At 31.8% G+C, this 288,358-nt stretch overlaps 8 protein-coding genes, 3 long non-coding RNA genes and 1 other non-coding gene across 16 annotated transcripts; 6 read left to right on the top strand and 6 right to left on the bottom strand.

The window, feature by feature from the left end:
* The first annotated feature begins 8,930 nt into the window (after nucleotides 1-8,930).
* On the top strand, nucleotides 8,931-20,275 carry LOC134692159 (globin-like). Of its 3 annotated transcripts, none has more exons than XM_063552600.1 (4): nucleotides 8,931-9,309; nucleotides 14,620-14,783; nucleotides 16,644-16,869; nucleotides 19,202-20,275. In XM_063552600.1, the coding sequence occupies exons 2-4, from the start codon at nucleotides 14,635-14,637 to the stop codon at nucleotides 19,337-19,339; spliced, it is 513 nt and encodes a 170-aa protein (XP_063408670.1). In that variant the 5' UTR covers nucleotides 8,931-9,309; nucleotides 14,620-14,634; the 3' UTR covers nucleotides 19,340-20,275. The 3 variants fall into 3 exon arrangements, with proteins under 3 accessions (XP_063408670.1, XP_063408671.1, XP_063408672.1); XM_063552601.1 differs by lacking the exon at nucleotides 8,931-9,309 and adding an exon at nucleotides 10,323-10,568; XM_063552602.1 differs by lacking the exon at nucleotides 8,931-9,309 and adding an exon at nucleotides 13,580-13,685.
* A 15,505-nt stretch (nucleotides 20,276-35,780) lies between these two features.
* On the top strand, nucleotides 35,781-43,425 carry LOC134692476 (dentin sialophosphoprotein-like). The gene is made up of 3 exons (XM_063552929.1): nucleotides 35,781-35,875; nucleotides 41,752-43,371; nucleotides 43,422-43,425. Exons 2-3 carry the CDS (start codon nucleotides 41,765-41,767, stop codon nucleotides 43,423-43,425), a joined length of 1,611 nt encoding a protein of 536 aa, XP_063408999.1. The 5' UTR covers nucleotides 35,781-35,875; nucleotides 41,752-41,764.
* LOC134692158 (extracellular globin-like) lies at nucleotides 43,385-52,275 on the top strand. The gene is made up of 7 exons (XM_063552599.1): nucleotides 43,385-43,554; nucleotides 45,062-45,287; nucleotides 45,979-46,241; nucleotides 46,539-46,764; nucleotides 47,196-47,449; nucleotides 48,454-48,679; nucleotides 51,888-52,275. The coding sequence occupies exons 1-7, from the start codon at nucleotides 43,430-43,432 to the stop codon at nucleotides 52,035-52,037; spliced, it is 1,470 nt and encodes a 489-aa protein (XP_063408669.1). The 5' UTR covers nucleotides 43,385-43,429; the 3' UTR covers nucleotides 52,038-52,275.
* Nucleotides 52,276-76,137: 23,862 nt separating this feature from the next.
* On the top strand, nucleotides 76,138-77,659 carry LOC134693451 (uncharacterized). The gene has a single exon (XM_063554280.1). It carries the CDS (start codon nucleotides 76,360-76,362, stop codon nucleotides 77,581-77,583), a length of 1,224 nt encoding a protein of 407 aa, XP_063410350.1. The 5' UTR covers nucleotides 76,138-76,359; the 3' UTR covers nucleotides 77,584-77,659.
* Nucleotides 77,660-82,330: 4,671 nt separating this feature from the next.
* LOC134693904 (U11 spliceosomal RNA) lies at nucleotides 82,331-82,458 on the bottom strand. The gene has a single exon (XR_010102514.1). It is a non-coding gene; the product is annotated as a U11 spliceosomal RNA (small nuclear RNA).
* Nucleotides 82,459-87,969: 5,511 nt separating this feature from the next.
* LOC134692156 (zinc finger CW-type PWWP domain protein 1-like) lies at nucleotides 87,970-118,701 on the bottom strand. 2 transcript variants are annotated; one of them, XM_063552595.1, is made up of 24 exons: nucleotides 118,564-118,701; nucleotides 117,071-117,122; nucleotides 116,338-116,447; nucleotides 115,365-115,496; nucleotides 114,815-114,883; nucleotides 114,086-114,160; nucleotides 113,714-113,776; nucleotides 113,024-113,077; nucleotides 112,033-112,398; nucleotides 111,271-111,394; nucleotides 109,141-109,513; nucleotides 105,141-105,325; nucleotides 104,413-104,508; nucleotides 103,725-103,802; nucleotides 103,201-103,308; nucleotides 102,368-102,482; nucleotides 101,363-101,438; nucleotides 100,702-100,794; nucleotides 99,730-99,831; nucleotides 98,587-98,665; nucleotides 96,694-96,882; nucleotides 95,998-96,084; nucleotides 95,083-95,166; nucleotides 87,970-89,457 (listed from the first exon to the last, which is right to left on the bottom strand). In XM_063552595.1, exons 2-24 carry the CDS (start codon nucleotides 117,111-117,113, stop codon nucleotides 88,646-88,648), a joined length of 3,513 nt encoding a protein of 1,170 aa, XP_063408665.1. In that variant the 5' UTR covers nucleotides 117,114-117,122; nucleotides 118,564-118,701; the 3' UTR covers nucleotides 87,970-88,645. The 2 variants fall into 2 exon arrangements, with proteins under 2 accessions (XP_063408665.1, XP_063408667.1); XM_063552597.1 differs by having other exon boundaries at nucleotides 89,300-89,470; nucleotides 113,024-113,079; nucleotides 113,713-113,776.
* On the top strand, nucleotides 118,702-124,933 carry LOC134692157 (7SK snRNA methylphosphate capping enzyme-like). Its single transcript, XM_063552598.1, has 4 exons — nucleotides 118,702-120,341; nucleotides 121,722-121,940; nucleotides 123,397-123,520; nucleotides 124,262-124,933. The coding sequence occupies exons 1-4, from the start codon at nucleotides 119,031-119,033 to the stop codon at nucleotides 124,870-124,872; spliced, it is 2,265 nt and encodes a 754-aa protein (XP_063408668.1). The 5' UTR covers nucleotides 118,702-119,030; the 3' UTR covers nucleotides 124,873-124,933.
* A 6,322-nt stretch (nucleotides 124,934-131,255) lies between these two features.
* On the bottom strand, nucleotides 131,256-238,650 carry LOC134692154 (kinesin-like protein unc-104). The gene is made up of 46 exons (XM_063552593.1): nucleotides 238,588-238,650; nucleotides 229,817-230,059; nucleotides 228,177-228,285; nucleotides 218,288-218,370; nucleotides 215,841-216,020; nucleotides 214,079-214,147; nucleotides 199,182-199,360; nucleotides 197,150-197,261; nucleotides 190,873-191,016; nucleotides 190,348-190,371; nucleotides 188,471-188,549; nucleotides 184,274-184,352; nucleotides 183,673-183,812; nucleotides 181,808-181,976; nucleotides 179,023-179,098; nucleotides 178,388-178,550; nucleotides 177,683-177,823; nucleotides 177,028-177,081; nucleotides 176,713-176,794; nucleotides 176,047-176,119; nucleotides 174,905-175,007; nucleotides 174,109-174,191; nucleotides 173,155-173,223; nucleotides 172,135-172,307; nucleotides 168,698-168,841; nucleotides 167,048-167,185; nucleotides 166,462-166,580; nucleotides 165,960-166,048; nucleotides 163,366-163,462; nucleotides 162,381-162,552; nucleotides 160,932-161,022; nucleotides 160,262-160,386; nucleotides 158,864-158,959; nucleotides 155,892-155,945; nucleotides 154,668-154,739; nucleotides 153,734-153,997; nucleotides 152,766-152,880; nucleotides 151,262-151,347; nucleotides 149,249-149,352; nucleotides 145,886-146,031; nucleotides 145,071-145,406; nucleotides 143,807-143,931; nucleotides 143,098-143,338; nucleotides 141,253-141,372; nucleotides 138,584-138,702; nucleotides 131,256-138,219 (listed from the first exon to the last, which is right to left on the bottom strand). Exons 3-46 carry the CDS (start codon nucleotides 228,274-228,276, stop codon nucleotides 138,180-138,182), a joined length of 5,268 nt encoding a protein of 1,755 aa, XP_063408663.1. The 5' UTR covers nucleotides 228,277-228,285; nucleotides 229,817-230,059; nucleotides 238,588-238,650; the 3' UTR covers nucleotides 131,256-138,179.
* A 12,651-nt stretch (nucleotides 238,651-251,301) lies between these two features.
* Nucleotides 251,302-254,043, top strand: LOC134692151 (homeobox protein SMOX-3-like). Its single transcript, XM_063552591.1, has 2 exons — nucleotides 251,302-251,924; nucleotides 253,671-254,043. Exons 1-2 carry the CDS (start codon nucleotides 251,319-251,321, stop codon nucleotides 253,914-253,916), a joined length of 852 nt encoding a protein of 283 aa, XP_063408661.1. The 5' UTR covers nucleotides 251,302-251,318; the 3' UTR covers nucleotides 253,917-254,043.
* A 10,221-nt stretch (nucleotides 254,044-264,264) lies between these two features.
* On the bottom strand, nucleotides 264,265-270,743 carry LOC134692149 (uncharacterized). Of its 2 annotated transcripts, XR_010102241.1 has the most exons (7): nucleotides 270,540-270,743; nucleotides 269,771-269,838; nucleotides 268,856-268,920; nucleotides 267,010-268,231; nucleotides 266,222-266,291; nucleotides 265,835-265,893; nucleotides 264,265-264,738 (listed from the first exon to the last, which is right to left on the bottom strand). It is a non-coding gene; the product is annotated as an uncharacterized LOC134692149 (long non-coding RNA). The 2 variants fall into 2 exon arrangements; XR_010102242.1 differs by lacking the exon at nucleotides 265,835-265,893.
* A 10-nt stretch (nucleotides 270,744-270,753) lies between these two features.
* LOC134692150 (uncharacterized) lies at nucleotides 270,754-273,230 on the bottom strand. The gene is made up of 3 exons (XR_010102243.1): nucleotides 273,158-273,230; nucleotides 272,791-272,852; nucleotides 270,754-271,891 (listed from the first exon to the last, which is right to left on the bottom strand). It is a non-coding gene; the product is annotated as an uncharacterized LOC134692150 (long non-coding RNA).
* A 9,161-nt stretch (nucleotides 273,231-282,391) lies between these two features.
* On the bottom strand, nucleotides 282,392-287,438 carry LOC134692148 (uncharacterized). Its single transcript, XR_010102240.1, has 3 exons — nucleotides 287,302-287,438; nucleotides 286,959-287,074; nucleotides 282,392-284,070 (listed from the first exon to the last, which is right to left on the bottom strand). It is a non-coding gene; the product is annotated as an uncharacterized LOC134692148 (long non-coding RNA).
* Between the last annotated feature and the right edge of the window lie 920 nt (nucleotides 287,439-288,358).

The raw sequence follows: 288,358 nt of genomic DNA, 5'->3' as shown, positions 1-288,358 counted from the left end.
CCTATGATTATTTCTAAATCCAAATTGATGAACTGAAAACTTGTCTTCATAGTAAGTTACAACTCTAGAATTAATAACAGCACTGAAAAGTTTAGCAATACAATTTTGAAGGGAAATTCCCCTATAGTTATTAATATCTAGCTTGTCTCCAGCTTTATGAATAAGTATAGTAAAAGATTTTCTCCAGTTTGATGGATATTTACCAGAATCAAGAATTAAATTAAAGAGCTTAGTAATAGCTTTACAAGTAACAACACCACTATATTTAATAATTTCATTAAAAATTTGGTCTGGACCAGAGCTTTTCCCAGTTTTTAATTTTTGTATACATTTATTTACTTCATTGATAGTAAAAGGTTTATCAGTTACCTCATTGAATAAAAGTGCATCAGTTTCATTTAATATATCGGTTTCAATTTTAGTTTTAAATTCTTTATCATAGTTTACAGTCTCTCCTTGATGCTTAAAATGATCAATAATTTCTGGAAAACCAGCTTGAAGCTCAATTTTATTATTAGTGTTCTCATATTTTAATGACTTTAATAATTTCCAATACTGTTTAGGGTCTGTATCTCTAAGGGCTGAAAGCTGACTAAATATTTCCTTTTTAAATTGATTTTTCTTTCTTTTTATTAATTTTTTACAAAGTTTACAGTGACCTAAGAAATTATTTCTTAAATTGAGGTTATAAGGATTTATTCGTAATAATTTGGCTAGATTTGATACAGTTTTCTTTACATCAGCTAGTTCTCTATCTTCCCATGGCTTTTTCTTTTTTAATTTCTTTTTACGAAAGGATTTATTCATTTTACATGAGCGCATGGTTAATGTTTTAAATATATTATTTAGTTGTTGTTCTGCTCTTTCAACCCCAGAACAATTTATTTCAAGTGGTGTACTGTGCAATGTTTTGGCCTGGAATGTTGTCCTTATCAAAAGTTCTCAGTTGATCAGGATCAGACTCTAATTTAGATATTCCTGAATTTAGCACTTTTCAGAGATGCCGAAAGAAAAAAAAGCATTCAAAGAGATTTAGTGGCGGCATTATTGTTTTATATCAATCAAAATATAAGAAAGGCATAACTGAAATGCCACATATTTCTTCATCAGAAAACAGATTATGGTTCAAATTAAATAAAGCCTTTTTCGGTTTAAATAAAGATGTTTACATTTGTGCATGCTATATTCCTCCTGTTAGCTCCAATTATTATGATGATGATTTCTCGAATCTAGAAAATGAAATATCTAATATTCCAAAGACATCTAATATTCTAATTCTTGGTGATTTAAATGCTCGAATTGGAGAAAAGATAGATTTTATTGATAATGAAAGTCTGTCTCTTGACTCTCTGCAAAATGTGCTGCCTGATGATTATAGTGAAGATTGTACTATTCTCAGAAATACACGAGATAACATTTTTAATACTCAAGGTCAAGGTCTCATAGACCTCTGCATTGCTTCCCAGCTCCGTGTGTTAAATGGTCGCTTTGTAGGTGATATTTTGGGGAATTTTACTTGCCATAAGTCATATGGATCAAGTGTTGTTGATTATGCTTTGGCGGACATGGACCTCTTAACTTCTATTAATTTTTTTCAAGTTGATAGCGCCACATATTTATCAGATCATTCACAGATTTTTTGTTCATATATATTGTAATATTACTCCTGATTTTGAGGAAGATTCTCCTAATTTTATACCTTTACAGTGTACATACAAATGGGAAGCTATTTCTAAAAACAAATTAATCGACACTATTAGTGATTGTGATGTATTACATAAGATAGTCTCTTTTGAAAATAATATTTTTGATGAAAACAGCAATGGCATCAATAAAGCCTCAGAACAACTAACAAATATTTTTGATAATTTGGCAAAAACGTCCTGTAAAATAATAAGACACAAAAAAGTAAAAATAAAAAAGAAGAAATCATGGTCAGACAATGAAGTTAACGATTTGAAAAAAACAGTGGTTGATTTAGGCAATAAAATGCGTTCTAAATCATTTGATTTGCAGCTACGTCATAATTTTTTTTTTATCAATGTAAGAATCTTAAAAAGATGATAAAAAGGAAGAAATATCTATTTAAGAAAAATATTTATGAAAAACTTTTAAATTGGAAAGAAACTGATCCAAAACAGTACTGGCAGCATTTAAATTCACTTAAAAATGATGATAGTAGTTCTTCAAACTTAAGTAAACTTATTAATATGGGAAATTTAAGTCAACATTTTCAGTCCCAGGGGAAACCTGAACATATAAATGTACCTTTTATGGATAAAATAGATGCATATGTTAAAGATTATAAAAATATTTTAAAGGAAAATGTATTGACAGATGCACCTTTCACTATAACAGAAGTTAAAAAGTGTATAAACAAATTAAAAATGGGGAAAAGTGCAGGACCAGATAGAATTGCTAATGACGTCATTAAATATAGCAGTTATGTTACATGTAAATCCATAACTAAACTTTTTAATTTAATTTTAGAAACAGGTAAATATCCGATTCAATGGAGAAAGTCATACACAATATTAATTTTTAAATCTGGAGACTGTACTGATCTTAATAATTATAGGGGTATATCTCTCCAAAATTGTCTTTAGCTCTGCATTAAGGTTTATGTACCCTTCTATAGATATAGGAAGATGTGGTGTGAGTGCCAATGAGACAACTCTCCATCCAAATAACAATTTAAAAATTAAACCATTATAGGTTAAAGTACGGCCTTCAACACGGAGCCTTGGCTCACACCGAACAACAAGCTATAAAGGGCCCCTAAAACCATTCAAACGGGAAAACCAACGGTCTAATCTATATAAACAAAACGAGAAACGAGAAACACGTATATATTACATAAACAAACGACAACTACTGTACATATAGCTATTTTTGAACGAATTTGTCAAACATCAATTGTATCATTACTACAGATATAATGAATAATAGATACAGGCCATTTTGAACATATGCTAGGGGGAAACTTGATGCAAAGCATTATTATTTACTGTCGCATCGCATTTAATAGAAAAAGAGTACTTTGTGGCAAATAAACCAAGATTTTTATAGAAAATTTTGATATCAAGTTTCCCCTGGGAATATGTACAAAATGGCCTATCTCTATAATTCATTATACCTGTAGTTTTGATACAATTGAAGTTTGAAAAGTTCGTACAAAAATGGCTACAGAAGGGTACATAAACCTTAAATAATAGACTAACATTACATTATGAAAACATTTTTGCAAATCAACAGTTTGGATTTAGAGTCAATCATAGAACCACAGATAGTTTGTTTATATTAAAATCTTTAATTTCAAAATATGTAAATAAAAAGAAAGAAAAGATATTTGCCTGCTTTGTTGATTTATGCAGAGCATTTGACACTTTGTGGCATAATGGGTTACGATACAAACTCATAAAAAATGGGCTAGGAAAAAAAATTTATGAGTTAATTAGTGATATGTATAACTTAACAGAATCTTCTATTAAAATTGATAATAAAATTTCTAAATCCTTCATATTGGAAAGAGGTGTTAAGCAAGGGGATAGTTTAAGCCCTACTATTTTTAATTGTTTTATTAATGATATACATCAGATTTTTGACAATACTTGTAAACCTTTAGTCCTTCAAAAATCTGAATTGTCCAGCTTAAGTTTTGCAGACTATTTGGTAATAATGTCAAGTTCACATATAGGACTGCAGAATGCAATAAATAAACTAGAGAAGTACTGCTATGACTGCCAATTAACAGTTAATACTAAAAAAAACTAAAGTTATGACGTTTCAGAATAAATTTTCTCCCACCCCTGTGATATGCTATAAAAACATCCAATTAAATGAGACTAAAGAATACAATTTTTTAGGAAACATTATTAACTATAAGGGTAAATGCTATCCAAGAACTATCAAAAAAGGGATTGAAGGTCCTATTTCCTTTAAAAGTAGATTTTCTAACTTTCAATCCATCCCTGTTAATTTATCATGCAAACTTTTTGATGTCTTAATAAGACCTGTTTTATTATATAATAGTGAGGTATGGTTTATGGAAGATTATTTATCCATGTTTAAATCTTTGAAACGTTCAGAACAACATGGTTCTGTTTGTGATACTTTGTCGTTAGAAGATAAATTTTGCTATGAAATGATTCATAATAAATACTGTAAATCTGTCCTAGGGCTTAGGAAAACTGCATGTAATATTTCAGCCAAAACAGAACTGGGCAGATTTTCTATGGCTTCATTTATTAAACCACAAGTTATGCTATATTTCTGTAGATTTCATACCCATGATATTAATCCTCTGGTAAAAGAAGCCTATGAATTAAATAAGTCCCTGCATAATGATGGTTTTCATAGTTGGTATACATTTGCTCTAAATATTTTTAAAGAGACTGGATTAAATGCTAAAGATTTTGAAACTTGTGATAAGGCCACACCAATTTGATTCCTTGTTCGACGGACCCACCCGCACCTATTTTTTTCAAAAAACAGATTTTTTTTATTTTTATTATATTTCCGCATCCGGAAATGAAATCATGTCCATTTCCCGCACCGTTTTTTTTGTAAATATTATATAAAGATCTCAACATTTGTTTTCTAAAATCACAGTGTAGCCTTTATATAACGATTTAAAACCTATCAGCACCCCACAACACTGTAAATATCTGCGAGAATATTTGTTTCAGCATGAAACCAATTTATTCCAAGCGGAAGTGCTCCGATATAAATAGAAATACCAGTACAGAACAAAACGTTGGTTTCTTTCCCCTTAACTTATATTCCCTATTAAAAAATGTTCGTTGTTACAATAAAGTACAAAGAACTTCTGAAGGATTTGCCTTCAACTGCAATTATAATGTATGGTGACGGTCATACCTGCTGCAGGTTTGTGCACCTGTCCTGGTTGATTCAGAGACCTGTCGTTCAGCAGATATCGTTTGCTGAAGTGGTTCATTGGTACATTTGTATTTTCCCGTTTGGAAATATAATTTAGATCGTTGGTTTTCCTGTTCGAATTGTGTACAATACTAAGTTGTGGTCCCTTATAGCTTGCTGGTTGGTCTTGATCAAAGCACTGTGTAAAAGGCCGTACTTTGACCTATGTTTGTTATTATCAGGTTGGGACAAACCCTCCCTGAGACAAGGGCCTTGAAGGGGTCATTTTACCATGTTAACTAATACTGTTCAGTCTGTTGTAGAAAAGAAAATAGAAATATTAAGGATTTTTTCAGTGCTACTATACAAAACCTTTGACAACTTAAGAATTTTTTTCTCAAAAAGAAGAGAAATACATTATATTTTAAACAACTTTTCTAAAAGAGGGATGGGTCCACTCATTTTGAATGATATCAAACTGTTAAAGTAAATGTGTCAACATGGTTAAAGTCCAGAAATATTACAAAATTCTTGGACATGTTTTGACCATTTAATACCAAATATTATAGTTCTTTGAGAAAATTTAAGCCCTTTTGTACTTGAAGTGTTTTTACAAAAAAAATATATTATAACTTTAATATTTTGACCCTTCATAAAAGGGATATTCATAACATTAAGGGGTTGTTCTGAACCTGATTATGACTGTGATGGAGAATTGTCTCATTGTCAGTGACACATACATAGACCAGATTTAATAATTCAATTATTTCTTGTTGAACAGGGAAAAAATACTTCATAAATTAAAGAAATGTCAAGGTACAAGTGATAAATCAAGTTTTAATATAGTCCAAACCTACTATTTTAGGTTTACAAAAAAAAATTATAATCGCTCGCCTTTGCTTTTTAAGTTTCGCCTCAAAAATTTGCAAATTAAATATTTTTTTATTAAAATTTTCAAATCGCTCGCTCGCCCCAATTTTTGGACTCCAAAAATCTGTAGAACAAGAAATTAAATTGGTGTGGCCTAAACCATACAATAAAATTAAATATTCCTTAAAGATGAAGTTTAAACAGGTATCACATGAATTTTATACAAAGAAAGTCTTGAATAAACTTTCTTCTATAACAGACAGTTCGAAATTATTTCTATATGGTCAAATAAAAACTGAGATAAAAAGTTGAAATGGGAAGATATAAAAATGTACCCAGAGATCAAAGGTTATGTAAACTTTTGAAGCTAAAACAACTTTTAATTCCTAAATCTGAGCTTTTGACAGAAATTGGTGACTTTATAAAGCAATCATAAGAATTGCGAAAATGAGGTCCATGTCCATCAAAGGCTACATTAATTACCATTTATAACTATGGGTTTTTTTATGTTTATATTTGTAATTCTGCACTGTCTGTATTAAATGCTGTATTTGTGTTTGCTTGACCCATATGGGTGTATTTTTGCAAATAAAATTATTATTATCAAGAAACTTCCTATCTCCCAACATTTTCATTGCAGGTCCCCAGAAATCCTCTATTTTCTTGCCACTACCTGAGGGATCAGGGACACGATCTGGTTTGATTCCTCTGATTTCACACACAGCTTCAATTACCAGTTTGACAGGTGAAAATGAGGTCCATGTCCATCAAAGGCTGCATTAATTACCATTTATAACTATGGGTTTTTTTTATGTTTATATTTGTAATTCTTCACTGTCTGTATTAAATGCTGTATTTGTGTTTGCTTGACCCATATGGGTGTATTTTTGCAAATAAAATTATTATTATCAAGAAACTTCCTATCTCCCAACATTTTCATTGCAGGTCCCCAGAAATCCTCTATTTTCTTGCCACTACCTGAGGGATCAGGGACACGATCTGGTTTGATTCCTCTGATTACACACACAGCTTCAATTACCAGTTTGACAGGTGCTGGGGTTGTTTCATTGTCTTGACAAAGGTGATATCCTGTTGTGTCAGGGTATCACTGTCCTTTTCACCACCAAGACCACTGATCAGTTGCTCGGCTGTTTCTAATTTCTTTATACAAAGGTCAACTTGAGTCTCAAAGTCTGCCTTCTTTTTCTTGTTATGTGCCAAAGTATCTTGCAACTTAGATATTTTTTCTTGAACCTCTCTGAGTGAGGCACGTTTCTTCTCTAAAGTTTCCATGGCAATTGCTAATCCTCCCTCTGCCTTCTTTAATAACTCCTTCTAAGGAGCTACAACTTTAGCCACCTCTATAATTCTTGAATTAAGAGCAATTCGTTTAAATGCATCTGTACTGAAAAGTTTTTAACCGTTGATAAATTCCGAAATTGTTAAGAAAGTTAGGTTCCAACTCCCTCAGAAAAAAATGGGGTACAAAAGCCTTCGTTTTACAAAGAAGTCAAATGTCAAAAGCAGAAGAACGACGCCGGAAACAACTACACTGGAGACAACGACAAACCCAACAAAAAGGTTAAGCAGTTCCTAGTTAGTTAACAGGCTCGATACAAACGGGTTAATTTGTTGCCTATTGAGTATCCACACATCCACACAAATGATATTTCTGACTTATTTATGTAATTATACATCATTTTATTCACACCAAGATTTTTTTTGTTTCATATTGGTTTGAAAATGCACGAAATATAAATCATAGAACGTAAAATCCGGTATAATAATTTCTGTTCTTGGAAATAGATTTTCGTAGTTATCTCTATGTCAAATAGTTAAATTGCCAAGGTGGGAAGACCGACATTTATTAATAATAAAAAGTACTTATCTGTACCCGTCAGGGTATTGTTTTAAATATCTGCAATACGGTCAAATTAATATAGAGGGCTTAGCGATTTAAAAGGAAGGACACAAGTCAACAAAACGATGTCAAAAGAAAACCTTGTATAGTTGTTATTTTCTAAAACACTTTATGTTAGAGGGAAATTTAGAGGTGCAAGTTGCCCCCTCCTTCCTACATTTATGGTAAATGTTCACTGTTAGTTACAGGTATCAACAGTCAGGTCGGTACTGAAATAGTTTTAGACTAACTATTCTTAAATTCTCCGTTGGTAAATTTGAAATTAATAAGAAACTAACTGTTCTATTTCCCTCAGAAAAATTTGTCTTAAGACGATTTTATCAGGTTTTAGCCCCTTTTGGTCATATAAGTCATCACGTATTTTTGTCTTATATATTCTTGGCTATTGCATGTTTTGGTGTCGTGTTTGCGATGAAGTTAAATCCAGAATATCGTTTTGAAAGCACGATATGATAAGTACATTTTGTTTCTGCGCTTCATTTTCAAACTGTACGCACGGTCATCGCTTTAACAACTTTATAAAATTACTATAAAGAAGCATTCAATACTTAAAATTACATTACTTTGCTGGTATCATGAAAACACGATTTCCATCAAGTTTTACTGTTATTTATCTGCGCACTTTAGTCACCGTGAATGGTACATGTACATTTCATTATGAAATGAAGGTTTATTTCAAAATGACGCAAGGTAGCTGTTAGTCAATACAATTAACGTATTATTATGAAACATACATGTGATGTAATTATATTAAGATGAAATACGATATGTTGTAGGTGCAATGCAAAATTTCATAATAATCAATTACGTTCATAATCTTTAAGTTACCTTGTATTTTTTTTTCTCTCAATATTTACTAACTCCAGTTTCTATTTCATTTGATTTAAATACGTTCTATAAAATAAAAAAAAACGTAATCTCTTTTTGATGTTTTCAAACACGAACCTAAAATTCAATCCCATTTCGTACCTTTGAAGGTGCAAAAAACTTTGGTTTTTCAAGTATTTTCCCTTCTACTTAATTATTCAAGGAATTTATCCCATGCAATTTCGATACCATTCTTTTTATTAAAATCTTTCCACAAAGAACCCGTATGATAAAAGCTATGTAGATTTGACATGAATCAAATCGGATATTATTTACTTTTTTTTTAAATTTTAAAGTTCCAATCGACTCAAATTTATCAACAAGACATTTATTGAATATGAAATGTAATATGTTTTCAAATTCAAATGTACATAAGTAATTTTATATGTTGATTTTCTTATTATCATGTTATTAGATGACCTGGGGTTTCAAACCATAAATTGTTTAGTCTAGATAAATAAAATGTGTTAATATCACCGACCAAAGTTCACATGCAACTAAAAAATTTGTGCATTTAGGATTTTATCTGCGGACGTAATTTTTCCGGGACATCATTGATTCGACCCTCGACCTTCACAGATTTACGCACATTGCGAAATGGACCCCAGCGTAGTAAAAATCTCAACAACTGGAGGGATCAAAACGTTCACCCTGTCATAACTATCATTGTGAAATTCACTACATGAGAGTATATTTGATATAGAATCGTTAAATGATAACCTGGATAAAGATAGTTGACATAGTAGATAAAAAGGAGGTATACTAACAAAAAGGTACGGACATTTTTAAATTTTACTCTTCAAATTTCTTAAGTTAACGTTAGAACGGTTAATTCAAGTTTGTATTGTAATTGATACTGTTTATTTTCTACTCGTAGAAAATTGTGTTAAAATAAATACAATTTTTACGTCTCTGTAGGTATATTATGACTATTAATTTGTTTAAAAAATGTTGGTCAAATTCTAATATATCGTTGTACTTAGATATACGAGAAGAAATATATATAAACAATGTATATGTATTGGCACTCACACCACATCTTCCTATATCTATATCTATTTAAACTTTTTACAAACAATAACTACATGTATTTCAAATGCATCCATGCAAATTTAACAAAGATTGTTGTCACTAGTCTATACTGTAAGGCAAAACAGTAACGTATGGCATGTACTAAAACTAAAGCTTATGTCACTGAAGATATATCTTCAAAATGACTTGAAATATATTGTAACTCTGTGTTTTGTTGCTACCGAAAATGATCTTCTTTTCTTAACTGCATTTGAATGAAATTTTATGCAGTAGTATAAAGAATTGGGTCATTGTCAGACTTCCGATATACCGCACGTAAAAAGACCATTTAAAGTATATTTTCTAAATCTTTGTTGTGTCTTTTAATACAAAAGTACACCTCCATGAAAAGAATAATTATAATTTATTAGCCTTTTATGCAAACTGTAACCAAAATTTGTTCTGCTTCGAGACCTTATCATTATTTTGCTTGAATCTAGGGAAATAATTAATGAATGTGCAATCATAACCTCTTTTGTCTGATATTTCAGTCTTATTGTAGTTTTTCTGTCTTCTGAATTTCTTCAATTTTCTGCCGAATTTCCTCTGTAACCCAATGTCTTGATGTGGGTATATATTTTCTCCTAGATTTTACTATATATTTCCAATGGTGCTTTTTTGTCTGTTCAGTATACTAAATGTTTATTACGTAGCCCACAATTTAACAGGTTAAAGTTTAATGTACGTCCAATTTCTCTCCAGCAATTTTATTACAATTATGAAGTAATTTTTGCCCATGTGAATGCGACCCTAAACATTAGGGTTGACATTTATCGGCAATATTTGGGACACTTAAATATCTACAACGTAGTAAACCCCAAAGTAGATCGGGTTACTTTAAATTTACATAGGATATACACTTTATTCTCATTTAAGTTGTTGACTTCGTATATTATTGTAAAATTTGAGAATAAGTGTTTTATTATAGTTTTTATTACGACATATACTAACCATATTTCAGGTAAGACGTGATAGTTAATTTACATATTTGTATATGCATGTACATTTGTAGGTAATTAAAGTAAACTGATGATTTCCTTGTTTGTGGGTTTCAGTTTAGAATTATTATAAATCAAAGAGCATTTTTAACGTATGTTAAAATAGCAATGTAATTTTCAACACCATTAGTACGGAATAATCAATTAATGCACAAGTTCAGCACCATTAAAATTATATCTAATTTTTTTTCTCACGAAAACTCCTACAGAAAAATAAGGCTTGTTTTAAATTTTGACTGAAATATGTCAAATCTAGTCTTTTTTTAATTTCCAAAATTTATTTAAAAAAAAAACAGTTTACACCTACATGACGAAATGCATTGTTACTTATTTGGAATGATTGTCGAGAAACCAAACGTTCGACTGGATTATAAAATTGCGATAACCATGATATCTCCCATCTGGAAGCATGCATGTATCTAATGCTAAGGAGGGTGTAAGTTTGTCTGTGTTGGCAGTATAAAGACGCAAACATATCTGTTCAAGGTCAGTGCGAAAACCCTCGTGTCTCGTTCCAGGAGAGTGCCACGCTCTCACATTAAAGAACCGTTACAACCATCAGTTTGAGGAGCTTTAAGGTGGCATGTTGCAGACAAATCTGCCCTTATCCAATATTTAATTATCTCATATTCAGTAGCATTTCACATCATTACCGGTCAACCCATTTTGTAGAGTTTATTTACCTTGTCAGATATATTGTTATTTTGTTCTAGTCCTGAATATGCTTACACTAGTAATTTTGGGGCCCTTTATAGCTTGTTGTTCGGTGTGAGCCAAGGCTTCGTGTTGAAGGCCGTACATTGACCTTTAATGGTTTACATTTTTTAAAATTGTTATTTGGATGGAGCGTAATTGTGTCATTGGCACTCACACCACATCTTCAAATATCTAAACTATGTGCAATGAAATATAAGCAATCAACAAACAATGGCAGTCAAACATTTTCTAACAAAAAAGCCATTGCTCTTTCTTTTGAATGTTGATATCTTAAAAAGACTTAGTTTTACATTATTTATTCATACATTGCATGTCATTGCCTTTTTATTTTTATGAAAAAGATTTAACTCTATTTGGCGTTATCACACATCATGTCTTTCCAAATACATGTAACTTAAGAAGAAAGCAAAATGAAATCGATGCGACATTTCAACAAACGCACGTGTTCCCGAGGTTAGGAGAAACATATTGCTCTTTTTGTTTCAAAGCAGGAATTTTATATATTCAACCTGTAAAATGAAGATATCGCGCATATCACAGAAACAACAAAGATCTTGTAGATCAGAAGAAAGTTTTTGTTTAATCTCTGACAGATTTATATCAAGTCAGTTTTCTTGTTGACGTACGATCATATTTGGTTTAAACCACTTCAAGATTGTATTGTAAAGCTAGTAGAATGACGAGTAGTGTTTGTTAGTTTATAGCCTTTTAATAAGAATTTCTTCTTGTTTGGGTGACAATATTTAAACGTTGGACTGAAAACGAAGCATTTTTTTAAATTTATTTATTGGGGGTTGAGAGACACTAACGTATTGGCATAGCTGCCTTTCTCCCTGGGTCAACGAGTGCATTACGATTGTTGTACTAGAAATTACTATTAGTCACTAAAGAATGTTTAGACTACCTCCATAGTGGTATAATACAATGGTACAGTTTATTTCCAGTATAACAATTTTAACATACAAGTGACCCATTATGGTTTACTTTTAATAAACTGTTTCTTGGCACTCATACCACATCTTCCTATATCTAAGTATATTACAAATGTTATATTCATTTTAAAGACTAAAAAAAATTGATCAGAATGATGTAATTTAAAATTATGCAGAGGCGGATTGGGGTGGAGGTCAGGCACCCCTTTTTTTAAGGGTTGATTAATTAGGGGATCACTGACGCATGACTGGAGCGGGACCCCTCGTAGGTAGGCAGTTGGTCCCTCCTTATGAAAACGTATATGGATATGCCACTGCTGCAGCAATAATATTCTTATGCATTATCATTTCATCACAATTGAAAGGTAATCGGTGGCCGAATGGTCTCAATAGTCCTTCTATAGCAAACATTTGCATGTTAACTCCTAGGTTGTGAGTTTGAACACCGATCGTTTCAATGTGCGTTCAACTTGGACTAAAATTGCCAGTTTTCCTGCCAAGGTTCGGTGACTACCTCCATGTATATCAATATCATGCTATTTTAATAAATGAAACAATAAACAGCAAATAATATTAACCCATATACACAATTCTTTATTGGACTTTTTTTCTATCTAAACCCTTCCCGATACCAACAATAGAACGGGGAAACCGGGAATGCCACTTAATTCACTATGTCCGTCTGTTCGTTTGTTCTTCCGTTTACGAAACAGAACAACTTTAACTTTTGTTGAAACAACGTGTCATCGCTTTTTGAATGTGTCATACACCAACTTTTTGTTTGCCGATACTTTGAAATAAGAGTGGGGTATGGTTAACTGTCGACGTGTGTATTCATCATGTTCATGTTTTATTTAAAAGAGAAACAAAGAAAACTATTTCATAAGTAGAAAACACAAGATATGGAGAATCAAAATGTGTTGAGTTGGTGGAATTATGAGAGACACACAGAAAACTTATTCATAACAAGAAACAACAAGATATGAAGAAAAAAATGAGTTGGTCAGAATACGTTACATATCTATACCGATTTCAAAGGTCTATTTAGACGGACTGTATATCATAAAACTGTAAACATACTTGTCAATGACTGATAAAGGATCTCATGAACGTCAAGGAATGATTAATATGAATGAAGGGGATAATCTTTCACAACAATACAGGTTTAGATCTTCGTTACAAAGGTGTGAAATGTAATTATTACATTTCATTTTAAATCATGATAAATGATATCAAAATCATTGCGTAGCAGATATATGTCTCTATTTCGTCTTCTAGATATTTCAAGTAGTTAAATTTCTTTTACATATTTTACCTGGACCAAAGTATTTGGAATTTTTGAAATTTTAACATTTATAGGTGAAGAAATAAATAGCTTTCAAAATTGTCTCGTTCCATTTTTTTGGTAGGGATAAGCCGCTAGAACACCAGGTAGAGAAGCCTTTTAATACCTGTCAAAATAAGACATTTAATTTTTAGTATTACGAATTTAATTCATTATGTCAATTTTTAATTTATCATGTCAATTTTTAATTTATCATGTCAATTTTTAATTTATTATGTCAATTTTCATTTGTTATTTTCAATTTTATACTTCGTAATTATATATTCAAAATCCGCTTTTGATGAACCTAATGCATTTTTAACAGCGATTTCAAAAGTAAATATCATCAGGTATTGTTTCAATGCTATAAATCTTACGCCAATTATGTAAGTGGAGATTGAATAAGAATGAGTGGATAAAGCTCTATGATATCAATTTGAACATATGAGACATGAACATATGAGACATGAAATGACCATTTTAAACGTAGTTTTTTTTTAACGTTATTTTTTTTTTTTAAACTTTTTTTTGTAAAAAAAAAAATATCCAACTATAATTCTATTTAATAATGTATAAGTTCATGTCGAATTCTTTGGCATGTGAAACATTTCCTTAAAGGTAAGAAGTTTTAGATATATAATAAATTAAGACAATAAACAAAAATTAAAATTTTCATCTCTGACAGACTAATATCGTCTAAAATTTCAATTACAGTATCAAAACCTCAGTGAAATTGTAAGAGAAACCTAAATAAAGACAGGTCATTTTCTAAAATTGACTACTATGATTAATTTATCCTGAGGCAATTTAAAACAAATTTAACAGGTCTGTAATTACGGCATATCACTTCTTGCACGATTCCTAAAAAAGGCTATGGGAATTTGGAATAATTGATTTGTCCAAATTGACTTACTTATCGTCTCGGACACGTGGTCCTTAGGCGAATTTTGATTCTGGGATGGTACCATTCTCACTTCTTTGGTGTCTGTGTTAAGATTGATATGATCATCGGTGCCTAACAAAATGCTGTTTCTTTTTCAGAAACAAAAAGCAGTCATGACTGAAGATGGTATACATAATGGGGTTTCAAATGGGACAACTAGTGAACCTTCTGCACTGTCTGAACCGGAACTGGAAGCCATTAACGAGACTTGGACTTTGATTTGGAACGACAAGAAGAAAAATGGAATAGAACTTTTTATCAAGTAAGAACGTTTTATATTTTTTAAATGAAGTATGATTCTTGACCCAAATTTCGTTTGATCAAATGGAATTCGCAAATTTACGAAGAGCAAAAGTGTCCCTATCATTCGATATGATGACGAGGCCGGGTAAACGTCTATGAAACGACAATCTATTGAACGACAATCTATTGCCAAAAATTTAAAATCGGCATATAAGGGCAATATACAGTCTTTTAAAATGGAAATGAATTTGTTCAACGAAATGTCAAGGTCTGCATTGTCCCAAAATCATGTATGTAAAGTAACTTTACATTTTAGATTAAAGGTTAAGATACCAATGGGATATTCAAACTCATAATTCGATAACAAACTTAGAATATCATGGAGAGAAAAAAGAAAAACAACAGTATGCAAAACACAACAAAGATAAGGGTGCTATAAACAGTTTCGTATAAAAAAAAAACTAGGGGTTATTCCACTGTACAATGTAGCTCTTTTAGGAGCAGGCGAACGTAGTCTGAAGCATAAATTTTTAGAAAGACCAGGTAAAAACCTATGAAATTCATACAGTTTTGATTATAAAAAATGTGCATGTATCATGTCTTCATGGGTGTGCACATGGCCTGGTTTCATGTTTTTTATGCATAGATTAGGCAAAGTTTTTCCCATTTTCTCTGGATAAAACTTTTTGGTACTATTAAAAGTACAATTTATTTTTATTTCATTATAAACTAGAGAAAATTCTGATTCTAATGATATCTAGTTTTATACAAGTATCTTTATTAACATTAACACCACTAAGGGTAAATTATAAATGGTCCCTCAAAATATGACGTCATAGAAAAAAACTGTTGATTGCACCCTTAGTAAACTAAAGACTGAAACAAACCAAAAACCCAACAAAAGACTGAGATTGATCTCATGTCCTCTCCAGTAGAAAAACAAGAAAATAAAAACTGAAAACCTGAGATTGAGGAAGATCTATATATCCGCAAATAACCTTTATGTAACAATATAGGGTTACAAACATTAATGATTGACTTTGTCATAACTTTCATAAAATGAGATTTCATTTAGCAATAATAACAATAAACCAAGGTTTGATATTATAAGCTACTAGTAATTGGAAGGGTCGAACAAAGATCAACAACGTGGTTTCTGAAAAGAGCAGTTAGCAATAAAATTGAGAATGGAAATGTGTCCAAGAGACAACAACCCGATCATAGAGAAGACAAAAGCCTAAGGCCATCAATGGGTCTTCAATGCAGCGAGAAACTCCCGCACTCGGAGGCGTCCTTTAGCTGGCCCTTAAACAAATATGTATGCTAGTTCAGTGGTAATGGACGCCATACTAAACTCCGAATTATACACAAGAAACAAAAATTAAAGGTCATATAAGACTAACAAAGGCCAGAGGCTCCTGACTTGGGACAGGCGCAAAAATGCGGTGGGGTTTAGGGTTAAGCAAGTATATTGCATATAAATAATGGCTTCATGCTACCGGATTGTTTTGACAAACTTTAGAAACAGCATGCGATTAATGTGTCGGCATGAGGCTAGTCATTAAATATTCTTTAGATTTTTCTGACATTTCCATTCCTTCCGGACGTGGCTGCGTATTTACACATCCCGTATATACATTCAAACACTATATATCAAGGGTTTTACTGGTGGATTAGCAAAATTCTACTTATTAAGGGAGAAATAAACCTATCCCCCAAAAATATGATGTTGACGCTAGTAATTTCTTTTTCAAAGAAAATAAATTTTCTTTATTTCATTACACCAAACTTACATACAGTTTAGAGATAGTTAAAATTATAAATGATCCATAAGAAAACATTGTAAACATGGATTTACAAATCTTTATTCTAATTTTAGATTATTTACACATTTTCCGGAATCACAGGACTTCTTTAAAGACTTTAAAGGATTACCTATTGAGGAAGTGAGAGAACATAAAAAATTGCGTGCACACGCATTATCAGTTATGTATGCCTTGAAATCATTCATCGACAATCTAGATGATGAAGAAACTTTAGATGCGTTAGTCAGGAAAAATGCTCAAAATCATGCAGAACGAGGCGTAGGCGAAAGGGAAGTAAAGGTAAGATTTAAGGCATTTACCTGGTATCTGAAAATGGATGCTCGTGTTTTTTTGTTGGTTCTGAAACGTGCTGTTTTATAATTTGATCTTGGTAGAACATTGCGTGTTCTGTGTTCGCAAGAGTCGACTCTGAGAACATTACAGATGTGCATGTCATAGCTTGAAACCAAACAAAAAGTTATTTAAGTTTCGCCTTATTCTATTTCCAAATATTGTGTTTGAAATGTCGTCCCTTTTACTGTTCTATATGAAGTGTCTGTATGCAGATTAAAATTAGGTTGTTGGTGACAGAATTTGAATAGTTAATGTTAGCGGCGATTACGAGTTTGATATATGGGATGGATAAAACTGTAATGAGAGGAGATCTATAAATAAAAGCATAAATGATATGCAATCGGTTTTTATTCACGTGTCTTGTTCTGTCAAAATAACCTTTAAAACGCAAAAGACCAAATGACCTGACTTGACTTCATGTCGATGACATCAAATTAACATTTGATACAAGAAATAAATCTGCATACTTATGTTTGATTAAAATTCACACCGAAGGAAAGGTTTTAATGCTAAGTAAGAAAAATTAAAACAGCAGATTGATATTAAGAAATTGTAAGAAATCTAAAACATACTGAATATAATAAACATATTTAAAGTGACGGAAACTGAAATTTATAAAACAATGCGCGAATGGAAACCACTTTAACGGTGAACATGGACACACTTCTAACTAATTATCAAATTAGAAAAGCGAGATGATAGTCTACTAGCACGAGGGGTTGTCATTTAGAAATAGGTATGAGGTTTCATCTATATTTTTGAAGATAAAAATTGAAAAAAAACCATTCAGAACCAAGGAATGGTTAGTAAAATTAAACCAACCGACCTTTAACGGGAGACAACATAGAAGAGAAAGCAATGAAGTTACTAATACATTTCTTGTTTTCTATCCTCATCTTTCAAATCCAAAGAAATGCAAGATTTGAAAGAGAAAATGTGAGCACCTAATTAACTATGCGAGTACAGAAGAAGGACCGGAAGCGACTATACGTTAGCAATCAATTACTAGTAACAGATAAAAAAATCCAGACAGGGAAATACACGACAGAAAAAGTACAATAGTTGCCCCTCTTGTCAACAATTACACTTAAAATCAACAAAAAGATTCATTCAGATCCTTCTAGCGTATTTTCTAGATATTGTGATACAATAAGAGAGATTAAAAAGAACACGAATTTCTTCAATGTCACGCTTGCCTTTGATATTCTTGAAAATTAACACCCCTTAAAATTCGTTTCGATCCTGCCTTCGCTATACCAACTTATAGTCATGTCACTTTTAGTGACCTATATTCTAAGACGTCATTAAATATGACTTTCCGGATTTTAAAACTTTTTACTAAGACGTCAAACTGACTCTTCCTGACCACCGGCAGTTAGAAATTTTACCTAGGATAATGAGGAATGCATTGATACTGTTTATAATGCTTTTTTGTCATTTTTTATTTATATGGATCTCTGCTGTATACCAGCTTTGATTATTTGTAATATCTTCAATTTTTCACTTATTCTTACAACATTTGTATAAACTTCAAGATTATAAAAAACCGGTTTTTTTCTAAAGTGAACATTGATTGGTTAAATATTTCTCAGTGTGTTTGAATTTGTTTGTAAGCCTTTTGGTCATGAATGTTTGTCTCTAATATTTAATTAACTGTGCATTTGTATTCAGATATCGCAGATCAAATTTATTCGTTCATTGTGTAATCATACGTTTTTTGATTGAGTTAAGTCTGCCAATTGATATTTTATCGTATGTTTTTATATGTTGTGATGTTATGCTATTGTTTCAGAAAAAGGAGGAAGGTTTGGGCCCATTAAAACGTTTAATCCCGCTGCAAATGTTTGCACCTGTCCTAAGTCAGGAATCTGATGTACAGTAGTTGTCGTTTGTTTATGTAACATATACGTGTTTCTCGTTTCTCGTTTTGTTTATATAGATTAGACCGTTGGTTTTCCCGTTTGAATGGTTTTACACTAGTTATTTTGGGGCCATTTTTAGCTTGTTGTTCGGTGTGAGCCAAGGCTCCGTGTTGAAGGCCGTACTTTAACCTATAATGGTTTAATTTTTGAATTGTTGTTTGGATGGAGAGTTGTCTCATTGACACTCACACCACATCTTCCTATATCTATTGAATATGCAACCAAGTTCGGGCTGAACAGATTAATTCGAAGACTCGTATCTGAACAATACCAACCACCCTGAAAAACAATAAATTAATTCGTTACTGGAGCATAAACACACCACAGTCAATCAATATTTATGTTTTATATTTCAGATGTTGCTTCCAGCATTTATGGAACTATTGAATGAACAATTGCAAGAAAAAACGACTGATTTACATAAATCTGCTTGGACAAAATTATTTGGTGTTATTGCATTAGTTGCTAGAGAAGAACAAAATCATTTAAAGTAAGAACACAACCAATGAATTGTTCGCTTTTGGAAACCCTAACAAGGAAGTTAATTGAAGCAACTAGTAACGAGATAAATAATAGATCAGCGTATAACCTTTAAACTTGATCTTTAAATTTTAAAAATCCAGCTTGTAGCTAAAGGGGACAAACACATTGTGTTCCTGCAAAATGCCTATAAGAGCCACAAACATTGACTTAATGAGAATTTTCTACATCCCTTTGCATGTTTCTAGAAATGCTTGATGGAAGCTCCGGATTTAGGAAACTATTATATTGGTGCAATAGTTTAATGTTATTTTTGTTACCATAATACTCTTATTGTTATAAGTGGAGGAAATTTTGTCTTCATATGTTGATTTTTATACACAAATTCAGAACGTCAAATTCAGACTTACTAACCAATATGGGACACGTCTATCTATATTATAAGAAATTACAACATCTGTCCTCTGTTATAATCTAATATAATGTGAACTTTAATAATCTTCACAAATCTCATCAGTTTTACATAGATGTATAATATGACTGCTACTGCAGACCATTTTACCTTCAAAGATTTTCTACAAAATCATATGAAGTATATAGTTTATTTAAACGGAATATTGTGATTATATTGTAAGTTGAAAAATAATGAAATAAAATCAGCAATTAATCGAACTACAGGTATAAATGAAATAAGGCACTTGAAATACCATCCTTTTGTGTTTAGTCAACCACAAAATATTGCAGTATTATGCAAATAACGCCACCGCATACTTACGTGCATACATTATCTGCCAGAACCAAATTACCTCAGATTAGACTGTTAAAGAATGATATTTATTGATAAGTTGAGTGAATTATGATTGATGCGTCAATAAATAAAGGCAACAGTAGTATACCGCTGTTCAAAACTCATAAATCGATAGAAAAAAACAAATGGTTATGTTAGTCAATACACGCTAAACTGAACTCAACGACTGAATTATTCCTAATTCATGATTATACACTTCACGGATGCCCAACTCTGCTTTCAAGAAGAACCTAAAAGACAATTATTACTTACTGTCTATACAATTCATGTATGATACCTATTTCAATTTTCATCAGGCACGCCATAAATCAAACGTTTGGGAACCTTATACCTGATTTGTATGTTAGTCAAAGACACAAATACTAAAACAGTTTATGGTAAATGTATTTAAAACTTAAAAAAATTATACTAGTTAATTTACATCTTAAATAACTTATCTATAATATTAGTTTTAAGTAAAATAGCAATAATACCGAACTGCAAGGGTAATTAAAAAAACAGAAAATTCCTTATCAAATTGCAAAATCAAAAGCTCAAACCCATCAAACTAATATATTCAAGACTTGGTAAAGCATATACCAGTTCCAAATTGCTGGATACTTAGTTAGGGGTAGGCATGCGCTGAGACCTACAGCCTTTCAAAAAAGATATCGAAAACATTGTTCTTAAATAGAAAAGTGTGATACTTATTAAGGCTCTTGAGGGCGTATTTTTGAAGTATTCTTATAAGGATACGTTCGAGAACAAACGCATTGATGTGTTTGAACTGTGATTTTGATTAGGGACTTTCATATTTGGGTTTTCCAAGAAGTTCCGTATGTTTGTGATTTCACTTTTTATTGAACAGTGTGGAGTATCAACACAAGGATATTATAAAACTGTTTTAATTGAGTGATATATTCCAAATGGAGATGAAGCAATTGTTTTATTTATAAATTAAACATGTATAGAAGATATTCACCAATTGACCGTTTCAGAATCTAAAGGACGATGAGTAGTTTCATTGTTCGTACCCCGAAATGAAAATAACGTCACGACATTGGTTGAATTTTCATTGTTTTGGACGTTTTCAACCAATCACGACGTTTCGGTGTACACTTTGGAAAATATTACCCAGAATGCATTAGATTCTGAAACGGCGAATTACTGGCTATTTAGGAGCTAATTTTATAAAAAGTAAATTTCCGGCGTAGAGATCATATCTGTTCTGTTGGGGGAAAAACACGTGACACTGCACCCAATATTAACTGTAGTATTGCAGATCATGAAAGTAACGGATGTGAACTATACGCCAGAGATTGCATAGTTGTTAGACGTATACTCTTATGTTGATATTTGTTATATAAATTGTTTACCTATATATACTTGTATTGACAATATTATTAAATAAACATGCCATTAAAGTATAAAATATTATAATTTATTGTCAAAATATGCATGTATGTTTGTAATACTCTGATCGAATTTTTCGACTACCCTTGTTATTTCTACGTACATATATATATATATACACCAACGATACCAGAATTATTTTTTAGAACGCGTAACGCGCGTTTTATTCCTATAGGCTCATCAACATGAGGAGGCGATATGATATGCATATGCAACTAACAGTATATAGGTGGGCTTAAATCCTCAAAGTTATTTGCAATATACGCATACAATCGTATTTGAATCTGTTGGTTTAGGGTCTATGACATTACTTAAAATTCTATAGATGTTTAATCACTTTTAAGATTTCCTCAATATCACTTTTATTAGAGTAACTACCAATAACGTTCATTTAGTATAACGTCCATAGAAAAATTACCAATACTAGAGAACAGTATTTATCTAGCAGAGAAGACAATCCAAATTCTAAGGAAGATACCAAGTTCATAAAACACTACACTGAAAACTAAATATGGGCAACACAAACCGCACCAAAGACGTGGTGTGATCTAATGTGCGTAGGAAAAAAATGAAACAAGAAAAAAGCGAGGGAATCACGTAAAAAGAGCGAGACCTATTCGTTGACAGGTTTATATTCTCCCTCTATATATTTGAAACTTTTTATAATATTCTGCTAGAATTCAACAATTATTCGAATTCAATCCCTAATCAATAAAAACAACACAGGGGAAGATGGTCATATGCTAGTATCTTTGGTGCTTTACATCCCAGTAATGTTTACTACACATGTATTCTTGATATGACGTTACTGATACAAGTGATCATTCTGTATATATATTCTGTCCGAAGTCAAGAGCCTGTTATTCATTGGCTGTTGTTTGTTAATGGGTTACATATTTGTGTTTCATTCATTTTTGTTCATAGATTAGGCCGTTAGTTTTCTCGTTTCAATTGTTTAACATTGTCATTTCGGGGTCTTTTATAGCTGACTATTCGGTATGTGCTTTGCTGAAGGTCGTACGGTGACCTATACTTGTTAAATTCTGTGTCATTTGGTCTCTTGTGGAGAGTTGTCATATTGGCAATCATACCACATATTCTTTTATATGACCAGCTAGGGAACACAACAGTCAAGTGTCGAATTAAACTGGACACCTGTTTTGTTAACTTATCGATACATCTCCTGCCTTGAGCGTTTAGATAGATAGGTAGACCAGTTTAGTTGTTTTACTTTATTAAACAGCACTACAACATCCAAACATACGCTCTTTACTTATCACTCATGAAACGGTGTCTCAATGCTGGTTCTCAGCATGACCCGAATTTGAAAACATACGCATGATTTCAGGACGAAAAGACTGTTTGACTGAAACTACAAGTCACATAATTCTTAAATTGACATCTTATTTTAGTTGTTTGAAATAGATCTGAATTCCAACAGTAATCATATCATATATATATATATATATATATATATACGGACTACATGTATACGATTTAGATTTTATTCATTATTTGGGATAGTATGTTGACTTTTAGTTGCATACAGCTACCTCATTTCCTTATTTTTATGTCGATGTATGTGAAAAAAAATATCTTCAAGTCAAGGAATAGCAAATCAGGAACATGCGATTCGACGCAGTTATTGTTGTTGTTTGCTGTTTACAATATTTGTGCAAAACTAAGACATACAAAATGTATTTGTTTTCTCGTTTGAACTGATTTATATAACTAGTATGCTATATTTTACAAATAACTATACGTTACGGCTTTTGACGGAAATTTAGACTTTTTTAAGATTTTTGATGTATGTAAAAATATCTTAAAGTCAAAGTTACAAAACAGTGAATATTAGTACATAGAAGGTACTAAGTTATATAGATCATTGAGTCCCTAGAATTAACGATGACTGGTTTGGTGATATCCCTCAGGGACGAGCATTACACAATATTTGGTATCTACTCTTTGAAAGAAATAATAAGAATATCATTTTATAAATGTGTTGCGTTTTATAGCGTCCACAAGAATGTACAAAATTTGCAGCATATGCTACTTGTAAAATGGTTATAAACATGATATTAAAATGAGGATTCCCGTTGAAAATACAGTTTAAACGAAGGGAATATTATCCGATCAACCACTCAAATGTATACACAGAAAATGTATGAAAACTTTTATAAGTCAGAGATATAAAATAACCGCTTCTGCAGATATTTATACAGTCTTTATGAATAGAATATTGGTTCTTAAAAACCTTGCAATGAACAGAAGGAACACAATCCGAAATAAATTTTCAATAATTCACTTATCGAGTTGTTTAACTTGCAACTAAAATGTGCTGTGTCACTCAAATATCGCTTCTTAATTCGCTGCATTTATGGATAATTTGTACTTCAAAACCTTTCATCGAACAGAATGAATCCAAATCATAAAAGTTTATGCAATTTGCAATAGTTTTGTTTAACTAGCCACTCAAAATTACAGTCTCGCTCAAATAACGCTACACAATTCACTGCATACATGGATTACTAGTATTGGTACTTAAAAACCATGCAATGAACAGAATAACACCAATTTTTATATAAATTGCTAAAATTCGCTTTTTGTTTTGCTTAGTTTGTCACTAAAAATATGGTGTCGCTCAAATAACGCTTATTTATTCGCTGCATACATTATCAACACCGTAAGCATATTACTAATAATTCATACCCATTACCACAGTTTAAACTGTATAAGATTGATATCGATTATAGAAAGATGAGTGCATTACAATGGATGGTCAAAAAATGATGAACACAAATGACAACCGACCATTGAATTATTTCTACTTCTTGATTATACACTTCATGCACATCAAGCTAATTCCTTAGAGGGAAGGATGTATATGAACAATCTTTAAAATGAATCTATAATTCAAATTTAAGTCCGCATGTATATCTAAAAAACCGATATGTAAGGTACGCTAGAAAGCTAGCTTTTAAGAAGCCAAATATATACTAGTATGTATGCATATAACATGTGTGTATATCACAGCTTTAACTAACACACTGAATAAGGATTACTCTATCTGATACAGATAAAATATTTAGTCTTTAAATTGACAGCTCACATTTGAATCATGATGTTCTTACGCACTGGCTACTGAATTATTAGTAGTCCGAACAGGGGACACCAGCCTATCAGTAATAATATCCACTCAATGATTCTTTTTTTAAAGGCACCAGTAGTATATCGCAGTTCAACATAAATCGATTAAACGGAAACAATCCGGGTTACTAACTAAATCCTTAGGGAAATGCATCAATAATTCGAGGAAAAGAGCGAATTAACAGAAACAATGAAATGCTACAAAAACAAACGCCAGCTTTTATAGAAATGGACTATTTAATACCAATTGCCATATTCTTGACTTAGTATAGGACGTGTAATAGAAAACAAAATGCGGGTTGCACCTGATGTTAAACCTTGACAAACCTCCCGATTATATGGCAATGTTTAAACTACCACTAAATGCAAACACTACGTGATAGGAATACAGCACAAAGAAATGCAAGAAAACTCAGCATAGAGAAGTACACGAATTAATAATATAATAGTACATTGCAACATGTTAACATAGACTGATTTCAGTGCATTACTTGGATGCTTCTAGAATAACATTTTGATGGTGTGAAATTAAACAAAAAAATCTTCATCAGTTGTGAAATTATAAAACAAACATTACCAACTACTGTCTGTCTATTTAGGTATAAAAAAATTGTAGATAATCAAAGTTTCAACAAATCGTCAAAAAAACAAAGCGACAATATTGAACATGTACTTTAAGTAAATATGTTGCTCAAATATAAATATAAAAATGTTTTGTTCATTTATTTAATGTGTATGCATGCATATTATGACTGACCGATATTTCACTTTACACTAATATAAACATATTTTAACGTGGTTGTTGTGTATAGCTCCAAAGAACGGCTAATAATCTTCATAATTGTTCTAGAATCAAAACCTCATTATATTTTTTTTAAGTTAGAAATTGTTTTACAGAGTACAAATTCCATTTTTTATTTTACACAGAAGCACATACGTCTGAATATTACATTAAATAAAAGTTTACAATACTGTCTCATCACAGATAACCAAGAGTTTTTTGGTATTTAAAACTATAGCAAGGAATAAAATCAAAACAAAAATCGTAATGATTAAGAAAGTTTTGAGGACCTATCCGGAGGACCTGGGATCATTTTTGATAGAATTCCACTTGCTTAGTCTTTAGTTTTTTATGTTGTTTCATGTGTATTATTATTTGATTGTTTGTCTTTACCCTTTTTAGCTCACCAGGCCCGAAGGGCCAAGTGAGCTTTTCTCATCACTTGGCGTCCGTCGTCCGTCGTCCTGCGTCCGTCGTCGTTAACTTTTACAAAAATCTTCTCCTCTGAAACTGCCGGGCCAAATTAATCCAAACTTGGCCATAATCATCATTGGGGTATCTAGTTTAAAAATTGTGTCCGGTGATCCCGCCAACCAACCAAGATGGCCGCCACGGCTACAAATAGAACATAGAGGTAAAATGCAGTTTTTGGCTTATAACTCAAAAACCAAAGCATTTAGAGCAAATCTGATGTGGGGTACAAATGTTCATCAGGTTAAGATCTAACTGCCCTGAAATTTTCAGATGAATCGGACAACCTGTTGTTGGGTTGCTGCCCCTGAATTGGTAATTTTAGGGAAATTTTGCTGTTTTTTGTTATTATCTTGAATATTATTATAGATAGAGATAAACTGTAAACAGCAATAATGTTCAGCAAAGTAAATTCTACAAATAAGTCAACATAACCAAAATGGTCAGTTGACCACTTTGGGAGTTATTGTCCTTTATAGTCAATTTTTAACCATTTTTCGTAAATCTTGGTAATCTTTTACAAAAATCTTCTCCTCTGAAAATACCAGGCTAAATTTAAACAAACTTGGCCGCAATCATCGTTGGGGTATCTAGTTTAAAAATTGTGTGGCGTGACCCGGCCAACAAACAAAGATGGCCGCCATGGCTAAAAATAGAACATAGGGGTAAAATGCAGTTTTTTGCTTATAACTCAAAAACCAAAGCATTTAGAGCAAATCTAACAGGGAGTAAAATTGTTAATCAGGTCAAGATCTATTTGCCATGAAATTTTCAGATGGATTGGACAAACTGCTGTTAGGTTGCTGCCCCTGAATTAGTCATTTTAAGGAAATTTTGCCGTTTTTTGTTATTATCTTGAATATTATTATAGATAGAGATAAACTGTAAAGGGAAACAATGTACAGCAAAGTAACACCTAAAAATAAGTCAACATGACCTAAATGGTCAATTGACCACATAAGGAGTTATTGCCCTTTATAGTCAATTTTTTACAATTTTCATAAAATTTGTAAATTTTAACTAACATTTTCCACTGAAGCTCTTAGGCCAAGTTCAATATAGATAGAATGATTGTAAGCAGCAATAATGTTCAGTAAAGTAAGATATACAAACACATCACCATCACCAAAACACAATTTTGTCATGAATTCAAATGCGTCCTTTGTTTAATATTCACATAGACCAAGGTGAGCGACACAGGCTCTTTGGAGCCTCTAGTTTAGCCATGGCGTTGTCAGTTTATTTTCTATCTATGAGTTTGACTGTCCCTCTGGTATCTTTTGCCCCTCTGTTAAGGTATATATTATGAACAGTGGTATCCTGCTGTTGCCTTCATTCGGGTATACAAACTATAGTTTAATTGGTTGCGAATGTTTTGAACGTTATATTCAAATAATTTGTTTTTGAATTATAGGCAGATGTATCTAAATAATTATAAGAGGTACCAGGCTTATAATTTAATACGCAAGACAAGCGTTTCGTCTATTAAGACTCATCAGTGATGGTCAGATAAAAATAGTTATAAAGCCAAACAAGTACAAAGTTGAAAAGCATTTAGGACCCAAAATTTCCAAAAAAATGTGTCAAATACGGCTAAGGTAATAATTGCCTGGGATAAGAAAATCCATAGTTTTTCGAAAATACAAACTTTCACTAACAGGAATTTATATAAAAAAACAACATATAAGCGACGTTCGAATCTCATAAACCTAGAAAGCAGATCATACCAATTTAACAAACAAAAGGACGCCTCCGGGTGCGGGAATTTTTCGTTACATTGAAGATCTGCTGTTGTTTTTTCTATGGTCGGGTTGTTGTCTCTTTGATACATTCCCCATTTCCATTCTCAATTTTAAAAGTATGCAAAATTTCATAAACTTCAACAAGTGTGAAACCAAAATTTGTGAGTATAAATCTTTCAAGAACGATGATCGTACTTGGGGCCCGTATACATAAACCTACTTAGTTAAGATTTCTTCTAAACGAACGACTTTTTCTACATGTCATATTATAAATAAGTATGACAATTGCATATCTTAACTTAAGTAGCTATATGCATACGGACACTGACTCAGAAATAACTAATCAAATGTTATGGACTTTGTGTTTCGATCACAATTTTATACACCGAATACTGAGTAAAGTGTTTATATCGAGCGCTTTGGTTCGTTGACAAAGCAAGCCTTTATTGCTGTATGATTAAAATCTTTATTAAAATTGCTCGAATTCATCAAATGTTAGATATTTCAAAAACATTCATTGGAAAACATACTTAATTTTGTTTGTATCTACGTAAATGGCACCGTTTAACCAAGAATATGAAACTTGTTTTTATCTTGAAATAAATGAAACGTTATGCCATGACCCATATTTAAAAAAAAAAGTAAAAAATCATAAAAATCGATCATGCATCTTACAATTAAATGCGTTGATAACGAAATGTAAAATAACAAAAATACTGAACTCCGAGGAAAATTCAAAACATAAAGTCCCTAACCAAATGGAACCTTTGGTTGACTACATCTGCATCATTTTAATTGTATATAGTTTAGATGTCTGTTGAAATTCTTAAGTAAAAGTAAAATAAGAAATAAAAAGTAAGATTATTTAATGACTGCGTTGATTGCTGTCTAAATTATTGTGTTTCGTTTCTTGAATTGTTTTGTACATTAATCAGCTCATTTTTTTATTCGTTTGAAATGTACATGTATTATACTTGTTTACTTTACGGTTAAAGTTAATTGATTGTTGAAAGCGATACGGTGACATTTGTTTGCTTATAACTACGCTAGTTAGTCTTTGGTGGTTGGTTGATTCATTTTCAATTTCATATTTAGATCAGTTTCACCAGTAATAATCGCTATGAAAATGTATACAGATATAAAACGATTAGTTATGTGTTTTCATATATACACATGAACCCTCTAATTTGTTTTTAAAATCAACAACTAAACTTAGACTACTGTGGATTCATTATTATTCGTTGGATACCAATTTTCGTGGATTTCGTGGGTTCAGGTAAACCACGATATTTATATTTGAACAAATGACAAATGATTTATAGGCTTGTATGCAGACCTTGGCAAAACCACGAAATTAAATAACCACGAACATGCAAGTTTTTTTATATCCACCAAAATTGGTACCCACGAAAATAAATGAGTCCACAGTATGTCATTTGTAGTTAATTGTGTTCTAGAGATTCTTAGGTGAAGAGAAAAAAAAAGAGTAAAGCACAAGTAGTAAACAAACAAAACTATTTACACAAACTGAATAACCGATGTTCAACTATACCATTCACAGTCTTAATTTGTATTTCTTAAACGGGATACTTGGTTGTGCGGTAAGTGGTAGCATTACATATGTCTGTGAATGCTGGAACATATGTAATGCTTCCACTAACTGCATGAGTGCTGGAACATATGTAATGCTACCACTAACTGCATGAGTGCTGGAACATATGTAATGCTACCACTAACTGCATGAGTACTGGAACATAGGTAATGCTACCATGGCCACTAACTGCAACAGTGCTTTAACATGCAGCTATCCGGGAGACTAATCGTACAGAAAAATTATGCCAAAAAAAATAATCTTTGTTATAAGTTAAATTTTTAAATATCTTACGTAGAAAATCACATTTTCAGGTATATCTTCATACAAGAGTAGCGGTCTGAAAGTTATTACAGTCTAAAAAAAAATAGTTCATTTTATAAAAGTTGTTGCTTTTATTTTAAATTAAGATATTCATAACAATAACATTTCAAGATGAAACAATGAAAGGTACCAAAGATAAACCTAGAGAAATATTGACCTGGTACGAAACTTATGAATTATCTTATTTTCTTTAAAAGCAAATTACGCCTTTAATATAACGAAAAGTAATATTTTGGATTATTTTACATTTACATGTTTTAAAGCTTAGAATGACGTGCATTTTTCTCTGACCTAGCATACATTGTTGTTTAGGAGCTTGCCGAAGCATGCCTCCGGGTACGGGATTTGATCGCTGTGTTGAAAACCCATTGCTTGATTTTGGCTGTTTTCTTATCTCTATTTTGGTTGTAGTCTCTTTGACACACTCCCCATTTCTATTCTCAATTTTAGTTTACATCTCGTAAGACTATGCTGAATCATACAGACATAGATAATTAAAAGGGAGGTGCAAAGTACACAAACTCATGATTCAAAGACAAACTAACAACAGCATGTAAAAGACAGAAAAAAATTACGCTAAGATAAGTAACATTACAAGCTAAATAATGAGGTAAAAGATCTCTAACAAAAAGCAGGGATCATCACAAGTGTACTTAAAGGGTAAGCAATCTTGATGTAAAGATACGGACAATAAAAATCGCTGGGTTTAATGAATATCATCTTAAAAGAGGGACGAAAGACACCAAAGGGACAGTCAAACTCGTAAATCTAAAACAAACTGACAACGCCATGGCTAAAAATGAAAAAGACAAACAGAAAAACAATAGTACACATGACACAACATAGAAAACTAAAGAATAAACAACACGAACCCCACCAAAAACTAGGGGTGATCTCAGGTGCTCCGGAAGGGTAAGCAGATCCTGCTCCACATGCGGCACCCGTCGTGTTGCTTATGTGATTACAAATCCGGTAAATAGTCTAATTCGGTAGGTCAAATTCATGAAAGGAAAGGGGATTGTAGTTACGACGTAAGGAACATATCCGATATCATTTGTGAAACGGTTATTCCATAACGGTCAACCAACTCGTGATGGCGTCCGTAAAATTTACGAAGGGATGATTTCAACTTCACCATTTGGAACTCTTGGTTTAAAAGCTTCCTTGTGAGCAGTAACCCTCTATCAAGAAAATCATGATAGGAAATGCAAGCACGGGAATATCGTATCAATTGGGAGATATATACCCCGTATGCAGGTGCTGCTGGAATGTTGCTACTTAGAAATGGAAAGTTCACAATTGGAAAGCTGAAATAATCTCTTTTGTCGTAAAGTTTTGTCTTCAACCGACCCTCATTGTCAATTTCTAGATGTAAGTCAAGATATGAAGCCGACTTAACTGTATCTGTAGTATCCTTTATCTCCAATTCGATGGGATAGATGCGATCCACATAGTCACCAAATTTTGAATTGTTTAGTGAAAGAACGTCATCTATATAGCGGAAAGTAGAGTTAAAGGTTGTTTTGATGAATACTTTTAAAACATTTCAAAGTTATAGACTTGAAATAAAAGGTTTAACGTGATTATTCAAAAATGAAAATCTCAGTTAAAATTGCCAAATACATCATATTACTTTCTATGGGTTCAGTTTGTGCAATAGGTATACATATATCAACACATATTGTTCTGCTATGGCAATCGAAACAACAAACAAAAATCTGATGTACACGATAGCAAACGCATTTGTTTTAATTGCGTTCGAAACACACATCGGGCGCATACTAAAAGCCGGTAAAAGGATGTAATAAATTTATATAGTATCATGATATATTACAAATATGACAATTATACGTAAATAATTCATCAACACTTTCAATGTAAATCTTTAAAAAGTCATATATACATCTTAAAATTATTGTTTTCTTTATAGAGAAAGAAAATAATTTCATATGTTGTATATTATAATAAGTAAACTTATCATAGATACCAGGATTACAATTTTATTTTAACGCCAGACGCCCGTTTCGTCTACAAAAAACCTCATCAGTGAAGCTTGAATAAAAAAATGTTAAAAGGCCAAATAAAGTACGAAGTTATATATAACTCATTTTAGATACCAGGATTAAAATATTTGCGCAAGATACAAATTTAGTCTATACAAGATTCATCAGTGATGCTCGATTAATAAGATAGTTAAAAAGGCCTATGGATACCAAAAATCCCTTAACGTTTTGCCAAAAATTGTAAGGTAATATATATTCCCGTGGTAGAAGAACCTAAGTATTTAAAAATTTCAAAGTTTTTTTAACAGGTGATTCATAATAATGACCATATCAATGATAGTTCATGTCAACACATAAGTGCTACTGGGCTGGTGATACCTTCTTGGAATAAACACCCCAACAGCAGTGGCATCGAACCAGTGATTAAAAAAAAATCTTTCATCATAAATATGAAGATCGAATTTTTTTATATGCGCCAGATGCACGTTGCATCTATAAAAAAACTCACCAGTAACGCTCGAATCAAAAAAGTTCAAAAGACCAAATAAAGAACAAAGTTGGAGGTCATTGAGCGAGGACCATAAAATCATAAAAGGTTAGCCAAGGTACAGCTAAGGTAATCTATTTATGAGGTGGAAATGCCTTGTAGGGACTACTGTCATCGATACTGTATTTCTTTTAAGTAACATGCCATATGCTTTCGAATTAAAATGCATATCAATCTATAGAAATTTTCGGACAGTTTTTATGTAGGAAGTTAGATTTATATATTTCCAATGCATACAAATCTAATGTTCATCAAGTGGAAATTACGCTTAATAAATTGGTTGCCTGTGAATCTAATTTCTGGCTCGGGAACGTTCATAACTTCAAAGTCAATTTTGTGAAAGCCAAGGATGAATAAATACTAAAAAAAAGCATGTAAAACTATATCATCAAAATGGCATTAAAGAATAACAATATAAATGCATTTGCTTCTTGTTTGAATTATTTATCAATTTATCACAATAGAAGTTATTTGCGAAAGCTTCTTACGCTTCATGTCATGGAGAAGCACTGCTTAGTGAGATGATGATATGTGTCTGAAACTACCAGTCCACAAGAAGCGGTAGAGAAAAAGAAAAATAACAAACATACTGAACTCCGCGGAAAATTTAAACGAAAAGTCCTTAATCAAATGCAATAAACGAAAACGCAAAATTATTACACGAATGGATAACAACTGTCATATTCATGATTTGTTACAGGCATTTTTCTATGTAGAAAATGGTGTATTAAACCTGGTTAAATAGCTAGCTTTACCTTTCATTTGTATGACAGTCACATCAAATTCCATGTTATTGAACAAAACACAAAGACATTTGTGTCAAATGTCAAAAATAGAGGTGCAGCAGTCATCATTGTGTTATAATATAAGTCACTATTAAAACAAACAAATATGTAACAAAGAATCACAAAAAGGCATATAGAGAAAGCATATTAGCAAAAATGAAAGACAGGAATACAAAAAATAACAAAAGCTCAATAAAATAATGACGGGATGTATAAATACATCAATGCACATTGTGCAAGAATAATCAAAAATAAACTATGTACATGTGGTGCGTTCGATTGATCGATTGTTGGTGTTAAAACGTCAATTTTAAAGCGCCATTTTTTTGTAAAGGCCAGATTTTATGGGTGGAGAAAATCATCGACCTTCGATAGGGAAATTGACAATCCTAGTCAATTAAGATAAGAGTCGAGTGCATCTGCACGGACGGGTTTCGAACTCACAACCTCAGTAGTGACTGGCTAGTGATAACAGTAGTAGAACTACTTAGTACTTTGACAACTTGGCCACCGAGGCCCTTGTGTTACGACCGAATGAGTTTGTATAGCACCCTTTATAACATAATAAATTTTGAAACGCGTGCTTCATATAAAATCGAATTGAACTTATATATAGTGGATTACCGGTTAAAACAGATTTTTTAAGAGTTTTATACAAATGGTTTGATAACCGATCAACAACTGACATGTGTACACCGAAAATATTTTAAGTACTTCAAACGCGATGACTATTATTTTAAATACCGGATACTATTTATCATTGATTGAATATATTTTAAAACATTCAGAGTGAAAATTTAGAACATAGAACGTGATAAAAGTAATTTTTCATTTTGGCTGATAAAAGTATTTTTGGTTCTTTTCCATATATATATATATTTTCAATTATCCAACTGTAGCTTCATCCATAAAATTATAAGTGTTTTGGTTTTTCTTACGGATTTTATTCGTTGATTTCTTTTAGTTGTTGTTTCATTTTGTGGAATTTATAGAGACAAGGCCGAACTGGATATTGCATAAGCGAATGTCTTGTATGTTTGTCTTTTGTCATTTGTGATTGTCTTTGCCCATTCGGTTGTGACCTTGAAACACATTTTTCAGAAATCATTCAACCAAGTAACAGCACCATACATTTTATTGATGCATTGTTTCACGCACATTGGACCTATTTTATGTAACGGATGACATTTTTTATCTCTATGCTCTATGGGCTTAGTTAATTACCGCTGCATGTGAAGTGGTAGTTTTCGTTTGTACCTCGTGACTGACATGATTCATACGTCAAATAAAATTAATTAAAACATATTATTCATAACGAACCTTTTTTAAATTATCGGTACATAAATTTGGAAATCATTAAGAAAATAAGGTTTCAACTCGATCAGGCATATTAATTTTAGATCCTTTTTGGATCATGTTGTTTTTCAACTTTTTGGATTCTTATACACCCTTGGTTTCCAAATATTTGTCTTTGGACTATAAGGTGAAGGTCAAATCCATAAATTAAATGCCTACGCATGAAACTATAAAAAGATGGGGTTTTTTCATTTATTTTTTCATCACTAGGAGTCCGTAGAAATCGATCGTCATCGATGTCGCCATTGTCGTCCGTTATCACAAACTTTGTTAAATCGTCCATTCTGAAATTACTGGACTTTATATTTATTGTTTCTTTTAATTACTCAACATGACTGTTATGCTATTAATAGCGCATAAAGGTATGACACATTCATAATCTAATATCTAGGAAACTAAATAAATTGATAGTGAAATTCAAACAGGAAAACAAATGTTGGAATGTCAAAATCTACCTTTCCCTTTTTCCTTTCAGTGAGAGTTGTTAGATGACTCCATATAAGATTATTCACCCTAATAACCATGTTTTAAATTCATAAAGAGTTTTGACACAGAAAACAGCAACTATGATCATTAATATAAGATCAACTAAACTGTGGAAAGACAACTGAATGACTCCTTATAGGAGATGTTAACATTCTTTTGTGAAGACAACTTTTATATTTTTTCTTTTTTTTCTTTTTGAAAAACTTAAACAGATTGATAAAAACATTATGCAGCAACATAATCATCAATAAAAGATGTTCAACCATGTAAGTCTTAAAAAGTTTTCGTATTTTGTTTTTACTTTAGAAAACCGGCATACTACTGTTGCCTTATTTAGATATGTAGAAATTGTGTGTTTGTCATACATGTAGTTAACTTATTGGTGTATTATAAATATTTTTCCTGGTATTCTTAATTGATAATAAACTCATTATAGATACCAGGATTGACATTTTATATTTACGCCAGACACGCGTTTCGTCTACAGAAGATTCTTCAGTGACGCTCGAAAAAAAATAATGTTAAAAGGCCAAATAAAGTACGTAGTTGAAGTGCATTGAGGATCGAAAATTCCTAAATCATTTGCCAAATACAGCTAAGGTTATCTATTCCTGGGGAAGAAAAGCCTTAGTATTTCAAAATGAAAAAATGTTAACAGAGATGTTTTAATCTGTTCAACTCGGAGCCTTTTAAAGGTCACTATGCTATAGATTGTGTTATTTCATTGTTGAAGCCAATCGGTGACCTTGTTTGTTAATTTCTTTGCTCTTTCGTTTCTTGTTGTATTCATCCATAATCTCCTTATTTGCAAGTATATTAAACGTTATAAACTGCTCATAAATACAGGTTCCATATCCTTAAAATGATTTGCACGTAGTCGTTAATTTGAAGGTTATTGTGTAGTGCTTAGGAGTGTAAATAATTTTGTATAATGCAATACCTTTTAAATCTAATGCAATTATTGGTTTCTATTTCATTTGATTTGCACTTTGTTCCACATATGTGCATTTCATTCATTACATAATTCTACATACTTTTGTGCATTTTTTTGTTGCTGTCAATTAAATCAAATTAAAGAGACAGGTTTGTGATAGTTTAAATGTGCATAACCAATGTGGTAGGTAGATTTACTTTTTTCTCACGTATGTTTTACCCACATGTGAAACCACGTGTTCTGGTTAAAGCCAAATGTCAAATCCAACCCAATGAAGTTCCTTGTATCACAAAACTTGTGCATTTCAATGACATTGCAGACAAATTATTTCATAATCTTATTGATTGAGTCCTAAACTACTTCAAGAGTATTTAAGTTCATGTTTATATAAATAGTGAAATTGGGTCCAATCAACTACAAATTTCGACAACTAGTAGAATCCAGACGTAACGACCATCGTCGTGAAAGTCATTACAGATAACATACTTAGCCTGCTAACCCGGATAGATATATTTGATGTTATAGATATTGTATATGCTTACAAAAAAAGGTAAAGCAAAAAATTTTTTCAAGATAGATTAATCATAATAGTTATTTTATTTATGATTTATTTTTCACTTACCTTTTTATATACCTTTTGTGAACTATTATTTAACTTTTATTGGTTTGATGTTTAAGTCTTGTTTGAAATACACCACTGATGGTGGACGTTTTGCCTCCGAGGGTATCACCAGCCCAGTAGTCAAAAATTCGGTGTTGAAATGAATATCAATAGTGTGGTAATTTTTTATAAATTTCGTATTTACAAAACTTAAAATTTTCGAAAAAAATAAGGATTTTCTTATCCCAGGCATAGATTACCTTAGCCGTATTTTGCAAAACTTTTTGGAATTTTGGACCCTCAATGCTCTTCAACTTGTACTTGTTTGGCTTTATATATTTTTTTTATATGAGTGTCACTGATGAGTACTATGTAGACGAAACGCGTCTGGCGTACTAAATTATAATCCTGGTACCTTCGATAACCAATTAAAATACAAATAAGTAAGAATAAAATCAAGCTGATTTATTGCTCAAAATACAAAAAAAAAAGAGACAAGCTTAAGTACTTGCAGAGGACATGGCAGATAAAAATTCCAAATTTTAATTATTTCAGATTTTAAAAACTGTAATGTATAACATGAACATTATTAATGATACGTGTAATAACTTTTATATATATTCATCCAAAAACCGAACTGTTGTGAATTTCCGCATAAAGTAATCACATTACCTGTTACTTTATCGACACTATGTAAAGTGCGTCAATACGTTTAACTGATTTTTTTATCAGGATACAAAAAATAAAATAAAAGCATGTTTTATCTCAGTTATTTTATCATATTGATTTTATTATAGTGAACATTACGTAAGAAATTTAATACATGTTTTTTTCGTAAAAAATGTGAAGACTGAAGTGTAAAAGAAGGTTTTTTTTAAGCCCGCTTTGAAATAAGCTGATGTGAAATGAAACGTTCCGCACGTGCATCTTCATAAGATACGAATTTCGCTAACAAAAGTGTGATCATAACCCAAAAGTTGCTCAAGAGTAACCGTATATTTGTAAATTTATCTTTTTTGATCCTGCTGCCGTTTATGACTTTTTGACTGGGTCTGTATTTGCTTGATCGGTGAGACATTGAGGAAGAGACTGTTACCCGGTCGACGTATACGGTCCCTGTTCATACAATTATCACATTTTAAGTATACTTGCTACACTTTTTCTTTTGATTTTGTCAGATATTCGAAAGTCTCTACATTTTTTAATATCGTGCCATTACAAATTTTTACCTGCTAACCCTTACTTTCAATTTAATAATTTCATATCAATTTTGGAAAAGAAAACATGTATGAACAATCTGCAGAGTATACTTTCCCGCCAAATATTTTTTGCTTATATCTCAAAAACAAGGAAACACGGACCTTAGATAATTTTTTTCTGCTTATTCCTATACTTGTTTACAATAAATTTATAACCGTCATTGCAAAAGTGTGTAACTGTTAATTTAAAACTTAGGAGCGCACATCCTCAACATGGTTTGCAATTTTAAAATGAATTTACGAGATGTGAAAATAGTTGAACTACGAATACCGTTGCTTCCTATTTTCGTCAATTTTTAAACGTTTTGTTTCCGATGACATACGCAGCAATTAGATTAGCACCGAATAAACTAACGTACAATAAAATGTAAAATTCATTTATCCAATTGTGGTTTTTATATCCCAGGCATACTCTAACTTCGCATTTGACTTGTTTTTTTCTCTCACTATTTTCAATCACCACCGATAAGTCTGTTATAGAACAAACAAACGATAACCGTTCTGAATTGTTTAAAATTATTTGATAGGTTTTTATTCCAAGAAACTTTTATGTACGGAAAACCCGGTGTGATATTTCTTTTGTTGTACGAGATTAAAACAGATCGTTATCAAGGTAGACTATTACAACTGGCTCAATGTGATTTCGATTAAATCATGTATGCATGGTATGGGAGAACAATAAATGTTATTAGCAATTCCGAAAGTCAAAACTGTTTCCTAGACAGTTTTAAAATTATCAGGAAAAACATAAATTTGTTAATCATCTCAACGAAACATCTGTCAAAAAGTTTTTGAGAAAAGGTATACAGAAGCCTAACATTACAGTACACAAATTGCACCGAGTACCCAAACTGTATCTTTAAATAAAAAATAGCAGCGAAAATCTTACTACTTTTCTTAGGGACTAAACAATTTACATTTTTTATCATTGACATTATGCATGTCTTCCGAATAAGTAAACTTATCTAAATATACACAACACGTTCAGAGTGTATATCAACAGATGAAGTGTTTATTGGAAACAGTAAAATCTACGGAAACGTCGCCATGCAACGTCCACGAAAAATTAACCTTTTAAATTGAGCAAACACAATATGTTACAGACATCATTTTCAAACAAAATTATAAGTAAGCATAGACTATTGTCAAATTGTTCTAAATATTTGAAAAACTAATACAAAACATCAGTTATTAGATTTTTACGGACGAGAATTAAAGCATGGATGCTATTTGGGTACTCTTCATAACAGAAACATGTTTCAGTTCAAACCCATTTTTCTATAATTCAATATGGATTAAGAATTAAATTTGTGGAAATATATAGTTAATAAGGATACATCTACAAAATGGAAACTTTTGTCTGGATCATAAACAAACGAAGGTGAAAAAACTTTTAAAATAGGTGAAGTTTGGGTACTTTCACGTAAACAGGTACATTTTTTGGAGATAGCATTTCCTAAATAGAAGAAGTCTTGTTTGATTACCCTTGGCACTAAAAAGAGTGCCTCAAATTTTGGTACAAGGAACGAATTGGGAAGACTGCCAATTGAATGTCATATAAAAATCCAAACTATTATGTATTTAGCAAGGCTTTTCACCTCAAATTTGAATCCCTTATTACATGAATCTTTTCAATTAACTAAAATTTTGGATTCTAGTGGCACCTATTCTTGGTTCACTTTTGCAACAGATATTCTTTCTGAATCTAACATTGAAATAGATAGACTTAAAACCTGTGATAATTTAAAACAATTAAAAATATTAAAAGCTATATTAAACCCCAAATAAACTCATACTACAACAACCTGTTGATAAATAAGTTAACATCTATTGATGATAAAAGTAAATTAAATTTTTATAAAGCACTTGAGCCAAATCTATTGATCAAATCTTACCTCTCTAACCCAAACTTTGAATTTAGAAAATTAATTACAAAACTTAGAATCAGTGATCATTCATTATTAATTGAAAAAGGGAGGCATTTTAAAATTCCTCGCGAAGAGAGACTTTGCAAAAAATGCAAAGTACTAGATGATGAGAAACATTTCTTAATAAATTGTTCTCATAATTCAAATATTAGATTAATATATTTTGATTGCATTAACAGAGAAAGTAATTCATTTGCTAATCCCACTGACAATGACAAAGTTATATATATACTTAACCCATCAACACCAACACAAGTGAATAAACTAGGATCCTTTATAAAAAAGTAAATGGAACTGAGGACAGGGGACCCTTTAATATTTACCTGAATTTGTGTATATATATTGAGTTAATTAGTTATTGTCTTTATTTGTTTTTGTTGTTGTTATATGTCACAAACTGTAAAATTTATATGGCAATAAAACTTTGAATTGAAAAAAAAAAAAAAAAAAAAAAAATTAAATGCCAAGGATACGATATGCACACGTTTAACAAGTTACGTATCTTAGCGGTATTGTAATGTCTGTCAAAAATGTATTATGGATATATCTTAAACACTCACGGAAGTTTAACACTCCATAAAGTACTGGATATTATTATTTGAATTCACTCTAACAAATTAAAAGTGTTAAAAGTTGCAAGAATACTGCAAAAAGGGATTTAAAATTACTCGTTTCACTTTCCCAACTTTAATTATAATATTCAATTATGTTTCCATTTACTAGTATTTGTTTATAAATGAGACCATAAATATCAGTATCTCAATAAAATTATTTATTACACGACTATAAAATGTCTCTTTTGTTATAATAGCTAAAAACAAAGATGATCTTCCATGATAAATAAAGGCAACAGTAGTATACCGCTGTTCAAAATTCATAAATCTATAGAGAAAAAACAGATCCTGGTTACACACTAAAACTGAGGGAAACATATCAAATATAAGAGAACTACGACACAACAGAGACACAACACCGAAATGTAACACACGAACTATAATGTAACAATGGCCATTTTCCTAACTTGGTTCCGGGCATTTTATAAAAAAAAAATGGTGGGTTGAACCTTATATTCACTTCGGGAAAAACCATAAGAGGTTAATTTAAGTTTTGGAATAGATAATTGGAACCTATATAGTTATTTCTGTAGGCACCGTTAATGCATAGATTTGTGACGTTATGCATATTTCGTTTGACCTCTATTACTTTTTTCTGTTTTTATTTTATTTTATTTTTTTGATATATGAATTTATTAAAGTAAGCAATGCGAAAGAAGATACTACACACCAAAATCATTCTGTATGTGCATGTCCCAAGTCATGATCCTCAATGTAAGAGGATGTCGTTTGAATTGTTCTGCAAGTATCATTATCGGGACCTTTATAGCTGAATATACGGTACTACTATGCGATAAGTGTACATACGAAAATGCCTATACCAAGTCTGGAATGTGACAGTTGTTTGATGTGTTTGAGCTTTAGTTTTTGACATTTAATAAGGGAGGTTCTGGTTTGAATCTTCTCGCAGTTAAGTTTTATGTGGGGTTACATTTGACAAGTTTCAACATTTTCTTTCAAGCAATAGTGAAAAAATAATCGAACGTGTGCTGATGTGTCCCGTAGCAAACAAGCTTTGCGGGCCTATAACGTTAACTAAATGTTGATGAAAGTCATCCTCACGTATATCATGTGTCAACACATATTCATTTATCAATTAATTGTTGATAAAAGTAAACTACCATTATTAATCTCATTCTCGGAGCCAAAAGCAAGGACAGTCAATAAAAGGCAACTACATTTACAGTTATGTATAAACATAAGACCCATGAAAATGTAGTTAATTCCTATCTACGGTTAACATACTATGAGGGAGTTGCAAATATTTTGATTTGAGCGTCACTGATGAGTCTTATGAAGACGAAACGCGCGTATGGCGTACTAATCTATAATCCTGGTACCTTTGATAACTTATTGCAACCTATGTGATTCTGATTCATACAATATGATGCAATAAGTTAACTTTGAAAAAAAGTATAAATACTGACCATTCGGATCATATCCTAAGCATTTAAAAACTTACCATCGGATCACATCCTAAACATCTAAACACTGACCATTCGGATCACATTCTTGCAAATCTACATACTTACCATTAGGAAGTCACCCTCGAGGGCTCATAGACATCTAGAAGTAATTTCATATTTTAAATGAATAATCATATAGTACCTCAAATGTTTTGTGATATCAACATTACTTATACCATTTTATATTTCAGGCATTGAAACAAAATGGCTGAAGTGGATTCTAACGTAACGGAAACAGAGGTTAATGGCATATCTGAGACATATCTGGATGTCCAATCAACCAATCAAAATAAGAATGAGGTGAATATAAATAAAATGGTAGGAAAAAGTGAATCTGAAATAGAAGAAATAGAAGAAAACGTTATGATTGAAACATCGACATCCTTATTAGAAACATTTACAAATTTCGTAACTGTACCGTTTGCTCAGCTATTAAAACAAAAGACAAATGCAACGAGAGAAATTTCAGATTCGACAGAAGAGACAAAGGTCGTAAATGGGATATCGGATTCGACAGAAGAGGCAAATGCAATGAATGGCATATCGGATTCGGCAAATGGGTTAGAAGCCATAAACTGCATATCAGATTCAACAGAAGAGGCAAATGGCATAAATGGCAAATCGGAATCGACAGAAGAGGAAAATGCTATACCTGTTATAACGGATTCGACAAACGAGGCTAAGGACATGAATGGGACATTGGATTCGACAGAGGAAAATGCTATAACTGTTATAACGGATTCGACAAACGAGGCTAAGGACTTGAATGGGACATTAGATTCGACAGAAGAGGAAAATGCTATAACTGTTATAACGGATTCGACAAACGAGGCTAATGACATGAATGGGACATTAGATTCGACAGAAGAGGAAAATGCTATAACTGTTATAACGGATTCGACAAACGAGGCTAAGGACATGAATGGGACATTAGATTCGACAGAAGAGGAAAATGCTATAACTGTTATAACGGATTCGACAAACGAGGCTAATGACATGAATGGGACATTGGATTCGACAGAGGAAAATGCTATAACTGTTATAACGGATTCGACAAACGAGGCTAAGGACTTGAATGGGACATTAGATTCGACAGAAGAGGAAAATGCTATAACTGTTATAACGGATTCGACAAACGAGGCTAAGGACATGAATGGGACATTAGATTCGACAGAAGAGGAAAATGCTATAACTGTTATAACGGATTCGACAAACGAGGCTAATGACATGAATGGGACATTGGATTCGACAGAAGAGGAAAATACTATCAATAGTGAATCAGATTCGAAAAACGAGGCAAATGACATTAATGGGACATTGGATTCGACAGTAGGGACCGTGTCCATTAACGGAACATCGGCTCCTAAGTTAGAAGATGAGAGAAGTGCAGAAAATGATACATCGGCTATGTTTTCAAAAAAAAAGTTAACCGCCGTCAATGAAACATTGCCTTCATTGATAAAAGAAAAATCTCCTACCGTTACTAATTCGTCGGATTATCAAATAAAAGAAGAGGCAACTATTGAAATTAAAACATTAAATTCGTTAATAAATGAAGACACAACTACCAGTGTAAATGAAACATCGTCACCATTACTAGAAAAGGCAAATATCGTCGCTGATACATCCTCTCCGTTATTCGAAAAAGATGCAAGTGCAAAAACTGAAACACCGGTTCCGATGATATGCGAAGAACAAAATGGCATCTCTCATACATCTGGATCATTATCGGAAGAAGAGGAAACTATGACTGAGACTTCGGCTCCGCTATCAAAAGATGAGACAAATGCAGTAAATAAAGCACCATCTCAGTCACTAGAAATCGCAAGTTCTACCAATGAAATATCGGACACAAATTTAGATAAAAAAATGTCGGCTGAATTATTATTAGAAGAAACCACTGCCATAACTGAAGAAGAAGCAAATGCTATACGTGAGACATGGACTGTCTTGTGGAGTAATAAGAAGGAAAGTGGAATAGCACTTCTCATAAAGTACGATCTTCTTAGATTATAAGTATTTATTTTCAACATTCATTAATATAGCTATCTCAATATAAATATATTTATTTTTATATTGTCATAAAGCAGGAGGTTTGGCATCTCACTTAAACCAGGTACAACCCTATATTTTAACATGTCCTGAAACAAGTTAGACATATGGCAGTTGTTTTCAAATAGTTCGTTTCTATTTGTGTTGGCGTTTGTTTTTGTTGCACTTCAGTGTTTCTGTTATTCCTTTGCTTTTCTCTTGTAGTTTCCAACGGTTTTGGCTTGTTACCCGGATTTGATTTTTCTCAATCGATTTAGGTAGAGATACACAGGAAGGAAAACACTTTTAATTGACACTTCTTATTTTTAACCACCCACTTTCCCTTCCTTTCTAACAAATAAGGCTTTGAATTTTTGTTATGCATGTGTAAATTTATTGAATGACATTCCTGACATGATATACATTTACCTATCAAGAGGTTAAAAAAAATCATATGCATTTCTGCTTGTTTTTTTCCATAAAATTCAATGGCAAGATCGATGGTTGGGCGGTACAGATGTGAAAATACGGACTGTCAAACAGAGAAAGAAAATGTTCATATAAACCCACTTTGTTATTTTAAATTGTTAAAATGTTATTTTATTCTTCAACTTTCTAAAAACACTTATTTTAAAAAAATCATATTTAAAAAAAAATCACCATGGACAAAATGTAAAAAAAAAATCTTTTTTTTCGTGTTTTGCTACCTTATGACTTTTGAACAACTGTATACTACTATTGCCATTTTATTTAGATGTTATAGTATTGGATAGTTGTCTAAATTGCAATCATACCACATTAAAGTTTCAATAAGGATGTTTAAGTTAGAGAACTTATATCCTTTGAAATGTTTATTAAATATAAAGAGGAGATGTGATATATTTGCCAATGAAACAACCTTCCACAAGAGAATAAATGACACAAAAATTAACAGCTATATATCACCGTACAGCATTCAACAATGAGCATCGCCCATAACGCATAGTCAGATATAAAAGGCTCCGAAATATCTAACGTAAATCATTCAACATGTTCAAACTAGAAAACTATCGACCTAATAAATGTACAAAAAATGAACGAAAAAACAAACGACAACGAGTGAATTACAGGCTCCTGACTTGGAACGGGCATATGCAGAATGTGGCGGGGTTAAACATGTTAGCGATATCCCAACACTCGCCCTACCTTGGGACAGTAGTGTAACAGACACTAAGGGGCATCATATTTTTCGATCTGTGCGTCCGTTCGTCCGTCTGTCTTGTTTCAGGTTAAAAATTTTGGTCAAGGTTATTTTTTCATGAAGTTGAAGTTCAATCAACTTGAAACTTAGTTCACATGTGATATGATTTAACTTAATTTAAATACCAAATTAGAGTGTTGACCCAAATTACATGATCAAGTGAACATAGTAAATGAGAGTGCGAGTTGGGCATCCAAGTGCTATGTACACATTCTTGTGTTTCTTTTTAGATTATTTACGACTTATCCAGAAGCACAAAAGATGTTCCCCATGTTCGATGGTTTGACAATTGAAGAAGTGCGATCAAGTAAGAAATTGAGAGCGCATGCGTTGTCTCTGATGTATGCTTTAAAATCATTTCTGGACAATCTAGATGATTCAGACACGTTAGATGGATTAGTGAGGAAAAATGCAATCAACCATGCCAAACGAGGTGTTGGTGCGAAAGAATTAATGGTAATGAATTAACAGATTTAGTAAATACAATCTATACAAAGTAAGATTTGTTATGTAAATATAATCTATACAAAGAAAGATTTATAATGTCTAGTTTGTAGAAAAGTCAATTTTGATTATATAGTGTTGTCATTTATTATATCTAAACTGGATCAATTACCTTATTAGTAGCAACTGTCATTATCTGCATTTTAATATAAGAATTCCATGCCTAAATTTATAACAAATAGTTTTCATTTTTCATTGTTAGCATTTTTTTCTTTTTTGTGAATTTACATGTAATTTGTCTTTTTACTTCAAAGATTGTACTTATTAGTTGTTTTGTTATGCGTCTATCGCATTTCTGTCTTCCATCTTTAAAAGCGTATCATTATTATGAATTATATTAACAAGATATTGAAAAAGATTTTCACTAATCATAAAAAGATTCATAGAGACATGACATACATAAATAAAACTGAGAATAAAAATGTGGAATGTGTCAAAGAGCAGACAACAGCCAAAGGCCACCAATGGATTTTCAATATAGAGAGAAACTCCCGCACCCGGAGACGTCCTTCAGCTTTCCCCCAAACAAATATGTATACTAGTTCAGTGTTAATGGACGTCATACTAAACTCCGAGTTATAAAAAAAGACACTTTTGATTCTACCGGTACCCATGAATTTTAAAGTTTTGTCTCACATTTTAGTGGTTGTTACCATTATTTCTGGAACTATTGGACGAAATTATGGAGGAGAGTGTCACAGAACTTCAGAAAAAGGCTTGGACAAAAATATATAATGTACTGGCATCAATTTCGCGGGAAGAGGTCAATAGTTTAATTGTGAATTGGGCTCAATTATTACCAGAAGGAACAACGTCTATGACTGAAGAAGATGCACTCGCTATAAGTGAATCATGGACTGTTGTGTGGAGTGATAAGAAGAAAAATGGGATGACACTTTTTATAAAGTACGACATTTTTTTAATATTAGTATTTTTTCAATATTCATTTATATAGTTGTAGCTATATATAAGTTTGGTTATACAATTTGCAATATGTAGTATGATTCCAAATATGTTAGAGGAATTCCAAATATGTAATATGAAATAACAAATATGTAAGAGGAATTCCAAATATGTAATATGAATACCAATACGTTTGAATCTTATTTGCCATCTTACCACTTTTAAGGTTTGGCTAGGAAATTTAGATTGTAGAACTTATATTTTTTTGCAATGTTTATTAGAGCTTGTTTTTCTTTCCAGATTATTTACTACGCATCCAGAAGCACAAAGGATGTTCAAAGATTTCGATGGTTTAACAATCGAAGCAATGACATCAAGTAAAAAATTGGGTGCACATGCATTGTCTTTTATGTATGCATTGAAATCCTTTCTTGACAATCTAGATGATCCAGATACGTTAGAAGGATTAGTGAGGAAAAATGCTATAAATCATGCAGTGCGAGGGGTAGGCCCCAAAGAAATAATGGTAATGAATTAACAGATTGAGAAAAAAATCGGATTGCAGTAGTTATATTACCTGAAATATGAGTACTTTGATATAAAAATTGGCAGTGGAAATCTACCTCTGTAAATTTACGCAACATTGGCTCTTTTTAATATAAGCTTTATATAATTTTAGTTTAAGGTTGTCTTTTTACTGCAAAAATATAATTTCTCAGTTGTTTTGATACGCATCCATCTTAGCACCGATTTGGATGTTTATAAATGTATTAGTCTGATGTTTAGCTTTAACTTATTATCATAAATAACTGATTGGCAAATATTTTCATTCAATCATAAAGAGATTATAGGGACACAACATAAAGTATAAATTTATTAGCAGAAAATTGACACAAAAACAAAACCCGACAATTTCAATTGTATTATTGAGTTTTATTGTTTTGTCTCACATTTTAGTTGCTGCTACCATTATTTCTAGAACTATTGGACGAAACAACGGGAGATAATGTTACAGAACTTGAGAAAAAGGCTTGGGCAAAACTATACGTTGTACTGGCATCAATTTCACGGGAAGAGGTTAATAATCTAAGTGCTCAATTATTAGCAGAAGAACCGCCTTCTATTACAGAACACGAGGCAAACATTATAAGTGAGACATGGACTGTTGTGTGGAGTGATAAGAAGAAAAATGGGATAGCACTCTTCGTAAAGTACGATATGCTTAAAATATAGGTATTTTTTCATCTTCGTTGAAACAGTTGTGACTTTATACTGCAAATGGTCTTCCTACATGTAGTAAATAACTTATGTTTCATTAAAAACAAATTTTGCAATAGGCTTTGACAGTTTTGTTGAAATGCTTGTTCAAAAATGTTGAATGTGCCCTTAAAAATTTTCAATGACTAACATTATTTTCACAGTAATAAAGAAATGTACCAGGGCTCTGACTTCAAAAGCAATCAACCAACAGTTTGCAAGTTTGCATACTACATTTTGAAAGAAAACTTTACAAACAATTAAGAATGACAATTTCGACACATGTCGATTGTTTTGATTGATCAAAATGCTTGTTATTTTGAAATATAGGAGATTTATTCCTGTCAACCTCTAATTTTGTTAAAATTTAGTTCTATAAAAAAAAAAAGTCATATACATCCGTATAAGTTTGATCATTTGAAATATGTTATAATTATTACGATAGAAAATTGATATCGCTTGATTTCAACTTGAGTTATTTAATTTTAAACAGAATTAGTTAACAGGGCATAATCATAGGAGAAACGCAAATACAAGTACTGCAATCATACCCCATCGCAATATTTTATATTGATATAGAAATAAGGAAATGTGTTCTGATTACAAATGGGACAACTATCCACCGGAGTTTAAAGAAAGTAAATGTAGGCAACTGCCTTTCTATTCAACATTGAAAAAAACATTCCGTATAGTATAAACAAATAAGACAACGACACCATTTTACATGTAGGCTCCTGACTTGGGATGCATTTATTGAATGTCTCATAGTTTAACGTGTATCTGAGCGCTCAACCCTTCCCTAACCTGGGAGAGTGGTTTAGCAGCGTAATATAAATAACAAACTTCATTAGCCATTGGTTTGACTAAAAAAAAACTTGTCCGAGGCACAAAAACAACTTCGATAAAACAAAACTATATCTTTTGGAGTATTTTTAAAAACTTTTTTTTCTGTTTGCAGATTATTTACTACGTATCCGGAAGCTCAAAAGATGTTCAAAGAATTCGATGGTTTAACAATTGATGAAGTGAGATCAAACAAGAAATTGGGCGCACATGCGTTGGCCCTAATGTATGCTTTGAAATCTTTTCTTGACAATCTAGATGATCCAGAAACACTGGAAGCATTAGTGAGGAAAAATGCTATTAATCATGCTAAACGAAGTGTAGGACCACAACAAATAATGGTAATGAATTAAAAGATTTAAAAAAAAATGTAATTACAACAGTTAAATTACACCAAAAAACATGTTGCCAATATCATATAAACAGGCGGAAATGAACACATATCCCGTACTTACTCACATTTTCCTTGGTCTTGGTGTGCCTATAAGCATATAGGTGAAGAACAAGTTCTCCAATCTCTCTGTTGTTTTTTCCACTGTTCTTTGGTCATATTCTCTTTCCTTTATTTTATTTTCTTAAATACTCCTCAACGTACTTTTTTGTATTCTTCATTCTTTCTTTTTTTTACAACCAGTGGGTCGATGCCACTGCTGGTGGAGATTTATTTTCCCGAGGGTATCAAAAACCCAGTAGTTCCATTCTCAATTTTATTTTCTACCTCAGGCATAGATTACCTTAGCTGTATTTGGCAAAACTTTTAGGAATTTTTGTTCACAAGGCTCTTCAACTTCACTCTTTTTTTGCCCTTTTAACTTTTTTGGATTTGAGCGTCACTGATGAGTCTTTTGTATATAGACGAAACGCGCGTCTGGCGTATATACTAAATTTAATCCAGGTATATATGATGAGATTATTTACTGGTGTCCATCTAAGGGATACCTTGGTCATTTGTTCTGATGATTTATGTAGTACATGACTAAGCCTTCTCCATCTTTTTTGGTATATAAAAAAAATATACATGTCATTGACATTTGTAAACTCTTTGACGATAGTTTTCTCTATCTCTCTCAGACTGGTGTTATATAAGAAAGTTTGTTGATGTATTTGTCTGCCATTATGTAGCCGTATAGGAGCACCTGAAGTACTCAGCTTTTATAAAGTTTAAGCTTGTTCTTCTGGAAAAGTCTGGGTTTTTTTATGAGCTGGTTAAACTTATCATGTGTATCCAGTTGTTTCAATTGTACAAATTGAAAATGCAGTCTATCTATGTTGATCTTCATGTTCATTCAAATCAGTCTAGAATTTTCTTTTAGAAAAATCTAAAACAGAGTGGGTTATCAAATGTCAAAATTAAAAGCTTCAACAAATCAAACTAATGAAAAGCAACTGTCATATAACAGAATTGGTATTTGCACTTCCCTATGTAGAAAATGGTGTATTTAACTTGGTTATATTGCTAGATAAACCTCTCATTTTTAGCTTTCTCGTTTTTTTTTCTCCATAAGGTTTTTGGTACAAGTATGCAAAAAAATGGTAAATCATCAGCATATCTTGTATCCTCAAGCTCAGCGTCCATCTAAGTTCGGGATTATTTTCTGCTAGGGTCGTTCTCAATATCCTACCAACGAAATCATAAAAAGCAGAGATAACTTAAATCATCTTGTCTTACTCCTCATTGTAAAAGGAAACTAGAATCAATTTCAGAGCTGATGGTACATGAGAAGTTTGATTCTAATGCAATCTGTATGTTACATTGTTTTTCATTGGCTGACTGTTGCCGTCAAATCCACAGTTGACCAGGCGTAACTAAGGAGGAACAACCATTTTGAAATGATCGAATCAACAAATGTTCGATTACTACTATATAATCGAAAATAAAACAACACCTACCTCTAATTCGTCGTTTAAATGTTATTTTGTCCGAATTTGAAGCGTACATGTAACGTAATAACATCCAGTTTGTAAGTTTTCATTTGTATGACGTCACGTTTATCCATGACGCTTTTGCGCCAAAATAAGTCATGAAGTTTCGCGGATTTTTTTTATTTGTCAAATTTAGACACTTTTCCAAGTTTTATCTTATTATTTCTTTTTGAAATGCATGAGAATCGGAATAATAGTACTGTAGTTGAAGAGTTGCCACCGTCAATTTTGATTTGACGGTCGCAAATCTCCGTTTTACTGTCTCCGCTACGCGTCGCCAGTAAAACTGCATTTGCGACCGTCAAATCTACAATTGACGGTGGCAACTCTTCAACTACAGTACTGTTATTCCTTAAATATAACTACTTAATATTCCATAATTTAACTATACTGTCTCTGTGTTAGCTTCAATGGCTTTTTTGAAATCTACAAAATTAATATGCAATTATTTAGAATCACTGTCATGCATGGACATATTCTAAGATGTTTCGTACGACAAATATGTTGTCTATGCAACCGCTACCATTTATAAAACCAGCTTGTTATTGTTGCAGATTTTTAAAGACAGCTTGTATAATTCGTGATAATACAATTTTTCTCTAGTTAATGCAGTAAGTTATTAAGTCTTCTTGGTTTAATATTGTCATGATGTTGCCAAGTTAGTTCTCGTCTGGATCTGTCTTAAAAAGATCAGTTTCAAGTTAGGCTTTGCCACCTACCATGTACACTGATAATAAGTTTGTTATTGGTCATGACGTGCTAGTTTAAAACAAATTAAGCTGCAACCTTATGTCATCAAAATGTAGACGCCTTCTACGGACATTTAAGGTGATTCTTCTCTCGTTAATGCAACATATGATTAAGTCTTCTAGTGTTGGTATTGTTATGATGTTGCCTAGTTAGTTCTAGTCCTTTGAGAAATACTGGATGTAAATTGGTATCAAATGTACCAGGATTATAATTTAGTACGCCGACGAGCGTTTCGTCTACATAAGACTCATCAGTGACGCTCATATCAAAATATTTATAAAACCAAACAAGTTAAAAATTGAAGAGCATTAAGGATCCGATGTAAAGCATGAGTCGCAAGCACTTGATCTATCTTAAAAAGATCAGTATTATAGTAAGTTAGTTTGTGTCACCTACCACGTGCACTGATAATTCGTTTGTCACATTTTGGATTGTTTGTCAGATTTTCGGAATCCTCTGGTTTTATCTATTTGAATGTCTTAAAACATTTGCCTTTTTATTTTATAAATCTTTAACATGCATAATTATAAGCAATCTGTTAAAGTCTTATAAAATCGTAATTGTTTTAAATAGATTTTGAAACTTTAACTTGTCAATGATAAAGCTATGAAAATTCAAGAGAGAACAATTACCCGCAAAAAGTTTCAACGGCTTATATCTATAAAAAAAATACACATTGGCCTATATTTTATTTTTGCTCTATTTGTACCTTTATTGATTCTCTATCAATATATACCAGTGTTATAAAAAGCTTATAATTTTGAAACTGAACTTCCTATGACATATTATACAAGTAGAAATTGTAAAAATTTAACACACAGAGAAAGGCATTTTCAGATCTTTTTTATTATGTTTTTGTTTTGTCTTTTATTTTAGTGGCTGCAACCATTATTTCTAGAATTATTGGACGAACTTCTTGAAGAAAATGCCACAGAACTTTTGAAAAAGGCTTGGACCAAGTTATTTGGTTTATTGGCATCCATTTCACAGGAAGAGGTTAATAATTTAAAAGAAAAACATGAATAGAATTGGATATGTTAACATACTGGCTTAGGGGTGTTATCCTCAATAGTACAGCTGATCATTGAATGAAGGAATGCACAAAGTCAGAAGAAACATTAAGAGAATAAAGAAAATGAAAATACGGGTTTGCTGATATACAATGGATTTTTTTTTATAATGTTTGCTTTCCTTGTCAACATTTGGTGATTTTTTTTAAATTATAACGCACGCATCTCGGTTTATTGTAATTTTAGTTTTTAAATGAGTCTAATAGTATGCCAAAAAAAAATATGTCTTGCTTTATATATCCATTGAATTGAACGCATATATCAAATGGTTCGTTTGTGAAAAATAGTGTATCTTCATTTTGTTTACATGTAATGAGTCTTACATTAATTACTTGTCTTTTTTTTTAATTAAAAACTTATTTTTTGTAATATATGTTGTCTGTATCTAATTAGGGCAAAAATACATTCGAAACATTGTTGCTAACAGGGATAACAAAATATATCAAAAATACAAGAAGATATCCTTTTCTTTTCTATAAGAAAATATGTAGATTAGACTGAAGTCATAATATAGGGTTATTGCATGAATATTGGGGAATATTGTCCCGAGTAGAATTTTATATTGCACGAGGGACAATATTTTCCAATATGCATGCAATAACCCTTTTATTGTATATCCATATAATATTTGAAAGTAAGAGTTGGTTTAAATTAAGATTTTTTCGTTGATGTCGTCTTGCATTTTGTAGATTTATTGCACTAGTGCAATATTGGAATTTATTGCACGCTAACTTTTGGTTATTTTTCTGTGGGAAATATTATATTGCTATGCAATTAAACGATATGTTACGTGGAAAGGTAACATATGGCCACCGAAAGCTCTTTTTTTGAGAGCCCAGGTGGTCATGTGGTCTAGCGGGACGGCTGCAGTGTTACAATATATGGTGCAAACAAGTACCTTTTACTTTGCAAATCTACGGGGGATTGTGTATGTCCCATGGAATATACCAATGAAGATGTTTTATGGAGATGTGGGATATCCTTCATTAATATCCATACAGTGAAACTGTAGGAAAGATGATACACGATTTAAAAAAAGAATACGTTTACTAGTATGTGTTGTTTTCTAAAATTTTCTGAAGTTCTAACGGCCGATGACGGATATGTCCCTATTGTCTATACCACCTTTCCTCGAATTTCACATCAGCGAATTTGTACTTTCACGAGCCACACGATGGGTATCACATGTGTTGCAGGATTTGCTAGCCCTTTCGAAGCATCTGATATTTTCCCCAGTTTGTGTGGTTTCATGTTGCTCAGACTTTGAAGAAATGGAGAAGGAGATTTGTCTATTATTCATTTTTGTTTTTGGTTCATGGTATTGTCAGTTTGTCTTCGATGTTGTTTGGAATATACCTTTGGTTTTTAATTGCTCTATTTTCAATGTTATAAAACTTTACTTAAAAATCAAACATCATAAGAACAAATAAAAACATTACAATAAAAACTAGTGGAAATGGGTTTTTTTTCGTTCAAAGGACTGTCTTTTAGGATTATCCTATTTTCCACACATTCACGCGCGTCTGGCGTAAATATAAAATTTTAATCCTGGTATCAATGGTGAGTTTATTTAAAAAAAACTAGGTGGTCGATGCCACTGCTGGTGGAGATTAATTTCCCTAAGGGTATCACCAGCCCAGTAGTCAACACTTCTGTGTTGACTTAAGTTATCATTGATATGTTCATAATTATAAATTAACTGTTATCAAAACTTTCGATATTTGAAATACTAAGGCTTATCTACCTCAGGAATAAATAACCTTAGTTGTATTTGCCAACATTTTTTGGAATTTTTGGTCCTCAATATTTTCTTCAACTTCGTACTTTATTTGGCCTTTTTAAGATTTTTTTTTTAGCGTCACTGATGAGTCTTATGTAGACGAAACGCGCGGCTAGCGTAGATAGAAAATATATTCGCGTTATAGTCCTGTCAATCTCGTTAAGCATTTGAATTAGAAATTTGGTACTATACAGTGTAATTGTATTTGAATTTACATCTAAAAAAAAACTCCCATTATTTAAAGAAGTAATAATTGACAATTTCCATTCTCAATTTTATCATGTTTAAATGTTTATACTTTACAAATTTGATATTCGATCTAATGTCTGCAGGTGTATTGGTACACTTTTATCTATACAGCAGGGTACATTTCCCTGTCCCTGACACGGAATAAAGGTTCAATAAACTCATCATAGATACCAGGACTAAATTTAGTATATACGCCAGACGAGCGTTTCGTCTACAAAAGACTCATCAGTGACGCTCGAATCCAAAAAAGTTAAAAAGGCCAAATAAACTACGAAGTTGAAGGGCATTGACAACCAAAATTCCTAAAAGTTTTGCCAAATACAGCTAAGGTAATCTATGCCTGAGGTAGAAAAGCCTTAGTATTACAAAAAATTCAAAAATTTGTAAACAGTAAATTTATAAATATAACCATATCAATGACAATTCATGTATAATATATGAAGTTATTTTTATTGAGTAGAACAAACCCGGAAACGTTTTTCTTATCAGCTTTTGTCTGCATATTCAACTGATAAAACAATGTTTATATTTGCACATATATTTATACATTGATTTCAGACTGACTGGTAATTGGCAAAGGTCATGATAATGTTAACTTAAACCTTAAAATATATTTTGTTTAATACATCGTATATATATCTTACTTTGATTATTTATTTAACTGCAATAAATGTATGGATCCGGGTGTATAATAATGATAGTAGTTAAGGAACTAGTTAAAAGTACTGAAAGATAAGTAGTAGAACACTTGTGAACAACTACAATGCTATATTTTTTAAAGTAAATCTATCACCATTGAGGAAATAAAGTAGCAATGCTGGCGGACAATAAATCAGAGCTTTGCATTAGGGAGATATATTACTTAATGCAAAATGAATTTATTAAAATAGCAAGATTTATTCAAACGATATTGGTATTTTCATGCCAAAACTGGACTTATGATACCTTCGTGGACCAATAGTCCACAAACAGAGGTATTGACCGAACAGTAATAACAATTTTAACCCACAATTTTAGCATCAAACTTATTCGTTCTAATTTACATTCAGCAGCAGTTATCACTAAAAACAACTTTTGTTCTTGATCATCGTTTTTTTTTTCATTTTTGATTTGTTTCACATTTTTCTTAAAATTCCAGCAGAAAAAAAATTAAGATATGCAATTTATCTTGTTTTTATGTTTGTTTCCATTAATACAAATAAGCCTCTCTTATTGCAACTCATTTCCAAACCTCCACAAGCCGTTTCGGTGTTTTGGAAAATATATGAAAAAAAATGTTTCGATAAGCATTTTACCCCATTAAACCAAAGGTTAAATGTGGAAATATTAATGCGACAGAAGGCAAGGGGTACAATCAAAATCACGTGATGGATATACACACACCGGAAGTTACAGTCGAACTCGACGCTTGAAAGGTTAGTTATTGCATTTTCTTGTTTATATCTTTTAAATTTTGATTAATAAGTTGGCACACCGAATGTCGGATAGTATGTATTTTTAAAATACACAATTGTTTTTGCTAGAAAGTGTGCAGTTATTGCAAACACTTCGACACAGTTATCTAGTGAAATTTTGGAAACTGTGTCGAAGTGTTAGCATTAACTGCACGCTTTCCTGCAAGGATAATTGTGTATTTCAAAACTAAATAGTATCCGATATTCGGTGCACTACCTTATTTATAAAATTTTATTGATATAAACAAGTAAATACGACTACTTACCTTTCAAGCGGTCTGCTCGACTGTTACTTCCGGTGTCAGTGTCCATTTAAACTACTAGTAATTATCAAAATATACTAAAAAGTATTATATACTAACTAATAGCTCTACATCGACATCTAGATTATAGATAATGGACAAAACATTTGCAGATAATATATTAAACAAAAGTTTTCCTTTTTAACGAGTTATCATCGCCAACTTCTAACCGGCAAGAGTGTGTCGTTGTTGGCAGTTCTAAACTTTAATTCATATTCAAAGATGGAATGGTTCATGCAAACAGGCGAGAAAAAAGGTATATTGATCCTATTAAATACGTACCACGCAATCAATGTAATGTCGGAAATGTGATCCATACTATGCTGAGCCAAAAAAGTTTAGCAACAAAATATGAAATTTTATTTTATTACAAAATTGTAACAACATATGAATTATTAATAAAAAAAAATGAAATTATGACATGTCAGAAGCAATATGAATGTTTACCACTGAAATTCATTCAGATTTTCTTTGTAATGAGCGCAGGAGGGTCAAAATGCAGAAATGAGTATAGTGTTATTCAAAATAAATTTCTCGGCCATGCCCTAAGTGCATCAATGATGGATTGGCAGGCACACCAGCAGCTGCCCTTAGTCAATGAACTACTCGTGTGGCCGGAAAAAAACTTGTCACGTGTTGATCTAAAGCGAAAGTAGCACTCCTTCCTTGACGATAGTTTTTCTTGGTCTACGACATATCGACCTATCCTGTGCTGTTGCAATTTGTCAATATCTGTTTGTTAGTCTCTAAACTGTTGACTTATGCACATTTAATCAAGCCACGACACCAGAAACACTCATTCTGGCATCAATCATTCCGATAGCCTTCTGACGGTTATTTTCAGGTATGCCAGGTTGACGCCCCATTCACTTTTTGCAATTTTTTTTTTTGTTTTTCTTACCAATGGTGTGTTTCTGAACGTTAGTGGAAAAAAAATTAAACCTTGAATTCAAAGTACAGGTACAGAAGGTAAAACATCAATCACACATGAAAAGCTAAAATGGCGCGAAATCAATCATCCAGAAAAAAAAGTAAGACTGCTAAAAATTACTGGTAAAACTAAGGATTATATTAATGTTTTAAAAAATAAATTGCAGAAGCAAAAAAAACAAAAATTGAAAAAAAAAGTGTTGATAAACTTTTTTGGCTCAGTATATAAACAGGTTGATATTGGATCATTATACCTATAATTTTTGTCCATGGGTTTTTATCATTTGATTGCTTTCAGTAACCGCAATTATTCTCAAATCGTGTAATTTTCTTTTGTGTACTCCTTTACTGTGAACAACAAATTTATTTCTTTTGTAAAAAATGATTATGTACTCTTAACTACGATATCTAAATTTACCTGATTGTGTAAGTTACCTTATTTAACGCAATAGTTTTTTTTGCAATTTTGTCCTGGATTAAAGTTGTCTTCTTGACATCTTTTTCTTTGATAGTATTTACTAAAATAAAAAACACCCACGACATCAACTTTTTTATTCAGTGTATGGTTACGTTTGTGTTTTTGATCGAGTTAATCCCTTGCAATTGATTTCTCATAGTGGGCCTTCTAATGTTGTGTTCCTAGATTGTTTGTTGTTGGTTGCTGTTTGTCGTAATTCTTTTGTTTATTATTGTAGCCGGTGAACTTGGAATTTAACCTTTTGAAACTGTTACACATTTCATTATCCTGCCTCTATAATAATTAATATGCAGAAGGTGTTTATCCCATCATTACAATGACGTGTGGTGTTAAAAATCTGGCTGTTTTAATTTCTTCATTTTATTTTTATATTGCTATGTTCTGATGGGTTTGTTTCGCTCGGTTTTGGTTTGTTACCCCGATTTTGTTTTTTGTCCATGGATTTATGAGTTTTGAACAGCGGTATACTACTGTTGCCTTTATTTACCATGCAGTTTGATACTGGAGCCAAAACGGTTTTTTTTTACAAAGTATCAAACAAATACAGTTTCTTGATAAATCGATATAATTTAACCAAAAATGTACAACCGCTGTTTGTGATTAATAAATTATCTATAAATACTCTACTTAAGATCATTACCGATGGTACACATGTTTACCATTACAAACTTGTCCTTCTGGTATTATTATCACAGTGTAGATACTATTCTGTACGCTATCCGGAAGTCATGATTTTCGAAGCGATGATTTCCAACTGACTAACAGAACAGTTTTGCCTACGGTAACTTTTCTCATCATTTGTTTACTCCTATATCTACAAAATACTCTGAACATCTTCAAGGTATATATAGCATCATAAATATGAGTAACTGTAACAAAAACATGCATTAGAATATAAAATATACGTGTGCATCACACCAACTTATTAGAAAAAATTGAAATCGATGGACAATTTTGCTTTCGTAGTACAAGGCAAATAATCTTTAATTGCAAATAATTGCATCAGTTTACAGTTAAATATATACTGTTTCAATATTCTTTTCGTATTTAAGTAGAATATTCGTATTTCCCCTAAAAGATATGTTTTCCTTTAGGTTCCCAAAATATATTACTGTATGATCAGTCTAGATCTGACTGTTTTCTAGATTTAAGATTTTTCGACTGTATATGACCAGTTATGATTTTTTTTAAAAACGACAATTTGAAGGTATATACGTGTCTATGTGATATTATGAGCTTTCCAGGGAACTATGACGTATATTTTTTTCATCAGACAATACAAATATATTTCTGATGATTTTTGTAGACGGCAAAATGATTGTATTTTGTTCCGTCAGTCTTATTTAAAATCAAATGCCTAAAAAGCAATACATGATTCGCTTGTGGACTTTGTAATAGTGTATCGTTGCAGTTATCTGTTAAAGCTATTACATTTTCAAAGGCTATTTACACCGTCCACCGTTGAGTGTGGTAATTCATGTGATATAATTTGGGTAAGTTTACAGAAATGATTACATGTATCAATAACGAATGAATTTAAAATGAAAAGGATTTTATCAGTTTATTTAAAGCGATTTCTGGGTTAATCCATATATGTCATTGTACTGATTGCATTTATTAATTGCGTGGCAACTTTTGAAAATAATAATACTTAGCTTATACACTTGTACACTTTTACCCTTTTTCCACAGAAAAATCGGTTGGTATGTTGAAGGTTGGCGCAACCATTAAAACGGTTAAATCCGCTGTACTAAAATTTTAAAATAAATTGGGACTTGGATTGAGAGTTGTCTCATACCACATCTTCTTATTCATATTATTGTGGTGATGTAAGAATGCTGCCAAATATTGTCCATGGCCTTTACTCATGAACCGTTTATCAAAGCTTTAAAAAAAAAATTGTCGTTACTGATGCCAAAATGGAGGTCAAGTTGATATTAACGATTTTTGATGTTTCTGATCATGAGGTATGCTTCTTGAAATATTTAGAAATGGTGTTTCCAGTCGTGTCCATGCGTTAACTCGTGAATCGTTCAATCATACAACTTTTCAAACTTTAATATGCTGTTACTGATGATAACACGGAGGTCAGGTATGATATTGATGATTTTCACATTCATCGTTCAAGAAAGGTGGTTCTTGAAAGATTGAAAAATGCAAGATTTAAAACAAATTAAAAACAATCTGGATTGCTGTACTCTGAAAGATTCTTGTTTTGATTTTCCTTGGTAGTCGGCTATGGTTTTTTTTCTTTTTCTTTTTCATTTACATCTGCCCCATTATAGAAACATTCAGGCTAAAAGTTGGTATAAGTCGACCCTGAGGAAAACTCTGGGATGGGGTGAACGGGAGGCATCATTAATATCTAGTCCACTGACTTTGTTATTTGAAAATTGTTTATGAAATGTAGATGTTAAATTCAAATCAAAATAAATACTGTAATGCATTCAAGTAAACGAAAGGTATATTTCTTTTTCAGAATAATTCAACGCCAAGTTTTCATGATTCGGAAGAATTAAAGTTGAAAGTTGCAACACGTGTTTCTCCGTCTATTACAAATGTCCGAACAAAAAACTTCAAACTGATACCTGCTGAAATAAAAGAAGCTCGCTTGTCATGTTTTCGGCAAAATTTGGTAACGCGCGTAATTCAGTGTGCACCATATTTTTTCGTAGACAGAAACATATTACAGTCATTCCTTAAAAAGTTTTTGGGGACATAAACTTGGTAATGATAAAGCTATATGAAAAGGCAAGAGAGAACATTTTCCGGCAAAAATTTCAACGGCTAATATATCGAAAACAAGCGCGGTGACCTATATTTTTTTTTGGCTCTTTTTTTTTCCTATTTAAATCCCCTATCAATATAAAGTAGTGTTTTGAAAAGTTTAAACTTTAAAACTGAGAAGCGAACTCCCTTAAAAAAGACAATACAATCATAATTCCACAATGTGAATCACTCACACTTAATGTTTGTGATATTTCTTCGGAACTGTTGTCACTTGTTCAAAAGAAATGTGGAACAGAAGTACATTGAGTATCAAAGAGACAGCTCTACATCCAAAACAAAGTGAAAGAACTGTGATCAATTATAGGCTCAAGTACGGCCTCGAATCTGTGTAAATACATGCAATTTTATATAACAGTTAAATCTGTGTGTTTGTACAATTTTAGGTATAACGGAGGACATTTCTGAAACTTATATATACAACAAACCTTCTTCTTATTTTAGCAACATTTAAAAATCCTTATACTTAATGTAGTAAGTCGAGTACACCCTATTAAGTTAAAACATGTTTCATAAGTTTTTATGATGCGAATTTATTGAAATATATTTGTGTTATTTAGAAAAATGCCACCTTCTAATGTATCATATATAATTTTGAAATCCCCACTAGAATACAGTGAAATAAAGACTGATCATACAGTTTCCAAATATACAAACGAGACTGATCGTACAGTGAGAAATTCAAACAAGTGTAAATTTCTTATTTCTGGCTACAAAGATCTAGTTGAAACTTTTACCACCACTTGAAATCTACTTCATTTAGTTAATTAAGTATGGTTCATACATTGATTTGTACACTAAGAGGGTAAACAGATTGTTTTTAGGTTCACCGACTGATTTTCCTTAGTGATGCACTTGAAAATCTCTTGATTTAGGCAAAGATACGAATAATGAATGTGCTGAATTTATTTCTAAACCATTTGAGAATACTGATGTCAGCTGATTTAATCATTAAGCAATGTTCAGATGATCAACTTTCCGTTTAATTCAGTATATCCATCGAATTTTAAATGTGATCCAAAAAGTTCTCGCTTCGAAAATCGCGACTTCCGGATAGCGTACAGAATAGTATCTACACTGTTATTATGTACCTTACAAGTTTACACGCTTAAGGTTTATGTACCCTTCTGTAGCCATTTTTGTACGAATTTTTCAAACACCAATTGTATCAAAACTACAGAGATAATGAATAATAGATACAGTCCATTTTGAACATATACTAGGCGGAATTAGTTATCAAAATTACCAGGATTATAATTGTATACGCCAGACGCGCGTTTCGTCTACATAAGACTCATCAGTGACGCTCAGATCAAAATAGTTAAAAAGCCAAATAAATACAAAGTTGAAGAGCATTTAGGATCCAAAATTCCAAAAAGTTGTGCCAAATACGGCTACGGTAATCTACTCCTGGGGTAAGAAAATCCTTAGTTTTCGAAAAATTCAAAGTTTAGTAAACAGAAAATTTACAAAAAATGACCATATAATTGATATTCATGTCAACACCGAAGTGCTGACTACTGGGCTGGTGATACCCTCGGGGACGAAACGTCCACCAGCAGTGGCATCGACCCAGTGGTGTAAATAGTTATCAAAATTACCAGGATTATAATTTTATACGCCAGACGCAAACTTGATGCAAAGCATTATTATTTACTGTTGCATTGCATTTAATAGAAAAAGAGTACTTTGTGGCAAATAAATCAAGATTTTTATAGAAAACCCACAGCCTTTAATACAGAGATTTTTGTTATAAAATTTGAAACATAGATTACTCACTTGCTTTTCTATGATGTGCTCGTGGTTTTTTTTTTGCAAAAAGTTCTAAACAACCTGTTAATTCCAAAATACCTTGTGCTGAGTCACTAAAGTCGAGCGCACCCTAAAAGGTGTACTTGATTTTGGCCATATTTATATTTGTTTTAACCAATAACTACATTTATAAACTTGTTTTAAGGAAATCAATGCTAGCACTGCATGCAATAACCCTATATCTACTAGTCATCAAATTGCCAAATATGAGAGTACAAGGATAAAGGCTGTGGATTTTCTATAAAAATCTTGATTTATTTGCCACAAAATCCTCTTTTTCTATTAAATGCAATGGAACAGTAAAAAATAATGCTTTGCATCAGATTTCCCCTCGGAATATGTACAAAATGGCCTATCTCTATTATTCATTATATCTGTAGTTTTGATACAATTGAAGTTTGAAAAGTTCGTACAAAAATGGCTTCAGAAGGGTACATAAACCTTAACACATGTAACAGGTACGTAACAACAGTACGGTTTAGCTTGTAAACTTCTCAATTTGTACAAGTTCGTTTTGAACACCCCTTCACAATTGACCTGACCCAAGGTTTACCCGCGAAACATCTGATTCATTTCCATGTTTGGATGGAGAGTTGTCTCATTGGCACTCACACCACATCTTCCTATATCTAATTATTTAATTATATACAAATACATAAAATAAGGCTTCTACCTAACTGTAACTAATGTAAACTATTTACCTCAGATACCTGGATACAAAATCATCACACAATCATTTAGTCTAAATTATTATAAAACTAGTTATATGACTTCTATCAGGTAGTAAAATAATTTGAATGGAAGACAGCATGTGAATTTTGTCCTATCACCAAATATTAGTATGTGCCAACTTCATATTTCGGGAACAACTTCTTATGATATCACTCACACCGATTAGCTATTACATTTTTTAGTTTATAAATTTTTAAATTATCTCCCTTTGAACTAATCGTTTTTTTACAATTAAAGCATGCAATTTCAAATCGATTAAAAAGCGTTTATAAATAATCATTACTTTGACTAAAATTTAAATTGAATTAACATGATTATGATTATTTTATTGAAAACAACGAATATTTTTGGAAACAATATTGTATTATTTAAACTATAATTTCATATTGAAATAAGAAATATTAGAAGTCAGGTAAACTTCCATCGGGGTGTTGAAGACCGTTTGGTCATTTATTTGGATTTCGTGCACAAACCTGACGTGCATCACATCATATATAATAATATACAAATGGCGGACTTCTCTGTGTCCATTATTACCAAGTATTGTCTGCTGATTGATTAATTATCAAGGCGACGGTTACCTCGTTTAAAAATATGTTTTACATATTTTTTTTACTACCTCAGAGTCTTTCAATACCAAGAGGTTTTACTAATTGATGACCAATTAGTGTTTACATCCATGTAATTTGATATGTTGTTGATATTGTCTCATAGAAAGACGAGTTATCGTACGGCCCTTGTTTCCGTGATGATTCCGCGTTTTTTAGGTTTTGTTTTGTTCTGAAGAAGGACAACGTGTCATTCAACTCACAAAATGATTTTCTATAATTTGCTTGTTAATACTAAATTAACTCATCATAGATACCAGGATTAAAAATTCAAAGTTTTGTTAACAATTGATTTATCATTATGAACATATCAATGATAACTCAAGTCAACACTAAAGTGCTGACTACTGGACTGGTGATACACTCGGGGAAATAAATCTCCACCAGCAGTGTCATCGACCCAGTGGTTGTTAATGAACTCATCATAGATACCAGGATTAAAAATGTTGTATTTTTTACGCCAGACGCGCATTTCTTTGAATCAGTGACGCTCGAATCAAAATATGAAGTAGAAGAGCATTGAGGACCAAAATTTCTAAAAGTTTTGCCAAATACAGCTAAGTAATATCTATGCATGCTATGCCTGAGGTAGAAATTCAAAATCCTAGTATTTCAAAAATTCAAAGTTTGTTTATTTATTATTATTAACATATCAATGGTAACTCAAATCTACACAAAAGTGGATTTTGTGTGGAAGAAAGCTTGATAACTTTAGATATAACATATACAATTGTAGTTGCAATAAAACCCAAAATTGTGACGATAAAACTATTACAAACAAAAATATTGTGAAACGAGAATTTGAAAACCATTGTCATATACCTTTGTAATTGCACGTTCATGACTTATCATATTGGTGTTTTATGACTAAATAAAGGACGATGATTGTGTTACACAAGACATGGTTATTTGGAACAACAATTTACTTAAGCCGGTGGACCAGTGTCCATAATGGACGGTCTCTTCTATAACAGTACAAGCAATAGTTCATAAACACTTTCATTTGAATATAACTGATTATCAAAAAATCTATTACTTTGACACTAATAGTGTTTATTCTAAAGATACTGGGATGAATATCTACCAAACAGACTTTCATTGACATGTTTTTACCAATCTGGACAATTTATAGTTGTAGAATACGCGTATGTCCAGTTCTTTGGTTATTTTTTTTATTATAACATGTCAGCATATGACCTTAATGTGCACAAAGTCATGTTCTTATTTTTACATTTAATTTTAACCTTGAATTAAAACCATTAGTCAAACTTATTTGTAGAATTTACTTGGTAGGTATGTTCCTGTTTTATTTTATCCAATGAATTTTATGAGACATATTAAAAATATAAATATAGATATATACTGTAAACCAACTTATTTTCGCGACCGATCTATTTTCGCGACTTTCGCGAGTCGAAAAATAACGCGAATATAAATCGTCGCGAATATGTGAATCTTGGATCTTTCCTTATTAAACGTCATCAAATAAATCAGAAAATCGCGAAATTAAATAGCCGCGTAGTGGTCAAGAATGAGTAAAACGCGAAATAAAGTATCCGCGAAAATAAGTTGGTTTACAGTATGTATATTGAAGTCCATCATATTGTCACATTTGCTACAACAGACGAAATAAGCTTATATTGAAGAATACTGTATGGTTTTAAAACAAAATAAACAAAATATGTGTCCACAGAGTTTACGATGGAAAAATTGTGCGGTTGCTGAAAAAATGACGCCAAACACTCAAAATCGTCTGAAGCCTTAATTACAATATTCATAGTAGGAAACCTTACACTATCTGCACCAAATGGACTCTCTTCATTTTATTTATATTAAAAGTGCATGATTCATTTGGACTTCTTTTACCTTGATTTATATGTTTTGAATGTAATGAATAATTAGAACATCCAATTGATAGCTTGTGCTAAGAGAAAACCTATATGTTAAGTTTATGTCTGTTTCCGTCACCGCTGATGATACTCGTCTTTAAGAATCGCGCTTCTTGCGTACAAATATATCAGCCTAGGATCTTGTATGATTACTTTATTTTTATACTGGTATCTTTTGACTTTACAAACTACTCACATAGTATGAGTTTGAATAAAGGCAACAGAAGAATACCGCTGTTTAAAATGCATAAACTACAGGTGAAAAACATCAGAGATACCGCAACAAAAACAACCAAAGTATATTCTGAATCTTCAATCTGCTCGTTAAATGTATTTCTCTTTGTATCCATCTGAGGATTTCAGCATTTTTTAACTGATTTTTATGTATCGTTCTTATGTTGTACTGTTACATCACTGTCCAAGGTTAGGGGATGGTTTCGATCCCGCTAACCCCGCAATATTATGTTTGTGTCCCAAATTAGGCGCCTGTAATTTAGTGGTTGTCGTTTGTTGGTGTGTTACACATTTGTTTTTCGTTCCATTTTTGTTTACATAAATTAGACCGTTGTTTCCTCGATTGATTTTTTTTACATTTGTCTATTTGAGGCCTTTTATAGCTGACTATCCGGTATGGATTCGGTCATTGTTGAAGGCCGTACGGTAACATAAATTTTGTTAGTTTCTGAGTCATTTAGTCTCTTGTTGAGTTGTCTCATTGGCAATCATACCACATCTTCTTTTTATACATTATAGGTCAATGTGCGGTTTTCAACACGGAGCCTTGGCTAACACCAAACAGTAAGCCAAATATAAATCCAAATACATGTATATATATATAGAACTTTTTTAACAAAGAAATAACTATTCATCTATAAAATCAAGGGATATCACTTAATTTGTAGATAACCTCATAATAGATACCAGAAGTAAATTTTGTTTTTAAGCAAGACGCGCGTTTCGTCTACAAAAGACTCATCAGTGACGCTTGAATTCAAAAAAGTTAAAAGTTCCAAATAAAGTACGAAGTTGAAGAACATTGAAACCGAAGATTCACAGTGGCGGATCCAGAACTTTTCCTAAGGGCGGCCCCCTGACTGTCCTAAGGGGGGGCGCTCCAGTCATGCTTCAGAGATTCCCTATATAATCAACCAAATTTTCCCACAAAAAGGGGGGCCTGGATCCGCCTATGATTCATACATAGAAAAATTTGCCAATTTCAAATACTAGCTAGATACGTCATTACATAAGTCTATAAGGGTCATATAAGAATCTTTTTTTATGTTATCATTTCATTTGCAATTTCCTAATACAGTGCTTTTATGATTTAAAAAAAAATAACTCATGATATTTTATCAAAAATATGATTCTTCAAACATCACTTTCGTTGCCAATTGAAAAAAATGAAAGGAAAAATGTTAATTCTTAGGTACTCAAGGTGCACGAACTATTGAACGGTAAATTTTTTTTTTTATCAAAATTGAATTTGCCCTTCATAAAAAAGTCGATGATATTGTGAAATAAGTCAAAATTATCCTTGCATCAAACTTGCTACAGAATTACGGTCGAAAAAGTGGGCCTTTGCATCTCTGTTTAATCGCAATCTACGAAAATTGGGTATAACTATAGGTTGCAGTCCTGTAATTGACTGCTCCGTATGCAAAACATCTGATCTTTGAAAAATCAAAAAATCAAAACTGGTACATGGAACTTTCCGGGGTTGATATACCCCAAAACATGCAAGTTTTTTTTAAATCTATATATATATGTTTCAATTCATCATAAATCTATAATCAAACAGAAAAAATGAGTCCAGAAAAAAAATCAGAAATAAATGGACTATTTTGTTTCCCTCCATGTTTTGACATGCACCGGAAACTGGAGTTGTAATACAAGACTAGTATCTTTATAAAAAAGAAGATGCGGTATTATTCATGTTATTGCCAATGCATCTTTAGTCGACATATTTCAACCAATGTGTATTGTTGCATACAAATCTTCAACAACGATATACATCTGTTTTTCCTATAACTTCTCTTCCAATATTTTTCTGTCTCAAGTCAGTTGCTTGACATGAAAAATTTAGATAAAAATGATTAAAAGAAATATACTTAAGATTGATAAAACTTAATATCATTGATTTAATGTTTGAAAAGCCTAATGTATGCATTTGAGACTTTAATTTATGAAAACTAAACTTTAAAAAAAACACAACCTAAGACAGATTATCAAAAATAATCAAAATCTATGTCACAAATCGATATAAATAGAACCGAAAGTATTTTAAGTGGTAATACCATTTATCGTCGCCATTTTACAGGTAAACTGACACAAACTTTTATCATTTTCTAAACAGGGTTATAACAGTTTCAAATTGCAAACTTTTGGATTTTTAACAGATAAAAGTATTCATATTATTAAATGAAAAACAAACGACTTACATGTCTACTTTATATGCATAAATATCTATACTACTAAATCTAAAGACCGTTTTTTTCATCTAATAAAGATCACTAAACGTAAACCGAAAAAGCTATTATTTACGGAAGCCGATAAGGGCCATTCAAAAAAAATATTTTATGTCGTAATTACGACATAGCATGTCGTAATTTCGACATAACATGTCGTTATTACGACATCACTATGTCGTAATTTCGACATAACATGTCGTTATAACGACATCGCTATGTCGTAATTTCGACATATCATGTCGTAATAACGACATCACTATGTCGTTTTAACGACATAGCTTTGTCGTAATAACGACATCGCTATTATATATAAAAGAATATGTATTATGATTGTCAAGAGACTAAATAACACAGAAATTAACTGCTATAGGTCATCATAATGCCCCCAATAATTAGAAAAGTTAAGCACCGCATAATCAACTATAAGAGAGCGAAATGATACTGTGTGGCAGACAGTGTTATTATTTAATTATTAGCTCCCTTGGTAACACTACAAATTTCATATTTAATGTATTTTATTGTTAAATAATTTACATGAAGCTAAATAAGTATATATTTGTTAATTGCATAGCTGTTTTGCAATTTGAATTCATTGTTCAAAGATTTCTATTTATATTGTAAAGTTTGATATTTGCATCCTCGCAAAATCTTTGGTTACCTTCTGCGGATACCTTCAGTGAGAAACTTATATATTTTATAGATTCCATTGAAGTTCGTAATGAAGCCCACCGTACAAGGGCTGCATAGCCAGTCAAGGTCGTTAAAAACTTCCATTTGTTGATGGAGTTGAATAGAAGAATATATGTGAAGTTGATGAGAGCAAAAGTTATGAATACGAAGAGTAAATATGCCAAAATTCTTTTCTTATTAACTACATATTTGGGTCTTAAAGGAAAAAAATGCTTCAATACAATACAAAACGGAAGCCAATTTATACAAACGTCTAAAATCCTAAAGACGCTAATTTCCGACGTTACATGTGCTAAAGTTTCAATTAAATGTTCATGATAATTAAAACAAATCGTGTTATGAAATTTGGAAAAAGAGGTTGATGATTGCTGCCGAAAAAAAAGAATAGTGCATGTTGCTATAGACTCCGCCCGGTAACATAGGTTCGACACAGGTTAAATTTTGCAATTTTTATTAATCGTATATAGCTTTTAACGAGTTATTTAAAAGATATAAAATGCGAATTGAAATTTATGTTACGGAAGTACTCCGAAATAGATCATTCAAAGTCGTCACTTCAGTAACTTAAAGGTGCAATCACCAATATTAAAAGACTTAAACCAGTTCACGGAATGTTTTATTTCGCGATTTGTCCTGCTATTCATGTTATAATTGTCGTGATGAAAGTAATTCCTGTACTAGCGAAGCCGGAACTTTTCGCCAATATAAACTTGTGCATGAAATGGAGGTAATTGAAAGACGAATCCCAAACAGCGACGAAACCCGTTTCATCGTATTAATAAAAACCCGGGATTATATATGCCGTTTTCGTTGACGATCAAGGAGTAGATTACTACATTTTAAAATGTTATATCTGAAGATGACTTGGGAAATTATTCTAAAGCTAAGGTTCAAGTAATTGAAGAGGTGTATTTCGACAACATATCTGCCAGGGAAAATACAATTCTATTCAAATTTAACCGAGAGTAAAATGTTCGATGTTCGATGCATGTTTTACATAGCATGTCGTAATTTCGACATAACATGTCGTTATTACGACATCACTATGTCGTAATTTCGACATAACATGTCGTTATAACGACATCGCTATGTCGTAATTTCGACATATCATGTCGTAATAACGACATCACTATGTCGTTTTAACGACATAGCTTTGTCGTAATAACGACATCGCTATTATATATAAAAGAATATGTATTATGATTGTCAAGAGACTAAATAACACAGAAATTAACTGCTATAGGTCATCATAATGCCCCCAATAATTAGAAAAGTTAAGCACCGCATAATCAACTATAAGAGAGCGAAATGATACTGTGTGGCAGACAGTGTTATTATTTAATTATTAGCTCCCTTGGTAACACTACAAATTTCATATTTAATGTATTTTATTGTTAAATAATTTACATGAAGCTAAATAAGTATATATTTGTTAATTGCATAGCTGTTTTGCAATTTGAATTCATTGTTCAAAGATTTCTATTTATATTGTAAAGTTTGATATTTGCATCCTCGCAAAATCTTTGGTTACCTTCTGCGGATACCTTCAGTGAGAAACTTATATATTGTATAGATTCCATTGAAGTTCGTAATGAAGCCCACCGTACAAGGGCTGCATAGCCAGTCAAGGTCGTTAAAAACTTCCATTTGTTGATGGAGTTGAATAGAAGAATATATGTGAAGTTGATGAGAGCAAAAGTTATGAATACGAAGAGTAAATATGCCAAAATTCTTTTCTTATTAACTACATATTTGGGTCTTAAAGGAAAAAAATGCTTCAATACAATACAAAACGGAAGCCAATTTATACAAACGTCTAAAATCCTAAAGACGCTAATTTCCGACGTTACATGTGCTAAAGTTTCAATTAAATGTTCATGATAATTAAAACAAATCGTGTTATGAAATTTGGAAAAAGAGGTTGATGATTGCTGCCGAAAAAAAAGAATAGTGCATGTTGCTATAGACTCCGCCCGGTAACATAGGTTCGACACAGGTTAAATTTTGCAATTTTTATTAATCGTATATAGCTTTTAACGAGTTATTTAAAAGATATAAAATGCGAATTGAAATTTATGTTACGGAAGTACTCCGAAATAGATCATTCAAAGTCGTCACTTCAGTAACTTAAAGGTGCAATCACCAATATTAAAAGACTTAAACCAGTTCACGGAATGTTTTATTTCGCGATTTGTCCTGCTATTCATGTTATAATTGTCGTGATGAAAGTAATTCCTGTACTAGCGAAGCCGGAACTTTTCGCCAATATAAACTTGTGCATGAAATGGAGGTAATTGAAAGACGAATCCCAAACAGCGACGAAACCCGTTTCATCGTATTAATAAAAACCCGGGATTATATATGCCGTTTTCGTTGACGATCAAGGAGTAGATTACTACATTTTAAAATGTTATATCTGAAGATGACTTGGGAAATTATTCTAAAGCTAAGGTTCAAGTAATTGAAGAGGTGTATTTCGACAACATATCTGCCAGGGAAAATACAATTCTATTCAAATTTAACCGAGAGTAAAATGTTCGATTTACTTGCAGAGTGTCAGATAATATACTTGTATTGGGGATAAATTAAGATATAGATAATTTACAATGACAGATGATATCACAATGGATGATATGCACCTTGAAAGTTAAACATCCTATGATAAAAAAAATTATGGAAAACCGTATACATGTACTTCCGTCCCACCTTTCCTTCCTACATTACTTGCGACAGTTCTGCATTTTTAGTTGAAATAACTTAAAGGGTAAACATTATAAAATCCTCGATTTCCACAACTCGAGGTAATGTTTGATAAAATGACATCACCAAATGAACAAAACCAGAATCAACCAACAATGTATAAAACCGAATAAAACGAAGTTAAAAACCCTCTTCGACACCGCTTTTTAAGTATAACGTGTTGTAGGAACATCGTTCCCAACGTTTGAAAGTAGAAATTGCGCAATAAATACTTTTATTCACCCTTATTACAAGAAGCCATGTAGTTTGCGCTTATTTACAGGGAGATGGGATGCTGGACTTGCAAATGCAGTCCCTTATATCAATCCACACATTATTCTTTCAACTGATAGAAGTTTAATACAACCTTGTTTGCCTGTACATCCCTTTTAATAACAATCCCATGATAGATTGGACTTATTAATCTTATTCTAATCAATCTTATTCTTATTCTATTTAATTAACTTCATCAACATATGGAGGATTTGAACGACCTTTTTTTTATATTTCAAACTTACTGTAAGTTTTGAAAGACCTTGCCTAGCTATACGGCTTTTGCACGATCGGCTTATCAACTTAGGCGGAATCTATAAAATATATAAGTTTCTCACTGAATGTATCCAAAGAAGGTAACCAAAGATTTTGCGACGACGCAAATATTAAACTTTACCATATGAATAGAAATCTTCAACCAGTGATTTCAAATAGAAAAAGCTATGCAATTAACAAATATATACTTATTAAGCTTCATACAAATTATTTAAAAATAAAATACATTAAATATGAAATTCGGGGTTTTATTAAGGGGGCTAATAATAAAATAATAACACTGTCTGCCACAGAGCATTTCGGGGACTCTCCCTCTGGTATCTTTCCTCCCTCTTTTATAGCTGAATATGCGGGGGCTTTTCTAATTATTGGGGGCATTATAATGACCTATAGTAGTTAAATTCTGTGTCATTTAGTCTCTTGCCAATCATAATACATATTCTTTTATATATAATAGTGATGTCGTTATTACGACATGATATGTCGAAATTACGACATAGCGATGTCGTTTTAACGACATGTTATGTCGAAATTACGACATAGTGATGTCGTAATAACGCCATGTTATGTCGAAATTACGACATGCTAAGTCGTAATTACGACATAATTTATTTTTTTGAATGGCCCTTATCGGCTTCCTTAATTATTAAACTTATACATGCTATATAAGGGTATATCTACTTTATAGGGTATACTGAAAATTTTACATCAATTTCTGTTTCAAACAATAAGCAATTAGAAAAAATAATAAGTTTTGGTGAAAAGATTTTGAGAAAATGTTCATTTTGTAATTCTATACTTCTTTTCCTGTCTATGGCACTGCATGTTTAATTAAAATTTCCATATTTAGGTTAAAAAATTTGTTTAAAAAGTAGAATTTTTCTAAAACTATCCATCATGACAATGATTTTTGTGATTAGGTGTGACAAGTAATCAATATTCTTAAGAAAAAAACAACTTGAGTATTCATTTGGTTTTTCTTGAGTTTAATTTCACATATATGATTTGGTGTGTCAAGTACAGTCTAAAACAGTGATCTAGTAGGCATGTGTAAAGACCAGTAAAGTCAAAAAGGATAAACGTATAGTCTTTCTTGTGTTGTGTTTAGATAGTTGTATTGTAGCAAATTCTTCAAGATCAAGAAGTTTTGGGTAGTTTTTTTCAATTTTGACTCAAACAAGATACCCACTTAGGTAGATTTCATGGAAAAAAGGGGGAGGGGAAACTATTGAATGTGTTTGAATCAATCAGAAGGGAAAAAAATAAAAAATGATAGATAAGAAAACTCTTCTTGCTTCACAGTATCCAAATCATAAGAAAAAGATCATAACGATAGACTAGAATGAGATTTACAGATCATTTGATAGACATGACGGATTTCAAAAAATTTGCCAGTTTTCAGAAAGGGGTACTGCTATAATAGTAGGGTTATTTTTTTATTAATACAACAAACTTGTTCTTTTAATGGCATTTTTTATGTTCAAATATGGCTACTGAATGAAACTAATTAAATGATTTATCCAGTTTCCGGTGCATCAAAACATGGAGGGAAACAAAATAGTGATTTTTTTTCTGAATTTGTTTTTCTGAACTCGATTTATTCTGTTTGATTATAGGTTTATGCTGAATTGAAACATATATATATGTACATATATATACTTTAAACAAATTTTTCATCTTTTGGTGATATCAATTCAGAAAAGTGGAAGGATATAATGATTACTGGAAGTGGTGCGGTCTAGTAAAAACAGCAAACAGAAAGTAGAAAAAAAAATGTTTTGACTTCAGGATTACGTTACTTTTTATTCATCGTGGCATGACCCACTTTTTTCCGATTAAATCAAAATTTCACATTAGTACATACATGATATAAATATGCTTTTTTTATGTAGCATTTTTGTTTTTTTTATTTTCAAAGATCAGCTGTTTTGCATGTAAGCCTATGGAGCAGTAAATGTCACATGTTACCTATTACCTTTTAGGCGTACCACCAAACAGTGTTTTTTGGGATTTGCTATATACACGGGTCATAATCACAGGGTTGGCACTACTAACTCATCGTTGACACATTGTTTCCTATTGTTGTATTTTAATCAGCATGAATTTATAAAATGACAAACCAATGATAAAAATCTAGACTTAAACTGATAAGGCGTAGTTACAGTTTCCAATTTGTTAGCCGACCAGACGTAAAAACGGCAAATCAAAGAATTCAACTTGATTTATAACTAATAGACTATTAGGACTATGTTGTTTATTAAAAAAAACAAAGTTGTCACATTGTTTCCTATTGTAGTATTTTTAAAATCAGCATGATTTTATAAAACGACAATACTATTATACTTAAAAAATCCGTTTGCCATCTCCCTAAGGCCTTCCGAATTTTGTCCACTCTATATCAAAATGATGTTGGTCTTTATACATAAACTAGAACACACCCGCGATATCGCAGTATCTTATTATGTTAAAGCCTTTTTTAGCCTGGATTTTTAGTATTAGTATTGTAATCTGATAAAGCCATGCTGATTATAAAACTCAAAATGTTTCTGTTAGAACCCGTCGACCTGGAACTTGTCCATTTTTGGTAATTTTGATTATTTGGAAAACAAAAGAAACTTATTAATTTGTCTAATTGCTAATTGATTGAAACAGTAATCGATGTAAAAGGGTAAAATTTTCAGTATACCATATCAAGTATATTTTCCCTTATATAAGTTTGAATAGTAGCTTTCTTCGGTTTTACGTCTATTCGGTGAACAAAAAACGGTCTTTTGATTTAGCAGTATAGAAATAGCCTTGGAAAAAATAAGGCTGAAAATGCACCAAATATTTATATTCAATATAAATATTTACATTTTGTCTGTTTCAATATCAAAATGTTCATAAAGTTCTCCATAGTATCCTTCAAAATACTATATTTAACAATAAATACGTTTGCTGCTTCAAAGGCGCTCTTCTGTTTCCAAAATTAATTATGACGATACTCAACAATCATCATACATACCATGCATACCTGCAGAGGCGGATCCAGGGGTCCTGCTTTTTTTTTGGAGGGGGGGGGATGATCAATGCATTTGAATAGGTACATGTCGTTGGAACCCTACTTTTAATGCCTGGATCTGCTCCTGAGTCCTGACAAAAGGTACGAGGCATATGTTAGTATAGCAAACTGACGCTTGATTTAAATTAATGTCCGTTTTTTTCTTCTTTTCAGATTAGTTTTTGAAAGGACTGTTTTGCTATGGCTGGTAAGTGATCTTTAAGATATTTTGAATTACCAAGAATAAACAAAATTACGTCGTAAAATATTATATCTGCGTCTTATGGGTTTTCGTGCTAATTGGAATTTATTGTAACGAAACAGTATAGATTTTTAAAAAAATCGAAGAAGTCAACATGGTTGGAATCGTCTAGCGACTTCTAATTGAAGTGTTGTACTTAACTGACGTTTTTAACCAAGCTTTGTGTTGTTAGCCTTTTATCTTGAAAACTTTCAAAGATGAATAGATACTTTTTATTACAAAAATGAGCAGCTACATCTAAACAGAAAACATGATCAGCAATAAAAACCAGATAAACAACAAAGAGACTACTTCATGAATGTTATTTAAGTCTACAATGTTCCGTCCACTGCTTAAATATTAGACAAAGATCTTCACAGAATGAAATTTAAAGCAAAATGGTGCCTTGAGTAAAGAACTACTAGTAATGTCTTTAAAAAAAACAAACATCAGATATAAATGTCCTCGCAATCCAATATTCAAGTAACAGAAAAAAAGAAAGTTATAAAAGAAAACAAACGAGATAACTTGATCGAACACGAGAATAGTTTACACACTTAGTTTTCGAGTCAAGATCTAAGGTCTTTTCAGAAAAACTGATTTAATAACCGCATTGAAGCTTAAATTTGGTATCATATATTTTCTAAGACTTATCTTAATTCCATACTGATATCCCTTTTCTGGTATTTTTTGGTAAATATTTTATCTTTTTTGTTGATGTTTTACCAGAATTCAATCTCTATAATTATATTGAATACGTTCTTACAGCATTTACGCATTGCATTCTTTTTACGTCCTCTTTTTAATAGATAACTCCACATCAGATATGTCCGTTTGTCTGTACAATTACCTATGTCATACTATTGTTGGATCAGAGGATTACGTTAGACTGATCAGATTGATTAATGCAACAAAAGACCGACTAATGAGAAACAAACTCTATGCTACGTTTATCACCAGTGGTAGTTTCGGTGAAGGACTTGAGATGGAGGGAAGTGACTATGATATTATGATTAAAGTACAACATTTTAACTTGGTTACTGATCAATCGGAACTTCAAGATTATCATTCTGATAAAACTGTATTTTTATTAGAAACTAGCGATGTTAAACCTGGCTTTGCCTATCTACGTCTGATAAAAGGAAATACGAAAAATAGGTTGTTGGTGTGTCGAGGTGCCGAAGATCAGTTGTATCTATCTAGTGTATTTTTTAAGATGTGTGTTCTTAATAAATATCAATCTATTTTTCACGGACCGTGCGTAACTGATAGAGATGGCACATTTGACATTGCATTTTGTCTACATTCAGAATCATGGATATTTACAGCTTTACAATGGGTTACTAGATCAAATAATTCATGGCCAACTAGTGAGTTAAAACAAAGAGTAATTGATCATGGAGTCATATGTGTGCCAATTGGCCAAGAGGGGGATCTCAATGAGGAATTAAATGGCGCATATCATTCTCTGTAGGTGAAAAATTTCTGATATGTACATTTAGTCACACACAGTTATTGTGCTATGCTCTCATGAAAATTCTTCTGAAAAATGTTATAAGCGAATCTCCCGGATGTAAAGACTTACTTTGTTCATATTTCATTAAAACTATCTTATTGTGGCTATCTGAAGAATTGCCGACATCTGTGTGGAAACCAGATAATTTGATACCTTGCTTTATGAAGTGTTTCAAAAGACTTGTATATTGTGTAGAATACTCCGTTTGTCCACATTACTTCATTCCAGAAAACAACCTTTTTGAAAATAAGATTATTGGACAAAGCAGAACAAAGTTGTTACAAAAATTGAATGAGTCACATGATTATGGATTGCAATGTATCTTTAGTTCGGAAAAAATATCTAACTTACCGTCGTTTACAAGACAACAGCGCAATGTGGACATGTTCGCAAACGATATTCAGAAAATAATAAAGTCAAATTCTATTCTTCCGATACAAAGTACAACCATCATGGATTATGAACGATGTCTAAAATCAATACTTTTAAGTAAATCTAAACAAATAAGGTCCATCCTTTTACACAATATGACTAGTCTTTCCTTCAACACTGTACACACAATGCAGCTACCCAATCCATATGGTAACATATACAAATATAAACAATACAAAACATGTATCTGTTATATTCTACAGAGTATCCAGCACGATGCTGTGTCAGGCTGGATGATGTTGGCCACATTATTCTACAAACACAGACAATACAAGAAAGCACTTTGTGTTCTGTTATATTCACTCACAAAATGTACCACAAAAAAATTGGGCTTTGGTGCAAATATATCCAACGAACATCGTGAACTATTCCGGTATAATACATTTAGAAAGTTAGGAATAATTCGCACGCTACGAATTCTATTCTTACGTCCAATAGATTTTTTTGATAAACCTAATTCTATTCTTGACGAACTAAAAATAAATGATAAAGATTTTAATCAACGCACCGTAATACCACCAGTTACATATATCCATTTGCTTACTTTCTTGTGTCATTATTGTCTGAATAATATAAGAAATTATCAGGAATCACTAGGAGACATTCGTCTAACAATAGAAGAGGATTATTTTATGTCGGATAATGGTTTGAGAGCTGCAGCATTCGACTGTCTTGGGGTAGCTTTTCAGATTATAGGAGATACGGAAGCAGCTAGAGAAGCTTTTGTTAAATCAACAGAAATTTTTCCTTATCAATTGGACAATCGCTCATTCCAACGACTAGCAATACCAAAAAAGTATAGATAAGCATTTACAATAGCTCAGGGATAACTTGTGCAGAATTACTGTTTCCATGTACAATACTTATCATTTAATCAGATGAAGAAAGAAAGATATATGTATGTTCGTAACTTAATGTTATTACATTGTTAGTGTTCCTGTACCATTTATATACAAGTAAGAAAGGGTTAAAGTAGAACAACATAGATTTGTTAACTACTTCGTACCAAAAGATGTCAATTTAAAATTACTATAAATGATTTTTATATATATTTACCTAGATTATTGACTGTAAATAATAAAATTTGAACTAATACTTTTTATATACAAGATGCAATAAGAAATAATTATTATGGTAAGTATGTTGGGGAAAAAAATTAATAATGTTGTGTTACTTTGACCTATTAATGTTGATTGTAGTGTCAATCTCACATTAATCGGATTTTTGTTTTGTAGCTTTGTCATATAATCGGAATTGTGTGTATCTCTACTTTACATTGTTACGAATGAGAAAAGCGTTTCTTAACAAGTTTCTTAACCATACTTATGTTAGTTGACATAGAACATATTGTGTGTAACAGAATATCATTGTTTAACCCTTTTGATATTTTACAAATGTAAAAGGAGGTTCGGATTAAGGATCAATACGATACAAAACAAATAAAGTCACTGAGAAACAGAATATTTAAAGAACTGCAGAAAAAAATGACAATCGCGCTCTGATTATCCCTGCGTTAACACATTTTTTTCATTTAAAAGCAAAAAAAATAATTTTATGCAATCAATAGTGCGCTCCTTTTTCTAACCCTTAAAAGTTTGATGCCGAGTTATTTAAGAACCCTGTTGGTGGGACACTAATTTCTTGTTTAGTTTGATTCAGTAATTCGGTACTTGTTCGTTTATGCCAAACTGATTAGTGTAAAAGCTTTTTTTTTTAAATTAAATTAATAATAATTTAAAAAGCATTTTTCAATAGCAGGCTTTGAAGTTTAAATCATGTTTATAATACTTGAAGTATCCTTGATAGTAGTATTTAGTTTTTGTAACAAGTGAAGGGATGACATCATTGTAATCACCAATGTCTTCAAAGCAGTGTTTCACATTATGAAACTGTTGGTCTTCCGGGAACATCATTTGCATTATATGTTTGGGATCATGGGTTAAATTGTATTCTTAAACTGACCCACATGGATAAAAATTAAAATCACAAAAATACTGAACTTTGTAACAAGTGAAGGGATGACATCATTATGATCACCACCAATGTCTTGAAAGCAGTGTTTCATATTATGAAGCTGTTGGTCTTCCGGAAACATCATTTGTATTATATGTTTGGGATCATGCGTTAAAATTGATTCTTAAACTGACACACATGGATAAAAAGTAAAATCACAAAAATACTGAAAATCAAATCGGAAAGTCCATAATGACATGGCAAAATTAAAAAACAAAACGCATAAAAAACGAATGGACAAGAACTGTCATATTCCTGACTTGATACAGTCTCATCAAATTCCGTTATTTTTACAATGATGCGTTAACTAAACAGACACAAAAAATAAAATAGTCAAAATATGGGATCAGCAGTCATCATCGTGTAACAATTTAAAAAAGGAAAAATTTAACAGATCACAAAAACATCTATCTACAAACACATTCATTGATTGGATCATTCATTTATTGTTATTTTTGGATATCAAAATATGTGTATTATTTTTTTTGTGTGTTAGGAATTCAAATTTGTTATTTCACAAAATAGTTTTTTGATATTAAGAAATCTTTTTCTTGATATCGAGAAATTAAAATAAAATTTAGATGAGGAATAAATAGTTAAAAGTAAAATAACAAAAATATCGAACTTAGAGGAAAATTCAATGTGTAGTCGATTGGCAAAATCGAATTCTCAAACATATCAAACGAATGGATAACAACTGTCATATTCCTGACTTGGTATAGGAATTTTTCTTAATTTGAAAATTGTGGATTTAACCTTGTTTTATACCTATCAAAAATCTCTCACGTGAATGACAGTCGCATACATTATGTTGACAACAATGTGTGAACAGACATATAAGGGAACGACCATTTAACATCCGGGGCCAAAAAAAAGGGGGGTATTGTATTTTCCAAAAATAAAATTTTGATCACATGTTTGATGAAAAAAAAATATTCTGGTCAAGCAGATGACCAAACAAAGAATCCAGATTTTCCCTATCCCTTTTAGTGTTAGATATAAGAAAGAAAAAAAAAGAAGATTTATGGCGTCGAAAAATTAAAAACAAATGTTCATGCATTGCTCGAAAAAAATATCTGACTTAGAAGAAAATGTAAAAAAAATAAGCACACAGCCGTCAACATTGTGTTTTAATACCTTAATCACTTTGAAAACCAAAAAAAAGCAACAAAGAAAAACAAACAGACATATGAACAAAGCACATCAGAAAGAACGAAAGGCAGGAATATACATTTTTTTTCCGCAGCATAATAAATAAATGAACACTATAACACGTAATGAAGGTTATACATAACGTCAGTTACTGGACCTAGAATCTATACTTCAAGATATGTGAAGTTGATACGGAATATTTATTAACAAGGTCTTGGTATCTTCCAATGAACTTTTTTTTTTAAAAGGACTAGACGTTTCTTAACATAACCCTTTCTGCTCAGATATTGGTGACGTTTGACAAAGTCTGGGTAGCAGCTGCAAGCTCTTGAATACCAGATGAATTGGGAAATGTATATCCAATACAGGTGAAGTCGGTATATCTATTGCTACTAATGTGGGGAAAATAATAATTTTGAAATCAAATTCGTCCCGTTTGTCATGGATTTTAGTACTGAGATGACCGCTTATGTCAAATTCAATGTATTAGTCTAAAACATGAGATAGAGGAAGCCATGTTTGTTGTTTCGTAATTTTTAGAATATATAAATGGGACCTAATCAGAAAATGTTGGGTTATTTAAAAATAAAAGACAGTCATCAAAATATCTGAAAGTGACATTAAACGATCGGATAAAAAGAGCACCTAATAATATAGAACTACTACAACTATTTTATAGCCTAACAGTACAAAACCATGTACATCATTTCAGTAGCATAAATCCAATGGCTGTGTTGATATATAAACTGCTTGAAAATCTTCTAAGCATAAAAGTAATGGCTACGTTAATATATAAGCTGCAAGAATTTTTCCAGAAGAATAGAACACAATTGCCATATCAATACATTAAGCTATTTCCAATTTAGTCGAAAGGTTATTGGGCCTTTGTTTCCATTATTTCAACATATACATGTATACTCAACAAATTATTTTATGTTCTTGTATACTTCTGGAACTATTATACTTAGTTATACTCACTGTTTCAATCTTAGTTCCAGCATACACCCACCATATATGTATAATTATTGGTTTACGGTAGCACAATACAAAGATTTTATAACTTCAACTCCCAAGTTTCACTGGGTCGATGCCACTGCTGGTGGACGTTTCGTCCCCGAGGGTATCACCAGCCCAGTAGTCAGCACTCCGGTGTTGACATGAATATCAATTATATGGTCATTTTTATGAATTTTCTGTTTTCAAAACTTTGAATTTTTCGAAAAAAACCTAGGATTTTCTTACCCCAGGAGTAGATTACCTTAGCCATATTTGGCACAACTTTTTGGAATTTTGGATCCTCAATGCTCTTCAACTTTGTACTTGTTTGGTTTTATAATATTTAGATTTGAGCGTCACTGATGAGTCTTATGTAGACGAAACGCGCGTCTGGCGTACTAAATTATAATCCTGGTACCTTTGATAACTATTTGAATCTTAGTTCCAGCATACACCCACCATATATGTATAATTATTGGTTTACGGTAGCACAATACAAAGATTTTATAACTTCAACTCCCAAGTTTTAAAATGTTGTAATTTTCTTTATATTCTTGATAATTTAGAAAAGTGGTAGTTTTGAGTAGCTAATAGATTACTCTTTCAAATTAATGCAATGTTAGAATAATGCAACAGTTATGAAATCAATTATAATGTAAACTGTGTCTAAAATACTTTTCACCAAATTTCCTTTTTTAAATGAAATTAGCTTCTGCATATGTTTCCTAGAGGATTTATTTTATTATATGTTGTTCCTATGGCCATTATCTACAAAAGGGTGTCTCAGATTTCAGTTAGAATGTATAGAACTAATTTTTTTTTATGTGGACAGTATGCTTACACTAACTAGATATTTATGAGAGAATGGAATACAATAGGGACAATTTGAGACACCGTTTTGAAGCCCATGATGTGTTGATTAAGATTTTGTTAGATTTTTCTGTATAGTTAAAGAGATGAGAGAGCTTAATTCATTCAAGTGAACTGACCGAGATTTTGTCACTAATTACATAATAATTGAATACATAATGATTGCATAATAAAAATATTGCATTCATTTTAAATATTAATCTTTTATCTATCTATATATATATATATATACCTCTTTTATGCATTCATAAGAAAGTAACAGCATTTTAAAGGTTAGAGATTGGAAGTAAAAAAATATTTGTATTGTGCTACCTGAATACTAAAACAAATGTTTAAGATCATAAAATTTTATTTTTTGTTGAAAGGCAAATCATGAAATATGCATTTGGGAGGTTTTTAAAAGCTTGATATCCGTCGGTATAATCAGGATTTGTATCAATCAATGCACATCATTATTTGTCCACTAATAGCCAAAACGTATTAAAAATTCATATGTCGGTTTCTAATTTATATTTGTTATTATGGGGCGCCGGACCTAATGAGTACCAACTGCCACCAAGTAAAGAAATTATGCCTCCGAAATCTCCTGATAGTGATTCCGCCCAAATATCGTTAGACTTTGAGTACCACACATGGTAAAGGCCCTTTTTATTAATGGTAAAGAAATTTCTATATAAGAGGTCACAGACAAGATAAAGATTCTAAGGTTTATAATTAAAATTCTAACTACAAGTTTTCTCCTAAAATTACAATTATAGCCACATACGATTTTCTTATTAAGTTAAATATTTTATTCTATGTATGTTATTTTATATAATACGAGATTAAAGACTTTGTGCCCTAACAAAATTTAATTATGTAATCAGAAGATTTTAAAGGGACATCACTCAAAAATATTTTTCTGTAACGTGATTTTAGAAGTTTTAAGTGATATGTTTTATTTGATAAGGCGCCGGACCTAATGAATACCCCCTCCTTTCAGTTCACACTCTTTGTGTCTCCTGTTTTGTTTGTTAATATGCATCAGCCAGTACATGAGACACAACTCATAAAAGCTTATTTCATTGATGTGATGCTGCTTCTTGGTCATTAAACATTGTGGTTTATATGGTTATATTAGAAACTAGCTCCTATAATATTCTATGTTTTTCCAATAATGTAAATGTTTAATATACATGTACTATTGATATAAATCGCTGTACCGATTTAGCCTTAAAAGGTTCTCTATGAGAAATAAAATAGATCTATGTATCTAATCTTCAAATCAGAGGATACTATAACTATTACACTGCAGTAATCTTAAAACGTGTAAAATTTAATTCATACATTTTTCAATGGAATCTTGAGGTCCACATGACACTCATCTAGTAGCCAATTTCTGGTACCATAAGTCTCGACTTTCACCATGTGTTTAAGTTGCAGTACGTAGTATACTGATCGATTGCGACTAAAATACTCCACTGAGCGCAGACTGATATGACAGCAGAGGTCCAACCCTGAGCAGTTGGGGCAAATTTGGTAGCAATATTCAAGTTTAAAACCGGCTGAATTTGGATTGTAATCAAGTTTTGATATAATATCGGTTTCAAATATATAAAATAAATGTGATCAAAGAACTTCAAAATTTATTGGACAATACAGATTTCTTCTTGAAATCAAGGAATTCAATTCCTTGTTGAAACATTTTGACAAATTTGGGGAAAATTATGAACCCCTTATTACAAATATATGGGGGAATACCCCTGACATTTTTTTTTTATACCACCATTCCCCCCTCCCCCCAAAAAAATTGAAGCAATTACCCCAAAACTCGATCTCAGCCTTCCATTTACAGTATGGACATTGTACTTGTAGTACAATGTAAGAAAATCAACACACTTGAACACAAGTTATATTATCTGGAAACTAGAAAAATGCTTGTTTTGTTTGTCCCTTTCGGGCAATTACCCCCAAACACTTTGTAATACTGTAAATTCAAAAAAATTAGCAAGGTTTTTATTTTTGCAATAATGCAAAAGAGTTGTAAACACAATTTGAACTCGCATTTTGAAATATTTTATATGAATTTAACAGGATTTTTCTCAAAATCCTAAAAGTTAAAATCTCATTTAAGTCTAAAATGACAAAATCGCAAAAATAAATGAATGCATAATTAATGAATTGACAGTATTACAAAGTGTTTGGGGGTAATTGCCCCAAAGGAACAAATAAAACAAGAAATCATCGCATCATACAAACCTCAAAAATTGCTGTTGTATAAAAACATGGAAACTATATTTTTGAAATAAAAAATAAAACAGTGCTAACATGTAAAAAAGTATAAGGCAGATCAATTTTTAAGCCTGTGACTCTTCTTTAAGTTTTGGACACCTTGACATGTTGAAATCACTGAAGAACCAACTTAATATGCATAAGTAGTCCCTTAAACTATCACTAGCAAAGAAACTAAAAAGTTCAAAATGGTTGTCTCATTTGAAGTGCATTCATGATGTAAAAGCTTGAAGCTTCATGCCCACACATCATGGGTAAAACATGAAAGGTCTAGGTATTTCTGATGAAAATTCTACTTGCATACATGCAGTTCTTAGCCCCACGAATATAGGACAGAAAATCACAGGACAAATGTCACAGACAAAAAGTTACAATTCAGTTTTCAAATTATTTTTCTTTAAACAAGAAAACACTGATTTTTCAAATATTTTTTTTGTTGTTCTTGAACTTTTGAATATGAAGCAACTTTGTTATTTAAATTTATTCAATAAATGTCAAAGTGACTTGTTACTAAAACGTCTTCATTCTGCCAATAGATTTATCCTTTGCATGATTAAATTTTAATAAATTTTGATTTATCAAGGCTGATGAACCTTTGCCTAAACTTGAAGATAAGTATGTGTTACAAAAAGAGAATCTTTCAAGATCTTTCTCTCATATGTTGAACATTGTTCATTAAAGTGAGAGGGTTAGCGCTTTAGAACCAGGTTTAATCCTCCATTTTCTACATTTGAAAATGCCTGTACCAAGTCAGGAATATGACAGTTCTTGTCCATTCGTTTTTGATGCGTTTTGTTTTTTGATTTTGCCATGTGATTATGGACTTTCCAAATTGATTTTCCTCTGAGTTCAGTATTTTTGTGATTTTACTTTTTTTTTTTCAAACAATTTCCAACAAATTATTTGTGACTTTTTGTCCCGTCAAATGTTTGACTTTATGTCCCACGACTTTCTGTTCATTTGCCTAATCCAACAACCACGTTATAGCTAATAATATACATTATATTCTCTATCTGTAAAACCCCATCCTGACCCTCTACACAAGGCAATTATTTTTAAATATTTTTTCAATGCATTAGAATTATTGAATTCATGGATAAGTTGACATCATAAGATACATCCATAATAATTTATTTAAATGTTGGGATAGTAATTATTTTTGTTAATCTATCACGAGTAGTTCCTACCCAGTTTAAGCAGAAAACTAAACAATTGTTGACACCTTCACAAAAAAGCAATCCTCATGTCTCACTTTCTTGAAATATGTCACGGGCGAACTAATAAAAAACTAACAAGTTTTTTTTAATGTTTTCCTTTTCTGGTTTATTGACGAGTCTGGTCAGTGATGAATATGTACTGTTATACCACTGTCCCAGGTTAGGGGGAAGGTTGGGATCTCTCTTAACAAGTTTAACCCTGCACATTCTGTATGCATGTGCCTGTCCAAAGTCAGGAGCCGGTAATTCAGTGGTTGTCGTTTGTTTGTATGTTACACATATTTGTTTTTCATTTTTTTGTTAAAATAGATTAGGTAGTTAGTTTTCTTGTTTGAATTGTATTACATTCTCATTTTAAGGTCTTTTACAGCTGACTATGTGGTATGGGCTTTGCTCATTGTTGAAGGCTGTATGGTGACCTATAGTTGTTAATTTCTGTGTCATATGGTCTGTTGTGGCTAGTTTTCTCATTGGCAATCATACCACATCTTCTTTTTTATATGTTATATTGAGCTATTAAAACTAAGTCATCACATAAATATCAAAAGTCTATTTTCAATACAAATAGATATATTCTATACTAATTTATTGTATTAATAATAATATTGGTGCAACTTTTAAAGGAATTGCTGCAAAAGCAAAGCACAGAATACTCAAGTGGCCATGTAATAATTTTAGATGTATATGCTAGGCAAGCTTCTTTTGCATTTAATTTTATAAATACAATTTATCCTTCTCCCAAATTGAATCTTCTTTCATTAACCAGCATAATCTAATAAAAAAACATCTTTAAAATAATTAATATTTTATTTGGCAACAATGTAGTCATGAACAGGAACAATTCAACAATTCATTAACAATCATCATAAAATAACAAGATTAATAAGTTGAAGTTTACTAAAACAATCTCATATAATATTAACAACAGCTGACAACAGCATATAGAAATAACATGTTTCAATAAAGTTTTTCAATATCTTGCAACATTAACAATTTTTTAAATAACAATGTATACCGACTCAACAGCAAATTACACAAACTTAATTCATACATAACAATACTCATTGTAGAAATTAAAACCATAATATATTACCCTATTTTAATGCATTATAACAATATAACTCCACAATTCACAGAGTTTAAAAAAACAACAATATAACAAATAACAAATAACCAAAATAATATCTTTGCATAGTATCTCATCATTTGGGCAACATTATAGACCATTGATGAACATAACAACATATTTCAGCAGCGGATACAGAGGGGGGTTTCAGGGGTTGGAATCCCCCATTTTTTGGGGGACAATCAATGCATTTGAATGGGGAAATGGTTCCGTCCCTGTATTTTATATACATGTATATGTTTAAAGTTTTAATTCACTGACGATAGCCAATGGAAGTCAGTAATGGTTTAATAGATTTATAACAAATCTTGTAAACAAACATTTTCTTCACATGTATATTCAAAAATCAGCATTTGAAGGCTGTTGCTGTAAGTTTACAGCATTATGGAAAATTAAAATTATTAACCATATATCAAAATATGTCAATAAAATACTTTTCTGCTGGTTTAGTACTTTCTATACAATTAACATTACTTTCTATAGTACAACAGAGAAATAACTAACATCACTCCCAAGCAAGGTTTTTTTCAGTAGCATTGGCCCCTGCTTATCTTTTTCCCTGCCCTTATATGTGTAATGAAAATATCAATCATTCATTAAATGTCAGTTGGAAAAAAAAAACATATTTTGACAATCAATACAAAAATCAACAATAACAATATAGATCTATAGAAATATATCCTCAGCAATAACAGTGTATATAACTAGATATACTATCTATAACAGTTAAGGGCTGTTCCAGAAAATACTGTGTCCCCCCCTCCCCAGGGACGGCACTTTTTTTTTAACCCCCACCACCCACAGAAATAAAATTTAATTAGAACAGCACTCCCTTTGCATTTTGGTATTTCAAATACAACCACCCACATAATATTTAAAAAAAATTGCCTTCCTTTGGGGGGGCATAGTATTTTCTGGAACAACCCTAATATATGTTAACAGCTGTATATTTACATATTTACATATTATAAATTAAAAAAAAAAAAAATATTGGTTATTAGTTAAAATCATTTTTCCATTGAAATGAAGTATTATATACAAAATGCATGTTGCTTCTATGAATTTATTTATTAAGTTTTCTTAGATTCTTAATATTATGATTTTGAAATATTGCATACAAGCATTTAGAAAATTTGTATTGTGTTAAACTAAAAAAGTCATGGTTCATGTTCATACACCAAAACAATGAAAATTGAATTTGTGATTGTAATAGCTCAATTGACATTTTTTTTTTTTTTTTTATCATAAATTTAAAATAAATCTAAGTGACATAGACCACAATAGTGTTGTTTTTCTTTAATTAAATAACAAACAAAAAATATTCAATCAGTCATCTGGATCTGAACCAGCCAAAAACAAACAGGCTGAATAATAAATTGTAAGGTCATATTTGAACTTCAATTTTAGTCATATTCACTGTATTAATTCAGTACTCTTCAGAAATATACTTAGCTTGCTGTTAATTAAGTTCCTATCATTTCATTTTCAGAAATAAGTTATGCTAAAGAGTAAAAATTTAAATATCTGGAAAGTACTTAATTTACTACATTTACTACAAGGAATATATCAAAATATGAATGAACTCTGAACACTGACATTTCAAATAATTTAAACAAATGACCATTGAAGTCTTATGAACTTTTAAGGTTTTTATATGATTGAAGGTATTTATTTAGTATTTATGGCAAACATTATTTTATAGAGACCATCAAAAAGAGTACGTACAATAAAATGTTTTTATCAAATTTTCACTCTGCTCTATGCCAAATAAGAAAAAAGTTATAATCATAAACTTAGTTTGTTCCATGATTTAATAATTCTGAAAGGATAATTTTTATGTAGACTTCTCCTTTCAAGGTAAAAGTTTCATAAGAAGTGGTGAAAGCAATTTTGACTTTAATATTGGATTGGAAGTGTCCTGACTGACAGCAGCATAAATACATCTATCAAAGACATGTGCATATAGAAATTTTAGATGTTTATAGGATTTTAGTGTTCATCAACCAAAAATTTTATCCATCTATGTTAAGAACATTTTTTAGAATCATTACATGTGACATTAGCATATGAATATATTGTCTTTGTTATTGAAATTAAAATGATATTAAGAAAAAAATTTGAATGATTGTTCTGCTTAATTTTTACATTATCTAAAATAACAGATAACAATATTATAAAAAAAGATAACAATATATAACAAGCATTAAAGAGACAGATTAGATTTTACTCTTCCATATCAAATGGATCAGAATCATAAGCAAGTTCTATCGTGACAGGGGCAATGGTACGATTTATAATCTGTGATGGGTGTTTATCTTCTATAGGATTAGATATTTCTAAATTTAGCTCTTCGTCAGTATGTGCTTGTTCTTCTCCTGGAACCATTTGTTCATCCTGCTCCAAAGATAACACCTCCTGTGATCTATCGTCCATTTCAATGTCGTGTGTAGCAGTATCAGTTGTACAAGATGCCTCATTATCAGGTGAACTATTGACAGCAACAGAATCATTGTCTATATGAGTAGCACTATTCTCTTCAAGTGTGTCTTCTTTTGAGGTATTTGTTATTTCAACAGATTGTTCATTTTGATTTTGACTGTTTTCAGACTTATCATCATTTTGACTTTGGCTGCTATCAGAATCATCATTTTCAGTATTTTCAAAATTACTGTCATTTTGTGCATTTTCAGCATCTTCAGTACTTGAATTTTCAGTTTTGGATGAATTCTCCACAGAAGATGTGGATGCATTTTTTAATTCAGTTTTATCTCCCCCCTCAAGGTTTATAGATTTGTTGTCAGCGTCTTTACTATTAGTGTCTGTAGTATTAGAATCCCCTGGTAAATCATCATCCATATCCATTGTAAATATATCACTGTCAAACTTCATAGATTTTACTGGTATTGATGGAACCACCATTTCTTCTTCTTCATCTTCTTCCTCAAACATTTTGGGTTTCTTAATTTTAATTTTCAAATCTTTATTGATTTCTTCTGCTTTTTTATTAGGTTTCTGTCTTGAATTCTGTTTGGTTTCTGAAAGAATTAACTATAAGAATATTAATAAAGAAAGAGTTATGCAAGAAGATAATTTACAATAAATTTTAAAGTTCTGCTTATATACAAATACTTATTTACTATGAATATTTGGAGGCTAAGTTGTTCAATCTCAATACCAATTGGAATCAATGTACTGAAGTACTGAACATCGGATGAAGTTCTTGTGAATGGTCATTTATTTATCTTCCATCCAAGAACTTGTCTCAGTAAAAGTAATTACATCTTTATACCTGAAAGGGAGGTTTTAATTATGTACAGATGATTTTTTTTCTGAGACAAGTTCTTGGATGGAAGATATTAAATGAAAGAAAATTCAACATCCTGGTAATAACTATTATATATATATATATATATTGTAGTGATACAAATCAATATACTCTGGTTTATATTATATAAATATTTGTATATTACAGTTACATGTAAAAATAATCTTCATTCATTTGTAGATCATTCTATTCTACTAGTTATTAATAGTGCAGTGCAAGTGCATGATGGAAACTTGTCTATAATAATTTGATTTTTCTTATAGATTGGATTTGAGTAGGCATTCATATTTTTCATATTTTCCCGCAATACCAGAGAGCAAGGACCAATATCTCTGCTTGTGTCTGTATATTATCTTCACCTTCTTTATAGGAGATTGCAATTGTTCTTGATATATTCTTAACACAATTTTTCTGTACATCTGCATAGATATTAATAATTTTTGCTTCCATACAAATAAAACATTTTAATTTTATTAAATTATGTTCTAAACCATTTATTTGATGAGTGTTAATTGAAGAAATGAATTTATAGCAAGCGATAAGGAGTTTTATTTTGCACTCGACTCGATGATGTCGGCGTATTTATCATGTTTAGAGAACAGTTAAAAAATCAAAACTAATTTACATAATGGAAATTTAGGCTAAAGCAATACACCGGAATGCCACCAACGGTCATCCACTAAAAAAATATTTTTTTGTTCAAGCTGAAATTGTCTCTCCAAACTGACCATTTTGTGAAAAAAATGGCCATTGCTAGTGAATTGTTATTGGTACAATTGCAGTAACCAATATGTATTTGTAGATTTTTTTGCTATCTTAATTTTCTATCTATCTAATATAGTATTTTCAGAATGAGATAATATGTAGAAATGCAAAAATATGGTTACCATTTGTGGAAATATATGTTTATTTGTTCTCTGTATACAAAACAAAGTTTATTTATAATTCAAATATGTCATATAACTGTCAGATTTGGAATAATTCTCTAAACATGTATTTAAAAAAAATGGCTTATGAATATCAATAATGTGGTAATTTTTTATAAATTTCCTGTTTACAAAACTTTGAATTTTTCGAAAAACTAAGGATTTTCTTATCCCAGGCATAGATTACCTTTGCCGTATTTGGCACAACTTTTTGGAATTTTGGATCCTCAATACTCTTCACTACTTGAACTTTGTACTTGTTTGGTTTTATAAATATTTTGATATGAGCATCACTGATGAGTCTTATGTAGAATTGAACGCTCGTCTGGCGTACTAAATTATAATCCTGGTACCTTTGATAACTATATATTCCATCTATATCTGTTATTTTTCGTTGTAAAGCTTAATCAAACTTTATAAACTATAAGTTAATACATTTTGATACAAATTTAATTCTTTCAGAATGAGAGCTTTGTGATATATGTGTAATTAGAACTTATACCAGCAACAAATGCATTTAGATTATTGGTTGATTCACTTCCTAGACATATTTTCTTTCGATGGGTGAATATTTCAATTCAGAGTCAAAGATGGGGTGGGGGGCTTGGACTGCTTGAATTTATATTATGCACATAATTAATGTGCATGTATCCTAAATAAATGACCATACGGTCTTCAACAATGAGCACCACAAATTGGTTACCATGAGTTCTCATATTTCATGTTCAATTTAAAAATAAAAGTACAGATATTTTATTGTTACTTCAAATATTATTAATTGTAGTAATTTGATAAGTCAATAAATACTTTTTTTGTTTAAATATTGGTTAAAATATTCAATAATATTGTTGTTTCTTTAAAGCTTATAAATTGACAGAAAAAAATATGAAATTTTCACATGGGCAATTCCAAGGGAGGTAATAAAATATAATACTTATTTTTGTATAGGAAATGACCTTTAAAATTTGTTAATTGGAGATTATAGAACTACATCTAATAGTGTTACCCTCTTAAAATATCTTATAATACCAATTTTTTTATATTATTTTATTTTGTATGCATTATTAACAAATACTTTTATCTCTTTTTTATAAACAAATTCTCAAAATTTTGGTGCAACTTTGGCTCAAGAGGAAAAAAGTGCATTTTTACCATAATTACAGAAATCATTATTTGTTAAAATCCTAGAACAAATTAAAAACATTCAGTTTTTGATAATCTAAAAATTGTGATTTTATTTTTAACAACAACCCCCTAATTTTTTTTTAGAAAATCTAGAAATCAGTTTTTGACCATGCAGGAATAAATTTTGAGGAGTATCTATAATACTAAAATTACGAGGTCCAATTTGTCAGCCGTCATCACGTGAAAACGACGAATCAAAGAATTCAACTTTACATACAACTTATATAGTACAAAGGTGTAGATTAAAAATTACACCACTCCAGGCCCTTTTGTTTTCCACGTAATTAATATTTCAAATCATTAAGAATTTCCGGGTCGAGTCCGATACCGATACCAATAGTATAATCACCTGTTACTTATTACCTTATCTGTACGTTCCGCATCTGACAGGGGCACCACCAAACAGTGTATGCAGGATTAATATGCTATATACACGGGTCATAATCACAGGGTTGGCACTACTAAATTGTCAAATTGTTACCTATTGTAGTTTTAATCAGTAAAACTTTCTTAGATAACAATACGAATACTAAAAATCTGGACTAAAAATATTAAGGCGTATAGGTACAGTTTTCAATTTGTTAGTGGGCATGAGTGACGTAAAACAGCGAATCAAAGAGTTCAACTTTATGTATAACTATTAAACTAATATAGGACAATGCTGTTGATTAAAAAATACTCCATTCTAGGACCTTTTGTTTTCCAAATAATTAGTATTTATCATGACCAATAATTGATAAGTTCCAGTTCGACGGGTTCAAACAGAAAGATTTGAAAGCAGAGAAAACTGTGTATCTTATAATCGCCAAGATTTTATCAGATGACAATACTAATACTAAGGTAAGGCTTGCGCATAGTTATATACTTTAATTCAGTCACGGATCCGCGATGTCACGGGTGTGTTCTAGTATAATATAATATTTTCAATTTTCAGTCAAATCCAGGAAGTCGACCCAGCCTCTCCACAAAAAGATGTTTTCTCACAAAATTGTTACATAATATTAACCAAAAACTTCATTTATTTCCAAAGTTAAAATGCAAAGGATTCCATAAGATCCAATTACCTTAATAAATGGCCCTGTAAATTATATTTTTAAACTTCAATTGTTTGAGTAAATCTAATGAGTAATATTGTAATTGCTAAATGTATCATTTTTAAAAGTTGAAAAAATTAAATAAGAAAAAAAATTATCTACTGGGCTTCATATTCTTATAGCTACACCCCTCTGGCTACACCCCTTAGTAGCCTTTACTGATACTCTGGCTGTTCGACAAAATGTCAGACAAAATAGTCAGTCTGAGACAGAAATTTTCAGATTTTTTAGTTGAAAATGTAGTAGAATTATAGATTATCGTTGATTATCTCAACGAGATTGATTTTCTCGCTTGAGCTGGTACAGCGAAAGTGAGAAAAGCAATCGAGTTGAGATGACCAATGATAATCTGTTTATCGCTATTTTACCTATGACGAAGTTGTCAATTTCAATGTCAATTTCGTTAGCAACACCACGTGGCCTCCTTAGTTTCTAGCGATAATTTTCCCATATCAAGTGAGAAGCATGATATGAAAATTATCACAAAAAAAGATCAAAGAAAAAATGAACAAAATAGCAATAACAAGATATATCGATGTGTCCATAGTATAGGGAATAGCCCCACTCCCACTGTCAATACTCTAATTAGGCATTAAAATTAGAAAGACCATCTCATAGGAAACATGTGTACTACGGTAAGTTTCAAGTCGATTGGACTTCAACTTCATCAAAAACTGCTTTGACCAAAAATTTTAATCTGAAGTGGGACAGACAAACAAATGCACATGCAGACCAGAAAACATGATTAATACCCAGGAATGGGGCATAAATATGTCATTTCACTTTTTTGTTCATATTTTGTGATTTAATATGTAGCGCCAGCCTTACCCACCTTTGAAATTTTGGTTGATACTAAAGAGATCTGAAGAATAATGGCAATTGTAAAGTATTAAAAATTCCAGCAAAAATATTTGTGGGCAAGGGTTGCTGGGGTGGGGTTCAGATAGCATGCCCCTCTTTTTGTGGGAAAATTTGGTTGATTATATAGGGAATCTTTGAAGCATGATCGACTGGAGCAGGCCCCCTCTTATGATAGTCTGGATCTGCTACTGGTTTTATCAGATGGTTTAGGAGGTAAAATTCGAGAATATACATCTAGTTATCTCCCTTGGATCTATTCATTTTTAAAATCTATTGATTACGCATTTTATTTTAGAAGCATTTAAAAAAAAAAAATCAATACCTGAACTAAAAGCAAAATAAAATAAGTAAAATTTATAAAATTCAATCAATTTAGTTGAATAAATTTGTAAGGGTCTTATACTATTTATACTTTTATTTCAAACCTTCATACATAATACATAGATTCTGGGAAACATATTATAGCCCATTCATCATTTCATTCATTTCAATCATTCATTCAGTCACGTCTCAGTCCTTACAGCTGAACGGACGTGCTGGGTCAGCTCTCCTTTACCCGCTATCTTCGATGAGGGTTTATTGCTAGATGGTCAACGACATACTACTAAGATGACAGAAACCAATCCATGCCGTACAGAGAGACGTAGTAGTTGGCGTACCCGCGTTAACATGCCTCCAAAACCATTGTCTATTATGGGGAGTGTCATGCCGATTAACGTCCGAGGGCTGTATCCTAGGCTGTTGGGTGATACGACCTTCATTTTCCTGCCTCACGGCTTGGGTCCTGATAACGCTTCCTGTCATCTTTAGAACTACGTCCACGATTCATCTACCAGTACTCCATCATCGAGGCTAGCGGGCTGCCAAGCTGACCAAACTGGCCCTGAAAGCAGCCGTTGTGAAGAAGTAAAATCCAAAATAGTCAACAAACCAAAAACAACTCACCAAAACCAAGATGGCGGCCTCCATTCGGCGTCCTTTGCTACCCGTTCCTGACCCACGGCACAAAATATTTAAATGCTCACCAATCGTCTTCGGGCACCGAGCCGACCGTGCGAGGGCTGAAAAGCCAGTCAAGGTCGTTAAACACTTCCATATATATAGCCCATTGTTGAAGACCGTATGGTCATTTATTTAGAACTCATGCGCAGTATAAACTGTGTTTACATTAAACAACCACAATCAAATAAATCCTGAAAACCTGAATACCACACTCCTTAACATTTGTTTAGTTGTCTTTAGCTTGTACATATTACAAAATCAAAATACCTTTTGAAGATTTTTTCTTTTCATCTCCATGGTTTGTTATATTAATCTTGTTTTCTTCTTCTTTTGCCATTTTGAAATCTTCATCTAAAAAGAGTAAAGTGTCTGGTGATTTAAGAATTAAGAACAAGGTTTGACATCCAATTAAATGATCCCCCCCTTTCCAAACTGATCACAAGTATCATTATGAAAGGTCTAAACTCAATTATTTGCTTTAAGTTGTCTTAAGCTTGTATATATTACATTATCATATACTTAGACTAAAAAACATATGATTTTTACTGCATGATAATAGCATTAAATTATCGTAAATTCAATATTTTTCAAATTGGTGCAAAGCAGGCTGATATGAAAAGTTTATCACATGCTTTGAGTGTTATCACATGCCTTTCCGTAACGTTATCACATGGCATTCCGGTGATTCTTGGCAAATTCCAGAAAATACACCTCAATGCTAAGTTTTCAGTGAAAAACATTTCAAAGTAGTGTACAAAACAATTATTTGAATACTGGAAAGTATATTGTGTAAAATAATTAAATTAAATTAAAAAAATAAAATAAATAAATGCATTTTTTAAGTTTTTCTGAAACATAATTTGAAAGTTACTTTAAGAAAGTTGACTTTTCCAAACAATGTTCATTATGTATATTGTTGAATTATTTTTTTTGAGGTTCATCCATATAAAAATGTGGGTTTTTTTCTCTGTTGAGGCATATGATAGAAAGATTTCATATTGAATGTATCAAATTTTGGGTCAGACGTCAGTGAACTTTTTACTCTTTCAACTTCTTTTCGGGAACCACGTAAAAGGATCAATATATGAATCTGTTATTTTTCTCTACTGTTGAAGCATATGATAAAAAGATCATGCGATATGAAAAATGCCATGTAATAATCTGATACTATAAAATTTATACCTTTTAATGTTTTTTTCTTATCATCTCCATGTTTTGTTATATTTGTCTTGTTTTCATCTTCTTGTGACATTTTAAAATCTTCATCATCTAAAAATAATAATTATTTTTATCAGTAAAATGTCAGTAGTGAATTAAGACTTTTAAAAAATGTTGGGGCATCCTATAAAATGAGCTTTTGATGTTTGATAATTGTGGTAACCAACATTTATATCACAAATTAAGTAAGGGGACCTACTATCGACTGGAAAAAAAAGGGGAAGGCGTAAAAAGTTAATAAAATGTTCATGATGCAATATAAGAATGAAAACTGAATTATAACTCATTCATTCATTATAAAAAGGGTGTCACAGCTGCTTTCTCCCACCACCACAAAAGGGTTGAAGGGTTAAAACACCTAAGCATATTTTTAACTACCGGTACTAATGCAACTTAACGGCTGAATGTATTCTCTAATATTCAAAGAATTTTGAAGAATAAGTAATGCAGGAATATTTAATGATTATAATAGGGGTTTCATTACCTTTCATGTTGTCTGGTACTTTGAACATTCATACCCTGTATGTGGTATTTTTTTCAATTTATTCCATGAATACTTTATATAAAATTCCTAACTTTAGGCCATACTTGTCAATAGCATAGGAGGGCAAAAGTTCTGAGTACCGCCTCTTAATGATTATGGCCTGTATTATATAGTACCTTCATCATCACAATCTTCACTCATAGCATCAAGCTCATCATCAATAGCATCCAACACTTCTTCAATCCCTTTCAATACAGCTTCTTCATTATCATCTTCCTCTAATGCTGAGTCTATCATGCCACTGCTTATCTCTTCTACTTTTCTCTTCCTCATCTTAGGTTTCTTCTTTATAGGTTTTGGTGTCTCTAGAATTTGAAAGAGCAGCTCAAGAGTATTTTAAAGATATCATAAAAATTATTTACACAAAGTTGTATGCAGTCTGCTAGCATATATACGTATTGTTAGGCGTTTACTTTTCTACATTGACTAGAGGTATAGGGGGAGGGTTGAGATCTCATAAACATGTTTAACCCCGCCCCTTTTTTGCACCTGTCCCAAGTCAGGAACCTCTGGCCTTTGTTAGTCTTGTATTATTTCAATTTTAGTTTCTTGTTTACAATTTGGAATTTAGTATGGCGTTCATTATCACTGAACTAGTATATATTTATTGAGGGGCCAGCAAAAGGACGCCTCCAGGTGCGGGAATTTCTCGCTACATTGAAGACCTGTTGGTGACCTTCTGATGTTGTTTTTTTCTATGGTCGATTGTTGTCTCTTTGACACATTCCCCATTTCCATTCTCAAGTTTATAGTGCATTGTTTTGATCATTGTAAGAGATAATTTCCTACTGCATATAGATTTAGACTTTGGTTGTCCTGCTTGCTTTGTTTATACAAACGTTTAATTTGGTTATTTGATAATGTCTAATCAAATCTAAATTAGATGCATACAGGTTTAACTTTGTAAATAGTTATATTGTTTAGAGATGTAAATTTTAATTACAATGCTTGAGCTAACCTTTATGCAACCATACATGCATTTGAAAATTAACTCTTATTTGTGCATATTAGAATAGTTCTGGTTTGTTTTCAGTTATTCTATATACAGTATTATCCCCTTGCTTAAAAGACAGTTAACCTGAGAAGTCTGCTATCTATATTTTCTTCAAGTCAGGAATATAACAGTTGTTTTCCATTCATTTTGATGTCTTTGAGCTATAGATTTTGCCATTTGATAAGGAACTTTCCAATTTTAATTTTCCTTGGAGTTCTGTTTTTTTTTGTACTTTACTTTTTGAAGAAGATATGTTTTACTTAGATTTGTAAGTAGAACCTGGTAGTTTGAAAGCCTATCAAAAAGCAAATCAAGATACTATAATACAACCTTGATTGGTGGTGATAAAAGAAAGGTAGACTGGACAACTATCGGAATTAATCAATTTTTCTTTTTGTAACTTTTTTATTAACATTATATGCATGGCACTAAGATTGAAAAAAAAATCAATTGGATTATCAAACAACATTTAAGGTTTATTGTATTAAGGTAACTATAGTAAATAACTAATTATTGCACCCTTTACTATATTTTTTTGAAACACTAGGAACTGATCTGCTATTGAAAAAAATGGTTTGAAACAGTTCAAAATATCAATGATGCTGTTGTTTTTTCTACGGTCTGGTTGTTGTCTCTTTGACACATTCCCCATTTCCATTCTCAATTTTAAATTTTCAATTCAATGGTGTAATTCTCTATGGCAAAGTTGATCAGGTTTTTAATTTACGCCACTATATAAGATAAGTCATTTTCAGAGACCACCTAAATTTTGTAAAGGACTGACACAATTTTGGTATTTTGCAAAAGAAATAATAGTGACGACCAGTATATTTTCTTCTAGGACCACCAGGGAAGAAAAAAATTTAGAGAACTTAATTTACTGCAATCTAACATTTCTTTTGCTTTCCAAATTTGTATACGTACATATGCACTATACTGAGGAATGTTAGTGCAATAACCTTATAACAGAAAAAGTAAAAAGTAAACAATTAACCTCAATGATCATTTGTCATACCTTGTGAACTGTCTGATTGGTAAACCTTTCCATAGGTCCCTCTATATCTTTTGGCAAAACTAAAATTCTTCAACCTATCCTGTAATAAAAAATAAAAAATTCATTCGAATACTACAAGTACTACTTACTAAAAACATAAAATATGTATTCTAAATCACTTTTTTCTCTGAGCTTTTTATTCATAAGCTACAAAATATGTTCAAATTCTAAATTAAATAGAAGATAGCTTAAGGAGGTTCGAGGGTACAAAAAATTTAGCAAAAATTGAAACATTTCTTTTTTCATTACAAATTTGATTAATTACACTATTAGTTGTTACTTTCTGATATGGTACAAAAATTATAACCAAAAAAAAATTTATGCCGGTGAGCCCCCTTAAAACAAATCTTTTGTTTTAATATACATTTTTTTTAGTTTATAGTATCTCATGGGATTACGGTATTCATCAATTTTAAATGATTTATTTTTTTTAGAGACTTTTTCATAAATAAAAAGATTAACAAATCATCAACTGTTCAAAAATTCAACAAAACAATGGAGACACATCAGCTTATATTGAAGAGAAGAAAAGACCAAACATAGAAAGCAAATTCTGAATTGCAATTTGTATCAAATATGATTGTCTCAGGGGTTTAAAAATAAATAATGTTTGAACAAAATGCACAAAATTAGTCAAACTTTTCAAACCTGTAACTTGCAAAGAGATTTTAAATTAGTCAATTATCTAAAGAAAAAACAGTAACTGTTGACCATTGATAGTTAAATATTATTTCAAGATCAAATACCAATGTTTATGTAGTGACAGGCCAAATAAAATATATGTGTGGCACCAGTTACCCACCCTATTTTTTAGTCTTAATAACTGCCTACCTTAAGGTGGTACCTAACACTACAGGGAGATAACTTTGTTAAAATTTTAAGAAAATTAAACGAGCCAAATTAATTTTAGTTCAAGTGTTGGGTACCACCTTAAAGTCAGAATGTTGCTCCAATAGACTCAATGTAAAAAATAAACTGAAACCAAACATACTATTTTATTTGGTCTCATTTGAAAAGTTTAAAATGTAAGAACTTTTAAAAGTCTAAATATCTTTCTAGTGTCTATCCTATCAAGCAGATGAACAAATTATATACTATACTTACACTAACTGACATATCATAAGCAAGAAGTGCATTTGTTTTAGCCTTCACTAAATCCTTTGAAAAACTTGCATATCCTTTCCCTCCTTTTGTTGGCTTTGGAGTCTGAAAAAATATATTGTATTACTGCTATAGATTTAAGAAGATGTGGTATGAGTGCCAATGAGACAACTCTTCATGTTTATTTTGTAGTTTAAAGTCAAAAAAGTAATTAAATCAGTCTGCAACTAAAAAAAAACACCCAACACTAATGATACATAACCTCTATTGATCAAATTAAAGAGAGTTTAGAGCTTCAATTCCAAAAGAATTAGATTTTGATGTGAGTTAAATTTCTGTAACATTGCATGAGGATATATTTTCCTCGAGGATATTTACTTTGAATCAGGTTTCATGAAAAACGGACCAAAAACCTTCACCAATAAACCATTTATCAATTCAATTATTAATGTATGACAGTATTATCCTTTGCACTGGTCTATTCTATTTCAATCTTATGGAGAGCTGATTAAGGAACTATTTGCCATAATTTGGTATTGAAAAAATAACTTGTACATGTGCAACTCATGTTTGAAGGACGCCTCCGGGTGCGGGAATTTCTCGCTACATTGAAGACCTGTTGGTGACCTTCTGCTGTTGTTTTTTATTTGGTCGGGTTGTTGTCTCATTGACACATTCCCAATTTCCATTCTCAATTTTATTATCTACTGTATAGTCAGGAGTCTTTTAAACTTATAAAAGCTGTATTTGTACTAAACTTAACAAATGTTATAAAATAGTCCCAGGAAAAATTCAAATCAATATTGCCAAGTCGATATAAAACAAGTTCACATCTGTAAAAATTTGACGGTCATGTCTTAGCCATGTAGCCGTCAGATGATCAGGCATTTTAACAAGCTAATCTCTTTAATAATTACTGCAATGGTCTAGTTCATCTGATATTTTCTATAATGGATATTAAATACAAATATTTACCATATCCTCATCTTCTGTATACTTTTTGATTGAAGTTGAATTGATCCATGCTCTAGATACTTTATCATCAAAGAAAACTACATGGTAATGACTCTGTAATGATTAAACATGCACATTGGTTTATTTACATTATGAAGAACTTCGGACAAATTATTGTATCTTATAGTTCTTCAGTTTGGCTTATTTCTTAACTGTGGATTTGTTAAGTTTGTCTGTGTTTTACACTTTGTGTGAATTTTCTTATTAAAGAGACAATATATCGGATAGGTTTCTGAACTTACTAAGAATAATTTTTGCTATTATTCGTATTAACTTTGAACCTACTATACCACTGTTTATATTTTATTTTTTAGGGGGATGGTAATAATAGATTTGAACATCTTGCTTATATCAGTCTACACTTTCCCAGTGTACAACTTGACCTCCAAATTTTGTATGTGGATCATCAATTGTACTCTCGAGATTGTACTAGCTTGAAATTCCCAAAAGTCATTATTAACTTCTGCACAATTTGCCTCACTTAGCTTGATTGGATTTAACATTTTTGCCAGAGTTTATTCATTCACAATCAAAAGAATACATCAATGTCTGCATTAAAAGTAGTCTGAAATATTTTAAAGAAACAAATTGTAAGCCACATACAGCTATTGAGAATACTTACTGGGTACATGCTGTATGGTGTCATTAACATAAAATAACTCTCTGAATCAGGATCTATCTCTATCATAGCTGGCCACCTGTAAAAATCATTTATAATAGTAATCACAGAAAATGTCCTAATTGTGCTGCAGGGGATAATTCAACTGAATCATAAAGTGTGCACAAATAAAAAGTTGAGGGTATTCCTTATGCTATGCAATAATATTGAGAATGGAAATGGGGAATGTATCAAAAAGACAACAATTAACGCGACCATAGAAAAAATAACAGCAGAAGGTCACCAACAGGTCTTCAATGTAGCGAGAAATTCCTGCACCCGGAGGCTTTCTTCAGCTGACCACTAAACAAATATATACTAGTTCAGTGATAATGAACGTATACTTCTAAGACTGATTTCCTAAAGAATAGGATGTGTAGAGCAGAGCATGCAAAATATGTCCAGCTGATTTTAGTCAAACTGTGTTCTTTTGTGTTCTATATTGAGGCATGTCATTGAACCATCTGAATTGGTACATTAGATAATCAAATACATTTTTTTCAAACTCAATAACATCAAATGATGATTGATGTCCCTTTATTGAATATGGACATAATATTTCTTTAAAATGTAGGGTCTCAGATACGAATTTTTTAAGGGACATCCAAAAAACATGCAAGATGCATGATTATTTTTATTAGTTGTTAGTGCCTTTGAAATAGTTGTCATTTCAGGGCCTGTTATAGCTAACTATGAGGTATGGGCTTTTCTCATTGTCCTTACAATGACATATAATTAATTTCTGTGACTTTTGGTCTCATGTGAAGAGTTGTCTCATTGGCAATTACACCACACTTTCTATAAATGATCCATGACCCTTTTTCAAAAAAATAAAATTTCCTTGTTCCATCTTAAAATATTTTCAATGGAATAGCCCTCACTAACCTAAATCATTAATAAAAAAAAAAAGAAGAAAACAAACTTTTAACATTTTTGTTAATCTCTAGCATATATGTTAATATATATTACCATGGAAATCCTGCCATTTTAGCCCAAACAACAGATCCTTCAGCAAAGTTTGTAAATATGTGCTCATCTTCATTATAATTCTGCTCATCAGTATCACAGCTGTTGTATCTTTTATCTGTAAAAACAGAAAAAAAATAACTTCTTTATTTTGTAACAGTTAAGTAAATTTGAAATCTTATTCAATGTTTGGTTTATATAAAGATGTGATATTTGTATACTGTGAATTTTTCCTCCTCTCTAATTCTAAACAATGTGTCTAAAGATTTTAGTTGTAGCAAAAGAAACTTCTAATAGTCACTAAGGGTAAATTCACAAATGTTTGCAATGTTTTGAGGATTAGGTTAGTAAAACAAAAAAATTGCAAACAATTTGTTTTATAACATTCATTTCAATTCAGCATTTCCTGAAATAATTATAATTATTCATGTTTTTTTGTCCATTGTTCATTAATCACAATAATAAATGCATGCAAAGATTGAGAATTTACAGTAATTCAAATCTAAATTACATATAACATGGTTTTCACTGTTAATGGTATAAAATATAACTTGTTTCATTTCAATATTAAATTGTATGAATCTCAAATATATATTTTGAATAAATGTTTTCCTTCAATATTTGATCCACAGATTAAGACTTTATACCTGTCTACCAATATTAATTCAACATTTTAAATCATGTGAATTTGCTTACTTTATATATAGCTGATAAAATGAACTCCAAATGCATTTTAAATTGACCATTGTTCAATTCATATACAACCAGTTACACTCTAAACTGAACAATTCTCATTGCAAATTGAACATAAAAAAAGATTGTACAAAAGTATTAACCTGTATTCAAATTGCAGGTCCAGACTTCTGGTAGTTCTGATGGATCCTCACAGTCTGGCAAAAATCTCCACTTAGAACAGTTCTTATCCCCACACTGAACCCATGTTCCTATCAAGGGAAATAATTTTTTTTATTAAAAATCTCTAAATTCAAACAGAAAATTGTGCTGAACAGCATTAATAAGATTGAAACATAAAAGTGATGCATACATATAATATTAATTATAAACAGGAAAAGTTCTATGAGATCTCAAAGATCACAATTGGTAAATGAAAATTATATTTTTAATATTATATGAGCTAACTTTTCTTTTTAAAATTCAGTTGATGCTCAAAAAGACAGCTACATTTAAAAAAAATAATAATTTTGTGTTAAATACCTAATACTGAATGAACAGTTTTACATGTTTTTTGGATTTTTACCAAAAAAGAACATAGAAAAAGATAAATTTGGTCACAGTTAGTCTGATCAAATGTCAAAAGGACCTTTGAAGAATTTTCAGAAGTCTGAGATATACAACTTACCTAGCTTTTCTCTTGTCAAGTATCTTTCTTGCATTTCTTTTTTCCTTGATTTCTCCTTTGATGCTAGTTTATCTGTCACTATTGAATATAAAATAAATAATATGTAGAGCAATATCAAGGGGTACAATCAAAATCACACGATGGATATACACACACCGTAAGTAACAGTCGAGCAGACCGCTTGAAAGGTAAGTAGTCGTATTTACTTGTTTATATCAATAAAAGTTATTAAATAAGGTAGTGCACCGAATGATGGATACTATCTAGTTTTGAAATACACAATTATCCCTGCTGGAAAGCGTGCAGTTAATGCTAACACTTCGACACAGTTCCAAAATTTCACCAGATAACTGTGTCGAAGTATTTGCAATAACTGCACGCTTTCTAGCAAAAACAATTGTGTATGTTTAAGCTACATACTATCCGTCATTCGGTGTGCCAACTTATTAAACAAAATTTAAGTGATATAAACAAGAAAATGCAACTACTAACCTTTCAAGCAGCGAGTTCAACTGTAACTTCCGGTGTGTGTATATCCATCACGTGATTTTAATTGTACCCCTTGAATATTGAAAACAATCATTGCAATCAAATAAATCAATCAATCACATTTTAAAGAAATGTCTTCTCCATTAAAATTTCAGTTTATAATTAATATACCCCCTAAATCTAGTATAATTTATCATACCTTTTTCTTTTGTTGGTTTCTTGGACACATGCACCTCCATTTTCAATTTCTTTTTACTAGACTTTGTTTCACTCTTTGGGTTTTCCTTCTTTATTTCTGAAAATCAAAACACAAATCTAAAAGAATGCAAGTGTTGTCAGGCTTTAATACATACAAATAGAGAAATGTCCTAGGCCCAGGATAAAGAACAGATCTGAAAAGTGCTCACATTTTACAACTTATCACTGTTATTAGCTTTGACCGAACATGAAATCATTCTGTTCAGTTGTATACTGGATATCTGTGAGGAAAATTTGATGTACATTTAGATGTTTAATAAATCCAAAAAAGTGCCAATACATTACAACTCTTGTCTGTTCAGCTGCTGACAGGATATAACAGCTTTATTCGGTAGTACATAAAAAAGTATGATTGAAAATGGAAGCTCTTGAATTATTTTTTAATGGGTGGGCAGGTCATGAGTTCATGAAGCTCAAATTGTATGGTTATGAATGCAAGTTAAAAGCATGTATGATTGCACAAACAAAAAATGTGACTTACAATATTGTTTTTCTGGAAAAGCTCTAAACATAGTCATGTCAAGTGTTTTAGTTTCCATGGCAGCCAAATTGACTGAGAATTTTATAGCATTTTCTCTTTTGGGTCCAAAAATTAAGAGTACTTTGAATTTGTTTAATCAATTAAAAAATTAGTAGTAAACTATGGCCACAGCACTTCACTTAACAAACCTTCAATTTTCTTTGGGAAGTTTAGCTGTTTTGGTGCTAGTTTTTGTTTTTTAATGGAAGAATGATTTTCTGATTTCTTGCTTTTTTTTGGTGGTGGAGTTTTCTGTACGGGTAATTTGTAGTCTACTTCACTACCCTCTGGTGTTTCCTCATTTACATCTTGAAAGTTTGGTTCAACAGTATTGCTGGAAAGAAGAAAACATACAGTGTTATAATGAGAAAAGTTTTATTTCATATTAAAGTGCAAAGTTAGGGGGCACAAGGCTGATATACCTTTTTTTTTTTTTTACTTATGTGTGATTTTGCTATTATTTTTAACAGATTAACGGTAAGTTTACTTCTTAGAAAGATAATTTCTACATAATGAACAAGGAAAATTCAACAAGCATCGCATCAGTAAATTGTGTACAACCTTTGCAAAACATTTTAATTGCACATTTCCCAAAATTCAAAACAAAGATTTCATAAAAAAAAGGTTAATTAAACTAACATATTAGTAATAAATATGTTTATATATATATTGAAAGTTAAAGGGAAATATAACGTTACAAAAATGCAATTTTGCTAAACAGATATATTTTAATGTATAGAGAATTAGACTTTCAACTTCAACTTTTATTAACACTCTAGACAGTTTACACTGTAACAAGAGACAGACAAATAATACAAGTAATAATTAACAATGGTGAACAAGATAGAAAGAAATATACATATATAGTTCATGATACCTAATTATCTGTACACAAGTTTACACATACAAAACACGTGATAATCATTCAAAGCTATAATAATGGGATCTGAGATCGCCAGTCGATTACATGTAAGTGATAATATATAGAATCATAGATATTTCATAAGTTTTTTGATAAAAATAGACAAGTTATTTAAGACTTTTGCATTACATAAAGACAACAAATCTTTCATTTTATATTCTGAAGGGTTAACAATATAGTAATTTGGGATATATGCACGTCTTAATTTTTTAACCTCGTCATTTTGACATACAAATAAGTAATGAAACTGATTTCCAATACAGTTATTTTTGCACAAAGTACATAGTCTTTCCTCTTTTGGAATATTATGCCATCGACCAGTTTCTAGTGGAATTTTGATATTTGAGCATCTAAGTTTGGTAATATATATTCTATTTTCTTTTTTTAATTTTACCAAATAATTTTCTAAACAAAAAGCGTGTTTAAACAGTAAATAATATCCACCTCTAGAAGAGTTTTCAGCATCACTACACCACTTTTGAATAAACTGATCTTGTAAAATTTGCTTTACATATATTTTGATGTCAACATTTCTTAAAATACATTGATTGTTCCATACATAGCTTAAACCTGTGTTATCTAATGTAGATTTAATACAATTAATCCACTTAGAAACAATATTTCCAGAATTATGCATTTTATACAAAAATTGGTATAATAATCCTGATAATTTAGTGCTGTTTAACAATAATTTTGACCAGAATGATAAAATTCGTAATCGTACTTTAATTTCCAAGGGATACATGCCAGTTTCGCCGTACACCATATAATTAGGAGTACTGCTTCTTAATGAAAGAATTCTTTTCAAAAATTTTAAATGAACTCTTTCTAAAGCATCTATGTTTTCGAAACCCCATACTTCACAAGAGTAAATCAGTATGGGTTCAACCAAAGAATCGAACAATTTTAGTTGCAAATCAATAGGAATATTTAAATTCCTTATTTTTCTGTAGAGAGCATAAAGTGCCTTTTCTGCTTGTTCTATCAATTTTTTTCTGGCATTTGTAAATCTACCGTTACAATTAAACAGCAAGCCTAGATAAGGATAAAAATCTACTATTTCAATATCAGAACCATATAATTTAAAATCATGTAAGTGGTTTCTTTTGCTTTTTCTTTTTGAAAATATCATAATCTTTGTCTTATCTGTGTTCACAGAAAGTTTCCATTGTGTACAATATAATTGAAACATATCTAATGTATTTTGCATATCACTTGCTGTTTCAGCAAGTATGATAGTGTCATCTGCATAAAATAAAATAAAAATTTGTAAATATAGTCCAATATGTTCTTGACAATGCGTTGATACTGTTTCAAGTCCATTTACGTTATTCTCACACAAAAATTCTTCTAGATCCGAAAGAAAAATAGAAAACAAAAAAGGTGATAAATTTTCTCCTTGGCGTACCCCGAGATCACTAGAAAAGAAGCCAGAAATATCATTTCCCTTTTTGACACAAGATTTAATGTTATCATACATATTAAAAATCACTCTTAAAATTTTTCCGGTAACTTGATTTTTTACCAACTTTTGCCATAACCCCAATCTCCAAACAGTATCAAACGCTTTCTTAAAGTCGATAAACGTACAATAAAGTTTTTTACCAAATGATAAATATAATTCTATCAGCACATGTAAACAAAATATGTTATCCAGAGTTGAATAGCCTTTCCTGAAGCCAGCTTGTGCTTTTGGAATTATTTCAAATAAGTCTGCATATTTTGAAAGTCTCCCATTTAGTATGGCAGTAAATAATTTTCCCAGAGAAGATACTAGAGTAATTCCTCTGTATGAGTCAGGATTAAGGGGGTCCCCCTTATTTTTGAAAAATGGCAAAATAATACCTAATGTCCAAGCTTCAGGAATGGCTCCAGAGTCTAATATTTTATTAAATAACTTAAGATAAAGGGGCATCATAAATTGAATGGTAGATTTTATATATTCATTGATGACCATATCGTAACCTGGGGCTTTTCCGTTTTTTAAATCTATAACGGCTTTTAAAATTTCATTTTCTGTAATTTTACCATTTAAGATTGCATTTACACGTTCGTCATTGCAATCTGGTATTTCAAAATCTACATCATCTCGTTCTCCGTCTGTGTTCAAATTTTTAAAATAATCATGAAGTTCATCAAGATCGATTGGTGTGTTTTTATCATGTGGTCTTTCAAAATTATTCAAAACATTCCATAATTTTTTTGGATCATGTTGATCCATACTACGCAGCTCGTTTTCAGCTTTAAATTGAAACTCCTCGTAACTTTTGTTCATTACTGTTTTATATGCCTTACTAGCTATTTTCAAATTGTATCTACTTTCCTCCGTTTTAAATAAATTATGTTTTTTCTTTGCTTGGTGAAAATTATCTCGTTTTAAACGACATTGCGCATTTAACCACGGTTGATGTTGTTTTGAATTTCGATTAATTTTGGCGGGTTTATTTCCGAAGTTTTCAATGGCTGAATCAAGAAACACTTTATTTAAACTTTCGACTAATTCGTTAAGGTCAGTATGAAAATTTTCATTAGTTATATCAAGCGTGTCTAACTGGTTCGACAAGTTATCAATGGTCAATTTACTTTCAACGCTGTCAACAAATTGATCTCTTTTGTCACCTATCCAACGAATATGCTTACTAGGCACATTCGGTGAATTGTTTTTATCAAGCAAATCATCAGGTAACATCGCTGAAAGATTGAATCGCAATCTACAATGAATATCAGAAAATAAAGAATCAAAATCAATAACTTCAAATTCCGTAATATAGGGGAACAAATCTCCTGATACTATTAAGTAATCAACTAGACTAGTTTCTTTGCTAGTTACTTTGCCCACATTTTTGTCTTTACCAATTCTGCCATTAGCAATATATAAACAATTGTTTTTACATAATTGCAAAAGTTTGTTACCATATACATTGATGCGACCTTTGTCCTCAGACGATCTTTGTAAGGGTACATTATATAAACATAAATAATGATAGTCATATAGACATCTATCTATCTCATCTATTCCATCATAATTCAAAATTTTTGAAAGTTCATCGTCTGGTATAATATAATCACAAAGAGACCCTGATCTGGCATTAAAATCGCCAAGTAGTGCAGTTGCAGAGCTTTGATCTTTTAACGTAATTAATTCTGTTTCAATTTCATCAAAGGCATCCTTGGAGGAGTACCTTGAATTTTCAGGAGGTACATAAATACAACCAAGAGATACTAACCTTAAGCCCTGAAGACCATTAATAACTTCGTCAGGTATTAGCTGTGATAGAGCCTGGCATTCTTCAACTTCATCCACATTCTCAAATTCCAGAACATCTAACTCTTCCTCAGATTGTAGCTCTTCATCAGAATTACATTCATTTTCTGACTGTTTTTCTTCTTGAACTTTGACATCTGTATTATTTTCTGATTTTTTGGGGGCCTTTTTTTTGTCAAACTTTTTACTTGTAGGAACAACTTGAGCCTGTGTCTGTTCTTTTGGTTTCTTTGTCTTGGTTGCTTTTATCTGTTTTTGCTTTGTAACTTTTTCAGGAATAGCTTTCTGTATTTTTTGCTTTTTCTCTTTTACAGGCTTATTTAAAGACTCATACACTAAAAAAGATATTTAACATTTAGGAATACAAATTTACCACAAACAATTAATTATGCATGTTATGATAAGGAAATGATTGCACATAAAAAATCAGTTTCAGTCAAAATGACATACCAAGAGCATTCAGCTTGGATTCATGAGAGAATAAAAGAGCAGAATAAATGGATAAAATTTCTTTTAACCCTTTCCTCCATGGACATTTTTTTTTTATACACTTGATTCGCATAGGATTTTTTTAATGAAAATCATCAGGTTTAAAGTATCAATGCATTGGGAAAACGAATATTTCATCAATGAAATTCCAGTCAAGATATTCTCATGAATATCCTTTTCATATTGGATACAAATTTTGTTAAGTCTGATGCAGACATTTCAAGGTCAAAGCGTTTCAACTGAGGTACTACACAGGCGTCAAAATTTGTCATTATGGAGTAAATGGGGTGGCGTCAAAAGGCATCATTATGGAGGAAAGGGTTAAGAATGATAGGCATGTAGAGATTTCAAATTCAATTCCTTATAGTATAGGAGCAAAAGAACTGAAGCATAATAAAAAAAAAAATGCTCATTATTTCAATTGAAACATTACTTTCACTATTGTTTGTGGATTATTAAGCATATTGTTTGTGGATTATTAAGCATATTGTTTGTGGATTATTAACCCTTTCACTGATTGCTGCCCAGACAGAAGCTAATCTAAGACGATGGCTTCCCTAGCTACTTTTACTTAAGTGGGAGAGCTTCATGATAAATGTCAATAAAAACTTGTTTGTAGTTATTTGTGTATTTATTTCATTCACTAACACCATGTTCACAGTTTTTTTTATGTTTTGATAATTTTTTCCTCATAAAATATTCAAATTTTCAATTTTTCGACATTATTTAAGTGAAATTCTCAAAATTCTGCTCTTTGACCCCTAATCGTAATTTTTTAACCCAAAACGGCAAAATTTTGAAAAAAAATATGAGGCTGTACAAATTCCTCACACCGAACAATGTCTATTCCAAGTGTTTTGTACATAAAACAACATTTTATGTCAAAAAAGTATACTTGTTTGGCTTCAATTCTTCCATATTCTTTCCCCAAAAATGTTCCCTCATTTCAAATTCTAGTAAATTCCGTAAATTTCCTCTGATTTTGACACGGTTTTCAACAAACGGAAGCGCCATGTTTACACTTTCATCCGGGTATCCATCAAAGAAAGATAACTCATGTTTGCACTGTTTTGAGCAGGAAATATAAAAGATGTATTCTGATCCCGGTAAAATGGGACTCATCGTTAGCAGTCTGAGGCGTGAATTCGGGTAAACCGGGACTCATCAGCAAAAGGGTTAAGCATATTGTTTGTGGATTATTAAGCATATTGTTTGTGGATTATTAAGCATACATCGATAACATTTAAAAAATTCTGCTGAAACCACCATGATAATGATTATAATTTTCTATGGTATATAGTTTTTTCTTCTGCAAGAAAGTGCTTCTAGAAATAAAAATAAGACAGATGCCCATAATATTTTAATGACTTCAAACAATCTAGTTTATGCTAACCAGTATTCTATTTTTTTTTAAAACATACAAATTGAGAAATGTTAATGACATATTGAGCTACGACTTCATTATTGAACAATTCTGATGGTTAGAATATTTCAACACATTCTTAATGCAACAAATTCAAATAATTTCATTATTTTAGGGACCTTATTCTTTTGCTGATGACTTGAGATTTTTTATTCAAAGGATAAATGACAATGGACTTACTTTCATCAACAGATGTGTTGTTACATCTATCTAGAACAGCCTGAAATATTTCTTCATATTCTTGGTCTGAGAGAGATCTTGGTGGTTTTTGTGGTTCTTTAGGGGTACCATCTGTTCCCTGAGGCTAAATGTATAAAATAGTACTGTATTTTTAAAACAAGATATCCTTTTGACAGAAATGAATAAAAGAACCTATTAGTATCCCCATCCCTCACAATAAAGGGACAAAGCTTCTAGTGTTATTCTACATGTATCATAGTTTTTTCTTTTTACTTTGAGCTTTGAGGTATCATTCCTTTCTGTTATTTTTCAGAAAATAACATTTCTGATTTTATTGATATTTTAATGTACTTTCCTAGTGATATGAATTGATATGTACAATTTTTCAAGGTCAACCTCAGAAAAAAGTGGTCTGCCATTTCTGATTTTACTGATTATCAAACTCATGCAAGGTTTTGATGATACTTCATCTAAATTTTAAATAGATCTGATAAAAAATTAAGGCTATATATTGGAATTCAACAAGATGATCATGGGCAGACAGAAATATGGAGGGACAGACGGTTAATTAACATTATAACGTATCTGTGGGATGTAATTATGAACAACATATTGATCAATACAAGTTACAATAGGTCAAGAAAATTGGGAAACTTAAAATTGGGTACTGTATTCTGAAGTGTTCTGATCTTTGCAAGCAGTGAATTTTTTACTATTTTCTTATAAACTACATCAATGACAATATTAAGAAACATATTGAACCTTTTCAGTCTGAATTTCTGACTGTGCTTCCTCATTTTCCTTTTCTTGCTGGCTTCCATTTTCATTTGAGTCATCATTGTGTTTCTCATTTTCAATAGCAGGCTGACAGACAGATTCTTCATTTTTTTCTGTGCAAACCATCTCATCGTCATTTTTAACCTCATCATCTTTATCTTCTTTTTCAATAGAAAAGTTCTTTTCATGTTGAGCATTTGTGTCTTCAGTAGCTTTAGCTTCATTCTGTGCTTCAGTAGCTTTAGCTTCATTCTGTGCTTCAGTAGCTTTAGTTTCATTCTGTGCTTCAGTAGCTTTAGCTTCATTCTGTGCTTCAGTAGCTTTAGTTTCATTCTGTGCTTCAGTATCTGACTAATAAAAGTTAGAAAAAAACATGTAGATGTTTAATTTTCATTGTATTTCACAGGGAATTGATAATTGCAATATGGCCTCACTTCTAGAGTGGTGTATCAATTTTTGTTTAAATTTGTACATTTGTGACCTTAAAATCTCTAGTGTCCATCCTCTTTCCAAATTGAAGCACTGTACATCAAATGACATTCACTATACTATAATCTGTAACCTTTTACCAAGAATCAGTGTCATTATTTTGTAATTCTTGAATAAGATTTCATTTCATTTGTAAAAAGGATCAGATAAAATCTTTTAATGCTATTTCACAAAATTTTCTTTTGATCATGTTGACTGATAATTTCCTTTCTCAGCAGTCGAGTGATAAGTAAAATTATCACTAGACACTAAGGGGGCATGTCGCAATGTCAATGAAATTGACAATGTCATCATAGGTAAAATAGCAATAAACAGATAATCATTAATGGGCTCAAGCGAGAAAATCAATCTCATTGAAATGATCAACAATAATTTATTAATCTACAAGGTATGAGAAAATGGTGTTGTTATAAATAGTTGTCATTTTCATTATCTCTTTTCAATGTCAACAGCAATAGTGACAGAAATTAAAATAAGATTTTAGTACCTTCTTTTTCTTTGGCTTCTTTGGTTTTGACAAGTTTTCTGTTTTGTCAGCACACTGTTAAAAAAAATCATTTATATTGAGATATTGATATTTCCAATTCCTTTTATGCACATAAGTTCAAATCAGGTTCGAAAATGTAATTGTCAGTAACAAATGAATATCTGATTTCATCTTTAAATGTGATTTTCTAAGATTTTTTTGGGGTATAAATCCTTAAAACACTAAATAACTTGAAAGAGAAAAAGAATGCATGATCTGTTGTGCTATAAAGCTTAGTCCCCACTCACAAATCAAAGTATTGGAAAACAAGCTGATGTCATAGAAGAATTCATTCTGTTCAGCAATATTTTTTAGAAAATTGTAATGAAAGTGTTTTGTATATTCAATTGATATATCAACAGCAAGGAAGTAGGTGTCCCACAAATCCAAAAAGTGCTCACACATCACAATTAACTAATTAGGTTCAAACTGAAAACCAAATATGAAGACATTCTATCATATGTACTGTATATTGAGAAATTTTGTGTGCATTTATTATTTCAATTTTGTCATTTTGGAGTAAATTATAAATAATGTCAAAATGCCAGTTTAAATAATTGCGATTGTAACCCTGTAACCACTCACTATTACCTTATTTTAGTGAATCCTCAGAACCCTTCCTCCCAAGAACTATTTTGGAACAGCACTTACCTTATCCTTTTTCACTTTCTTTGGCTTTGAAACATCAATATTGTCATCAACATTAGATTTCACCTGCAACATAGGTCAAAAATATTTTTTCAAATACTTGTACTGGTACGAAAAAATAAACTGATATGCTAAAGATAAGAACAAAGATATTTCTAACAACAAAATTGACTATGATTACTAGAACTCCAGTTGAAAACACTCCAGCTTCCTCCACTAATAAAAACTGGCTGCCAAGGTTGCTGATAGTGGCAATATTGAATAAGCACCAACAATCAATCCCTCCATTTCAATAACAAAAACTTAATGAAAAGATTTTTTTTATTAACTTTACAATAAATCAAATGTATTTCAGTATTGTTCATAAAACATTACCTTTTTTATTTTCTTAGGTTTTGGTTTATCTGAATCAGCTGGTTTATTTGAATCAGCATCCGTATTTGACTGTTCCTGAAAATATCAAAATCACAAATTCATCAGAATTTGACTGTTCCTGAAAATATCAAAATCACAAATTCATCAAACTTTTGAGCAAAAAATTTTGTAAAAGCATGCTTATGTTACAATGTTTGCAGGGTCATTTGATTGACATTTGATTGCTTCAAATGTTATTCAATATTAATTACATATATTATTTTCATATACTAATTTGATGATTTTATTTTTTATCCTAGAATATAGTTTCTTGTTCTATTTTTCCTGTTGACTTAAAAAAAAAAACATTGTGCGGCAAATATAAATACAAATATTGGCATTGTATATTACCTTCAAATAGTTCTATTTTATACATTTTGAATACTGTAAAATCAGAAATTATTGCTTGCATTTATTATTACGATTTTGCCAGTTTAGACTAAAATGATATTTTAGTTTTTACAATTTTTGATAAATCCAGTTTAATTCATATGAAATATTTCAAAATGTGAGTTTTAATTATTGCATTTACAACTCTGTTATATTTTTCGCAATAATAAAAACCTTGCAATAATTTCTGAATTTACTGTATATTCAAAAATGTTGGTACACTCTGACCATAACTTCCCAGAAGAAGATGCACTGAACAAAATGAATGTTAATTATTTTATGAATTTAGAAAATAATTACCTTGAGGGATTTCTTTGTTCCTTTCTTTTTGGTCTTCTCACTTAATTCTTCCTTTACCTCCTTTTTGTCCTGAAACAGCATCAAACATAAGCTTAGAACAATAATTGATTTCCTACAATTTTACTTATTTAGAAAGCAGTATATTTTTCTGTGTTGAAAAAATTAAGGGGAGATAATTCTATTTGGAATTATCTTTTTGAGATTTGGAATCTGGTATAGACAAAAAATTGTTTCCAGAATCAGTTGACTGCTGAATTAAATTTAACTGAAATAAATTAATGTCTGGCCTTGAAGATGAGGATATGACTTCAATTTTTTTTCTCAAAATTTGTGAATTAATTTTCCAAAAACTTGTTTTTCTACAACAATTTTTGGGAGAATTTCCAAAGAGCACAAAAGAGGTCTTCTTTTTATAATTATTAACACTGTGCAAAAAAAACCCATTTAAAATCAGTAGCATTTATTGTTTAAAATGCTATTCTTATTCTAACTTATTTAAAAGAAATTATACAAAAATTGGGCTATTCATTTATACATAAAAAAAACTAACAATATCTGAGGTGCATGGAGCTTGGAAAAGGCTTTTCTTTGACTTGACTTTCTTTGAAACCACTGCAGTATTCTCCTTGTCCTGTTCTTTGTCTATGACATCATTAGAATCATCACATTTTCCAGAACTTGGCTGTTATAAAAAAAAGAAGATGTAGTATGAGTGCAACTGAGACCATACCTATATAATACAAGCATGTTTTGAAAGACCAGAAATCTTCAAACTTTTGTCTGTAATAAGAACACTGAAGATCTACAGTCAAATTGAATTTGATTTTCATCAGAACAGTCCTTTACCAGAATAAAGTATAAAATTAATTAAAATTTGCATTCATGCACTTCAGAATATAACACTTATTATCTCAGGTTTAGGCTGTTATTAGAGATAACAAATAAGCTAGAGCAATAGATGGTTGTTGGAAAATAGACTTCTGATCAGAATCTCAAAAGTTACCCAAATAACCAAAATATTTCTGTTTAAGCTCATGTTCTATATTGGTAAAGTTCTATTTACTTATTAATTATGAGGTGACAAAAAAGGGTAAAGTAAACAATATGTGATTTTTTTTTTTAAAAAGGGGGTAATGTATCTTGTAAGACACACTCTGACATACATTTGTATATTTTAAGATATGCATAATTCACCATTTCTGCATGTGTCAGTAATAAAAAGCTTGTGAAATTCTTTACCACAGGAATTCGAGAAAAGTTAATGCATTTTTTTTTTTTTAACTTGTGTACCTACTTGTTGATCAGATCTAAAAAAAAATTAGACATAAAAGAAATATTTTATTCATTATTTGTATAGTATTAGTATATGACTATAGGTAAGACATTGTCTGAAAGTCTGTGTCCACTTGAACATCTTTTGATTTGACAGATTGAGAAGCTTTTAAATGTTTAATTCTAAAAGCAGCTAATTTTTTTTTTGGTGAAATTTATTCTCACACCTAATGTAAATCAGTTTAATTTACCTGAACCTGAACAGTTTCAGATCTGGCCGTATTATTTTCAGCAGTCTTAAACAGATTTTTGGGACTCAATAGCAAGTTCTCAGCTTTTACTTCTGCTTTAAGCTTTGGTACTGCAAAAACAAATGTCTAAAGGTTATATAGATACATAGATCATAATGAGATTTTTTTGGAAATCCTAAGCATGAAATTTTTTTTGTGATATTCTTCTATAAAACCAAAAACTTTTTTTAGCAAATTTTTATGGATAATTTCCAGGGAACAAAAGAGATTTTCTTTTCGTAGGATTTTACACTAAGCTTGCAGCTTGTTGCAACACAATTGAAAATCAGTTGAGGCAATCTTGATCATGATGAGATTATAGTCCAAATAATTATGACGTCTTGAAAGGCTATTATAATTTTTTTCTTTGACTGAGGGTCAAAGAAAAAATTAGAAAAAATTATAATAGCCTTTCAAGAGTCAAGACGTCATAATTATTTGGATAAGAGGAGATTATAGAAGTGCTGCAGCAGTCTTCACGACGAGTGGCAGCCCTGGCAGCCCAGGCTGGAAAATTGCTCTCGGGCCTGTAAAAATCAGACCTACAGGCCAACAGAATCTAACTAAAAAATTTCAAAAATTGAGCTGCGGGCCTGTAGATTTGGCAGTTCAGCGTGAAGACTGCTGCAGACAGACTATCTGACTTATAGGGTATGTGTTGACTAAGACGAAAAGGCTGTAATATTAATCTTACCTGCAAATGTCTTTTTAAAACAAGGCTTCTTTGGGTCAGTCATTTCTATTTGCTGAAACAAACACAGAAAAAAGGAGATATAATTGCTGATCTTCAAAGATAGTGCATTACATAAATTTGATAAATGATTTAACCAAGTCATCATCAGATCACTAAATTCATTGTAATTATAGTTGATCTAATATTCTATGATAATGACAATCTATTTTTTAGTTCATGACTTTTTAAAATGCAGTATATATATAAATTGTTTCTTTTGATCACTCAAAGGGTGCCATAAAAAAATATCTAATCCATGAATCATGTCTAAATATCTTGTGACTTGTGATATTATATTGATGTATAAGTAATTTAAAATATTTTTCAGGTTTATATAATGCACCTCTAGGTACTCAGGTTTATGTATAAATAAGATACTTGATTCATCCAATTCAATGTGTGTGAAAAGAACATTTTTGGTTCAATACATCACAAATACAATAGGGCTCTTCATGATTAGTTCGGTCATATTGGATAGGGGGCAAAAATTCGGGAAAACATCATAGAAACAGAGCAGTTGCTTGGAAACACACCTAGGATTTCCCATACTTTCATACTATTCCCACCTCTTTCTAAAAAATCTGCCCCTATCCAACATGGCCGAACTAACCGTGAAGAGTCCTATTGTTATTTTTTAAATTAAAGATGTGTAGGACTATGTGCACTGTATTTAAAACTTAAACAACAAAAGTTATAATGAACTTTTAACCAATGATTCATTTAGAAAATAAGCATTCTTATAACCTGATCTGATTGTTGTGTAATTAATTCCTATAAGATCTGGTATCATAATCTGCATTTCTTCACCAACTGTGATTGTTTTAATATGACATGTATCGGATTAAGAAAAGATTAAAGTGTGCCTCCTAGTGAGATTCCAGTTGTAACTTTAAAATGTCAAATGCCAGGGATTAAACCTCAAGATGTAAATTAATGCTATTAAAATTATTAACTCAGAAACTGGCATCGTCCAATAAAATTAATTTAGTATACATATATTTTTTTATAAGATGCAACAATTAATATTAGTATCCCACCCTCCCCAGAGGCGGAGTTACAGATGTGTGGATTCAAAGGCATGCTGGTGTAACTGGAGAGCATGTATCTACTCTACAAATTCATATACACCACCAGGATTCGAACCCCAGTCGTCTAAAAGAAGATTAAAGTAGAAGAAGAAGATGTATAAAAAAAACAGCCTTCAATCAATCATATAAAACTTGCTGATTATTTGATTGGTTATAAGGTCATTATTAGGTCATGATGCAATATCATAAAATCAAAATATTCTTAACCTGTGCCATAATAAATCAAAAATTGAATCTTGAAATAAAAATAGTTGTGTAAAAATGTAAAACTATAAAAGTCAAGTGCTTGCAACACTGTTTGTTTCAAATCTGAGTTATGTTAAGAAATTGTTGCAAATATTTTATACTCCTCATTAATATCTGTACCTTCAATTTTCTTAAAGAGCCATACAGTGCTTAGTCTTCCTAAAATAGTCAAAATCTGTTTTCTTGTTCAAATGTTTGTTTGCAGACGACAATTTATAGCCTTTCGGAACAACAATTTCCGAAATGATTTCCCACAATTCTATGATTTGCACAGGCGCATTGGATATCCAGTGTGAGCTAACTGCCTTACTGGACGGAGCACTCAAGGAAACATTAGGAAGTTTACTTCGACTTTAGTAGATATTTTCTGACATTTATTGCTTCATTAAGCTAAAATTGTGCAATTAATATTAACTTTTGAACCTATTCTTCTTGAGAACTGTTAATGCCAGGACGATTAGGTGATTGTTGTTGTGACCGCATTTTTGACTTGGTCAACCGCCAGGTGGCAGCAAAGTTCCGACGTTTACATTACGAACACGTGCTCGATGTAAACAAACAACGATTGTGTGTGAACAGACGTCAAAATGAGTGTTGAAGTGAAGACACCGACCCACACTCAGTTCGAACATTCTGAATTTCTTTGTGGAGATAAACAATCGAGCTCAAAACCCAAACCTTCACCTGTTACATTCAAATTTGACGAAAATCAACAGAACTACAACTCTTACAGAAGAGCAAGTGATGGTGGACAAAATTTATCAGTTCAGTGGAGGAAAAGAAGACTAAGCACAAACAGAAATGATGCTTCTTTCTATGGCCCAGGGTCACGCAGAAAAAGATTCAAGTCAACACCAAGTGAACAGATTGTGTTGCCGACAAAATTTCTTCTAGGTGGAAATATTAATGATCCATTGAACCTAAACAGCATAAATGAAGAGGAAAATGACAAGACACCATATTCGTCACCTGTGCCAACACCAGCACATCGTAAAGAACTTATCAATTCAGTGCCATTCAACATAACTGACCCATTAAATTTAGAGTCAGCAGATGATGAAATAGGAATGAGAGGTGCAAAGAAAAAGAAAAGAAATAAAAAAAGACATGAATCATTTTCTTCTGGTAGTCAGTTAGCAAAGGAATGGGTGCCATCAGAAAAGAGGAAAAATTTGATGCAAGCATTAAAAATTGAAATTGATGAACCTAAGTTAAATGATATGAATTTAACCCAAATGAAATCTCCACAGATGAAAGAATTGACTTTCAAACTAAGTTCTTCTTCAAAACCTGATAAAATAGTGTCTCCAGTAATCCCACAGTCATCCCCAAGGCCACGGAAAAGGACGAGATGCTCAAGTATGAGTGATGTTCATGCAAGACCGGAGTCCACAGCAGCTAGAGCAATTTTCAGAACATCATTAAGTCCATCAAGAAATCTTGAGATTCCTAAACCTTTGCCTGTAAAAACATCAAAGAAATCAAACCAAAAACAATTTGGTGCTGTCAAATTTAATAAAAATCCAAAGTTTGTACATGGTAATTACAATAGATACTATGGCTACAGAAATCCAGAAACAGAAGATGACTATAGAATACATTGCTTTAAACAGGAATGGTTTGAGAAGAAAGATGTACTAGATATTGGATGTAATGTTGGACATCTGACACTTTCAATTGCTAGAGATTTCAATCCTACTAAAATAGTAGGAGTAGACATTGACAGAACACTAATTACAGCAGCCAGGAAGAATATAAGGCATTATATTACATCAAGACAGACGGATACAAAATCGTTTCCAGTATCAAATTCCATCAATTATGGTCCAATATTAGCACCACCTGTGGTTGGGAATAGTCCGAAAGATGGATTTCCATACAATATAACATTTACACAGGTAATTCATGTGTGCAGAACTAGCATTTATATGAGTGGTAATGTTAGGCCTAAAAAATTTGCTTCAAAATTTTTACCCTACATTTTGTATGTACGATGTACATATATATAATACCTACCCTAGATCCCTAATACCTACATGTATCTAGTGTCTACCCTTAAGATTTAGTTTTTGAACAAGCACTATTTAAGTTTTTCTCCTTCCCCTTTATTTTTCAGCATGGCAGCAGAAACATAGGTTTTTATTAGGATGCTGTGCACAAAAAAATATGTTGTTTTTGTGCTCAAGTTCCATATTGTTTACAATTTCATGTAGGTTCAAATCCTCCCATGCAATATATACTATACAGATCTATACAAAATTGGACATAATCTGATGAAATCACAAGCATCCCCTGTGACATTATATTTAGAAGTCAGGCATTTATCATGTTTATTCTAATGTATTGTTATTTGGGGTTCCTTGTAATCTGCTGGAGTAATTAAATCTTGCTACCTGCTGGTTGATCTACATCATGCAAAGGTTTATGTACATCTTTCATCATTGAAATTCATAATGTCACAGCAAAAATTAAGTAATTACAGGAAAAGGAATTCTTTTTAATTTGTATTTCAGAAAATGAATTTTTATTTTAAATGTACATTGTATAATACACCGTGTACAAAAATAATATATGTTCTACTGACAAATGAATTAAAAATTATTAAGTGCATACAAATATTTCAACTACATGTACATGTACACAAACAAAAACTATTCAAAGAATTTTGTTTCTTTTTTGGTTCATATACATGTACAAATGTATGTATACATGTATGTACAAGAATTTTCAAAATTGTGAGAGAGAAAAGATATTTTAATGCAATGGTGTAAATGATACTCATGTTACTTCCAAATTCTAATTGACTTTTCATGATTTTAAGGGAGTTTGCAGTAGTTGATATGGAACTATATGCTCTATACAGCTGTCAAACAGAATATGGTTTCAGGGAGTTATTTTTGGTGAGAAATATTAAATGTGGTAGTCATGGTAATATTTGAAATGCAACTTTGATATTTAATTAAAAAATTTGAACTTCCATTTTTGGAAATTGGAATTTCACATGTCATGTAGGCGTACAGGTATTCCAGCTATATTTAGCAATTAGTCACACACTTTGTACAAATCTACATGTACATGTACCAAGAAATTTGTTCAAGTTGTTCAGAATCTAATAAGTTATTGTATAGAAATATTGCATTGGCCATGTTGGCAGAAGAAGTAATGCAATGCATATCATATGCATGAATATCATTATGCAACTTACATGTATAAAACTAATTATGTTATGTACAGGTAATGTAAAAATTGTATAAATGAGCTAATTTTATAAATTTCAGGGGAACTATGTCTTATCATCAGATGAAATGGTCGATCAGCAGAGAGAAGAATATGATGTCATACTAGCTTTAAGCTTAACTAAATGGATCCATTTGAATAATGGGGACACTGGGCTGAAGAGATTTTTCCGTAGGATCTTCAATCATCTTCGACCTGGTGGCAAACTCATCTTAGAACCACAGCCATGGTCATCTTACAAGAAGAAAAAGAAACTCACAGTAAGTACTGAGATTTTAAATGTTTTGTATTGTAAAGTGGATTATTTTTGCTTTCTAGGTCTATAATTAGTTGCATAGATTTATTTTAGTTATTTTTGGTTCTAGGTTCTAATCCTCCTTACATGTACATCATTCATGTAGATACAAATGTATAGAATTAACTTAAGGGGATCCCCAATATTTTCATATAATTTTAATCTTTATCGTACATGTATAAAGTGAAATCTTTAAACACTTATTTAGCATGTTTAGAACTAAAAAAGTGACCTAACATTGTATGGAACTAATTTTAGAAGTTGATGTTGAGTATTTTATTTCCAATTATGGACCCCAAACAGTCTGAACGGTTAGCCACTAGTCTAACGCCCCAGACTAGTAAAATTTCATTTATAGTACTAGTAAGTTTTTTTGCAAAACTTTGTTTGGACCAATAAGAAAAATTTCTGAATATTGGTCTCCAGACTAGTAGTTAAAAAGTTTTTGGTGCAGACTGCCCAAATTAAAGAACATAAACAGATTTTCACATTACAATACAAGCAATGAGATAAAATACAAAAAAGATTAAAATTCTGTACAAAGTAGTACCTCATAGTAATACACATACCTGTTTATAATTAACATGATATGATGTACATGTACTTCATTTTATAAATAAGTGAAAGTAAAATCTTTGTGCAACCATCAAAGCATAAAATAAACTCTTGCTTAGAGATAGCCCACGCCATGTGTCTGGTAACAGCATTACACAATTATCAATGAGTAACAACTCTAATACATATATATATATTTATCAATAAAGACCACAAGTGTTTTGACATCACCACAAATGTCTAACCCCAGTCAATAGGTGAGAATTTAAATACTTTGAAGTAGTAGAAACTTAAGATATTTTAATTGTCAAAACCAGAAGAATGAAATTCTTAATCAACAAAATATTTGTGAGTATGCATTGAAATAGAGATGAACGACACCAAACGGACTTTCAAACTCTTATGTCGAAAAAGAAACTGACAAGTGACAACACCATGACTCTTTAAAAAAAGACCAACAGACAAAACACACAACATATTAAACAAAAAAAACTAAGCAAGACCATGCAAACCCCACCAAAAACTGGGGTTGATCTCAGGTGCTCTGGGAGAGAAGATCTTGCTCTACATGTGACACCCATCATGTTGCTCATGTTTTGTACAAACCTAGTATTAAGATAGTAGGTCACATTCATGAGAAGTACGAGCAGATTGTAATACATTTTGTAATGACATTAGCAACATTTCTGCTATCATCCATATAACAGCCAACCAACTCATAATGGAGTCCCTATAAAATTCATGATATCTTCCTTGTTAAATATGTTTAAATAACTACACAGCAAAAAAAAGATACAATCATACATGCACATATACAGTAAATTTATATATATTGATAGAAACAAATATCATTTATGTCATTACAGGAAGATATTCACAAGAGTTTCCAGAGCATCAAATTGAAACCACATCAGTTCTCGGACTACTTACTCAGAGAAGTTGGATTCTCAACATGTGAGGTGGTAGATGTGCCATTCAACAAATCCAAAGGTTTGTAACTTATACTTTTAGTAGTGACACACTTTTCTTTTGGAATAAGGCAACCTGATTGTCCCAAGTCAGGAGCCTCTGGCCTTTGTTAGTCTTGTATGATTTTTAATTTTAGTTTCTTGTATATCATTCAGAGTTTAGTATGATGTCCATTATCACTGTATATATATATTTTTAAGGGCCAGCTGAAGGACACCATGCATGGGGTGCAGGAGTTTCTTACTACATTGAAGACCCATTGGTGGCCTTCGGCTGTTGTCTTCTCTATGGTCAGGTTGTTGTCACTTTGACACATTCCCCATTTCCTTTTTCAAATTTAACCATACTTAAAAAGATGGCAAATGAATGCTTCCTTCTGTAATCTTATTGTCTCTTTTACAATGTGATTATTGATCAATATTAATATTTCATGGTTGATTCACTTTTTACAAAAAAAGCTTGTAGTTTAACTTCTATTGATGAATTTGTATGTGTTTTTCTTTTGGGGTTTTCAGATATTGCACATAACAGGTCATTGTAATGAACATATGTGATCATTAATTTCAAGATATCAATTAAAGTGACTTCTATATTTCTCTTTTGCCTTCTATCAAGATGCATATTTCTGGGAGATTTTCTACTCATTTGTGCTATACAAAAGTCAATTTGAATATAAATCCATGCCACTTTTTAGGAAATCGATATTGTATATCTGAATTTGCACATTACATGTACTTTATTGTACGTTTTCATATTTTCTAGGATTCAGACGACCTATACAGCTCTACACAAAGGCAGATTCAACATGGAACAGTCCAAAAGATATTCTTTTGAGTGGAGTTACTAACACACCATCAAACATGGAAGGAATGCATTCATATGAACCATCATCAATAGCCACACCACATAGTTCCGTTATCTCAGTTTCAGCATCAAATAGTCCAAAAGACACTCCTCAGTTTAGTGGGGAACAGTCAGTTGAAAACACGCCATCAAACTTGTATGAACATGAACCGTCATATACAGTGAATACTCCACAAAGTGATGAAATATCTTTTGCAAATATGCCGTTAGACATTGGCGAAAACGAACCATCTGTACCCACGCCGCAAAGTTCGATATTAAATTCATCTCCGAGCATTTCTGAACAGGGAGATAACTCGAGGTCATCATTTTCTAATACTCCATCATCTTACATAGCATCACCATTACATTCACAGGAAGTTCAAGTTGTAAAGGGCAATAACTCTGAACTTGTTTCAATTGAAGAAAATACTTCAAGTGACATTATTGAACCAGTTTTGGATGATAACAATGAGAGCTCTAGGACAGACTTGGAATCACTTAGCAAATATGATTCAACAGACAAATGAAATAGTGCATTTATAATATTTTTGTTATAATTATTGAGTATAAAACTTTTCAATGAATTTATACATGTATATTTTCTTGTGTTTTTAAGGACGAGAGGTCTGTTCATATTTGTGGACTGCATAAAGATAGGAAAAGGGAAAAGGTTCAGGATAACTGAATCAGAGAATAATATCATATTATTTAAGCTATAGGTGCATTTGTTTATTTATTTTGTTTGTTCAACAACGGATTGGTATTTGTCAAGCCTGCAATTTTAAACGCAGAAAGCTCAACATAGGGATAATGATCAGGTGGCCGTGGCAACGGCTGTGGTGGTGTTGGCTTACTTATTGAAAGCTGAATATTTCAGAAGGTAGAAGACCTGGACGCCTTATGTTATTAAGTTTCTGTATTTCGTATGTCCATTGTCCTAAACCTCATTTTCATGGTTCATTGCAGTGACTACTTGAAAAAAAAGTTAAGATTTTTAGTATTCTTAATTTCCTTCTAATATGAGTAACAACTGTATATGGTATGTAAGTAATTTGTAATGTCGAGAATTTCTACCTGTTTCGAGCCAAGTACAAATAACAAATTGATATTTCGAGACAATGTATGGTTATTCTGTATGTATACAATCTTTCCATACACCAACTAAGGTTATTCTGTATATGGTATGTAAGTAATTTGTAATGTCCTCATGCCCATCAGACATTTTTCACTTGACCTCCCCCTCCCTCAAGTCTATTTCTCAGATACTATAATCAATACATTGTAGGTCTAATTAATTTGATTGTAAAGTGTACATGTCCAATTGACAGGTGTCCTCTGACCTTGACCTCTATTTCATAGTTCAGTGGTTTGTTTCTTAGATAATATATATTTGCAAATGGTCAACTTTATTTATAACATGTAGTTAATGATTATAAGGTGTACCAGTACATGTTGGTCTGGCGATGTTCATCTGACCTTGGTCTTATTTTCATGGTTCATTGATCAATGTTGAGTTTTCTTTGTTTAATTTGTTTATCATGTTTATATTCAAATAGATAAAGGAAGATGTGGTGTGAGTGCAAATGAGACAACTCTCCATCCAAATAACAATTTTAAAAAGTAAACCATTATAGGTCAATGTACAGCCTTCAACACTGATTTGTGACTATCAACATAATATCAATTGTAAGGAAAGAAGGCAACACTCCATGCCTAAAGACAGGGTTCACCTACATTTTGTATTTCAATCTCATTTCATGGATCAGTGATCAGAAATTATAAGCAATAAGTGAACTTTAGTTGGTGTATGGAAAGATTGTATACATATAGAATAACCATACATTGTCTCGAAATATCAATGTTATTTGTAAAAGGCTTAGAAACAGGTAGAAAGCGAGGCTGTGTCGAGAATTTCTACCTGTTTCGAGCCAAGTACAAATAACAAATCGATATTTCGAGACAATGTATGGTTATTCTTTATATACTGCAACTCTTAAACATGTTCTAAATGAAGTATTTTGGGTAAAAGACATCATTTCTTAATTTGAAGCGGACAACTTTAAATTTCCGCGAACCTGTATGTTTTATTGACGTCATAAATAAAACTCTACGGAAACCCACTGTTAACCTCATAAACAAGGTGATATACGGTCATGGACTGTATATGACATGAATATACAGTCAATGCAATTTGACTGCTCAAATAGCACAGCTGCAGTATATATATCTGTTTGGCAGGCTTTCACACCTGACTGGAGCGTTATCAACCATTTGTTTTAGTTTGTGATTAGGTCAGTTAATGGGGAACAACTAAAGGTAAATCAATGATGTTTGGTATGCAGCTGTATACGCATTGGTACATCTCATTTCAATGGAAATTTAATTTGCCCAACCCCGAAGTCATGGCCTATTAACATAGTATACATGTAACAGTTTCTGATAAAGATAATTAAGCAGAGATTTATGATATTGGATTGTATAAGCATTGCATTTGGCTTATCCTTTTTCTAGGGAGTTAATTCGCCTCAAACCTGAGTTGTGGTTTATTGAATTTGAAGGTTGTGCATAGTTATAAAATTGAGAAAGGAAATGGGGAATGTGTCAAAGAGACAACAACCCAACCATAGAAAAAAACAACAGCAGAAGGTCGCCAACAGGTCTTCAATGTAGCGTGAAATTCCAGCACCCGGAGGCGTCCTTCAGCTGGCCCCTCAACAAATATATACTAGTTCAGTGATAATGAACGCCATACTAATTTAACATTCTAAAGTATTGCAATTTTAATTTAAAATTTGCATTTTGCTATCAAATAACAACAGGGCATAACATATCTGTTGATACTTTATTAGTTACTTGAAGCATTGGGGCAGGTTTTATCTGACTTTGACCTTATTTTCATTGTTCAATGGTCAATGTTTAGTTCTTGTCACGCCTGCAACTTTTGGTCGCAGAAAGTTTGACATATATATGTTTCGAAGTTTCTGTCTTTCACATATCAATGTCCTTGACCTCATTTTTAGCTCACCTGGCCCAAAGGGCCAAGTGAGCTTTTCCCATCACTTTGCGTCCATTGTCGTCGTTAACTTTTACAAAAATCGTCTCCTCTGAACTACTGGGCCAAATAAAACCAAACTTGGACACAATCATCATTAGGGTATCTTGTTTAAAAAATGTGTGGTGTGACCTGGTTAACCAACCAAGATGGCCCCCACGGCTAAAAATATAACATAGGGGTAAAATGCTGTTTTTGGCTTATAACTCAAAAACCAAAGCATTTAGAGCAAATCTGATATGTGGCAAAATTGTTTATTAGGTGAAGATCTATCTGTCCTGAAATTTTCAGATGAATCGGACAACCTGTTGTTGGGTTGCTTCCCCTGAATTGGTAATTTTAAGAAAATTTTGCTGTTTTAGGTTATTATCTTGAATATTATTATAGATAGAGATAAACTGTAAATAGCAATAATGTTAAGCAAAGTAAGATTTACAAATAAGTCAACATGACCGAAATGGTCAATTGACCCCCTTAGGAGTTATTGCCCTTTATATTCAATTTTTTACAATTTGCATAAAATTTGTAGATTTTTACTAACATTTTCCACTGAAACTACTGGGCCAAGTTCATTATAGATAGAGATAATTGTAAGCAGCAAGAATGTTTAGTTAAGTAAAATGTAAAAACACATCACTATCACCAAAACACAATTTTGTCATGAATCCATCTGCTTCCTTTGTTTAATATTCACATACATGACATAGACCAAGGTGAGTGACACAGGCTCTTTAGAGCCTATAGTTATGGTTCAGTGTCTTCAGTGTACTTTAAAAAAAAGTTAAGATTTGAATTTTCTCTCTTATTATGAATAATAGGATAACTTTATTTGGTATGTGCGTACCTTGCAAGATCCTATTGCCCGTCAGACAGTTTTCACTTGACCTTGACCTCATTTCATGGATCAGTGAACAAGGTTAAGTTTTGGTGGTCAAGTCCATATCTCATATACTATAAGCAATAGGTTTAGTATATTCAGTGTATGGAAGGACTGTAAGGTGAACCTCTCCAACTGTCAGGTGTCATCTGACCTTGACCTCATTTTCATGGTTTAATGTTTATAGTCTAAATATATTTGGTGTATGGAAATATTTTATGATGAACATGCCAGTCTCAGGTTTCATTTGACCTTTATCTCAATTTCACTGTTAATTGCTAAGTGTTAATTTTTTGTGTTTTTGTCTATTTCTATAAGCAATAGGTCAACTATATTTGTTGTATGGAAAAATTGTAAGCTGTTCATGTCAACCTGGCTTGGTTCATCTGACCTTGAGCTCATATTCATGGTTCATTGGTCAATGTTTAGTTGTCTTGGTTAAGTCTGTTTCTAAGAAACAACAAGCATGAGGTCAACTATATTAGGTGTATTTAATGATTGTAAGGTGTACATGTATTTCTTGTTTGGTATATATGCTATATGCATATTTTGAGGAACTATAGATTCATTTATTTTTCGTGTATAACAATTTTCATGGATTGAGGACAACTTGTATTTTCATGGATTTTTGATTTCATTATGTGACACTACATAAGATACCAGTAAGCAGCATCTGTTCATCCATGTGACAATACATTAAAACATCAACAAAATGATTCAGTGCAGAAGAACATCTGACACCAATTTTAAGCACAGCATGAACAGTATGTTCCACATTGACTAGCTTGTTTAAAATGGCTGAATCAGGTATTATCTATTTTAATTGTGTTAATATAATATGTCAGCTGTGCTAGATACAAATCGACCTTATGAAATCAATATTATTACATCTGTTAACCTATTTTAGGTTGAGCATATTTCTATGCAGTTTGACACCAGTGTATTTGACTCATATTTGGTATCTGAATATTGTAAGCTCAATCAAGTCTTATATATATATATATATATATACATGCATATGTGCACTTGCATAAGGTCGATTTTTATTCTATGTAGCTCATATCTTGTGAGACGAAACCAGCACCTTAAGTTAGATTTTAAAAAGATATAACTGAAAACGAAATCTGCATTGCATCCTATACTAAAAATATGCAGAATGAAATAATAAGCAACCAATTGCAAGTTCACCCAGATGTTAGTGTTGTTTGTGCTATTCAGTCTTAATGTTTTTCTATGTGGTAATTTACACACGTACACTGTTTATCATCTATTCAAATTAGTAACGGTGTTGACTCTTTTTTGGAATGGATCAATTCTTACTATACCCACACCGCAAAGAACCAAGAACAACAAATAAATGTCTTTTCTGTGGATTAATTAGTTTTCTTGGGATACCAATTTTTAAGCTCAGGAATTTCGGGATTGACCTTTTGAGATCCGGGAATTCTATTTTTCGAAATTTGGGACCTGAGGATTTCGTATTTTTTAGGGCCGGGATTTCGGGATTTGTGATTTAAGGCCGGGATTTTGGTATCATGGGCCCCTCCTAAAAGGCAACAATAAATTTAAATACCAGAGAAAAACTCATTTTAATTATTTCAGTATATTAGAGCAAATGAAACTGTAAAGTTGGAGAAATTTTATCACTGATTTTGCGATTCCAGAAATTTTTTCCTTACATTCAGTTTGATAAAGCATAAACAAGAAAAACACAAAAAAAAACACCACCTGGCAAATATTTGACATTTTTGTTCAATGGACTTTTGTATAAGCTTGAATCACTGTCCCAGGTTAGGCGGAGGGTTGGAATTCCACTATATATATAGCTAACATGTTTAACCTTGCCACATTATTTATGGATGTGCCTGTCCCAAGTCAGGAGCCTGTAATTCTGTGGTTGTCGTTTGTTTATGTGTTAAATATTTGTTTTTCGTTCATTTTTTTACAAAAATAAGGCCATTAGTTTTCTCATTTGAATTGTTTTACATTGTCTTATCGGGGCCTTTTTATAGCTGACTATGCGGTATGAGCTTTGCTCATTGTTGAAGGCCGTACGGTGACCTATGGTTGTTAATGTCTGTGTCATTTTGGTCTATTGTGGATAGTTGTCTCATTGGCAATCATACCACATCTTTTTTATATTTGGTCTAAAAGTCATGAAATTTGAACGTTGGGAAAATATGCCCCTTTTCAATTGATTGATATTCTTCATTAAGCTTGATTCTCCAAATCAATGATTGGTGACACAAGCTATTTTGAAATCTGCACCTCTTGAAATAATGACGTCATACAACTATCACTTTCCATTGTGGTGTCAGATATTTTCTCAAGATTTTGTGTTGCTCAGTAATAGCAGACATATAGCGATAACATTTGTGAAAGATTTATATCTAGACATTTTGGTAATGATGAATATGGTATTTTAACTTTTTCTGTTTTCTTGTGTTGGCTGAGTGGTTTTAATAGTTCATCTACAGCAATCACTACAATTGAGAATGGAAATTGGTAATGTGTCAAAGAGACAACAACCCAACCATAGAAAAAAACAACAGCAGAAGGTCACCAACAGGTCTTCAATGTAGCGAGAAATTCCCACACCCAGAGGCGTCCTTCAGCTGGCCCCTTAACAAATATTTACTAGTTCAGTGATAATGAACTAGCCTGTTACATCTGTAGCCCACTCATTATATTGGAGGTGCCACTGACCTTGATCTTAATTGACAAGGATTTTCAGTTTTCCTGCAGAACTTCTCTGGTTTACTTCAGGTACTGAGGCTTCCTCCACCAATAAAAACCTGGCTGCAAAGAAATATCCAATAGCACTGATAGTGGAATAAAACAAAAACAGTTAAACTTGGGATTGTTTTGTCATTTAATTAAGGTTGCTATCTTGTTTTAATGTTAAAACATCTACACACCGTCTTCCTTTTTTAAGATTGTTGCATTAATTTTTCAATACTTTAAAAACTAAAAAGAAACACTTTATTAGTTTGATTTTTTAATGTCTGCAATATCACATCAACAAAAAGCTGTACAGATCACAACTGTTGCCATGGCAACAATACATAAACAATAACATCCGAGGAATATTGCACATATTTGTATACTGTTATGTAAATACATTTTGTAAATAAATGTGTAATAAAATAATAAACAGCAAATAATATCATTGTACTTTGATCATCACAAGTTTTTTTTTAAAGTTTTGACTACAAAAAGATATGTTCCATGGTATAAAAGGATTTTAAATAAACACCCATGAAGAGTGATGAAGTGGCAAGAAAGAGATTTTTAAATTTCTTATCTACAAATGTAAATACTGTTGTCCGAAAATCAGATATTTTTGAAAAATTTTCACCTTTATACATCAGGATTCAATTGTAACACAAATGTTTGTCCAGTGGAATTTTGTGTTAACACTTTCCTCCATGGATTTTTTTTCTTACATACTTGATTCGCATAGGATTTTTTCAATAAAAAAAAAATCATCAGGTTTAAAGTATTAATGCTCTGTGAAAATGAACATTTCATCAATGAAATTCAAATCAGATATTCTCATGAATATCCTTTTCATATTGGATACATTTTTTTTCAAGTCTGATGCAGACATTTTGTAGTCAAAGTGTTTCAACTGAGGTCCTACACAGGCGTCATTATGGAGTAAAGGGGGTGGCGTCAAAAAGCGTCATTATGGAGGAAAGGGTTAAGCTCATGAATCAATTGCTGACAACATTTACCATACATCAATTCCTTTAAATGCATTTCCGTCAATGAACACAAATTGGAAATCATCAATCACTGTCTTGAAAGCCACAGGGCAGAATATCCAGTAGCAATGCTTAATTTTGGATAAATAACTTGCCTTTTTATATCATAAGACACTAATCTGTTCAAACAAACTTTCAAAGTCATTAATATTGTAATGAAAATGTCACAAATATATAGCCAGGTACAATATATTTTAGTAGTCAAAACCAAATGGAATTCTTGTCAAAATTCTAAGAAATTAAAACTACAGGACTGTTGTGTCACATTTTCCTAAAATAAATTTTTAAATATCCATGTTGAATAATTGCTTACTAGTACAATTTAAAAATTTCTTAGATAGACTTTAAGTTAGAATTCATGTAGATATACCTGTATTAAATAAAGTCAAATTTGTATGCCACTGTGGAAAAAATCACTTTGAATTTTTTGTCATACTTTAACAATTTAAGTGAAAAAAATATCAATTAATACACACGTGATTAACAATTTGAATTAAGACACATTAAAGTTATTGAAACCAGGTTCATAATGAAAGTAGACATTTTTAAAGATTTTAGCATTTCTGTTCAAATCAATTGAAAACATTGTTTACTTAATGCCAAGAATTCAACTCAAAACGATAACCTACAAACTAAATAATGTTTGAAAGTAACAATAATTTGTTCCATGCATGATACAAAGAAGAATAAATAGATAACATAATTCTATATGTGTGTAATATATAGATAATCAAAATTTAATACAGTTATGAATTTAAGTTTCTTATACAACAATTCACCAGATTACAAGCTATAATATTTCTATGTAACATTGAGTACCCCCTGAATACGAAAAAACAACCTTGTCGAATTCAAGGTTGTAACTTAACCTTGAAACTTTTCAAGGTCATTTCTTAACCTTGATATTATACAAGGTCATTACTTAACCTTGACATTTTCAAGGTTATTGGAAGAAGGAACTGTTTGTACATAGAGTAACATACAAGATTTCCACACAGTATTAATGTTTTCTCCTTTTGGAGAGTTTTTCTTAAAAAATTATAATCACAAATTTATTTTTTGATATAATTATCAATCTAGGATTTAAACGATGAGTTTCCTTCAAATGTACATTCTATAATTAATTATTTAACTGTTAACATTTTTTGAATTTGTACAAGATTATCTATTTTTTTTTTCACAAAGTCCAAATGTAGTTGTTAATGACGACTTAAAATATATTTTTTTGTACTGTCATTGCTATCCTACTTCATTTAAATCTCTAAGCTGGCAAAAAATATAAACAAAACAAGCACCATGCAATTAATTACCATTCAATTTAATTTCTATGTGTTTTAAACACAGAAACTTCAAGACAATTAAATAATTATCTCCCTTGGGACTGAACTTTGAATTCTAAAACACAAAAAAGTAGACAAATTAGAAGCATTAGAAACAAATTTTTCAGTCAATGTAGTTTATATTCTTTATTTCAGAGTCTAAATGAAAATGAATATTTTTATTGCTCTTGCACCGAATAGAAAATAATGTGGGCCTGTTGGTCAGATATCAATGATAAAGAGTTTCTATAAACATTCAAGTTTTGTGTATGCTTTTCAAAATTTGACCCAAAATGTATTTCTATCAGAACCAAGAAATCCTGACTAACTAGAGCACCCATATATCTCAAATAGTCCTTTGGGTGTATGAGATATCAAAGTTCCAATTTAAATTTTGTGTGGTTGTAAGTGGAAGTTTTCGGAAATTTTCAGTTTTTTTTTCTTCAAGGAGTTCTTATATTTTAGAGGTAGATTTATCTTATGACTATTTGCTTGTTCATGATATGTAAGCAACAAAAAATCACTACAAAAAAAATCACAACACTAGCATAAACTAAACTGTCGCATGGTTAAAAAAAATCTTTATTCAAGCCAAAAATATCAAATAAAATATAATTTTGTGATGAAAATTATCAAGTTATAGGATAAGGATTATGCACACACTGGCATTTAAAATAAAAAATAAAAAAATATAATGGATCAAAATCATTTTGAATTATATCTGGGAATTTAAAAAAACAAACTTTTGTTTTAACCTATTTTTTTACCTTAATACACAATTGAACACAATTTACTACATTCTATTTTCATTAATAAATTAGCATTTACAATATCTACATTAAAAGCTTGGTAAAAAAATCATTTGGCACATTAAAGCTTAAACTTATAATTGGAAAATCTGATTGGAAACATTCTGTATCTATAACTAAGAACAAAAGAGTCAAAAACAAAAATGATAAGAATTAAGCCCAAATAAAAATTTCATTCTCAAGTTCTGGATTACATTTTAATGAGGTATTCCCTAAACATTGCTAGTGAATATTAAGCATGAAACAAAATGTATCTACATAAGAAAGCCTGTTATACACAAGTTATGGTTAAAAGTTTTATCAGATAGTTGTTTTAATGAATATAATAACATTAACATGTGTTCATGGACTGGCCATGAATGTAATTATGAATGAACACAACAATCTAGCAAGATAAAGTAAGCTTCATAGAAACAATTTTATGACACCATGGAAAAATCTGAAACATTTTCAAATGTTTTATTTTAGCCATGACTTTCAATGTCATTTTTTTTTTAAACAACTTGGTCTGAAAAAGGATGGTAATTTTTTCATGAAGCTAGAACCTTGCAAAGGGTTAATACTCATTGTGTTAGTCCAAAATGACCATCAGACTTTCAAGTCTTTAGTGGAGACTGGTGCTCTTGCCAGTTATACCAAATATTTTCAGCTGTGCCTAAACCTGACTGAAGTCAACATTTTAAATCAATATTAATATCACAGCAAGCTTGGAATGACAATTTTATCTGAGTCATACCTGTCAACTGACCCGTATTCTGTGGGTGACAGCGAGAATTTCACTCCCTAGTAATAGTTTCATGCTTTGCCCAGCTGGACTTTTACCAGACATTATACAAATGACCGGAATATATGACCATTTTGGAAGCCCTGCTCCCTAACCTGGTATTTTTTTAATTCTGGTCACGTCGTTAAATAACCCTTGATTTAAAAAAAATGACCAATTTTCACCCAGATTTTGGAGCTTTCAGATTTTATAAGTACATGTATTTACAGTCAAACCTGCTTAAGAGACCACCCGTATCAAACAAAAACCTGTGTTAAAAGACCAACAATGTTAGATCCCTCTATAGCACATTTGAAATAAATTGAAACTGTATTAAAAGACCACCTGTCTGAAGATACTACTTTTTTGCTCTCCCTTTAGTGGTCTCTTTTAAAACAGGTTCGACTGTATTATCATAAGTTGACAGGTATGCAAAGTTGTATTTGGCCATTGTGTTATAGTAAAAGTTCATTGGTAAAATTCATTAAGTATATCACTCATAACATTAACAAAAGTGAATTTCAAACAAAAATTTGTTCAGTCTTTAAATCGATTCAATTCTTGTTTTACACATGAAATAACGTACTCATTAATGCGTTCACTTAATATATTTTGCATGTTACATTGAAGAATATTTTGGTTTATAAATTGACAAAATTAACAACAATACGAGCTACGATGTATATTTCATATAGACTACTCTATTTCAAAGTGAAATACAAGACTAAAGTTTACAAAACAACAGTGGATATTTAATTTCTATAATTTATGTTTTTTTATTACAATGAAAAAATACAATGAAAAATTAAACCATGATGTTGTCATGTTTTAACTAAGAAGTCATGATATTCAAAATTCTCGCTTGATTAAGTTTAATACTTTTGGAAGCTAGTTTTCGAATGATTATGATTTTATACACTGCGTACCAGTGCTGAGTTGATAAAAACAAAAGCATGTAATCTGCAGGCTAAATATCTTCAAAACATGCATTCAAATTATCATGTTAATGGGAAAAGACTTCATTTGTTTCATATCTTATTCCTATTTATTCAACACATATACTTTTTCATTAAAATTTACATGATTAAACAAAAACTGAAATTCTTTGATTACTTAATCTGAAGAATCATTTTAAGTTTTTATTTCATATCAGAGTAGTGTGAGAATTATCTAAAGAAAATGTGATTAATTTAATGATACTTCCTTACATGGCATTCAGAATCTTAATAAAATCACTTCCTTACATGGCATTCAGAATCTTAATAAAATCATATCAGAATTTTACCTAGCTAATTCTCACACTTACAAATATCGCTGACAATAAAAAAATGCTGATTTAAATGCTAAAAGAAACAAATCTTTTAAGACATTTGTTCTTATGCAAAATACACCAAAAACATATTTATGCAATTAAGTAGATTAGTACAGTTTCGTTTCTTAAAATACAGCGAAAATTATTAAGACATTACTTTTTTTTCTCCTATTTTTGTAACAATTTTACTTGAAGTAATAACAATAATAATATTAAGATGAAATATTTACAACATTAATCTTTAAATGATAACAAAATGTACATAATAACAACTAATATCTTTGTTCTGAATTTTCCATTTCTATACACAACTTTTTTAGCACCTGGCAGAGTTACTTCCCTTTAGAACGAAGTCATATTTTAAATAAAATTAAACACCTTAATCATATTCAATGGACAATGGCAATTCCATGATTTCAAACATTACAAATTTCATCGCAAACTGTTTTTCTTACATCATCTACTGTGAAAGAAATTTTATTCAAGGAATATAGTTTAAATGTGTTTTGTGATTGATAAAAACCTTGCATTTCAATAGTGCATTTTTGTTTTGAGTGATTTGAGCAAAGACTGAAATTATAATGACTTCAAAAACCATAACAATGGCAATTCACAAACAAAGTTACATTCACATTTTACACATCACAGACATAAGAAAGTTTTCATGGTCATATAATGGACATTGACCAATATCAGTAGGGTTGAATAGATTTATATCATATCTATTGATAAAACAAGAATGTGTCCACAGTACACGGATGCCCCACTCGCACTATCATTTTTTATGTTCAGTGGACCGTGAAATTGGGATAAAAATCTTATTTGGCATTTAAATTTAGAAAGATCATATCATAGGGAACATGTGTAAAAAGTTTCAAGTTGATTGGACTTCAACTTCATCAAAAACTACCTTGACCAAAAACTTTAACCTGAAACTTGCACTAACATTTTCTATGTTCAGTGGACTGTGAAATTGGGGTGAAAAATTTAATTTGGCATTAAAATTACAAAAATCATATTATAGGGAACATGTGTAATAAGTTTCAAGTTGATTGGACTTCAACTTCTTCAAAAACTACCTTGACCAAAAACTTTAACCTAAAACTTGCACTATCATTTTCTATGTTTAATTGACCGTGAAATAGGGGTCAAAATCTAATTTGGCATTAAAATTAGAAAGATCATATCATAGGGAACATGTGGACTAAGTTTGTAGTTGATTGGACTTCAACTTCATCAAAAACTACCTTGACCAAAAACTTTAACCTGAAACTGGAAGAAACGGACGCACAGACGAACAAACAGATGTACTGACGAACTAACGAACTGAGGCACAGACCAGAAGACATAATGCCCCTCTACTATCATAGGTGGGGAATAAAAACATAATTTTTACCAATTTATTACAAGACTAAATATTTTCATATGGAAAACTTTCTGATTATACACCTCCATACTGGAGGATCACATATATGTATAACATTAACTCTAACACTACATTTTTATTAACAGTCAAACCTGCTATAAAGGTCACACCTCAATTAATTGAAAACCAATTTTGTCAGGTCCCACTGTAGTAATAACAATGCATTTTCAACCTCAATTTAAAGGTCACCTTTCATGATGTATTTTATCGGATCAATCTGGTGAACAATGCAGGTTTGATCGTACCTTATCATGAATTTTCAGAACAGAGATATATAAATTCATAATCTAATGATTTTTTACATCAAAGCTTAGCTTCTATATTGCACATAACACTGAAATATTGAGATCACATGAATACAATATCTTATCTAACATGATTTTGTATTTACAATTAAAATGGAATTTCCACAAATCACAATGACGATTTAAATTAACTGCTGTTCTGTAATAACCTTTCAGCCAATCAAATCAATGTTCTATAAATATCACACAGCAATCAAATCTTCCTTACAAAAGTACAGGGTCTTTACGTCTAGACAGAGTAGACCTGAAAATATATTAATGATAAGATTTTTATAATTATGAAAACAGTCATACATATGCATATCTAAAAATAGGAAGATGAGGTGTGATTGATAATAAGACAACTCCCCCAAAGAGACAAAATGTCATAGAAATTAACAACTATAAGTCACTGATTTGCATTCAACAATGAGCAAAACCCTGACCACGCAGTACGCTATAAAAGGCCTGAAATGACAAATGTAAAACAATTCAAATGAGAAAACGAAAGGCCTGACCTATGTATAATATAATGAACGAAAAAAAATTATTTCTGTTGGCCTTCCAACTTCCAACTCTCTATTATTTGTATGGTATAACCTCAATATCAGATTTTACTGGATCCATACCTGATCTGGCCAGCAAGAAGAGGATTAATAGCATATAACCAGTCATGGAAGTCTTTATCATCCAAAGTCTGCATCAGGAATCCACGATGTTTGGTTAACACGGAGAATGTATTCCTCGTCTACAAAATAGATTATAATCTTTATATTGCATAACAAGAATGTGTCCATAGTACATAAATACCCCACTTGCACTATCATTTTCTATGTGGAATGGACCGTGAAATTTGGATAAAAACACTAATTTGGCATTAAAATTAGAAAGATCATATAATAGGGAACATGTGTACTGGGTACAAAGTTTCAATTTGATTGGACATCAACTTCATCAATCAAAGTGATGGAAATCACTCATGGAAAGATTAGAAGAGTAGTTTGAATTTTTTCATATTAAGGTATGGTGGTGAAAAATGAACATGTTACCAACTATCCTTGTTAGACATAAATCTAGACCAACAGCTAAAACTTTAACGTGTCAACTAAAAAAAATTGAAAAATGTTGTTTTGGGGCATTTTGTGAGTTGAAATATATGGCATTGAAGATTAAAAGTTTTAGAGTGCCTTTTGATCACAGGGCAATTTTTAAAGTATTTTTAAACACAGGGCATTGATTGTAAAAATGTACTTTTTCAAAATAAACCAATAAAAAAACTTATTTTATTGAAATGTGGATTCTTTCTTGATTGAAAAAATATATATTCACTTTCAATAAAAATTCAAATGACTAAAATAGACATAAGGATTGATGGGAAATAAACTAATAAACAATGGTTTGTTATAATCAAAAGATTTAAAATTTTAAAACTGTTTCAAGCCAATTTCAAGATAAAAAAAAGTGTACTAATTTAATTGTTGATTAATTACAGATGACTATTGGAAATGTATCAAGTAAATTAAAGAACTTACTTGAATACCTTTAATATATATTCATATTTATATTTATATTTCTTTTTTTTTTAAAGATCTTGTTAATTAATAATTTATCTTTCAGATATAATTTACAGAATCACTTTATGTAATGTAGATTAAAAGTAATTTGCAATAAATAAATCTATCATCCTTATAAATATCAAACATCTAATATACACATTTGTGTATTCAATTATGAGGCCAAATACTTGTGTATTTAGAATAAGATGTATATTGAGTGGTCTATATAATTATGTAAGACTGAGGTTCAATTTGATTGGCAGTTTCGGAGGTGGGGCATTGTAATTAAAGGTCCACCTTGTCTCTGATTGTTTAGTGATAATGACAGTTGTCAATCATACTAGTTGAATCAATACCCACTTACCTAATCAAAATGTTTTTAAAAAAGCCTGCACATCAACACACCTTGATGACATACATTCTTGAATGAACCACACCAATAATATACCCAGTTTATATGTGTATTATGTGCACATACATGAGAACCATAAGGAACTATATTTCAGTGTGAATACATTTAGTAACAGTAGCTAACCTGTCTTGTTGTTAGGGAGGCCAGTGCCTAAGTAAAGATTTAGAACAAGTTCTAATCTTTCCAAAAACTACCTCGACCAAGAACTTTAACCTGAATCAGGACAGAAGGTCCAACGAACATCACACAAATGTTTTATAAGAAATCATTAGTTTGGCATTAAGAATAAGGGGAATATTAGATTTTGTATTTAATGCTCAAAGTGACAAGTCATGGTCAGTATAAATAAATATATTGTATCTCACTGTCTCTTGTCAGGTGTGTGTGTTTTAATCTTAATGATTTTTAAGGGGGTAACAAAATCAGAGACATAATGTACTCTGACAAAATTGATATTCCTTTTAACTTGATAAGAGTTCAATTCCAAATTTTATTTTCAAGAAAAATAATTTGAAAAACCTGGGTGTTGTTTAGGAAATTTCAATTCCAAATGTTAAAGTCCAAGTGTTTTAGAAATATATATGCAACTATAAATAAATCATCAAAATTCCAATGATCTGACTTCTAGATAATCAAGACTGACAAGGGACCGTTTCTCTGTAATTTCCTCATAAAAAATCAGATGATTTTGATGCTGAAATATTTAAAAAAAACCTGCTGCTACGCTACTTATATTGTTGTGTTTAGAAACGTGACCTATTTATATAAATATCTGGGGAAAGCTGATTCCATATCGAGTCAAGGTCAACAATGGCTGCAGATGAATGTTGGACACTGACAAAGTATTATGATCATCTTGAGAGGTGGACCATACGGCATACACTTTCCTTTACACAACTGTTTTAATAATTAAAATGAGTCCTCGCCTATTTGTTTGATGAAGGTATTTTAGCGGAAAATACATGAATATGATTCTTTTTAAATAGACTTCTCCTCTTAAAAGTTCCGCTTTTGACGAATGCTTTACTTAAATTAAATATTTATCTTACACGTATTTACGGAAAAAATACAACAGAACAGTTCATATATTATTCACTTATCGATGTTTAATCAATAATTGCACGACAGCTCCAGGGAAAGCTTCAACATGTCGGTTTACGAAATGTCCGAAATGACAACAAAAAACATGCACTTTTACTGAAATCAATTCGGGCGGGTGACGGTCTAGTGCAATTTTGATAATGTCATAGAGACGCTCAATCCAGTTCAGTCCAGATGTTTTAAACCAATCACAATATTTTTGAAAATATTACCCAGAATGCCATCTTACCTTTAACAAAGACTGTTGGTCTTCACTGTACTCTATCTGGGAAGTGGCTAGGTTAATAATGGAACGTTCTACTGGGTCCTTCTCACTATTATATATGTAAATATAAGGTCGTCTAACAACCTGTAAATTCATAGAAATATTTAAATCAGAAAATTTAAGATTATTTGCACAAGTTCAAAATTCAAAATTGAACTACATAATAAATTAGAATATAAAAATTATCCTTATATGAAAAAAGAGTGCACAAGCTGAAATGTCTCACCTTCTTTACTTATCATTGATATTATGTTGATAGTCCTAAATATAAAGCTTTAGTACAAATGTCACATAGACTTAACATTAACCAAGAAAACTAAACATTGACCAATGAACCATAAAAATGAGGTCAAGGTCAGATGAACCATGCCAGGCAGACATGTGTAGGTATAAAGTCTTCCATACAACAAATGTAGTTGACCTATTGCTTATAGGTTAAAAATAAATTGCTTTGCTGAGCGCAGCCTGATAGGACCACAGCCTGATATGACCGCAGAGGTTAAACCCTGAACAGCTGGGGCAAATTTGGACACAATATTCAAGCTTGATACTGTCTGAATTTGGATTGTGATCAAATTTTTGACATAGTATAGGTTTTTGACACAAAATAAATGTCAAAATCTTACAAATCTATTACGCAATACTGTGCAATTATAAATTCTTCTAAAAAGTTTTCAAAAATTTGAAATTTGGAAAAATTTTGTAATTTGAACCCCTTAAAAAAATGGAACTCCCCCAAAACGTTTTGAATCCCCCCTTTCAGCAATTACCCCAAAACCCAATCCCAACCTTTCCTTTGTAGTATGGAACCTTGTAGTACAATTTCAGAGAGATCCATACTATCAAACACAAGTTATTGGCCAGAAACCTCAAAAATGCTTGTTTTTGGCCCCTTTTGGTCCTTTATTCCTAAACTGTTGGCACCAAAACCCCCAAAATGGATCCAAACCTTCTACTTGTGGTATTAAACATTGTGGTATACTTTCAGAGCAATTGAAGTACTCATACACAAGTTATCCTGAAGTAGAAAAATGCTTGTTTTGGGCCCCTTTGGGCCCCCTAATTCTTAAACAGTTGGAACCATCATCCCCAAAATCAATCCCAATCTTCATTTTGTGGTATTGAACCATCTTATTAAATTTCATAGAGATCCATTCATCTAAACTAAAGTTATTGTCCAGAAACCAAATGTGTTGTCGGACGACGCAGACAATGACATCATACCATTATACGATCCCAAATTTTTTTTTGCAGCCGTATAAAAACAGACCAAAACACAAAAACTTAACACTGAGCAATGAACCCTGAAAATGAGGTCAAGGTCAAATAAAACCTGTGTGACTGACATTTAGATCATAAAATATTTCTAAACACCAAATATAGTTGACCTATTGCATATAGCATCTGAGATATGGACTTGACCACCAAAACTTAACCTTGTTCACTGATCCATGAAATGAAGTCACGGTCAAGTGATAACTGTCTGACCGGACAAAAGTCACAGGCTAGACAAAAATTAGGGTAAATATCAATATTGAAATCAGTGAAACTTGAAATATTGACTTCATGTAACTTCTTAACAAACAACTTGCCTATTCTATATGTATTACTGGATTTACTGAATTGTTAATTTATAATCTTAATAGTTGCAATAATTTTCATCTAATTCCAAGAAAAAAAACTAAGAATGCCAAAACAAAACATAAATGTGTGTTTACTGTCCCCTGCTGAAAAAAATAGTGTCAGTAGGTTGGCAAAAACAAATTTGGGGGCCTAATTCCTTTTGTTCCACTGATATGTTTAACTTACCACCCATTTCTTCATCCATCCACTGTGCTTCTCTTCCAAAAAGTTCAGGTAGCCTTTCTTGGAGACAACAGGACTAACTCTAACCTCCTCAATGTAAGGAACATGTAGCCTGTCTTCCCCATCATGACGGTTAGGTTTTATGGGTAATGACAACTTCCTGTCATTGACATCAGATGAGGAAGATGATAATAAACTATCACATGACTTTGACAGTTGGATTGATGGCTGACCTATATTTGGTCTGAAAGTGAAAGTAGGGAGAATGAAATTGATCTGATAAAAAACTTTGAAACATAAAATTGAAATTCTGAAAGTTATTTTACACTTAACCAACTATAGTATGACTGTTGCAATGTGATGCATTTTTGTTTCCTTTATAAAATTCAGACTTGCTATATTCTGAGAAAGTCATATTCTAAAATGTTTTATAAAATATGACTAAAGTTATACTTTTTTTTACATTTCACATTCATTTCCCCAAAAACAAAACAAAACCAATCATAAGTAAAACACTAGAGTTATGACTTTCAAATCTTCGAAAAGACTAGAAGTGCATTTTGTATATTTTCAAAAACAACAAAAATAGCATACTGTGGATTCATTATTATTCCTGGGTTGCCAATTTTCATGGATTTTGTGAGTATAGGTAAACCTCAGATTTAAATGTTTAGTGAAGTACAAATTTTCTGCAATATGACTGAACACTCACCTAAACATTTCTGATGAAGCAGAAGATGTAATCATACTACTACCCATAGAATCAGTCACACTGGTTATAACATCACTGTCACTCGAGGCTGAGGTTATACTTATAACAGACTCATTCATTGGTGTCTAAAAATAGAAAAAAAAACGTGTCATAATATGCTCTTTTACATGAAAACGATAAAAGATGCTGACTTTAGTTTGCCTCTACCTATTTTTTTTCTTGGAACATTGTGCGCAAAACAGATGAAGTAGTCAAGTTATTTACATAATCTCATCAAAAAAGCTATCTTTTTGGACGAGACGATACTTTTCCTATCCAAATTATACTTAAGTTGTAGATTTTAAAACAAGCAAAATCAATAAAATTTAACAAAATATATGAATTTCCTCTTGATTTGTTGAATGGCTGCTAGTCCACTGTAAAAAAAAATCTTTTTTCTTATCATATTTTTCTTTAACTTTATTATATATCATATAGTAACTTTCAAACATGCACTTATATTTTGGTCAAATAAAGGTCTTTCCCCATTTTGATAAACCACACTGACCTTGACAGGAGGGGGGCTTGTTGGTAATCGTCCATACAGGATCAGTCTCAGACATTTGGCCATCAGTTCTTGATAGACAACACTAACCTTGACGGGAGGGGGACTTGCTGGTAATCGTCCATACAGGATCAGTCTCAGACATTTGGCCATCAGTTCTTGATAGACAACACTAACTTTGACGGGAGGGGGACTTGCTGGTAATCGTCCATACAGGATCAGTCTCAGACATTTGGCCATCAGTTCTTGATAGACAACACTAACCTTGACGGGAGGGGGACTTGCTGGTAATCGTCCATACAGGATCAGTCTCAGACATTTGGCCATCAGTTCTTTGTCCTTATCCCCATCTGTAGTAAATACAAACAGACTACTAACCTTGACGGGAGGGGGACTTGCTGGTAATCGTCCATACAGGATCAGTCTCAGACATTTGGCCATCAGTTCTTGATAGACAACACTAACCTTGACGGGAGGGGGACTTGCTGGTAATCGTCCATACAGGATCAGTCTCAGACATTTGGCCATCAGTTCTTGATAGACAACACTAACCTTGACGGGAGGGGGACTTGCTGGTAATCGTCCATACAGGATCAGTCTCAGGCATTTGGCCATCAGTTCTTGATAGACAACACTAACCTTGACGGGAGGGGGACTTGCTGGTAATCATCCATACAGGATTAGTCTCAGACATTTGGCCATCAGTTCTTGATAGACAACACTAACCTTGACGGGAGGGGGACTTGCTGGTAATCGTCCATACAGGATCAGTCTCAGACATTTGGCCATCAGTTCTTTGTCCTTATCCCCGTCTGTAGTAAATACGAACAGACTACTACATCTCTTGCCCTTCTCGGCTTCGTCTTTCTCCCATTTCTCCATCGATTTGTCATCTGCTTTTTCTTCTATTTTCTCTGTTTCATTTTCTTTATTTTTTAAGTTTTCTTTGGCCTTGGCTTTGTTTGTGACTTCTTTGTCAAGTTTGCTTAGTTCTTGTGATTTGTTTTGTTCGGCAAGTTTTTCACGGAGATGTAACACATGTCTGCACCGTTCCACCTTAAAACAGTCAAATAAGACAAAATTGACAAACCTGGTTATTACCATGTTAACAAAATTGTACACATTTCATGTTTAGTATACCATTCATTGAGTTTTATGGGCTAAAAGTCGCCATTTGTTATCATAATTATTGTTGGGTTTTTTTAAAGTAAATTTTTACACAGTGTGTAATTGCAGAAATGAATAGTGACAGGAAAGTTTGCATGTTCCATCTTGTAATTAACAGTATGAGAACGTCATTTTCTTGTTTTGCTACAAATCTTCCTTTCCCTTGACCTCTGATTGGATTTTAGTGAAAAATGCAGGATAGAACATATGTTTGTATTTTCTCACAATTATCTTGTTATCAATATCAATAAAAAGTGAAAAACGTTTCCCCCAGTTTTAGTTTGTTACCCTGATTTTGTTTTTTGTCCATAGATTTACGAGTTTTGAACAGCGGTATACTACTGTTGCCTTTATTTATAGAAGCTTACCATTTCTAATCTTGTGAGTTTCTCTAGCTCCCACTGGTGATCAAATATGAGGGAATCACCTCTGGGCCTCCATCCGTTTAAATTCTCCTCCCCTCGTACATATGTGGCTGAAGTGTCCAGAACCTTTCTCTGTCTACGCTGAGCACCTACAGAATCAATACAGGGTTAGAAAGAAAAGAAAATATACAGTCAAACTTCTTATAAAGATGGCCTCTTTTATGCCAAAAAAGTGTTGCGGGAATTTCTCGCTACATTGAAGACCTGTTGGTGACCTTCTGCTGTTGTTTTTTATTTGGTCGGGTTGTTGTCTCTTTGACACATTCCCCATTTCCATTCTCAATTTTATTGTCATTTTACAATCTCCTTGACCTGCTATGTTTTATTCATGCAATGTGAACTTCAATGAAAAGGTCACCTCTCTAAAAAGGTGTTTTTCTCTGGTCCCTAGAGTGACCTAAGTATGCAGGTTTGACTGTATTGTAAAAGCAGAAATTATAGAAATGGTGTGCTGAAGCCTGCCTTGCAGGTGTGGGATTGTGTTGCTGTGTTGGACCTTAAATGGTGGCCTTGGGCTGTTTAGTCAGGTTTTTGTCACTTTGACATACTCCCTATTTCCTTTCTGAATATTAGGCTTTATATTTTTATATTTACGTAATATAAGTTTGAAAGTTTAAAATTTGAATTAAACAAACATTACTTCAATTCAAAAGTGTGAGTTTTTTTAAGGTAAATTGGATATCCTTTGCTTATTTCTGCTTTACTCCAGTATTGAGGTAATAAATAGATCATATCTGCAACAAATTAAATGTTCAATAAATCTTCAAACTTTGTAAAAAAAACCAACATATAACTGACAGAAATTACACAACTGTAATAATTAATTCACATCAAAACCAATTGACTGTGGATTAAAATTATTCATGAGGTATCAATTTTCTTAGATTTCATATTTAAATGGCAACCCAATTCATGTATTCTTCAAAAAGTTAAAATTTCTATATTTTTGCATGGAGGTTTTTGCAAAATCATAAAGCAAGTTTCCAAAAAGTTTTTTTTTCTCAATCCACAAAAATTGATACCCACAAAAATAATTGAATCCACAGTTTTACAATAAAAAGAATTATCGCTATTTGTGCATTTTTCCTATCATCTTTTTTTGTGATAATTTTCATATCATGCATCTCGCTTGAGATGGAAAAAATATCGCTAGAAACTAAGGAGGCCACATGGCGTTGCTAACGAAATTGACATTGAAATTGACAACGTCGTCATAGGTAAAATAGCGATAAACAGATTATCATTGGTCATCTCAACTCGATTGCTTTTCTCACTTTCGCTGTACCAGCTCAAGCGAGAAAATCAATCTCGTTGAGATAATCAACGATACTCTATAAGTCAACATCAATAATGGTACACAACAAATGGAATATATTACAACCAACATTATACATCTATGTTAACTAATTATCTTGCAACTGATCATATAAATTTTACCTAGAGATATTTGAACTTGAATTCAAAATTTTTGTTAGATTTTTGTCATTTCAAAAATTTGAACAAGATAAATTTTTCAAAAAAAGTTTCTGTTTTTAAATTAATAAAGATGTCAGCTTACTTTTGATGACCTTTTTGTAGATGGTCTGTGTTTTATATAATCAATCTAGGTTTTACAGCTAATTTCCGAATGCATGTAGAACAAAACTTTGGTAAGTTTGCTTGCTTTGTTTGTATATTGTACAATCAGTACGATAACACCCAATTAAATTCAAATATGATATATACAGGTTAAACTATGCCTATATAAATTGTTTAAAGATGTCAATTCTATTAGCAAAGCTTGTTTAAACAATTATACAAACAAAGCAAGCAAGCCAACCAAAGTTTTACTTTGCAAGCATTAGGAAATCAGCTGTAACACCTGGCATTTTTTATAACAGATCTCAAATAAAATAGAAATGACTAGAAAATTGGTTCACACTTACATGATTTTGGGTTTTAATAACACAATGGTTACATGTAGATAGTTATATATATTTGTAAAATTTATACAAGGTATAAAAAAAATGTTGACACAGATCAATTGAGAAAAGACAATCTGAGAACTGATGGACAGCAAAATTGTGAATACATTCAAAGTTGCTGGACCATGAGCAAGGGGCAAGGCCTCAAAATTATGACGCACCCTTATAGACAATATCATTGTCCATAATAAGTCGTTCCTATCAACCCAACTTAACATTGAAAATTGGCAATTGGTAATGGCAATTAATTGAAAGTCACTAGACCATGACATACAGGGGCAGGGCCTTAAAATAGGTGTCAAACTGATATTAACTGATAGTAATGCAACTTTATAGAAAATATCGTTGACCTATCACAAGTTGTTTCTTTCAAGCTTACTTAAGCAGAAAACTTAACAAATGTTGATGCTAAGGATGCTGACATAGCTGCGACAATCGAGATGATTTTTTTGTCACAGGCCCGTAGCCAGGAATTTCCAAGGGGGGGTTCGTTGGACTCACAAACTCAACTTTAACAGTCACAATTCAAACAGAACAATGACTTTAACAGTGCTTATTTGTTTTCAAGAGGGATTCATCCGAAACCCCCTGAACCCCCCCCCTGGCTAAGGGTATGCGTCACATGCTGTCTCAAAATAATATGTGCAGAAATAGTCACGTTCATTTTTTAGTATTGGAAACCCCAAAGTTCATTCTGATCAAAAAATTAAAATAGCAAGAGCACTTCATGTAATGTGGCAGACCCTGTGGCAAAGATGGCAGAAATTTCTATCAAAATATCTTTTCAGGAGTTAATAAAGCCTGTTGCAGATAAGATTTTAATAGACGAACGTGATCTCTTTGTGTCTCTATAGCTTTGCTGTCAGGCATTCCAACCAGGCACTAGACAGAAAAATAATGTTAAGACAAAACTGAAATAAGAAGGAATACTGAAAACAAGATGAAAAGGAGAAGATAATTTGGTGTAAAGGGATATAAACATTGAATTGCAGCTGTATATATACCATTATAAATCAATTTCTTGTCAGGTGAAATTTTACAATTTTAATATTTCACTTTTTTTGCTATTTCAAAAATCTATTTACTTTTTTGTATTCTAAATAAACAAATAGAGTACTAGAATTTCTTTTTATTTCTTTTTTTTCAAACATGGCCTCTTTTAAAAGCTAACTAAAGACTAATATTTAAAAGCAAATTTGAAGCAGTAGCTATATCAATTCATAAAATAAAGCAGAATTTCATCAACACTACTTAAATCTTCCTGGTAAATAATTGGCAAATGCTGCAATCCAATGCTTTGTGTCCTAAGAATATAAGGTATAACATAAAACACAACACCGACCTGGACTACCTGTTTCAGACGCTTTCCGTAAGTACAGCTCATATATTCCACTCACTCTGTTAGCATCTTGAGATTTTAACCCGCCAAATAAACTTCGTAAAGATCTGAAAGGAGAACTAATGACAACATTCTATAGTTAGTAACAGTAATGGCTGCTTTGATCACATGACCAGTGAGTGATTGCTGCCTTCTGACTGTTTTCAGGACCTGTAGATTATGTAGCGCCACCTTCCAGCTTTATATGAATGCTAATTATAAACTTATAAAATGTTGAACATATCCATATTAAATCATATCTCTGAAAAAAGCACTACAAGCTACCAACAAATATAAAAGTTAATATAAATAATCCCTTGATGCCAAAGTTGAAGGGTCTGCATCTTTTTGCATAAAAGTGTACATTTCTGTGGATAATTTTTCTTCAATTATTATGGCTTTCTGAGAAAATTGTCTTTAAAACAATGGGTTCATATCCTTTTAAACAAAGTTCTTACATCTATTTAGATATTTATCTCCGTCTATGATAACAGTTTCAATTACCTTTTAAAAACCCAATTAGACATAGTTATATAGACTGAATTTAAATTGTTTGCTATTTTAATTACTTTCAGTTAACAATTAAACACACATGTAGTCCTTGCTAATTAGTAAAACTACTTTGAGTTTTACAATTTTCTTAATGTTTCAATTACTTCCAAATTTTGGCCTCTGAGAAGATATTTTGTCATCCTATGGAACTAAATTAAACAAGAAACTAAAATCTTAAATTAATTTCAATTCGACGCAAATTTTAAAAATAAGATTTCATAAAATTTATGAAAAGCATATTACATACCATAACTCAAACCAATGTTTAGATTTGGGTTAAATTATAAATGCAAACGGCTTTTCCAAAACCATTACCTTGCCTAAAAAATCAAACAAATTCAAAAGTGGATTTTGTTATTCAAAATTAAGATCCTATAATAAATTTTGAGAACCATAGGAATAGTCCCATCATGCATTTGGAATAAAATTACAAAGAAAAGGGTATACAAAGAAGCATTAAGAGATAAAAAGCAAGGTGTTTTTTTAAAACAAGCAAAAGATTGATTTCCAGAAGAAACAAGATGAAAAAAGATGTAGCCCAAAAATGGTTATATAAAATGCAATAACAAACATTTCAATTATATCAAAAAAATAAAATATAATAACATTTAAAGCAAACATGAGAAGCAAGGAAGGTTGAAATCAAAACAATATAATTCAGCAAAGTAAATAAATAATTGCAATTCATGCCCAAAATGGATGTGAAATGCATTCCTTCTACAGGCACACTGAATCATGGGAAGTGTCACATGACAGGTTTCACTCACTAGTACATAATTACATAACATATACACACATTTTCATTATTTATAAACACAAAATGCATCGAATTACAACATAAATTTAATTGAGGGATTCAAAAAATGACTTATAATTACATTTTTTTCATTTTTGTTTCAATGGATACTTTTAAATTTTTCATATCTGTAAGTATTATGTGTTTAAGTCTTTCTTTTTTACATGCAGATTATAAACATTCTTTAAAAGATCTTCTTTTGTTTTATACCAAAAACAGTTGGTCTCAAGCATAATATACATTTTATAATATGTAATATCCCAAAGCTGAAAAAATCTTATAGTTTGAAAAAAAAATCAAATTTGTTTTATATTTCTGCTTTTTATCAGTACAAATTGTGTCAATAGGTTAAGTGCTGAAGAATACCAAACACTAAAGACCAATATCTTTTCATTGGTCAAATGCCATATAATCGCCGTCACGTAAAATATAAACTGTGTTTACTCGAGATTGGATTGGATTTGTCTTCTGCTCATTGATAAACAAGATCTCGAGTAAACGTGGTCGATATTTAAGAAAATTTTGACAAAAATATTGGTGCCAATTTTACGTGAAGGCGACTATAGTGTTTCATGGAGTTTTGTTTCACTCTGAAAGTTCTCCCCTAAAAGTAAAGTTTGTACCCTTACCTAGAAGTAGCTATTTTAGTATCTCTGGAATAGATGATCATGGATAGATCCTTTGTTATACAAGTAGGCTGGTCACAATTTTCTACCTGGAAATATAAGAGAACACATCAGAATTTGATTGGTATGTAAAGGACTTACTGTGGATTCATTTATTTTCGTGGGTACCAATTTTCGTGGATTGATGAAAACTTGCATATTCATGGATATGTAAATTTCTTGTTTTGGAAAATTCTGCCTACTTTCCTTTAGAAAAGCAGTATTTCGTTGAACACTTAAATTCGTGGTTTTCCTGTACCCACGAAATCCAGGAAAATTGGTATACAACGAATATTAATGAATCCACAGTATACATTGTATGATTCAGAAAGAAGAGAGTGTTTTATCCTTATTAATCTAATCACACATAAATCTACTTCAGGAACAGATAACCTTAGCTGTTTTTGGCAAAACTTTTAGAAATTTTTGCCCATACTCTTCAATTTCATACTTTATTTGTCCCTTTTCACTATTTTTTTATCAAGCATCACTGATGAGTCTTTTGTAGACAAAACGTGAGTCTGGTATCTTTGATGAGTTTATTTATTTTAAAATAAATTGATTGGTCTCTTTAAACTAGATTTCATCTTATATCTATGAGGTAATGAATAAATAAGTCAACCAACACCTCTTGGAGAGTACAAGCTGGTATAGTAATAAAATTGAATACTGAAGTATACAGTGATTGTCTTAAAAATCTCAGAAATTTTATCTATAACAAGAATGTGTCCTCAGTACACAAATGCCCCACTCGCATAATCATTTTCTATGTTCAGTTGACAGTTAAATTGGGGTAAAATCTCTAATTTGGCATTACAATTAGAAATATCATATCATAGGGAACATCTGTACTAAGTTTGAAGTTGATTGGACTTCAACTTCATCAAAAACTACCTTGACCAAAAACTTTAACCTGAAGCGGGACAGACGGACGAACGAACAGACGGACGGACGCACAGACCAGAAAACATAATGCCCCTCTACTATCGTAAGTGGGGCATAAAAAGACAACCACATCCTGGTAATGACAAGGAATTCATTATTTGTGGTTTACATTTTTCACCTTCTGGATGTTATGATGTCATACCCTTCTTATGTGCTTGACTATGAATCTAACTGACAAAGATTACCACTTTTCCTAGCATTCCTCAAACAAATACATTAACTGGCTACCATGATATAGTCAAGGTTGTTTAAAGTGGTGCTTTAAACCAACAAACAAATAAATGGAGGACACAATGATGTGCCTGTTTAAATATAATGTAATAAAGGGTCACCACAAGAGAACAGTAAAAGTGAAGTGACCCAAATCAGATATTTTTTTGTTTTAAGGTAATAAGCATTGTGAATAAGATTTGGCTGAGTCAAAGTAAACCAATTTTGGGATGTATAGACGGACAAGGTTAACACTAAATGCCCCCTCTGCTGCAGCTGGGGCACAAAAACAATCATCTCTTTGAATCATTACCTCAATATAAGCTGACAGTGTCATATATACTCTCTCTGCTGTAGAGGTGATCTTGTTCAGTAAACTAGAATTATGTAGGGAACTGTCCCAAGCAGCTTCAAATCGGAAATAAATTCTGAAACAGAAATTAGTCATATACCAGTATAAGATATTTTCTTTTTATTGGACTTCTGCAAAGAAAAAAGTGTCAAGGCAACAGGTTAGTTTGTGTAAAGAAAATGTTTTTTCTTCTCAAAAAATAAACAAGAATGTGTCCAAAGTACATGGATGCCCCACTCCCACTATCCTTTTGCATGTTCAATGGACCGTGAAATTGGGTAATAATCTAATTTGGCATTACAATTAGAAAGATTATACTATAGGGAACATATGAACTAAGTTTCAAGTTGATTGGACTTCAACTTCATCAAAAACTACCTTGACCAAAAACTTTAACCTTAAACTCCCACTTTCATTTTCTATGTTCAGTGGACCGTGAAATTGAAGTCTAATTTGGCTTTAAAATTAGAAAGATCATATCATAAGCTACAAGTGTACTAGGTTTCAAATTGATTGGACTTCAGCTTCATCAAAAACTACCTTGACCAAAAACTTTAACCTGAACGGACGCACAGACGGACGAACGAACGGACGAACTAACCGAGCCACAGACCAGAAAACATAAAGCCCCTCTACTATCGTAGGTGGGGCATAAAAATTAAATTCAAATCTTAGTCACAGGCAAATCAAGATGTTGCTTGATTAAGCTCTAAAACTCTGTGGGGGGTATTTTGACTCAGTGTTTTTCTCTTCTTCCAAAATGACATGGGCTTCTCAGAAAAGCGCACCATATCAATTCTAGATTTTGCTTTTGAGAATCTGACCAATCTTGTTGCATGATAACACAAGAATATCAAATAATATGGGCAAGCCTAATAGTACAAGAATGCCAAGCAGATATCATTCTTACACATAACAAATTTCCATACCTATCATCTCCTGGGTACTGTATGTAAGATGCAGGAAACAAACTCAGAGATAAGACATTTGTTTCCAGATCAAAGTCTGTATATTCAGGGGTGGTCCTGATACGTCCAACAACCAACTCCTTAACATCTTTCCATAGAAGGTCCGTCTCGGGGCTCTGTTCCTGCATAATAGTAATTGCTAGACGACGTTGAATACCTTGGTGTAGTAGGTATGTTCCTGTACAGGGGAACTCCTCACTATGGTCAACAACTACTGGCACATATCTGTAAAAGTCAAGATTTTAGTACCATTATAAAGTATTGTTAAGCGGTGTGTTTTTTTTCAATGAGATTAAAGTTCACAATTTCTAGTGCTAAACCTGTTTGCTAGATTTTATTTTGACATTTTTGGGTTCTTTAAAAAAAAATGATTTTAAGTATCAAAAATATATTTTCAGATTCTAGGGAAAAACAGTGTTTGGCCCCTTGCCTGAGTTCAACACTTGTACAAGAAAACTTTATGGAATATCCTTCATAAAGAACTATAGAGTTCAATGGTTTAGGGAGCCAAATACATAAAAAAAAATTAAGAGCATCAAAATTAAAAGACTTACCAAGGCACTTAACATTATAAATGTGGGAGTTCAAAACAGAACATTGTTGTCAATATCATGGAATTTAATGTGTCTGTCATACAAGTGAGAGATTTAGCTAGCTATTAAATAAGATTTAATCCACCAATTTGTACTGATGAAAATGCCTGTACCAAGCCAAAATTAGACCATTGATATCCGTTTGTTTGAAATGTTTGAGCTTTTGGTTTTGCCATTTGATTACAGACTTTATGTTTTGAATTTTCCTCGGAGTTCAGTATTTTTTTAATTTTTTTTAATAGTACCGGTATATGACCATTACTGAGACATAATGTTACTACATCCCTCCCTCAAATACTTACTCTCCATTTGGAGCTAATTCACAGATCTCAAACCATACAAGTAAATCAAATCTGGAGTGAATGTGACTGGCACTGAAAAAGAAAAGACATTTGACGAAAAATGTTCAATGAAAAATTTGGCAAAATTTGCCATTCTAATATTTTTAAATCTTTGGTTAATTTTGTTTGAATGAAATGATATGCAAATAAAAGTGATGAATATTAAATCATATAAACTAAAGAGGAAAAGCTATGTTATAAATACCAATGTATACGAGAGAGAAAAACAAAGTTTATATTAAAGAAGAGATCTCTTTTATTTTCAATCCTTGGACTATTCAAACTCTCGAGTCCTGTGAATATTTTTTTACTATAGCAGGTTTTCAAGTAATATTTCAATCATTGTAACACTACCAGTCAGTGATATGCATACCCTTACTTCTTAATTTATCTTTAAAAGATATACATATTATTTTTGAAAATTTTATGCAGAAAAATATGGTAACTTTTACAATCTAAGTAGGTTTTTTTCATTGTTGAAGGAGGTACCGTGACCTACAGTTGTTAGTTTCTGTGTCATCTGGTCTTGTGTGTCTAAGACTATAAATAGATTTGCACTTCAATAACAGAGTGAAGAAGAGACATGCTACTACATGTTAAAGAATTAGTGCACCCACACAAAGTTAGAAAAGAGATACAATTCAGATTTGAAGGCATGCAAAAATTACAAGTTTCATGCAGATTTCAGTAAATGACAGTAATTTGACATCCAAATGCACTCTTTATTTGTGTCTGTGTTCAACTCAATTGATGTGTACCCCACATGCAACATCTTCTTTTCTTCCTATCAAATTTCTATTTAGTTCAAATGCTTCGTATTCTTTTAATTCTGTGGTTGAAAAATTTCATGGATTCAGGAAAAATCCTGAACTCAAGGATACTTGATTCTGTGGTTTTCACTAATTTCACATACAAACCTATAGCAAATTTGCTTTAATTTGTTCAAATTCATGGTTCACCAATGTCAACAAAATTTAGTACATTGTACCATAGTTTTATGATAAATCTAGAGATGAGACGAATGACTCTAACATTAAAATAATCATCTCCAAAGCCTGAGTATCTATCACAATTTATCTTTTAAACAAAATCAAATAAAAGTTGTGGAAAAACTATGGAAATAAAACTAGTGCTTCACAATATGGAAAATCTGACAACATAAATGGTAGTATTAAAAGTACGTACTGTGGTGACGATGGAGAAAGGGGGGATTCAACACTGCGACCTGAATCATACCACCTATACCAAACAAAGCAAAGGATAAAGCTAAGCTAAAAACGCAAATTTGTAAGCTGTTTGCTGACCTAATGTAAGAAAATTTTCTGAATTTTAAAACTTTGAAAATAATACATAATACTGCAGGTATATATATAAAAAACTTGAAAATATGTATATTCACTTATTGTTAGTATATCTGAGCATAAGCTTTTGTATAGCAAGATACTGTATAGCGGGTTGTTTTCGCGGGTGTAAAATTTCGCGTTTTTCATTGAATAAGGTATACGAAAAATTTTGGCGGTTATTATTTTGGAGGACTCAACATTTTTAACATTACCTTTGCATGTACACTTTTAAATTGGCAGAATTTATTTTGGCGATTTTGTTCTATCCGTGAAAATAAGTGAAAATTTACACCCCACGAAAATAACCCGCTTTACGGTATGAGTTAATTTTTTGCAACTACAGTACTTTCTTTTATCAAAAAATAACCACTTATCATCCATTTTAGCCGATAGCTTATCTCACTTCCCACCAACAAAATTTAATTAGTAATTAGTGAACTGCAAACAGCAAACAGAACAATACACCTTATTACTAATTCCGGCTGACCTGGCCGCTTGAACTTTTGACGTCAACAACAATCACTTTTCTATTGTGGCGTCAGATATTTTGTTTTATGACGTCAAAATTTTACAAGAACCTGGTGATATCCAGTAATTGTGGACAAATAGCGATAAGGTGTATTATATTAACATGATGAAATCCAATCTTATATTCTCATTTTTTACTTCAATGAAGTTTTACATCATACACATTGGGTGACCTTGGTTTACTTTTAGTTATAAGTTCCTAAATGGTCATTATTTTTTCTCTTTTAAAATGAAGAAAGGTTCAATTGTATTTTAAAGAAAAACACACATAGAGTGATACACATATCTTTTTAAACTTGAGATTATAAGAATGCTTTTTCATAATGTTAGTACATTAGTATTTATATTTTCCGTTTAATTTTTTTTTAAATATTCAAAAATATCCTGACATTTTGGTTTTATTTCTATTATGCTTTAAAAAATTATTATCAAAAAATAAACTTAATTTTCTAAAATGACAACTTTTACAGAAAATATATAATACCAAAATTCCAAAATATGAAAATCATAGCAAATTATTACTTAGCTTGAGTAATCAAAGCATTAAATTGATTAAAAGTAAGGAATGAAATACAACATGAGTAATAAATTGTTTCATGTTATGATAAAGATTGTACACAAGGTACAGCCTCTATATAAAAGAATAACATACAAATGTCAACTTTTTTAGAGGTTTTTTTTTCTTACAAATAACACTGTAATTCTCAGTAGAAAAATGTAAGATACATAGCAATACTACTGTAAATTCAGAAATTAATGCGAGGTTTTTATTATTGCGAAAAATGCCACTGTAAACGCAATAATTTAAACTCGCATTTTGTAATATTTTGTATCAATTTAACAGGATTTTTCTCAAAATCGTAAAAATCAAAATCGCATTTGAGTCTAAAATGACAGAATCGCAATAATAAATGCACGCAATAGTTTCTGAATTTACAGTATTCAAACTAGTTTCCTGCCACCTTTTATATTATCTAACTATAGTATCTATCTACAGGTTATCTCCAAGCCAAAAAATACCAGGATTAGTATAAATGTGTAGTGTATTACATGTAGAATAAATTCTTGGTTTATTTTTCTTTCCGCAAACTTTTAAATGTTTCCAAAATTAATCAGCATTATGATTACGGTAATCAAGAATTTCATGCAATTTTTCCACTAAATTATATAATTTTTGACTGTTACAAAATCAAATGGCAATTGTCAAGTTTATTTTAACATGTTATACATAAAGTCAGAGCTTTCCCAGAAATATTTATCATGGGGATAGAAGGCACATCAATATATTTCTAAGAACCATGTTTAACAAATACATTCAGAAGTTATTTAAAATCATTTACACTGGTATCTTTGATGATGGAAATTAAACAAATTGCCTTCTTTCCCAATCATAAATAATTATTCTAGAATACTGTGGATTCATTATTATTCGTTGGATACCACTTTTCATGGTTTTTTGTGGGTACAGGTAAACCATCAATTGAAATGTTCCACGAATATAATATTTTCAATAGACTTTGTATACAGAGATCGGCAAAACCACGAAATCAAATATCCACGAATATGCAAGTTATCAGAAATCAATGAAAATTGATACCCACAAATATAAATGAATCCACAGTAACCCTAAATAAGATATAGACCCTCTTGTTAGTAACTGGCAACAATCCAAACTCTATACCTTACCTCTTCCCAGATGCTTTAGTAGTATCAATGAATAAGTCTTGTTTTTTCTTTTTCTTTTTACCTCTACCACTATTTCAACATATTTGAATATTACTTATAGTGAGTAGTCAAATCATTGTAGATTTGTTTATTTCCTTGGGAAATGTAAGCAGCTTTAATAAACCCTCATAATAATTTAAAAGATTTTTCCAAGGTATCTCCCCTTAAAAATGTCTGTCTGATATTATCTTGCTTCAAGCACACCTTGAAATGGGGTACTAACTTTAACTGGCGCACATAACAAATATCCAACCATTACATATAAGAATTAGCATTTGCAGGATTCATGGACAGATAGGGAATAATACAAACGGATGGTACGGATGATTCCTAAAGACCCCAAATTTAGCAAATAAACTGATTTTATAAACAGTTTTGTTTATTTTGGTATGAAATACAAGACAAATAAATCATAAAAACTATGAAAAGCTGAATCATAAAATAAAAGAAGTTTTCATACCATTCATAAAATAATAAATTCTCAATTACAATTTGTAACTTTAGAAATAAATTAGATTTAAACTTGAACCACATTATATGTTACTAAATATTACTAATTACCTAGGAGGAACAAGCACTCCAAACTTTGGTGACGGAACTGGCTTTGACACAGGAATCATGGGTGGGAAATTCCTTCTAGGTGGAGGTCTAATGCTACTATAATAAACACAAAATACATCTATGTGACAAGATTTTACTGTGGCCTAATATAGTAATAACTTATCTATGTGCACACAGACAACAAATTTACACCTATTGTGCCACTGCTTGTTACTTTTCTAATGTGCAAAAGATATTCCTACAAATATTTTTGATATGTGTTTTCTGGTCTTGGTTCTGATTATTTTACAGTCTTGCAAAGAAACATTTAGCTACATGTAACTCTGGAAGTATTTAAATCAACTGTGCCAAAAAAAACTTGTTTAAGATTCTATCATGTAATTTTAACTTTCCAAATGATAAATATTTACAAATAGATTTATTTTATTGGTATTACTCCATGGCTTAGTCTCTCAATTCACAGGTGTGAACATCATTTTGCAAAAAAATAAATCCAATCAAAACTGTGCTAAAGGATGTCTTAAACTTGCAGTGTGGTGAGAGTTTTTTTTGCTTTGTGTAGAAGGCTTCACTGTGGCTTTGTGATGAAGAACAGCAATAAAAGTACTGTGGATTCATTTATTTTCGTGGGTACCAATTTTCGTGGACAGAGGGAAACTTGCATATTTGTGGATATTTATATTCGTGGTTTTGTCAAAATTCACATGCATTCCTTTAGAAAATATGCATTTTGTTAAACATTTAAATTTGTTGTTTCCCTGTACCTACGAAATCCACGAAAATTGGTATCCAACGAATATTAATGAATCCACAGTAATACGTTTGTGCATATACTGATATTGCATCATGAACTGATACCCCACTTCCTTTCTTTTCTATTATACTATCTGTTTAAAAACGAAACTTTAGGAACAAGAAACCTGTTAAAGCTAAGGCTAGAGGTATAGGCGGAGGGTTGAGATCTCACAAAAACATGTTTAACCCTGCTGCATTTTGGGTCTGTCCTAAGTCAGGAGCCTTTGGCCTTTGATAGTATTGTATGTATTTTTTTAATTTTTAGTTCATTTATATGTTTTGGAGTTCAGTACGATGTCCATTTCACTGAACAAGTAAATAATTTTAATTAGGGGCCAGCAGATTACCATCCCTGGGTGTGGGATTTTCTTGCTTCGTTGAAGACACATTGGTTGCCTTCTGCTGTTATCTGCTCTTTGGTCAGGTTGTTGTCTCTTTGACTTATTTCCAATTTCCATTCTCAATTAAAATCTTTTGTATAAGGTTATATTGTGAATGTTCCTTTTAATTTAATCAGATCATGAGTAATGATTGCAATCTCATTAAATGACCTTTAAAAATACTTGTATAATTTGTGACAACTTGTGAGTCTAATCAACTTACTTTTGAGATGAGAAATCTTTGGCTTGTTCATGAAGAGGGTGTTGTTGATAATGTCCAAATACTTCAAATACTAGTGGCTGACTTTTTATATAATCTACAAACGACTTTGTTACTGTCACTGTAAACTACAAAACACAAGAAAACATTATAGCAATAATAAACGAACAGTGGTGCAATGTCCACAGCCATTGCACTAATGTCTAAGGGCAATAATTAAAACATAAATTATGTTTGGTTCTTTTAAACTTTTTTATAAATATCCTACATGAGTTTGCTATAAATAATGTTATTTTCCCTTTGGTCATGGCTCTAAGGTAGATATTATGCAGTACAATTGAACAAATGGTAAAACTTTTGACTCATGAAATTTCTAAAATTCATGGAAGCCATAGATTGTTGCAACACATGGCAAGGCTGTGATATTCAAATTTTTGAGCATTACTAACATCCAAGTTTTTTTCTAGTGATCATGTGATTATATTTTGGAACTGAATCCATAGGTTAACTCATCAAAATATTTTCTTTATGAATTAGGAATACCATTGACCAGCTGTGTAACATCAAAGTATCTACAGAACTGAAATGATGACAAAATTTAATCTGTTTAATTTCAAAAAAGGTGAAACATTTGACAGATCAACATATCCTTTTACAATACCCTTATACTTACATTCTGTACATGGTAGAATCCCAATGGATTATTTTTGCCACAATTCTTCAGAGGCTCTGTTGAGAAAGCTTCATCATGACGATGCAGGAAGCTAAAGATAGAAAATAGAAATATTGTTAAAAAAAAATCTTTCATTAATCTCAATAAAACATAATCACCATCTATCTGAATAATATATCTAAAGATTAAAATTTAACCATTCTAGATAAATACAAGTTACTGTGGATTCATTTATTTTCGTGGGTACCAATTTTCGTGGATTGCGAAATACCTGTCTTTTCGTGGATATTTGATTTCGTGGTTTTGTAAAATTTTAAATTCACACCTACAGAAAATGCTAAGTTCGTTGAACATTTAAATTCGTGGTTCACCTGTTCCCACGAAATCCACGAAAATTGGTATCCAACGAATAAAAATGAATCCACAGTAGCAATTACAAATATTTCTATTATGGTATAAATTAAATACATATCAAATTTCTGTGATTTTTATCTTATCATTCAGCCCTGGTATATTTCACCCTATATATGGTGACCTGTAGATGTCAGTTTTTGGTGCATGTATTTTACAGAATTGCTGTTTCAAAAATTTAAGCCATTTTATTTCCATACTCAAAGCAATTTTAGAGTATAATCATTGGTTATCTTTATCTTTTTCTCATTTGTAAGTTAGGTCATTAGTTTTTTGGTTTGAATTGATTTACATTTTTTTTTTCAAGCGGGGCTAGAGTTGTCTAAAAGGTATGGGTTTTTCTCATTGTTGAATTTAATCGTTAATATATAAAAAATGAAAATGTGGCATGATTGCCAATGAGACAAATCTTCACAAGAGACCAAATGACACAGAAATTAACAACTATAGGTCACCATACAGTCTTCAACAATGAGCAAAGCCCATACCACATAGTCAGCTTAGGCCATGAAATGACAATTCTAATGCAACAACGTTTGTAACGTTCATTTTGATTGGATTACGTCACTTATTTACATGGCATCAAATGACAATTGATGCTATGGGACGTACGCGCATGCGTAGACGGCATATGACAGATTTTATATACATGTTTTAACGTTGTTTTCTGTCAGTCTCATTAGAATGGAGATAACAATATTGTATTTTAAGCTCCGACGGCATCAATAGGGGATTTGATGGTCGCAAATACCCGTTTACTGTCTCTGCTAACGCGTCGCCAGTAAACTTAATTTGCGACCATCAAATCCCCAATTGATGCCGTCGGAGCTTAAAATACAATACAGTTATCTCCTAAATGTAAAACAATTCAAATGAGAAAACTAGATTTTGTAATAGAAAAATCTAATGTTGTTTTTCGCTCACTTCAATCAGCAAAATATTTCAGGATATTCAATAGGTATTGGTTTTTCTCATAGTTGACATACAAAATTGCTTGTAGATTATTTTACAGTCAATTTTTAAGAAGTTTTAACTCACTTGAATTGACAAAATATGTCAGCATATTCAATAGGAATCCCAGTCGCCTCTAGTATAGTAACTCTAAACAGCAGTTGAGAACCAAGTTTTAGATGTCCTGGAAGATCGTTCTCATTTATCTCAGGGAATATGTCTGTGATCACTTTCTTCTCCATATTCATGCAATTCACCTCTAGAAATAAAACAAATATTATCATAAATACTGTAAAATCAAAAATGTTTGCTATGTTTTTATTTCGTAAAAATTGCGACTGAATAGGTTTTTCACAAAATAAATCATCATGTATTATTCTATGGGCACTTTCTGCAGAAACATTCCTTTCTTAATGTTAATCAGATAAAATTTTAGAATCAGCTTAAGATTGTAGATTTTTTTATCAAATAGTCTTTTGTTTGGCAGGATAACATGGCAAAATTGAAGCGGTAGGGTTTATCTTCTAGAGTTCTCAAACTTCTAATTACCATTACTGGTTCACAGTTCTATGGATTTTCATTTTAAATCTAATTAATAGCAATAAATTATACAAGTCTCATCATAACATATTCAATTCAATTGAGTTGGAAACGCAATAATTTTAACTCTCATTTTGAATTATTTTAAATGAATTTAATAGGATTTTTCTCAAAATCGTAAAAATTAAAATTGCATTTTAGTCTAAAATGACAAAATCGCAATAATAAATGCACACAATAATTTCTGAATTTACTGTGTTAAAACTTCTACATGAATTATGAACAATAGAGACAAAATTCCTTTACAACCATGGAAATGTGGATTCATTATTATTATTCATGAGGTACCAATTTTTCTTGATTTTATGAATACATGTGAATCATGAAATTAAATATTTAAAAATTAAAAAAAAATCTATTGGCAAACTTTTGCCGAACCAAGAAATCAATTATCCACACCCAATGAAAGTTTTACACAATCCACAAAAATTGATGCCGAAGAAAATAAATGAATCCACAGTATATCACCTACCATCATTATGATTGTCAGGACTTTGTCCTTCACCTTCTACATATCGTAATTCTTCAGTAGACGGAGCAGCTTGAGGTTCTTTGTCATACAATTGATTCTGTAAATATCAAATCAATGTAAAATATAAACCCATTGTATATGTGTGCACCTGCCCCAAGTCAGGAACCTGATGTTTAGTGGGTTTTTGTTGACTTGGATAATAAGTGTCTCATTTTCTGTATAGATTAGGACGTTGGTTGTTTGGTTTAAATGGTTTTACACTAGTCATTTTTGGGGCTCTTTTTATAGCTTGCTGTTTGGTGTGAGCCAAGGCTCTGTGTTGAAGGCCGCACATTAATCTTTAATGGTTTACTCTTACAAATTGTGACTTAAATGGAGAGTTGTCTCATTGACACTCATACCATATAGTCTTATGTCCAGTTAAAAAATATGGCTACAATAACTAGAGGATCCAAAGAGCCTGTGTCGCTCACCTTGGTATATGTGAATATCAAACAAAGGAAGCAGATGGATTCATGACAAAATTGTGTTTTGGTGATGGTGTAGTGTTTGTAAATCTTACTTTACTAAACAGTCTTGCTGCTTACATTTATCTCTATCTATAAAGAACTTGGCCAATTAGTTTCAGTGGAAAATGTTAATAAAAATTTACAAATTTTATGAAAATTGTTAAAAATTGACTATAAAGGAAAATAACTCCTTAGGGGGTCAATTGACCATTTCGGTCATGTTGACTTATTTGTAAATCTTACTTTTCTGAACATAATTGCTGTTTACAATTTATCTGAATCTATAATAATATTCAAGATAATAACCAAAAACAATAACTTAAAATTACCAATTCAGGGGCAGCAACCCAACAATGGGTTGTCAGATTCATCTGAAAATTACAGGGCAGATAGATCTTGATCTGATAAACAGTTTTACCACCTGTCAGATTTGCTCTAAATGCTTTGGTTTTTGAGGTATAAGCCAAAAACTGCCTTTTACCCATATGTTCTATTTTAGCTGTGGCGGCCATCTTGATTTGATGGTCCCGTCACTGGACACATTTTTAAAACTAGATACCCCAAAGATGATTGTTGCCAAGTTTGGATTAATTTGGCCTAGTAGTTTCAGAGGAGACGATTTTTGTAAAGATATATAAAATTTACAAAAAATGGTTAAAAATTGACTTTAAAGGGCAATAACTCCTAAAGGGGTCAACTGACCATTTTGGTCATGTTGACTTATTTGTAAATCTTACTTTGCTGAACATTATTGCTGTTTACAGTTCATATCTATCTATAATAATATTCCAGATAATAACCAAAAACAGCAAAATTTCCTTAAAATTACCAATTCAGGGGCAGCAACCCAACAACGGGTTGTCCGATTCATCTGAAAATTTCAGAACAGATAGATCTTGACCTGATTAACAATTTAACTTCGTCAGATTTGCTCTAAATGCTTTGATTTTTGAGTTATAAGCCAAAAACTGCATTTTACCCCTATGTTCTATTTTTAGCCATGGCGGCCATCTTGGTTGGTTTGGCGGGTCATGCCACACATTTTTTAAACTAGATACCCCAATGATGATTGTGGCCAAGTTTGGTTCAATTTGGCTTAGTTGTTTCAGAGGAGAAGATTTTTGTAAAAGATAACTAAGATTTACGAAAAATGGTTAAAAATTGACTATAAAGGGCAATAACTCCTAAAGGGGTCAACTGACCATTTCGGTCATGTTGACTTATTTGTAAATCCTACTTTGCTAAACATTATTGCTGTTTACAGTTTATCTCTATCTATAATAATATTCAAGATAATAACCAAAAACAGCAAAATTTCCACAAAATTACCAATTCAGGGGCAGCAACCCAACAACGGGTTGACTGATTCATCTGAAAATTTCAGGGCAGATAGATCTTGACCTGATAAACATTTTTACCTCGTGTCAGATTTCCTCTAAATGCTTTGGTTTTTGAGTTATAAGCCAAAAACTGCATTTTACCCCTATGTTCTATTTTTAGCCGTGGCGGCCATCTTGGTTGGTTGACCGGGTCACGCCACACATTTTTTAAACTAGATACCCCAATGATGATTGTGGCCAAGTTTGGTTCAATTTGGCCCAGTAGTTTCAGAGGAGAAGATTTTTGTAAAAGTTAACAACGACGACGGACGACAGACGACGGACGACGACGGACGCCGGACGCAAAGTGATGGGAAAAGCTCACTTGGCCCTTCGGGCCAGGTGAGCTAAAAATGCTTAATTCAGGGGACAAAAATAGAGTGTTACAATACCACAAATGTTTCTCTTAATTCATGTGTTGTATTCAAACAAACTTTCTTCGTACACACTGTCAAACATTAACCACAAGTATGTGAGATAGTGTAAAATTCAAGTTCACTACATTGTTTGTTTTACACTCAAGTTCACTATATTGTTTGTTTTATTAAGTTTGATAAAGCAAAAACTTTAAGGTTGTTCATGTCTATATATTGTTTTGTAAAGTGGCCTAAGAAAGTTAAGCTTACTGCCATTGATTTTTAAGCTCTGATAAAGCTAAGGTAAATAGAAGTTTTGTTTTTATGAGCTCTGAGAAAGCTTTTTATACCTTCTTAAAATAGTCATCATCTTTGAATGAAATCTTGGCATTTCCAAACTGTTTTATTCCAGGAGTATAGTCTGGAGTCTCTTCTTTGCCTAAAAAATATGTAATAGTACCACATCAATAAAATGCATCTACAACCATTAAAATGTATGTTTGTTTAGAAAGTGGTTTTAAAACCACCAAATGAACAATCAATTACCTCTATAAATACATAGTGTTTTGTGGAAATATACCATCTTTATATTTTACCATTAATGTTCTAAACAGAGTTCCACTATTGTAAATTCAAAAATTATTGCGTGCATTTATTATTGCGAGTTTGTCATTTTAGAAGATTTTAATTTATACGATTTTGAGAAAAATCCTATTAAATTCATATAAAATATTTCAAAATGCGAGTTTATACTATTGTGTTTTCAAATCAGTCGCATTTTTCGCAATAATAAAACCTCGCATTAATTTCTGAATTTAAAGTATTTGAATTGCATGTGATTTTGACAATTACCTGTTATGGCTTGAACAGCTACCCGTATTGACCCTTTGACCTCTCCTTTTTCACTGACAATATTAACTCTGTGTATTAATGGTACAGGATAATACAAGTTACTCAGGTATACAAATGCCCTAGAAAAGAAATAAAATGTATAAGCAAAACAGCTATGCAATTATTAAAAGCACAAACTATTAATTATTTTAACATATTATCTAACAAGTGGCCGATTTTATTTTAATTGTAACACAAATGTATAAATTATGAACTACATATATCTAATTAATAAGACTGCCTATGACATTCTTTTAACATCAAATGCATTTGCCTTGCTTTACTAATTTTGACCCAGACATCAGGCCTCACGGTCATAAAACTTTCGAGCATGATTTTTGTACTCAGACTCGAAATTCTACCAATCAAATTGCTGGATTTCATGTTTTGAGCCTGACTTTTGTGCTCAGAGCACTGAGCAAAGTTTTATGCCTTCAAGGCCTGATGATAGAGGAAAGACTGCCACACAGGCTAGAAAAAATCATAGACGGGACATCAAAACAGATAGTGGTCAATGCTTTCAATTGTGAACATCAAATCATGTTACCTTCCAACTAGTCTAAACCATGGAAATCTGTCATAGAATGGATCCCCTCCAGTCATGCTGTCCATGTTAGGTTCTGGTGATGTGGGAGACAACTCTGCTTCATTGTGATACATCTCTCTCATCAATTCCAATCTCTGCCTGTAATTATAGAGCAATGTTACTATATAATGTCTAATGAATTAACTTAGTATAATAAAATGACGGAGGTATGAATGTATGTTCAACTTCCAGCAGTTAATTTTTCAAACCTATTTGAGGCGATAGCATATTAATGTGATAAGAATGTGACTGAACTGCATAGCAACCAAACAACAAAGTTAATCACCTTGGGAAGCTACAATTGTTGGGTAAGATCGACACCACCGATGCTTTTGTGTGGACTATTGTATACTTAACATTATTGCATGAAAAGAGGCTTATCCTTTACCTTACATACTGTGGATTCATTATTATTTGTTGGATACAAAGTTTCAAGGATTTGATGTGTACAGGCAAACCATGAATTTAAATGTTCAACGAATTACAAATTTTCCATAAGGTTGTATGCATTCTTGGGCAAAATCATGAAATCAAATGTCCAAGGAAATACAAATTTTCATCAATCCATGAAAATTGGTACCCAGGAAAATAAATGAATCCACAGTAAAGAGACAATTTTTAAACATTTTACTACACATGGTCTGCAGTTAAAGATCAGCCAATTCAATTCTATTATGACTCTTTTTCTATCCAGACTTTGCTCTAACTCCTACATCCTGTATGTCTAGCAAAGAAACAGCAAGTTCCAATTTTTGAACAGATATACCAAATGCACTGCATCCAGCACTACAGGTGAACATTCTACAACCATTTCAACTCATGAAATTGTTACCCAATAGTAAATTTGTTTGTTTGTTTTTAAAATTTACCTTTAGATACCTCAGATATAACATCGTAACTAGCTATAATTGGTGGATGAAGCCAGATTACACATAGAGAATTACCAACATGGCAATTCTTGTTAATTAAAATTTAAAAAAAAACATCATTATTCACTGAAAATATCATATTGATTTTTACACAATAACTACACAATAATTTTAATTATCAAATAAATCAAGTTTTTTTTAGACTGTTCTTTTTAGTTGTACCCAGTCTTTATCATTTCAGAGTGAGATTGATTTCAAGATATTAACAATTGATTTTTCGAAATACATATTAATTAGATTGACAATGTGGTTATGCAACAGAAATAAATATGATGATAACAATAACACATATAAAACTGAAAACAGAAAAAAAAGACAAGAACATTTTCCCCATCGTATTGTCACATAAGAAATGAGAAAAATTACCACAACAAAAATTTCAATTAACAAAACTCCCCAAAACTTTTAAAGGCAGATCTTTTCAATAAAGTGGCTGCTTCAAATAAGTTGGTCTAAAAAAAAAAAAGGACACAAAAAACAAAAACATACCCTGTTAAACAATATTGAAAAACATTGAAAATAAAATAGAGAAAAAAATTAGACAAGTGGTTTCTTTTTAAATTAAAAATCAAAAATTGGTTTAAAAAATCTACAAATAAAAATGGTAGGAAAAGCGAAAAAGACATTTATGAAAATTACAACACCAAAAGTGATGACGTTTACAACACCGATTTCCACAGACCTGGATGGTATTAAATTAGCAAAATTAAAGACATTTTGGTTTGGATTACAGCCCATCAGACACGTAAAGAAATCCTGTTTTTGTACTGGCGAGTCTGGCGAATGGTCTTCATTATAAATGTCTCGCATGAGTCCCAAACGTTGTCTACAAAATTACACAATATCATTTTTAAAAATTTATCGTCTACACAAAATAAATTATTTATTTAATTTTAATAAAATATTATATAATTTTAAAATCTGAAAGATTGGCAACTGCATATTATCCATACATTTTATTAAGAAATTATTTAATAGTGCAAAATATATTTGCTGAAAGCTAATTTCTTTTTGGTCTTGAAATAAGTCATCAAGAAGCAGTAAAATCTTGTTTAAAAAAAGGATTTTTGTAAAAAAAAAAAAAAAAAAAATCGATGAAAAAATTAAATGCTATAAAAAACAATATTTTTATTAGAAAATTGCAAAAACAATCATGAAAAAGATTGTGCAAATAATAAATAAATAGAAAATATAAAAAAAAATGAATTTTTATTGGACAAAGTTGGAACCCATGCCGAGATACATATCAGTCAGATTTCAATCAAGTTTTAACATGCATTCAGACAATAGATATAAAAAATTGAGAAAAAAAGTTGAAATGCTGAAAAAAGAACTAAAATAAATTTACACATGAAATATCATTATATTAAATTATATAGGGAATGACGAAAAAAGTTAATCTCTCATGCAATGAATTTGGACATCAGTTACAAATATATCTACTTAAAACATTTCATGCTAATTTCAAAATTCATTCTCTTTAAAAAAAAAATATAAGAACAAAAAGACTTCTTTTCTGAGGACAAGTTCAATATTGAGGACAAGATAAGTGTGTAACTGATGAAATTTTATGATGAAGATTTTGAGCTTCCAACTTTGCCCAAGAATATGAAATATGTAGTGATGAGAATATTATTTGTAGTCAATGGCTGTGACTAAATTTTAACAGTAAAATAACCAAACAGGCAAAAAGAAACAGATTTATACACTTTATCATATCTCTAAAATATATATCACAGGATGTATTTTAATATCAATGTAATGAATTTTATAAGGATATCATGGTTTTAAAATCTTTAAACTAGAGGCTCTAAAGAGCCTGTGTCGCTCACCTTGGTATATGTGAATATTCAACAAAGGACACAGATAGATTTGTGACAAAATTGTGTTTTGGTGATGGTGATGTGTTTGTAGATCTAACTTTACTGAACATTCTTGCTGCATACAAATATCCCCATCTATAATGATTGGCCCAGTAGTTTCAGTTGAAAATGTTAGTAAAAATTTACAAATTTTATGAAAATTGTTAAAAATTTACAATCTGTTTGTCTGAAATTTTCAGGGCAGATAGATCTTGACCTGATAAACAATTTAACCCCTTGCCAGTTTTGCTCTTAATGCTTTTGTTTTCGAGTTATAAGCCAAAAACTGCATTTTACCCCATGTTCTATTTTTAGCCATGGTGGCCATCTTGGTTGGTTGACCGGGTCACCAGACACAATTTTTAAACTAGATACCCCAATGATGGTTGTGGCTAAGTTTGGTTTAATTTGGCCTGGTAGTTTCAGAGGAAAAGATTTTTGTTAAAGATTACTAAGATTTACGAATAATGGTTAAAAATTGACTATAAAGGGCAATAACTCCTAAAGGGGTCATGTTGACTTATTTGTAAATCTTATTTTGCTGAACATTATTGCTGTTTACAGTTTATCTCTATCTATAATATTATTCAAGATAATAACCAAAAACAGCAAAATTTCCTTAAAATTACCAATTTAGGGGTAGCAACCCAACAAGAGGTTGTTCGATTCATCTGAAATTTTCAGGGCAGATAGATTTTGATCTGATAAACAATTTAACCCCATGTCAGAATTGCTCTAAATGCTTTGGTTTTTGAGTTATAAGCCAAAAACTGCATTTTACCCCTATGTTCTATTTTTAGCCATGGCGGCCATCTTGGTTGGTTGACCGGGTCACCGGACACAATTTTTAAACTAGATACCCCAATGATGATTGTGGCCAAGTTTGGTTTAATTTGGCCCAGTAGTTTCAGAGGAGAAGATTTTTGTAAAAGTTAACGCCGGACGCAGGACGACGACGACGACGGACGACGACGACGGACGACGGACGCAAAGTGATGAGAAAAGCTCACTTGGCCCTTCGGGCCAGGTGAGCTAAAAATGAACATAATGATTTAGTATTCTGAACAGAAAAATTCTTGGAATCATTCAAATATGTCATTTTCATGTTTTCATAGACTAAAAAAACAACCATATAATGCAATACTATTCATAATACTTACACTATCTTAAAACACTTTTCTAAACCTATTTCTGATTTTCATTTTGAATCCCAATTTAAGTCTAGAAATTAACTTTTTTATTACAAATAAATTGGGAATGTGTCCATGAGACACAGATGATGACCCTGCTTGCATATCATATAAAGTTATAAAGGGACATAGCTGAACAGTGGTAAAAGTGACACCACCAAGATGCAAACTTGATGTGTAAATATCATAAAAAGAACTGAAACTTCAGTGGTTGTGTTTAATTGTTTTTCAACCAAATCATGTCAAATAATGGTGTTTTTAATTTTGTGGCTTACTAGTCAACATTTAACGAACAGTCAGTTAAGTTAGGACCCAAAAAACTAAGGCACTGGTTGTATAAAGATTTTCAACCTTTAGTGAAATGCATGCCTGAAGCCTGTTTATCAGTACAATGTTAAAGGACTGTACTTGCATGTACGTATTTTAATTTATAAGTTAAAAAAAGGGTTTAAGGATTCTGCAGAACTCAGTGTCTCGCCTACCTTTGCTGTTAGTTGCAGGCTCAACAAAAATTGAGAAAAATTATTTTAAATTTTCCTCCAGAAACTATCTTTTGATTGTGAGAAGCTTCTGTCCAAGTTTGGTAAAAATCCAGTGTGGTTTATGAACCTAATAAATGTTTTAAACTTTAACTGCAGATTGTATGTAATGTTAACTGGAAAAAAACTAAGTCAATTTATAAATTATATATGGAAAAACAGGAAATAAATTTACAACATTTGGTTCTAGAATCTAGGTGAATGTAATGTTAACCGGCAGAAAAAGTAAGTGTATTTATGAGGAAAATACAGATAAACAGGATTTGTTTTTACATTTTTTTTTTCTGAATCTATATCTTATGGCCGTAAACAAGCTTCTGTCCCAGGTTGGGTAGATATTCAGGATATTTTAAGAAAATTATTAAAATATTAAAGACTTTAACCGCAGAGTGAATGTAATGTTAACTGGCAGACAAACTAAGTCCATTTATGAGTAAAATCAAATATGACCAAGACAAGACAAACTATTTAAACTAAACCTTAAAAAGACAAGACAAATTTATAAAAAGATAAAAAAAAAAAACATACTTGAGTTTATCTAGGCACCAGTAATGTGTGGCTCCATTTTTGGTGTCTTGGACTTCTACAGCTACAATTGTCTTTGGGAATGGCCTGGCATCGTCCCTCTCACCAGATGGCAGTAGGTCTGGAGGCAGTGGGGAGTAAAGGGTGTCGGTCAATAACACAAACTGGAACTGAACCTAAAAGGATGAATGTTATTTTTAAATATGATAGAAAATCATAGCTATGACTTCATGAAGTGACATGTTTATGAATGCATAATATAATACTGTGGATTTTACTTTTTGTGGGTATCAATATTAGGGGATTGAGAGAAACTTCCACTTTCTAGGATATTTGAATTCATGATCTTGCCAATCTCTGCATATGAGTAAGATTTAAATTTTGTTATTCATCAAACATTTGAATTTGTGGTTCTCCTGTAGCCACAAAATCCATGAGTATTGGTATCCAATGAATCATCCACATTATGTAGCTTTTGCCATTATCATTATACTTTGAATACAATAAATAATAATGCAGTATAAAGGTTATATTAACATGTATAACACCTACATTTGATTTTTTTTTTTTTGTCTAGGCAATATGATATAGTTTCTTAATCTTTGGCTGAATGTAGGCCATACAAGGATCACAACAGATGAATGGAACATGGGCTATAAACAACCTCGGGCTATTCATTTAAAATGTATGTCGGAGGGTAGGAAGGGAAGTTCAATCATTGAATGTGGGTCATAGGTCTTTTTTCAGTACCCATCTATTACCATCATGCAAATTTTTTTTTAAATTATTCTTGGTTATAGGGATATTTTGAAATTCCAATTCTACCCTCCCATATACATTTTAATGAAATAGCCCTTACTTGTGATATCTAATTGTAGCAAAATTTTAGTTAATTTTCTGTTTATTCTGTTAATATTTAAGCTTTTCTTATCTATAAGACTTATAAATCATTTGTTTGTTTATTTGTACATAACAACTTTCAGAATATGTGTACAATGAATGCACTTGTAAAACAACACCTACCTTTTTACTCAGTTCCACACTTATTGCATTGGCTTCTTTCAGGAATATAGCATTACCCCATAAATCATCCTGAAAAATATTAACATTAATAAAACTTTTACAATCATAATTCTTTTAAAACGTGTCAGAGGAGTAGTGTTTTATAAACGAAAAATAAAATGATTGATTGATTGTTGGTGTTTTAATGCCACTTTTTAAAGTGCCACATTTAGGCTATTTCGTGTTGGCCTTTTTTTATTGGTGGAGGAAGTAGGAGTACCTGGGAAAAAAAACGACCTTTGTGGAGTCCAGTGCACCTGCACAAGTGGGGTCAGAACTCACAACCTCAGTGTTGACTGGCTAGTGATTACAGTAGTAGAACTACTTATACCACTTGCCAACCGAGGCCCCTCAGACAAATAAAAGACAATGATTATGTCCTCTACTAAATTGATTTGATTTAATTGTTGGTGTTGAAAGTCATTTTCACCACTCATGTCTATAGGGTGGCAGCCAGTTTTTGTTTGAGAAGGAAACAAGAGAACCAAGAGAAAACAATTTAGTCTCTGCATGAAAACAAGCAATCCTAGTCAATTAAGATTGGTGTCGATTGCTCTTCCCCTGGGGCCTGCTTTAAAATCACAACCTCATTAATGAAAGGCTAATGATACTGTAGATCAACTACTCAGACCACTCAGTAATATCCACTGAATTAAAGATAGGGACAACAAGTGAAATGGAGCTACTGATTACTGATGACACCCCAGGAATGAAATTGTTGAGTGATGAATATGAAAATACATCACATGGTATAGCTGACTTATATAAACCCTGAAACCAAATTTCAGAAATCCTTATAATGTAGTTCCTGAGAAAGATGAAACGAAAAATATTCATGGGAAGGATAGCGGACAGACAGACAGAGGTAAAACAGTATAACAAACTTTTTTTAAAAGGGTATAATAATATCCTTACCCTGAGAGAAGTAAACTGATGATACTTCCATTTCCTGAATGCCCAGGCAGCAAGTTGTCTTTCTTTCTCTGTCCATGTATACTCTACAAACATACAAAACACATGCAAGTAGTTTACAACCAAGTAGCAATACTGTGATACTTATCTTAGGGAAGTGTTGTAATTAAATGAAACACCAATATTTAATATTACTTGATTATCAATTTAACTTATTTTCAAACATTGGTACGTTGAAATCATAAAGAATTCACAATTGTTTTCCTTTATTTTCCCCAAAAGTAACCCTCCATTACAACTTAAAAGCTTACCAAGGAAGAACTTTATAAGGAAATGTAGCATTCATTATCCAGAAAAGGTTGCAGTAAAATTCATTCAATTCTTTATCAGAAAATTTGTATTTACCTAACAGAAATTTGTAAAGAATGCTTTTAAATTTACCAACAGAAATTTGTATATAGATATAGGAAGATGTGGTGTGAGTGCCAATGAGACAACTCTCCATCCAAATAACAATTTAAAAATTAAACCATTATAGGTTAAAGTACGGCCTTCAACACGGAGCCTTGGCTCACACCGAACAACAAGCTATAAAGGGCCCCAAAATTACTAGTGTAAAACCATTCAAACGGGAAAACCAACGGTCTAATCTATATAAACAAAACGAGAAACGAGAAACACGTATATATTACATAAACAAACGACATAGAATGCTTTTAAATTTACCAATTGAAATTTGTATAGAATGCTTTTAAATTTACCAAGAAAAAATCTTTAATGATAGCTTTCAAATACAGACCTTGTTGTTCCTCTTCTGCAACGTCTTCCATGTGACATACTGATGACATCATAGAGTAAGTCTCGACCTGCTCCTGTAGATTTTGTATACGAGTCTCGTAATCCTAAAAAATATAAACAATACTGATGACATCATAGAGTAAGTCTCGACCTGCTCCTGTAGATTTTGTATACGAGTCTCGTAATCCTAAAAAAATACACAAAATCGTAATATAATGACTATTTATAATTATAAATTCAGTTTCTAAAATAACAAAATAACAAAATTTTCTACCAGTTACCCAGCTGTCATGTGATCTGGACAAGAATAACACATAATTGACAAATTACATGACATTTGCTGGATATGATCTAAATATAAATTCTACCACTGCATCGAGTGTGATACGATATTTATCCACTCGAGACAGTTAAATCTTCAAATTTAAAACGCAAGGCTCCCGAGCGTTTTAAATATTTAAAATTCAACTGTCTCCAGTGGATAAATATCATATTACACTAGATTTGGTGGTAGAATCTGTTTCTCTAATGATACCAAACAATGCGCAGGCAAACGTATTCCTTCTTTGCGACTGATCTGCAAAAAGATGTGTTCTTTCCATGTGACGTCATCAGGCATGGTCACCTTTTTTTATGCCGTCACAATAGGAAATTCAGAGGAAAACAAGAAAATTCGACGTCATAATCAGATTTTAACCAATGAAGAACTGAGATCAAACAAACCACACGTTGATTAAATTTTTTTTATACAATGGGTGCAGAAAGGAATAAATTGACGAAGAATTAGAGAAAGAAAATTTAACATACTGATAAACCTCAGAAGATATAAAATCCAGCCAGTTGTGCCAACAGCTTTTTATGCCATTTTTACTAAAAAAAATTGGAATGTTTAGCATCTTGACTAGCCCAAGTACATATGGTTTCTATAACATCTTTCACAAAAGTGCATTAAATTTGTACATGCACTAGTAGATAAATATACATAGATTGCAAACTGTATATAAAATTCAAATTAAATAAAATTTCAACTATAAATATAAATCTGTTATAAATAGAGTATAGCAAAACCTTCCCTTCATTTTGATACATTCATAATATAGGTGCAATTTGTTTCTATACTTCATTTATTCAATTCAATTTTACCTTCCTTTGTTGCTCAAATAATATGTCTGCTTCTTCTTTTTCCTTTTTATACTGTTCTTCAATTGCAAACAATCTATCAAAATAGAAAAACTGGTTGTAAAAATTAACATATGGATATGATCAAATTCATCCAAAATGATAAAAAAAAAATCATGTTTTATTTAGTTTAAAAATGTGTGTACAGGAAGACCAAAATAAAATTCTATTAAATATTTTAAATACTGTGGATTCATTTATTAATGTGGATAGTGGAAAGCTTGCATTTTCGTGGATATTTAATTTCGTGGCTAAGGCAAAGTTTGCATACATTCATTAAGAAGATTTGAAATTGGCTGAACATTTAAAATAGTGGTTCCCCTTGGAATCCACAAAAATTGTTATCCAACGAATATTAATGAATCCTCAGTAGGTTATGATATTTTCTTTAAAAAGGCCTGATAATATCGTCAAGTCAATTCCAATTAAACATAAATGGACCAAGAGGGGGCACTTTTGAAAAGAGCTGGTAAATACCCAAAGAGGTAAATTTATAATTTCACTATATACCACATCCACCCTCAGTGCCCACAAATAAGACATAGTGGCATTATATTTTATTTATTTTTTCGGACTCAAAAGTATGTTAACCATAACATTCTATATGATCTAATAAAAAAGTAAACTAACCTTTGTTCCATATCTTCTTTCAAATCAACTCCTTGTTTTTCCAATAACTCTAACTGTGCAAATGTCCAATCAACTGGTTCAGCTATAAATAGATACATTTTATATTATTGCATCTAAATATTATCTTTCAGTAAGTCTAATGTAATTCTTTTAAAAGCTTTTTTTTCTGTTACTAAAGTTCTTACAAATAAATTTTATAATTTCTGACAATGTTCACATATTGTATAATTATGACATCATTTCAGGACAAAAAGACTATTATTTTACATCTCCATTTTGAAATCTTAGAAATATTAATTATAAGTAGTAACTTACACCCAGTGGTATCAATCTGTTCAAAGTCAATTAGATGTGCTCTGCTTTGTCGTGCTGAAATGGAAAACAAACAAATTCTAAATCAAGTTGCATATTCACTTGTCTTTTAGTTGAGTGAAGCCATTTAAATTTATATTTTATAGTGTGTCTCCTATGCTTTTTTGTAACACTTTTGTTTCAGGTAAGGGTGAAGGTTGAAAACAGTTAAACCTGCTGCATTTGTTTGCACCTGTCCTTAGTCAGTAACCCAATGTTCAGTGCTTGTCGTTTGTTTATGTTGTTCGTAAGTGTTTCTCGTCTCTTGTTTTTTATATAGATTAGACAGTTGGTTTTCCTGTTAGAATGGTTTTTCACTGTTCATTTTTGGGCCCTTAATAGCTTGCTGTTTAGTATGAGCTAAGGCTCTGTGTTAAAGATGGTAGCATGGAGAGTTGCCTCATTGGCACTCATATCACATCTTCTGATATCTATCTGTGAGTTTTGTTTCTTAGCAAAGAAGAGTTTCATAAAATTTGGATGATGATGAGAATTGAAATGGGATGGATGGAAGGACAGTCAAGGTAAATGCCTCCTGTCCCTGTTTGCTTATTACCTCCCCCCCCCCCCCTCCCTTTTCCCCTCCCTGGCTACACCCTCATATTGCTCTAGACTTTACCTTGTTCTGGATGATTGAATCTGAAGACATGATGTTTTCCCAGGATCACTCTTGCTCCAGTCTTCATCTCCATGGCCTCATCAATCTTCCTACCATTAACATAACAAAGAGCTCCTTCACATGGTATCAAGGTCACAGTTTCTGTTAGATATATATAATGTTAATTCTGAAATTTTTGTCATATTTTGTTTCGGAAAATTATGATAGAATAAGTATATACAAATTAATAGTTGCATTATAAATTTTGATAGCATAATTTGTGAGCTTAATTTTTACTTCCAAAAGTAATACAATATAAAATGAATATGTAAATCTCGGTTTATGAAAATCATGTAATTATTTTACACTAAAGAAAAGCCTTAAAAGACAAGTTACAGCTAATGGTATAATTTTGCTTTGCATATCAACTAAAATAGCGCTTTGAACTCATCTGAAAATACCACAAAAATAATCTTTTTTAAAACTGAAAAATTACTGATTGAATTCTTTCAAAAAGATAAAAATCTGTAAAGAGAGCACATAAAAATGACAAAAAAAACAATCTTAAACTTATCTTAAAATCATCAAATATCCAATTTCAAATCCATAGATTTTTCTTAAAAAATAATATGTTGATGATAAAGAAATTTCTATTTTAATGATGTATCTATTTACTGTTCTTTGATCTTAAAATTGTAAATCTTAAAATAAAGATACTTCACTTACTATCTTTGCATTCAAAATAACAATGTAATTCCAGAATAGTAGTGCTTGTGAGTTGTATGTCCTGATGACTCCCTCCGCCTACTTTGGTCGTTCCTTGTTTTATGTAGTACAAAAGACATTCAGACATTAGGGGATCTTCATTCAAGTTTACTAGATGTGGGGTCTGTAAGTAAATGTAATCATATATTGTTTCAGTATGTCAATATTTCAAATCACAGTATGTTTGCATTTCTTGGCTATAAATATATGACGTTCCTGTTTTTATACCGTTATCTACCATTTCCATTCAACCGCGAAGTATACTGCAATTGTTGTACTTCAGTAGTCTATAACATTATGTAATTGTCCCTCAACGCCACCCCTGTGGCCAAATTAGTCGACACAATAAAAGATACCACAACTTAGTAATAGCTTCAGTGTTGTGGCCTTTGAATCTTTTTGTATACATTATATGGAAAAGTTTAAAACTCCAAAATCAAAAAGTTTTCGTAAAATTACAAAAAGCCACATTAATATATTAAAGTCTTTACACAATATTCATATGTAAGTTTTCAAACTTTAAAAAAAACCTACCTTGGTCTCTTTTTTGATTTCCAACATTACCGCTATCAATATTTTTAATCTGAAAATTTTACCTTTTTCGGTGAGAATACTCCTATAGTGGCTCCATCTTCTTTTAGTGCCACGCCCATTTCTTCTAATACTTTCTCTCTAAAAATAAGATTTACAAATAACAACAGAATATAATCTTTAACAAAATTGAACAAGAGTGCACACGCTGAAATGTCTCGACTTCTTTACTAACCATTCATTTTATGTTGATATTTCTAAATATAAAGCTTTACTACAAGTATCACATAAATTTAACATGATCCAAGAAAACAAGGTCAAGGTCAGGTAAACCAAACGAGAATTACATGTACACCTTACAATCATTTAATACACCAAATATAGTTGACTTAACTTAACCAAGAAAACTAAACATTGACCAATGAACCATGAAAATGAGGTCAAGGTCAGATGAACCATGCCAGACAGACATGTACACCTTACAATCAATCTATGCATTAAATATAGTTGACCTATTGCTAATAGTTTAGGAAAAACAAACCAAAACACAAAAACTTAACACTGAGCAATGAAACGTGAAAATGAGGTCAAGGTCAAATAAAATCTGCAAGACTGACATGTACATCATAAAATATTTCCATACACCAAATATAGTTGACCTATTGCATATAGTATTAGAAAAAAAGACCAAAACTCAAAAACCAAACTTTAAGTCTAAGATGCATGAAATTTTTATTATTTGTTAGTAGCTTTGAACTAGCTGTCAGTTAAATGGAGTACTCTCAGATCTGTACCTAGTGTCTTTTGTTGTAAGGATGTACAAGTACCCGTCCACTACCACTTGTATTTTTGTCTATCTGATGAGTTAAGCCTTTTTCAACTGATTTTTATAGTTTGTGTGATGTTGTACTGTTATACCACTGTCCCAGGTTAGGGGAGGGTTGGGAGAAGCTAACATGTTTCACCCCGCCACATTATGTACGTATGTGCCTGTCCCAAGTCATGAGCCTGTAATTCAGTGGTTGTCGTTTGTTTATGTGTTACATATTGGTTTTTCGTTAATTTTTTTATATAAATAAGGCCGTTAGTTTTCTCATTTGAATTGTTTTGCATTGTCATTTCGGGACCTTTTATAGCGGACTATGCAGTATGGGCTTTGCTCATTGTTGAAGGCCGTTACGTGACCTATAGTTGTTAATTTCTGTGTCATTTTGGTCTCTTGTGGAGAGTTGTCTCATTGCCAATCCTACAACATCTTTTTTCTATTTGACCACTGAACCAGGAAAATGTTATCAAGGTCAGATGACACCTGTCAGTTGGACATGGTCACCTTACAATCATTCCATACACCAAATATAGTAGACCTATTGCTTATAGTATCTGATAAATGGACTTGACCACGAAAACTTAACATTGTTCACTGATCCATGAAATGAGGTCTTGGTCAAATGAAAACTGTTTGACAGGCATGAGGACATTGCAAGGTAGGCATATACTAAATATAGTTATCCTATTACTCATAATAAGAAAGAAATTAACATTACAAAAAATCTTAACTTTTTTTTCAAGTAGTCACTGAACCATGAAAATGAGGTCAAGGACAATGGACATAAGACAGGCGGAAACTTTGTAACATAAGGCATCTATATACAAGCTTTTAAGTAGTAAGCTAACACCTACGCCACCACCGCCGGATCACTACCCCTATGTCGAGCTTTCTTCGACAGAAGTCGCAGGCTCGACAAAAATGAATATAAAGTCAAAATTCATCTAAATTAGTATCTAAATGGATAACAATCAATTCAAATTAAGTACTGAGTCCATTTATGCATACAAGACTATATTTGTTCTTTGTTGAAAATAGGTTAACCTAGACCTATGACTATATACAGTAGTATCTAAGGTCATGGATACTTCCAGGAAAATTAGTATCAATAGACAACTTTCGAGTTCATCCGTCACCGGAAAAAACTCGGCAATTATACGCGCCTTTATCACAGTCATCTATGCGTTTAGGGGCGTCGTCACTTCCTTACAAGGTTGAGCGAGTGGTTGGAAAATTATAATTCTATATTGTACGAATTATTCGGCAAATTGAATTCTAAAAATAGACAATCAACACTGCTGTCATTAGGGAATTGACAGTAAGTACCTACAGAGCAACCATTATTTCTAGTTTATCCTGCACAAAAACGATCACTAAGACTAATAGTGCAGGGATACAGGCGAGCCCCTCTATCTGGTAAATGACGTCATAAAGGCGTGCATAATTGACGAGTTTTTGCCGGTGACGGATGAACTCGAAAGTGGTCTATTGGAAATTCATTAATCAACAGTACTGTAAATTCAGAAATTATTGCAAGGTTTTATTAATTCAAATAATGCTAATCCTTAAAGATTGCATTTGTGATATCTGATACATGTAACTGTATGCAGCTTTTCCTAAAATCATAATAACTAAACTCACATTTTTGTTAAGGTGGTACATACACTACAGGGAGATAACTCTGTAAAGTCAGCTAACCGTTATAATTACGTTGTGTTGTACAAGGAATATTAAGCTTCTCAATGATCAAAATTGGTGTTTGTCAAATTGCTATATAATCAGTGTAATTTTTCTGACAAAACGGTTGGTTCAAAATTTTTAAAATTTTTATATTTTTGTTCAAGTGTCAAAGTAAATACTTTGACAAAATTTTATGAAATTAAACGAGCCAAATTAATTTTAGTGAAAGTGTTGAGTACCACCTTAATTCTTCAAAAATCCCAATAATAAATGCATGCAATAATTTCAGAATTTATAGTATTTAAAATTTTTCAGTCAAATATAAATATGAAACAATGACTAACCTGTCTTTCCTTATTTCGTCTGTTTTCTTCAGTTTTTCCTCCCATGATTGGTTAAGTTCTGCTATCAACTTCTCAGACATTTGAAGTCTTTCATAAGCATCTTCCTTCTCATCCAAAACAACTGACTGCTTCCTAGATCTGGTTCCCTCCTTCTTAGCAGCCATTGTTCCTACAAATTTGAATGGAAAAATTCATTGACTTTCAAGGCATATTCTTCAACTGGTTATTTCCATCTTGAAATATACTTAATAGTTGTTAATTTCTGTGTCATTTGCACCGTGTATCATCGTACAGCGGATATAGGTACTAACCAAGCGGGCGTGAGCGATTTTGATCTTACACGGTAACGAAAAATCTTTGTTTTGTTCACATAATATCAATGTATACTTCAATCTAAACATAACTGCTGTTTTAAGAAATGATTTGGTCGTAGATTGATGATTAGAGATGTCTCATTATTTTCCCAAAACAAGAGGGATTACTAAAAGCATGTGCAAATACTTGTAAAAGAAGTTGGCCCTCGTCTCATCCGATATAATTCTATATTCTTGCAACTCTTTTTCTGATAGAAGGTCAATGTGTGTGTCTAATAAGTATAGCTGTTTCAATAATTGGCATTGAAATCTTTCATACATATGTTATTTTTCGATATTTTATCCCTAAAAAAGCGTTGTGTACGGTGTTTAGCTGACCACATAAATCCTTATGTACGGTGTATAGTTAAGTTGTTGTACACCGTACACAAAAACTTTATTTTCATACTCGTTTATTATCAAAACAGTTTCAAGGAATGAGTTATCACAGGTAGGTTTATGATTGGTAACTATTACTGTTGCCCTGTATTAGGTTTCTTTCACTACTGTATCGAAATTGAAAGTGGGTGTTGACTTTCACAACTATTTGCGCATGAACAAGTTAATTGTTCTTATTTGAATATCAAAGTTGTTTTATGAATAGGAAAAAATCGATGCAAAAATTATTTGGGAGCAGGAATTTCAAATGTTGAGAAATGTACATTGAATATTGATAAAGCAAAACAAAGATGTTCGTTACCTCGTATGGTCAAAATCTATCATGCCCGCTTGGTTAGTACCTATATCCGGTGTACTGATGATACACGGTGATTTGGTCTATTGTGAATAGTTGTCTCATTTGGCAATCATACCACATCTTCTTTTTTATATTAAATCTGTGCAGGTTAGTGTAATGCAAATTTTTCATGCTTTTAAGCATTTCCAAAAATTCAAATTATTTTTCAAGTATAAACTTTGAACATACATATATTCTGATTTGTGACTAATTAAAAGCAGGAGTTTGCAAGTTATTTTAACCTAACACCATCTTTAGAATTTTTTAAGATCTGGTCTTACTGCTCGCTTTAAATGCTATTTTTTTTTATATATCTATATAATTTAGTTCCAAGATAGAAAGGCCCTAAATTAGTTAATAATAATCACTTGAGGGTTATAAATCATAAAAGTATCTGGTAAATGGTTTTAGTCTTTTTGCAAATTTGTAGATCATTTTTAACTGATAATTTTTGCTGTTTACAGTTTCTGTCTACTGTAAATTGAGAAATTATTGCGAGGTTTTTATTAATGTGAATAGTGCAACTGGGTAAGTATCTCAATCATTAGAACTTGCATTCTGATATCTGATAGTGTCACTGATGAGTCTTGTGTAGACGAAACGCGCGTCTGGCGTATAAAATTATAATCCTGGTACTTTTGATAACTATATGCACCGTATGCAGAATTTCTGTAATCTTGCATTATTGTTCATTCTCTATAAATTGCAATATTAAATGCATGCAATAATTTTTGAATTTACAGTATCTATTAATGCAAAAGTAGTTTAAAACTTACCTTCTTCAATTTCGATACCCTCATGTTGTAAGATCTCTCTTAGTTTGGCTACCTCTTCCTTCAATTCTCTGATAAGTCTGGCATTAGGATCTTCATTAACAACGGCTTTACACATAATCTGTTTGGCTCTGTCAGCATATCTGTAACAACAACGCAGAGAATAAGTTAAAATCTAGTGTAATTCTATATCTTAAGTTAAATTAATTTTCATATAGAAAAGAAATATGTTTAAAGTTGCTGGAAAACCCATGGTTTAATTTTTCTAACTTAAAAAAAGTGAACAGTTGATCATTTGTTATTTTGAAGATACTTTTCGATAATCAGATATATGCAAATTTTCAGGAAATCTTATGCTTTACAACTTGGCAGCCTCAGCCAACAGGGTTATGGGCAATTTTGAATGTTGTTATAAAAAGGTTTAAGATGTTGGATTCAATAGTATATTTAAAAATTTCAAATATATTTTTCTACTGTTATGATTCTGTTATGTTGACTTCATTGTCCTCTATGAAGAGGTCAATCCTATTGACATTTCTGTAGATCTAGAGGATGATTTATATTTGAACCTTCCACAAGTTGACCTTGCAATGAGTAAACTTACCTTAGTGTACTAAGTGTTTCATCATAGTTTATGTCTGCTGGACTCAAAGCTGCTATCATGGCCGTCTTGGAATTTCCACCTGAAAAACAAAATTAGCATGGTTTCCTATATGACCTGTCTTTATTCAACCTTTAATAGTATAAATTAGTCAGAATTATTTCATTTTTTCTAGAGGTTATTGATGTGTAAACCGGGGCGATTAACTCACAAACTGAATAAAAGTCTGAAGGACTTTGATGTTAAGTTTGTGAGTCAGAGCCCTGGTTTACACATCAATAACCTCTAGAAAAAATGTGTTTAATCCTATAAAAGACTGGAATGTTCTATCAAATTAAACCACATATTTTTCTAGTAGTTAAAACATCAATAACCTCCAAAAAAAATGTGTTTAATCCTTATAATTCTTGAGCCAAATATTTGCAAATTTTGAATTAACATTTTTTTGTTTAATGGCTACTATATTTAACATCAAATGCACAATTGACATGTCGAAACTAATGAGTTAGACGCCATATTGACTTTCTAAAATCCATAAATGTTCGATAAATGCAACAGAATCTAAAATGAAATAACACCTACCTCAAAAAGTTCATTTTAATGAGAAATTATCCGAATTTGAAGCGTACAAGTAACAAAATAATCTTTCGCTTGAAAGTTTTCATTGGTATGACGTCATGTTTTGCCATGACGTAAATTCGCTAAATCATTCATGCAATTTCGCAGCATTTTATTTAGATTAAAATTTTATACATTTTGAAAGCCTTAATGCATTAGTTCTTTTTTGTTACATATGCATAGAATAGAAACAACTGTTATGTATTTGGTTTTCAATCTCAATTTGCTGAAAATCCCGGGATCCCTGCATGCATGTGTAGCGCACATAAATAGATCACAGTGAAGGTTACGAAAGTAGTTTAGGAAACATGATTTATTGAAGTGTAAACCAAGGGGAAAATTCTAATTGACCAATCAAATTCAAGTATTTATAGGTATGCAAATCCTATAAGAATTATTGTATTATAATTAACCAACCATAATGTTTTTGTGTATGCTTTGAAAACACATTCCAGTTGATAATGTTCAAAAAATAGTTTTTAGTAAGATTTATTTTTTTCCTTGTAAATATCTTGATGATTCTTAAATTTTTCACCTTAATTTCTTAATTTTCCCTCAACAGCCAATGTTGTTGAGTATACTTTGGAAAATGCATTCCAATGTTATTTTTTTTATTAATTCCACCTTATGTAATAATGCTGTATTTTGATTGGATGAGAAACATGGTATTTTTCACCAATTTCTATATATTGAGATTTTCTTTTCTCTGCCGGGGTATTTGCCATTAGGGAATTCCATGTGCCAGGGTATTTGCTAGCAAATACCATGGCAGATGGGAAATACCCTAACAAATACCATGGCAGACGGGGAATACCATGTCTAAAAACCAGATGCTCCGCAGGGCGTAGCTTTATACGACCGCAGAGGTTAAACCCTGAACGGTTGGGGCAAGTATGGACACAACATTCAAGCTGGATTCCGCTCTAAATTTGGATTTTGATTAAATAGTTGACACAGCATAGGTTTCTGACACAGAATGAATGTATTCAAATGCACTTAAAATTTTTGTTTTCTCTTAGAGCAATTCACTATGCTGTTGAATATTAATCCTCTCAAAAAAATGTTTGAAGAAATTTTCTTTTTATTTATGAAATTTCAAATGAGAAAAATTGAACCCAATTTTTTAATCACATCCCCCTTTCCCTTATTCCAAAACTAATTTCAATTAAAATATTCTGATGGAGTTTGCAACAATTACTACTCATTTAAATACATCATAAAATATTAAGATGTAAAAAAACTGCTTGTTATCACTGAATGGTAAAGATTATTTAAATTTATCAGTTGGTAGTAAAAAGTGAATATACATTGTATATTGTATATAACAAAGATTTAATTTGATTCTGGACAAAGAAAGATAACTCCAATTAAAAAAAATTCTTGCAGATATTTCTTGCTTACTATACTGGACAAAGAAAGATAACTCTTAATTAAAAAAAAATTGGCTATTTCACAATATTGTGAAATTAGATATTTCTTGCCATTGCACAATACTGTGCAATTGAAAAGACTTGCTATTGCACAATACATTTGTACTTAATATAATAATTTTAGATCCTGATTTGGACCAACTTGAAAACTGGGCCCATAACCAAAAATCTAAGTACATGTTTAGATTCAGCATATTAAAGAGACCCAAGAATTTAATTTTTGTTAAAATCAAACTTAATATAGTTTAATTTTGGACCCTTTGCACTTTTATTTAGACCAATTTTAAAACTGGACCAAAAATTAAGAATCTACATACACAGTTAGATTTGGCATATCAAAGAACCCCAATTATTCAATTTTTGATGAAATCAAACAATGTTTAATTTTGGACCTCAATTTGGGCCAACTTGAAAACTGGGCCAATAATCAAAAATCTAAGTACATTTTTAGATTCAGCATATCAAAGAACCCCAAGGTTTCAATTTTTGTTAAAATCAAACTAAGTTTAATTTTGGACCCTTTGGACCTTAATGTAGACCAATTTGAAAACGGGACCAAAAATTAAGAATCTACATACACAGTTAGATTCGGCATATTAAAGAACCCCAATTATTCAATTTTGATGAAATCAAACAAAGTTTAATTTTGGACCCTTTGGGCCTCTTTTTCCTTAACTGTTGGGACTAAAACTCCCAAAATCAATAACAACCTTCCTTTTATAGTCATAAACCTTGTGTTTAAATTTCATAGGTTTCTATTTACTTATACTAACGCTATGGTGCGAAAACCAAGAAAAATGCTTATTTGGGTCCCTTTTTGGCCCCTAATTCCTAAACTGTTGGGATCAAAACTCCCAAAATCAATACCAACCTTCCTTTTGTGGTCATAAACATTGTGTTTAAATTTCATTGATTTCTATTTACTTTAACTAAAGTTATTGTGCGAAAACCAAGAATAATGCTTATTTGGGCCCTTTTTTGGCCCCTAATTCCTAAACTGTTGGGATCGAAACTCCCAAAATCAATACCAACCTTCCTTTTGTGGTCATAAACCTTGTGTCAAAATTTCATAGATTTCTATTAACTTAAACTAAAGTTATAGTGCGAAAACCAAGAAAATGCTTATTTGGGCCCTTTTTGGCCCCTAATTCCTAAAATGTTGGGACCAAAACTCCCAAAATCAATACCAGCCTTCCTTTTATGGTCATAAACCTTGTGTTAAAATTTCATAGATTTCTATTCACTTTTACTAAAGTTAGAGTGCGAAAACTAAAAGTATTCGGACGACGACGACGACGACGACGACGACGACGACGACGCCAACGTGATAGCAATATACGACGAAAATTTTGAAAAAATTTGCGGTCGTATAATAACTCAATGAATTATTTCTATTTTAATATGACAAATGTATGGTCATTCTAAATGTATGGTTCCAGATGAAATATTTAGGATAAAAAGCATCATTATTGAATTTGGACTAAATGACGTAAAAATTCCGGGTATGACGTCATAAATAAAACTCAACGGAAACGAATTTTCCACTTGTATAACGCTTCACTGATGATCAAAGTGTAGTAGTGAGCCGATAACCAGCTTATTATTACCTTATTTAAAAAGGGAGATATATATATACAGTCAGTGACTGTACATAAAAAAATGATAAGAAATGATTATACGGTCAATGCTGACTGTGCAAATAGCACAGCTGCAGTGTATACAAAAATTAACATTCAAGTTGAAATTTTATATGATACCTGATTATAATAAACTTTCTGAGGTGGAACATTCGGTGGAATTAAACAATTATATCATGCTTACAAGGGGTATTTGCCAAAAATACCGGTTTCGAGGTATTCAAATTTCCCTCGCCTTACGGCTCTGGAAATTTGAACCTCTCAACCGGTATTTTTGGCAAATACCCCTTGTAAGCATGATATATTTGTATAATATATATTTTTCTTAATTACACTTTTTCCTTGTAAATATCTAGAAATTTTTAAATGCTTTACCTAAATTTTCCCTCAGCAGCCAATGTTTTGGAATATACTTTGGAAAATGCTTTCCAATTGATAATTTTTTCTTTTATATCTACATTTTTTAATTACGCCTTTCCCTTGTATATATATTTGGGAATTTTTAAATGCTTTACCTAAATTCTCCCTCAGTAGCCATGTTAGTACTGAATCCCTGTAGGGTATAAAGTTTTCCTTCTTTTTCTTTTTTGTAGTCTACAATATTATAAAACAAAGGTCAACATTGGGTATTTCACAAATTACCAAAATCATTTCATTTTCGTTGTGGAAAATGACTACTCAATGATACAGTTAGATATTATGGTCTGCACATCTTCTTGGTAAAATTCATTACAAAATTTTTCCTAAAATTGAATGAGTTCCAAAACAAAATACAGTAAAATATGTAGTAAATAAAAAGAGCAAGAGGATTTTATTTGATTTTAGAAATAGCTTCAAAATTGTACCAATATTACTAAATATTTACCAGTAAATCAAACAAAGATTTTCAGATCTGAAAATTAATTGGACTAATTTGATTTCACCATAATACTGTGTGCATGTGATTAGAAATTTTCTCTACTAATGTACTTATTTTTTATGAACAGGTTGTCAGTTAATCAAATTTGAGCCATATGTTATTGAGGTGAGTGCATTAAAATAATAAACTGGGCTTCAAATGTTTTTAACTTCATGATTGCAACTTACAAATCCGATATCGAAACTTAAATGTCCATATTTATCTTACAGTCGTTCTTAATACAGTTGAACTTTGGTAGCTTGAACACCAACAAATTTTACATTTTTGGCAATCTTTAACATCTTTTTTTAACCTTTTCACTGCTTATCAGGCTTTCAAAAAGGCTTTTAAAAAGTTACTCAGTAACTTGATTATGCAAAATTACCATTAATATTGAATTCTTTTAGCTACCAAAGTTATGCTGTGGTTAAACGTATACTGTAGTTAATGAAACATACAACATAGAGAAGTGAAAGGGAAAACCATATCTGACACAACTATTCATAAATAAATCAGTTCATAAAAAATTCGACTCAATAGTCAACACTGAGATCTATTTTCCATAAAAAGCTTCAGAAGAGGGCGTATTATATATGAAGTTGTTTAATTCAGATGATTTATTTTAAAGCTGAATGAGAAGCTAGGGATTTTTTAAAATGTCTTCATTGCCCAATTTTTAAGCATTTTCTAAAAGCAAAGGTTAATTTGTAGGTCAGATATGGTACTTTGCATGAAAACAGTCATGGTGAAATGACTTTGAGATTAAACTAACACTAAAAAGGCATTTAAAGCTATAAAACTATAACATCACATTTAGCTTAGTCTAATTGTAATCTTCTTAATTTGTATTGCCATGCAAACAATGAAATTGACCTTTGCAAAATTAATCTTTAAATTCTGACATTAAACTTGAAATCTCAACTGCTGAATAATCTTGAAACAAACTGAGGCATGACATTTAAAGTAGTACAATCATCAGAAAAACTCAGATTTTGACCAATCAGAATTTCAAAATTAAAAGAATTCTGAAGATATTATTTTTTTATATTATAAAATCATGTCATACTGGTTAACATGATGGTTTAAATGACGTATTTTCCCACAAAAGGTGTGTTAATTCAAACATGTGTTGGAAAATAAAATATAAAAAAAATCTTCTCAATGAAATATCTGGGAATTTCCCATTCTATCATCAAAGAGTGTATTGACTAAGCAACAACATACATTCTGAAACCTTCCCCATAAAACATTAATCAGTAATTTATTAACAGCAGATCATAATTAATTTTGAAAGACTTCAGTATTCAAATTTAGCCATATAAATTTCATTGATCAGTCTTATGAAGAGTCCTCGTAAATGAAACCTCAATAAATAAAATAATCAAATACAATAGTTGAATACCATTCCCACAATGCAACATTTTTTTCTAAATTGGTCATTTCTGAGTTTTTCTATCCTACTATTGACCTGTTGACTTGTTTTGTTACACTTACTGATAATTTGTTATCCAGGACACTCTAAAAATTGTAACAATTCAAGTATTACACAATTTTTTTAAATATTGATATGATTATCCTGAATGGATTTCATTTCTTTAAAAGTACTCAAAGAATCTGTGATACAATTAAGAAAGTGGATATTTTTGTTGAAATTTAAATGGTTCGAAAACTAATATTTTACATATAAATATGCTATACAACCTATGGATAAAAAGGAGATTGCTCTTACTGAATCTTAAGTACAAATAGAGTGATTACATAGTGTATATATATAAGCTTAGATATATAGAAGAAACCAAGCATCTGCTTATGCTGTGACTAATGAACTACAATAAATTAGCTGCATTTCAGATTTAGTTTTATCCACTGAAATTTTTTCTTTATTACATTTCAATTTCAAAAAGTCATAACAAGGTTACATATTAATATCTAGTTATGTAAAATAGAAATACAAAATAGATGATACGAAATGCTATGATTGAACTATTTTTTCTCAAGATTACAACTGATAACACTTACACATTCAGCGAGCGCCGAGATAACTTTTCCCAGTGTTGTCAATGACTTGTTTATATTAGCACCTTCTTTCAGTCTAGTACCAGTAGCACCTGTTGAATCGGCTCTTTCACTTCCTGCTAAATCTACCAAGCTTATCTTACTGACCTACAATATAAATCAAAAGTACCTAAAGCATTGTGGGTAATTTCATTTGTTCATACCCCAAATAAAAATAATTATACATTACTTCATTTGACCTACAATATAAATCAAAAGTACTATTTTTCAAAATTCTTAGAATATTTTTTTTCTCTGGTGGTCTGAAGGTCCTAGAAGAAACTTTACTGGTCCTAACCATTATTTCTTTTTGCAAATTACAAAAATTATGTTGGTCTAAGCCTACAGACTACAAGTTTTTGAGAACCCTGCAAGTTTGAGAGCTAAAATTAAATTACTTGAATGTGCAGACATTACATGAAATGTATCTTTGATTATTTGTTTACATTACCATGACTAAATGAGTTCTCAACTAAAATTTCAAATTCTCATGTACAGTTTTTTTCATACATTCCGTGAAATAACTAGGAAATAGCATATTTCAATGAAAAGATGCTAATTTTGAATAATTTTTCAAAGTATTTCTCAATTTTTTAATTGCTTTCATATTTTGCATAAGGTAGCATCTTTTTATAGTACGTATGCTGTGTGTTTTATTTTATATGCTTCTGGCATTAAAATTTTATGTAGATGCTGTTGTTAAAATAATAATGTACTGGCGAATCTTACTATTACTGGGATGCTAGTTTTGCTCATATTTTGTAAAACTATTTTTTATTTTTTGGGGATGCTGGATTTCCTATATATTGAAATGCTGGCATCCAGTCATATTGAGATGCTGGCATCCCGTTTTATTGAGATGCTGGCATCCCATTATTTTTGGATGCTGGCATCCCGTTATATTGAGATGCTGGCATCCCGTTATTTTGGGATGCTGGCATCCCGTTTTATTGGGATGCTGGCATCCCGTTTTATTGGGATGCTGGCATCCCGTTTTATTGAGATGCTGGCATCCCGTTTTATTGGGATGCTGGCATCCCGTTTTATTGGGATGCTGGCATCCCGTTTTATTGGGATGCTGGCATCCCGTTTTATTGGGATGCTGGCATCCCGTTTTATTGGGATGCTGGCATCCCGTTTTATTGGGATGCTGGCATCCCGTTTTATTGGGATGCTGGCATCACGTTTTATTGGGATGCTGGAATCCCGTGATATTGGGATGCTGGCATCCCGTGATATTGGGATGCTGGCATCCCGTGATATTGGGATGCTGGCATCCCGTTTTATTGGGATGCTGGCATCCCGAGAAAGCTGGATGCTGGCATCCAAAACTGTAGGAGTACAGACATCGCAAAATATCCAAATGCAGTAATCCTTCAAGTTCTGTTTGATATACCGTTGGCCGAATTTCTATAGATGTACTCCAATGCATAATTTTGTGTAATGCAAAAAATAAAACAACAACAAAAATCCGTTTGTTGTTTCTTCCCAACACTTTATCTAATGACGTCAGGGATATTATGACGTAAGAGGTGGTTTACCATCATGCGTAGAGATTCGTGCAGACATAGTAAACATGAAAAGAAATCAATTCTCAAGAATCACTTATACCGATATAAATATTTTTTGAAAAGTAATTAAAACAGATAACCCTTTTAATATTCTCTTATATATTAGTTTTTCTTATGTTTTATACTGAAAGCGCTTGCACTATTTTTTTACGCTAATTGCGGTAAATCCCACAGCATGACGTCATGTAAAAAGAATGTTTAAAATCGGCGAAGTGGACATGGTAGCAAGGGGAAGCACGAAAAACACTTCTTTGGCCAGTATGCCGCAATTTATCATCATTTTGATATAACAAAAACATATTCGCAATAGAACGCTAATACAGGTAAGTAGATTTGCTTATATTTTACATGCACTTCGTAGTCCGAGATTTCTCAGATTTAGCCATTCATGACCCCCCCCCACCCCTCATTCATGACATAAGGAATGTTCTACTCAACTCGACAACTGTATCATGTATGTCTGTAATGGTTTCATATATATATTATCGACATTATCAGATGTCGAATTTTTCTATAGGAGACGATTTGACCTGTATCCGTCCGAGATTACTCTGGCGTCCTACGCTCATGGGCCTTTCTGCGGAACCGTAGCTCATAGGTCCTTATGCTATTTTTTTACTATTTGCGGATGGGCCGCAAATAGTCAAAAAATCACATAAGGACCTATGAGCTACGGTTCCGCAGCTATAATGGGCCTAGCTTGTCTTGCAAAACAGTTGTTTGAAGTCCAAGTAATCTTGGACGCATCAGTGACTTGAATCTTGATACACCAGCCGGATAATATAATTCTGATAACTTCCAGAGAGAAAATTACAGGCACAAATGGTTAGGCAACAATGATCATGTCAGTCGCCAGATTCTCCCATGTCGTTTGGGAGGGATGCATTTCGATCCGTTTGTGGTAGCAAATGGTGATTCCACAACTTTATATAAATGAGATTTGGGGTCACTGACTGCCATAACAGAGAGCCCGATAAAGTCTTCTTTTAATGTTTACCTGTATAATAAACCATTTTTTTTCACACGAAAAAGGAGGAGGGCTGGATCCGCCTATGGTAGCGATGAGCCTCCAAGACAGACACAGGGAATACACATATATATTCTTTTTATTTTGCCTTATTGAAGTATGTCCTTTTTCATGAAGTTATGAATAGTTTTGACAAATATATGATCGACATAAACCCCACTGAGACGATTAACCACCATCAATATGGCCATGGCCAGTAAAAATATGGGTCTGCAAAATTGATTTGTTTACCCCTAGACAACCTATAGGAAAACCATTAAAATGCATCACTGGTAAGAGTCTGAGTTCAAGAAAAATAAAGTATGAAAATCTTAATTTAAGATTGATTTTCGGTCTAGAAAATTGAATGTGTTGTTTGCCTCTTTTTTGCAAGGGTCTAAAACTAGTTAACTTGTGCCCGTCCGAGATTTCTTTGAGTCTTGACTTCCTATGCTCATGGGCCTAGCTTGTCTTGCAAAACAGCCGTTTGAAGTGTGAGCAGTATCTGAGTAATGGTTAGCTGCGGAACCGTAGCTCTTAGGTCCTTAAGTTATTTTATGACTATTTGTGGACCATGATTAACTGCGGAACCGTAGCCTTAAGGACCTAAGAGCTACGGTTCCGCAGCTAAGTAATGGTATGATTGCTAATGAGACAACTCTCCACCGGACTGAGACCAAATAATATAGCACTAACATGACTAAGCAGTTTACAATTAAATGTCAGCATATGGCCTCCAACAATGAACAAAATGTAAATATCGCTACAAGAGTTTGTGTTCCAGGACTAGGCTAAAATTTAAAAAACCCACACCAATTACATCATTATGACATCATACATGAATATTTACTTTCTCCTAGTGTTGTGATATTACAACGAAAAATTGTTTTTGATAATCTTTCATATAATTATTATTTCTCTTTTCAGCATTTGTAAAGAGTAAAGAAGTGGCTTCACCTTTCTGTTTACTATTCATGTGTTGTGTATTAATGTATCGCAACACTTTATAGTTATTGGACAGGTTAAACTTAGACGACGAATCATACAAACAGCACCAGATCATTTGTGATTCCAGTTCGTGTAACTGATTTGATTAAATGATTACCAAATATTGAAATAGCAAAATACAGAAAAAAAGATACAAGTTTAATTATGATTGTAATAAAAAAAAGTTTTGTTAATGAAATGAAAGACTCCAGTACTAAAAGATGTTGACATAATGTACTGTCACTTTGGAAGATGAATACAAGATGAAGTCCAGATATACTGACAATATCCAGTACGTACAGATCAAAGACACTGCACCAGTATCGATAATAGATTTTTTTTAAATATTGCATTGTGGTACATGTTTTATGGTATACAGACAATAGTGCGGAAAACAAATCTCCTTACTTTATACATTAAATGCACCTCATATTTAGCATCTTCATAAAGGTACAGTCTCCAATCTGTTTTGTAGAGTGTATGTCCTGGATGACTTAGTTAATCAGACATTCCAAAGGTTGATGGTTATTGGGCAATTGCATTAAGCTTATTTTCAAAAAAATTATTCCATGAACATTCGAAACATGAGCAGATTTAAAAATTGTAGTCCTGATGTCATATATAAATGTATTGTCTCCAGACCATTATACATGTAGTCAATAAAATGTATACATCATGTCTTTCATAATGGTAATCAAAGTCAGAAAAATAACATTAAAACTGGCTTATTATTGGAAACTTACCGGTAGTACATTGACATAATCTTATAAGTATCAAATTGTTAACATCAGCATTCACATGGTAAACTAGCACTTTACAATTCAGACTCAGTTTGTTGGTCAAGTATACATTTCACACTCTGACCTATGATGTCACATTCTCAATATGCATTAAACTGGCCACTGGACATGAACAAAGACAAAAAATATAATCTTCCCGGCATTCATCAGTAGTTTTTTTTTTTATTACTTGATTGTTTTAATATGCATTCAACACACATCAAAACCTTAGGAAATTTTCTGGGTGTTATATTGGTGGCTTAATACTAAAATCAATTACTTAGGAAGCAGCATTTAAATTCGTATTTCATAATGAAAAATGGTACATGTCTGCATGGTTGTGATGCCAGAATCCCTATATTTTGGGATGCCAGCATCCAGATATATTCGGATGCCAGCATCCCGATATGTTGAGATGCCAGCATCCCGATATGTTGAGATGCCAGCATCCCGATATTTTGGGATGCCAGCATCCGGAGATTTTGGGATGCCAGCATCCAGATATATTGGGATGCCAGCATCCGGATATTTTGGGATGCCAGCATCCAGATATATTGGGATGCCAGCATCCAGATATATTGGGATGCCAGCATCCGGATATTTTGGGATGCCAGCATCCAGATAAATTGGGATGCCAGCATCCGGATATATTGGGATGCCAGCATCCAGATATATTGGGATGCCAGCATCCAAAGATTTTGGGATGCCAGCATCCAGATATATTGGGATGCCAGCATCCGGATATATTGGGATGCCAGCATCCAGATATATTGGGATGCCAGCATCCGGATATTGTGGGATGCCAGCATCCAGATATGTTGGGATGTCAGTTTCCGTATATGTTGGGATGCCAGAATCTACAAATAGTTGGAAGCCAGCATACAAACGTTGAAGTATTCAATGGACTTCAATATGAAATTAAAAGAATTACATCAGCATCTATCAAAGGTGGAGATGCAATTTCAATTTTTTTCTTCATTATCCGCAGACACTTTTCTTAAATATGCCATATACAGAAATAAGAAGTGCTTTTTATACAAAACAATTTCACAACTACAAAAGTTATTAATATAATTGAGAGAGCATCCATAATCTTTGAGAACCAATAAAATCTATAATGCAGCATCTACTATTCATAGAAATAAATGAATCAGTATGATTTTTTGTAAAATGAGCATATGTTGATACTAAAACAAATGCTATATAGTAGAAATATTCCAAATATGGAACATGGCCGTAACATTTTCTCTGGACATTGAAATATTTAGTAGAATATAACATAATTTTACCTTAAAAGTTAAAAAATTGTCAAAAAATTCTCTTTTAGCATATGAGAATTACAAATTTTAGTTGTGAACTCATTACTACCATGAGTAAAATCAGAAATAACCAAATAGCAAATTTTCAATGTAAAAATAAGTAAATGTGGTATAATTGCAAATGAGACAATTAGCATTAAGTGACTTGGGAAAAGGGTGCAAACAACTATAGGTCACTGTAGGGCCTTCAACAATGAGCAAAACAAATACTGTATAGCAAGCTATCAAAGGTCTTGGCATGACAAAATCTGACGAAATTCAAAAGAGAAATTAATGGCCTGATATATATATATATATGGGCTTCGTCGGATACAAAATCGACCTTATGCAAGTGTATATCAATATACTTATTATCCTATTTGGGCTTGGAAATAAAAGCTCTATTAAAAGTCTGTAACTGTTAGAAAATTGAGTTGTTACAAGAACCCTTTAAAACAGACCAAAATTCATCTTTTTATTTTGTATTTGAACATGTTGAATGTTCCTAAAACTAATCAAAGATTATATACATGTACATGAAAATGTGCACTTGCATAAGGTTGATTTCTATCCTAGGCAGCTCATATGTCTATCTGTTACCTTTTCCCCAGTAAGATTTGTTGTAGCATCATGTCTTTTCTGTGTTAATATTATTGTAAATACAGCATGTGATCTACTGCTGGTTTCATTCATGTTGGTGGCAGCCACAGTTCTACAAAATTAAAAAGTAAAGATTTATCACTTAAAGTAGAAATAAGAAGATGTGGAATGAGTGCTAATTAGACAACTCTCAATCCAAGTCACAATTTATAAAAGTAAACTGTTATAGGTCAAAGTACGGTCTTCTACTTGCTCACACGAACAGCAAGCTATAAAGGGCCCCAAAAATGACAAGTGTAAAACCATTCAAACGGGAAAAGTTCTATTTGAAACAAGTTGTATCAAAAATTGGAATAGTCAGTGTAGTTTTGCCCAGAGGTTCACGGATTAACAGATTCACATGAGCAACTTAATTTATACCGATAAACTACTTTAAATTCAGTAATTTTTGTTATCTTTTTATCATTCTGAAAATTGCAATGGGGTAGGATTAGTAAATTGAAATCATTTCCTTCATGTCAATTTAATCTGTAAGGTATTTCAGAACCAGACCAGTAAAAACATGAAAATAAAACCTTGCAAACAGGTTTGCAAGAAGAATCATGAAATTTAATTCTGCAACAAAAAACACCTTACAGTAAAAATTTCATTAATGGACATCTCAACCTATAGTTGTTTATTTCTGTGTTATTTGGTCTCTTGTGAAGAGTAGTCTCATTGGCAATTCTAACCACATCTTCTTTTTTATATATTTATAGTTTAACAATGCTCTTTCTAAAGGTATAAATCATTTAAACAAGTTTCACAAAACTATAAAGAAGGATGCAATAATTTTCTATGGATCCTGTCATAATTTATGTCTTGATCTTAATTTTCTTTCTATGGATCTAGCTAACTTTAAAAGATTTCTACGTCATACTTTTATTAAAGCTGCTTTGGGAATATTGCGCTGGTAATATATTTATGCTCTATCTTTCAAATTGATAAATAAATTACAGATATGAATATGTTTTTGATTAATTTACCAAATGCCAAAAGTGTTATCAAGTTGGAGTTGAACATCTAAAAGTGAAATTTATCATTCAGAGATAAAAGGCTAATTATATTAATTTCCATAAAGCAGATATTATGCTGTTTCATGCAGAAATCATAACCAGTTTAAACAAGTTTAAATGATCATAAAGGACTAACTTAATTTGTATCAAATTTTACCGAAATAAACACAAACTGCAAAAATGCCAAAATCAAGCAAATTTTTTACTTGTACTTCATAACATAAATCAAAATCAGTTCTGCTTTAAATTATTTATTTCTAAAAGCCATCAGCAGTATCCAGTATTTATGTGTTTTAAAAGTCCCTGCATTTATTTCCTTCAATTTGAAACACCTCGTGCTCCACCAGAGACCAAATGAGAAGTTAACGACAATTGGTCACTGCACGGCCTTCAACTATTGCATTACAATTTACATCTTACTTCTATATCAACACTCAACCAATGTTTGTATTTCTACGAAGTTATAAAAAAACTGTGACATTAAAACTGGTTTGATTATGCTAGGACAGGTTAAGCAAAAACTGTGTAAAAGAAACTCTTGTATGAGGATACAGTAACAATTCAATAGTGATAAACACTGTGTGAACTTATCAACCAGAAACTTACGATTAAGATTGATCATAAGTATAGTTAAGATCAATCCTAGTCGTAAGTTTTTTTTGTGAAATTGACTCCTCACTGTCTTCTATGAACAAAATCTTCAGTCACAAACAAATTTCGTTTAGACAGGTTTAATCCTTTCAGAGGTCTTGCAGGTATATAAAGATGATTAGTATTATATTATTAAGTCTGAAATAGGTTTGGTTTAGCCATGTGTATTTTTTCAGAGGTCTTAGATGTGGAAATAATACATTATTTATCAATTGTAGCCAACAGTTTTACATGTACATTTTCGACTATTCGTTTTTCTAGGACAAGACCATGATAATTTTTTTCCTGTTTTTTCCAGACTGCTTTCTTCTTTATATCATACCCACCTTGCTTTATTTCCTTCATCGATTAGATTATTGATATCATCAAAGGATTGCACAGCCAGTTTTGACAAGTCTTCCACATAGGGGCCCAGTAAGGGATGTTCACGAACTTTCAGGTTGTTCTTGTTACTAGGGTTCAGTAAATCCCTAACTCTCTCACAATAAATCTCCATGTAGCTAACCTAAAATGACAAAAAAATTTTGTTGTTAGGATTTGGTATATCCCTAACTCTCACACAACAAATCTCCATGTAGCTAACCTAAAATGACAGAAAAAAATTGTACTTAATTTGGTATATCCCTAACTCTCACGCAACAAATCTCCATGTAGTTAACCTAAAATGACAAAAATATATTGTTCTTAGGATTCAGAAAAACCCAACTGAAGCTCTTAGAAGAAATCTTTGTGTAGCTAACCTAAAATGACAAAAAATATTTTGTTCTTAGGATTCAGTGAATCCCTAATAACTCTCTCACAATATATCCCCAAACTTCACTTTCTATCTTCCCTTTTGACTTCAATATAACACATGAGCCCGATGCCCTAGACTAGTATAATTTTATTTGGACTAGGAAGTTTTTTCAAAACTTTGTTTAGACTTGTAATAAAAATGTAAAAATATAAGTTTTCTGTTCTGACTAGTAGTCGAAAGAGATTTTGGTGCAAACTACAATATAACATACAGTGTCAGGGCTACTAGCTTTGCTTTTTAATGACAAAGGTTAATGACCTTGTGTTCTTGACAAAAGTCTGAAACTGACCAATTTTCAGACTAAATAGGAAATTATACATGTTATACCAATACCAACATGACCAAATTATCTTTAATCAAACAATTTTACTAGAATTACCACAAAATAGGCATCATGTGACATAAAATCTTGTCCATTACACAAATTAATCTCCATTAGTTTTATTATCAGTTTATATTAAATTCATGGGATTATTTTGTTGTAGACCATATGGTCTAGCAAAGACAAACTTACATAAAAATGAAAATTAAAAAAAAACAAGCTATTAAGAGATGACATAGAAATAGAATTTAAGAACCTCTTCTTCCTAGTAATTTTAATAATCATGTTGTAGATGAATTTATTCCAAGTCTCAATTTTACCAATTTGCCTTTATATAAAAAAAGAAGATGTGGAATGATGCCAATGAGACAATTCTCCACAAGAGACCAAATGGCACAGAAATTATTAACTGTAGGTCACAGTATCACCTTCAACAATGAACAAAGTCCATACTGCATAGTCAGCTATAAAAGACCCCAAAATGACAATGTAAACAATTCAAACAAGAAAACTAATGATGGCCTAATTTATGTACAAAAAATGAACAGTTTAATATCTTATTGAAACTTTTCTCATTTCAGAATTACCTATTGCTATTTTGCTTTCATATCACATGATGTTGATTAAAAGGTTTCTGTAGTTATATATGTTTATAAAAAGATGTAATAAAATGAGATGAAAATTAAGTGGTGCATAATTTTTTTTTTGGGGAAAAGAGGTTTTGGGGAGGGCTTTTAATAATTTTTCTCACCACAAAACTAATAAAGTCACATTGTATAAAAAAATCCTTGATTAATTCATCTAGGATACTTTGTTGCATAGATGATAAATATATTGATATAATGCCATTTCATTGACCATATGGTTCCTAACCTATAAAAATGACCCCTCATTGAAAGTATCCAATTCAGTGACCAGTGAAGGTTCATAACATGTTATTAATAGTCTCTTTAGGGACTTTCCATATCAGATATTCACCTAGAGTACCTATAAAATGGACATGAACTCGTACAATTCTCAAAGGAGAACATTTTTCTGATTATCTCATGAATCAATGATTTGCAAGTACCGGTTTCAATCCTGTATTTTAATTTTCCATGTTCATATCTCGATAGAAGGACTATTTTATACATCATTTCTTTCATTAGACATAGTTCCCAGATTGCTATTTATTGTAAGTGCACAGAATATCTTTTAATGAAATATTCACAATAATTGATTTTTGAGAGAGTTAGCAAGGTTAATTGCAATGCGAATCAATGCATACTGTATAAAAAGAATAACAGATGACTCATAACAAATTCCGATAGACCGTTATACAGGGTGCTTTATGAAAAATCGTTAAATCATTGGAAAGCAAGATCCAAATTACAGGAATTGATTTTTTACGACCTACATCGCAAGCTTCACTCAAATGCAGACTCACTTCAAACTGTGCTAAATGTCACTTGAAGCTTGGCTAATGCATTAGGTTGCTGTAATTGAGTATTGTTAATATTTCAGGAATGATTTAAATACAACCGATCAGGTTCCCTCAAATGCAGTTTCACTTGAAACTGTGTAAAATGTCACTTGATGCTAGCCTTACTGAAATTAAATATTGTAAATATTCTAGAAATTGATTTAAATATGACCTACATTGTCAGGTTCCCTTAAATGCAGTTCCAGCAAATGTAGATTCATTTGAAACTGTTAAATATAACTTGAAGCGAGGATAATACATTAGCTTACTGATATTAAATATCGTAAAACCATCAAATGACTTATTGTTTTCAATCGCTAATTTTTTTATTGAACAAACATAAAAATAAAACACAAGGAATAATTAATGCAATATCATCATAGCACGATTGACACGGCATCCTCGATGCACTGAGATTGTAACCTAGAAAGATGATTCATTTTAAACAAAATCAATGCAAATGACAGGACAAAAAATCAGACAAATAGCAATATGATTCTTATTATTGGCTTCTAACCAGCTCTACCATTTAATAGACCTCAGAAAGAATTCAATTGCCATGATAAAGTTAGCCTAATCCCCTACTGTGACAGTATTTTTTCATCAATTTTCAAAATAATTTTGCAGAGCTACAGAAAAAAGATACATGAGGGGGGATAGGAGGGGTCCTAATCCTGAAATCCTGGGCTTAAAAACACGAAATCCAGAGGTCCTGAATCAAAATAAATTTAAATCCTGACGTCTCCAAATTCGAAAAAAGAATTCTCGGAACCTGAAAGGGTCAATCCTAAAATCCTAAGCTTGAAAACACCTGATCCCAGAGTCCCGATAAGGGTCCTATCCCCCTCATACATAGCTGCAGATACAAGGTAAAAAGTTGCAGATACAAGGTGCATAGCTACTGAAACAAGATGTAAAGCTTCAGAAACAAGGTAAAAGCTACAGAAACAACGTTAAAGCTACAGAAACAAGGTGTAAAGCTCCAGATACAAGGTGTAAAGCTACAGAAACAAGGTGTAAAGCTTCAGATACAAGGTGTAAAGCTTCAGATACAAGGTGTAAAGCTGCAGATACAAGGTGTCAAGCTGCAGATACAAGGTGTAAAGCTTCAGATACAAGAGGCAGACAATAAAAGAATCTCTGTATAATCACTTTTTACAGTTGCATCAGTAACCATGGTAACTGATGGTAATCAAATCAAAAATAACAGAAACACACCTCAATTGATAGTTGTAACCAAAAAAAAACTTTTTAAGGTGGTACCTAACACTACAGGGAGATAACTCTGTAAAGTCAGCTGAACGTTTTAATTACATTGTGTTGTAAAATGAATATAAAGCTTCTCAATGATCAAAATTGGTGTTTGTGGAACTGCTATATAACCAGTGTAATTTTTCTGACAAAACAGTTGGTTCAAAATTTTTGAAATTTTTATATTTTTGTTCAAGGGTGAAAGTAAATACTTTGACAAAAATTTATGAAAATTAAACGAGCCAAATTAATTTTAGTGAAAGTGTTGGGTACCACCTTAAATCAATCCAAATCTGGAAAAAAGCATCATTTTGATGCTTCAGGAAATTGCTTGGCTAAAAAAACTTTTTACAGCTTTTCGTTTAAAAAAAAACAAACTAACTACACATCTCAAATATAGAATCTTTAATTCAATTTGAAGATAAGATGGATATTTCTTCTGCTGATTTTTAAATATGCACCAGGGAATAATTGTCAAAATCAATTTGTATAATAAGCAGAACTATACAAATAACAACCAAACAGGGTACAATCCTTCAATTTAGTCATCTTCTGAATAAATGTTATATGGTGTAATAGCGTAATGGTGTTATTATGTATTATTATACTTCACGTTAAAATGCCATATTTTGATTGGCTAAGACGAGGGTGTCAATTTACTCTATCACATGGCTGAGCGGGTGACAATTTTTATTAATGTTACCCTCTCGTCTAGACCAATCAGAAATCGATAATTCAAAGAACAATGAATTGAATTTACATCAAGGAATTAAATACAATGCTTAAGTTCTTCGTTTTGGCTCAGATTTTATTATCGACTGTTAAAATAAATAAAATAAAACAACTTGCTTGACTTTTGTTGTTTTTTTCTAATGCCCATAACGTTGTTATGAACGTGACGTCATAGAAAATACTTTTAAAATAAAAGTAATCTGTAAAAGCCAATAATGATAGGACATTCAGTATAATAAATTAAATAACACATAGCTGAGAGGGTGATAGAGCAGATTGGAACCCCTCGAAAAGGCATTGTCAACCTTGGCTTCGCCACGGTTGACAATGTTTTCTCGGGGTACCAATCTGCTATATCACCCTCTCAGCTATGTGTTATTTATATAATGGTGTAATGGTGTAGTCTTGAATGGTGTAAAAGTGTATGGTGAAAAGTTTGAAAATGAATGGTGTATAGTGTTATGGTGTAATGGTGTTATGGTGCATGGTGTAAAGGTATTATGGTGAAAGGTGTAAGGATGAAAAATGAATAGTGTAATTGTGAATGTATGGTAATATGGTGTTTTGGTGAATGGTGTAACGGTGTATTGTTGTAGGGTGTAATGGTGTATGGTGTAATGACTGATAGTGTATGGAGTAATGACTGATAGTGTATGGAGTAATGACTGATAGTGTATGGTGTAATGTTGTATAGTGCATAGGTGTATTACCGTATAGCGGGTTATTTTCGCGGGTGTAAAATTTCGCGATTTTCATTGAACAAGGTATACGAAATATTTTAGCGGTTATTATTTTGGCGGATGAAAACTTTTATTAATACCTTTGCATGTACACCTTTAATTTGGCGGAATTTATTTTAGCGATTTTCTTCTATCCGCGAAAATAAGCGAAAATTTACACCCTGCGAAAATAACCCGCTATACGGTATTTGAATTGTGATGGTATAATGGTGTAAAATGTGATTGTCTTTTAAGATCAAAACACACATGAAAGATTCTAGTTCATATGATGAAATTGAGCTGAGTATATCTAAGCTTTTTATACTTGATAGAAGTTTTAGTTATTTGAGTGTCCCTTTCGTATCTTTCTCCATTCTCCAATAAAAAAGTACAAAATTTTACATATAACTTTACATAAACAAACATTAACACTATAAGTCTTTTCTATTCCCTACAGAACATTTACAATAACAAGACAAAATGACGTTTTTAGCAAAAGTCAGAATCAATATTATGCCAGCGAAATAGCTACTTTATTTGATATACGATATAGGGAAAAGGGAAAAACTGATTAAGAAAATTCCTATTAAAATCAAGCAGATAAATAGAAAATCAATGATCCTTAATTGATCTTATGACTGATATTTGAACACTCTGGCATTTTATGTTCGCGGAGTAATTATGATATCTTAAAATGTTAATAAAGCCACAAAATTTTGAGACATTAAATCCTAGATATTTAGGCTGGTTTCCTTAATATAAGATTTATGGTTTAGTAATGACCTCCCACACAAGTTCTGACAAATGAATTAAATGATCCAGTGATATTTAGCATTAAATATCAAACACTTGCATAGGCTTCTTTCCTATATAAAAATTCAGTGTAATTTATATTTATTATCTTTAAAGGCCAAATAAATAGATATAAGAAGATGTGGTATGAATGCCAATAAGACAACTATCCATCCAAGTCACAATTTGTAAAAGTAAACTATTATGGGTTAAAGAACAGTCTTAACAAAGAGCCTTAAAACAGCAAGCTACATGTATAAAGGGCCCACAAATGACAGGTGAAAAACCAATAAAACAGGAAAACCAACGGTCTAAATAATACAGTTTTGGTTAAGCAAGCTACAGTCCAAAATATTTACCAATACAAAACATGTAGAATATAAATAAAATCATTTTACAATGTACCTACATGTGCCTAACCTATCCTAATTTGTCTTCTAGAAAGATCATATCATAGCTATATATAGGGAACATGTACATGTGTACTAAGTTTCCATGTGTACTAAGTTTCCATGTGTACTAAGTTTCAAGTTAATTGGACTTAAACTTCATCAAAAACTACCTTGACTTGAAGTGGGACAGACAGATGGACGAACTAATATACAAACAGACGAACAGGCTGAAAACTATATTACCCCTAAGTTGGACATAAAAATTATGACACCACAATGACAGCAATTATGTTCAACTTTCATGTTATCTATAGTACATGTGGCTTAGAAGTTTTAACATAGAAAATGTACTAGAAAACCCCTGTCTTTTGTACCAATTAAAAAGCCTATATTCTCATGAATAATTTAATCCTTCATGTTTTCAAAGGAGTAAAAAATCTCAGTATTAAGTGATATTGTGCTTGCAGTGAAGCAAATTTTTCTTTTCTCAGATGGGTGCGGAGAAAATCAACATTATTCTATCGAATATACCGATAAATGTCAACGATTATTAAATTAACTGCACGCCATGCAGAGATAATTCTAAAACCCTTATGCAAAATTTAAAACATTCAGCAAACTACAGAACTCTATTGATTTCATGAGCTATCTTTTTATATCATTTAAAAAAAAAGGCATCTCCGTTCAGAAGTAATGCTTTATAATTTACCTTGACAAAAAAAACGGAATTAGGGATAATCTTACATGAAGATGTTAAAAATTTCAACTCAAAATCAAAATCTAGTGATTAATCATAAATATAAAAAAACATGAAATATTATTAAGGAAGCAGAATATTGAATATTTCAGTATTTTGGTTAACCAAAGCATAAACATTCTTTTAAATTTGGAATAGAGTGAAACATCCATTACAATCAATACTGAAAAGTCATTCATCTTTTGGTCAACCAAAAACTATTGAGATGGTTTAAGAAGCAGAGTTCTTGAAAAGTTTTTAGTATTTTGCAATAGTAATAATAGTGAGACCACTTTATTTTCCTCAAGTACCAAAGGGGAAAAAGATTTAAAGGACTATGAAGAAAAGTACAAAAACAAAGTCTATGGAAATTTTACATGTGAAAATTGGAAGCATTTATGAAAGATTAACTTAAAACTAAAAATATCAATCAAAATATAACTTTCAGATCACACCTAACGTTGAATATTAAATGAGTTTGCACATGTTATGTTCATAAATGCTAGACAGATTTAAATTTATCACACCTTTTTCTATGAATTGTAGGAAGTTTTCAATTGATCACACCTCTGTCTATGAATACTAGACAGAATTAACTTGATCACACCTATGTCTATGAAATCGAATACTAGGCAGATTTTGCTTGATCACACCTGTCTGGTTCAATGAATACTGGACAGATTTAACTTGATCACACCTTTGTCTATGAATACTGGGCAGACTTAACTTGCTAAGACACACTTATATCTAACTTGCTAAGACACACTTATATCTGACTTGCTAAGACACACTTATATCTGACTTGATAAGACACACTTATATCTAACTTGCTAAGACACACTTATATCTATAGATACTGAGGCAGACTTAACTTGCTAAGACACACTTATATCTATGGATACTGAGGCAGATTTAACTTGCTAAGACACACTTATATCTATGGATAGTGAGGCAGATTTAACTTGCTAAGACACACTTATATCTAACTTGCTAAGACACACTTATATCTAACTTGCTAAGACACACTTATATCTATGGATAGTGAGGCAGATTTAACTTGCTAAGACACACTTATATCTATGGATACTAAGGCAGATTTAACTTGATCTGTGGTTATGGATACTAAATCTTGATAACATCTTTGAAGACTAGCTGATCTAAATTCAAACAAGTAACTATCATTAAGTAATATCTGTTCTAAATCAATACAAGTCGTTTAAAAAAATCAATATTGAAATTTTTTTTTAAGGATTAAACATTTCTTCCAATTAAGTACTCACAAAGCCACAAAAAATTACTACAATAAATATATACCAAGTAACGTAAAGAGTAAAGGGCATGTAATTATGTCTTGATTAAAACTAGAAACATTTGCTCGTGTAAAAATAACCTCCCATGTTATAAATTGTTAAATAAGTTTCCACTTGTCAAGTCTTTCACTTCGTCAAAGGAACTGCGGGGTCTATCAAATAATACAGTATCGATTTTTCCCATGCTGTCTTTGAAAGATAAATTGATGTTAGCCTTTCTATGATGAAAGTATTGTCGTCATTTGTGTAAGACCCGTGCTAACAAATTTCTTGATTTACAACGGTTTCTCGATTGATTAATTTAACTCTCTGGTTAGGGAATTAAAAAATGTGATGTAACGGAACGTGTTTCAATTTACGTAAATAAAATTAAATGAAATCTGCCACAGATCATTACCCCCTCCTACATGACTATTAAACCTTTTCTATGAAATCTAAAGCCAATAATCTAGATATATTGCTATAAAATATGTTTTTGAAAATTCAAATTAGACAAACCATCTATTATATAGTCTGTATATGTGGGTTTTTTTTCATGTTTATACACAATTTGGTATAACCCATGAGGGTAGAAATGATGTTTAAAGTCAGGCGTCAAACAGTCATTTTCAGCTACCATTAGCTTCAAATAGGTCAAAATTTTACTGTGATTTGTCAAAATATCCTTATAGACTATAGTGATACGTCAGATGTCTCAAATAATTATCGTTACCATTATTGGAAAAATTTAATGTGTTTCGTCAAAATCTGTCATTTTTTATTGTTTAAAAGAGAGTGCACCAAAAAGGTACTATTAACATCATTGGGCAAGAATTTTTGTCAATATTCCTCATGAAAGTACCCCCATTACTACCCTCGTCTATGTGACACTGTTTTAACAATTCACCAATTTACAAAATTAAGACTTATTGTATTTGAATTTATTGGATCTCCATTTTAAATGAATACATGCATATAAACTGCTGCTATCAACTTGTATGCCACAGAGATAGAAAATAAGATTTTTTTATATTTACTGAAAACAAGATAATGAGGTTCAACATAATACCAAAGTCACAGTTTATTTACAAGATAAAATGGGATTAATGCACCAGATACAAAACTAACAAAAAGTTGTTAGAACAAAAACATGCATGAACAAACAATTAAATGGGAAATATGCAAAAAGATCAATATCTCAAAATGCATTCTTTCTGCAAATAATATTGCACTTTACGACAATATCAACAAACATCAAAAGGAATTGGAAAAATCAATTTTGCACATAATAAAAACTAGCCAAAATTTGTTTAAATAAGAACATGAACTGACAATTAAATGGGAAACATGCAAAAAGATCAATATCTTTAAAATTCACATTTGTAAATTGTTTGCTTTCTCCTAAATAATATTGCACTCTACAACAACATCAATTGGAGTTAGAAAATCATTGTTGTTTTAGAAATCCAAGCAATAAACACAATATGTACAGCTTTCTTGTCATTTATAAGCAGTTTCCATCCCATTTACCCATAAACTTGCACAGAAGTCAAATGATTTTCCTACCACTGGTCAATCTTCACTTATTTTATGAGGAGCTTAAATCATAGGCCAAGACACCTGAGCCTATGACTGATTTTAATACCTGAGTAATAATAGCCTTAATGTAAAATTCAAACTGAGCTGACCAGCTGGTGAAAAAAATGGTTAACATCTGTATGAAGTGGGGTTGGGTGTACAGCCACTGACTTGGAAATTCATATTCAAACTCATGAATATTCAGAACTATTTATAAATAAATAATTGATTAATGATTGCATAATGTCCTGCAGCAAATACTACATACAAAATAAGGACAATAACATGGCAATATTTATAAATATACACTATTTCATACTTGACTGAAATGTTGATCTTGACTTTTTATGTATTAAGTTCACAAGGTTATTTATCATAGATCTGCAATAAGACATTTCACCCTATACCTGGATACATTATCAATCAACTTGCAATCTTTTACAAAATACCTCATGCATGGCAGAGAAGCAGCAAATATCAATTTTAAAATCTTTCGTTTGACCCAGCCTTGGTTCTACCCAAGACCTTCCAGATACACTACTTTAATAAAACATCCAACTGAACAGCAGAACACAAATTAAGTGTTGAGCATTTCCTTGCTGGGTCACGAAGAGCTATTTTTGGACATAAAACATCAGTTAAATGTAATAACTATGATAATCATAGTCATTCAAATCACAGAAAGGAAGCTCTGATAGATTACAGGAAAAGATCCATAAACTTATGTCCATTATTGGCATTTGATATGAATTAACACTTTATGGAGTCTATTTAACAACTTCGTCAAATCATGATCTCATGATGGGTTTTAAAATGGACAGAAAATAATAAATTAGGCCGTTAGTTTTCTTGTTTGTATTGTTTTACATTGTCATCTAGCCGCCTGTTATAGCTGACTATGCAGTATGGGCTTTGCTCATTGTTGAAGGCCGAACCGTAACCTATAGTTGTTATTTTTGTGTCATTTGGTCTCCTTTAGAGAGTTGTCTCATTGGCAATCATACCACATCGTCTTTTTTTATAAAAAGAATAAAATTCAAAAAATTTAAATCTCTTCTTTTTGCTGCTAATTGAAGAAAAACCTCAATATATTTTATTTTTAACTAACAAAAAAAATCCTAGGGTTGGAACCCCCCTTTATTTTGGAAGATCAATGCATTTGAATGGGAACATATAGTTGGAACCTCCTATTTTATCCTGGGTTGGGAACCCCCCTTTTTTTAAAAAGTTCAATTGATGTATACCTAAAATCTCATTTTTTAATACCTATACTTGAAAAGATTGGTAAAAGTTAACAAGATCGCAATCCAATTACAAAAGTCTAGCAGAAAAGGCTATCTAGCGCATTCTAGCGGTCACTGTTTTGTCCTTATACAATGTACCTTAAATTTCATTTTTTCATACCTATACTTGAAAAGATTGGTAAAAGTTAACAAGATAGCAATCCAATTACAAAAGTCTAGCAGAAAAGGCTATCTAGCGGTCACTGTTTTGGCCTTATACCTTAAATTTCATTTTTTCATACCTATACTTGAAAAGATTGGTAAAAGTTAACAAGATAGCAATCCAATTACAAAAGTCTAGCAGAAAAGGCTATCTAGCGGTCACTGTTTTGTCCTTATACCTTAAATTTCATTTTTTCATACCTATACTTGAAAAGATTGGTAAAAGTTAACAAGATAGCAATCCAATTACAAAAGTCTAGCAGAAAAGGCTATCTAGCGGTCACTGTTTTGTCCTTATACCTTAAATTTCATTTTTTCATACCTATACTTGAAAAGATTGGTAAAAGTTAACAAGATAGCAATCCAATTACAAAAGTCTAGCAGAAAAGGCTATCTAGCGGTCACTGTTTTGTCCTTATACCTTAAATCTCATTTTTTCATACCTATACTTGAAATGATTGATAAAAGTTAACAATATCATGAATATAGCAATCCAATTACAAAAGTCTAGCAAAAAAGGCCATCTAGCGGTCACTGTTTTGGCCTTCAAAGAGATATAAATATCAAACTTCAAAAGAAGCTTACAACTGACAGTTGTTTACTTGAAACATTTAACTCAATCAAAAATCTAAATATCATATGGCTTTGTTGCAACCTTCAAGTGTTATGACAGCGAACATTTTTCTCCGTTTGACTTCATCTCATATTCTCCTAAAGCCATAAAGCCTCAATTACATCAAATTATTTTGTGGTGAAGAAATTGATTTTATGTCTATTTTTGTATCAGTTTACCGGTGAAATTACTTGGAAATCGTCGGTTACATGTCACTTCTACAAAATATCCCTAGACATTATTCTTCCTTCATTATAGAGTGGACTATATGTAATAAATCATCTTACAGAAGAAAACACTTATTATTATCTAAAGTGTACAAATTTTTGTGGGATTTATATAGGTAAACCCCGAATCTAAATGTTAAAAAAGTAATTTAACAAACAGTTAAAATTGACCCTGTGATTTTGATGTTTTTTTAATTAGGCCAAATAATACTACAAATTTCACATATAGATATAATATTACTATTAAAACAAAATAACTTCAATTGGCACATCATATTAAAATTCAACTAAGTATTGACTCTTTAATTTTGCATTATTTGAGTTGTAACGTCAGTTTAGGTCAAATTTACAATAATTCTTAACAGTTTTAAGCATAATTTACTTTGGCCGTCTCTCAAGATCCACAATGGTTTTTTTTTTGTCTAGGGATTCAATATCATCATTGGCATCTCTTGGTTGGAGAATATTTTGGATCCTAGGTTGTGGCCAATGGTTTCTTTAAGCATTTGGGCCAATAAATGCACACAAAATCATCATATTTTGACAATATATCCAAATTGTATCGACTTTGATGCCAAACAAGTACATTTAAAGAAGAGATAAATTTCAACAAAGAAGTAGGTTTTTGAAATAGACCCATTTCAGAACCAAATTAGGGGCAATTGAAATTTTATGATTAAGTTGAAATTCAAGGCAATATTTGGCCTAAAGTGAACCTTGTCTTTTACGTAATACAATTTCATCAACACTATTATATATGCATGTCACACGCAATAATCTAGAGAGATCTATTAACAAACCAGACAAAATCAACGATTTCTTTTCACTTACTACCAAATCAAATCTTTCACACCAAAAGTGCTTTACCCAGACCAAACTCTATTTGCATACAATATTTCCTATGTCTGGACAAAGTAATGTTATGAACAAAACACTATTGGGGTTTCTTGATTTATCTTAGAGTTAATCAGAGGAAATGAATGCCTACAGACAGAAATAGTATTTTTATTAAGTTACAACAGAAGCCATTTATCTGTGAACTTATTTTCTAAAAAGTGGTGAATTGCATTTAGATTGAGACAGAACCTGCTGAAAAAATAAATACATAATACTTAATAAACTGTTGACACAGAGCTATGTCTCGCCTTTATAATATTTTGATAGTATAGTTCAAATGTTGCAATTGAAATGGCAATACTTTAATATGTAAACTATGCACAACAATCATCTAATGACTGAAGTTGCAGGACCAAATAACCTAAATCAAAATGAGAAAAAGCCAATGCTGATATCATTGCATACAAAAAACAATTGATTTATCATATTCTGGTTCTCTTGAAACTGACCTAAACACATATCTTAATGTAAACTATTCAAAGTCAATGAACCCTGATGAGGGGGCAGGGTCAAATAATTTAATGGGAGTCATTTGCTCTGAACTGCTTTTTTTTATTCAAAAGATTTTTTTACAACAGATTTGCATCTCAAATTGTCACTCCATGAAAAAGGAAAGGACAACTAGGTTCTTGTCATCACAAGTATTACCATATTCAGTCATGTATACTAGTACACAATTATGTATAGCACACACCCTCTTTTCATCTGCATTCCTTGTACCAGCTTATTTTCGGTAAATGAGTGTGGACTATACACGACCAACTACGGTAATGTACATCTAAAACTACTTTCTACAAATTACTTGCACTTGAAAAACTTCATTTACTGTGGTAAAGATATAATAATATCAGAATCAGAAAAATAAACATAAGAACATACAGTAATTATTAGAACTACACAAATATAAAGGCACTCTGTCTCAAGTTAATACATTAATAGATATGATGACTGGTTCGTATCAATAACTAACTCCTACACTTTCATTGTCTACAATTATACATCCTTAGGGCTTGTCTAGCCAAAGCTAAAGAGGACTGAGGGCACTTAATATTATTTATTCCCTAGTCATTGGCATTAAATCACCTTTAGGAAAGTAAATACTAAGACTTCTCATTCAATTTTCATGAATAGTGGGAACCTTAAAACCCCATCCCACATGTTTTTCTTGAAAACACTAATTTGTCTTAACACTGCCTGCTCTTGTTAAAGGATCATATATGTTTTTTGACAAATTTGTTCAGTTGAAAACAAAATTTCACCAATAATAATACTCCTTATTTGTGGGGGGAAAGTATATTTCAATTTTTGCAGAGCAACACAATTTCAAAGCTCTATTAGTCATGCTGCTGTGTGAACTTGTAAGTAATTGGCTAATGTGTGAACTTGTAAGTAATTGGTTGCTGTGTGAGCTTGTAAGTAATTGGCTACTGTGTGAACTTGTAAGTAATTGGCTACTGTGTGAACTTGTAAGTAATTGGCTGCTGTGTGAACTTGTAAGTAATTGGCTGCTGTGTGAACTTGTAAGTAATTGGCTACTGTGTGAACTTGTAAGTAATTGGCTGCTGTGTGAACTTGTAAGTAATTGGCTGCTGTGTGAACTTGTAAGTAATATGCTGCTGTGTGAACTTCTAAGTAATATGCTGCTGTGTGAACTTCTAAGTAATATGCTACTGTGTGAGCTTATAAGTAATTGGCTACGATGTGAACTTCTAAGTAATATGCTACTGTGTGAACTTATAAGTAATTGGCTACGATGTGAACTTCTAAGTAATATGCTGCTGTGTGAACTTGTATGTAAATTGGCTGTTGTGTGAACTTGTAAGTAATTGGCTGCTGTGTGAACTTCTAAGTAATTGGCTGCTGTGTGAACTTGTGAGTAATTGTGAAAATACATTATTCAAAAGCTTGATGATACATATGTATGTAAGATACATAATAAATACAACAGATATATACAGCCATATATATTTACCTCTACAGAATAGTTCAGGTCTTTGTCCGACTTCACATCTTTTATTTTCATAAATAATTCTTCACATAGCTGTAAAATAAAAACCAATACATACTTTTTAATCTTTAAATCAAATATTATTATAAGATAGAATAAGCTTATGTGTTACACATTTGTTTTTCATTCATTTTTTACATAAATAAGGCCGTTAGTTTTCTCGTTTGAATTGTTTTACATTGTCTTATTGGGGCCTTTTATAGCTGACTATGCGGTATGGGCTTTTCTCATTGTTGAAGGCCGTACAGTGACCTATAGTTGTTAATGTTTGTGTCATTTTGGTCTTTTGTGGATAGTTGTCTCATTGGCAATCATACCACATCTTCTTTTTTATATGCTTACCATTCCAACACAAATGTTTATCATCAATTATGATTGATTGATTGGTGTTTAATTTCACTTTTAGCACTGTTATGGTATTTTTTCATGGCGGTCAGGTTTTTTATTGGTGGAGGAAGACATAGTACCTCAGTGAGGACCATGAACCTCCATAGGAAAACAAAACATGTGGAAACCCCCCTGTTTTAGTTACAAAGTGCCGTAACTCAAAAAGTTTTAATCTTATTTTCACCAAGTATACAGATCATTTGACCATCATAAGAAACAACTATGATAAGTTTCATGAAATTTGGATAAGTCGTTCTCAAGTTACGGTGCGACATGTTTACGCCAGACAGACAGACGGCAGACATTTGTATAACATAATACGTCCCATCAAAATTTGAGGGGCGTATAAAAATCCTCTTCAATTAAGATAAAAGTCACACACATCTGCAAACCATCAGATATGAGTGTGCCTTTTGTTGCAACTCATAAATATGCTGATTCATCAATAACTCTAAAGATCTAACTAAACTGAAACTTTATCTATTGTTAAAGACCATATGCTGATCTCTTCATGTATCATGTTAAATGTGGCATTAGGTTTCTGTTTGATACATCTTGTTAAGGTGGTACCCAACACCTTAACTAAAATTAATTTGGCTCGTTTAATTTTTTTTAAATTTTGACAAAGTATTTACTTAGACCCTTTGGCAAAATTATAAAAATTTCAGAAACTTTTAACCAACCGTTTAATCAGAAAAATTACACTGGTTATATATATATAGCTGTTTGACAAACACATATTTTGATCTTTGAGAAGCTTGATATTCCTTAACAATACAATGTCGTAAATGAATGTAAAACGTTCTGCTGATTTTACAGAGTTATCTCCCTGTAGTGTTAGGTACCATCTTAAATATCCAAATCATTAAAAGTGTTCTTTCTCAATTTCATCTTATTTAAGTCAGGTTGTTTTTTAATACTGGCTAAATTGCATAGAAAAGCATACACTGTACACAAAGGAGTAAGGCTATAAGGCCCTTATGTGGCCCAAATATTAATGAAAATTTAAAAGTTATCATACATAATCATAAATGTTTCCAAACTAGACCAAGGTACAGGGTATTGGGAAAATTAAAAACGGATATTTTTTTGGGTGTTTAGCCCTCTCTATTTCACCCAGATTCATTTTCAATATTTTGTAATATTACTGCTAATTTTGTGTTAGCCCTTTCTATTTCACAAAGATTTACTTTCTCAAGATTTTTTTTATTTTAGTGATTCACTTATATAAAAGAAAATCCATTGCCAAGTCTAACACATTTAAGTTTCTATATATATTCTACTCGCAAAAATAAGTTGTTTTACAGGTGTTTAATCTAAAAGAAAAATTAACAATTACCAGTGGAATAATTCCTTGTTGCCCAGACTCATTCTTGCCCATCATGGTATAACTTTTGCCTGAACCAGTTTGCCCGTAAGCAAATATACACACATTATATCCTTCAAATGCATGGTCTAACATTTCCAAGCCTATATCACTGTAAACTTTCTTTTGGTCTGCAAATTTCTTATCAGCTGGCTAAAGAAAAAAAAACAAATACATTTTGGATTAAAATCTTGTGTGTATTCTTTTCTTATACTCAGATTTTAATGTACATTTACAATTAGGTTTCATATAAAGTATAGACACTAAAATAATTAACTTGATGTCAATCAAATTTATCAATTTCATTTACTGTAACTGTGGATTCATTATTATTCATGGATACCAATGTTTCATGGATTTTGTTGGTATAGGTATATCATGAAATATAAATTTTCAACTAATGACAAAATTTCTTATTATAAGCTTGTATGCAGACTTCAGCAAAACCACAAACATCAGAGTTCTCAAAATCTTATTTTGCATGGTGTTCCTTAAAGAAAATATGCAGGTTCTCACTATCATTTATATTGCAAATTACCAAAACTGGGATGGTCCTCCCCCCAAAAAAAAGACAATTACCACCAAAGTTCAAATAAAGTAGATGTAAGCAATATGGGCAACAATACAGCCTTCAACAATGGGAAAATCCAATATAATATGTTCTGCTATAAAATGTCCAAACATGAATATCCCCCCCCCCCCCTATTTGGAGGCCCCCTTTCTCACGACATGTATACTTTTACTTACTGTTGCATGTGACCGGTATAAGTAATCAAAGTTACAGCTCTACACTTTGTTCCCCCCCCCTGGACATGAATTACCCCCTCCTTTTTTTTACATGTATACTTTTACTTACTGTTGTATGTGACCAGTATGAGTAATCAAAGTTAAAGCTCTTCACCTTGTTATCCCCCCCCCTGGACATGAATTACACCCCCCCTTTTTTACATGTATACTTTTACTTACCGATGTATGTGACCAGCATGAGTAATCAAAGTTAAAGCTCTTCACCTTGTTATCCACCCCCCTCCCTTGGACATGAATTACCCCCCTCCTTGTTTTTACATGTATACTTTTACTTACTGTTGTATGTGACCAGTAGGAGTAATCAAAGTAAAGCTCTTCACCTTGTTATCCCCCCACTGGACATGAATTACCCCCCTCCCCTTTTTTACATGTATACTTTTACTTACTGTTGTATGTGACCAGTATGAGTAATCAAAGTTAAAGCACTTTAATTACTTTGTTATCCTCCCCCCCCCTGGACATGAATTACCCCCCCTCCCTTTTTACATGTATACTTGTACTTACTGATGTATGTGACCAGTATGAGTAATCAAAGTTAAAGCACTTTAATTACTTTGTTATCCTCCCCCCTGGACATGAATTACCCCCCCCCCTTTTTTTACATGTATACTTGTACTTACTGTTGTATGTGACCAGTATGAGTAATCAAAGTTAAAGCACTTTAATTACTTTGTTATCCTCCCCCTCCCTGGACATGAATTACCCTCCCCCTTTTTTTTACATGTATACTTTTACTTACTGTTGTATGTGACCAGTATGAGTAATCAAAGTTAAAGCTTTTCACCTTGTTATCCCCCCTGGACATGAATTACCCCCCTCCCCCTTTTTTTTTTACATGTATACTTTTACTTACTGTTGTATGTGACCAGTTTGAGTAATCAAAGTTAAAGCACTTCACTTTGTTATCCCCCCTGGACATGAATTACCCCCCTTTTTATTACATGTATACTTTTACTTACTCTTGTATGTGACCAGTATGAGTAATCAAAGTTAAAGCTCTTCACCTTGTTATCCCCCATGACATGAATTACCCCCCTTTTTATTACATGTATACTTTTACTTACTGTTGTATGTGACCAGTATGAGTAATCAAAGTTAAAGCTTTTCACCTTGTTATCCCCCCTGGACATGAATTACCCCCCTTTTTATTACATTCAACTTTTACTTACTCTTGTATGTGACCAGTATGAGTAATCAAAGTTAAAGCTCTTCACCTTGTTATCCACCCTGGACATGAATTACCCCCCTTTTTATTACATGTATACTTTTACTTACTGTTGTATGTGACAAGTATGAGTAATCAAAGTTAAAGCTTTTCACCTTGTTATCCCCCCCTGGACATGAATTACCCCCCACCCCTGTTTTTACATGTATACATTTACTTACTGTTGTATGAGACCAGTATGAGTAATCAAAGTTAAAGCTTTTCACCTTGTTATCCCCCCCTGGACATAAATTACCCCCTCCCCCCCCCCCCTTTTTTTACATGTATAAATTTACTTACTGTTGTATGTGACCAGTATGAGTAATCAAAGTTAAAGCTCTTCACCTTGTTATCCTCCCCTGGACATAAATTAACCCCCCTCCTTTTTTACATGTATACATTTACTTACTGTTGTATGTGACCAGTATGAATAATCAAAGTTAAAGCTCTTCACTCTGTTATCCTTGGGTCCAGCCTTCAAATTGGTTATAGCTAAAACAAAAGAAAAGATAAGAAAATTATTTGCATAACTTAAGTACAGCTCTTTGTAAGAACCAGGCAGAGTGTGATACATGAAGGTTTCAGATTTTTATCTATAATTGGTCTAGTTGAAGCAATAAATGAAAAATGCGCAAAAAATAATTTTGAGTGGGAAAATATGAGTGGTTGCCATGGTAACGGACACTCTATTTTGTGGCTGTTTAGCATGGTAAAATCTTTCAAAAATCAGCTAAATCACCACAATTCAGAGCCTTATTATGAATCAAATCGTGCATTTTTCTTTAATTTTCATATGTAACATTGATAGAACTTAGTTTTAGCTTCATTTTAGTGAAGATTGCATGTCAATCAAATTTGTAATTTTTTTGTAAAATTTTGTGAAAAAATGCATTTTTCAACTTTTCTGAAAATGGGATTTTTGTTGAATTATCCCATTTTCTCTGGTGTTTTTCAGAAAAGTGCAAATGTGTACAGAATAGTTAGCACTGTAGTTATGAAGTTTGGACACTACTTTTCCAAATTTAATAGAAAAATGTGTGGGATTTTTTTTAGTTCTATCACCATAGCAACCGATTTTTTCCTTGGAAACGGAGTTTTCATTTGCAGAATATTGCAGTTTAAGAGCTTAAATGTCCTGAATTTTTCATAACTGATAAGAAAAATACATAAAAGCTAACGCAAACTTTAAACTACAATCGTTAAGTGTTGTTGACTTCAATAGTTACCACGAACAGACATATTATCCATAGCAACATCCACTAAAAAACTGCATAAATAGAAATTTATGTGAAAAAAATAGATAAATAAAGGGTTCAAATTGGAAAATGACTTCATTCTTTGCTTCACTCACAGTCTTGTCTGGGATTTTTTCTTCAGATTGTTCAATAAATGTAATATGTCATAAAACATTAGGGTTGAGGGGGGGGGCCTTGGAAAAAGGGGGGAGGGGGTAAGTTGATTTTTTCAAATGTTGCTTACAAGTAGATACTTGAAAAGATAATTGCGTTTCGTCGTCCGAAAAAAACATTGGTTTTCGCATTTTAACTTTATTGTAAGTTAATAGAAATCTATGAAATTTAAACACACGGTTATTTACCTCAAAAAGAAGGTTGGGATTGATTTTGAGAGTTTTGGTCCACGGAAACACATATTATCCTTAGCAACATCCACTCTGAAATTGCATCAATAGAAACTTATATAAAAAATACATAAATATAGGGTGTTTATTTTCAAATTGGAATATGATTGCTTTGCTTCACTTACAGTCTATTCTGTTTATTTCATAAGGTTCAACAAATGTAATATATAATGTAATATTATGGTTGGAAGGTTAGAAAAAGGGGGGGGGGGGGGGGGGTGGTAGGTTTATTTTTTAAATATATCATACATGTAGATTCTTGAAAAGATTATGTTTGATCCGAGAGCCTGATTATAAATAGAATCATTTTTTTTCAGAAATTCTAGATATCTAAGATCGATAATGTATAGCTTGGGTTTAGCTTCAGAGGTTAGTTAAGGTACATTGCAGTTCTCTTGCCATGTTTTTTTATTTTTTGTCAGATTTTCGGAAACCTCAGGTTTTATTCATTTGAATATCTTAATAAAATGGCATTGACCCCCATTTATCTTTTTATAAATCTTTTACATGTATAATGATAAGCAATCTGTTAAAGTTTTATAAAATTCAAATTATTTTTTGATAGTTTTGAGAATGTAAACTTGTCAATGATTTGCTAAAAAAAGTCAAAAGAGACTATTTTCCCGCCAAAATTTCAATGGCTAATATCTCGAAATCAAGCAAATTGATCTGTATATTTTTTTAAATCTTTTGATTCCTTTATTAATCCCCTATCGATATCCACTGATATTTCAATTGAAAGATCCAAAATAATGTCATACAATTGTGAAACTCCAAGTCAAATGGACAAATTTATCTTTCTGCTTTAAAATGAATTTTTAATAAGGAAACGTTTTTTTTTAATCTCAGAATATGATCAAGATTCTTTGATAGAAAGTCATTGAATTTTCATTTCGATATAATGAAGTATTTTTTTTGGAAACTTGGATAGCAACTTAAATAGAGAGAACATAATTTTATTAATAAAACATCTTCATTCTATATAGATTTCTTGCCAACCTACTTTACACAAACGAGAGCTTACTTTGGTAGTATATTTATATTCGGTTATAGCTATATTGGCAGGGTTGAATTTTGTGTTCCCGTATAACCGCAATTTACTCAATTTTCTTTGTAATGAATATATACTAGTAGTAACAAGGATATCGTTTCTGTGGGGCTTAGATAAAGAATTTTCTTATTGGCATTCATTCCACATTTTCTTATATTATTCTGCTCATTATTGAAGTCAATGATATGATCTAATTATTCAAGGATTTTACTTTACAATGACTACAATAGTGATACATTTTAATATATACAGCCTCTTCTATTAATAACAACTGTTCCCTTTGAATCTTAAATAAGAAATAAGATAAAAGAAAGGTTTGCAGTATTTCGCAAAGGTTTGCGTTGTAACTCAAACATTGGAAGTAAAATTTAAAAAAATGTGTGGCACTAATACGCTTCCGTAGATTTTTAGAAAGGTAGTGCATATGTTAGTTAGAATCAGTGCTCACCCATTACATTAATAATTGAAAAATCTAAATGTACAGCTGATAGAGTTGAGGATGAGTGTCTTTTTTCAATCGAATGCTCACTTCATAACAATTTGAGGGAGAAACTCTTTCAGCACATTTCTAGCACATCTCGATGTTAACACAAGAAAAATTGACTTTTATGGGGGATACTGATGATTGTACTGTTAAAAAATAGTTCTTTTGAATTATGTAGTACATGCATTGATACTGACTGTTATTTGAGAAATATAGTTTTTTTTTTTCTATTTTGTTTTGGCTCCAATTGTGACTGAGGCTTATGATGCTGTAAAGATAATTGTATCATATTATTATTGTTATAAAGTCTTTATGTTGTTCCAATCATTATACCGCCGCTTCAAAAAAAGTGGGGTATACTGTTTTGCCTCTGTCTGTCTGTCCGTCCTTCCAAACGTCCAGTTCATCCCTCCGTCCCATGAATATTTTCGTTGAATTTTTTGAACTACATTACAAGGATTCCTGAAAGGTTTATTGAAGTCGGCTATATCGTGTGATACGTTTTCAGATTCATCACTAAACCACTTCCTGTTTACCGAACACTTTTCACATAACAGCCAAGTTAAAAAAAAAGTAGTTTGCACCGTCACTGGTTGTTTATATGCTCTTTATAGACCCTTTAATTTGGAAAAATGAAATTTCTGTTCTGTTTTATTCTATATACAAATTTCGAATTGAGTATATAGAAAGTATTCGAACTACCTAAGCCTGATGTTATATATACAGAACTATTTCTTTAAAAACATGTTTTTATATCTAAACGTAATAATACAGACAAACATTTTTGTTTTATCCTGTTACCCTTATGCTTGACTTAATAAGCGTTGGACTTATGGATTGTCGGAGTATTGGGCTGTCGGACCAATAGATTTTCGGACTAATGGGTTGTCCGAGCAAAGGGATGTCGGACTAATGGGCTGTTGGACTAATGGACTGTCGGACCAATGGGCTGTCGGAATAATAGCATGTAACCTAAATTGGTCAGTTAACTAAAGAAATTTCTAAAAGTTACCATTTGATCTTAGAAGAACCTTTCTGGAGCCCTCATTTCGTCATACATACACTACTATATTTTTCGACTTTCATGTAGATTTTTTTTTGTTGTCAGATTTCCTCAAAATGCTTTGGTTTTTGAGTTATAAGCCAAAAACTGCATTTTACCTCTATGTTCTATTTTTAGCCGTGGCGGCCATCTTGGTTGGTTGACCGAGTCACGCCACATATTTTTTGAACTAAATACCCCAATGATGATTGTGGCCACATTTGGTTTGATTTGGCCCAGTAGTTTCAGAGGAGAAGATTTTTGTAAAAGCTAACGCCGGACGACGCCGGACGCCGGACGCAAAATATTGAGAAAAGCTCACTTGGCCCTTTGGGCCAGGTGAGCTAAAAATAAGATTGGTATGTACTGCGCTGTTTCTAGTGTTGCAGTTAATTGAATGTATGGAATTTGTATTCAAATTGTTACTGTTATTAATCTTGTATTTATGCAGACATTCTCAGCTTAGTGGTTTCATTCCAAATCTCGGGATTAATGCAGTCTTTTGTAAAGGTTACAGAGACAGATACAGAAAATAAGGTCGTAATTCATGTAAAGGTTAAAAAAAACGTTCAGAGTAGGAAAACATTTTTTTTGAAGATTCATCCTAAAAAAATGATACATCTATTTACCCGTTTACTATCTTAAAGGAGAGGAGGGGGATTTCAGAAGGATAAGAAGTGTGCTTCAGCTGAACCCCCTCCCTAAAAAACACATAACAACAAGATATTCTGTTATCGGAATCTAGAACTGGTGAGATATATGTAGAACGACCCATAGTAAGGAATGATTCCTTATTGATACAATTATATTGCTTGATAATTCTGATTTGGTACTTTTGCCGGTAATAGCATAATTATTCTACCATGATTAACACAATTCCAACTTAGCAGATGTATTCTATTTGTCTATCTCAGAGATCCTAAATTTCAATTGCGGGATAGTAGTACAACAAAGCAGTTATTGATGATATGTTAATAGCTACTTGCATATATTAAGAGGATTCCATTATATTGGACTTCCGATATACGCTATCACCCATTGCCTATTATTATATTTAAAATCACCACTAACGTAAAATGTGTTCAATTTGCCTATCCGTCTATATCCACCAGTCCATCACACTTCAGTTTCAGTTTAGAAATGTTTTGACCAAATGATTCTATTAATGGTTTGTAAATATTATGTTACGGATCAATTTTGTGATGTATGCTGGTGGAATAACATCTCATCTGCCATAAGAAATTAAGAATTTTCTTACATTTCTTAGGGCCATATATCTCTTGCCTTTCCAAAAGCCAGGTTGACCCGGCTATTGCAATCCCATGAAGTTCATCATCTGTCAACCTTAAACCAAATGCTCCACATGGCACAGCTTTATACGACCGCAGATTTCGAACCCTAAACAGTTGGGGAAAGTATGAAAACTACCTTCAAGCTTGATACAGCTCTGAATTTGGATTGCGGTTAAATAGTTGACAAAACATAGTTTTCTGACCCAGAATAAATGTGGTCTGAGAACTAGAACTCAAAAACTAAAAAATTGGACATTTACCTATTATGGTCCAATATCCAAAATCTAAATACAGCATATCAAAGAACCCCCAAGAATTCAGTTTTTGTTAAAATCAAACTAAGTTTAATTTTGGACCCTTTGGACCTTAATGTAGTACAATTTGAAAACGGGACCAAAAATGAAGAATCTACATTCACAGTTAAGATTCGGCATATTAAAAAAAACCAATTATTCAATTTTTGACGAGATTAAACAAAGTTTAATTTGGACCCTCTTGGTCCCTAATTACTAAACTGTTGGGACCAAAACTCCCAAAATAAATCCTAAACTTCCTTTATGGTCATAAACCTTGTGTTAAAATTTCATAGATTTCTATTTACTTATACTAAAGTTATGGTGCAAAAACCAAGAAAAATGCTTAATTGGGCCCCTTTTTGGTCCCTAATTCCTAAACTTTTGGGACCAAAACTCCCAAAATCAATCCCAACCTTTCTTTTGTGTTCTTGAACATTGTGTTTGAATTTTATAAATTTCTATTCACTTATACTGAAGTTATTGTGTGTAAACCAAGAAAAATGTCTAAATGGGCCCTTTTTTGGCCCCTAATTCCTAAACTATAGGGACCAAAACTCTCAAAATCAATCCCAACCTTCTTTTTGAGGTAAATAACCGTGTGTTAAAATTTCATAGATTTCTATTAACTTACAATAAAGTTAAAGTGCGAAAACCAATGTTTTTTCGGACGACGAAACGCAATTATCTTTTCAAATATCTACTTGTATGCAACATTTGAAAAAAAAAACTTACCCCCTCCCCCCTTTTTCCAAGCCCCCCCCCCCCCCCCCCGCCTCCCCTCAACCCTAATGTTTTATGACATATTACATTTATTGAACAATCTGAAGAAAAAATCCCAGACAAGACTGTGAGTGAAGCAAAGAATGAAGTCATTTTCCAAATTGAACCCTTTATTTATCTATTTTTTTCACAGAAATTTCTATTTATGCAGTTTTTTAGTGGATGTTGCTATGGATAATATGTCTGTTCGTGGTAACTATTGAAGTCAACAACACTTAACGATTGTAGTTTAAAGTTTGCGTTAGCTTTTATGTATTTTTCTTATCAGTTATGAAAAATTCAGGACATTTAAGCTCTTAAACTGCAATATTCTGCAAATGAAAACTCCGTTTCCAAGGAAAAAATCGGTTGCTATGGTGATAAAACTAAAAAAAATCCCACACATTTTTCTATTAAATTTGGTAAAGTAGTATCCAAACTTCATAACTACAGTGCTAACTATTCTGTACACATTTGCACTTTTCTGAAAAACACCAGAGAAAATGGGGTAATTCAGCAAAAATCCCATTTTTAGAAAGTTGAAAAAATGCATTTTTTCACAAAATTTTACAAAAAAAATACAAATTTGGTTGACATGCAATTTTCATTAAAATGAAGCTTAAACCAAGTTCTATCAATGTTACATATGAAAATTAATGAAAAATGTATTATTCTATTCATAATCAGGCTCTGAAATGTGGTGATATAGTTGATTTTCGAAAGATTTTACAACGCTTAACAACCAAAAAATTGTGTGTCCGTTACCATGGCAACCACTCATAATTTCCCACTCAAAATTATTTTTTGAGCATTTTTCATATATTGCTTCTACTAGGCCAATTATAGATAAAATCTGAAACCCCCCATGTATCACATGTATATGGCACACTGCCTGGTTCTTATAAAGAGCTGTACTTAACTATTAAAGTGTTTTGTTATCCTGGAAAGCAAAAAACAGAAAATGATTGGTCAAGATTTTGAATGAAATTGTCATATTGTGATGCAGAAATACAATTTATTTGTGGGATTTATCAGTAAAATTAAGAAAACTTTGTTATTTGCTTTATGTTTTTTTCAAATATAGAATATTTATATGATCGATTCAAAATATTAAAATCTTTAAACAGTAAGGGTTCTATAAAGAAATGAACAGTATTTTTTTTCTATTTTATTATACATGTATATAGCAAAAAGACAATTAAGTGACCTCTATAATTCTAAAGCATTTAAAACAAGCTCAGAGACCTTCACTTTTCTATTACATTTTTTTTGATAGCAGTTAATAAACTGAAAATTTTAAAATAAAATTTAATACTGTTTTTTTTTTTGTTTTTTTTTTGTGTGTATGAAACAAAAGTCAGACTTTCTCATTTAGAAAGAAGCAATAAAAATCTTATTGCTGACAATGTGATTGTCACTTGCTTTGATTATTCTTGTCTCAAGGGTTTTCTTTCTTTTGAGAATGCATTGTGGAGTTCCAATTTCACTTTGGGAAAGCCATGCATACATTTGTAGTACAAATTCATATGTTGTACGAAAACATATGATCTGGCCATATATATCATTTAATTTTTTTTAACATAGCATTTAATTCTAATATATGTTACATTTTGAATCGGAAATTTGAACTTTGAACATAAAAGATAATAAAACTAATACAGAAATTATTTAACAGGATGAAAGCAGTATAGTTCCACATGAAATCAATTACACATCATATAGATGAAATTTGCATAATGAAGATGTAGATTTAAATGTAGATAGCACATAAAATATTTATTAAATTTCAATACTTGTTATACATCCATATATATCATAGGATAACAATTTAATGTTACATATATCTAACGATTATTCCTATTTTAAATCAATATAATGTCAATTACTTTTTCCAATCAATAAAATTAAAGCTCAACAAACAATTTGCACTAAGTACCAGAACAATGAGTAAAATGAGTGTTGATTAATAAGGTGGGAGGAACTAATATTCTATAATCTAAGGTTGTTTTCTTTCAAATTGGAAACATAATTTCGAATCAAATGATAACTTTTAGTAAATAAACTAGAGGCTCTAAACAGCCTGTGTCGCTCTGGCACCTTGGTCTATGTGAATATTAAACAAGTGTCGCAGATGGATTCATCACAAAATTATGTTTGATGATAGTGATGTGTTTGTACATCTTACTTTACTCTTTTACATTCTTGCTGCTTACAATTATCTCTATCTATAATGAGCTTGGCCCAGTAGTTTCAGTGGAAAATTGTTAAAAATTGACTGTAAAGGACAATAACTCCTTAGGGGGTCAATTGACCATTTCAGTCAAGTTGACTTATTTGTAAATATAACTTTGCTGAACATTATTGCTGTTTACAGTTTATCTCTATCTATAATAATATTCAAGATAATAACCCAAAACAGCTAAATTTCCTTAAAATTACCAATTTAGGTGCAGCAACCTAACATCGGGTTGTCCAATTTATCTGAAAATTTCAGGGAAGATAGATTTTGACCTGATAAACAATTTTACTTCACGTCAGATTTTCTCTAAATGCTTTAGTTTTAGAGTTATAATCTAAAAACTGAATTTTACCCCTATGTTCTATTTTTAGCCATGGCGGCCATCTTGGTTGGTTGGCTGGTGTCACTGGACACATTTTTTAAACGAGATACCCCAATGATGATTGTGGCCAAGTTTGGTTTAATTTGGCCCAGTAGTTTCAGAGGAGAAGATTTTTGTAAAAGTTAACAACGACAGACGACGACGACAGTCCCCAAGTGATGAGAAAAGCTCACTTGGCCTTAAAAGGCCAAGTGAGCTAAAAATCAGCATACATATGAATTGAACATCTACATTATATTGATATCAAAAGATACCATTTCATAAAAATCTGGCAAGAATTGAATGTGTGCAAGATAGCCTTTGCAAATGCAAATTTCCATATACTTCATTTTTAGAAGGTGCTTATTCCTTTAAAAATCATTCATAGATATTGATTTTTTTCAAACTCATGCAAGTCATCACTGAAATTCACATTTGACTTAAATTCAAAAAAAAAACTGGGAAGAATTATATGTGAGAAGGTTCTATTAAGACTAGGCCTAAAGGTCATAAAACTTTCGAGCACAAGTTTCGTACTCAGACTCGAAAATCAACCAATCAAAATACTGGATTTGGTGTTTCAGGCACTAATTTTGTACTCGAAGTTCTGAGTAAAGTTTTATGACCGAGGACCCAGATGTATGGATGGACTGTATTTCTATGCAGCAGGGGGTAATACTGTAAATTCAGAAATTATTGCAAGGTTTTTATTTTTGCGAAAAATGCGACAGAGTTGTATATGCAATAATTTAAACTCGCATTTTGAAATATTTCATATGAATTTAACAGGATTTTTCTCAAAATCGTAATAATTAATAATCTAAAAACTGAATTTTACCCCTATGTTCTATTTTTAGCCATGGCGGCCATCTTGGTTGGTTGGCTGGTGTCACTGAACACATTTAAGTATAAAATGACAAAATCGCAATAATAAATGCATGCAATAATTTCTGAATTTACAGTAGTCATTAAAGTTCAGTAAGCTATTAAAAAATCTTTGAAAAGGAATAGCTTTAATCTGTTTAGTTTAAAAAAAAAAAAACACTTAAAAAAATTACAAAAATTGTACAGAATCCTACATAACATCCACCTTTTTTCTTTTAATATTGTCAGTACAAACATAACATATACTTACTTGTGGTGTTTCCGGTCATTCCAATAATACAGTTAGACTTATGTGCCACCTCTCTACTATTGAATGGACGGACACGCACAGCTACCTTTACTGACGACATTTTTTTTCTCTGCAAAATGTAAAAGTTGCATAAAGTTATTCAATTATTTTTTTTTTAATTTGCATGACATCATAAAGCATTATCATATGTAGAAAACTGTATGTACTCATGCAAATGCATTGATCATCCAATAAAAAGGTGGTTCAGACCTCCCCCCCCCCCCCTAATATCTGCCACTGCCAAATACCATTAATTTTCCACAAGGGGTTCCACTTAAATTTACCAATTACTTTAACGATTTCCTATTGTAGACCCCTGAAAAAAGGGATGTGGATGACATGCTTCAGCAAATTTCTCTAGCATGACAAAGAAGAGGTCATTTGATCCCTGTCTTCAATTTTTTTAGAATATATTGAATATTCACTCTTTCAAGAGTTTGGAAGAAAGAAATCTGCACTCAATCTATGGAAATATTGGATATTGTTCCAAATAATTTTCAGATACATTTGATAAGTTTTACCATCTGACCAATGCACACAACTAATATGTTTTTGTGAACATTCTCATTCCTGTAAAAGTATTATCAAAAACTAACTTTCACTTTTTGTCTGATGTTTGAAATCGGATGAAAGTCAATATGGTTAGTGTTTGCTAGTCCTCCCTTGTATATTTCTTATGTAAATTTTCTGTACATGACCTTATATAGTTGTAAAAATAACCAACTATGACAGATGGCCTATTTTGGATAGCCCAATTTCATAAACTGACCAGACATATACATATCATGAATAATATATATATTTGGTCATTTTTTACTTATTTGTAGATCTTACTTTGCTGAACATGATTGTTTTTAACAGGTTATCTCTATCTAGAATAATATTAAAGATAATAACCCAAAAACGATTAAATTTCCTTAAAATTACCAGTTCAAGGGCAGAATCCCAACAACAGGTTGTCTGATTTGTAAAGTATAAAATTGAGAATGGAAATGGGGAATGTGTCAAAGAGACAACAACCCGACCAAATAAAAAAGAACAGCAGAAGGTCACCAACAGGTCTTCAATTTAATGTAGCGAGAAATTCCCGCACCCGGAGGCGTCCTTCAGCTGGCCCCCTATGTATGTGATTCTGTATAAAAATCAAAATCAAGCCACCACATTTTCTCACAAATGTCATGAACAAATGATGTACATAGTATACAGTATACTATTTCAAAATTTAGCTTTGAAATCTGAAATTATCTGAAATCTCTGAAAAATTTTACAAAATTAACACAACAGATGGTAATTACTATTGGACTAAATATTACCTTTTATATCTTCTTTCAAAATCTTCAACGACAGATTACATAATTCTAAATTTGTACGAATAAAAATATAAACAAATTTTAAGATTTACCACTTGTTTACATAATATATCTCTTAAATCCACTTTTGGCTTATCTCCAAATAAGATGATTCACAAATTTCTGCCGAAATGCAGTACTCTGAGAATGACGTCACTGCAAACTTTAACATAAAATTTTAATAACTCTAAACAGATAATCAGTACAAAAGTTATAAATGCAAAAATCAATCTTACAAATAAGTCTTCTTACCTTTAAAAATTTCACTCCAAAATTATATAATTAAATTTCCAAATATCTATGTAATAATCTCGGTAGTACAGCAAAAGTTGAAATGCTGCACGATTGTTTAGACTCTCCCACACTCTGTCTGGAGAACCAGTTCAAATATTCCAAAGCAAAACTCCATCACAAATAAATAATAGAGAAAAATGTCCAATTCCTACAGGTTTGACTGTCATATATCCATTTTAACTGTCACTAGAATACTCTTCACTGAAAAAGATCAAAATCTGAATTATTTTCACTAAACGATGCGTTGATATTTTCCTCAAATGTTAATGAATAACGTCACCGTCTTTTACTCACAATCATATAATTATCATAATTCTCATGAATGCTACCATATTAAGCTTCCCTGCAACACAGATTTTCAAAACATACAAGTGATGCTGTGAATGTTTTAAAAGATGGAACAATGGCTAATTCTTTAAAGTATCAAACTGATATTGATTTTTAAATATAATTATTATATACCCAACAATGCCATTGTATGATTATGCTAGAAAATTATTTCTAATGTGATTTTATTGAATTTCTATAAACATGAAACAAGAAAACAAGATGTTTAGTTATTACAATGTAATGTTAATTTAATGGTTATTGATTTCCAATGGCATTACTGGGGATGATATATCAGACTTGTCAGAAAGAAGGATCGGTGTAAAGGTCGTCTAGAAACGGAAAAAAGATAACATATGTTAGGTGCTCATTTTTCTAAAGCCTTCTGTAAATTTCATCAAATTAATTGCATGAGTCTCACCTGAGCATCTACATCTCTTATTTCCAAGGATAAAATGACCCATCTACTTTAGAAACATAAATATTTGACCATGTGCATGATGACATTGAAATTTCAAATAAAAAACCTTAAGTCCCCTTCAACAACTTCATTAGTAGGAGACTAATAATGTGAGATACCTTCATTAACCCTTTCCAGGTGAAGTTGAGCAATCCCATGTTTCTACAATATAACATACATCAAGTATATTCTCAAGACCAAATTTAAGAATATTATGTAAAACCCTACACTTTTCATCAAAAAAATATGCTGTTAATTAAATTGTTTTCAACTTTACAAAATGTACCTATCCTTTTTATTTATCACAATTTTTCCACTGATACACAATGTTATTTAATGTGACTTAATCTCATGAAAGCTCTATTGGTGCTGTTGTGTTTTAGAGACCTTAAAGTCAGTATTCTCAGTTAAATATATATATATTACTCATCTATTTATAAAAAATAGTTTTCTAATAAGGTTTAATCTTCAGGGTGGTTCAATCAAGTTTAATTTTTACATCAAATTCAAGTAATTTCTTGTTTTGGGGTTTTTATACTAGATAGTTGTTTCATTTGCAAACAGGGTTTTGTACCTTATTCATATGTCTAAATGTTGTTTTTTTATAGATTTCTTGGCTGAGTATTTTTTTTCCCTAGTTAATGGTAATAAAGTTTAAATGGGGAATCTTGAATCTTTATAAAATTAATATTTTTTATTCTACAGGATAGAAAAAACGTTGGTTTTGTTTTTTTATCCTCCACCAGGTACTGCTTTGAATTTTGATTTGAATTTATGTCCAGAAAAGGGAAAGGTTATGTTAATAAACAAAAAGGGTGAAAAGCTAACATACACCTTGAAAATGAGGCTTATTAATGAGCTGTTCATATCAAAGGCAGATAATTTATCATCTCCCAATTATAAACATCAAAAATATATATTCCATAAATGCAACAAGTGTGTTACGATATTTCTCCCTCAAGACAGTTAAATTTTAATATTTGAAGTGTGAGGCTTGCTAAGCTTTTTAAAGGATTAAAATTAACTGTTGAGAGTGGATAAATAACGTAATACACGATTTATAATGGTGGAATCTGTTTCTCTAATAATTTTTATCCTTCCTTTTCAAAGATTTGAAGAAATGTGTGTGTGCTCTAAGCCTCTTTATATGTGACGTAATTAGGCATGGTCACCCTTTTTCAGGATGTCACAATAAGAGATTCAGAAAAAATCAGTAAAATTAAACGTCATAATTAAATTTCGACCAATCATTTGCTGAGAACAGATATTTAGCTAGTGATGAGAAATATAATCTCACACTGCTAAAGAAATGTGAAAAAAGTACAAAATAAGAGACTAAAAACATCCTTCCTCTTTTGGTAATTCTAAACCTTTCTTGACCATGATATACTATAAATCAATACCAATATAGATCTGTCTGACGTTAAACCAAATTCGTATAAGTTAAATTATTCATCTATGAACCTGTTAGACATACAAGGAATTCCAATACAATCAATGAGAGAAAGAAATAACAACATTGATTACTGCATCTTAAAAATCAATAAGCAGTAATTGTTTTCATCTTAATCTCGGAAAGGGATCAAAAACTAATCAATAAAGATTTAATTTCAGATTAATATTTCAAGAATCCCTTAATTAATGTAAAGCTACTCTAGGGGCTAAATACAGGTGAATCCATGATGTTAAAGTCAAAATACATTCGGCAAAATTGATATAACTTTTTTCTTACACTTATTTGGAAAATGTGTCCCCATGAACATAAGATAGTACAGTTATCTACTGTTGTACTGCACAAAGCTTTTGTTTAGAATATTGCTAATAGTAATACAGCAGCTGAGCTACAAAAACAATTTTTTTTTTAAATATTTTGTTCTTTATACACCTGTCATGTTTTGTCGTGTCCAAACTAAAAATTTCATTTTCTATTCCTGTTTAACAGAGAGGGTTATACCTGTAACTCAGTGGCATATCCAGAACTTTTGATAAGGGGGGGAGGCCATTAAGTCATGCTTCAGTGATTCCCTTTATAATCAATCAATTTTTCCCACAATAAAGCGGACCAGGATGTGTCTGGATTTCGGAGATGATTCCTTGTCCTTCCAAAAATTGTTCAAATATTGAAGACATGAATTTTAGTGAGATAGATTGTGTAAAAAATTTCATAAAATTTGTCACAGCTAATATTAAAGAAGTTGCAAGATATATATAAAAGTGGAACAGACAGACAAATGAAGGAATGCACTTCCACATCAATATATGTAAACTTCCTGTTTGAGAAATACAGGGTATTGGAGATATCATTATCAAAACAAAATGATAAAGGGAAATTAACAAAATGATGAAGATAAAATTCATTTTGCAGTCGGAACTAAAATCTAAATCTTGCATTTCATTCAGCTTTGGATTGATTCATTCATGCAATTCATTAGGAGGAGGTATGTACCAGCTTTATTGTTCAATAACCCTTCTATGCTACTGATAAGTATCTGCTTAATTTAGGCATTTTTATATAAGATTTCTATTGAATATATTGAAAATATCACCTACAAAATGTACAAATAGGAAATACAAATGTATTCCAGTCAACATAAAAGTACTCTGTTCATTGATTTTCATGTATAATGTCAGTTCCAGTACTTTTGGCTAATTGTGGTGGCCAGTTGGGTCAAAATCTTTAATTGTTTTTACATAGGCGGTAACGGTAACGTTTTTTCCTGTAGCTCAGTCCATATCGTAAACTTATCTGTATGATAGCTAGTTTCGAAGCTGAGACATTTTCACATATGTGGTTATTTTTGGGGTACGAAGTGAGATTACTTTTTCCTTAAATTAGCAAACCCCCAACATCCTTTTGTGATGCGGCTCCTTGTGGTAAAATATCCCCTTTTTAACACCATAAGTTCTTTGAAAATATTATAATTTGAACACATTCAATAGCTCCATAGTCATGATAGTTTTTACACATTAATTCTATGTTCCTCTTCTTTCCTAATCACCACAAATAATTAAGTTCAGTCATTTGTTAAAAATAGAAACATGTCCAATATCACTACACAGAGATTTTTTCTTTACACGTGACTTTTGAGTTCCGCATTTCGAGGCGCATTAGGGATGTTGTCCCAGTTATTATTGGTGGAGGAAGCTGGAGTGCCCAGAGAGATCAAGATCATTGGTACACAAACTCACAGTCCTACTCCTAGTCAATTAGGAGGAGAATTGAACCCAAGTGCCATGTTAGGGTTCTTACTCACAAACTCAGTGTTCACAGGCTATTATTAAAGAAGATTAACTACTTATATCACTTAGCCAAAGAGGCTTTGGAAGGCATTACTATCAATTGGTTAGACTATAATTATGGACTAAGAAAGATAACTATAATTTAAAATATTACATTAACATTAACAATGTCACCATTGATTTTTTTTAAGAACAGACGCTAGATTCATGCACCATGCACAATTCATCTAATTTTCTTGACAAGTATCAGTGGCAGATCCAGGGGAGGGCTCTGCGGGTTTGAAACCCCCTTTTTGGGGACGATCATAGCATTTGAATGGGCACATATGATTGGGGAATGTATCAAAGAGACAACAACCCAACCATAGAAAAAACAACAGCAGAAGGTATATGGATAGGATGCATGTCCACTCAAATTGTATACAGAAAGTACTACAAAGCATCCTTTGTTTAATTTCAAATGAAGTGATAAAGTCTGGAAAATTGATAACTACATGAACATGTAATTGGTCAGCCGTATAATAGTATTTTGAATGCATTAATGCAATCTGAACCCCCATAAAACAAAAGAATAACAAACCCACAAAACACTGCATAGAAAACTAAAGATTAATCAACATTTAATCCACTCTAAAATGTGATCTTGTGCTCCAGAAGGCTAGGCTCCACTATTGGTATCAGCCATTGTGTCCATGGTACATTTTTTGTACATGTACATGTAAGTAAAAATTCTGTGATAAGAACTTTCTCTGAATATCAGCAATAAAATGTCATTGTGCAACTATTATTTTGTTTATGTCTTATAAAAAAACATTGATACATCAATAGATTTGAAACACATTCGATGTTCTTCAGATTATTACACTGAAGCATAACAATGAAAGTTGCGTTCGTAATATCATGACGCCAATTTCAAGCCGCGAGAACAAACCTCAATTTCACCATAATAATTTATCTTGCCATTTAAATATCTCTTGATACGGGTTGCTCTTGTTATTATTATGAACAAGAATGTGTCCATAGTACACGGATGCCCCACTTGCACTATAATTTTCTATGTTCAGTGGACCGTGAAATTGGGGTCAAAACTTTAATGGGGAATTAACAGTAGAAAGATCATATCATAGGGAACATGTGTACTAAGTTTCAAGTTGATGTGACTTTAACTTCATCAAAAACTACCTTGACCAAAAACTTTAACCTGAACTTCGCACTATCATTTTCTATGTTCAGTGGACCATGAAATTGGGGTCAAAACTATAATTTGGCATTACAATTAGAAAGATCATATCAAGGGGAACATGTGTAATAAGTTTCAAGTTGAATGGACTTCAACTTCCTCAAAAACTACCTTGACCAAAAACTTTAACCTGAACTTTTGCACTATCATTTTCTATGTTCAGTGGACCATGAAATGGGGTCAAAACTATAATTTGACATTAAATTAGAAAGATCATATCATGGGGAACATGTGTAATAAGTTTCAAGTTGATTGGACTTCAACTTCATCAAAAACTACCTTGACCAAAAACTTTAACCTGAACTTTTGCACTATCATTTTATATGTTCAGTGGACCATGAAATTGCGGTCAAAACTATAATTTGGCATTAAAATTAGAAAGATCATATCATGGGGAACATGTGTAATAAGTTTCAAGTTGATTGGACTTCAACTTCATCAAAAGCTACCTTGACCAAAAACTTGAACCTGAAGCAGGATGAACGAACGGACGAAAGGAGGCACAGACCAGAAAACATTTAATGCCCCTCTTCTATCGTAGGTGGGGCATAAAAACACGAAGGTTGCACAGATATTTTACGATGTTTGCAGTTTGATTTACGAAAATTGTCTTCTACCACTGTAGGACACTATTAGTTACATACGGAACACATATTTTTCAGATGGAAATACGATTTTTTAAAACACTGGACAACTTATTAATGGTGATTTTTTAGCATGTATGATAATAATACTTTCAAAATAAACGTTCATCTATTCAATTTACGCGGTTTTCTGACTGCTTTCTTTAAAAATACCTTTGGATGCTTATTATGTCACATATTTGTCCCCAAAATGTATGCTCTTTTGTGGGGAAAAACATTCTTGGACCATATCTCTTGAGGTTATCCCTATTTTTTTTTTAAATTTTATTGATATGATACTAAAATAATCTAACGCACAACATTTTGTCTGCCAGAGACAAAATTTTCTTGTAAAAAAAGAGGTTTATTGACCAACTATCCATTTTTCCCAATACTGAATTCCTCCACATGTACGAATGTAATTTCATAAATTTGAAACTTTAAAATGATTACATACATGACATAGATACCAATGTAAACAACTGTCATCATTTTTGAAAAAGAAGTATAAATGAAAGTCGATTTATATATCTCCCCTACATGATAGATTTTTTAGGAAATTAACAAGAGTTATCTAATATTAATCACAGAGAGGGACTTAAGCATGCATTTTTTAATTGTAGCTTATTTAACGTTAAAACAAATTTTAATACACTATAAAAATATATTACTTTATACAAATATAATTATAAGGACTTTGTTAGCTAAATCTACAAATTTTATTAAATATTATTATTAAGTTTTATTTCAATAAATTAATATGCTAATACATGTACATGTATATGTTTCTTATAACTAAATTGCTAGTTTTTATTATAAAACATATATGTACTTAAACTGATTTCTCAAGAAAATTCTACAATTTGTCCAAATTTAGAAGAAATTTTCTTTCTTTAAGTTGTTTGCTTCCAGCAAACTTTTTCGCAGACATGCTTTTCGTATGCAGTGCAACCTTTCTTGTAAAAATCTGGTGATTGCAATATATATGTACAAGTGCACATGAAAAAGAAACATAAACATCGCTCCGTCATCAAGATAAACTACTGTGGATTCATTTATTTTCGTGGGTACCAATTTTCGTGGTTTGATGAAAACTTACATATTCGTGGATATTTAATTTCGTGGTTTTGGCAAAGTCTACACTCATTCCTTTACAAAATTTGTATTTCGTTGAACATTTGAATTCGTGGTTCTCCTGTACCCACGAAATCCACGAAAATTGGTATCCAACAAATATTAATGAATCCACAGTATATCTTATTGTACCTTTTATACACGTGCATACCTGAATATCCATGCTTCTTTATTGATTGTATACAAATGGTTGACAATTGTTAAACTTCGGCTTCAAAACGCAACTTTTAAATAGCTGTCATATTTTCACAGCACTGATCATGCTAATCGATTTAAATGTTTTTTAACGATTATAAACGTGAAATCTATCCGAAAAAAAATGATAAAATCGTGCACAGTTTAAGTTTATGATATATGTATGCATTGGTTCAAGAATTTGATTAACAATATTTTTTACCTGCCACTCGTTTCATATGACTAAGTAAATTTAAATATTATAAAGTAAAATGTATTATTAAATGATATGACTCTTTTTAAGAGCAAATCAGCCCTAATATGGATAAATCACCAAGTGCAATACTGGCGACGTTGTCCTGTCAACATAAATCAGGAGTTAATATTGCTTTTTGGACAGGGTCAATAGGGCAAAAACTTCGGGTTTCAATTTTTCTACACCTTACTTATTTATCTTTTGACATATTGTTATGCATGAAAAACATTTGTATTTTATTTTAAAAACTTTAAAAAAGTTTAAATGATGTTCAGCAAATGTTCAGTGTTTTGTATATATATGGAAATGAAGTCTTGATATATTTCACAGCCTTTTCTAGTACGACTTTTGAATATTAACACTTACATTTCCTATCATCAGAAAGCACACAATTTAATTAAGAGTAAGAATAGTTAAACTGTCTTATTCATTCTTCCCAGTGGCAAGCCACTTGTGACTTGATATTTGCTAGATAAAATGAATTGTCTTATATTTTCAATAGAGTGTAGGTAAACAAAATATTACAGATGACTTGGGTAGGCCTACTATAAGAATGTTTCTGGTAGGCGTGTTGTACATGTACACCATAAATGTGTAGATAAATCAATTTTGAAATACGGCATAACAAGTTTAAGTGGGTTTGACAACCTAGAAATCAAAATATATCGTAATTTCGAGACTGGATGACATTTTTTACATAAAAGCGAGTAACGTACCTTGTGTTATACTAAGGTTAAACAATTCTGAAACAAGTGCCGGTGTCTCCAAGACTCTGGTTACACCCAAATGACTTCTATATATATGCCTACATTCTTTTAATATATATGTTTGTAAAAAACACCATTACCGTTTAGGCTTGATATTATACAGCTAGTATATGATCAGATATGGACATGTTATTATTAGTAAAGCTGAGCATGGGACAAACAGGAGATTGGTAGGGGCCCACTACTGCAGTAGCCAGTTACTAAAATTTGGGTTGGGCCCCTAAAACTTTTATGAAAATGCCCATAGACTAGTGCTTCTCTTAATTTTCATATTTTGGCAAGTTTGACCCTTAGTCAGAAAATGTTACTCTTAATCCCTGGAAGACCGACCCTGGGACCTCCCTTTTAATTGATGAAAAATGCAACTGTCAGCCTCAGGACAAGGTCAAAAATTTATCCTGTCTTTCTGCTCAATATCTTGTTTCTTAACTTATACGTTATCTTGACCATGTATGTGTTTCATAAATCAGTGTGTTTGTAGTGTGAAATGTTTAAATATGAGTGTTACCATATTATGAATTTGCGAATGATCATCGATAAATTTTCTATCAGTCGTTTCAACAACTTCCGGTAATGATCAAGGGACCATCTCAAAGGTATTATTCTTCATAAGTTCATCTAGTATAATTTTCAGAATTTTTTATACCGAATTCAACATGCCTATATTTGTCAAGGATTGAATTTAATATATTTAATATATAAAGGGAAAAACGACAAAGCAAGTATGGTGTGTTTATTTTTGTTTGAAACGCTCATATATATGAGCCTCCTCGTGTGCTTTTTTTATATCATGTGATTATACTGTCATCTTTTTAGTGATTATTTGATTACCAAACTCCAAATATTTCATAATTATTTGATTATTTGATTATCTTTTTTTTTTATAAAATTGATTATGTGATTACAGAAGACAATAACTAGACAATATTTATTAGCACAAACACATTTATATTTAATAAATGGTTATGGCATACAAAATTAAGACAATATAAACTGACAATAGTTCATTCATATCTTTAATATCTTTAATTCCTCATAAATGAGATTCAATGAACATACAATTAATGAATATAAGCAAACATTACAACATAATTACAACAAATTATTAGTATGAGCAAAGTATAAGGTAAATACACAAAAGATGATATGTAAATAGTCCCCAAAAATATATTTAAAGTATAAATGCAGTGACACATCATGTATTGACACATCTACTAACACTGTCTAAGAGATCGACTATATTCTGCTACACACTGGATAACATGTGCATGACAAAGCTTAAGAAATTGAACCGATTCATCTATACTTGAAAAAATTGTCAATGGTTTTCGACCGAGTATAACACTTGAAACAGGATTTCGTCGTCATACATGCTTAGTTCACAGTAAAGATGCACTGGAAAATTGTCACTTAAAATGTCCCACCAAACTTCGCGCTGTGCATTAGTACTTGGACAATTGCAACAAGCGTGTACATAAACATCTTTAAAATTCCTTGTACACAGGGCCGTAACTACATTGAGGCAAATGAGGCAAATGCCTCATGTTTTAAATTTCAAAAAAAAAGAAAAAAAAAGATTGTCCTCATATCAAATTGTTTCAACGGAAAGTGTCTTGCAAGAAGCAAGTTCTCTTCACTCTCTGCTGTCGCCCCTGCATGTTTTACATAATCCATGTTTCTATTTTACTTTTGGTGTTGAGAGTTGGTGGTCTATTGTTTTTACCTCTGTGTCCCGGATTTGTCTTTTGTTCATTTTTTGTCCTACTGAATGACTAGTCTGAGTGTTGATTTTCATTTGTAAACGTGTCACACTGTGTAATGTTGCATGATCACCGATGTCCAGGCATTATGCGAGAAAATATTTTCAGAAAATGCGATGTTGCTGACACAGAAAAAAATTGTCGTTTCTTCATGGAGAATTAATTGAACTTGATATCAAAGAATACAAAACTGCCTTTTTTGTATATGAAACCACAGACTCTTGGGTATATGATACAGATAAAAAAAATATTTCTTGTTATTGATTAAAATATTCAATTTTCTATATTTATAATACATATCTATCACTTCTGTGGATGTTTCACCTAGTTCCGAGTGATTTAAACGACTCAGAGAAAATACCCATTTTTTCTTGGTATGGATTGTAAAATTGGGTATTTTCTCTGAGTCGTTTAAATCACTCATATACCCAAGCGCCTGTGGATAAAACTAGATATGTGACATGGTTTAAATTAAAGTAAGTCCACCAATTTCCCGGTATCAAATTATTTTTGGAAAAAAAACATCAATGTATTGCCATATAACCTTTTACATCAAGGGTGCAATTTGCCTGATTAAGTCGTGTTCAGACCCTTTAACAGAAATAAAGGAATATGCAGTACACGTGCACGGGAGCTTATCGCACACAATGTCAATGTATTGAGAAAAAAAACAAATGATCAATGGTCAAAGTTTTTTATTCCTGTCCTTCATCTTGATAGTTGCTGGAGGGTCTTCGATAATAAAAGAATCATAAATACCGTAAAACAAAGTCAATATGGTCCCTATAGTGTAGACTTAAGCAGTACTAGTACTTAAAGTATATTACTCAGATTGCACACTGTCACTATATATAAATCTAGTCATAAAAAAATCTCAAGTCAGCACAATACAAGACAAGAACAGATAGACAGATCCGGTATTAATGATTATGAGAATTACGATTTTTGCTTTATCCTACATATCGGTCTTTTAATGTTTTCCCTAAAACCTTAAAGTCTTAAATAACAATGAAGCTATGTTTTTTTATACCAGAATATTGTCGAAAAAATAGCTAAGAATAATTTGCGTTTCTATGTAAGAAAGAGTCCGGGAAACGCTCAGAATGCACGATTTTAAGTTATTTTTCTCAGAGCTTCTGGGGACCTTGAGCGGCCCCCAGACCCCTCGCCAAAAATTTTTCGCCTCGCTACGCTCGGCGAATATATTTTGCATCACTACTAAATGAGGCTAGTTACGGCCCTGGTACATATAAATGATTATATTAGAGTGACAGTGGTATTCAAAGCGAAGAAAAAAAAGAATATGAATATCCCTAGCATCACTGAAGAGACATTTATTGTCGAAATCCGGATATGGTGTACTAAAGAAATATTGACACCGAAAGTTTGTGGCACAACATCCTGTCCACAAGTTAACAATTTTTTTTTCTTCTGTGACGTATTAAATTTATATTAAGATCCATTTTGTTACATCTTGTGATCAATTTTATTTGGCAATCGCCAATGGCAGTCAGCAGGGTTAAAGAACATCAGTTGTTCGACCTGTTAGTCAAATGCGTTTTGTTTGAATAACACTTATCAATTCAAAGTTTTAAAAAGTTTTGACGAATTTTGGATTTTTGGAATTTTGATCAACATTTTAAAATTTCAAAATTTCAAATTGTGTAAAAGTTTTGAAATTTTGAAATTTTAACCAAATTATTAAAATATTAAAATTCTAATTATCGTTTTTAAATTTGATAGTTTAGGAATTTGATCAAACTTTTAAAATACTAAACCTTACGTGCAATTTTGATAATTTCACTTTTTCAAAGTTTGATTTTTAAAATTTTGATAAAAATATCAAAAATAGAAAAGGGGCAAAAAGTAGGGTACATGTGAAAAAGAAACGAAACAATATGAATTGAAGACATACTGATATGCATGAAATAAAAACACAGACAGATAGTTGTAAGCGGTGAAAAATTGGATAACAAAATAAATATTTCTCAAAAAAGAAGAGAATTCAGTTAGAAAAACCAGACTTACGGCTCTGATATTGACCACTTTACTTGCTGGTTTTTCTAGCACCCATATTTTAGGAAAAATAGGAGTAACAGTAAAAACTGAAAAACTCGCAGTAGGTCAAATAGTATGGTTAGATTGAGCATGTATATATATATATTCTACTAAACTCTAAGCAATAAAAAGGCTCAATACACGATGTATTATCTCTTTTGATTTCAAATTTTTCTGTTTTGCTCTACGACTTCTTATTTCTGCAATCGTGTTGGCTAAAGTATATATCATTTTATGTACACTATGAACGATCATCTTAAACGTCTTAATTGTTCTTTGTAAGTTGTTGGCCTTAAATCTTCAGCTTTGAGCGTTCCTAAGAAGGTAGATCAAGAAAAGCGCTTCGGTCGTAACTTTTAAAGTTATGTTTTCATTTTTATCGGTTGTGACGATCATAATTATAAATGACTTGCATCAATGATTTTAGTTAATATTTTTTGGTACGGTAGGAAAACTGAATGCATGGTGTCCCAATCAAGGTTGTGATAGTCTGCAATGTGGGAGGTTTTTGATATATATAGCATGGGTTCGAATCCCGGCGAGGGAAGAACCAAAAATTTGCGAAAGCAAATTTACAGATCTAACATTGTTGGGTTGATGTTTAGACGAGTTGTATATATATATTTGGCAATCGTCAATGGCAGTCAGCAGGGTTAAAGAACATCAGTTGTTCATATCATATATAAACATATAACATAAGCATTATTTTCACGAGTATTCATATTTATGTAATAGTTGCCGCTGTACTACATTAAGCGCCCATCTAGTATTCATATTTATGAAATAATTCCCGCTGTTCTACATTAATCGCCCATCTATCCATTTGTAGCTGTCGGCATTTTGAAAATTAAAAATTGTTTTCAAAGTTTATATCAGCGATAAATTGTATTTTTTTTTGGGAATCCAATATATAGATAGTCACTTTTTTTTACTTTGATACTACCACGAGGGGCTTCGATAAATATTCTGATCCCCAATTTGATTAACAAATAATATTCTGTGCTAGCAGAGGACAAAAGAAAAATTCTGAATCAAAATTTTCCCCTTGCCTTTTAGTGTTAAATTTTGAACCAGACATGTTGATTTATAGCGATGAAAAACTTAATAAAATTGGTAGTGCTTCAACAAAACAACCACACCCCACTTTAAGTGTTAATTAAATGGTTGCTCCCTAATAGACAACGTTTGGACTGTTTATCATATACGTAGCTCCAGTATGGGGCTTAAATCAACCACTGTTTTTAAATAGTAAATAAAAGGAAAGGGATTTTTTTGTATTAAGGGATATTATTGTTCCGTATTTGCATTTTGTTATTTGAGCATTTTTAAGTTATCGTACGAAAACCGTCTTTGATCAAACTAAAAGAACACATATACACCCAGTCAGAATGGAGCATGCAAAGAGAAGACACACTGTCAGCTGCATGACGGATTTTTCCATTTTTGGCCGGACACCAAAGTTGCTCTCGAAAAACCAGTACAATGTAAAACGCTGAATTTTAAGTAAAGAATTGAACCTACGGAATGCTGAAACTGAAATTTGAAAGTCAAGAAAAAATAAGAACCGAAACAATTGAAGAGGTGTTTACCAAAGTGAATTTAAAACATATCAAAATCCATCTAGAAGGGCTACTTTGTCCTAGGGAGTTGAATCCTGCGTTTTTGTGTAATTTGTCACATGATGTAAATAACCTATTTTAAATTATCGATTTTTTGTTGCCAGTGACAAATATTTCATGAATGATTTGGAAAAAATTTGCAATAAATGCAACAGGGAGAGAGTGTACATAATGAAGACATATAAACTCTTTCGAAAGCATACTGACACTTAAAAGTGTATGCATGAAATAAAACCACAGACAAACAGTTGTAAGCGGTGAAAAATTGGATGACAAAATAAATATTTCTCAAAAGAAGAGAAATCATTTCAAAACCAGACGTACGACTCTGATATTGGCCATTTTACTTGCTAGTTTTTCTAGCACCCATATTTTAGGAGAAACAGGAGTAACAAAATACTGAACAACTCGCAGTAGGTCAGATAGTATGTTTAGGTTGAGTATGTACATTTGTATATATATTTTCTACTGAACTCAAAGCAATAAAAATGCTCAATACACAATGTATTATCTCATTTGATTTCAAATTTTACTGTTTTGCTCTACGACTTCTTACTTTCTGCAATCATGTTGGCTAAAGAATATATCATTCCATATACATTATGAACGAATCATCTTTAACGTTTTAATCTATAATTTTTTGAAAGTTGTTGGCCATAATTATTCAGCTTTCAGCGTTCCCTAAGAAGGTCGATCCAATGTGGAAGTTTTTGATATATATACATTTTATTTACGCAGAAATTAAGAGTACTAAGATCAAATATTAGTAGATTGGAGCAAAAATACTGTTACAAGGTATCTACATAAACGCATCATAGATGGGTACCAGGATATAAATTTTGCTGGTTTTTGTGTCAGACGCGCGTTTCGTCTACAAAAGACTTATCGGTGACGCTCGAATTAAATAAGTTAAAAAGGCAAATAAAGTCAAATAAAATTTAAAAGGCCAAATAAAGTAAACGTTTGTATCCAACTTATAGCTCTGGTTTTGTAAAAGTTAAAATCATTTATATCATATATATAAACGTATACCATAAACATTATTTTCAGCATTCATATATGAATTATATGTAATAGTGGCCGCTGTATTACATAAAGCGCTTATCTATCCATTTGTAGGTGTCGGCATTCAGTTAAAAATTGAAAATTCTTTTCAAAAGTGTATATCAGCGATAAATGGTAATCTTTTGGGGAATCCAATAATAGATAGTCGCCTTTTCTTTACTTTGATACTTTCACGAGGGGCTTCGATAATGGTACATTAAAATATTTTGATCCCCAATTTGATGAAAAAATAATATTCTGTGCAAGCAGAGGACAAAAGAAAAATCTGAATCCAAGTTTTCTCCATGCCTTTTAGTGTTAAATTTTGATACAGATAAATTGATTAATAGCAATGAAAAACTTGATAGCGCTTCGACAAAACAACCACACCCCACTTTTAAAGTTACATGGTTGCTCCATTTTAGACAACGTGTTGGCTGGGTAGCTCAATTATGGGTCCTAAATCAACTACTTTTTTTAATAGTAAATAACAGGAAAGGGATTTTTTTTTGTATTAAATATTCCGTATTTGCATTTTGTTATTTGAGTATTCTTAAGTTATAGTACGACAATTGACTTTGAGCAAACTAAAAGAACACAGGCAAGTACATCCAGTCAGAATGGGGCGTGTAAAGAGAAGCCACACTCTCAGCTGCATGATGGCTTTTTCCATTTTTGGCAATACACCGATTTTGCTCTGGAAAAACCAGTACAATGTAAAACGCTAAATTTTAAGTAAAAAATTTACCTACGGCATGCTGGAGTAGGGGCAATAAGGCCCTTATTTGGCCCAAAAATTACTGCAAATTTAAAAGTTATCAAACATATTTTTAAATTACTGAAAACTTGACTAAGGTATAAGGTACTAAGAAAAACAAAACAAATTTGACATCGAACAAGTTACCATGGCTACGAATTATGACATAATTTGCATATTTTGTTAAATTTCGTGATTTTCCTTGTTTTTTCATTGATTTAAAAAGTATGTGCGCACCCAAGAAACAACTTTATATTTGGTTAGATTATGCCAATAGTTATAATAAAGCTTCTGTTAAATTATTTTGTTGTTTCTCGGCTGCGCAGGATGTTTCATCAACGGAAATAATGATAGAAAACTGCATAAATTCTGTATTTTTCATCGTTTTTGTGAAAACAATACATATTATGACGTAATTGTGACGTCATCAGACAAAAATCTTTCTGTTTTTAATTTATATTTCTTGACCCTATGCATTTCTAAACATTATATGCCAATTTGAAATGGTTATCAAACATTTTATTTTCTTGGGCCAAAACTAGGCCTTAATGCCCCTACTCCTTTGAAAAATAAGAACAGAAACAATTGAAGAGGTGTTTGGCCAAAGTGAAGTTAAAACATATCAAAAACCATTTATAAGGGCTGCTTTGTCCTAGGGAGTTGAAACCTACGTTTCTTCGTAATTTGTATGTAAACCACCTATTTTAAATTATCAATTTTGTGTTGCCAGTGACAAATATTTCATGAATGTTCCGGAACAAATTAGCAATAAATGCAACAGGGAGAGAGTGTGCATATTGAAGACATATAAAACCTTTCAATTGGTTTAATTGAGGTCTGGAGCTGGCGTAACTGCCTTATATATATATATATATATATATATATATAGTAGTCCTTTATTAATTTATTATCATTGTCATTTTTATTAGTTTCTTTTGTTTCCTATTCTGACATAGGACATGCATTTCCTTTTCAAGTGCGTTTAACTGATCGTATAACTGTGTGTTTTCATTCTTTATTGGCTAGAGGTATAGGGGAGGGTTGTTGGCTAGCTGAAGCACGCCTAGCACAACGCTATGCATTAAGTATTCCTTCCGTATCATTTCTTGGAACTGAAATAAATCATTAAAGGCAATATATTATCGTCATGCAATCGATAAAAAAGAAAACAAAACTTTTAAAGTTGCACGCGACCGAAGCGCTTTTTCTGGATATACCTTCATCAGGAACGTCAAAAAGGCGAATAATACTATTTGGTTTGGCGTATTAAAATTCAAACCTGGTACCTTTTGTTAGCTATTATTCGTATGTTTCTCTGTCCAATATGTTCTCCCATTTATTTGTATTGTAGTTCCGTCATGTAATGTTGTCATTTTAATGTTATATTTATCATTGCAATAAAAGCGGGAGGTTTAGCATGCCACAAAACCAGGTTCAACCCACAACAGTTTTTTTAATGTCCCGTGCCAAGTCAGACAAATGGCCATTTTTATATTATAGTTCGTTTCTCTGTGTGTTGTGTTTCTGTTGTGTCGTAGTTCTCCTTTTATATTTAATGTTTTTCTCTCAGTATTAGTTTGTAACCCGGATTTGTTTTTTTTCTCAATCGATTTATGAATTTCGAACAGCGGTATATTACTGTTGCCTTTATTTTTCCACAGGCGGTGATGGTAATGTTTTCTTCTGCATCACAGTCCGTATCTTAAACCTGGATATGTATGATGGCTCGTTAATCAAAGCTGAGACATTTTTACAGTATGTGGTTAAATTTTCGGGGTACGTAGTGTCACTCATTTCCCCGTAAATTAGCATACCTCGAAAATCCTTTAGTGATGCGGCTCTTAATGGTGAAAAATCCCATATTTTTTTTTACATGATAAGTTCTTTGAAAGGAGTAAGTCCGGTAAAGCCCCAGTCCCACTAGACCACGATCGCACCAAGCTCACCGCGATCTAAAATAAATTTAGATCGTGGTGAGGTCGCGGTATGAGCGGCATGAACGTGTTAATTTTCGTTGCTACGTCCTTATTACGCTTCTACAACGATCCCGCTGTGATTAAACCACGTTCTCACCGCGCTTATTCTGCGACCTCACTACGCTTATAAAGATCTTTCTAAGCTCTTCACGTTCTCACTACGACCATACCACGAGTTATCCGATTGCAACACGATCTTACTGCGATTATAGCACGTTCTTACCACGATTATACTACGTTCATACCGCGATCTTACTACGTTCTCAGCAATACCGTCAATATCGTGTTTCATATCAATATAGTTCCATTCCTTCTATTTCTGATTAACACGGAGATTTCTCGGAAACAATACAGTCATGCCACCAAAATCTACTAGAACACGTGGGCGTGGCGGTACGGGTTGATGTAGAGGCAGAGGGAGCAAAGTATGAACATCATACTAAACTCCAAATAGTACATCACAAGAAACTAAATTTAAAATAGTACTAACAAAAGACTAACAAAGGCCAGAGGCTCCTGACTTGGGACAGGCGCAAAAATATTGGGGTTAAACATGTTTGTGAGAACTCAACCCTCCCCCTATACCTCTAGCCAACGAAGAAAAGTAAACGCATAACAATACGCACATTAAAATTCAGTTCAAGAGAAGTCAGAGTCCGATGTCAGAATTAAGATGTGACTAAAGAAAATAAACAAAATGGCAATAATACATAAAAACAACAGACTACTAGCAGTTAACTGACATGCCAGCTTCAGACTTCAATTAAACTGATACTATACACATAAGTAGTATAATATCAAGAGATGTCGGAACGACCAATCAAACCTAAATTACAACCTATTGCTGTTCCATAAAGCTCAAATGACGATATTTTAGTGAACGATAGAAGAGATGACACAGATGTGTCAATATATGGTATAAGTGCCAATGAAACAACTCTCCATCAACGTAAAAATCTATAAAAGTAAACCGTTATAGGCCAAGGTACTGCCTTCAATACGGAGCCTTGGCTCACACCGAACAGCACGCTATAAAGGTTCCCAAAAAAAAATACTAATGTTTTAAACCATTTAAACGGGAAAAACCAACGGTCTAATCTATATAAAAACGAGAAGCATGGTTGAGCCGTTAGAGCAAATGTGATGTCCAATTTGTTAAAAATGCCTTTTCCTATTAAACTCACCTATTTTGTAATTAAAACAATAATTTGAAACATTTCTTGCTTTTTATTTCTAACTAAGAATTATCATAACCAGAGCTGTGTTTCTTGTTTTAAAATGAATTCTCCACTTTTGAGAAATTTACATGGTTAATGAATTTAACCGCTTACATTAATTCAACTATTTCCCTCTTTGTGAGTTTTATACATTATATTAACAGAATATATGACTGTTCATTTCATTTTGTATTGTTTCGTTCGATTCGTTCAGATTTTCTTCTTTACAGGTATCCCTCTCTCCATTTAGTTTTTACTGTTTGGTGAAAACAACTTCACAAATATATAATATGATATATAATATATTCATATAACAAAAGACAAAAGAACTCTTGATTGGTTCGGTCCAAGACATTTAAAATATTTGGAATTTTAAATCGAACTTTAATCAAAATTCCCCCAAAACTAATATTTGAAAACTTTAAAAATTTTTGAATTGACAAGTGTTTCACGCATTGAAATTGTTTTATTTTACATTGTATGTAAAAAATGAAAAAAAAATCTTCAGAAATACATCATATAAAATACTAGTATGCATATAATAAAAGACGCGTTTAAAACTCTTCGTTTGCCTTATTCTGTCTTATTTAAAACAGAGTTTCGACTATCACAAATTCACGTTACGACCATCCTCAATATTTTTGTTTATTTAGTTACAACCATCATGCTTGAATTTTTGAATGACTATTTTACGAAAATTGGAATGTTTTAATGCATCAAATTTGGTTTTAATATCACCGGACTGTCGAATAGTGTGTACGAAACAAGCGGTTTGGTTCAAAAGAACCTTTTAGTGCACGAAAATCGGAAAAGAAAAACTTATCCCTAGAGTTGTCTCCCATCTCCGGATGGTCGTAACTTTAACTTTTAGTTACGACCATCCGCTTACCACCAGTGGAATAGAATCAAGCTTTCGCTACGCTCTCGCTACGATTGCACAGCGACCTTTGCGATCTTACTACGATCTTAGTGCGCTCTCTCTACGCTTCTACTACGACTAAGGTTTGGGCCCTTTAAAACGTTTAATCCCGCTGCAAATGTTTGCACCTGTCCTAAGTCAGGAATCTGATGTACAGTAGTTGTCGTTTGTTTATGTAATATATTCGTGTTTCTCGTTTCTCGTTTTGTTTATATAGATTAGACCGTTGGTTTTCCCGTTTGAATGGTTTTACACTAGTAATTTTGGGGCCCTTTATAGCTTGTTGTTCGGTGTGAGCCAAGGCTCCGTGTTGAAGGCCGTACTTTAACCTATAATGGTTTAATTTTTAAATTGTTATTTGGATGGAGAGTTGTCTCATTGGCACTCACACCACATCTTCCTATATCTACTAATTTCGCCACGACCGCACCACGATTGTTTTGAACATGTTCAAAGTTGGCCACGCTCTCCGCGATCTTGAAGACTTCACCACGACCGTGGTACGACCTTACTGCGACCTACACGATCGTACCACGATCATCAAAATTTGCATTTTTTTCACAGATCGTAGTGCGATCGTGGCCTAGTGGGACTGGGTATTAGGGCCGATTTTGGCCTCAAATTTTAGGTTCATTACAAATTGTTTTGTGAATATTACGATTATATTTAAATAACTTCTTCTGACAGTTTTGTTGTAAACAGGCAATAGAAAATCTCACCATTTGAACATTTCTGACAAGCACCCATCAAATTTTCTTTATCTATATCAGCTGTTTTTAAGATAATACAAAAAAGTGCATTGTGTACCGCGAAGTCCTTTTTTTTAGACAAAAAATCTGACATAGTTAGGCCATGTTGGTTGGAAACCTTTTTTTATAAACATGATACCCTTATAATGGATTAGACCAAGTTTGATTAAATTTGGCTTAGTAGTTTCAGAGGAGAGGTTTCTTGTTCAAGTTCAAGTAAATGGATGACGGACGCCTTGGATGGTGAGAAAAGCTATAACTTACCTCCTTCGGCTAGGTGAGATAAAAAGGGAGCCAGAATACTTATGTCTGACTGTAGTAGATGATTATCCATCCCTTTTCACTCTTCATACTTTTTTGGGGCATGTAAAGACGTGGAGGCCACGGGCCTCTCTACAAAATTGTGGGATACTATAATATAGGACTTGTAAAGGACCATTTCATTTCATTTTCTATGTTCAGTGGACCGGGAAAATGGGATAACAATTATAATTTGACATTAAAAGTAGAAAGATCATAGCATAGGGAACATGTGTACTGATATAAAAAAGAAGATGTGGTATGATTGCCAATGAGACAACTATCCACAAAAGACCAAAATGACACAAACATTAACAACTATAGGTCACCGTACGGCCTTCAACAATTTTCAAGTTGATTGGATTTCAGCCTCATCAAAAACTACCCGGGTTGTCCGAAAACTTTCATCTGAAGCGGGACAGACAGACGGATGAACGAAAGGATACACAGACCAACAAACATAATGCCCTAGCTAAGTGGGGGCATAAAGATTAGGTACATGAGGACCTCACGTCCAAAAATATTTAAATATACCCGGGCAACCGATCGATCACCAAACAGCGTATGAACCGCATCCTAGTAGACAGTTTCATTGCTGGTTCATATGAACTCTTTGAAGTAAAATATAAAAAAAAATATTTGTATTTATGCTCGCCAACCATCCACTCAATCAATTATTTAGTAGTTATAAGGTAAAATTAATTGTTAGTTAACTTTTTTTTAATACACTTGCGTATTCATAATGACTTTTGAGAATCTCCCTACCAAAAACCTTAAAAGGGGTGTACTACGAAACTGGTACAAAATAGTAGTAGGGTACCAGTTGAAAAAGGGTTCAAAATGGAGACCACTCAACCAAAAGGGAGAAACAAACATTTCGTTCTCAAAAAAAGAAGACGTAGGACAATAATTAATTCCAAAGACCTTGAAAAACTGGAAAGTTTATTCAAAACATCCAAATGGCCAGACAGGGCTCAAAAAGTAAGATTGTCGAAAGCAATAGGGAAAACTGAGAATTTCATCAGCACATGGTTTCAGAATAGACGAGCAAGAATGAGACGTCTGGCGAGACAAAAAGATTTATTAGATGATGTTGATATAGGTAATCCTAAAAGTCAAGTTGACCTAAAAATAACTGATGTTCCGGAAGACGAGTCCAGCGGGAGGCTTCACAAATACAGATCTAGATCCTATAGTAATCCAAATATTCATCTCAACGATGCAACATCAACACACGAGCTTGAAGTTGATAGCCAAGATGATGATACCACACACACAAGACATGACGCAACGTTAGATCCATCTAATGCTCAAAACACATGCGAGCAGTTAACAGTTTCGCCCATGGAAGAGATAAAAAGAAGCGACCAACTTACAAACACTCTTGCCAGTCTTGGAAACAAAAATACGACGTTTGTGAAGATGACCAAAGCTCCAAATGACGTTGTAAGTTGAAATTCAAATATATATATATATATGTGTTTATGTTTTTTGTGGATTCAAGTTACTTATTGTGTGGACTTCTGTGAATAACATAAGTGCCAATAGTTGGTTAATACAGTTACTGTAGTAGGAACATACGGATATTTTGTCTAAACGTTTTGACATAGTCCATTTTTTTTTAAATTTTCTCGACTATTAACATGTTTAATACACGCTGAAATGTCTCGACTTCTTTACTAACCATTGATTTTATGTTGATAGTTCTAAATATAAAGCTTTACTACAAGTTACACAAAAACTTTACAGATCTTAACATGATCCAAGAAAATGAGGTCAAGGTCAGATAAACCAATTGAGAAATAGTGACACATGTGCATCTTACAATCTAGTCCAAATAATTATGACATCTTGAAAGGCTATTAAATTTTTCTTTGACGCCTTTCGTCGTAATAATTTGCTCGACAGTTAAAGGATGGTTCTTTTTTAGTCTTGAAAAAACAAGACTTCTTGACCTACTGGTGGCCATATGAACCTGTGTCTCAAAGACTGTCGTCGAATAGCTGTCCACCTGCTTAAATTCTCATTTATTACGCAACGCCCATCAATGTTGTTTTTTTTGTAAAAAAGTTTAGATTTTACAGTTTAAGAATGAAAGGTAGTGTCACGGAGATATTCGAAAATGATACAAGTGGGTCTCATTGGGGTTTAAGCGTGACGCGGGATTGCCGATTTTTTGTAAGCGTGACACGTGAAAGTCAAATTATTGTGGCGTGAAAACGGGAAATGAGGTTTTGCGGGACCCGGGAAATGACAAAAAATTAGAATTGCTTACGTACATAGTGTAAGCGGGATACGGGAATATGACAAAACAGTAAGCGGGATCCGGGATCAGAACCCCCCAATGAGACCCCCATACAACAGCTTTATAAGATCGACGCAAACACATGTTCTTGACCACACGATTTCTATACAGGCTCTACATTAGACCTGTATGCATACTTTGTCAGCATCCTAAGTCTGAAATAAGTTTCAAATCAATTGAACAAACGATAAAATAAAAAAAGAAACCCCCTGTTGTGATCTTAAAACTACCAAAGATACAGTAAAGAGAAATAATTTTAAACAGCAAATAATTCAGCAGCATTATATTAAGTAAAGTTTCTGTTTTAGTTTTTCCATATTTTCCACACAGAATCTACGAAAGTGTCATCAGTTTGTAATATAGAGGCACTTCGAAAAACACATATTAAGACCTTCAAATACGCCAATTTGACCGAAAATGTCAATGAATTTATTGCATCTTGAAAGATTTTGAAAATATTTTTTGTGTTTTTGTTTTTTTTGCAGAAACTATGATAGATAAAAAGAATATTTTAAAGGCATGTTTAAACACGCTTAAATATAGATTAATTGAACAGCACATAATCATATGACAAACATTCGAGGTGAGCCTTCTTTGGAGACTCTTTGTAGCCTCTATTTTATATCGAATACCGTAGAAGACAAGCGAGGCTCTCCGAGCTTTTTTTTTATCTGTTTTGTAGTGAATGTCGACCGCGATGAGGACCTAAATATAACTGTGAAGTAATCTGTAATTTGAATGTTACCGTTTGCTCGTAACAGGACCAGGATACCAGTGGACTATAAATACCGTTCACATATATATCGCTTCGTGTTATCTGCACACGCATTGTAAAAAAAGGGGGGTCCACGATATTAAAATTGAGCACGTTTTTTTATTCATTTCAGGTACCATCTGAACGAAGAATATTGGTAGAAACACCCAAAGAAGTGCCATGCTCAACCGACTCTACGTCCTGGGACAACGTATTCCGAAGAATCGTCGATATGATGGCAGCTTCGGAATCTGTTATGCCAAAGTCAGACGCTTCATTTCCGTTTGCAGTGAAAGATGCAGCACTTGGAATCCGTCTTAAGGATGGAAAGCTTTTTTACAGCAAACAATATGGACTAGATTTTGAGGATTCGAACTAATTTAAAGATTTGACGTCGGAAAAGGGAACACTTTTATTTATTGCCATGTTGCCTAAAATATGTAGATATTCGTCATGTAAAATATTGTAGCCGTTTTACCAATTTAATTATAGGCTCATTAACGCTATTGCTTTGGTTTTGTCTTAATTGTTATTATAACTCATTCCATCTTGTCACCTAATTCGAAGCCCCTGTTAACTCGTTTTGTACAGGTTTAATTGAATCATTTCTTGTTACAGTTTTCAACTCAGACTCTTAGAAATATCTTAAACGACAGATTTGTTAGATGTTTGATATTTTAGTGTGGGGAAACATAGCTAATTTCTTGGTTGAACTTGAATTAACATTAGATGCATACTCTTAGATCGAGACTTTGTATATAGTTTGTGCTTAGTATCTATATGATGAGTCGGATTATTTCACGACGGAAGCCATATGTAGAGCAGGATCTGCTTACCCTTCCGGATCACCTGAGATCACTTTTTGTTTTTGTTGGGGTTCGTGGTGCTTAGTCTTTGGGTTTATATGTTGTGTGTGTGTACTCTTGTTTGTCTTTCTATTATTTTTATTTTTGCCATTGTCTGTGTAATTTCGACTGATGAGTTAACAGGTCCCTTTGGTATGCTTCGCCTCTATTTTTTCCAATTAACTTTTAGTTTGAAAAAAGGAAAGTTTCGTAAAATAGCGAGAGAGAAAAAATGTATTGTGAATTGAACATATTGTAAAGGAAAAGTATAATAAAATCACTCTTGAAAAACTTTACCATTATACTAAATTGGAGGCTTTCTTGTCACTTTTGTATATTAGGTTTGCATCTTAATTTTGCAATCTCATTAAAATCCGATGTTCTGATACGCTACACTCCCTTAATAAAAAAATATATCAATTGAATGATATATTAGTGAATCACGTAGCATGCGGGACATGCGATTTGTAACAAAACTACTAGACGCCCCAATAAGCAAGAATCGCTCAGCTGGGATTGTAGGCAATTTGTAGACTAAGTTCCATTTTTTCATACAATACTTTTTTGTGTGGGATATTTATAAACTGTCATATTTCAGGGGTATTTTCTAAACTGGCAATATTTCAGGGGTAAAATGTCCCAAAACTAGGCGTCGGTGTTCAGGATAGGTAGATACAGGAATGTCCATGTGTATTTTAAAATCATACTTTTAACCTTACTCCTTCCGTTTTTAAAACTACAACCAACCACTATGGTTATCAGTAAAATCTTTGGTGTTATCGGTTTTTTTATGATCTTCTTACAGCATTATGTTTTTCGGTCTGCTCGTCAGTCCATTCGTTCGTTCGTTTGTCCCGCTTCAGGTTGAAGGTTTTGATCAAGGTAGTTTTTGATTAAGTTGAAGTCCAATAAAAACTTGAATCTAGGTACACATGCTCCCTATGTGATTCGTGATCTTTCTAATTTAAATTCCAAATTAGAGTTTTGATCCCAATTTCACGGTCCACTGAACATAAAAAATGATAGTGCGAGTGGGGCATCCGTATAATATAGACACATTCTTGTTCTTGAATAGCATGTTCATAGACAATTTTAGTCATCTAGGGCATGCTATACCTGAAATATTTTCCAGATGCACGGGTTTGTCTGTAAATTGAGAAAACTTTGAGGTAAAAATGCAGCCATTTTAGCAAAAGGGTCCACATGAACCTTAAGATTTCCAATTTACTCGTTTAGTTAGTTTAGTCTAGTTTCTAAAGGTTTCGAGGCAACAATTAAGAACTGCAAAATAAAGCAAGATAAAAAATGTTTAGATAAAAAATAAACACTTTTTATGCAATAAATCGAAAAGTTTGACAAAAATTTTCTGACAAGCTGGCGGTAGATCTCATTAGACTTGCCATGCTTACTATTTTATCATACCAGCTTTCGTTTATTGTTGGACTTTTTGATATATTAGACAATGAATCGACTGATTGATCCCATGATATCCATATGTTACGTTTTCATCACGGGGGTCATGTAGAGGGTCGAAATGGTAAGACCTGACCAAGATGCCTCCATCCACATATCGGTTTAAAATTTTACGAACGATTATAACGTACACGGGGTAACATATACTTGCCTCCCAATGCCGCTCAAGCTTTATTTGCTTACAGATCTCTTGTACGTTTGTATGGTGGCATACAGCTGCCATCGAAATGACCAGTTGCCCAGATAATTGTTTTGGCAAATTGATATATTATAACGATAAGTCGACATATTATCTCGATATGTCGACTTTATTATCTCAACAAGTCGACATTATGGAAGCATTAATTTTTTGGAAGCTTATAATAGTCACGAGTTGAACAGTTCTCAGCTCAACTTGTTGACATAAATAAGTGGTAATGTTGCATTATATTCAACCTTGTTAACTTGATTGTGTGTACTTGTTTAGTTATTTTCTAAACAATTCGACTTTCAGAAAGTGTACTTGTTAACTTCTTCTGAACAAGTTGACTTTGACAAAGTGAACAAAAAAGTATAGACTCGCCTTGTGTACATGGTCTTTGTTCACTTGTAACATAAAACTAGTCTGATAGTAGCATTGCAACACATCTTGTATACTTCATTTTGTGTACTTGTTTAGTTTTTTTCTAAACTCTCCGACTTTCAGAAAGTGCACTTGTTAACTTCTTCTGAACAAGTTAATATCTACAAAGTGAACAAAATGTTTATTCTCATCTTTTGAAGTTGTTTTTGTTGACTTTCCTTGCTAAAAAGGTTTACTTATCGAGTTGTTTCTCACCTTTCTCATTTACTAAAAGTATACTTGTTTTGATTGTATCTAACTAAGTGTACTTTTCACAAATACACTTGCTTTGGAAATATTGCAAGTTTATTTGTTGAAAGTCAAGATCAAAGGTGAACATGCATGAATCCGTGTCTAATCAGGACAGGGGCATATAAAATGTGCAGCGGGTTTAAACGTTTTGACCGGCGCGCCAACCTTCAACCTAACGCGAGACAGTGTTACTGTTAAAGTATAATTTTTTGTGTTGGATTCAGTATATCCGTCAAAAAGCCACAAAGATTCAATTTTTGAATAAACTATCAAACAAAGTTTAGTTTTTGGACCCTTTTGACCTCAAAGTGGACCAATTTCAAACGGGGCCCAATATCATTATAAAAAAACCTTAGCAATTCGAGTCTTTAAACTACAATTTTAAAGAAAGCAATACACTTAAACATAGGGAACTGTCTGGAAACCCGAAAACTAATTTTCACCGCTTGATTGTCCCTAATTCCGAAACGGCAAGGACCCTAAGTGTATCAAAATGAGTTTTACTCCTTGAAATTTCTTAACAGATTTGTCAAAAACCATGAGGTTGCTCAATGACGTGCTGCTACGCAATACTGAGTAAATAAGTTTTTTATAATGATCAATACGAATCGTTGGAATTTAGATTACCTTATTATGAAAGTTTAATTTCATTTTTAGTTTAGTGTGAAAATTGAAAAGTATCCATATCAGATATGATTTGAATTATATATCCAAGACCACCCATTTCATGTTATGAGGATGAAATAAATTTAAAAGTTGCATTTTTCTTTATTTAAACCATTTCTATCGATTTGATGAGGTTAAAGCTTATTGAATGGGTTACTGATGTAAATAGCTTCATTTTTCAATGAGAACACGTACTGAAAAAACGATAACATGTTATGCTTTACTTCAAAAATGTCCTCTTGGTACCTGGAAATCTCAAGACTGACCGTCTTTAGTCGACCCTCTGGTCAAATATTGAACTGTTTTCCACTATTTTTCAAGATGAATTTTAAGATTATATTTCAAACAAAAAAAATGTATATATTAAAAGAATATGCATCAATGTTAACTTATGTATGTGTTGGTATGATTGCCAATGAATCAAACACACCGTGCGTCCAAGAGCTAAACGGTTAAATTATTAAATATAGGCAAATATAGTTCAAAGTACACATTCAAAGTGGAGCCTTGACTCGCACCTTTTTTCGTTTTTTTCGTTTTTTCGAGCCTGCGACTTTTATCGCTTTAAGCTCGACTTGGGGAAAGTGATCCGGCATCTGCGTCTGCTACGGCGGCGGCGATGTAAGATAACTTTTCAAAAGCTATATGTTTTAGGTGGAAAACTTGAGTGCTTCATACTTTGTATATAGATGCCTTATTTTACAAAGTTGCCGTCTGTCACGTGTCCATTGTCCTTGACCTTAAATATTTTCATTGTTTTGTGACTACTTGAAAAAAAAGTTAAGATTTTTTGTAATGTTAATTTCTCTCTTGTTATGAGTAATACGGTAACTATATTTGGTATGCGAGTACCTTGCAAGGTCCTCATGCCCGTCACACAGTTTTCAGGGATCAGTGAACAAGGTTAAGTTTTGGTGGTCAAGTCCATATCTCAGATACTATAAACAGTAGGTGTAATATATTTGGTGTATGTAATGATTGTAAGGTGTCGTCTGACCTTGACCTCATTTTCATCGTTCAATGATTATAGTAAAGTTTTTGTGTTTTTGACTGTTTCTACTGTATGCAATAGTCTACTATATTTGGTGTATGGTTTGATTGTAAGGCGTACATGTCCAACTGACCGGTGTACTCTGACCTTGATCTTATTTTCGTGGTTCAGTGGTCAAAGTTAAGTTTTTGATTTTTGTTCTTTTTTTATAATACTATATGCAATTATAGGTCAACGATATTTGGTGCATGTAAGGATTTTAAGCTGTACATGTCTGTCTGGTTCTTCTTACCTAGACCTCATTTTCATGGTTCATTGGTCAATGTTTAGTTTTATTAGTTAAGTCTGTTTCTAAGAAAATGTAAGCAATAGGTCAACTATGTTTAGTGTATTGATTGATTGTAAGGTGTACATGTATTTCTTGTTTGGTTTATATGGCCTTGACCTCATTTTTTTTTAATCGTGTTAAGTTTACGTAATAGTTGTAGTAAGACTTTCTTGTTAGGACTATCAACATAATGTCAATGGCTAGTAAATAAGAAGAGACATTTTAGTGTATGCACTTTTGTTGGTTTAAATCTGGCCGTTGGTTTGTCCCGTCTCATATGTTTTACTCAAGTCATTTCGGGTCATTTTAGATGACTTCGCAGTGCGCCACTTTGAAAATCGTCTCATTGGCAATCCTATCATATCTTCGTATCTTTATATCATTATTTTACACAAGAGTTAAAAAATGTATCCTTTATAATATTATGAATTTTTATGTCATTATTATATACTACTAACACAAGAATGTCGTTAAATGTAATTGAATACCCTGCATTTATCATGTTTTCCAATAAAATGAGGACAAAATTGCTGAAAGACCAGCCCCCTCATGCATTATAGAAATCTATCATTTACATTGATCATAATATTTAGGTATGCATAAGATATACCAACTCGGGATAACATCGCCCTCATGGTGTATCTAATACTCACTAACCGTCAATAAAATTGAGAATGGAAATGGGGAATGTGTCAAAGATATGGCACGCCTGAACCACTTTTATAGATAATCCTAAATGATCTCATATAAACCAGGATTTTCTCAGATAAAGTAGGATTATCTCATTTTTTTACATTAAGCTCAGATAAACCGGGATTATCTCGATTTTTTCCAGATAATGCCGGTTTATCTCAGAATTTTCAGATAAACCGGGATTTTCTCCAGATAATGGATTTTCTATATTTTCTCAGATAAACTAGATTTTTTTCGAATTTGAATTAACCTGAGATAATCTAAGTTTATCTGAGATAAACCGGGATTATCTGAAAATTCTGAGAAATTTGATTAACTGAAAAAAAGGAGCCAATAGAAAGTCACGACACATTGGAAGAAAATTTCATGGTCATAAGGGATAAGGTATAGAGACCATGGAGCATCTATACAGACAGAATAATGAAAGATAAGGCTCTTACGGGAAACGTTTTAGAACGTTTATTTTTTTCTAAATTTTATAAAAAATAACAAGTGATTTATTCAGGATGTACATGTATTACAAGTATATCGATATTAATGAAGATCAGAGGGAAGTTGTCTTGAAAAGTTTCTTTTAAGAGAATTTGAATGTAATATCCGTTTTTATTTTTCCTTATGAAGATAGTGAAATGTGTTACATAAATCTGACATCCGCACAATTAACCAGGACAAATAACTTTAATGTTCAAAATAAGTTTAGCACAGTTGAGATCATCTTCGCTAGCCAAGGGTCACGATCCACTCCCGCTCTCTTCACCCTTGGCAGATTGAGCAAACATTTGTGAAAACAATGTTGCCCCATCTATCGGAAGATAAAAATCACGCCAATACCGAATACATTAGTCTTGACCAATGGTAGCACTTGAACTCTTCAATTTGGAGGTAAAACACGGTAGCGTCTAGATTCTACACACTTGGTAAAGCCGGAAATGAAAGCATACGTGATTATTCATGCAATTGTGCATGAAACATACACAGGAATTTCTATTTGTTGATTAAAAACATTCAAGTTTTCACTAAATATAGTCGTGTGTTTAGGGATGTAAAGGCTTGTTGCACAAAAAACACGTGGCAATTGTTTACAAACACTTTCTACATTTACACGTGACCATGTTATATGCGCATTTTGATTGGATGCAGCGAGTTTTGACTGCAACCAATAAAAATCCTTACCTTGTGTCTCCGAAATTTTATCTCAATCCGCCAAGGGTGAAGAGAGCGGGAGTGGATCGTAACCCTTGGCTAGCGAAGATGAGTTGAGATACACTATTTAGAAGTCCTAAAGAGTTTCCTTTTAGAAAGTTATAATCTTAATTAAAAAAGATACCACGCTCCATTATCTTTCCGTAATTTTCTCTATTAAAACAGTGAAATATGGTATCATACATTTTATTGCTTAAATATGCATTTTAGTACTTACATTTTGTGTTTAGTAAATTGAAATTTAAAATTTTAAGTGTTTTTTTGTCAATTAGATAATCTAATCATGATGATGGCAACTGCCCAATACCTGAAATATTTATTACCTTACAACTTCATTATATTGTTTATTGGTTTGTTATTTAACGACACGTGCGACTGCCCAGTGCAATGTTAACCATTAAACAAACGCTGTTGGGTGTTTGATCGGTTCATTTTTATTTATCCAACTTTTTAAAAACTAGATGTAGTACAGGTAAAAAAAGTTGGATAGATGAGATCAAAGGTAATCAAGAACAAAGGTTTTTTTTTAAATTAGAGTTTGGGTTGAAAAATAAGAGTGAAAATTATACTTGGATTAAATTTTCTGTAGTATTATTTAGCATAGCATGTTAAAATGTGCAACTGACATTTAATTTTCATCCTCGTTGAAGTAGGTGGAATACTGCATCAGTGTAGTGATATACGTTGATCTGTCCTTGCTGTAGTCTATCCTTAAGTTGGGTCAGTCTGTTGTCTATGTAGCTGCAGAACCGTAGCTCATAGGTCCTTATGTTATTTTTTGACTATTTGCGGACCATAGATGGTTCGGCAGCTATTGTCTATGTAGGTTTAGGGGCGTTTCCATGATATTCGAAAGAGGGGGCGGGGAATGAAAAAAAAACGGCAATTATTTTTCTCTGCCGAACTTCCTCCATTAATTGTCTATGGTTTGTTAAAATGGTTGGATTGATCTTAAAAGCAGAAGACCAATAACGAGAAATTCCAAACATACGGTATAAGGCGTTACTAAGCATTTCAATAGTCCTAGGCCAGGATTTTATGAATGAAAGGCGTAATTATGGTTGTCCTGGTAGAGGGTCCATGAGGAAGCTCAAAAGCTCCTGGGTTTCAACAATTAGCATCAAATTATGAAGAAGCTATACTTATAAATATCTCTCTATTTTAGATAAGATTCTGGTTTCTTTGAACAATTATACATGATACAAGACAAACAAACACTGAAGTATAAAGTTCGTTCGTTTTAAATATTGTCGGATTTGATATGGAATACACGATTGAATATGGAAAATTGACTTTAATGTACAACAGTGCTAAATTATAGCAATCGTGTCACTGTCTAGTTCCGATAGGTGGTACCAACTAATGGATATTGAAACAATATGATACTACCAAAGGCTATCAAAATTGGGAAGTAAAAATGCTGCTTTTCTGTAAGTCGTCGAACCCCTGATTTATGGGTTTCTTCTGTATAAAAGATGAAATATTTATTTATTATCTAAAATATACTATAAAACTTACTATCGCCTATTTTATATATTTTTTTAAATAGTATAAAAACACACAGGAACAAATTTACTGTCAAATTTTAGAAAGACCCAACATGGATGCCCCCACTCGCATTATCATTTTACATGTTCAATGGAACATGAAATTGGGTAAAAAGTCTTCTTTGGCATTAAAATTAGAAAGATCATACCATAGGGAATGTGTGTACTAAGTTTCAAGTTGATTGGACTTCAACTTCATCAAAAACTACCTCGACTAAAAACTTTAACCTGAAACTTGCACTTTCCTTTTCTTTTTTAATTGGACCGTGAAATTGGGGTCAAAAGTCTAATTTGGCTGTAAAATTAGAAAGATCATATCATAAGGAACATACATACTAAATTTCATGTTGATTGCACTTCAGCTTAAAAAAAACCTACCTTGACCAAAAACTTTAACCTGAAGCGGGACAGACGGACGAATAGTACGACAAACGGACGAACAGACCAGAAAACATAATGCCCCTCTACTATCATAGATGGGGCATAAAAACACCCTGGTTATTGAACCTGAAATATAGGGTAAAATGTATAATGAAACACCATGAGGCATCTGCATACAGATATGGAGCTATCGAGCCTCTTCTACAGTTTGCATAATTATGATTTTACATAAATCCTTTTAGCATTATAGTCACCTATTAACAGCATTGGTAGCTATATGATGGTAATCAGCAAACACAATGATCAATTCTGTAAGGTAGTGCTTAAAGCATCGTTTATTTTGGGTCTTATTCAAACCAGCAAAGAAATTACACAAAAAATTCTTAAAAAAGTTAAATGATGATGATCGACACCTAATGGAAATATAAATCATCTGCATGTGTGTCATACCGTGGACCACAGAAATCTCTTCCCCTTTACTTATCCAAATTCAAATTAAATGAGGCTGGTTATTCAAATATATTTTATTTACCAATTATAATTATTATGATATATCACAATGATACAAAATATCCAAATGAAACCAAACACAATCTGCTTTTGTTAGGTGTGTACGAATATCAAAAAACAAATTGATTCTAGGGATATGATTTTGGACACGTCTGTAAATTATCTCTACAATAAAAAGGAGGAAAAGGATCTGCATCATGGGTTGTGTATCATTAGCATAATATTACATTTATACAAAATAAATGTTGACATTACTGAGGATTCTATTTATTTTCCGGGTTGTTTTTATAATATTGTTTTGAATACTAATTAGGGGGAGATAATCCTAATGTAATTTCCAATTAAATAAGCATTATGAATTAAATTAAATCATGTCTAATTTTTATACATGTATTAAATTCTGTAAACAGAGTAATTATTCTTTGTTTAATAAAAAAAACCTTTTTATTGCTAACCAAACTTATAAAAGAATTCCATAAACAACTGAATCCTCAATTAGTGCCAACTTTTAAAAATGACATTAAAAAAACATTACAATTCTTAAACAAAGGAAATTAAAGCTATGTTTATGCTACAATAAAAAATACATGAATCAAATTATTTTTTGAGAACAAACTCAACTTATTTACTGGGTTATAAAAAAACAAAATAGCAGAGACCTGGATTAAGAGAATTTTTCAGAGGGCCCCCTTCAGTGGGAAAAAATTTGGTTTAATATTTAGGGAATCACTAAAACATGACTGGAGCAGGGCCCCGCTGAAGCAGTCAGTGCCCCCCATATTCCTGGAAAATTTCTGGATCCACCACTGACTAAATATCTTGATCTGTGCAAAAAATTATTAGATCACCAAGGATATGTTTAACATTTCATTTCATATTTTTAATCACATGCTGTTTTAAAATAAAAAGTAAAGTTTATTTACTCACACCAAATTTCTAAGCATATTAATCTTTATTAAATATCCCCCCCCCAAAACCCCTTTCGGAGGAAAAATTTGGTTGATTGTACAGGAAATGACTGGTGTTGGGCCCCTTTATGTTCTGGATTCGCAAATAGGTAAAGTGAGTAAGTGTATGATATGTTTGTTTATCCATCTACAACTTTAACCCACAATTATCAAGATTAAATGGGACTTTCTCTAAACTTTCAAATAATCTTCAGTATCTGCCAACACTGTGTTCCATTGTTTTCACTTCAAAAAGGTTGGGAAAACCCAAAATTTCATTATAATAAATTAAAAAACATACTGCCTTTAGTACAGAAAATCAGCTGAAAGTTTCAATGAAAATCTACCAAGCTGTGGATGAGAGCTGATGATGGACAAACAAACAAACAATACAAATCTTCTTTAACACCCCATTTCAAAGGCATATTTATGGGGATGTCTCCTCTCCCTGTTGCGGGAAAAATTTTGTTTAATCAATTGCGCTGGCCCCCTCTAAGAAAGTCCTTTAGGACCCCGCAAAATTTTTAATGATTCATCAATTAAAAAACAATAATTGAATGCAAATGGAATACAAATAATATAAATAAAAAAATATCCAAATTGAAACTCAATACAGGAATAAAAACAATTTGTTTACAACTCATTCTGCCACAAGATTACTGTCTAAGGATTCTACTAAAAAAAGATAGTAACAGTTCAGCCACGGTTTGCAGGATATTGTCTGAAGATTGTACCACACAAGGCAGCAAAGGTGACACTTTCAACTGAAAAGAAATAAAGTCAAGTTTTAATTATTGTTTGATTTGAATTAATTATTATTCTGGAATATAATAACATTTAATGTGCAATTTTTCAAATAAAAAAAGAACCTGATATCACTGAATGTGAAATATAAAAAATAGAAGATGTGGTATGATTGCCAATGAGACAACTCTCCACAAGAGACAGAAATTTAAAACAACTATAGACTGTATGACCGTCGACAATGAGCAATGCCCATAAACCATTATCAAGTCAACTATAAAAGATTCCCAAAATGACATCTGTAAAACAATTCAATCAAGATAACTAATGGCCTCATTTATGTACAAAAAATGAACAAATAACAAATATGTAACACATAAACATACAACCCCAGAAACAGGCTCCTGAAGACAAAAATAAACTTTCCAAACTTTTCTGAGACTTAAGGTGGTACCTTACACTACAGGGAGATAACTCTGTAAAATCAGCTAAACGTTTTAATTACGTTGTGTTATTTAGGGAGGATTAAGCTTTTTAATGATCAAAAGTAGTGTTTGTAAAACTGCTATATAATCAGTGTAATTTATCTGATAAAATAGATCGTTCAACGTTTTTGAAATTTTTATATTTTTGTCAAAGGGTCAAAAGTAATACTTTGTCAAAATTTTATGAAAATATAAACGAGCCAAAGTAATTTTAGTGAAGGTGTTGGGTACCACCTTAACATCAATTTTCCATGAGTAATTATTTGAAATATTCAACATGATGAATGCAGAAGATGCTGATAAATTCACTAAACAAAAAGTTAAAATAATTGAATGCGGTATGTTATTTGTTGTTTAGTTGACACTTACTCCACACAAAATTTATGTTAAAAATGTAGGAATAAAATTCTTTTGAAAGTTGAAACGAATATATGAACCACTGAATGTAAGGCAGTTATTATGCATCTTTTTATAAAAGCTATTTTTTTACTTGATATCAGGTTATATCCCCTTCATATTTCTTGTTCAGGAAAGGGACAAAAAATCAGTAAAAATGGATACATAGATATCTAGGGGCATAGATACATGTATAATTAAAATTTAAATTGTTTGTTGATTAATAAATTCTCACCTTAAACAGCTCTCCTTACTCCTCAAGCAAGTTACCCAAAGGAAACTTGTGATGCTAACCTGTAAAACAAAGTTCAAGGTCAGTTATTCGCAACTTTAAAAAATATATATAGATCATAATAATTGATTAAAAGTTCTCGAATAACATACAAAATTCTGTGAGAAAATAATTGGTATTCAAAATCAAACTAATGGTTATGTTTTCTGCTCTTTGTATGTTTTTTTTATCTCTCTAACTCATTCTCGATTGCTATTTTCAATTCTATTAAGTTTGCAATACAAAAATAAACTTGTACTTTATCATATAGTATAGTATTTCAAACCTTTAAAAAAACAATTGATATCAATTACTATTAAATTATGAAAAAAAAAAAGCTTGTATACCTACCATCATGTTAACAATATCAGATATTCAAGTCTTACTCCCCACACCATGAAAACATTGTAATTTCAACAACCTGGAAAAAAATGTTTTTAAGATTAAATTGTACACAAGATTTTTTTAAAAAGTGTAACAAAATTATGCCTTGTCACATTTCTTATGAATTTGTCTGATACTATCATTTTCTGTATGTTAACTTGATACCTAAGGTACAAAACAATTCAATTGAATACAAGTTGTTGTTCACATCCATTTGTATTTTTGTGCATCTGATGAGTTGAGCCTTTTTCAACTGATTTTTATAGTTTGTTCTTATGTTGTACTGTTATACCACTGTCCCAGGTTAGGGGGAGGGTTGGGATCCTGCTAACATGTTTAACCCCGCCACATTATTTATGTACATGCTTGTCCCAAGTCAGGAGCCTGTAATTCAGTGGTTGTCGTTTGTTTATGTGTTACATATTTGTTTTTCGTTCATTTTTTTTACATAAATAAGGCCGTTAGTTTTCTTGTTTGAATTGTTTTACATTGTCTTATCAGAACCTTTTATAGTTGACTATGCAGTATGGGCTTTGCTCATTGTTGAAGGCTGTACAGTGACCTATATTTGTTAATGTCTGCCATTTTGGTCTTTTGTGGATAGTTGTCTCAATGGCAATCATACCACATCTTCTTTTTAATGTGTTATAAAATTGTTCAGCATTGATGTAGATGTCCTCAAACCCATTATAAACAAATAATTTAAAATGCCTATAATAATATGATCATTAGTTTTGTGGAATATTTCAACTCACCACATATTTTTCTTGGTAAGGCCTCAGACTGGGTTGAAGATTTAATTGACCATCTTCCTTAAGAGCTGCTATCCTAACCTGGAAGGTGGTTTATGTCCTCATCTTATTGTCCATTTGCTTTCAGAAATAACATTATGTAAAAATAAATATCAGATGCACTTTTTAAGTCTTTTGAAATTTCACCTAATCAATTGTAGTTACCCACAATTTCTCCCACCCTCCAAATCTATTATCTCTAGCTAGAGCTCTGCTTACATTTTTTTTTTTATATACAGAACTCTAAATAAAAGTAATTTTAGCAAGTATACATCTGATATTTAAAGAAAATGTGTACAAAAGTGAATATTTTAATTAAAAAAGTTATATTCCATATAAACACTCAGGAAATTTCAAGTATAATGAGTATAACAAAGGAATTACCTCCCTTTTGTCCTGAAAATTTCACCCTGTTGAGACTCCACACCCTTTAAATATTTAACAATACAAAATTTGTATAATTAAAATAAAGAAATAATAATATGTTAAAACTACAACACATTTCAATAAAGGGATGCGCTTTAGCACATGATACGGCCGTTGCTCTTTTAAGTTTCACCAAAACTGCATAAAATCCCCCTTTTTTAAGTATAAAAATTCATTACTTAAGAAAACGTAAAATCTAAAATTAATAAAAAGGGAAAGGGAGCTTATGTCAATAGATATAAACAATTCACCAAAGTTTCATGGACATTGGTGAAAGCCTTTTTGAGTTATTGTCCAGGTGTGAAAAATCCCCCTTTTTTATGAATAAAGCCCCATAAATCCAAAACTTAAAATCCGGAATTTATAAAAATTGAAAGGGAGCAATAACAAAATGTATATAAAAATTCAGGAAACTAAAAAAAACCACTTTACATATTTTTTTTTAGATTCTCCATTCTAAACCAACTGGAGGCCTTTTGACTAGACAGACCATTATTAAGTTGACAAGTAAAATTTGTCTGTTCCATTTCATTTTCAAAGTAAAAATGAAATAGAGATACAGGGGGTAGGGGAATAACGAAGAAGATCTAACAATTGTAAATACAAGCTTCCAATCTAATTGAAAATGGAGAATCTTTACACCTTTTTTTTTTTTTTCTTTTTTTTTTATAAAAAATTAAATTTTTTGAAATATATACAAAAAAAATTTGAATAACATTCTTCAGTTTTATCACATAATCATTGCTGCAGCCACAGCTTCCTGAAATAGAAATAAACATTCTTAAACATATTTGTCAAAACAAGATCAAACCGATATACCGATTTATACAATTATTAGCAAAAAAGGATGATAAAATCAATGGTTGATGTGCATCATGTTTATTTTCCTTTATTAGTTGTATGAATTAATGCATTGGTTTTCTAGTTTGAAACTGTTTCACATTTTGTTATGTTCAGGCAGGGCCTTTAAAACTGGTACTGTAAAACCAGAAATTATTGCATGCTATTCTTGTGATTTTTCAACAAATGGACAAATATGCAAGATAAATAATCCCAAGATTTCAGAAAAATCTGGCCTCAAAGTTTTGCATTAGAGATTAGATTTATAAATACAAGTTCCTATTGTGATATTCAACCAGTTGCATTATTTACATTCATATAGGTTTTGCTCATTGCTGAAGGTCCTACAGTGATTGTAATTTGCTTCTCTTATTAATAGTTGAGTAGTTGGCAATCTTATAACATCTCTTTATTCTTAAATACCCAATCCAGATTACCAGTATAATTAAAACTATTAATTTGGAAAATATTTCAAAATACATGTGTTCATAAAAAAATACATGGTGAATTTAAAAGTTCATTAATCAATATTTTAGTTTCTTACCATAAAATTCAGCTCCAATGGCCGTTTCCCAGCTTCAATCCTTGCAGACAAGCTGTGGTGCTAACCTGAAATATAAAATACAAAATTGTTTTAAAGGATAACTTCTGAAATACTGTATCTATGATATATAAAATGGGTTATATATGCGATAGGTTTTGAGAACATTGGTTAGACATCAATCCAACAACACAATTCAATCCTAAAAGGAGTAGGCTTAAAAGGGTTAAGTTGGCCCTAAGATTTTATTTTTTTTTTAAATCAAGCCCAAATACTACAAATTTAACATATATATTGTTTTGGTATCATTATTGATACAAAATAAACACTTCATTTTGGCACCCGACACTAGAACTATTAAGTTATGACATCTTGATTATGCAATTCTGGTGTATTCGCAAAAGCACCAATTAAGGTCCAATTTTTCACAATTCAGAACAGTTTTTAGCATATCCAGTAATAGTTTACGTCTTTTTATTTAAATACATGTATTACCCTTGGTTCCTATAAGTTACGAAACATTTTGGATCAAAGGTATTCTTTAAGCTTTTAGGTAAGAAAATTCACAAAATTATAGCATTTTGATAATATCTCCCAATATAGCTAATTATGGAGACTACAATGTATTATAAAGAAGCGATTTATTTTAAGTCACATTAAGTTTCTTGAAATATATCCATTTAAGATCCAAATTGGGGCCCCTTTGATATTCTATGATAAAAGTTGAAATTTAAAATCTATTATAAGGCCATACTTTGCCAAGAGACCATTGTCATATGATACTGATAAAATAAAGAGTATATACTGTTGACCAAACTCTTATAAACCTTTAACCCTAAAAAAGTCAGTATTCATTTTAAAATAATCTTATTTATAGATTATTTTTTTTTAAACAGGATTAACAATACTGGTACCTACCTACATATTAGCTGTATTTGACCACCAAGTCTTATTCCCACACCATGAAAACATGCCACAGAAAGTACCTAAAAAGAAATTAACACATTTATTAATTTTACAAACCAATTTCTATGTCAACCTAAAGATTGATTTACACATTTTTCTGATTTCTTACTTCAAGTACCAATAGTATAAAATCCACATATTTTGTAAAGATTGAAAAACAAACAAAAGTAGTCAAGGTTTATGATTTGAATTCTGCACTCAACTAATTTGAATAATGAAAATGAGTTGTCTCCCATTGAATGAACAAATCTTGCTGTTAATTGTGCTAGTCTCCCCTTGAAAGTTAATTCCTATCTTAGAATTTACTCCTGCAATTGTAATAGAAATTCTTGTTAATGTACAACCAAGGGGTACAATCAAAATTACGTGATGGATATACACACACCGGAAGTTATAGTCGAACTCGCTGCTTGAAAGGTTAGTAGTTGCATTTTCTTGTTTATATCAATTAAATTTTGATTAATAAGTTGGCACACCGAATGTCGGATGGTATGTAGTTTTAAAATACACAATTGTTTTTGCTAGAAAGCGTACAGTTATTGAAAACACTTCGACACAGTTCCAAATTTTCAACGAATTTTTGTGTCGAAGTGTTAGCATTAACTGCACGATTTCCAGCAAAGATAATTGTGTATTTCAAAACTAGACAGTATCCGACATTCCATGCACTACCTTATTTATTAAATTTCATTGATATAAACAAGTAAATACGACTACTTACCTTTCAAGCGGTCTGCTCGACTGTTAGTTCCGGTGTGTGTATATCCATCACGTGATTTTGATTGTACCCCTTGACAATGGTATCCCAAAATATTAAACTGGTAAATAAATTATTGAAAGATGTTTTTCATGCAGAAAATAAGGATGAATATGTACATTTAACAAATATTTCTAGAAAATGTATAGAAATTGTTTGACTTCAATAAACTTGCCTTCTCAATTTCATGGTAAAGCCTCAGACTTGGTTGAAAATTTTATTGACCATCTTCCTTAGAGCTGCTCTCCTGGCTGCCAGAGTGGCTGTCAGAATTATCTTAATTGCAATCTTTTCGTGTTTGGTCCATTATTTATAGAAATAAATAAAAAAAATATCAGATGCACTCTCAATTAATCATGTATCTTGAAAATTTCACCAAATCAATTCTACCGATAGTGTCCCATAATTTCTCCCACCCTTAAATCTATTATCTGGAGCTCTGTTTACATTTTTTTTTTATTTACAGAACTCTGAATAATAGTCATTGTTAGCTAGTATACATCTGATATTAAACAAAAAACTTATACATATGAATATTTAAGTAAAATAATAAAATTTAAAAGAATGAGGAGTTAAACAGGGGAATAATTTATTACCTCCCTTTGCCAAAAATTTCACCTGTTTAGACTCCACATCATTGCTATATCTAACAAAAATACAAGATGGTATAGCTATAAAAAATAATAAATAATTTGATATAAATTATTTAAATAATTAACAAAAATATTTAGTACATAATTGTTCACCTAGGTGGTTCACTTCCAATACTCCGATTTTCTCAACCAATTGAAAAAATGGACACCAAGATATATAACAAATCTTGCTTATTGTGGCATTTAACACTAAAAATCTGAATTAATCTTTTCTCACCAAGATGTGTTTTTTTCTATGCTTCTTGTGAAATAATCTTTTTTATAGCTAAAAACACTGCAAAAAATAACAAACTAATGAAGAAAAAAAGAGATACATCCAACAAATCAGAAAACCAAAATGTACATTTTAACAAAATAACATTATTTTTCTTTTTTTTTTTAGATTCTCCATTTTTAACCTTCTGGAAATGTTTGATAACACATTGACCATAATTAAGATATCAAGAGTAGGTCTAAAAGTAAAATCGGAAAATTATGAAGTATCAATTTAGCCAACAACTTCCAGCTTTGTTGAAAATGGAGAATCTTTACAATTTTTAAATTTTTTTTTTGGTAAAAAAATATGAACATTTTTTAAAACATACACAAAAATAGTCTGAATTACATTCTTTTTGGTTTCAGTTGTATTGCACAATAATTTCCTGCAGCCACAGTTGAAGTCACCTGAAAAAGAAATATACATTCTAATATCTTTCAGAACAATATTCAATGCAAAGGAATAAGTAACAAGTTAATAAATGCACTTATGATGCATAGAACAATAGAACATTGCTTTTACTTTGCTTTGAAGTGATTCTGTAGACTGAACTTACAAACAACCAGTCTTCAGTAGCAAACAAGGGATGACAAGTAGTTGGTTGTTGTTCGACGTATTTATAGATTATCGTTGAGATGACCAATGATAATCTGTTTATCGCTATTTTACCTATGACGACCTTGTCAATTTCAATGTCAATTTTGTTAGCCATGCCACGTGGTCTCCTTAGTTTCTAGCGATAATTTTTCCATCTCAAGCGAGAAGCATGATATGAAAATTATCACAAAAAAAATCAAAGGAAAAATGCACAAAATAGGGATAATTGTTATTATTTCATGGTTTCATTATAAATCAAGCTGTTGGTTTTCTTGTTTGAATTGTTTCACATTTTGCCATGTTTCTAACTTTTAAAGTTAACTGTAAGGTATATGTTTGGCTCATTGTTGAAGGCCATAGTGACCATTTGTTGCTTACATATCATTTGGTCTCTGGGAGATAGTTGTTTCAGTGGCAATCATACCACATGATGGTCCACATCCCATTCATTATACAATGTATATACGGGAACAATTTTAGAAAACTTACAGATAGTAAGATCTTCTAAGTAACTGAATAATTTTTTTATTTCCTTTATTTATCTTGATACCTCCCTTTAGATTATATCACAGTTATAGTTCAAGAAAAATTAAAGTTTACTACGTCTCAAGATCTGCATAATTAAAATATAATACTTCTTTGCATAACATTCTAGGGTATTTACATGTTCTTGGCTAAATGACTCATTAATTTATGTATTGGTTCTTACCATATTAGTCAGCTCCAATGGCCATTCTCAGCCTCAATCCTTACAGACAAGCTGATGCTAATCTGAAATATAAAGTGTTAAGTCTTACCAGAATGGTTTCAAAAGATCACTGTTACCATATGAAATTATAAAGAAATAGGTTATATATGTGTAATAGAGGCTGAGAACATATATTAACTAGATAGCAATCCAACAAACTAAATAATTAGGTTCGATATTCAAAATTACGTTATGTTTGTACTGAAAAAAAAAAAATGCGTAAACTAGAAACCAAGCTCTTAGAAACTTTCAAGCCTGAACCACATAAAATTTAAAAAGAATATTTATAAAACATTTATTTTATTCGAAACTGTATACTGGCACCTACCTATATACTAGCTGTATTAGACCTCCAAGTCTTATTCCCACACCATGAAAAAATCTCACAAAAAAAACCTGAAATATATGAAAATTTACAATTTATATACTTTATATTTCAATTTCCCTGACATTTACCAAACATTATTCCAATTTCTTACTATAACATTAATAACTGTAAAATCAATATAAAAGATTAAAATCAAAAACAGTAAGTCTTAAGTTTATTGATTGAATTTTCAACTCCACAAAAATAATAATTTAAATATATTCCATTGTTTATAAAGGTAAATTATGAGTTATCTCCCATTGAATGGCAAAAATAACATTTTACATTAGCAACATCAACTCTATCATAAGCCCTTAATATACAATTTTTATCAAATTACTGATTGTATAGAAAATGTTTGGCTTAATTAAACTTGCCTTCTTATTTTCTTGGTGAAGCCTCAGACTTGGTTGAAGATTTATGTAACCATCTTCCTTGGAGCTGCTGCCATGGCTACTTTTCATGCTTTTCAACATAATTCTTTGTGATAACCAGTTCACTGAATCCATTTTAATATTCCAATGTCCTTTCCGTTGTATATAATCCAATATACAATTGTCCAAAGAATGTTCCAAAGCATCTCACAAAATTTTCTTTTTACATTCATGGCAGCATGGAAGTAATTCTCAATATAAAAAATAATTGTTTGAACTCATACATAAAACAGTAAAAATATCAGATGTGCTTTTATACATGTAACTTGAATTTTGAAAATTGACCAAATGTTTTTTTTTAAATACCCACAATTTCTCTTTCCATTTTTATTTAGAACTATGTTTACATTTTTTTTATTTACATAGCTCAAATTATTGCTCTTATATTAGTTAGCAGACATCTGATATGTAAATACCTAAAAAAAGAGGTTATAAAAAAAGAACAGAATATTTATTGGCTAACACCTATAAATCACAAACATTTTTTTAATATTTTGGAGCATAGTTTAATAAAATTTCCCTTGTTTTAAGTTTCTCTTCACACACATCATAAGTATGAAAATAATTCTACAAAAATTGATCATAGCCTGAAGTAGCTCAGTTGTGCAAGTTCATATTTTCCATCAACAAAGGAGAATGGTCTTTACTGAAATTTAAATATATGGAAATATAAAAGGTCAAACATTTGTGATGACGATTAACCTTAATCAATTTGCATGCTCATCATGTGAGTTCTAAACAAAAATTGTTACATTCTTACAAAGGTTTAAATAAAAATCTCCTAATTCAAGAATAGAAAAAATTATAACTGCAGGAGTTGATTACACAAACGAGTACTGTCTGTAAATTTTAATAAAATTTCACAAATTTCGGGAAAATGGGGGGAAATTTCTCAACCAGTTTCATACTAGGAATAACACAACTTCAACGTGAGTGCAATCTTCCTTTGAAGTTTCAATGGTAAAAGAAACGCTGATAATATAAAATACAAATATAATACAAAATAGTGGTATGTTGTAAGAAATCTTTACATTTAGGATAAAATTTAGGATGAAATATTGTAAACTCAAAAAATCCTGTTTCTTTAAATTAAAAAATAATTGTCCAAATTCAAATTCCATGTAATAAAATCATTAAACTAGAATAGTTGAAGGAAATAGTTTCAAAATTTACAATTCAAAAGTAACATTTTTGTTCCCAAATTAAGTTTGATACATGAACCATATTAATCGGTGATGTCAAAATTTGTTTTTCATAAGAATGCTTCCAAAAAACTTAAGAGAAGAGAAATCACTGATATCTTGACATTAATAGAGATGGACTGACACAAGGTAAACTTTGGGAATGACTGGTTCCTTAAATGGAGGATAACAGTCAGAACTAGCTCCTGTCAATACACAAGACAGGAAACACCTCTTTTCTGCCATTTGGAAACAAATCCCATGTAATAACGTAAATAGTTTTTTCCATCTTCAAATGATAAAAAAGCAATTATTCTCCCCCAGGGGTGGTTCCAGCCATTTTTAAAGAGATGGGGCTCCCACCCAGGATAAAAGGCAGGGTTCAAACTAGGTTTTGTTCTCATTTAATTGCAACCAAAAAATTTGTACAGGTTCTGCAGATCCCAGTGTCTCGCTTACTTTTGCTGTTAATCCCAGGCTCAACAAAAATGAGGGGGGGGGGGATATCAATAAAAATATTCCTCTCAGACTATCATTTGATTGTAAGAAGCTTCTGTCCAAGTTTGGTAAAAATCCAGAATAGTTTATAAATCTAATAATTGTTTCAAAAACTTTAACTTCAGAATATAAGGTTAAACTAAGTCCATTAATAAGCAAAATACGGAAAAACAGGAAATAAGTTTTAACTTTTTTTTGTCTAGATACTAGCTTTTGATCATAAACAAGCTTCTGTCTAAGTTTGTTACAAATCCAGAATATTTGAAGAAAGTTATTAAAATTTTAAAAACTTTAGTGAATGTATTGTATCCTGGCATTTATAAGTAGAATATGGAAAAATTAATTTGTTTCATTTACAAAATTTACTTCTGGGTACTATCTTATGATCATATACAAGCTTCGGTGGAAGTTTTAGAAATCCAGAATAGTTTTAGAAAGTTATAAAAATTTCAAAAAACTTAAACTAAAGAGTGAATTTTTGTGATCGCCAATGATGACGCTGCTGACAGAATGTAGGATGGCTAAGTCTCATGTTTTTTTTCAATTAAAGTTGAAGGCTCGACAAAAAGTATTAATGGTTTAAAAAGAATGTTAAATAAAATTTGTTGAATAGTGTTTAATCAAATTTTGCAGAGGTACATGCTTCCAATTGGCTTCCCTCAGAGTTACATGCCTCTAATTGGGACCGCGCTGCCAGGGGTACTGCTTCTAATTAGCTTTAGCAGACAGAGGTATATATGTACTGCTTCAAATCAGCTTCGCAACAAGACAGAGGGTATGTGCTCCCAATTAGCTTCACTAAGAGGTACATGCTTCCAATTGGCTTCGCTCAGACAAACGTACTGCTTCCAGTGTCGAAATGGTACGGTATGCAAGTCTGTACTATATCCAGCCTAGTAAATGGTACATAATTGCAAGTCAAATGTCGTCCAAATATACAAAAACATATTTTATTTAACATTCTTGATCTAGTTTATTTTCGCATCTACCTTCACTCTCCTATTTATAATTTATCCTGATGGTGACATTGTGAAATGCAAATTATCATTACAGGATTCTGCAGTTCCCTATAGTTTCAATCCTGATGAAGGTGCCATAGGATCCAAAATATGGCTATCTTATCAAATTCACTTTAGCAATCCCTTAATTTTTTTTATTATCTTTTGATTAAAAGAAGCATGTCCTAGTTCTGTCAAAGTTTAGTAAAAATCCAGAATAGTTTATGAATTTAATAAATATTTTAAAAACTTTAACAGCAGACTAAAAGGTTATGTTAACTTGAAGAAAAACTAAGTCAGTTATAAGTGAAAAATACAGAAAAATGGAATTTTATTTTTACAAAATTTACTTCTGGGTACATGTACTATCTTATCATCATAAACAAGCTTTGGTCCAAGCTTGGTACAAATCCAGGAGAGTTTAAGAAAGTTATCAAAGTTTTTAAAACTTTAACCACAGAGTGAATGTAATATTTCCCAGGAGAAAAACTAAGTCCAGTTACAAGTAAAATACGAAGAAATGGAATTTTATTTTTACAATATTTACTTCTGAATACTATCTTATGATCATTTACAAACTTCTGTCCAAGTTTGGTATAAATCCAGGATAGTTTAAGAAAGCTATTAAAATTTTAAAAACGTTAACCACAGAGTGAATATTTGTGGACGATGCCAATGACGGAATGTAGGATCGCTATGTGTCACTTTTTCAACTTAAGTCAAAGGCTCGACAAAAGGAGGATCCAACCTCTCCAGAACTCCCACCCTCTGAATCTACCACTGCCCCTAAAGTATGGTACATGATCTAATTTGAACCTGCTTAGTTATAAAAAAGAAGATGAGGTATTATTGCCAATGAGACAACTATCCACTATCCACTAAAGACCAAAATGACACAAACATTAACAATTATAATATGTTTAAAGTGAATATTGTATGCAATTTTTAAAAGAAATATAAGGGGAATTTCGAAAAGAAATGTCAAAATCTTGTCATGATGAGTAATTGTTAAATGTGACGAAAAAGTTAAAATTAAAAATAGTTGTTAATTATGTACTGATAATTAAAATTTGTAAGGGTTCCGCAGAACCCAGTGTCTCGCCTACTTTTGCTGTAAATCGCAGGCTCAACAAAAATGAGGAAAAAAATCAATTAAAATATTCCTCTTGATACTATCTCATGATTGTAAGAAGCTTCTGTCCAAGTTTGGTAAAAATCTAGGATAGTTAATGAATCTAATAAATGTTTTAAAAACTTTAACTGCAGACTATGTAATGTAAACTGGAAGAAAATCAAAGTCCATTTAAAAGTAAAATACAGAAAAAATGGAGTTGATCTTTTTACAAAATTTACTTCTGGATACTATCTTATAATCATAAATAAGCTTCTGTCCAAGTTTGGTAGAAATCCAGGATAGTTTAAGAAAGTGATTAAAATTTAAAAAAACTTTAACCACTGTTTCTCCACAGAAAAACTAAGTCCTTTAAGTAAAATACGGAAAAAATGGAATTTCATTTTTACAAAATTTACTTCTGGATACTATCTAATGATCATAAAAAAGCTTCTGTCCAAGTTTGGTAGAAATCCAGTATAGTTTAAGAAAGTTATTAAAATTCTAAAAACTTTAACCACAGAGTGAATGTGATGTTTCCCAGCAGAAAAAACTAAGTCCATTTATAAGTAAAATACGGAAAAAATGGAATTTCATTTTCACAAAATTTACTTCTGGATACTATCTAATGATCATAAAAAAGCTTCTGTCCAAGTTTGGTAGAAATCCAGTATAGTTTAAGAAAGTTATTAGAATTTAAAAAACTTTAACCACAGAGTGAATATTTGTGGACGCCGCCGACGACGACACTGACGACGACGGAATGTAGGATCGCTTAGTCTCGCTTTTTCGACTAAAGTCGATGGCTCGACAATAAACCAATTAGTTATACCAAACATTTTTAAGAATTACACTGATTTTAGAAAAATATGATGCCGAATGGACAAATGTCATTTTTAGAAATTTCTTAATTAAATTAAATTTGAAACAAGTTATCTCCCTTGCTTAAAAGTAAAAGTTTTCAGCTGTGTAAAGACAAAGCAAAGAAACAAACAACTATTTCGCTTAAATACAACATTCGAGGCTAATTGATGAAACTTGATTACAAATATTTTTCAAGCAAAATGTGAATACTGTGGATTCCTTATTATTGACAGTTTTTTTTATTATTATTATTCATGTGAATGACAAATTTTAGGTTTTCACAAAATTATTTTTTGGGGGATTTGTATGGAGAATTTGTAAAATGTCTGAATGAAAGCATATTATTGGGGGTTAGAGTTAAAAATGAACCCAAGAATAATATATTTGAAGCAAAATAATTAGATACTTCTGTTTAATACTAGGGATTTTTATCTAAATAACTCTAGGAAATGATGATAGTTTCAGATAAATAAGAATGAAGGTTTAAGGGGGGTATTTGAAATGATTTAAATACTTGTTCTTCTCACTTGGTCAAAGCATTAAGTGAATTTAATTTAAAAGGTAGATTATAATTTTGAAATGTTACTTTTACTTCACCATTATCTTGTTAGCAATCAGTGCTTTTAAGAAACAGATACCCTGAAATAATTTTGATGACGCTTAAGTATATAACATTTTGGGTAATTTTTCACAATAAGGTATTTGAATTCAATCTAAGATACAAATATATTTTTAATATTTTGGTTTCCAATACATCATAATATGTCAAATATAATTTAGAATTTGATTAAAGACCTTTGTTTTTGACATTGTTTCGAAAATTATAAAACTTTTTTACAGATTTAAGCTCAAAATTATAATTTTTTTAATACTTAAATTACCAAACAAATATCAAATATTTTCATTTCAGAATTACATATAAAGATTCCCTCAAAAGCAGAACACCATATCCTGAACACTTGAAAACCATGACACCATTCAAAGAACCAATGAAAAAACAAAAGAAACAACCAGACCCTAGCAACTGCAAGCTACTCCAAAGAGAAACTATGTTAGTAATAGATAAGAAACGCAGCGCTCTGAGCTCAATGTATTTCTGAAATTGTCATTTGATATTTGCTTAGTCTTCAAAAAAAAAATCAAGATGAACATTAATGTTCAGCTATGAAACTTTAAATGCAGATGACAAACTTTAATTTAGTTTCAAGTACAAATGTACTGTTATTCTCCAATTTGACAATCAAGATGTATTGAAAACAGTAAAATATTTAGGGAAGTTGTTAAATTACAAAACTGAAATTTCAGTTTTATCATTTAAACGAGTGTATCACCAAAAACTGCATGAATTGTTTTGAAAATTTCAACCACTCGAAAGCACTCACAATGCAAAGAAGACAATGTTTAAAAATGTTTTATAAATATCTGTTGATCATTTGATCCAAGGACCTTAAACTGTTTTACAACCTAATAAACCTCATCCTAAGTTATTTCAACTATCACCCTTTCTGCATTGATCAATTTGATAAAGAAATTAAATAAATGGGCGTTCCACTCTGGGTTAATCTCCAACCTCTTTTTTAGCTTCAAATGTTGTTGCATATATAAGTATGGAGATTTGTCACATTGGCACTCATACCACATCTTCCTATATATATCAATTTAACTATTGAAATTGATGGGCAAACCATTTTGCTGCATTTCAGAAGAAAATCTTGTTCAATGGTTAAATAGTGTTGTAATCAAATTAAATCAATCTTCTTCCACGGTTTTATCATTTAATATCCAGTTTTTAATGTATATTATAATTTGTATGCCTGAATCTTTTTTTGAGTTTTTTGCGGTCAAATTTCTAACTTGGTTGTTCACATGAAATGCTTAATAAAAATCTCTGTCATTTATGTATTCAAGCTGAATATGTTCTCAAAAAAAATACTTTTTGGTAATTTTTAAATATGAAATGAAAATTATTCCAGAATCCACCGACAAGAATCAAATAAGTACCACTTGTATTTATATCGGCATATTTATCTCAATATTTTTAAATTATGAGAAGGTGTCCATGGCTTTAATTAATCAAATTATTATTTGGCTACAGTTATAAATTATTGGATGAAAACTTTTACAACAAAAAAAAATTGCTTGACATAATCTTCCAGAATCGTTGATGGTGAATGTATGGGATAATCATAAATATTTTTTTTTATTACAATATCAACTAATTTCAGAAATTCAAAATCTTATTCAATTAATCTGAACCAAACCATATTTTCCCCAATTACTAAATACTTTGCAGACATATCTTAATTTTCAAGCAGTTTTTTACCACTTCCCAAGGGTAAAATATACATGAGTTTGATCTTGGCATAGTGTACCTGAATTTTACTTCACAAATTTAGAGCAAAATTGCATCATTTGTTGAAATACCATATCGTATTGATACCCTTATTTTATACAACTTGCCTCCCCTTCTAATTTAGTGAATTTTTATTTCGCTACTCAGTGGCAGAATACAGAACTTTTCATGAGGGGGCCCCCTCTAGTCATACTACAGTGATTCCTTATATAATCAACCAAAAGGAGTATGTTCGATAAGGTCCTAAAATGGCCCCCTTTTTAGCGTAAATTTCAAATTCAGATTAATCGACCAATATCACGATAAATTACAGCTAATCCATTGACTAGCTAGGATATACACCATTTTGTTGGAAATTTTACGTTTCTGCGTTTCATTATGACGTCACAAGTTGAACTCGTATTGATTTTCACGAAAAAATCAATGAAAATGGGTAAATTTCCATAGATTATTGGACAGGAAATATAGAGCGCATACGTCGACAACAAAGATCTTTTAAAATAATGTTTGTGAAGACATTTCACATGTCTTATTTGAATCTTAAGCTTGTCGACGCCTGCGCTCTATGTTTCCTGGTCCTTCATTTGGTTGCAATCTGGCTTATTTTGACAAATTTCACCAAAATCCCTTATTTTGACCTTTTTGGGATGTAAAAATTAATGTGTTAGAAGTAAACTTTGACAAAAACAGTTCTGTGTAACTTTCTAACATGTCTTTAAGGCAACTTGAAACAGTTATTGTCTTGTTACTATGAACTTTATAATTGGGGCCAAATATGGCTCTTACCGAACTTACTCCTTTACCAACAAAAGGGGGGGGGGGGGGGGGGGCAAGGCTCCCTGGATCCACCTATGCTTCTGTCATTCAAGAAATCAGTGTTTTCATGTAAACCCGAATCATAATTTGTCATTTTACCTTATATTTTCTGTAAAAAACAATACATTATTATATTCTGGAACAGTTCAATTGTAAAAACTCTTAGAAGCATATCTTAATTTTCTAAAAAAAAAATATAGAAATTTTTTATTTGTAATCTTTTATTTAACACATTTATTAATTTGGTTATGCATGAAAAAGGTTTGAACATTTATTTTCATATTCGTTGATTAAAGTAAATTAACATTTCCAATAAAAAAAAAATTATTCAAGAAATTATTTACTAATTATTTTTGATAGTCCAATGGAATTTTCAAAAAAATTCAATATGTAAAACATTTTGAAGAAAGAGATGAAAAACACATAAAAATTTCATGTTGCATTTTGACAATTTTTGATAGAATAAATGCAGCACAGAATGAAAAAAAACCATTTTACTTACACAAGTAGTAGATAAGTTAACATATCAAATACTTGCTAACATTCTGTGGTGTCTGAGATCACCCTTTTTTTTGTTTTGGTTGGTGCTTGGTGTCAGATCATTCCTGGTCTTTGGTAAGGTTGTTGTGCCTGAAAGCATCCCTGATCTTTGGAAAGGTTGGTGCATGGTGTCTGAGATCATCCCTGGCTATTTAGTTTAGTTGGTTGCATGGTGCCTGAAAACCTCTTAGGTCTTTGGTTGGGTTGGTGCTTTTTGCCCTAGGTCATGACTGTTCTTTGTTTTGGTTGGTGCTCAGTGCTGGAGATCATCCCTGGTCTTTGGTTGAATTGGTGCTTGAGAATCTCTCAGGTCTTTGAATGGGTTGTTGCTGTATAATATTTTGTTGTCAGTGTAGACAATTTTCCGTCACTTTTTTTGGTTATGTGTAACACAGTTGTCTTTTTTCACCACATGGTTTGAGATTGTACCTCTTGTTGATCAAAATATCTGACTGTTTTGTTTGAATTTTGAGGATAGTAGTAAAAATACTATTAGAGATATGCTATTCCCAGATGTTCCAGGACATGGATACCTTCATGATTACACTGTGTGTGCTGCTTCCTTGAAAAAAGGTGAAAACAAGATGTCTCATGTTAAATTTTGTGAGGTAGGATAGTTCTCGTGTTCCAGGGTGTTCTCAAATTACACCAGTTAATACTTCTGATTGATTTGTTCTGTGGTTTTACCTCATTGACAAAAATACACAGAGACATAAATAATAATTACTGCATACCTATACATCTTCGTAAGAACTCTGAAATAGATATGAAGAAGAAAGATTAGTTATTTGCACTTCCATAAAAGAAATCTACATGCCACTCTTCTTCTGTCACAACATAGCCAAACTCTAGGGTGTATGACTGAGGTTGCATCTACAACAAAAACAAATTTGTAAATTATTAGTGTTTGAGAATGTTGGTGCCACTTCCATCAAATGAGTCCATGACTGAAACATCCTCTCGGCTGCATCTGCAAAAACAAATCTGTAGTGTCGTGGAGAACGTTGTTGTCACTTTCATCAAACGGGCCCTTTAACAAGCTCATGGTAGAGTGATCTTGTTACTATTGTATAGTGCTGCGGAAACTCTGCGCTACCCTCCCTGGCCTAGTACAACGGAGTCTATCCAACGTCTATGACTGTAACATCCCACTGCTGCAATCTGCGAAAAACAAAATAATAGAATTAATAATCTGTTGTTGAACTCTGAAATGAAATAAAAATACATATACAACATTACACATATAAGAAAAAAATCAATTAAACTTTATTTTATTTTGTTTGAGGTAAATTTCAAAAATTAAATACATATTTTTTTAATTTAACTTTGGTATCTTCCTTTTTTTATGTAGCTCTTGTTGACCATTATACCAGACTGTTTTAACTATTAGAGGTATTGTATTTCTAGAAGTTCAAGGACATGCATACATTCTTGACTACACTGTGTGCTGCTTCAATGAAAAAGGTGAAAATAAGATGTCGTGTTAAATTTTTATGAGGCAGGATATTTTTTGTGTTCCAGAGTGTTCTCTCTCAAATTACACTAGTCAAACTTATTACTTCTGATCGATGTACTGTTCTTTGGGTTTTAACTCATTGACAAAAATACACCAAAAGACAAAAAATAATAAATATTTTATACCTATGCATCTTTGTAAGAACTCTGAAATAGATATAAGAAGAAAGATTAGTAATTTGTCACTTCCATAAAAATGGACATACAGAAGTCTATATGCCACTCTTCTTCTGTCACAACATAGCCAAACTCTAGGGTGTATGACTGAGGTTGCATCTACAACAAAAACAAATTTGTAAATTATTAGTGTTTGAGAATGTTGGTGCCACTTCCATCAAATGAGTCCATGACTGAAACATCCTCTCGGCTGCATCTGCAAAAACAAATCTGTAGTGTTGTGGAGAACGTTGGTGTCACTTTCATCAAACAGGCCCTTTAACAAGCTCATGGTAGAGTGATCTTGCTACTATTGTATAGTGCTGCGGAAACTCTGCGCTACCCTCCCTGGCCTAGTACAACGGAGTCTATCCAACGTCTATGACTGTAACATCCCACTGCTGCAATCTGCAAAAATCAAAATTATAGAATTAATAATCTGTTGTTGAACTCTGAAATGAAATATAAATACATATACAACATTACACATATCAGAATAAAATCAATTAAACTTTATTTTCTTTCCTTTGAAGTAAATTTCAAAATTAAATATTTCTTTTTTAATTTAACTTTTACTTTATTTTCCCACAAAATTTAGCTTTGTAAATGTTGTAAAAATACACAAATTATTAGTCTGTTTCTTTTGTTACCTTTTCTAAAGTTGGACACAGACTTCTTTTTAATGAGTTTTACGGTGCAAATTGCTGTGTTTGTTTTTTCTACATTGGCTCATAGAGCATTTTTGCACCTGTCCCTTGTTAGAAGCCTCTGGACCTTGTTAGTCTCGTAGGTTTTTTAATTTCAGTTCATTTTAATATATGTTTGAGTTTAGTATGACATCCACTTTCACTGACCTAGTGGACATTTTTGTGTAGGGGTCAGCTGAAGCCTGCCTCCAGATGCTGGATTTTCTTGCTGAGTTGAAGAGTCATTAGTTGATTCGGCTGTTTTTTGCTCTTTGGTTGGGTTGTTGTCTCAGACATAATTCTTTTGTATAAGATTTGTACTTTGCAAATAATTGCACTCAAGTGAGTAAAAAATTGAAGCAAAAACATTTGAGTTTTACCACTGAAATAATATTTTTTGTTGGCAAAACCGTTTTATTTTGACATTCTGTTCTTTTTATTATCTGACCAAGCTGAGCAACCATCTACTACAATGGTTCTTATTAAATGTTGTATGCATACAGACCAAAATGAAGTTGAATTGTGGTTTTGGAAAAAAAATATGAAATCAGCAATGCTTTTCAGATCATTTTTACCAATTTAACTATAAAAATGACTGTTAATAATTACAAGTCATTTCTTCATTATTCCACTTTTATTAATGTTTATAAAAAAAACAAAGTGCTGTTATTGTTTATCTCAATCATTGCAAATGCCTCTTTAAGTGATAAATTATCTAAATGTATTTTTTTTTAAGCAGATTTAAGTGATAAATTATCTAAATGTATTTTTTTTTAAGCAGAAGGTGGCTAAAATACACAAGATAATGATAATTAAGTAATTTTTATAACAATTTGAAGCTCCTACCTAAGCTTAGGAATTTGATGGTTTCTTTAATGTTTTTTGAGTGAAAGTGACAAGCTCCAGGGGAGGATCCAGCCATTTTAAAAAGGGGGGTTCCCAACCCAGAGTAAAGGGGGGGAGGGGTGGGGGAGTCAAACTATATGCTCCCATTCAAATGCATTGATAGGCCCCAAAAAAGGGGGGTTCCCAACCCAGATTAAAAGGGGGGGTCCAACTATATGCTCCCATTCAAATGCATTGATGGGCCAAAAAATAGGGGGGTTCCAAATTCCAGACCCCCCCCCCCCCCCACCCCTGGATTCACCACTGAGCTCATTGTGTAAAAGGCATATTCTATTGTGCAAACCATGCATAAGCCTTGCTATCAACAATAAATTTGGTGAAAACTTTATCAAAAATGAAAGTCAAATCTTCTTATCACTAAAAAAAGGTTATATTGCCTTTTGTTCAAACTCATTTATACTCTGACGAAACTAAAAAAAAAATCAGTCAAAGTCAATCAAATGTTTAGCATTGACAATGCATATAACATTTCAATGGAACTAACGTACATAAGGTTCTTTGTGACTCTAGAGGTGAAAGCCCATAAAACTACTAACAATGACGAAATGCTTTCCATGTCTCCAACAAAGTTGTCACTAGTACCATTCAACTTCAATCAACATTGTGTTTGTCTTAGTCAAAGTCAAAGTGCAGTGCTAGTGAAATTGTCTCAACAGAGTAGAAATGAGTAAAAAATGTTTTTGAAGATACTTGAACATTTATAAAATTATATTTATTTCAAGATGTAGGACACACGTTTGGACATTTTAGTGTGCTGATTAGGGTCTCCATGTTGTGGTATTTTGTTAGAAGAATGGCATCCTACATCTTAGTCTTGGAATTTATTTTGAAAAATGAAGAAAAAAATCTTTTGTTGATTGTAAGCATGGCAAAAGGCAAAACAATTTCTGTATTTCTTTTATCTTAGTTATCAATTATATATGTGAGGGGGATAGGACCTATATTGGGACTCAGGAATCTGGTATTTTAAAGCACAGGATTTAGGGATTGACCCCTCCAGGATAAAGTTTTTTTTTTAATTTCTTGATGTCAGGATCTAAATTTATTTAAATTTCGGGAGCTCAGGATTTTGTGTTTTTAAGCCCGGGATTTCGGGATCAGGACCCCTCTTTAAGTTTTCAGAATTATTCCATGTGGTCAGAGTTATCTCCCATTGATCAAACAACTCCATATTTACTTACATTGTTAAATTTTGAAAAATGACCAGAGCAACTGAATTAATTCTAAAGACCATTCAGGTAGTGGCCATTTTCCTCAATGATAAGAGTGACATTTTTCTCTTGTTGGGGAGTCAAGATTTCCATTATTTTTTTAAACCATAAATTGGCTTATTTAAAATTTGAAACCCCTCAATTTGAAAAAGTTTTCTGTATGAAATTTTGTCGTTATATGGTTAGGCATTGCACAAAACAGGCTCAAGCTTTATTTAAAAAAAAAATTTCACCCTGCAACATGCTCATGTGCTTAGGTCAGATATTTGTGTGTATGTAAGTTATTTGTCAGTCTGTTCATTTTATTCACAAATATTTTAGACTTTGGATGATTCACAAGTTCACGTATTGTATAAACATCAGACTATAGTTGAAACCTCTAGATGGTTTTGGTTATTTATTTTCCTTTGGTCACTGTCTTGTTGGTGTATACCCTTGATCCCCCATTTTCCATAATGATGCTTAATATTTAATCAACAATAAGAATACTCACCAAGTATAATTTAAGATGAGGTTCTTACCATACTCATTGGTAACCCCAAATATACTTAATAAATTGCTTACTCTTCAAGGTAATACGGAGCTTCTTTCTGCTCAGTTGTTTGGTCCCTACAAAATATCATTTTATTTTAATATATGAAAGGATTGAAACTCAAAACTGTATTGTTCATCCTTTTTTAATAAAATGTTTATTCAGTCACATGTTTTCCTTGGTACATCTCCTTTAATCAATGCCATATTTCACCTCATTTCTAATATATTTATTTCAAGAAAGATAAAATTAAACACCACTATTATCCTATAAAACAAACCTCAAAATTTTAACCAATACATACCTGAGTAATCATTTCCAATGCTGTAAAGCTTCATCATAAACTGATTGATGAAATGCAGCTGGCTGATTTTCTAATCATTGTAATGTTGACTATAGTCTGATTCTCTAATCATTGTAATGTTGACTCTAGTCTGATTTTCTAATCAATTTGTAATGTTCACTGTAGTCTGATTCTCTAATCATTGTTATGTTGACTATACAGTCTAGGTGTCTGTAAGTCTTCACATTTCTCTGGTTCAACAATTCATCAAAATAAGACTGTTGCATTTTGTGGATAATAGTCTTGTAAATTCTCTGAAAAACCAAATGTAATTAACTTTTATATAAAAAATGTATTCAGAAGGTATTGCCAACAAATTCAGTTGGTACACTGTCAGTCTCCTAGACATATACACGAATGTGTCCCCTATTCCTGTTGTTGTAGGTAGATACTATTTGGAAGCAATACCTGGTCAAGTTACATGGATCTTTCAACTTGAAATGCATGATATATTTGCCACAGGGGGTTATGCACCCACAATCAATCATGAATTTTACCATGGTTACAGAACTTATAGTTACAGTTCGATGATGTTTATACAAGAATAATTACATTAGATGCATGTTTCATTATAATACGTTATTGTGATTGGCTAATTGCACATCACATGTTATTCCGTAAGCAATTGCATGAGACAATAACATTTCATTCATGATGACACTAGGTCCCACAATAAAGTGCACAGGTGAATTTAAAAATTAAACTTTTATGAAAATCGTGTTTTTATAATCCTAGCTAAAAAATGCTTCTTTTTGTAACTTTATAGGGTTGTAAAAGCGTTGACCGTGCGTACGTTTTTAGAATGAAGCGCTTCCGCTTAATATTCTAATGAAACAAGAATGTGTCCATAGTACACGGATGCCCCACTCACACTATAATTTTCCATGTTCAGTGGACCGTGAAATTGGGGTCAAAACTTTAATTTGAAATTAAAATTAATAAGATCATATCATAGGGAACATGTGTACTAAGTTTCAAGTAGATGTGACTTTAACTTCATCAAAAACTACCTTGACCA

This window comes from Mytilus trossulus, chromosome 12, assembly GCF_036588685.1.
Source record: "Mytilus trossulus isolate FHL-02 chromosome 12, PNRI_Mtr1.1.1.hap1, whole genome shotgun sequence".
NCBI classification, from domain to species: Eukaryota; Metazoa; Mollusca; class Bivalvia; order Mytilida; family Mytilidae; genus Mytilus; species Mytilus trossulus.
The sequence above is the reverse complement of the archived record's forward strand: the minus strand, read 5'-3'. Positions and strand labels throughout refer to the sequence as shown.

Coding starts and splice junctions, on each gene's coding strand:
- LOC134692154 (XM_063552593.1), bottom strand. CDS start 228,276: ATGTCGTCAGTAAAGGTAGCTGTGCGTGTCCGTCCATTCAATAGTAGA. Junction 168,842..172,134: donor TGGTGCCTAGATAAACTCAA/GTATGTTTTTTT, acceptor GTAATTTTGTAG/ACAACGTTTGGGACTCATGC. Junction 154,740..155,891: donor CTTTCTCCATCGTCACCACA/GTACGTACTTTT, acceptor TTTCTTTTTCAG/TGCCAGTCACATTCACTCCA.
- LOC134692151 (XM_063552591.1), top strand. CDS start 251,319: ATGGAGACCACTCAACCAAAAGGGAGAAACAAACATTTCGTTCTCAAA. Junction 251,925..253,670: donor CCAAAGCTCCAAATGACGTT/GTAAGTTGAAAT, acceptor TATTCATTTCAG/GTACCATCTGAACGAAGAAT.
- LOC134692157 (XM_063552598.1), top strand. CDS start 119,031: ATGAGTGTTGAAGTGAAGACACCGACCCACACTCAGTTCGAACATTCT. Junction 121,941..123,396: donor AGAAGAAAAAGAAACTCACA/GTAAGTACTGAG, acceptor ATGTCATTACAG/GAAGATATTCACAAGAGTTT. Junction 123,521..124,261: donor GCCATTCAACAAATCCAAAG/GTTTGTAACTTA, acceptor CATATTTTCTAG/GATTCAGACGACCTATACAG.
- LOC134693451 (XM_063554280.1), top strand. CDS start 76,360: ATGAAAATTCTTCTGAAAAATGTTATAAGCGAATCTCCCGGATGTAAA.
- LOC134692159 (XM_063552600.1), top strand. CDS start 14,635: ATGACTGAAGATGGTATACATAATGGGGTTTCAAATGGGACAACTAGT. Junction 14,784..16,643: donor GGAATAGAACTTTTTATCAA/GTAAGAACGTTT, acceptor TTCTAATTTTAG/ATTATTTACACATTTTCCGG. Junction 16,870..19,201: donor TAGGCGAAAGGGAAGTAAAG/GTAAGATTTAAG, acceptor TTTATATTTCAG/ATGTTGCTTCCAGCATTTAT.
- LOC134692158 (XM_063552599.1), top strand. CDS start 43,430: ATGTCGGCTGAATTATTATTAGAAGAAACCACTGCCATAACTGAAGAA. Junction 46,242..46,538: donor GGGATGACACTTTTTATAAA/GTACGACATTTT, acceptor TTTTCTTTCCAG/ATTATTTACTACGCATCCAG. Junction 46,765..47,195: donor TAGGCCCCAAAGAAATAATG/GTAATGAATTAA, acceptor CTCACATTTTAG/TTGCTGCTACCATTATTTCT.
- LOC134692156 (XM_063552595.1), bottom strand. CDS start 117,113: ATGACTGACCCAAAGAAGCCTTGTTTTAAAAAGACATTTGCAG. Junction 114,884..115,364: donor CTCCATGCACCTCAGATATT/GTTAGTTTTTTT, acceptor ATGCTGTTTCAG/GACAAAAAGGAGGTAAAGGA. Junction 99,832..100,701: donor ATACAGAAGATGAGGATATG/GTAAATATTTGT, acceptor ATATTTTTTCAG/ACTCCAAAGCCAACAAAAGG.
- LOC134692476 (XM_063552929.1), top strand. CDS start 41,765: ATGGCTGAAGTGGATTCTAACGTAACGGAAACAGAGGTTAATGGCATA.